The 224,636-nt window shown below is 38.1% G+C and overlaps 11 protein-coding genes across 17 annotated transcripts; 5 read left to right on the plus strand and 6 right to left on the minus strand.

Moving 5' to 3' along the window:
- Window positions 1-32,912: 32,912 nt before the first annotated feature.
- Window positions 32,913-51,067, plus strand: kitlga (kit ligand a). Its single transcript, XM_067436548.1, has 10 exons — window positions 32,913-33,399; window positions 43,339-43,446; window positions 44,074-44,130; window positions 44,226-44,381; window positions 44,760-44,967; window positions 45,550-45,585; window positions 47,398-47,486; window positions 47,583-47,695; window positions 48,241-48,297; window positions 48,436-51,067. Exons 1-9 carry the CDS (start codon window positions 33,385-33,387, stop codon window positions 48,269-48,271), a joined length of 813 nt encoding a protein of 270 aa, XP_067292649.1. The 5' UTR covers window positions 32,913-33,384; the 3' UTR covers window positions 48,272-48,297; window positions 48,436-51,067.
- Window positions 51,068-77,602: 26,535 nt separating this feature from the next.
- tmtc3 (transmembrane O-mannosyltransferase targeting cadherins 3) lies at window positions 77,603-118,817 on the minus strand. 2 transcript variants are annotated; one of them, XM_067436220.1, is made up of 14 exons: window positions 118,681-118,817; window positions 117,133-117,346; window positions 116,826-117,044; window positions 108,979-109,078; window positions 107,015-107,130; window positions 104,018-104,190; window positions 97,827-98,079; window positions 89,169-89,317; window positions 88,961-89,081; window positions 88,626-88,737; window positions 87,191-87,294; window positions 84,845-85,014; window positions 83,985-84,211; window positions 77,603-80,772 (listed from the first exon to the last, which is right to left on the minus strand). In XM_067436220.1, exons 2-14 carry the CDS (start codon window positions 117,319-117,321, stop codon window positions 79,907-79,909), a joined length of 2,799 nt encoding a protein of 932 aa, XP_067292321.1. In that variant the 5' UTR covers window positions 117,322-117,346; window positions 118,681-118,817; the 3' UTR covers window positions 77,603-79,906. The 2 variants fall into 2 exon arrangements, with proteins under 2 accessions (XP_067292321.1, XP_067292322.1); XM_067436221.1 differs by having other exon boundaries at window positions 117,133-117,378; window positions 118,681-118,809.
- A 246-nt stretch (window positions 118,818-119,063) lies between these two features.
- On the plus strand, window positions 119,064-165,172 carry cep290 (centrosomal protein 290). 3 transcript variants are annotated; one of them, XM_067437184.1, is made up of 54 exons: window positions 119,064-119,149; window positions 119,447-119,619; window positions 122,749-122,826; window positions 122,992-123,061; window positions 124,131-124,177; window positions 124,453-124,596; window positions 125,588-125,641; window positions 125,847-125,867; window positions 126,634-126,780; window positions 137,328-137,510; window positions 137,657-137,746; window positions 138,707-138,829; window positions 144,297-144,317; window positions 144,484-144,777; window positions 145,193-145,355; window positions 145,523-145,623; window positions 145,719-145,785; window positions 145,887-145,999; window positions 146,078-146,162; window positions 146,246-146,379; window positions 147,381-147,545; window positions 147,628-147,777; window positions 147,867-147,982; window positions 148,277-148,379; window positions 148,754-148,984; window positions 149,655-149,828; window positions 149,906-150,017; window positions 150,131-150,336; window positions 150,621-150,772; window positions 151,577-151,688; window positions 151,755-152,210; window positions 152,446-152,610; window positions 152,713-152,820; window positions 152,909-153,043; window positions 153,140-153,403; window positions 153,505-153,612; window positions 153,757-153,956; window positions 154,052-154,265; window positions 155,113-155,250; window positions 155,595-155,816; window positions 156,740-156,868; window positions 157,179-157,324; window positions 157,515-157,670; window positions 157,767-157,890; window positions 159,233-159,367; window positions 161,284-161,370; window positions 161,451-161,615; window positions 162,571-162,693; window positions 163,301-163,473; window positions 163,548-163,689; window positions 164,195-164,268; window positions 164,353-164,447; window positions 164,534-164,592; window positions 164,670-165,172. In XM_067437184.1, the coding sequence occupies exons 2-54, from the start codon at window positions 119,527-119,529 to the stop codon at window positions 164,850-164,852; spliced, it is 7,350 nt and encodes a 2,449-aa protein (XP_067293285.1). In that variant the 5' UTR covers window positions 119,064-119,149; window positions 119,447-119,526; the 3' UTR covers window positions 164,853-165,172. The 3 variants fall into 3 exon arrangements, with proteins under 3 accessions (XP_067293285.1, XP_067293286.1, XP_067293287.1); XM_067437185.1 differs by lacking the exon at window positions 144,297-144,317; XM_067437186.1 differs by lacking the exon at window positions 125,847-125,867.
- On the plus strand, window positions 157,904-159,191 carry LOC137065520 (myb-like protein X). The gene has a single exon (XM_067437187.1). It carries the CDS (start codon window positions 158,010-158,012, stop codon window positions 158,991-158,993), a length of 984 nt encoding a protein of 327 aa, XP_067293288.1. The 5' UTR covers window positions 157,904-158,009; the 3' UTR covers window positions 158,994-159,191.
- Window positions 164,963-169,989, minus strand: rlig1 (RNA 5'-phosphate and 3'-OH ligase 1). Of its 2 annotated transcripts, none has more exons than XM_067437189.1 (7): window positions 169,745-169,989; window positions 169,228-169,342; window positions 168,066-168,161; window positions 166,939-167,055; window positions 166,637-166,831; window positions 165,711-165,880; window positions 164,963-165,623 (listed from the first exon to the last, which is right to left on the minus strand). In XM_067437189.1, exons 1-7 carry the CDS (start codon window positions 169,832-169,834, stop codon window positions 165,438-165,440), a joined length of 969 nt encoding a protein of 322 aa, XP_067293290.1. In that variant the 5' UTR covers window positions 169,835-169,989; the 3' UTR covers window positions 164,963-165,437. The 2 variants fall into 2 exon arrangements, with proteins under 2 accessions (XP_067293290.1, XP_067293289.1); XM_067437188.1 differs by having other exon boundaries at window positions 169,228-169,345.
- A 374-nt stretch (window positions 169,990-170,363) lies between these two features.
- Window positions 170,364-174,449, minus strand: borcs5 (BLOC-1 related complex subunit 5). Its single transcript, XM_067437190.1, has 5 exons — window positions 174,198-174,449; window positions 173,957-174,055; window positions 173,698-173,841; window positions 172,360-172,517; window positions 170,364-171,171 (listed from the first exon to the last, which is right to left on the minus strand). The coding sequence occupies exons 2-5, from the start codon at window positions 174,012-174,014 to the stop codon at window positions 170,944-170,946; spliced, it is 588 nt and encodes a 195-aa protein (XP_067293291.1). The 5' UTR covers window positions 174,015-174,055; window positions 174,198-174,449; the 3' UTR covers window positions 170,364-170,943.
- An 888-nt stretch (window positions 174,450-175,337) lies between these two features.
- Window positions 175,338-187,919, plus strand: bmal1a (basic helix-loop-helix ARNT like 1a). The gene is made up of 19 exons (XM_067436333.1): window positions 175,338-175,483; window positions 178,599-178,657; window positions 179,832-179,979; window positions 181,510-181,530; window positions 181,645-181,683; window positions 181,771-181,803; window positions 181,905-182,062; window positions 182,185-182,264; window positions 182,363-182,455; window positions 182,544-182,661; window positions 182,747-182,896; window positions 183,842-184,088; window positions 184,373-184,479; window positions 184,572-184,722; window positions 185,870-185,958; window positions 186,037-186,145; window positions 186,224-186,317; window positions 186,528-186,621; window positions 187,237-187,919. The coding sequence occupies exons 3-19, from the start codon at window positions 179,840-179,842 to the stop codon at window positions 187,392-187,394; spliced, it is 1,881 nt and encodes a 626-aa protein (XP_067292434.1). The 5' UTR covers window positions 175,338-175,483; window positions 178,599-178,657; window positions 179,832-179,839; the 3' UTR covers window positions 187,395-187,919.
- A 1,504-nt stretch (window positions 187,920-189,423) lies between these two features.
- Window positions 189,424-207,507, minus strand: btbd10a (BTB (POZ) domain containing 10a). 2 transcript variants are annotated; one of them, XM_067436151.1, is made up of 9 exons: window positions 207,329-207,507; window positions 206,619-206,771; window positions 199,455-199,657; window positions 196,585-196,837; window positions 196,377-196,479; window positions 194,704-194,824; window positions 194,177-194,374; window positions 193,574-193,684; window positions 189,424-190,617 (listed from the first exon to the last, which is right to left on the minus strand). In XM_067436151.1, the coding sequence occupies exons 2-9, from the start codon at window positions 206,720-206,722 to the stop codon at window positions 190,304-190,306; spliced, it is 1,407 nt and encodes a 468-aa protein (XP_067292252.1). In that variant the 5' UTR covers window positions 206,723-206,771; window positions 207,329-207,507; the 3' UTR covers window positions 189,424-190,303. The 2 variants fall into 2 exon arrangements, with proteins under 2 accessions (XP_067292252.1, XP_067292251.1); XM_067436150.1 differs by lacking the exons at window positions 206,619-206,771; window positions 207,329-207,507 and adding an exon at window positions 202,500-202,923.
- Window positions 207,508-211,927: 4,420 nt separating this feature from the next.
- Window positions 211,928-220,281, plus strand: si:ch211-176l24.4 (uncharacterized). 2 transcript variants are annotated; one of them, XM_067436177.1, is made up of 4 exons: window positions 211,928-212,262; window positions 212,747-212,798; window positions 212,877-212,924; window positions 219,272-220,281. In XM_067436177.1, the coding sequence occupies exon 4, from the start codon at window positions 219,277-219,279 to the stop codon at window positions 220,279-220,281; it is 1,005 nt and encodes a 334-aa protein (XP_067292278.1). In that variant the 5' UTR covers window positions 211,928-212,262; window positions 212,747-212,798; window positions 212,877-212,924; window positions 219,272-219,276. The 2 variants fall into 2 exon arrangements, with proteins under 2 accessions (XP_067292278.1, XP_067292279.1); XM_067436178.1 differs by lacking the exon at window positions 211,928-212,262 and adding an exon at window positions 212,436-212,509.
- A 60-nt stretch (window positions 220,282-220,341) lies between these two features.
- Window positions 220,342-220,729, minus strand: LOC137064707 (phosphatidylinositol N-acetylglucosaminyltransferase subunit Y). Its single transcript, XM_067436180.1, has one exon. The coding sequence runs from the start codon at window positions 220,727-220,729 to the stop codon at window positions 220,514-220,516; it is 216 nt and encodes a 71-aa protein (XP_067292281.1). The 3' UTR covers window positions 220,342-220,513.
- Window positions 220,730-220,761: 32 nt separating this feature from the next.
- Window positions 220,762-221,538, minus strand: LOC137064705 (UPF0434 protein Mmar10_2939-like). The gene is made up of 2 exons (XM_067436179.1): window positions 221,221-221,538; window positions 220,762-220,903 (listed from the first exon to the last, which is right to left on the minus strand). Exons 1-2 carry the CDS (start codon window positions 221,427-221,429, stop codon window positions 220,762-220,764), a joined length of 351 nt encoding a protein of 116 aa, XP_067292280.1. The 5' UTR covers window positions 221,430-221,538.
- Window positions 221,539-224,636: the final 3,098 nt, after the last annotated feature.

Here is a 224,636-nt window from a genome sequence, read left to right on the forward strand (position 1 = left end):
TGCGGCTGCTCTCTCTTCTGGGTGTCTGGGATTTTTTTTAAAAACGTTATTTGTCATTTAAAAGGGATCGAATACTGGAACTGCAGTTATACAAATTGTAAACAAAACAGCGCTTGCTTATCATTTTCAAGATCAATCATGCTGATTAATTTCTTTATTCCAGGCAGCTCATGTTCTTATTAAACTATTTCCGCATTGGAATACTCAGGTAAGAAGGTGTAAAATTAAAACAGCCTTTCATCTGTGACGTCTTGACTTCTTCGCTTACTTTAAAGGTGCATTATGGAACTTTCCGTCCACTAGAGGGCGCCTATTCAAAACAAATGCGTAGTTTGATGACGCAACGTGTGAGCGCAGCATCTTGGGAGATGTGGTCTTCTCATCACAGCCGGTGGAAAATAGGACTCAGGCAGAAATCACGTTCATGCATGCGGTTATTAACGTTACTGTAGTCTAAAGCAGAGCAGGACCGAGTGTTGTAGAACTGAGCACAGCTGATGGAGCGATTGTTAAACAAATACCCGCCTCGCGAATACCGGGACTTTTATTATGAAGGGACGGGGAGACAGTCGCCGGGCGCGATTCTTTTTTTTCCAGGATGGTAGGGGAAGGTTCCGCCTTTTTCGTCTATGATTGGCTAGAAGGGCTCTTCTTCGATTGGTTATATATCTCACGTTCATGGTAGGCTGTCAGCTAGTCTGTTTTGATCGTCTTTACAACGATCGAAGTCAATCCATTATGACAGGTTTTACAAGGAGAGGGTGAAATATGAGGACATTGGCCATGTCCCCAATTTCTAAATGCTTATAAATCATATATAGGATGATTTTTTTTTTTTGTTGAGAAAGTAAAAATGCTGAATATTTCCTGTGATGGGTAGGGTTAGGGACAGGGGCAGTGTAAGGGAATAGAAAATGCGGTTATGTCACAAAAACAAACGTGTGTGTGTAGGCTATGTGATTGACTTCGTTTACTTCTGTTTTAAAGACGATCAAAACATTCTAGCTTACAGCCTGCCATGAGATGTATAACCAATCAGAGGAGAGCCCTTCTAGCCAATCATAGACGAAAAAGGCGGTACCTTCCCCTACCATCCTGGGAAAAAAAATATCGCTCGCCGGGCGCCTGCACAGATCAGCTCTTCCGGTTATGATTTTGAGGTAATGGAGCTCTGTTTATCATATTAGATACATTTAAGTGTGTTTAAAACGATGTTATGACGTTACTCCGTGCGTTCACTTGTTCACACTGCTAAGAGTAAAGCGCTCCTGCCAAATAAAAGCCGAAACCGAGGGTAACGCAGATATGACGCAATTGACAGGCGACTCTGTCAAATGCAATGCTGAAACGTCCCTATCCTTAGTTAAAATCGCAATTTTCTCACAATTTACAAATAATTGGAAACATCTGGGATATTGTAGGTACTCAACTGAACAAAATATATAACACTGGCCTAGTGGTTTTTGGATATTTTACTGCAAAAATACTACATAGTGCACCTTTAATCGATACCGCTTTTATTCTTGTGCACCGACTCGTTTGCTAAAGTGAACAGCTAGTCAGCTAGTCAGAGGGATATCTCTTACCGACAGCCCCTCAACATGCCAAATTGGGGGAAAAACACAACAACTAGTCTGACAGATGTGCACAAATGACTGGCCGCTGACTTAGTGTAAAATGGTTTTGTAACAATAGTAAAAACTTAAATGTTTTCTGCCTGACAGCAACGCTTTACATACCCCTTGCAGAATCTGTGAAAATATGAACAGGATGATGTCTACATTTTTCTTCATTTTTTTTTTTTTCATTTAATACTGCCATTTGGAAGCAACAAAAGTGTCTGTTACATGTTTCCTGGAAGACAAATGAAGTACAATTTAGCTTGATCTTCAATCCCACGGCTCATAGCACATTGTCTTTCCTTCTGGAACATCAGTGAGCGTTTCAAACTTTTTAAATTGTTGAGTTTGAGTCCCTCAATTATCCTCTGTGTGAAAAGATGGATCTCAAAATCATACAGCCACTGCTGGAAAAGGTTCAAATATGCAAAAGGTGCTGGAAAACTGGATGATTTTTCTGAAGAACATTGGGCAGGTAAGCTGCTTAGGACAAACAAGAGACTCATTGAGTCAAAAAAACAAAAAAACAAAAATCATCCAAGGGTACATAAACTTTTGAAAGGGGTAATTTTTATAAATTCTTTTATTTTTTTGTTTTTGTATTGTGGAAGATCTTGTAAACATAAACATATTTCACATAAAATGTCTTATTCGGGACAGCACTAAATAAATAAAAAACAAAATGCTTATTGAATTATCTTATTTTGTTAAAATTATTCACATTTCCACAGCTTCTGCAAGGGGTGTGTAAACTTTTTAGTAAAACTAAGTATAAATACGACAACACATTGGCAAATTTAAATCATAAAATAGAAGTTACCTTTGAAAGAAGTATTGCACATTTCTATTAAATGTATTTATTGACTAATACAATTGAAAACCCTTTTTTGATGAAGGCTGTACTTCACGTTAATACTCATAATAAATCACATAAAACCCATTTGTGTCAGTGGAATCTAGTTGTGTTTGTTTTTTTTAGCAGATAAAATAACATGTTACCTCAGGGCTGCGGCGGATTTGCTCTCCCCTAGAGCTCACAGCTACCGTAAACGTTGCTGTTGTCATGACAATAATTGCACACCTTTCATGTTATAACCTATTTGTCATCCTGTGCCAGCTTTGCTGGCAATAAACACTTAGAAATCACAAAATAAAAAATGTTCCTTCCTTCCCCTGCCATTTCAGTTCTGCTTTGTGACTTAATTGAATTCCGTAAAGTAAACTCAATACAGAAATGTACGACTACAAAATAAATGTCATGTCAGTTCTGTGAGCATCAGGCATTTGAAATCCACAATGCGCTTTGAACGCATTAAAATTTTAGTAGGTATTTTTTATTTTATTTATGATTAACATTTACACAATTATAGCCATTCAAATCTATTTTATGTAATTCCTGTGATTTTGAGGACATTGTTGTACATTGTCTGATGGACGAGTCTAGGTTTGCCTGGAGAACAATACTTGTCTGACTGCATTGTGTAAAGTTTGGTGGAGGGGGGATTATTATGGTGTGGGGTTGCTTTTCAGGGGTTGAGCTTCGCCCCTTAGTTCCAGTGAAAAGAACTCTTAATGCTTCAGCATTCCAAGATATTTTGGACAATTTCATGCTCCCAACTTTGTGGGAACAGCTTGGGGATGGCCCCTTCCTGCTCCAAAACAAGGGCCATAAAGACATGGAAGAGCGACTTGGTAGAACTTGACCTGCCTGCACAAAGTCCTGACCTCAACCCTATAGAACACCTTGGGATGACTTAGAGTGGAGACTGCGAGCCAGGCCTTCTTGTCCGAAATCAGTGCCTGACCTCACATGCTCTTCTAGAAGAACGGTCAAAAATCCCCATAAACACACTCCTAAACCTTGTGGAAAGCCTTCCCAGAAGAGTTGAAGCTGTTATAGCTTCAAACGCTGGGTCAGCACCATATTGAAGGGTTAGTTCACCCAAAAAATGAAAATTCTCTCATTAATTACAAATCAATTATTATGAATCAGCATATTGATTCATGATTCGGATCGCGTGTCAAACTGCCAAACCACTGAATTGGCGATCCGAATCATGAATCAATACGCTGATTCATAACCGTTCGAAACATAGTTTTGAATTATTTTGTTTGTTTGTTTTTTTGCGCACAAAAAACATTATCGTCACTTCATAAAATTATTGTAGAACCACTTTAACCTTTAAACCCTACGGATTAAGAATGGGATGTCAAGTTTATGTGCATATAAAGGCAGACATCCCAAAACTTTTGTCAAAATTGTTTATATACATACTGTATGATATTGATGTGTTAATGTTTTGTCTGATTATCATGTGACAATATCATTTCAGCAAGATTCTTTCATGCTACCTCTACAATAAAAGATGAAATATTCATTAAACCCCCTAACATATTAAAATATTCTGTCATTAAATATTCTGTCAAATGCAAATGTGACGCTACTCAGTTTTGCGTTTTGCACATAAATGCCAAAAATAGACAAAAGCAACAATTCCTTTCAAGCTGAATCTTTAGATCAAAGACAAAAAGGTCTGGGAATAATGCAGTTCATCTTTACATTCGTTACCAAATAAATATCTTGTTGAATTGTATTCCTATAGTTATTTTCATTTGTTTAAATGTATCTATGATGGAAACAGTGTTGCGTTAAAATGGCCTTATATAGCTACAAAGTGCTATTTTTTCATCTGTATAGTAATAAATAATTATCAATAAAATACAACTTATACATTTGTATGCGTCAGATTGTTCCAAACCTGCATTACTTTTCATTGCTACTTTAGAACAATGCAAAAAAAAAAAAATCTTCTTCATACATTGAAAGATGTCTAATTTTGTTTGGGTCACAGGTTTGTGGTGTGAGTAAATAATGATTGAGTGACCTATTCATTTAAAACACCAAGCATGAAGAAAAACACAAATGAGAATTTGTAGGGAAAAACATTCCAAACAAACTGACCTTAAAGCGTTAGATAACTGAAAAGAGTTTAGACACTGGTCACTAGTGGATCTGGTGCCCGTTCTTCGTACCTCGCTTAATACATCCGAGATGATTTGACATATCCCAGATCTTTTAATCCTGATAACTGATCTCTGGCTAATTTGGTTCTTCAAACGAATTTGCGGATTGGATTAATATATCTGGATCAAATTATCTGAGATCACTGCTCGTGCCTGTGTTCCATGAAGAGGGCAGATGCATCGATACTCGAAACCACGATCAGCAATGCAGCGATTGGCTGGCGTCAAGACAACGTAATGACATCATATAATTAAAAAAAGCCACCTGGCAAAAAACCATAGACAGTAAAAGAAATGGACGGAGCGTTCCCATTGACTTCTACGGCGTTAAGTGAAGTCAGTAAAGGAGCACTCACTTCCTGATGGCTGAGCGAACTGCGCAGGCTCAGACTGAGCTTGACGACGTAGATGTGACGTGAGCCTCCTGTCTGACAGCTGTAGGTCTTCTAGTAGATGTGGAAAGTGAAATCTGAATCCCGTTGTTTAAATATTTTCTCCCGTTGCTTTTGGCTCACTATGGGCTTCTCCCCATTCTTCTCCCTTGACTTTATCAGACTTTATGCTTCCACGTCCCCCCTGACTGTCTCATAGACAGTAAAAGATTGCCTGCGAGCGTCTCCTCAGGTCTATACGGTAATTTCTCAACTGTGCGACAGAGTCGCGTTGGTTATGACGCAATAGTTAGCCTATTTTTACAAAAACAGCTTCTGCGGGGCGATACTGTAAGATACAAGGTAATGGAGCCTTTTATGCATTGTCGTGTTTCTTTAGAAATAAACAATGGACAAATGGAGTCTTTAAACGTTAAAGTTATTCACTGTCAAAGTGACTCAAAAATGAATGGGAGTCTAACAGCAGGTGATGGCTTGGTTAGCAATGGCAGGCCCTAGGGGTGGAACGCTTTCCGAGTGCTAGATTACCCCCTTGCAAAAAACTTGTCAAAGAAAAAAAAAAACCTTTATAAGGAAACAGACAAACCAACATAAAAGTTAGATAAATTAAATGTGCACTGTTATGATGAACATGATTACTAGGATTTATATTCACGATTTTATAATATTTGTACACACTTTACATTTTTATTTCAATGTTGTAATTTCATTTTTTATTCAATTTGAAGCAGATTTGTTATGTGACAATATTAATTAAAGTTTCTTAACAGTCAAGATCAAATTATCTGCATCTCTTGCGCTGCATCAAGCCACTCCCATAATATCCGTCATCACTCACATTAATGCACGACAAAGATTAACTGCACATTTGGAAAAATAGATGCATTCAATATAAAAATAGATCTTTCTTCTATAATACTTGGTATGAAAACAACATTGTGTTAGTTAAACAACTTTTAAATGCAAACTGTATTTTATTATCTTATAGTGAATTTTTGGATAAATTTGGGTTTCCAGTTACACCAAAAGAGTATGCTGTTGTATTTGGTGCCATACCTCAACAAATTAAACAGTTTGGAAGAGCGTGTGAAAGTGATCCTTCTGAGGCAGTATTTGTTCAAGACAGCATGTTTTTAGGAGACATTGACATTCTGAAACACAGTTGTACTAATAAACATATTAGGGATATTATAACAGGTGAAACAGCTACTCATAAAAGTTTATTGTGGAACGGTGTATTTAGGAATATAAACTGGAATAAAGCTTGGTGTATTTGTGAAGCATACTGCTTAAATAATAAAGTAAAAGAAGTTACATTTAAAATTTTACATGTTATATATCCAGTTAAAAACTATTAGAAAGGTTTCATTTAGATATTGATTATTCATGTGATTTTTGTTCAATAGAAAAATAATCTATTATTCATCTCTTTCGTGATTGTATATACACAAAGATTTTTTGGGTGGACATTGAAAATTTCATTAGAAGGAAAACAAATGTTATATTTAAATTAAATAATTTTGATATACATTATTCCAATGAACGTGATAATAATATTTTCACCTTTATTGTACAACTTTTTATTATTCTGGGAAAATTTCAGGTAACACTTTATTTTGATAGTCCACTTTAGACATTCTACTAACTATAAGTAACTTTGCAACTACATGTCAGCTAACTCTCCTTAGAGTATTAGTAGACTGTCAGTAGACTGGTAGGTTATGGTTAGGTGTTAGGGTTCGGGTTAGTAGAATAAATTGAATTGTAGTTGCCAATTTACTTATAGTCAGTAGAATATCTCTTGGGGGACCAACAAAATAAAGTTTTATTAAATATTAATCAGACAGTCTACAAATACTCTAATGACAGTTAGTTGACATGCAGTTGCAAAGTTAGTAGAAGGTCTAAAGTGGACTATCAAAATAAAGTGTTACCAAATTTCATATACACAAGAAGAAATGATCAGGATCCAAGCCACATTTTCTTCATTTTCTTCAGGAGACTTAGGACTATTGCACCAGTTTAAAGAATATTATGAATAAAAAAGCAAGAAAGACTTGAAATATTCTTAAAGAATATATTTGTTTTTATTAATTTACCAAGGTTTGTACTCTGGCATTTTTTTATTTCATTGTTCTTTTTTTTATTTTTTTATTTTTTTTATATATATTTTGTTGTATATGTGTATTAATATATTTTCTTTGCTGTATTTTACATGTTTTTTTCTGGCAATAAAAAAACACACACACAAAAAAAACAAGATTAACTGCACAATGTGAGTAAATCTCCAATACATCTATAAAGTAATCATTCCATCACAATTCACAAATAAATCTCTCAATCAAGTGACTGTGTCTATAGTAGCCTATTATACACCAATTTTACACAATATTAAAATATTATTTTCAAATAAACTTTTATATTTATTATTATTTTAAACTATTATTGCCCCTGGTTCAGTAATGAAGTCTTGTAATAAAGTAGCAGTGGCTGGAACAGATTTTAAGTATCACCTCAAGATGCGATCTAATCCTGTTTATATGAAAGCCAGCTCCCGAGCTGGTTTAATCTAACGGACCTGTTGCTATGACAGCAAGTCCAGGATGAGCTTTGAAGAACCAAACAATCCGAGATCAAGCCAAATCGTCAACAATCAAATCCAGCTAACTGAGTTAGCGATGTACGAAGAACAGGCCCCTGGACTCCTTGGCACCACAATATTTAAGCTTACCTAAGAGCCTTCTTTTTTCTTTGACGCAGGACAGTGGCGTCAAAGAATCAGTAAACTGAAAGACAGATCGCCATGACATTTCAGTTGTGCCAAATTAAATTACAGCACTGCCAGTTCTCATTCCCTTTAGAGGAATTCATGCAACAACATTTGTTTTAAATGCCTATGGGAGTCCCTGTGATAACTGCAGTGATGTCTGAGGCCACGCTTGACTAAACAAGTAAAACACAAGCAACCAATTTTCAATGTCACCCTCAATCAATCACAAAAATCTTATTTGCATCTGTAAAATTCTATGGAATGAGTTCCGTTTTGTGCGGCACTTTTGAAGTTTTTTTTTTTTTAGTACACCTTTTAAATAACCTTTAATTTTAGAGACATTATGTCATGAGGAAGTAACTTTCACTAAAGTTAATTATCAAGAAACCCTTTCTAGACTTTGAAACATGCAAACGTGCAAGGCAGATCACATGCGGAGCCAACAACTAATCAGCGTGTGTGTGTGTGTGTGTGTGTGTGTGTGTGTGTGTGTGTGTGTGTGCGCGCATGAATGAATGCAAATTCGTCAGTCTAATGGTTAAGTATAACGTGCCATTCGACTTCCCTTTTCACGCACGTAAACACATATTCCGGTGAAGTTCTGATGAATCGCCTCCAGGCAAAAAAAAAACATTCATAAAAGTATAAAAACAGATAATATGGGACTTGACTAAACATCTGGTTTCTGCTCTTTCATCTCTCACTTACTCACTCATGTGGCTTCTCAGCTGATATCAGTTGGACCAACTAAGAACGTCATTGGCATTATTCAGTTGCGGTCTTCAAGATATGAGGATTCCTGGAATAGATGCAGAGAAAATGCTCAATTGAAAATATTATATTACCAATGGAATGCTTTCTGTTAATGAATTGTTCCCTAATTTGTAGACAAACCCTTGAGTTTGATCAATGTGTAAAACATACTCTATCTATCTATCTATCTATCTATCTATCTATCTATCTATCTATCTATCTATCTATCTATCTATCTATCTATCTATCTATCTATCTATCTATCTATCTGTCTATCTGTCTGTCTGTCTGTCTGTCTATCTATCTATCATCTATCTGTCTGTCTGTCTGTCTGTCTGTCTGTCTGTCTGTCTATCTATCTATCTATCTATCTATCTATCTATCTATCTATCTATCTATCTATCTATCTGTCTGTCTGTCTGTCTGTCTGTCTGTCTGTCTGTCTGTCTGTCTAATCTAAATTGGTTTGAGTAGGGTAAACTTAAATTAGTTTAATCAAATTAAATGTGAACTTTTTTTTAAACTTTTTTCTTTTGAGTTACAAAACTGACACATTTAAGTAATCTGAATTGTTTCATTGTTTTGAGTTTTATTAACTTTTAAAAATAAAATTTTTAATTTAAATTGGACTGGGATTTCTATTTCCCAACATTTTTTCCATGACACTAGAGAGGGGTAGTAAATGTTCAAATTAATATAATGTTTAGTTTTTTGTTAAGTGGGAGTATTTAGTAGTGTTTAATGTTTTGCCATGCAAATTTAGGATGCATTTACACTTGTTTAAAACGAACCCTGGTTAATGTGAACATATGTGAACGCTGCCATCCGAACCCTGGTGCACACCAAACAAGTGGACCAAGACCGTTAAAGATGGGTCTTGGTCCGCTTCCAAACGAATTCTGGTACTGTATGGTAGCCTAACAAGCCAGACCCACATGAAGATGTTCGGGTAGGAATGGGCGTATCGATATGAAGTATCTATATATCGATACTAATGTGAGCATCGAAAAGTATCGATGTGAAGTTTTATTAACTAATTTCGGGAGGAGCACTTTCAGATAATTAAACCTAACTAAACAAACCATGTCGCATCACCAGTCTTCCTCTTCCAACAATGAAATCATCTCCCCTCGGGACCCTCCGTCACAATCCGCCGGCCCCAGGACCACTCCTCCACTCAGAGCCCGAGGCTTCTCAGCTCGGCCGCGGGACCGCTCGACTAGCCTCGCGCTCACCAAGGCTCCGAGGCCAACCCTCGCCTCCACCAGCGAAAAGGCCAACTTCCTCCCTGGCTTCCTCTTACAGCTCGGCCGTCCAGACAATTCCAGCTATCGGGAAGTGGACAGTAGTAGGATTGAGTCAAGCTAATTCCAATGTACAGTTCTCGAGGACGATGAATAAAGCGGAACTGTACAGCCTTTGCTCAGCTTGCAGCCAGCCTACCGCTCTCTTAAGTCCACTTTGGCTCCCAAAACAGCCAACAGGAGACAGAATAGAGCACGCAGAGCTCAGGATTAGCCCCGCTCGACACCTTCTCCTCTCCATACAAGGTCTGGCTCGATTCGAGCGACGAGCCGCCACAGGCCTTTTGCGAGCCCCCTTTTCCACCGCATCTAGTCCTCACTGGCCTCCAACCGAGAGCCAACCTCGCACCGCGGCTTCTCCCAATGTAGCAACGCTTGTGGCTGGGCCTGCCAGCCTGCCTCCAGCCTCTTAGCTTGTTCCACCTGCTGTTTTTTACCCTTTACATTTTCAGTGGCCTCCAGCTCCCATCGCTGATGCTAGCGTGAGCTTGCTAGCAGTACATGCGCAAAATAACCAACAGTCCCTTCCAACATTCACTAACACTTCTTCTTTTCATTTGCCTGCAGTTTCAGTAGCTACAGCAAACGCAAGGCACAAGCCTATATGTATCAAATTTATCCTCCTTTTTCTCAGGCTCCCAACAACTTTTCCATCCAAGCTCCGGAAGCAGCCTCGGCTCCTCTCTCTTCCAAACCACTTCTGCAAACTAAATCTGCGTTTTCTCTCCTCACAGCAACACAGATGCCTGTTCCAGCTAACGCTGTTTCCTCGGAGCCGCCTCCAGTGGCTCAAAACATCCGGGCACAGATCCTGGCAGGTGTGGACATTGACATGTCATCTTTCCTCTCTCTGTTCCCTGTGTCAGAGACAAGCCGTCAAATAGACTGCAGGGATTTTTCAGTCACTTTTAAAAAACCCAATCCACATTCCTCCCGCTTACTTTCTTTTTCCGAATTTTCTATTGCTTTTTCTCATTTCACAGACGTTTCACTGACATTTTAATTTGTTCAGTTTTCCCCCTCAGGCACCGCAAGCTAAATTATTATCTGGCGATCATAAGCTCAGTGGAATCATTGTGCTTACTGGGGCGCTCTCGAACACGGATTTCCACAGCAGAGTGTTTCTAGGCTGCAGGAACATTTTGTGCGAAGTCTGCAGGTCAGTGACACATCCTACGACGTCATGCCCTCAGATTAACCCCCACCCGGAGACAACCCAGGCTAAATCAACCAGTTATGTGCCACGACTTGCAACCAACGCTGCAAACAATGATTTCAGAAGAGATTTCGCATACAGGCAGCCCTGCATCAATTTTATTACAGGGAACTGCACCAGACAGCGTTGTAAATACCTGTATATCTGCAACTTCTGTTGTGGTGCTCATGCACAGTATGTATGCCCTGTGTTTAAATCACTAAATGAGAAAAATTTCTTATCGACTCTTGTAAATATTTCTCTTCTCTCCGTCGAATAAGCTCACCACCCGGACACCGAATTTACGGTTTATTTGCTGTCTGGGCTCGAACACGGCTTCGAACCCACCGTTGAATGTCCGCTCTTCCAAAAAAACATTTGCAATAATCTATAATCTGCTCTCGCTGAACCCGAAGTTGTAGACAACCTGATTAAAAAAGAAGTCGAATCAGGTTTTATGATAGGTCCTTATTAATTATTAAATTTACAAGTCGCCCTTCAACATTTTTCGTATTAGCCCCATCAGAGTAGGTACAAGAAAATTTTGGGGTAAAAACGTTTCATAATCGATCTCTCAGCTCCGCACTATTCCAAGGTTCCTACTATAAACAGCTTGATCTCTCTCGACAAATTCTCTCTCAAATACCATGACATAGATCAGGCCATCGATATGATTAAAACCGCAAGTCGAGACGCTTAGCTCGCAAAACTCGACATCACTTCAGCTTTCAAAGTGATGCCCATCCATCCAGATTCATGCCACTTATTTGGGGTTCGCTGGCATGAGAATTTATATTTTGCTGGACGCCTAATGTTTGGTTGTAAAAGCAGCCCCAAGACTTTCGACATGCTATCAGAAGGTTTTTGTTGGATTTTGTCAAACAATTATGCCATGCCTCACCTCATTCATCTGCTAGATGATTTTCTAATTATCTAATGCCCAGGATAAAACCATGGGTCCCGCCACATCCATGGAGTTTCTCAGCATTAATTTGGATTCAGTAAATTTCCAAGCTTCATTGCCAAAAGAAAAAAATGATAGAATATTTCTCGTCTCCTCTACTTTTCTAGACCATTCCCACTGTTCCAAACGCGAACTGCTATCAATGCTAGGCCACCTAAACTTTGCAATGCGCATCATTCCGCAAGGCCGCCCTTTCACTTCGCATCTCCTCTGACTCGCATCTTCGGTTCACCCACTAGAGGACCTAATTTCGATAACCAAGTAGTGCTGGGTTGAACTTAGGTTATGGATAATTTTCCTAAACCAGTGGAACGGCTTGTCTTTTTTCTATAACAATCTTGTTTCTTCCCCCATCGACATTCAGCTTTTTACAGATGCAGCGCCGTCAATTGGCTTTGGGGGATTTCATCAAGGACGCTGGTTCGCATCTCCATGGCCACCACAGCTTCAGGACATGTCACAATCCTCAGCACTATTCGAGCTTTACCCTCTCATAGTAGCGGCTTTTCTGTGGGGGAAAGAATGGACGGCTAGCAGCATATTAGTGCATTGTGACAACGAAGCGACAGCCCAGTGCATTAATAAAGGCCGCTCTCATTCACCCGCCCTGATACCCCTTCTAAGACGTCTCATCTGGATCTCAGCCTGTGATCAATTTATTATCATTGCTAAACATGTCCCAGGGTCTGAAAATCTAATTGCTGAATCTCTGTCTCTTTTTCTGTTTCAGAAATTCAGGACATTGGATCAGTTCCCAACTCCAATACCTCATTATTCCGAACTGATATTCCCTTAAACTACCCACTAAAACCCCTCCTTGATGCATCGCTCAACAGCATCCTCCAAGCAGTTTCAACCAGAACTATCCAATCTTATGTGACAGCGTGGAGATGTTTCAAATCTTTCCACCTTTCGTATAGCTTACAATTCCCTGATTTTTCTCTCCTTTCAAACTCCTCCTTTATCTCTTATCTCAACAACATTAAGGGCTTATAAGTCGAGTCCATCAAAGGCTACCTGAGCGGCATCCAGTTTTTTCACAAATTGATTTACGGCGCCCCTTCCCCAGAGATAAATAATTCTCAAACCTCCCTTCTGATCAAAGGGATCCAGCGATCACAGCCCACCCGCCCTGACAGCAGACAACCAATTACACTAGACATTTTCACAAAATGCATCCAGACACTTTGTACAAGTTACCAACCCATCGATACTGCCCGCACACTTGACACAATGTTTATTTTAGGCTTTTTTGGTTTTCTCAGATGCTTCGAAATCGCGATCACTTCTAAAGTTGACCCAAAAATACACCCCACCATCTCTGACCTATCAGTACTCGATAGCAAGACCATGTCATACTTAATCAAACGAAGCAAGACAGACCAAGTCCAAAAAGGTCATTTGATCTACATTTTCAACATCCCGTCTCCAATCCAACCATACCGAACTGTTTTTGCGTACCTCTAAATTAGGAAATCTCAGGCTAAATCTCCTTCTGAACCCTTTTTCATAGACTCTTCCAACAAACCTATTACACGCTTCTGGTTCCAACAACATCTCAAATCCATTCTCCCGCAATCAGGCACCCCAGCGCACAATTTTTCAAGTCACTCCTTTCGCATAGGAGCAGCAACAACAGCAGCGAAAAAAGGCCTCTCCCAACAGCAGATTCAAGCTCTTGGAAGATGGTCGTCAGACGCTTTTCAAAGCTACATCAGGACTGACCGTTTCCACATGAGGAAAGCTCATCAAACCCTTATTATATGATGAGGTTAAGGAGAGATTATATTAAAAAAAAATTAAAATTTTAATTTCTGTCCAGCAACGCTTACTTGTCTGATACCTGAGTCTTGATCTCATTTTGGTTGCTGTAAGAACTCTCCTGGACAACATCCATGCTAACCTTCCACCCGTCTGCCTGCGAGGCTTACCCATCTGATTGCAGTGAGTCTTGATCTCCCGTCGGATGCCATGAGAGCTCTCTTGCTGGGTGTTCACATCTTTTTCCATACCGTTAGCCGATAGGTCCCACCCACCTGATGCCAGGAAGCTGTTCCTGACGAAGGTTTGGTGGGCCCCCTCGGTCAGTCATTGGTAGGGCTCACCCATCTGAAGCCATGAGTCTAATCTCCCGTCAGATGCAGCTTGAGCCCTCCTGATCGGCTATTTCCAAACTATGCACATGTTAAATCTTCTTGCTCAATCTTTTCCGGCCGGTAGGGTTTTTTTTCATCTGTTGCAGTGAGCCTGGGCTCCCTCAGACATTGTAAGAGCCTTCCCAATCGGTCTCTCTGATTTTGAGGATTCTCCTCATTTATCAGCCGGTAGAGCTTGTTTCTCGTCTGTTGCTGTGAGCCAGGCCCCCCTCAGACGTTGCAAGAGCCTTCCCAATCGGTCTGTCAAATTCTAGGCTGCTACTCTGGGTTCTGGCAAACAATTCAGAGCCCGTAGCCCTCCCCTGGACAGCAAGTCAAATACGCATAATCTTTACTTTAATTTTATGTGAGTGTGAACTTGTGAGACGCAAATAAATATATCGATACTAAGGTGTTTATTTTACCAGTAATTTTGTTTATTTAAAAAGATTATTTAATGCATTTAATACGAATAACCTATGTTACTGAATAGTTGTGTAGTATAGGACTATTTTCCTATCCTGACAAGCGAGACCCACATCAAGATGTTTGGTCTGGAAACTCACCATTGACAGGGCTCAGTCCGAGGTGCGGGATAAACGGTTGTCTTTCAAACTCCCTCTGGACACAGTTGGATAGCGCTACAACCAACCAGAGCAACGAACGTGAAGCGGAGCTCGTTGCTGGATGAAACCTTTACAGTATCCGGTTGGCAAAACTCTGAACACATCTTCCCTTCTTAAGAATGATTTCAGTCTTTCAGAATTGCGGCCAAAGCTGATTCGAAAGACTGCCATTTGCCAGCTTCTTTATTTTTAGTAGCAACAACTCTGCCGTCATTATGTTAAGCCCGCCTGCCCACCGACTCTATAGACGATGTGGTTGACCTGACCAGAGTTTGGCTTTTACAGCTCTGAAGTGTATTGAGAGTTGCTAGACTACACTCGCAGCAGATTAACTTTAGGTTCGCTGTTAAAAATGCCAGTGTGAGCTAGGCGGACCAGGACTATATGTTTTGTTTTAGTTTTTTTGATCCAGACCAAACGAACCAAATTACAATTTTGAACTGTGAATTAATTCACTCAAATATTTCAAGTTAAGAACACTTAAAATGTATGAGTACAAACTAAAAATATGTTAGTTTTGCTTGCTTAAACTGATTTTTTGTTGTTGTAACTGATTCCCTCAAATTTTGAGTTTTGCCAACTTATTTGAGTTTATCTGTCTGTCTATCTATCGATCTAAAAATCGTTCTAAAGACAGGGCTCTTCGTGCATTTTTTAGCTATCAAGTTTAGCTACTTTTTACTTCACTGTGCACATGTTCGAGATGTTGATTAATTGAATCATTAATCTGCATATGTAATTTATTCGATAAAATGTGTTATTCAACTGACCGTCCTATAGTTGTAACGCAAAAAAGGCTTTGTGTGGGAAGCAGTTTCACTGCAGTAAACTGTTAAGTTACAACTATTGTGTGTTATTTCACACTTACAGGAAACCAGTGTGGTTGTTTGACTCACAGATGTACTGGCATAAATCTAACAGCATTACAACTCAGCCTCCTAATCTGAGTTGGATTGCTAGGATTGGATTACATTAACAGATGTATAGGCTGACTAAGCAACAAATCGCTTGGTAGGCCTTGAACATTGTGTATTAGTGAAAGTCTGTCCCCACCTGCCAAGAGGTTTATAGGTCCAATCGAGGTGCGGTTTGACGCCCTTTCTTTTCTTCACTGGAGCAAATATGACCCACTTCTTTTTTACTATTCATATTCGAGTCTAATACTACATTGCCACCCTAGTCTTCCCATTCCATATTTGAGTCTGATACTGCTTTCCCACTTCTGTTGTACTATATACTACTCTGCTCTTTCCGGTTTTAAGGTTGCTCTTAGTTTTGCTATGAGCTACAAATTGCTGTTGATATACAGCTACTATTTTCCCGTTTATATCTGGCTGTTTTGTAAATCACTTTGGTCAGCCGTTGTAAATGGGCTATGTAAAGTGAACTTGAACTTGAACTCTATGTCTAATTCAGGAAAAGCCCACCCAAAAATGAAGGTTGTCTCCATTTACTTATCCTCAAGTCATTCCAAAACGATATGACTTTAATTTTCAACATTGAGAATAAAAGTAGTAATTGTGAAGAATGTCCGACCTGCCATTTTCCATGCTGTTACAACTAATGGGGACTAGAGTTATAGCTTCAGAAAAGACACAAAAACACTCTATACAATTAGTCTTTTTTACTCTGATCAGTGAGTTCAACAAATCACTCAATCATTGTTAAATGTGCACAAAACAAAATCCACTCAAACAACACTACACTAATTTCTCCTTTGTTCTGCACACATAGCCAGTTATGCAATAATGTATCATGTTTTTCAAACCGTGCCAGAACACCTGAAAAACACCATCCAAACCACTTTAATTAAGTTAATGAGTCCGGTGTCTTGTTATACCAAGTTCTTTGACACATGCATCTGAGGGTTTTGTGACCTGATCTTTACGTACGTGGAGATGTTTTTTGACGCTTTAACCCCAGTTCCTGAGCAGATAACATTGAGCTACATTGTTGTGACTTTTTGCTCTGTACCTGTTCCAATAAGTCCCTTGATCCAGCTTTAGCCAAAGGTACATTATATTGAATTATCACCAACAGACCAAACGGCCACCAGCTGGTACTTGCGCCCTGAAATGGGGCTGTGCATTTGGCACGCATTCAGTCAGTAAAGTGATCCAATTAGGGTGGAACGCTACAGCTGCCCCGCTCCAGTAGTTCTGCAAGATGTTAACACCTAGTGCAGTGAATCCCAACAAATGCAATGTAAGCAAGTTTCAGGTGATACTTTATACTTTATGTGTCCCTTTGAGGGAAAATTATAGGTAAAGGTACTGCATAACAAGATACCCACACCAATACATAATCACACAGTTGTGTCCTTTGAACTAGAGTTTAACAACCTTGTAGCCAAAGGAACAAAACAATTTTTATAGCAGTTGTATCTGAACTTCCGAGTACGAAAACGTTGACCAGATGGAAGTGGTTAGAATTCTGGATACAGCACATGATAAGGGTCCAAAGTCATTTTCCTTGCCAGTTTAAAAATAATTTTGTTGAATATAGACTGTAAATTGGGATAAACCCCCAAACCCCAATTTTTTTTCTGCTTAGCATATTCAATTAATATTATTTATTATAATAACACATATAATAAAAAAAATCTTAAGATAATTGTCTGTTATTACTTATTAATAATACCAATATTAATATATTAATATTGGTATTAAGGACTTAACATATTCAGTTGAATTAAGTAAAGTAAAAAATAAATATCATGCAATATTAGTGGTCAAAATATTGTTGTAAGAGCAACTTTATCAAGGATGTCAAAAAAAAGAATAAATGTAATTATTAAACTTTTGATAGATTAAAAAAAAAACGGAATAGCAGAAAATATACAAAAGGGTCCCGACGAGTAAAACCAACTTTAGCGATTGCTTTCTTTTTCCCCTTACCAGGGAGCTTTGTTGTCCACGTTGCATACATGTATAGAACTATAGCTTCTGTCAGGGGCGTGGGACTGGGGGGATAAAGGGTACTGAGTAACCAGGGCCCAAGGCAGGGAAGTCCGTTTTCTATACATACACATACATGGTACGGGGGCCCAGCAAGATGGTTTGTACCCAGGGCCCAAAATTTGGTGCTACGCCCCTGGCTTCTGTATAAAGCTGGCAGCAGACATCTGACAGCTCTGTTTGGTGAGGGAAATGCGTGTGTTCTGAATTTCTCAAATGACATTTGATAAGTTAATCCTTCGATTTGTGGCTTTGGGTTCTGGCAGTGTAGTCTAGCATAATTAAACTGGAAAATAAATCCCTCACTTTTTATGAGATGTAATGTTTAGACATTACTGTAACTCTAGGGTTGCATGATTTGAATTATAACTAGGTTTTTACATTCTCTGAAGAAAACGAGAGTGGTGCCTGCCACGCAAAGCAGGCTAAGATGTTTTGAGTAGTTTCTAGGGCTTGGCTGTAAATTCTAAGGGCTATATTTACCTTTGCAGTCTTCATTGTTAATCTTTAAAAAAATTAAGTCGACATGAAAAAGAAGTTGTGATAGTCTTTTCTTCCCTATTGTGATGTACATCTGAGTAAAACAGCTTCTTAAATGAGAAAATGTAGGATGGGACTCAATTTTGTCCATTGTGAATAGTTTGAATGGTTGTGATTTGCTATTGGTTGATTTCATATGAATGACAGGTTGTCCCGCCCTCGCACTAGTAACACGTCATCAGAGAAGAGATGTTGCTGCAGTAGGGAGAAGATACTTTGATTTAAAGATTGCAAAGACTCATTCTTACAGATAAATATCGCAAAATGACATTTAAAAAAAAAAAAAAAAAAAAAAGATTTTATCATTTCATAAAGACTAACAATCTTTTGAAAATCACACTCTGACCATCTCTGCATGACCCACCTCCAGCAACCCCACTCTCCCCAGCTCCTGCACTTCAGATCAGTGAAGAGGGTGTGCTTTGAGTCTTCAGGAAACAGAAGACAAGGAGAGCACCCATCCCTGATAGTCTCACCAGCCTGTCTAAAAACCTGTGCTGTGAAGTCCACCATCATCCCTATCCCAAAAATCACCACAAAAATCACCCCCAAATCACTGACACTTAATGACAACACACCTGTCGCTCTCACGTCTGTGGTCATGAAGTCATTTGAAAGACTGGTGCTGGCCTATCTGAAGAATATTACCAGACCCTTGCTGGACCCCTTGCAGTTTGCTTATCGTGCAAAGAAAGTCATGGTTGAAGGTCGTGGATGATGGAGTCAACATGGGACTGCATTACATTCTTCAACATCTGGACAAATCACTCATAAGATCCTGTTTGTGGACTTTAGTTTGGCCTTCAACGCTCCCCTTCAGACTAAGTTAACCCTGCTCTCTGTTCCTAACTCTATTTGTCAGTGGATCACCAGCTTTCTGACAGATTGGCAACAGCTAGTGAGGCTGGGGAAATTCACATTCAACACCTACAATCAACACTTGTACTCCTCAGGGATATGCGCTCTCCCCACTAATCTTCTCCCTGTACACGAATGAACGCACTGTCAACGAGCCTTCTGTCAAATTTCTGAAGTTTGCAGATGACACTACCAGCATCAGCCTCCCTCCTCCAGGAGGCTGACGAATCTGCATATAGGCAGGAGGGTAACAACCTGGAGCTGAACACATTTCAAACTGTGGAGAAACTAACCCACTCACCGATGATAGTTTCCATGCAATCTGTTTGTCCTCATTAAATATTATGGCACCCCTTAAGGTTAAGTCTAAGTCCAGAGAGAAGAAGAAAAAAACAGCCTTGGCTCAATGACAATACTTGCAGCTTGGGAAGGGGAAGTAGGAAGGCAGAACACAGGTGGAAACAATCCAGACTCCAAGTACATTATACTTGTATGAACAAGCTGCTATTAGAGTATAACAGAATGGTTATTATGTTCAATATTCTGCTAAATTAGAGCCTCTATCACACCCAGTGGCCCTTACTCAGATGCCAGTTTTAATCCATTACTTTTAATGAACTCTGTAGAAACACATTTGAGAGTGTCTTCCAGCCCTCCCAACCTACAAAGTTTTTACTAAGAGTCATGGATTCTGTTGAGCGCTGCTTGCTCTCTGTTTTTAATAGTTCTTTATCCAGCGGCTGTGTTCCTGATTATTAAAGTTAAAGTTCTAAGTTGCATTTTATTGCTACATTTTTAGAAAGAAAATGTGTCCAAGCAGCATTCAGGCTTCAGGAAGTTCTGCAGCACTGAGACTACACTGCTCAAAGCCACCAATGATCTTTTGATGTCTACACTCTAAAAAATGCTGGGTTGTTTTAACCCATGTTGGGTCAAATTTGGACTAACCCAGTAATTGGGTTATTTTAACCCAGTGATTGGGTTGTTTTAACTCTGCAGTTGGGTTAAATATTTGCTTAAGACAACCCAATTGCTGGGTTAGTCCATATTTGACCCAACATTGGGTTATTTTTTATCTAGAATTTTTTAGAGTGTACTGACTGTGACATTGGGCTCCTGGATCTTAGTGCTGCTTTTGACACTGTTGACCAAAGCACCCATCCTATTCGTCAGATATGAGGTTCTGTTTGTGTACTTGAATAATCACACGTCTTCGTATTCTACTGTTAAGTATGGTGTGCCACAGGGGTTGGTCTTGGGACCAATTTTATTTTCACTATATGCTTCATTTTAGGGCACATTATTCAAAGTCATGGTGCATCTTTCCATGGTTTATGCAGATGATACACAGTTGTACCTGTACATTAAATCCACTTGTTGACTTCATTGAAGGACTGGCTTGGTGACTTAAACTGGATTTCTAACAATTTTCCTCAATTGAACTCTGAGGTCCTCGTCATTATCCCCCCCAGCAATTGACAAAAGAGATTCTGCCATTTACTGTTTCTTTGGCCTGTCAGATCTCATTAAGCCAGTGGCAAAATCTTGGTGTATGGTTTGACAGTGATTTGTGTTGAGCAGCACACCATAAAACTTGTGCAATCATGTTTTTATTATCTTAGAAACATTTAAAAAATCCAATATTTTTTTTACATTTTAAAGACACTGAGGCCATTTTACATGCTTTTATTTCATCACGTTTGGACTACTGCAACAGTTGTTTTACCTGCCTGAATCAAAAATCTATTGATCGGCTCCAGTCTGAACTCAGCTGCTATACCAAAACCATGAAACGTGATGATATTACTCCTGTTTTAGGCCCATTAGTTTGGCTCACAGTATGTTTTAGAATTGATTTTAAGATATAGATTTTTTACTGTTTACGTTTAAGCCTTTACATAGCCTTGCCCCCTGCTATATTCCAGAACCATACACGCAAGCTTGTACCCTGAGATCCTTGGGTAAAGGGCTTTTGTCTGTTCCAGAGACCTGGCTGAATTTGAGAGGAGCCAGGGCACAGAGGCTCTGGAACAATCTACCTTAGGAAATCAGGTTGGTTGGTGCAGTGAACTCTTATAAGTCTCTTTTTAAAACATAGTTCTATCGAATACCCTATGATTTGCTCACCCTAAAGTCATCCTTGTGTATATGACATTTTTCTTTCAGACGAATACAATCGGCGATAAATGGCAGTGAATAGAGGATTTCATTTTGAAGCCCAAAAAAGTGCACCCATCCATCATACAAGATATCCACATGCCTCCGGGGGGTTAATAAAGGCCTTCTGAAGCAAAGCGATGCATTTGTATACGAAAAATAAAAATAACTAGCTTCTCACAGATGGCCGAACGCATCGACTTATAGCAAAAGAGCACATTTGACCTGAAGCATGACATATTGACGAACGCATACGCACAGAAGATTTAAAAAAAAAAAACACTGGTCATGAATTAAAGTGTAAAACTAGAATTTTTAAAGAGAAATGTCAGAGGATTTCGATATAAGAGAGGATGAGTTTGTTGCCCAGCCCTATTTGTTTGAACAGTGAGAGGAGTCAAAGTTTACGCTACTCTACATCTTGTCAGGAGTCACTCTTTTGGTGTAACACGACTTGCCTAGGCCATCTGCTGTAGTTATTGTAGTCTTTAAAGTTTTAAACATGGATATTTTTCTTACACAAATGCATCGCCTCACTTCAGAAGGCCTTTATTAAAATCCCCTGGAACTGTGTGGATATCTTTTATGATGGATAGATGCACACTTTTGGGCTTCAAAATATTATCCTTTCACCGCCATTATAAAGCTTGGAAGAGCCAGTACATTATTTGATATACTTCCAATTGTATTCATCTGAAAGACATCTAGGGTGTCTTCAGAGTGAAAAAAGCACGGGTAATTTTCATTTTTGGTTGAACTATCCCTTGTTAAAATCAATTATTTTATCACTTGTATTTAATTCTTGTAAAACACTTTGTGCTGATGGTATAAAATGCTTTATAACTACAGAGCACTGAGTACTAGAACAACCAGGCACAAGAAAAGTGTCTCCCCCAGGCAATCTACCTGTCTATTTTTGTATATATATATATATATATATATATATATATATATATATATATATATATATATATACATACATATACAAACACACACCACACATTTCATTTATAAAGCACTTTACATTCATACATCCATACATTCATACATATCTCAAAGTGCTACAAAGGAGGTAAAATAAAATAAAGCAGTTGAGAGCAATTAAGAAAGGTTATAATCAGCTACCAACCAAAATAAACAGAAAATGTAAGCACTAAAAGCCATTTAAACATTGAAAGACTTTCTAAACGGGCAAGTTTTTAGCCCCTTTTTTAAACCATCAGTCAATTGTGGAGCCCTCAGATGTTCGGGGAGGGCATTCCTCAGGCGTGGAGCAGCGACACAGAAGGCTCTGTCCCCAGTGGTGCGGGTCTTAGTCCAAGGGGGATCATGGAGCCGATGAGTGTTTTTGGAGCAAAGAGAACATGCTGAGATCCGTGGAATAATTAGTTATTTAAGGTAGGTGGGAGCCTTGCCATGGATGCACTGATGTGTGAGTAGGGAAACGTTATACTCAATCCGAGCGCAAATAGGAAGCCAATATAGAGACTGAAGAATTAGTGTCATGTGTTCATATTTATGCACTCATCGGGATCCTAGCAGCACTGTTTTGTATGTGCTGGAATTTCTGGATGCTCTTGCTAGGAATCCCAGAGAGATAAACATTACAATAATCCAGGCTCAAGGAGACAAAAGCATGAACAAGTTTCTCAGCATCATGAAGGGTGAGTGAGGGAGTCTGGCTATATTCCTGAGGTGACTGACAAAAATATGTTTTGCAAAGATATTTAATGTGGGCCTCAAAGGTTAGGTGTGGATCAAACCTAACACAGAGATTGGTGAATATGGATGATAGAGGAATGTCCTGGCCAGAAAATGTAATACAGGTTATGGTGGATGATCTGATCTGATGAGGTGAACCAATGAGGATGGCTTCTGTCTTAGAGCTGTTCAACTCAAAAAAGTTGTAGTTCATCCATGTCCTTATCTCCTCCAGATATGTAGAAAGTGTTGATGATGATGATGATGAATGAGAGTCAAATTTCAGATATAATTGTGTATCATCGGTGTAGCAGTGAAATGAAATTCCCAAGCGACTGATGACTTTACAGAGAGGAAGATCTTTTTATTATCTTATAGGTAATAAGATAGGTCCTAGAACTGAGCCCTGAGGTACCCCACAACCAACCGCATGTGAAAGGGACCTTGAGCTACCTATGGCCACAAATTCAGATCTGTCTGTGAGGTAAGATTCAAACCATTGCAAGACAGTGTTATCAAGTCCAATAGAATGAGACAGGCTTTTTGAAAAGTATACCATGGTCAACTCTGTTGAACGCTACAGAAAGGTCCAGGAGGATAAGGAGTGACCCAGCATCAGCTGTCATTAGCAGGTCATTTGTAACCCTGTGCTGTGGCCAGAATGGAAGCAAAATTGGAACTTTTCCAAAATGTTGTTGTAGTTGAGGTGGTCATCGACTGGCAACTACTTTCTCCAAAACCTTAGAAATAATATGGGCACACATATGGGTTTCTAATTCATATATCTTTTCCTTTTTTTTATCTGTGTACTGCAAGCTTCTTCCATCACCAAAACAAATTTCTTTTTTTAATTTTGGCAATTAAGCTCTTCTTTTTCTTCTTACCAGTGCATGTCCTTTATACTGTAAGTACACATAATTGTTTTGTTGTTGTTGTTTTGTTTTTTGGCAATTACCACAAAAAGCTTTTAGGTAAATTCTGATGTTCATTTAACAAAACAATATTTCCAAGCTTGTAACAGTATGCAGTATAATAACTGTATTAGCGTGTTTCATGTATTGCCTTGCCAGCAACCGTTTCTAGTACTTGCTTGTGACTAAACCACCCCAAATGTGCTATCTGCCAGCTATAAACCTTTTCCTCTTGGGACAGAGCCATTAAAGTAATTTATGATCAGTGGTTTAGGCTGGTGCCACGCATTATCTGGATGGGGAGGTCTTCACAAATCAAGTTCAGCACTTGTGATGGCTGTTTTTGGATCATGTGAACTAAGGCTTATCAGTCTCGCTGCTGTCCAATGGGTTTTAAAATGAGAACAACAAAATAAACAGTTTAAAAAATGAAGAGGCAAGACGTCAGATGAACTAAGAAAAATTGTTTTTTTGGATTTGCTATTCTCTGTTTGTTCTGAGTGAAAGTGGCTAGATTTCTTACTCAGTGTGACCTCTTTTTCGAGGAAAGACAAGAGGAAATATTCTAGGAGGTGACAATGTTCCTTTTTTTCTCTTGTATTTCTTGACATGAATGAGGAATGTTGTTCTGACGGGTGTTTTGTGCCTCGTATCTAAGAATTTGCTATCTTGACCCAATATTTTAAGCTGAAACAGTGCACCAATTGACACCACAAATGTCCTGGGAGCAGACAATTGGAGATGGATAGTTATTTGGGTGGGATCCATGAAGAACATTTCATAAAACTTGTCTCATATTGACGGGGAGCAGATTAGACCTTCTTCAAATTACACTTGTGTTTTGTATCTGTCAGGTTTGGTTGTTCTGCTAGCAGTGCTGTGCATACCAGCTCTTGTCTTTCTGCGCTCTCCTCCTCTTTGGGAACACCCTGCTCCAGCTCTCCCAACATGTGGTATTGCTTATAGCAGTAAATTCTGATGTATTACTGGGAACATGCAGTAGCTTAAGAGAGGCTTTGGTCTCATAAAATAGTGGCAGCATTTATCACCAAAAATTCTTGGTTAAATATTTGCGATACATAATATTTAAAATCATATATATATATATATATATATATATATATATATATATATATATATATATATATATATATATATATATATATATTATAAATGTGATATATTTATATTTTCTCCTATTCATACTATTTATCTTTAATACACAGATCAGGCATAACATGACCACCTTCTTATTATTGTGCTGGTCCCCCTTTTGCCCTTTTGCTGCCAAAACAGCCCTGACCCACTGAGGCATGGACCTCACTAGACCCCTGAAGGTGTCCTGTGGTATCTGGCACCAAGACGTTAGCAGCAGATCCTTTAAGTCATGTAATTTGCGAGGTGGGGCCTCCACAGATCTGACTTGGTTGTTAAGCACATCCTACAGATGCTCGATAGTATAGAGATCTGGGGAATTTTAGAGGCCAAGTCAACACCTCAAACTTCTTGTTGTGCTCCTCTTACCATTCCTGAACCATTTTTGCTTTGTGGCGGGCACATTATTCTGCTGGAATAGCCACAGCCACCAGGGAATACTTTTTCCATGAAAGGGTGTACATGGTCTGCAGCAATGCTTAGGTAGGTGGAACGTGTCAAAGTAACATCCACATGGATGGCAGGACCCAAGGTTCCCCAGCAGAACATTGCCCAAAGCATCACACTGCCTCCGCCGGCTTGCATTCTTCCCATAGTGCATCCTGGTGCCATGTGTTCCCCAGGGAAAGTAAGACACCCGCACCCAGCCATCCACGCGATGTAAAAGAAAACGTGATTCATCAGACCAGGTCACCTTCTTCCATTGCTCTGTGGTCCAGTTCTGATGCTCTCGTGCCTACTGTTGGCACTTTCGGTTGTGGGCAGGTGTCAGCATTGGAACCCTGACTGGTCTATGGCTATGCAGCCCCATGCAACAACATGCGATGCACTTGTATTGATGTTTATGTATTCTGACACTTTTATATCAGAATCAGAAATAACTTTTTGAGCAATTTGAGCTACACCAGCCTTCGCTTCCCACGTCAATGAGCCTTGGTCACCCATGACCCTGTCGCCGGTTCACCACTGTCCTTCCTTGGACCACTTTTGATAGATACTGACCACTGCAGACCGGGAACACCCCACAAGAGCTGCAGTTTTTGGAGATGCTCTGGCCATGTTGTCTATAGCCAATATATATGTGTGTGTGTGTGTGTGTGTGTGTGTGTGTGTGTGTGTGTGTGTGTGTGTGTGTGTGTGTGTGTGTGTGTGTGTGTGTGTGTGTGTGTGTGTGTGTGTGTGTGTGTGTGTGTGTGTGTGTGTGTGTGTGTGTGTGTGTGTGTGTGTGTGTGTGTGTGTGTGTGAACCACTTGCAGAAACTGTGAAAATGGGAATAATTTATAGAGAATAATTTATAGACAATTTCATACAAAATGCATGTTATTTTTCATTTAGTGCTGTCATGAATAAGATAGTTTACATTTTTTTTTTTTTTACATATAGCCCATAAGGCCACAAAAAAATCCTGAATTTGTAAAAATGACCCTGTTCAAAAAAGTTTGAACCAGTGGTTCTTAATACTCTTTTTCTTTTTCCTGCGTCTTTCCCTGGATGATCCAAGGCTGTTTTTGTCTTTTTTGATGGTTGTTTATGAGTCCCTTGTTTGTCCTGCAGTTAAACTGTCCAGTGTTTTTCAGAAAAATCCTCCAGGTCATGTACATTCTCCAGTCCCCCAGCATCTTTTTCATATTTGAACCCTCTGCAGCAGTGACTGTATGATTTTAAGATCCATCTTTTCACACAGAGGACAATTGTGGAACTCAAACACAACTATTAAAACATTCAAGAGTTCAAACATTCACTGATGTTGAGGAGCTGGGGGATGAAAACGTATTGAATCAGATCAAGGAAAATTGTACTTAATTTGTCTTCCGGGAAACATGTATGTATCTTTTGTTGCTTCTGAAGGCCAGTACTAAATGGGGAAAAAAAGTTATTTAAACAAAATAAGACAAATTTGGACATCATCCTGTTCAAAAGTTCTCCTAATGCACTTCCAGAGTTTCCTTCTAGAGCATCAGTAAATGTTTGAAGCTTTTTTATATATATATATATTAATAGTTGTGTTTGAGTCCCTCAATTGTCCTCAGTGTGAAAAGATGGATTAAAAGCATACAGTCACTGCTGGAGAGGGTTCAAATATGCAAAAGATACAGGAAAACTGAAGAATGTGCAGGACCTGGAGGATTTTCTGCAAAACATTATTCAGGACATCTCAAAATTAATTTCCATTAATGCATAAATGCATTTTGTATGATCTCTTTCATTTTGTAAAAAAATTAAATAAATAGTTTGATTATGTTCACATATTTTTTCTTACTGTACACGTGCATGCATGTACACACTGCCTGGTCAAAAGTCTGTTTGGATTGAAATAAACAAATGCTTAAGATTCAATGATTGGATCATTATTGCTGAGATTATAATGTTTTTAGCTTGTTATATGTTTGGCAACAGTTGTTCTAACTCTAATTGATGGAGTGTGAAGCTTTTCATTTTGCACCTCTTGATGAAAATAAATAATATGTGATGTTATTTCCAACAAGCGGTGCATCAATTTTTGATCAAGATCTTGTATTGATAATGCAAGACTCAAGCACTCTGTCTACTCCAACAAAGTCTACAAAGCAAAGACTCCAGCACATCCCAAAGACTTTCAATGAATGTAAGATCTGGACTCAGAGGTGCCAATTCATACGTGAAATAGAGTTTTCATGCTCGCTCCTAAACATTCACAATTTGAACCTAATTAATCTTGACAATAGCCCCTTTCACACATACCGTCTTTACTGGTAAATTACCACCGGTAAGAGAAAATGACCTTCAAAAATACCTGTAAATTGGTTCTGGTAATTTACCAGTAGGCTACAGGAAGTTGTAACATTAGTGGTAAATTACAGGTAATGTGCTCTGTCTTTAGAATGAATGAGCATGTGCAAAGTCAGAACGGGCTGACTTAAGAAGTCTGCTATTTGGGCCAATCAAAGTTCTTATAAAGATGAAATGATTACTCTGCACTTAAAAAAAAAAAAAATGTAATAGTTTTTTATTTAAATATGCGCTGATCATCTTGACCATTGCGGTGAGCATCTGACCATTGCGCCATGTCTCGCAGCTTTTTTAGCATGTCACGCTCAAGACCCAGCCTTCTTTTCCATTCATCGGCATTGGACACTATTATCTACTTCTCCTATTTTTAGGAGAAAATACATTCTGTTTGATCACCTTACGCCTGTTCCTCAAACATCAAAAATGTTGTCAAATTGAACAGATAGTAAAACTAAAGTGCTTTTCCTCATGTGAGCGAATGAAGACAAAGGCATGGCATTTAAAGGTATTTTCCGATGAATGACACCATAATTTACTGGAAACGCACACACAGCAGCCAAGTCCACAAGACCGAAAGTACACATGGAGTTTGCCATTTGAGACAGGCCTTGCACAGTAAGGCAAGGTAAGTTTATCTATATAGCACATTTCATACACAATGGCAATTCAAAGTGCTTTACAAAGAAATGAATTAAAACAGGGATAACAAATGCATAAGAAAAAGAATACAATGTATAAAAATAAAAATAGAAACAGTTGTATACAGTTGTAAAGAGAATTTAAAAATAATAAAATGATGATAACCAAAGAAAAGAACAAAGGTAAACTAAAACAGTTATAAAAAGAATAAAAAGATGATGCATAGATAAGGTGCTATCAGTCGGATGTACAGTAGCTCAGAGCTCATTCAGTAAACGCACAGCTAAACAGATGTGTTTTCAGTCTGGATTTGAATGTGGCTACTGTTGGAGCACATCTGATCTGTTCAGGAAGCAGGTTCCAACTGCGGCTGGCATAATAGCTAAAAGCAGACTCTCCTTGCTTTGAGTGAACTCTTGGTATTTCTAACTGACTTGTTCCTGCTGATCTGAGTGATCTGTTGGGTTTGTATTTAATCAGCATATCTGCGATGTATTGAGGTCCTAGCTCATTGATTGATTTATAAGCAAGTAATAGTACTTTAAAATCGATCCTAAATGTATCTGGAAGCCAGTGTAAAGACCTGAGGACTGGTGTGATATGGTCATATTTTCTTTTTCTGCTCAGAATCCTGGCAGCAGCGTTCTGTATGAGCTGCAGTTATCTAATGGTCTTCTTAGGAAGGCCGGTGAGAAGACCATTACAATAGTCCACCCTACTGGTGATGAAAGCATGAACGAGTTTCTCTAAGTCTTGCCTGGAGACAAAGCATCTAATTCTGGCAATATTTTTCAGATGATAGTATGCTGATTTAGTTATTGCTTTGACTACTGAAACTCGGGTCTGACTCCAAAATCACACCAAGATTCCTGACTTGATTTTTTGTTATTAGACCTTTAGGCTCAAGATATGCGTTCACCTTGAGAATTTCATCTTTGTTTCCAAATGTATTGATTTCGGTTTTGTCTTTGTTTAACTGAAGATAGTTTTGGCACATCCAGTTGTTAATTTCATCAATGCATTTGCACAGGGAGACGATGGGGCTGTAGTCATTAGGTGATAGCGCTAAGTAGAGCTGGGTGTCGTCAGCATAGCTGTGGTAAGCCATTTTGTTATTTTTCATTATTTGGCTCAGTAGCAGCATATACAGGTTAAACAGGAGTGGTGCAAGAATTGACCCTTGTGGGACTCCGCATGTCATGGATGTCCACTCAGACTTATGGTCACCTATACTCACATAATAACCTCTCCCTTCTAAGTATGACCTGAACCATTTGAGGACCATCCCAGAAAGCCAGACCCAGTTTTCCAGCCTGTCAAGAAGTATGTTGTGGTCAACAGTATCGAATGCAGCACTGAGGTCGAGTAGAACCTGAATTGATGTTTTACCTGCACAACGAGAAGAGGTGACCGGACCCTGAGGAAGATTGTGGAGAAGGACCGATTCCAGACCTTGGGGGACCTGTGGAAGCAGTGGACTGAGTCTGGAGTAGAAACATCCAGAGCCACCGTGCACATGCCTGTGCAGGAAATGGGCTACAGGTGCCGCATTCCCCAGGTCAAGACACTTTTGGGCTACAGAGAAGCAGCACTGGACTGTTGCTCAGTGGTCCAAAGTACTGTTTTCGGATGAAAGCAAATTTTGCATGTCATTCGGAAATCAAGGTGCCAGAGTCTGGAGGAAGACTGGGAAGAAGGAAATGCCAAAATGCCTGAAGTCCAGTGTCAAGTACCCACAGTCAGTGATGGTCTGGGGTGCCATGTCAGCTGCTGGTGTGGGTCCACTCTTTTATCAAGGGCAGGGTCAATGCAGCTAGCTATCAGGAGATTTTGGAGCACTTCATGCTTCCATCCACCGCGCCGCATTGAAGCAGTCATTTCTGCAAAAGGATTCCCGATCAAGTATTGAGTGCATAACTGAACATAATTATTTGAAGGTTGACCTTTTTTGTATTAAAAACACTTTTCTTTTATTGGGCAGATGAAATATGCTAATTTTTTGAGACAGGAATTTGGGGATATATATATATATATATATATATATATATATATATATATATATATATATATATATATATATATATATATATATATATATATATATATATATTATAATAATAGTCATGAAATACACAATTCTCCTTTATTATAAAAGTTTTCTGCAACTTTTCTTACCCTACTACAACAAACATGTCTTCTTAATCACTGAAAAATTCCCTACACGTGTTCTAGGGGCTCCGCAAGGACTGGTGGGAAACATACATTTTTGGATAGACAGTCATCATAGGCTGGAGGGCTAAAGAAGTCTCTGAAGAGTGAAAGCCCCTGTGTTTTCTTGGTAATGCGCAAGCTCTAGAGGGACAAATGATAAAGTGATGCATTTTGAGTGTTGATGGAAGTGAAATAGCAAGATTTCAGCAGCTTGATTAAATTATTGTGTCATGGGGTGAAAAATTAACCCTCGTCTGATCTTAAGTTACACCTCAAAATTAAGAAAAACAGGCAACAGCAAATAAAACACGATTAAGTTATCCCTCCTACATGCACAGATGCAAGTGTGCATGAGGGGAGGTGAGGTGAAACTCGTGACAGCCTGGTGAGAGCAGGAGAAAGAGGAAAAAGCTGTAATAATAGATGAAATCATTATCAAAGAAGTATGACAGTGCATTAGTTCATAGAGCGGACATACCCATAAAACAATACTCTCATAGGAGAAAGAGTGCAAGGGTTTGGTCAAAGGTCGACACTGAACTCTGTTCTGTAAAAAATACTTGGAGGTAAAACATATACGCAGAAAAATGCTGCCCTGCAGTATAGAAGAGTGGGGTAAGATATGCCAGGTTTGTATTGCTCATCTGAAACAACTTTTTTCTAAAATAAATATTTATATGGCATCTTTAACACAGGGCCATATGCTCTATATGCCAGTGGCGCAACTTGCCCCCTACCTGTGAAGATGTAGGGAGATCCATCTTGGGTAAACTGAACCATTTTTTAAAGTAGTAAACAAAACATAATTGGTCCATTTTGCAAAGCACCATTCCTCTTGGTTCATCAGACAAGCTTTAAAGAATGTCCCACAGGAACGAAAACGGAAATGAAGAATTTTGTAAACAAAGCTATTTTCAGTAAATGTCCTCAAAATGTGCTCTTCTGCAGACTGAAAAAGTTGTGATGATAATTCAAATGTGATATTGGGGGGATTTCTGCACTTACTAAATAGATAGAAACATTTTTTTTCCCAATAACAAATAGAAGCATTTATTCATAGAAGCCTTTTTTTCCCCAATAACGAATATGTCCCTATTTAAAAATACAGTGATATAAAATTTAGCATTGTTACCTTTACAAGTGATGGTCCTTCCACTGGCACATCCATGAAACAGGTTTAGACATAATAATATTTCCAAATGTCAGAGGTGTATGTAAGTTCTGTAAGGGACACTTTCTCAACAAATCATTTATGAATTATGCATTGAAGGTGGTACTTGCAATCCACATTGAAACTTGGAAAAGAAAACAATTCAAATGAAACATTCAGTGTGGAATCATTGTTTGATATCAAGGGCGGGGTAAGATGGGGTCTTAACCACCCCCCACCCCCATAGAACATATTTAGGAAATTGCAACATTTTTTGTCATGCTACTATATATTTCAAAAGTCTCAAATGAGATGCACATAAGAAAAATGACAAGTTGTTTTTATTTTTTATATTTGCTACATTGCAGCTAGAATTACATTTGTAATGAAGTATATTATATTATAATAATTATATTTATTTATTTATTCCAGAATACAACTAATAGGCTATATAGTACGTTTTACCTTTAATTACAGGAAATAGTACAACCCTGCAATTTGTTTCAATACATTTATGAATATTGAAGCTTTCATGTTTGGGGCAAAATATATTTTTCTTCATAATTTAGTTTCTATTTTATTATATAGTGTCCTATAGCCTAATGGTTTCACCTCCAAGTATTTCACATTGTCTAAAAGGCTAATTTCAATTTTTGTATTTTTTAAATCAGTTTACCACCCGATTAGCTAGTTTTAGCCTACTGTAGATGTCACTGTTTACCTCAATGTTAACACACGACAAGTCTGTCACATTCGGGCATATAACACAGAAGCGTGAAACACGTGTGATTAGAGCACATGAGATTTGCATATTTGATCAATCTCAAGTATGTGTAGTATGTAACCCAAAAATATTTGCTAGTTTACACAATTTTTTCTTTGAAACTTTGAATGGTCAGCTGCGCTGCATTCCTTGTTTTTATAAGAACAAAGTCCAATTTTAACCAATTGTTGTTTTGCTCTTTGTCGCCTAAGCACATGAAAGGATGAAGTAAACACACGAGCGTGTTGTGGAACGTTTTCCAGAAAGACGCCAACAATTTTCTATTACGCCTCAGGGCGAAACCACTCCAGCGCCAGAGACTTGCCACTCAGAACAGCTTACAAACTATTTGCAGACACGACGAGCCATTAACAAGCGTCTCCATCCTGCGAAAATTAGCAGGAAAACATATCCATTAAACTAAATCTCAGTTGGACGTTTGGATGGTGATTGTGAAATCGATTGAGTGAGACCCGGGCAGTAGACGACCGAGAGAAACTGGGGTGGGCGGGAGTGCGCTGAAGTCACACGATAAAAAGGCTTTGCTCTTGGGAAAAAACTCTTGATTCTTTCCACAAGCCTTCCGTTCTCCATCGTGCGGTATGAAGCGTCTACCTGGATACTTACCATCATTACGCAGATTTAGGTGACTTTCTTTCCCTCCCGACTTGGATTCTACTTTATGATGATTTTGGATATGTACCTTTGGGATGAAGAGAACCCTTTCCCTGCCCGCCGAAGTAAGATAAAATAGGGTTTCGCTGACATTGGAGTTACTCCTCTCGTTCCATATGAAGAAGTCAAACGTAAGTGGACGGCTTTTGCTTTAACGCGATTAATTTAGCGTGAATCACATGTGATGTGCTTTTGTTTTTCGCAGCGTTGCGCTTCAAAAACTGCACTGTCTGCAGACAATAACTGGAGCAAATGTAAATGAACACAATAGCATGTTTTATGTTGCAATAGATTAAAGCAACTGTCTTGTCAGACTTGAATCGAATTTTAAGACGCTAAATGCGCATGGACACGCGCAATTCCGCGCACTTAATTAGTAGGTGGGGGTGTGCAGCTATATAAACTACATCATTGTTTATTTCAAATTAACTTGACGTTAAATACCACAAACATGTCTTGATATTGCAGAGGCGGGTGTCATTCTAGCATCATCCTTGTTTCCATAGCTTGTCACTATATCTATAGTCATTAGCCTACTGCTCGATATGAATCTTCGGAGTTTGACATTGAGGTCGAAAGTGAAATTAAAGGGTTAGTGAACTAAGCTCACATTTTCCTTTTCAGTGGGATAAACAGTTTTACAATGTTTTGAAACACGCACAATTATGTCTGATCAAACGTTCGAAAAAATCAGCTTTTAATTGACGTTCGGTAGCTAACAAAATATATTGCCTTCGACAGTCTGTTGTCATCTTGATGGTAGGCCTATGTGAAGAATATGACCATTAAAAGATGATCCATGATAGATATAAATTTACTACGATAAAACGACACGACCTTTGTACGTATAGCCTATACATATTTTGTGAAAACTGGATTTTCCTGATACATTACTCGCTGTCTTGGACATGTTGCAGAAGGGGAAATAATCCGGTGGAAATGTTTCTTATTGACTGTGGGGGATATTTACTCGACATGCATCTCTACCCGCGTCAATATCCCCTCCGTTCCTTTAAATGAGGTTTTGCGCTCGCCTTTTATTTACTGTAAATTGTAAGCATTCACCTGACCAACTTCGCCATGTTTTAAGGATCTTTTTACTCTCACTTCAAGAAGACTTAGTCTATAGTGATGAATGAAGAGCAGACAGATGTCATTCACCTTGCACCTTCTTTGCCCTGTTTTGAATTTGCATTACCTCTTGCTGGGAGTAAGGCAGTTTTAGGATGATAAATTAGCATGTGGTGCATGACACCGCGTGACACCTCCAAATGTAGCGTTCACACTGACTGCTGGACTACTAAAACACTTTGTTTTTGAGTAAAATAGACATCATTATTTAAGTTCAAATTCAGCAGTTTTCCCCTGCACTCATAAAAACCTAGGTTCTTTATTTGTAGAATAACCTTTAACATCCTTTAAGGACATTTAAATGTTCTTTAGTGGAAAAGGGTTTAGATAATAACATATTCTTTGACAAATGGTTATTTCGAGAACTGTTTACTTAAAGGTTTTTTGAGGAAACAGACTGTTCTTCTTTGGCATTGCTGCAAAAAAAAAAAAGTTTTTTTGGCACAAGAGTGTGCCACTATATTTGAATGTAATTTATTGTTGCCATTAACCTTACAGGAAATAAAGCTAATCATTTGCAAACATAAGTGCAGAGAAGCTCTCTCATACTGTACACGTGACAGTTTGGATTTTTGATCAGACGTGCAAAAGGGTGTTCTTGCTACAGTTAAAAAAAACAAAACAAGTATGTGAATGAGCATTGAACTAATTTCCGTGACATACATCGTCCCCTTTGCCAAAACTAATGTACAATTATGCGAAACATCTAGCAGTAAAGCAAACACCTTCAACTGTATGCCAAGCCCAAAGGCAAAATAAGTGACAGTTTGCAACATGACTATGAGGAAGTACTTTATGCATCAAAATCTAGCAATCTTGAACTAGGTAAAAAAAAACTGGACTTTTGCATCCTTGTATTTCCTTTTCATGAGTAACTCATACCAGATTTCTGTCTGGTATGTTCTTCACACATGAAGCGCATATACTACACCATTGCTTCTTCCTGGAAAACTCCATTGCAGAACATTGGTGAAATGTGCAGGTAGTTGACATTCTTGTGAATGGATTGTGTTAACTGTAAATGTGATTTGTATGTTTAACCTCTGAAATTAGACTCGGGAAATTGTAAATTAGCACCTCAGCTGTGAAGTCATAGCAAATGAAATGAGCTACAGTATTGCTGGTGTAACATGTTTCATGACACAGCTAGCACAAACTATGAGATTTTTAAGCAATGGCATATATGCTATGTGTATAAGTCAGTAATTTTGTCAACTTTATTTAAAAAAAGAAGAAAAAAAGTATTTTTACTGTCCAAAAGTCTTCATTAGGTAACTATCGACTTTTAGTTAATATGAGATTTTGCAGCCTTACTGCAAAAAATGTGATCTGAAAAGAAAATATATTAAAAAACACAAAGATGGACTGCATTATTTGCGGTGCTTTATGGGATGTGTTGTCCATCATAAATTGGCTGTCATGTACTGCTGTCATTTGCCATCATGTACTTTGTTACTTCAAATAAAATTTTGTACATAACTCTTTTTTTGAATTATTTTAAGTGAAATATCTGAATAAGTCGCTTATAAAGTGGGTAGTCATTGTTGTAGTCTACTAAAGCAAGAGGTTTTTTCCTTCCTAACAATGGTAAAATCACTGTAATGTATTCATATCTTGCTTGTTTTTTTTTTAACTGCAGCAATAGCACTATGACAAAAGCAAATTTTTAATAAAGAGTTATTTTTGATGGGCAATTCTGGCGTGTATGGTGGAAGGATCTTAGATTTTATGGATTAAGAAATGTTTTTGTGATCCACTTAATTATTTTTTCTTTCCTGTTTGTGCTGTGGATGAGCGATAGTATGTTGTTGTGTCTACGTTTGAGAAAGTTTGGGATTTGTAATTTTGATTTTGTCATATCTGATGATCCAACTTATGCTGTAAAACGGGTTGATGAAGTGAAGATTTTTATAGTGGACTAGTGGACTTCTGCTTCTTAATGTACACTACATTAAGAAGCAGAAGTCCACTAGTCCACCCAAACACACAATGAGCTGAGTTAGTGTTTAGAAAAAAGATATAAGTTAATGGATAAACATGTGGTGTAAAATATGTCTAGCCTAGTCTTTCTGGAGATAAAGTACCATAAATTACCATTTGTGTTGTGGGTTGAACCATAATTTAATGGTGCATTATCACCAGCATCATTGCAAGCCTGTTCACCTATTTATTTTGTTTCCTTTATTCCTTACACTTACCTGGCTTTGACACAAGCTAAGCCTTATCCAAATAAAAAGGTTTTCAATAGTGGATGGCCATTTACAATAAAGGGTGAAACTTCATCCGTGTTTGGAAAGAGCTTAATTGTATAATGGACTCTTTTAAGTGAATTGAACCCAATGATAGAAATGAAATCACTGGAGCGGCAAATAAATCTCTTGCTTTCATTGGCGCACTTTGTAAACCGAATATGTCAATGAAATTAAACTCCTTACATATAATATGATCCTCATTAGTTTTTTTAGTTTTATTATTTTTGTATTATGTGTTCCATTCGCCTGTTGTTTTCCAGCAGAAATTGGTTTGCCCCACGTTGCTTTTCAGTGCCTGGCTCAATTAACGATTGGAAATGAGTCATTTCGCGATAATATCGTTGCAGTTCTTTTCTCTCAAAACGGATTTTCTCTGTGTTCTCCTCAAAGCTTTGGGTGGGTTCCATTAGCATAACTACTTTTCTTGGTTAGTTACCGAACAAGGCTTCCCTCCAGGACCGGCTGTTTCCCAGGCTATTGTTATTTTTGCTCCCACCCAGTCATAGAGTCCCTTTAAATTAGCTATCAAATAGCCAGATCACATTTCATTGGACTCCTGTGGCCTGTTGCCCTCTATTTAAAAACTCATAAGGGGACATTGCGGTGTAATTGATGTTGCATCAGCTGGTATTAATCCGCTATGTCTTTTCATATTGTTTCATGTGGTTTAAGATGTTTAGCAGCACCCAATGACTTTGACTTTAGTGACTAATCCCATCTGAAAAATAGTCATTACGAAGCACAGAAGTGTAGAGTCATGAATGGTGAGGAAGAATTTGCATTCTTCTGTCTTGGCAACATAAGAAATCATATATATTCTTTGGGACATGTGATAGCATCTCTAGCTAGTGTTTATTCGGTTAGCCAGAGGTTTGTAAAGTGCACCTGAATGGACACAGGGAGTCTTGAGTGCAATTTGCTGAAGCAAATTTGATTTAAGTCGTTTTTGAGTGGATACTGGTCGCTGACTATTCAACAGAGGCTGAAACGATTATGCTAGTTTTCCGGCCACTGATGTTTGTCTTCTTGCTATTCTGACCTGTGTAAGCAGATCACATGACTTCACAAAGCTGTCTTCCATACTCGCACTCATTTTTTAAAATCAAAATTAAGGGATTGTATTATTTTTCTCACAGAATCTTTTTCCTTGTAGCATTAAGTATTAGTAGCATATGTTATAACTAATATGTGACTAGCTAATATCAGTCATTGGGATTCTGCCTGTATTTGTTAGACTGAGGTACACCATGAGATATCAAAGTAATGACTTTAAAAGGAAGTTAAGAAGGAAGATAGATGGTGACTAGATTTTTTGTTCTCTTTTCACCATGTGCTATACTGGGCTCTGTTCTAATTAATAAGATTATGTATGATATTGTTCAGAATAAGCTTGTATGTCTGGTAAGCTTTCAAAGTTAATAAACCCTTGCGATCAAAGTGTCTGGTCAGCGTGGCTCGGATAATTGCCTTATTCTCTAGCCGACAGAGTTACTCAAAACATGATGTTCAAAAAGAAGGGGTTGAGTTGCCGCTTTCATTTTTTTGTCTCTTTGCCGGTGTTTAGATCAGCTCATGGTCAGTCATAATGAGATATTGTTCTGCTTTACGTCTCCTTTGTCCAGCTAATTGAAAGTGACCGCTTTCATTTGCTCTGTTGTGGCAAGCTAATACTTTCAAGATTTCTTTGTATTTATAATTCAGCGGTCTGTACTGACTTTTTTAGACAAAATTTAGAAGAGTTTCAAAGAAATGTGTACTTGCGAGATATAAAGTCACAATGCAGGATATTAAGCATCTATTATGAGGAAAACATTTGCAATTGCGTATGATGCTGCGTAATGTTGCAATTATGAAGAAAAAAGTTGCAATTTCGATTAGTGCTTTCAAATTGATTAATCATTATTAATTATACACAGTACACACACATTATCTTAACACAAATTTTTATTTAGATGTGATTAAAAGAGTCACAATTGTGAGATATAAAGTCATTTTGCTTGCTGGACATGAAGTCATTGAAGGAAAAAGTCATATTTTGTGATATCCAGTTACAATTATGAGAAACTAATTTGCAACTGTGATGCAGTATATAGTTAGTCTGACAAGCCAGACCCACATCAAGATGTTTGGTCTGGAAACTCCCCATAGACAGGGCTCAATCCGAGGGGCGGGATAAACGGCTGTCTTTCAAACTCCCTCTGCACGCGATAGGATAGCGCTACAACCAACCAGAGCAACGAAGGTGAAACGGAGCTCATTGATAGATTAAACATTCGCCGTATCCGGTTGGAAAAACCCCGAACACATCTTCCCTTTTTAGGAATGACTTCAGTGCCGTTCTTTGTTCTTTTCTCAGAGAAAAGCTTAACTCCAAGTCTTCCAAAATCGCGGTCAAAGCTGATTCGAGAGACCGCGTTCGCCAGTTTCTGTGTTTACTAGAAGCACGCAAACGCAACTCGGACGTCGTCATTATAGCCCCGCCCACCGACTTTATACACGATGTGATTGGCCCGACAAGAGTTTGGCGTTTACAGCTCAGAAGGGTATTGAGAGTTGCTAGACGACACTCGCGGGCAGATTAGATTTGCTGCCGCTAGGGTGCGTCTAGATTTCTAGGCTAGTATATAGTCACATTTTGACTTTTTATTTTGTTTTTTAGAAACTGTTTATAGGGCCGAATAACCCTGTTTTAGATAAATAATTTCTTTCTATATACACTGAGCTATTTTTAATTTGAAATCAGCACTAGGTAACTTTTCAACCTTCATAATATATTTTCAAAAGACTCTTGTGATGATACATCGACTTACAATAGGTTGAATAACACGTCTGCCATAGCCTGACGGGGTCTGTATCGTTTTTAATCGTACTTTTAAACTTCGGGTTTCGGGTAGTAACCTGAGAACAAAAAGAACTACAAAATTCGACTGCGTTACGGCATATACGTCACTTCCACCACCACCCCCACTTCCTTAAATTCGGACGTGCGAGCCCTATCGTTTGTTTGTCGGATGTTATAGTCATGTCCAAGGCAGCACAGAAAAATAAGAAAGCAAAGGTTTTGTTGCAGAAAAGCAATATGAGGAAACAAAAAAGTGATCGGATTTAAGGCTGAAGAGCTGAAGGAGACGTGCCCGAACGATGCTGACTTGGCTGTCATGCTTGCTATGGTTATTATTACCTACCACTCAAACATTGAATTGAAGTATCATAGATTCTGTAAAACGGTAACCAATAAAATATAATGATGCTGGCTTGTAAACGTGAGTATTGCAATCATTTGGCGTTTGAAAAAAAAAAAACATGAAATTATATTTATATGACATGCTGAAACATATGCCACTGTACCTGGGATGAAGACATTTCACACGCGACGCAAGCAGAACACCCGCATGTGAACAGTGTTCAGGGTAACTGTTAGTGATGCGCAGGTCTGCTTTTTTTCCAACCCGCGGGTCCCGCTTTTATGAAATTATTTGGCCCGCCCCGCACCACTGTATATATTTTTACAACCCGCCCGCACCTGCGACCATTAAATAGACATACGGGGTCCGCAGGTTATTCAGGGCTATCATGGTTGTCATGTCAACAAATGCACGCGCGCATCCCCTGATGTAGGATGACAGATTTTACGACAGTAGTAGAGGACGATATTTTTTCCCAACTGTAGGGGAACCCCAAGAGCAAAAGTTACCTAGTGCTCATTTAAAACAGATTTCTTGGATTCATTTTTACCCAAGCTCATAGCAGTGCATTTCTGGGATTGCCTTCACCATTAAGAAAGGTATTGTAGGAGACAGCATTTTGGAAATGCTTTCACTTTCACACGCTATGGTGCCTTAAATGCTGCCTTAGTAGTCTGCTTGTGCCAATGTTTTGGGAGCAACGTGTTGTTCAGTTGATCCTGTCAGCAGTTCACTTTGCTTACACTATATTGCTTTATGACAGTCAGCTTTGAATTTGAGCACTGGTGAGTTTAAATAGTTCACATTTAAATAATAGAAAGACAATCATTTGTTGTCGTGTCCAATGTACCCACTGAAATCGTAGTTCTTGCTTAAAAGGCACTTTAAAGTCTTAGAGGAAGTCAAAAAATTGATTGATATAACCAATAAAACATCTGGGCTTCCATGTGTTGCTTCAGTCACACAATTTCAACAAATCCTCATCTGGTTCACAACCCAAGAGCTCTTTACAGTCTCTGATGCTGTCTGAAAGACTTGCTACAGATAAACTGCTTGTTCGAGTGCTTACTAAAATCCAGATGCTGTCATGTGTACTAGCTTTGTTTACTTTGAATTAGATATTGAAGTCCATTTATTCAAAGCCAGACCTAAGCATTTACATATGGCCAGACTTATTATAGTTTGATGCAAATAAACATGCCCCATTTAACCAGGAAGAGTTGGTTGGAAGGGAGATTGGGACTTACTGTTATTGCAACAGTTTCATCTTATACATTTGTATGTTTGCTTTAAAAGCCTATGGCCTGCTTAACTGTAATAATGTATGACAAATGAATGTGACTTTGACCTGATAAAAACATTTTTCATGTTAACAGCTGGTTTGTTAGAAAAAACTGGTAGCATGTAATAGGAGATAGTTTCCTGATAGTTTAGACTTGTTATCTAGTGTTAGTGAGGTAGACTAGTTTATCTAGATTTTTTTATATTTCTAAGATTCAATTTCTTATATTAATACTTAGTTTAGTGGTGGTGCTTTAATTTGCGTGCTGTTTTTATACTGTCTGTAAATTCAGTTCTTTTTATATTTAAATTCTATAAAATCCCCATGAAAGCACCAATTGTCTGAAACTATATTTAGACTAAATGTATTGGCTCTTTGTATTGGACTGCGTTTCACTGTTTTCTTGAATTCCCTGCCATGGTGTTAGCATAAAGAATCTGTTACATTTCCAAATAAATATGGATATCCAATGAGAAAAAGTAAAAATGTTTTTTTGTTTTTTTTGTTTTTTTGTTTAAACAATGAAAAGTGCGCATTACGAACCATAACGTAATAAAATTTAATAGCGAAACAATGAGAAATCCCAAAACAATGGTTAAATAGAATGTTAGTTTGCTAAAAAAAAAAATAAAAAAAAAATAGAATGCTTTTTTTTGACAATGAAATTTTAGTTTGCTAAAACAATGGCTAAATGCACTGCTAGTTTGCTAAAATAATGGGCAAATAGATTGTTAGTTTAATAAACAACTACTAAATAGAATATCATTTTTTTTTTGCTCTAGAAAATGCAGATAGAATGCTAGTTTGCTTAAAAAAGACACAATGTTAGCTTGCTAAAACAACAGCTAAATAGGATGCTAGTTTGTTAAAACAATGTTTAAATGGAAAGCTAGTTTACTAAAAAAAGACATTAGAATGCTAGATTGTTAAAAAAAGACACATATAATATTATTTTGCTCAAACAAAAGCTAAATAATGTAAAGAATGTAATTTTGCTAAATCAATGGCTAACTTGAATTCTAGTTTGCTAAAAAAGACAAAAAGTACGTTTGCTAAAACAATGTCTAAAGAAACAATGTTAGTTTGCTTAGCCGAAAGCTAAATATAATGCTAGTTTGTTTACTAAAAATAAAGACAAATAGAATGTTAGTTTGCTAAACCAATAGCTAGAATGCTAGTTTTCTGAAACAACAGCTAAATGGAATTATAGTTTGCTGATACAATGGCTAAATTGAACAATTTCTTTAAAAAAAAAAAAAAAAAAAAAAAACTATTAAAAATCAGTTCACTAAAACATTAGCTTGCAGCTAGAATGCTAGTTTGGTTAAATTGGTTATGGTTATCCAATATCCTGCAGAGCTCAGTTATGTTAGTAGAAAAGGAAAGTTGTTTCAGTTGAAAATATTCCGATATATAGCATGAATCATTCGCAATAAGACAAGAAATATGCTTAAGGAAGTAAATATGGTCAGTTTTTATTCATGTTTTAATGTTTTCAATTTTGATTCATTCGCTTTGTGAGACCCGTGCTTTGTGCTCTAGCTGTATTTGAACTGTTTTTAAATGTACATGCCTCCTGAGAAACACATACTCTATCAGGTCACGTGATTCCAAAACCAACCTGATTTTCAAAAATATGTCATTGCAGAGTTTCCAATTTTTGTAATTGTGCAATTACATACTCGGAGCATCACAGCCTGTCCTCTACCCTTCACCTGTGCTCCTCTCTCTCTCTCTCTCTCTCTCTCTCTCTCTCTCTCTCTCTCTCTCTCTCTCTCTCTCTCTCTCTCTCTCTCTCAGAGCATAGCTGAAGCTCTTTCCTTTACTGGCCCGTTTCTCCCGACAAGGTTCATGCATTGTTTGTCTGGGATCACCCTTGTAATCAGGGTTAAGAGCAAATCTGCCTCTTGTTATGCAACAAGCTCAAATTTGGAAAGCGCAGGTCTGGAAAGAGTGGAGCAAAAGCTTTAAGCTCTAAGCCACCATGGGACAACGAGCTTTATAGCAGCGGAAGGAAAGGAGAGTTTGCTAGACAAAAACGTTCATTTATTCTATTAAACCTGACCCGGTTATTCTTAAAATAGCAGTGAAAACATTTTCCGTTTTGCCTAACACTCCCCTAACAAAGAGATTATTAATTAGGAAACAGATCTGTATTATTAAAAAATTCCAGATATGATCAATTAGTCTCAGACTGATCTTTTAATTCTTGTTTTTCAGATTTGGATATGCACCTGTGTCCATTTATTGCTGTACATGACAGTTGCTGCCTATTCCAGTGAAATAGGAAATCCCATTACAGATGACATCAAGAAAATATCTTTGTTGGTAAGAGCTTGGACATTCTTATCTCTCCAGTGCTGTGGTTTTTTTTTTTTTTTTTTTTTTTTTTCTGAGCATATTTTTTTTGAAAGACAACAGCAAAGGGTGATTTATTGACGCTCAAGGGAAAAGAGCTGAAATTTATTTCATGTGTATTGGAATGAAAGCCACAGACATATGGTTCAAAGTATGATAATAGAGTCGTATATATAAAACAAAATGCTTTTCTGCAGACAGCCTCTTTAGAATCCTCAAAAATCATTGGCCTGCTGAAAGCCTTATTGCGTTTAACGCTTTGTTTGAACGTGCTTTGTTTAATGGTATTCACTTTCCTTTAGCAAAATATTTATGAATTTTGATGCCAAATCACTGTGCTTGCCATTTGCTGAAAGGTTGATAACCTGTGATTAAAATGTAAATCTTTTGAAGTAAATATGTAACATATGTTTGTGGTTTTCATAGCTATACCAAAGCCAAGGTTATAAAGCAAATTACAGTAATTCCATGTTTACATTGTGGTTACTTAATAGTAAATTTTCAGTTTTGCATCTTTATTGATGATCAAATGACCATGTGCAGTGTAGTCTTTGGCACTTGGAACTGGCTTTTTATGATTTCTTTCTCTCCCATTAGAAACAGAATATTCCAAAAGACTACAAGATTACAGTACGTTATATACCTAAAGAAGTGGTGAGTCGTTGCGATTATTCAGTCTTCGTCGAATCATTCAGAGCAATAAAAGCAAGCATGGTGTTAACAAAGTAATGTCTTTTGCTTTTCTTAAGAGTGGTATGTGCTGGGTGAAGCTAAATGTATTTCACTTGGAGGTGAGCTTAAAAGGCCTGGCACAGAAGTTTGGAAACATATCCTCCAATAAAGATCATATAGGCACTTTTGTCCAAATACTGCAAGAGATGCGGTATCACATCGGACATGGCTTGGTAAGTTACCTTAACCAAGTGATAACTATAAATATGCATGTTTATTTCAGCAGTCTTGTATGTTTTATTCTTTTCAGCACTAGCTTCTATAATATATTTGGTAGCACTTTTATTTTACAGTTCAGTTTATTATAGTAATTGGGTAATAACAAGGTACTAACTTTGAGCCTACCCCGAAACCTAATCTTAATCCATGTAGTTACCTTGTATTACACAGTTCTTTCTTATGCAAGTACATGTAAGTGCACACATACTGTAAAATAAAGTGCAATCAAAAATGCATTTTAAATGTTGTATATTTATTTTTAAATAAAAAAGTTTTTTTTTTCTTATTTTGAAGAAAACATTCTATCAACTAATTTTTTTCTCTACCTTTAGGAGGATTCAATGCTAGAATTCGAGTGTCATTATGTAGAGGAGATGTGGTTTACGGCGAAGTATTTTGAATTTGTGGAGGACTTTTTCAACACTGCCAATTCGTCGAGAGAGGCCGAGGATTGCGAGCCCCCGCCATGTCCCACATCCACAAAAACAACAGTAACAACCACAACGGCGTGGACAACGTCAGCGCAACATAGTACAAATGGTGAGACGCATGTCATAACCCAGTCTTAATGTTTTTTCTACGAAGGCATGGTCCATATGTTGCAGAGTGTTGTCTGTGTCATTTTTTAATGAAGCTATTGAGAAACCGCAGAATGTCATTTGTGGAAGACCGCCCATTTGCAACTGAGGTTTTAGATGTTAACACCCGCTTTTAAATCATATCTCTTGTGGCAGCTTTGGTTGCAATTTTGCGCACGTTGTGTGTGTGCGTGGGTGTATGTGTGTGTGTGTTCCACGCCTTTTCAAACGGAGCCGCCGGACAAAACAAGAGAGGCAACATGTTTTTGTCAGCCCTATTATAACAGAGTCTCAGCTGAGTTGAGATGCTCCCTAGTGAACAGCATGAAAGGGAGTTCAGAATCGAAGTCCAATTGTCACCATGTTGATTACAGAGCAATCTTCAGATCTTCCCAAGCGCAAGCTCTTTCTTTCTAAAAGCGGACAGATCAGATCTTTCATGGGGCGGAGAGAAAAGGAGATTGTGTCCGACTTTTTAAGCATCTAACAATGAACGGTTTCTATCTGAGACTTTTAATGCTTCTCTTTTTCTGGCTTTCTCTAGAGAAACATAACGGTTTGCCTGATGACCCCGAAAAAGGTGAGATATCACATAAATGTCTTCAATCCTCACTATTGTACGCTTCCAAGGGAGAGTTGATTCAGAAATGAGAAAAAACAACATTTACTCATCCTCATGTTGTTCTAAACCTACATGATTTTCTTCTCTGGAACACAAGACGACATGCGTCTGTTTTCCATATAATACAATTGAACAGGAAATAAGGCCATAAAGCTCCAATAAATAAAGGAAATAAAGCTCCAAAAATATAATCTCTCGATTTTTGTTTTGTATTTTTTAAGTGTTTTTAGGTTTTATGGAGGAATCCAGGAACAACATGAGATGAGAAACTGATGACAGAAATTATTTTGTTTTTTTTAAAGGTACACTATGTAACTTTTTAGCCGCTGGTGGTTAAAAAACAAGACAAAGCTGTATGCATTTTGCGAAAGGACATTGTTTTGATTTTGATTCGGCTCTGCCTGACTGTGCAGATGAATATGGTTCTTTCTAATAAATAAAAAAGAGAGAGAGATTATTCTACTGCTCGTAAAACTTTCACTACTAGGCTTAAGAGATATAACCAGTTTAGAATGAAAGGATATAAAGCTGTCTTCAGCAACCCATAATGAAATTATCCTTCACAATAGATTCACTGCGAATACTTCGCAGTGAATGAACTCTGTTAGAGAACAATATATCTGTTCAATAAATATTGAATTATAATATTATAATGATAATAAAATACTGTACTACTCACCTGTTGAGTAATATAAACACTTACTCCTGGACACTTTTACAACATTTCCAATCCCTCAGTTTTTGGCATCTCCAAAAAGTCAAACCTATGTTGATTCTTGTTTTATTACAAGATATGTTGCGTTCTCTTTTCGGCAACAGACTCCTACGTTCTCTTTTTTAAACAGGTGATTCCCCAGAAGTTCAAGATTTAGCAGCTTTACATTAACCTTTCTCACTTGTTGTGACAACTGTCACTCCCACATCATATACATGTCAAAGCAGCTGGAGCAATTTTTCTCTATTTATGAATATGACAAGACGCACACAGGCGAGTGATGTACATTATGGACGCTATTTCCTGCGAAAACCCTTCTGTCAGGTTTTAAATATAAATATTTATAATAGGCTCACCATAGTGAATCAGGGTAAGAGAAAAAACATGTTTTGGAAGAAGGATTGACAATGTGTTAGCTAATTAATTCTGAACAAAAAAGTGTACCTTTATTTTTTTTTTAAACTTTTGATGATCTATTTCTCTAAAGCTGCAGTCCGTAGCTTTTTGTACTCTAGCAGTTAATAAATAGAACTGCATGCATCTTGTGGAAGAACATTGCAGCCGGAGCTACTTCTCTCTGTTTATGTATATGGCGAGTCACGCAGGGACTGTGTTCCTCCGCAGCGGTTTCTACCAGTTCCTGAAATAGTCCCAATATAAACACTTATTATAAGTTTACCATATGATTCAGGATAAGACAAAAACACAGTTTGGAAAATGGATTCATGTTGTACATTCTCATAATTTTTGTAAATCTTGAACACAGAAAAATTTACAGACAGCAGCTTTAAAGAACACTATCTAGCTATTTATTGAGAAAACAAATGACATGTTGCGTAAATTATGACAGAATTTCTATTTTATTTTATACTTTTCATTTTAGCTTTTATTTTATCTTAGCTATTCCTTTAACATTTATTTTAAGAAAACTATCCAACTACAGTATGTAGGTCAGATGGTGGGTTTCCATATGAATCAAAAGTTATCTTGCTTTCTGTCACAGTACAACAAGAGTGTCTTTGCAAACTAACAAAACCAGTCTCATCTCTCTGTAGGGGCATTCCTTCCGAAAGTTGTGGAGAGCAGTCTTATGTCGCTCCTCGCCATTCCGTTCATCGCAGTGGTGTTTTTGTTGGTGTGGAAGGTACGTGTAGTGGTGTGCCCTTCTGAGTCTTCAAGACAACAGCATTTTTACTTTATGTCCTGATTGGTATTGTTTTTTTGTCTTTTCATGATGCAGATTAAATCTAGAAGAAACACCCCCCAAACTGAACGGAGTCAAGAGGAAGGTCCCGCTCTTTTCTCAGGAGAGGAAACCAGTGTACCCCCATTAGATGTGGAGATATCTGAAAAGTAATGTTTGCAATAGTCAAGTTATATCTAAGCTATACTTCAGATTGGTCACTGCATAAGAATATAAAGTACATTAAATAATATAAATAAACAAATAAATAAATAAAAATAATATGAAACCTAACAAATTTGAGTTTTGCAATATTCCATTTTTTATTTTAATACAATTTGAATTATAATTTGAATATTAATTTTATATATATATATATATATATATATATATATATATATATATATATATATATATATATATATATATATACATACATACATACATACATACATACATACACACACACACACACACACATATATACACATATATATATATATAGTTGAAATCACCTCGGTTGTAACCCTCGTTCCCTGAAAGAGGGAATGGAGAATTTACGTTGACGTTGACTTAACATCAACCCAACCGACTGAAAGGGAAAAATTTACATTTTTACATTAAGTGTCCAAGCATTTTTGGGATCTAATTTTGTACTCAATTGTGTGCTGATTCAGTTATTGCAACACACTAACTTATTGTTTTCCTTTTCCAGAAACAGATTAAATATTATAATGGAAGTGTAAATCCAGCCCCAGCTTAACCAACGCAGGTAATTATAAGAATGATCTTATAAGTTCTAAAAATAAATGAAGTATTAACTTAACCCACTTTTAACACAAGCTGTTACTGATGTATTAAAGTTCAGAGGTCGTGGCCATAATTTTTTTTCTCATTGACTGCATTTCAGTCACTGCTTCAGATGGCACAATGGACAGGAATAAACAAGCACCACCGCCGAAAGATTCTCTTACTGAACTTCTAGCTGTGAAGGACACATACTGGCCTGAAACTGCTCTTTGAGAACTGATGCCCTCTCTTAACAACCACTGCTGAACCCAATGGGGTAGATACGGTTGCTCCTTCTGAGAACTTCTGAGAGTTGCTCTTCATGCTCTTTAACACTTCCTTCTCCTTTCGGAGACCGCAAGAAGACTGTGCAGGAGGAAATAGATGAAAAACAGGTCGAAAGCAACACACTATTGGATTCACCCGATTTCAAATAGCCAAGCACATTTTTTCGAGCGCATGGGATCCGCAGTTCAGAAGGAGGGCAGCCATATTATTGCTTGAGAGCAGATGGCTGTCTAAAAGGAGCTAAACGCAGAATTGACTACCTCCAGCTGCACTGGTCCATCTCCTTCTTTCTTTCTTCGTCCTTGTTCTCTCCCTTTCTTTTGGTCTGGGCGTCCAGATAGACGCCTTTTCAGTTTTTTTGAGTGCTTGAATCAGTAAAGTTGTTCTCAGATTGTATCATCTGATTTGTGAATTATTTTTTATTATCACTATAGACTGGTGGTGTGGACTTAATTTATTTATTTTCTGAGTATGACATGACCTGCATGGCATCAAATATCCATTGAGATGACCAATACACGATCATCTCTACCTTAATACATATCTCGCAATCCTTAATCGCTTGTGTATTTCAACAGTAAACCCAAAGTTCATAGTAGCTTCAACCGTGTAAGTACCATTATAGCTCCTCATCTGATAGATGGCGTTATGTGAATGAGTTTTTAATGCTTTATATCGAATATTAGTATAATATAAGTCTTTTCATTACACCCGCGATTAATGCACTTAGTTCCGCATTACAGCTTTTTATAAAGTCTGTTTCAGTGTTTTTGAAGTCATTTAGTATAAGAAAACCTCTGGTGGCTGCTAATTTTAAAGACGACTCCGCTTTTGTCAATGGTCATGAGAGTTTTATAGTTTGTAGATTTTGATTTAGAATAAAAATGCGTCAGTCAGACTTGAGATATGGGTCAGAACGAACTCAAGTAGTGTTACGTCAAACAAAACGGTACACCACAAACAACCAAAAAAAAAAAAACATATTTGATTACAGAAATTCAATGGTCCTTTGACGCTGTCGGAAGATCTCACTAACAGTAAGTAACCGTAATAGAAAATGTACATGTATGCTTCTACTCATATTTTTGTGCCTTTTCATAGCATGGCTCTCCCTGTAAAGATTCTTTTTGGATAACCAGCCATATATTTATTACAGGAAAAAAAATAATGTAATAATGATATTGCACTAGTCTTAAAAAAAAAAAATCCTCTAGGACATTTCAGATGACTTTCCAAGAAAAGCATAACACGATCCAGTTCCGGCTATGGTCTCCTGCTGAGTACGAATCAATTTATGCATGTTGACATCTGACGTCTTGCGCTTAATCTGTACATACTGATTTATGATAGCTACGACTCATATAGACAAGTGCTAATGACTTTGAGACGCAACTCAGAGGAGATCAGATTTGATTTTGTACTCTGCTTTCTCCAACTGGTTGTAATGATCTATATCCTGTGTTGTGGGGAATAACCTGTTGTCTGCCCAGTCTTTGTTTTCTTAGTTAGAGCACGACAAGTTTTTAAGATACTGCATGTAATGTGAAGTTGACATTTGGTAAATAATATCTTGTCCCGGTTAAGGTGGATGTTTACAGAGACTCGTATTAACATTGGCAGCGATGGAAACGTCTCTCATTGTAGTGTTCTAACAGTTTTCGTGCAGTTAATAGGTCATTTTGAAGCTCACCGTGGGGCATGTCAGTGAAAGTATTTACTGTTTTTCCATCACAGATTTCCTGTAAACTGCTTTAAGCCATCTCATTGTAGTTAAGGTCAGTGCTGGTAATGTTACAGAATGGATAATAAACATGCAAGATTCATTTTTTATGCTCAAATTGATTCTGGAAAACACTGAACTGGAAGTTCTCAGTCTGTCGAGAGGGGGATGACGCTTCCTTTGACGTCTTTGTCGGTGCCCTGATAAGGAGTAAATAAGTAATAGGGACAGATAAGCTGCACCAACTTCAAAATTGTGTACATTCCTAGATGTTGTATGATTTTTTTATGAGTGAAAACTGTGAAAAAAGTGAGCATATGGCATTGCCCCCAGTCTTAAAACCCCCACAAACACAAATCATAGACCATATGAGCCAGCCCATAAAATTTCTACCACAGCCCTGTTGGCGGAAGACACTATTGCTCCGTTTTGTGACGCTGAGATCAGAAGGACGTACAAGGGAACCGTTTTTCAGATTTGGCACGTCCCAACAGCCACAATTGGATCCTGCGTCATTTCTGTAAGACTGCAGAACACAGCTAGTCAGGAAGCCAGTCAGGGTGCCAAAAGTAAACAAGGAATTGTGGCCCAGTCATTGTCTGGGTGACAGTCTACTGTATTCTGTATTTTATATGAATATATGCAAATATATGTATGAGATGTGAATAAAGTACATTTATCCACCATTGCTGAGGCTTGGGTGGACTTACTTTTCATTATGACTAATAAAACCACCATAATGACAGTTGTGCTGTCTGCTTTAATTATTTTTTCAGGTTTTGACTTGTACGTAAAATCAAAAAATGTTTTACTCATTTTCTCACCTTAATGTTATTCCAAACCTACATACTTTCTTTCTGCAGAAGGAAGTATTCACTTAACTTCCTTGACACCACGGTTCATGAAAGTTCACCAGAGAAATCATTCTTTTGAGTCAGATCTTTTCCACAAACTAGTTAACCTTAAATCAGGTTAACTAGTTTCTTAACCTGAACATTTAACCTTAAATCTGGTTAACTAGTTTGTTCACCTGAACATTTAATCTTAAATCAGGCAAACCTGAGATCAGGTTGCAATGGTTTATGAATCATGTGGGATTATGAGTGGTTTTGATTGGTCTACAATGATAACCCATCAATTTACACTCTTAAAAAGTGAAGCCATTTTTGGTTCCAATTTTTGACAGTGTATATGGAGTGTTTATATCTACATAATTTATTATTTTGTGTCTCATAGAAGACAAGAAAAAAAAACATGTAAAGGTTTGCAATGAGAATGTGTGAACTTTGTTGTTCATTGATGTTTACTAGGAAATAAAATGTAATTTGTCACAAATACTCCGGAGCAATCCAGTTTGGGATTCAAATTTCATTTAAATGATACTATCCTCTTTCCTCTTAAATGGAACAATACCTTTTTGCAATGGAATTATTGCGAGGCTTTTTACAAAAGCCATTCCAAAAAAGATCCTTAAAGTCAAATCTGATGAAATTTTTAAACAGCCTTCACCTTTAAAAATATGTATGTATTTCAGCCATTTAGAAGTCATGTCACCATTCCAGTGTGATCACAATTCACAAGAAAAACTGAAACAGAACATTTTCAAAAAATGCACACTATGATGTCATCGAAATGTTCTTAAAGTGACAGATCACCCAAAAAGTATTTCTTTTAAAAAAATTCTTCTGTGGAACACTTTTTTTCTTAATTGTTTTGTATATACACAGTAAAAGTCTCTGATGTTATTTTGGACCCCATTGACGTTCACTGTATGGACCAAAATTGTGGACACAGGTTGAGAATGAAGAAACATGAGGATGAGGAAATGATGACAAAATACTTGTTTTGGGACAAACTGTCCTTTTAAGGGCTTTAACTTACAGCATTTCAATCCCCCAATTAAAGTCTGTTTATGGGCTCAACTACAAGCCTGAGGAGTGAAAATGTACTATGCTTAAGATGACTGATCACATACCATCAGGGAGTCATTGTAAAAAGTTAGGCCCAAGCTAACAAGAAAGACAAGGCAATTAAGCTGTTTTATCGTTTACCAGCCATCGCTTGCTGAGGTTATCTGGATAGGACGTAATATAAACCTGCTGTGTGCAAATCCTCCAGCTCCTTTAATGTTCCCTTGTTAACGGAGACATTTTTCTATTAACGGAGAAAGTTTACAACCTTCACACAAGCGCTGAGTGTTGTAGAGTGGTTTAAGTACTAAGTAGCGGCAAAATTTAAGCCATTCGATCTTGTTTATTTGTGCAAGGAAAGGATATATGGACAGTCATCTCTCCCTCCTATGCATGTGTGGGCAGCGGCCTCCCGCTGCGCAAATATGCAGGCGCTTCAGCACGCTACAATAAACTCTGCTGTCTCTTGAATCTTGAACCCAGATTGCAGAAAGCATAATAAAGAAGATAAAAATGGAAGCGATTTTGCATAACAGTCTACGGCTCGGTCTCCTCTGCTCTGCTCGGCGGCCCCCTCGGCTCTCTCGCGCCGCATTAGCGTGGGTTGGTACACTGGTTGAGAGCCCAGGCAGATGACACTATAAGCCTGTCCCCCTGAATGCCAGCCTCTCCTGTGACAGTACGTACATTAACAAAAAAGGGCTTTTGAATGCGTGACAAAGGTCTTTATGAATTTAAATTGTGTGCGTTTTTTCTCGGCGGTGGGAATCGGCACAGGACCTTAGTCACAGGTCATGTGGTTTAGGGTTACTAAAAGCCTCTACCAATAGAGTTGTGTTGCGCGCTTTTTGCCCTTTTACAAAGCCCTTTCTGCAGCCGCGAGAGAAAGCGCTCACCCCCAGGTGGGGAGCGGAGACGGACGAGTCGGGTCCCTGGAGGCCGTAACCGGAGGCTTATCAGAGCCCGACGTTGTTCTGTAATACTCCTGTGAAAGGCCTTCTCCGCCACCTCCCAATAGCCGCGTCTCTGGGCAGAAGGCTGTAATGGAGATCTCTGTGGCCCCTCGGTAAGCAACCAAGGAGCGAAAGGGGGGTCTGTCTCAGGATGAGGCGTCCCGCTCCAAAGCCGAACGGGGACGGTGGGAGAGATGACACTGCATGCCGCGTAGGCGTGACAGAGGAGAGGTCTAATGAGTCAGAGAGGAAAGGCTCAGGTTCTCCTCAGGGGTCCCCCGCCACGAAGCGTCACCTCACGGGGCGCAGGTGGACACGCCCAGTATTCGAACGCCACCGCGTTTCTCACAGGCTCCCCGAGGAACGCTTGTGTCATGGCTCAAAAGGATTGGATAAAGACCTGGAAGGTTTACACCAGTTCAATGACATTCAAATTAAAGCCAATGCCTTGCCAATTCAGCTGGGATGAGTAACCTGAGATTTGCTGATATGACTAAAGCGAATACATGGTCAGATAAAGATAAATACAGCTTTACAGTGTAACTATGAGTCATGCCAACGCTGGTGCATTGCTCACTGCTTCTTGGCCGATATGCCGAATGAAAAGTTGTTTGCTGATACAACTGGCGCCGTACCACAGCGGCCTGAAAACAAGCTAAAGTCAAACCAGAGTGCCCAAAGCAGCGTTGAAACTGATTTAAGAGGTCAGGATAATGCATTTTTCACACAGAAGGTTCAGTACTTCTGTGCTGCAGTAATATAGCCTATAATGGAATTCATAATTCAATTATCATTAATGTGTCAACTTTATAATGTAAAATGCATTAGATTATTTGGTTCCTTAAAAGTCAGCCACTTCATGGACAGTTTTTAACTTCAAAATTCATTATATAACCCCACACATCGTTTTGATTCCCAGGAGGAAAAAGGGTGTGTAAAAAAGGAGGTGTTTCCTCAACAATCAACAATGAGCACTGTTGGGTGTTCATATTGTTTGCTGCTCTTTGAAATGCTGATTCTTTTCACACTATTCCACTGAATTATTTCAAAAGAGTAACTTGATAACATTGCGGGTTTAGCTGCCCGTCTAAAACATATTCTTGGTACAAAGACATTTCCCCCTAGAGATTTTCGTAAAATGACATGAAAGGCATCTATTTCATACGTCATATTGTAGCCTATACAGCGAGTGCAATGTTGTACTTGAACAATATAGGGACCAAATTAATGTCGTGTTTCCTGACTGATGTTTTCCTGATATTTCAATTTGATTCCATCTATTATTTATTATAATCGATTATTGTCTGCTTATATCAAATGTCACACACATAATAATAAATCATCAATAGCCATCGGCCTTATTGATTATTCCTGAGCAATCAATAAAATAAAAATTAGATGAAAAGAATTGGAAAGGCACGCTTACCGTCTTGCTGCGCATGCTCTGTCGAGTGAGCGAGGAAGGAGACCCCTTATATGGACATAGTTTGACCCCGTTTTATGCAAATTAGTGGCTATTGGTCAATTTGCATTTACAACTATCGTCGACGTTACAACGAAGGTAAGAACGAATTTACTTAATTACTCACCTAAATAGCAATTTGTTGGTGAAAACATGTTCTACACGGAAAAAAAAAAGATTTTACCACATGGAGCTTTTTGACACCAAAGGAAGAAAATGTATAAATGAGAGATTGAAACAACGTTTCAAGTCAAAATCACGTGCTGCGTTCCTGTCGCATTCTCATCATTAATCATTTCAACTGTGTCTATACAATATTTCTCTGACAGTGAAAATTAGGTTATTTATAATTATTAACAGGTCTTACGTGTATCCGTTTAACGTCAACATAATTGCTATTAATTCTCAGGGGTTACTTCATGCCAGTGCAATTCCTCTTTGGCACATAGTTACTTTAAGGAAAAGATGTTAAAAGGTCACCTAAACGTTTCCATCATTAACTCTTGGTCGGCCGCCAAAATACAGTACTTACAATTCTATAGAGTGTGTCTACAGTCAATGTGACACATGATGATGATGACAAATTAAGCATATGACTATGGTTGAATATGGAGAAACCCAGTGAACACGGCTTTCTTAAAGTTTATCCAAACACAGAACCCCTGCCAGACTGTCAAAATGAAGAATCACTAGAATTAAAACTGGAACATTTATCTGAGGAAGCAACACTTGAGTAATGATTAAAACGCATCAGAAAATGGACATTAGTGTCTTGGTTTCACCCAGATGTTTCCTTTTTCAAATCAACGGGCAAATGAACACCTAATGTGCAATCAAGGCTTTATCACTGCTATGGAACTTGAGAGATAAGTTATATCCTTTACAGGAGATGTTACTGCAGATTTTGTGTGAACTCCGTTCATGTGGTATTGCAGTTGGTTTCACAACAAACATCTGATACATTCTCTCCTAAATTTAATGGTCCACTCATTAGCTTTGTTGAATGAGAACTATAAATGTGCAAGGTATGAGGCCTTTATCAAGAGTTCCACTGAAACCACATATTTGAAGAATGAGGTCTCTAAACTGAAAAGCAATGGTAAAGTGCTGGTTCCTGTTGTAAAGAAAAATCATTAAACACGCTTTTTCTTTTAAAACAAACCACCACTGCAAAATGCTTCCTAAGCTCAGAACAAAGCATTTCACATGTGCTTCAAATTTATGTTAAATATTTTGGGGTGTGGGATTTGGCAAAGTAGGCATTTAATGCCAGCACAAATTTGTGATACAGATAGGGTACAATGGGACTAAAGGCACACCTTAAGAAAAATTTGCTTTTCACGACTCCTATAATGTGTGATATACAAACAAATAAATGTTTGTATTGAAAATTTATAGAGCAACAGATTTTGTGTGAAAATAAATCATAAACGTGGTTTATTTTATTTAAAAATCTTCAAAATGTATGAGATAACGATACAAATACTTTTGCTAAAATAACATGTTTTTAATAAGGTTTAAGTTAATAATTGTTTAAAACAACCACTATAGCTAAGTTTGAACTATTTTCTGTTTATTTTTGATGAATAAAATAGGTAATTTTTGGTGAATAAATATGCTGCAATTAAATATGTTAATATAGAAATATAAAGAAAAAAAAATAAAGAAAACAAATCATTTTAAAAATTACAGATTCTGAAAACATCGAAGGAAATCCCATAATAATTTAATATAAATTTACAGTAGTCACAATAACTTATATTTTATTATATGATATGATTAATATCACATTTTAAAATATGGTTTCATTATAAATGTGGGGATTATCTCTAAGGTGGACACCCAACTTGATACTTACAATCTGAATCTAACTATTTCATGTCAAATGGAAAAGTTAGCCAGCTGTTTATTATCATGTTAAATATGCTGCATTTTGCCCCAACAGCAGGGATGCCTTCTACCCCAAATACCATGCTTTTACATATTCTTACATTATTGAAAAACAGTTTTTTTTAAATTACCTTGAGCAAAACTTCCAAACATTAACAAGACTTTTGTTTAAAAATATACTCAATAATTTTAGCGATTTGTATTTGCTATTCTACAACATTTTTAAAAACATCACATATTAGATCAAATGAGCGCAGGATCGACTTTGCGCTGCTGCCTGAGATCGCCTCAAGAATCAGACAAATTTCCACGTGCATCTTGAAAATCTGATGTTTTGGAAAGTGCTGAGGCGAGTTTTTGTACCATCTAATGGTTTCGAGAAAAATACAATCAAAGGAACCCGTTACCCCATGGAGCCTTTAGCACCGTTGTACCGTAATGTACATAACCCTATAGAGAAACATCATTTCTAATTAGATTTAGTAACAGAGCAGCATACCGACCCATTGCCGTGCCCAGTGTTTTATGATAAAAAAGGAAAACAACACTTTCAGCAACCTATTTGAGTTGCACCTATTTGTTTGAAACTGCATTACTTGGAAATGAATATGCACTCTTGATTGGAATTTAGTGGTTTTGTAAAATATGCTTTCTACCGCACCCTAACGCATGCAATTGCAAGTATATCTTTTAATATCTTCTTTATGCAGGTCTAACATATAGTTTTAAAGGTCCCATTCTTCGCGATTTCCATCTTTTAAACTTTAGTTACTGTGTAATGTTGCTGTTAGAGCATAAATAATACCTGTAAAATTATAAAGCTCAAAGTTCAATGCCAAGCGAGAAATTTTATTTAAAGGGTTAGTTCACCCAAAAATGAAATTGATGTTATTAATGACTCACCCTAATATTGTTCCACACCCGTGAGACCTTCGTTCATCATCGGAACACAGTTTAAGATATTTTATATTTTAGTCCCAGAGCATAATGCAGTCAATGCCCACTTCACTGTCCATGTCCAGAAAGCTAATAAAAACATCATCTAAGTAGTCCATATGTGACATCAGTTGGTTGATTAGAGTCTCTTGAAGCATCGAAAATACATTTTGGTCCAAAAATATCAAAAACAAAAAGAATCAAACGGTTAATGAATCAGTGAATCGATCAAAGATTCGGGTCGCCAATGTCACGTTTCAGCAGTTCGAAATGAAATTACTCCGCCCTACAGGAAGTTGAATTTGAATTTGAATTGGAATGACAGGAAGTAGAATTTGAATTTGAATTGGAATGACAGGAAGTAGAATTAAATTCATGACAATTCAAAGAAATTTCACATGTACACAACAGAAAGAATGTATTGAATCTCACATAGATTCAGTGTAGGAAGGTTACTTTGGAAATGTAATCACTTACTGTTATACAGTAAGTTACCCATTATAAATGTGGTTTGGATTACTTTATCAATGCAAAGCAATTTCATTTTAACATGATAAGTAACTAAATAAATGACACATTTTACCTCAGTAATACAACAATTACATTAATTTTGTAGTTTAATAACGCTATTTCATTACATGTATCTACACTGTAAAAATATTACACAGTATCTACTTTTAAAAAAATGATGGTAACAATATTACACATAATATATATATATATTATAGGTTAAGAAGTTGCTTACAAATGCCACACAGTTTAAACTAGGTGTTGCACTAGGTAACTTTTCAACCTTCATAATATATTTTCAAAAGACTCTTGTGATGATACATCGACTTACAATAGGTTGAATAACACGTCTGCCATAGCCTGACGGGGTCTGTATCGTTTTTAATCGTACTTTTAAACTTCGGGTTTCGGGTAGTAACCTGAGAACAAAAAGAACTACAAAATTCGACTGCGTTACGGCATATACGTCACTTCCACCACCACCCCCACTTTCTTAAATTCGGACGTGCGAGCCCAACTATCGTTTGTTTGTCGGATGTTATAGTCATGTCCAAGGCAGCACAGAAAAATAAGAAAGCAAAGATTTTGTTGGAAGAAAGCAATAAGAGGAAACAAAAAATTGATCGGATTAAAGGCAGGACGAGGATCAACATTGGGCCAGCGTTTGCTCGTTGACATGAGCTGAAGGAGACGTGCCCGAACGATGCTGACTTGGCTGTCATGCTTGCTATGGTTATTATTACCTACCACTCAAACATTGAATTGAAGTATCATAGATTCTGTAAAACGGTGACCAATAGACATGAGCATCGCGATCATTTGGCGTTTGAAAAAAATAAAACCCAGGAAACTATATTATTTAGCCTAGAAATCTAGACGCACCCTAGGCCATCCTTAAAAATATTTTGGTTTGCAGTAACAGTAAAAAAAATTTAAAAAAGGGTCGGTAGGTAGGTCTATATATATATTTTTTTTTCAAATTTTAATACAAAAGTAAATTTTTGGTGATGGTGATTACGTAGGTATGAATTAAAACAAATTGGCATATCGTGACATCACTGACTGGGTCTTCAAGCCGTGCCTTCGGGCGTGTAGGCTAATTGCAGGCTATATAGACCACAAACAAATTGAAATATTTGTCAAAAACATGTTTATTGCATACATTTCAGGTGCATTCTTTAAGAAAAGGGTCCAACCACCAGCTAGCTGTCATTGACTCAAAGCTGTCAACCCTCCCTTTTTTTCCGGGTTTCTCACGTATTTTAGCTCTTTTCCCGCTGTCTTCCCGTTTTAGTATTTTCCCGTGATATGTTTCTTATTTTTACGCTCGATTGTGTTAACTCAGAACACGCAACTATTTGTGTCTCTGAAGTGGCTTGCACTTCTTGCCAGACCAACGCATCTGGTGATATAGACTAGTGCATTTGAATATTAAAAAGCAAAAAGCTGTTTTTATGAATTCAATTAATTAAGTCTATAACCAGCTATTCAATCAAGAGCAGTGAGTGAGTCCTTATCTTTTGTTTGACAGACAGCAGTAAAGGCTACTGCCCCTTTAAGACCTAATACAGCGATATGCATCGTCTTTCTCAACTGTATAAAGTTCTCTTAAGGCATATACAGACTGTCTGATGGATACTCATCAAGATCGACATGTTGACATACTTTTTGTGTGAGTTTATCCGTTCAAACGCAAGACTTGAAAGAACTCAATATTTGCGCACTGTGAGACGTGCGCGCGCTGCGCACAGAGACAGATCTTCTCTCACTGCAGAGGGTTCTCATTCGCGTCTTCTGGCGAATATACTGAGTGATGATGGCGAAAATGACTGGTCATACGGCAGCACTGGTCATACGGCAACACAGTTTACAAAGATAGACCGTTTTGCCCACGTTTTCTTTTATTATCGCTGTTGTAGTGCACGTGTATCCATCGACAGAACCATACATAAAGCATTATTTTTCAAGTTACAACCAGTGCCGCCGCTCCCACTACGCGCTGGGGTCGAGCAGAACACACGCTACCCATAGCAACGCGTTATGACAACGACATTTCAGACTGACAGAGACAAGATAAACGGCTTTTCCGCCATTTGTTACTGTTTTGTACACGTTGTTATATTAATTATAATTCAAAATCTGTTTTATTCGCCACAATATAGTAATAATAAATGTTGAGAGGGGCACTTTTGATTCGTTTTCAAAAAGGGCAGGGGCTCAAAGCCATCCCCTCTGCAGTGCACTTGCCTGGTGTGTGTAACGTGTCCATGGTCCTGACTCCTGTCACACAATGCGGCGAAATCTCCGACAGGGCTTTAACAGTCTAACGTTACAGTGAATGAGAGTATGAGCCGAGCCGAAACGAACGCACGTGCAGGCCATAGTGTGACATCCGTTAACCATAGTGTAAACATAGATGACGTCATGGGTTTTTCTATAAACGAAAGAACGTAGCCTTTGTTTGTATGGCCCAGGCAATTTATACATTTATAATACTTACTAAAATATAATTCATATTATTTTATTACTGTTGTATTAGTTGTTTGAAAAGTAAAAAAAGAAATTGGTCGGTCTTAAAGCCAATTTACAACCGGCAAGTCGGTTGGACTAAAAGGGAAAAAAATTTAAAAATTGAGTCGGCCCTAAATTGACAGGGTCGGTCGGGTTACGGCAAACAAGAATATTTTTAAGGATGGCCCTAGCGCCAGCAAATCTAATCTGCCTGCGAGTGTCGTCTAGCAACTCTCAATACCCTTCTGAGCTGTAAACGCCAAACTCTTGTCGGGCCAATCACATCGTGTATAGAGTCGGTGGGCGGGGCTATAATGACGACGGCCGAGTTGCGTTTGCGTGCTTCTAGTAAACACAGAAACTGGCGAACGGCGGTCTTTCGAATCAGCTTTGACCGCGACTCTGGAAGACTTGGAGTTAAGCTTTTCTCTGAGAAAAGAACAAAGAACGGCACTGAAGTCATTCTTAAAAAGGGAAGATGTGTTCGGAGTTTTGCCGACCGGATACGGCGAATGTTTAATCTATCAATGAGCTCCGTTTCACCTTCGTTGCTCTGGTTGGTTGTAGCGCTATCCTATCGCGTGCAGAGGGAGTTTGAAAGACAACCGTTTATCCCGCCCCTCGGATTGAGCCCTGTCTATGGGGAGTTTCCAGACCAAACATCTTGATGTGGGTCTGGCTTGTCAGGCTATATATTAATATGACATGCTGAAACATATCCCACTGTACCTGGGATGAAGACATTTCACACGGGACGCAAGCAGAACACCCGCATGTGAACAGTGTTCAGGGTAACTGTTAGTTATGCGCAGGTCGGCTTTTTTCCAACCCGCGGGTCCCGCTTTTATGAAATTATTTGGCCCGCCCCCCACCACTGTATATATTTTTACAACCCCCCCACACCCGCGACCATTAAATAGACATACGGGGTCCGCAGGTTATGAACCGGCCCGCTCATCACTAGTTCAGGGCTATCATGGTTGTCCTGTCAACAAATGCACGCGCGCATCCCCTGATGTAGGATGACAGAGTTTACGACAGTAGAAGAGGACGATATTTTTTCCCACTGTAGGGGAACCCCGAGAGCAAAAGTTACCCAGTGCTGCTTTAAATGTCAGTGCCTTTTTTTTTTTTTTTAAATAGAGTTTTCATGTGAATCGCCGTAACCACCCACACAATGTGCGCGCAAGTTAATCAGCTTTTTAAAAAATATTTATTGGTGATACACAAAACCAAATAAAGTCTTATTGTCAAATGCCACCCATGGATGGGATAGTTTCCACTATCTTTAATGAACATGACTCATGTATCATTTGTCTTTGGTTTCTTTTGTTAAGCCTTTGCTGAAGCATTTAAAATCTTTACAAGTTTTGCACTACTGCTTCTTTGTAGTGCCAAGGCATTTGATTACACATATATTCTAATAGGGTCAGTTTCAGTGCAAAAAGAATTACTGTGAAATGGAATTCCCTTTCAGCACTTCAGTAATTTAACCATAAAATATGACAGGTTCAATGATCTTTGTCATAAACGTAATGATGTAACAGCTTTGCACCAGCTGCATTGCATGCCTGATAAACTCTTTTAATGGTATGCAAACGATCTTCAAAGATTTTGAGGGCCGACAAGCAGTAACACCTTTATGGCCCTTCATGCGGAGTTGAGTGTCGTTTTGATCTTCAAGCTAATGATCCGACCTGACAGAAAATTTTGAAATAGCACTGATAAGCCTGAAATGTAACAACATGTGGGAGCTAAAACCTCAGGCCAGTCACCCTCCAGGATTTTAACACACTTGAACTCAACATGCATCCACATAACAGATGTATTGTCTGCTACATATTAAGCAATGTTTACCCACATTACAGCAGCGACACTGAAAGCCCTTAAGTCAATCACTAGTAAGATCTGATGTAGAATTTTGGCCTATAATGTAGAATGATGAAATAAACAAAAAACAAACACACAGAACATTGAACTCCCTTTCTGATGGATCTGTATTGCTGCTGTAGAAGTGCTCACAAAAGCAAACAACTGCAATAAAATGAGTAATGATCCTCTGAAATTCAATTACTATATTAGCCCTAATCTTCATGTTCTCAGGGAGCAAAACATAAGGCGCCCCAATTTTTGTTTTTTTCAAATGTGACCTTCATAACAAAAACTTGAAGGAAAGAAAAATCACAAATTAAATCTCGGTTATACTTTATTTTAGAGTGTCAATATTACAGTGTAATTATACATTTAAGTACTGAGTAATAAACATGCACTTGCTATAGGGTTAGGATGAGTGTTTGGTTTGCATCATTTATAGTTATTACTACATATTACTACATGTAAGGTGTAACAATGAAACTGTAAAAAAATGTTGCATGTGTCTTCTTCTCTAATTTATTTCAAATTTTATTTCTCCTGAGATAATACTTTTAAATTATATCTCCAATTTAGGAGAAAAATCTGCCATGAAATTGAAACTTCAAGCTGTGAACTCCTGAGATCTGGAGGGAAAAAATCAGGAAACTCAGGTAGGACCAGTGAGTGTTGTGACCAATAAGAAATTAGTTATGGTGTGATGAAATCGATACCATGTATATTTGTATCACACTTATATAATCCAAATATGAATAAATTCTGGTTAGCATCAGAATATTATTTTACATGTAAACCCAGTCAGGCTGACATATGATGTAATCGTGAGAGTGACTAACACACACACACACGCACGCACGCACACACACACACACACACACACACACACACACACACACACACACACACACACACACACACACACACACACACACACACACACAGACAGACAGTGAATAAGTTTTATGTATTTGATAAAATAGTATTTGTTGTTTTCTATTTAAAGGGCTTAATATGAGGGGTTTGATGTATGTTTGGCATAAAAAAACAAAAATTGAAATTAATATCCATGTTTTCTATTAGGTAATGGTGTGGTTGTTTTTGTACTTGACTTTTTTTCTAATTGACATAGAGAAGTAGTACATCTAATATGTAGTAGATGAATACATGACATTTATATAAATGTTTGATAACACTCCCCAGTCTACTTTATTCTGAAGTTCTTCAGCAAACCCCTCACCGATTGCTGATCTTCAAAGAACATGTTTAGAATTATGTGATTGTTTTAACTGTCATTATTAACTCAGCATGACAGGAATAATACTATCCGCACACTAGGAGTATTACTGAGAAAATAATAAGACTAGACTGTCAAAATCTCTTCCGCCTGCCAGACAATTGTTAAGTAAATTGAAATGTCAACGAGAGAACATTCATAAATGCCTTCTCTCCAGACATTTTGGTGCCTGCTTGTCTGTGGAATGAAATCACATGAAGCCGATATCAAGTGCACATCATTTGTGGAAAACCAATTTATTTATTTTTTGCCTAGCCACCAAGCAGAAGCAGTCTTATGTGGAGTATAGAAGATGCCATCTAAAAAAATTTGTTTTGTTATTTTTAACCTGTGCAGGGCAGACTATTGTGGCTATTACAGGGACAGCTTGAAAGGATGTATCATAAAATGGGGTGTGTGGTGAACAACTTTCCATGTTTACAGTTCCCGATTAATTACCCCATTAAAGTTTTAGAACAACAGCTGTAAAGATTGTTAGCTTAACCAGATGGCTTTTAAAGTTAGTTTACCCTCCATATGTGTTTTCAACCATGTTAAAATAGTGGGATATAAACTGAATTAGTGGATTCAAACATACATACACTGACCGCAACTTATCTAGTAGCCTATAAGAAAGTATTTGGCATAGCAACTTTTGTGCTGTTTTCGCAACTGTTTGTTTGGGTGCTCCTCTGTCTTTGCCTGTAAAAAGAAATAAGTACTTAAAGGGATAGTTCATCCATTAATGCAAATTATGTCACCATTTACTCACCCTCGTCATCATTCAGGACCTGTAGGACTTTCTTCATTTCTTGCAGCACAAAAAGGGAGATGTTTAGCGGAATGTTCATGCTGGCTGTTTTGATACATACATTTTTTGTTTGTTCTATGTAAGAAAGTCCCAAAGGTTTCTTACCACCCCTTCCCTCTTGTTCTTACACTTCCTTTTCCTTCTCACTTCGGATTATTTAGCATCTAAAAGTGAAGCAGGTCACTTTGACTTTCTATCACCTAAGTGTCCGCAGGACCTTTTTAACATCTTCAAACAGACAAGGGCTGCCGAATGGCTCCTCACCCTTGACCCTTTTTACGACGCCTGACTGCGTCTTATTTTAGAGATAGCTAGCTCATGTTAAACTGCTCCTGCCTCATCCACAAGCTTCAGGAATGCACAATTTTCACAGACATAGAGCTTTCATTTTCCTGGCAACTGTTACCTGTCCTTGTACCCCCCAAATGGCTATAATTAGTCTTATTTTCTCTCTCAAAGTAGCTACCATTATAGGAATAGAGTAGGCTGGTGCTAAGCATCACACAAGTAAATTGTCTATTATATTATATAAAAGTCAAATTGCACATGTGTTTTCTCTAACAGTGGTTTTTTTTATGTTGGCTTCAAATATCTGTTTCTAAACAGAATAATTTTTGTCAAATATTCCAGCCCAAATATTTTTTAATAGCTGTCGGGTAACAAGAGAATACTATAAAACTACACTGGCATACATTCTGACATGAATCAGTTAAATAATGAAGGCAGATTTTAACCGAACATTAATGACAGGTCGTTGTTTTATAAAACAAACAGAGTAATAATTTCTTTAGAGTCCAAAACTAGAAAGAACTCACACACTTTATAAATGCTTCAAAAATTATCATAACAGCCCATGTGGTAATTTCGAAATTCAGAACTAAATTCACATGAATGCATTTTTATCCAAAGCGACAGTACATTGACTGTAATCAGCTTATGCTCTACTGCTTAAGTTACAGGAATTTAGGTTGGGGAAAGTTGTCACTTACTTAATGTTTTAAATGTTGTAAAATTATAGAATAAAACAAACAGTATATGTTGTTCAAAACATTGGTTTGATATTTTTTACTTTAAGCATAAATAAAAAGTGCGCCTTTATATAAATCATTCATTTACTAATCATATTTCAGAATGATCATGGCTCAGAAACAAATCTGGTTTGCTTGTGTTCTTTGCATTAACACATTGTTAAACTAACAATGTATTAATAAAGAAGAGACACACACTGAGTTTTTATTAAACCAGGCAAAGAAAGTAGTGACAAAACAGATGTTTGGGCATCTAGGCACACCCAAACATGTTTGAATCACGAGGCCTTCGTTTGATTAAATTTGATTAAATCAAAACAATCCCAAGTGGAATAGCATTGATAGACTAACACTGATTGAAGTTTCTGAGTGGGCTATTAAAAGGGGGCCATTTGCATGCACCAGTTGTTTTCAAGAGGTGCGTCCTCTAGTGTATCAAAGTTCTTACAGAGCTCACAAGTTATACGATTATATGAGCATGGGGTGTGTCCTTGTTCACTGAAGACACACCCACACCCCATACTTGTTTACCCCACATGACCTTTTTTTCCCCAACCTAGTCTGTCCTTGTGAAAAATGTTCCCAGATTCTTGAGTAAATTAGGTCCTCATGGAGAAATAATACTTTGCAGAGTTCTACAAGGCCCTCACATCTGTGCTCTTTCGCATTATGAATGTACGAGAGGTCATTTAGTCTATGTGCTAACCAATTTGTATGGTTTGACGCATATCCCTTTTGTGCATGCTTGTCAGCAACAATAAGAGATCTCTCCGTGTAAGATTTACTCAGTCAAAAGCATGTTGAGGATTTGTTGATTGGATTTTTATTTTTTTTTAAAAGCCTTTTCTTGTTTGAAATTAAGGAATGAAACATATTTTGTGTTTGTAGATTAAGAGCAAGTCATAGGAATCTCTCTGTCCTTTTGCAAAGTGAGTCACATAATCTGGTGTATTTTTTTGTATCAGTTTTTTTTAGCAGCGTCACTAAACATAATAGCAAAAATATTGAGTGTTTCAAAACAGATTTTCCAAACACTCCCTCACCACCATTGGTCTGGGAATCAGACTCACACCAATGGTTGAGCGACATGCTGTTGTCAGGCTGGTATGGATGCTCAAAAAAGCAGTGATGTTTTTACACTTTTTTAAAGAAACTCACTCTTATTCAGCAAGGATGCATTAAATTAATCAAAAGTGACAGTAACAACATTTATAATGTAATATTACATATTACTTTTTATAAATATTATTTACAAATATAATTTTTTAGCACTAAATCATCATATTAGAATGTTTTCTAATACTGTAATGTTGTGATACTGAAGACTGGAGTAGTGATGCTGAAAATTCAGCTTTGCCATTATAGGAATAAATTAAATGTTAAAATATATTTAAATGTAAAATAATTTTAAATTGTATCACTATTTCACAATATCCATAACCAAGGTCCTGTCTGCACTGGTCCCCTAATGTTTCCCTTTTTAGCCCATAAAAGGGAAGACACCACTTTGTTCTTTCAGGCAATATTGTCCGTCTACCAGGTGCTTGCCTGTGAGCTCTTTTCCCAGTCCCACATATGCTCATGATAATTACAGAAAGAATGAGATTGCAGGTATAAGGACCTGTGTGTGCAGTGTGAGTACAACCATGTGCTTTTGAATACTAAATGCCCCCAACACATGGGAAATTTTGACAAGTGATTTTACCTATAATTCTTTAACAGAGAAATATACATATGAAGAACCAATCATATTGGAGAAAAAAGTATGTAATTAATCATGTCACCTTTGTCATGCTCCTATTATAAAAACTGTTTTACTCTTTTTGTCGGGGGACATTTTTTTTAATTAGCCAGAAATCCTCCCATTCGTGATTAAAGCATATTTAAAGGCATTATTTGAGCTCTGCCTGGTTACAGCTGTGCAGCAGGTTAGTGGAATATGACAGACCTTATTCTCAATTGATAGTGTTCATAGGGGGCGACATAAGACATAAGCTCTATTCACACGGGACTAGTATTATCTGGGGACCTCTGATGATTTGTAATAATTGCAAAGAATGTCAGTGATCTTAATTCTCTGGGAATCGGCCATGTCTGTAATTTGTAAAGTAAAAATTCAAGGTTTTTATTTCCTGTGCGCATTTCTATCTTTATCTTTCACGAAGAATGAAACTGCATTCATAATGCGTACCGTTATGAATTCCCATGCAGCCGTACGGATTACTGTCACTTTAGAATAAGTACAAATTTGGGAGCAAACTGATTGAATGGTGGGTTTAATATTAACATCAATACTATTCTTAATGGAAAACATAACAACAGAACAGTACAATGACGAGCTCACTTAAATGGGCGCTTTTACATTTAGCTTAACTGAATCTTCCGCCGTATATTGTCAGCTTCTCACTCGTGATAAATTAAATCTGATTCCTGCCACTGATCAGGTCAAATTTTAACTGTAGCGTCTGTTCTCTAACTGAATGAAATAAATTTTTATTACTATAAAACAATCAAAATTATATCGACACATATAATTGTTTATGATTTCATACAGCTATATCTGTAAAAGTCTTGACATCATATCCGGGAGATAAGTCAGTAAATTCGAGTAAAATCACAGGCTTTGCTTATCCCATGCGAATGTGCCCTGCAAAACTCAGATGTGGGGGAGTAATTTCTAAATCACAGAGGTCCCTAGATAATACTAATCCCGTGCGAATAGTGCTATAGTCATTGTAGCTATTTGTAGGTGTGAGGGGTTACCGATGTAGTCAAAGTGAAAGTCACCTGATAGTGGTTTAAAGTAATGAATTACAAATACTCTCGTTACTGTAACTGAATACGTTTTCTCGGTAATTGTACTTTTTTAAGTAGTTTAAAAACAGTGTACTTTTACTTGAGTACATTTTAAGTGCTGTATCGGAACATTTACTGCGCTATTTTCCCTAAACCTGCCTTCGCTACATTATGTTTATTTATTTTCCTGTCAACGTGATTGGCTAAGACGAATAATCAGTCCTGCGTGTCCATGCGTCATGCATGTGACTCCCATCAAATCAACCACAGCGACCAGCCTAGAGTGAGGAACGTGCACTTTATGAAAGGGGTTTAGTGCTGGCTACTTGCCTGACAAGCCATACCCACATCAAGATGTTTGGTCTGGAAACTCCCCATTGACAGGGCTCAATCCGAGGGGCGGGATAAACGGTTGTCTTCACACTCCCTCTGCACGCGATAGGATAGCGCTACAACCAACCAGAGCAACGAAGGTGAAACGGAGCTCGTTGACAGATTAAACTTTCGCCGTATCTGGTCGGCAAAACTCTGAACATGTCTTCCCTTTTTAAGAATGACTTCAGTGCCGTTCTTTGTTCTTTTCTCAGAGAAAAGCTTAACTCCAAGTCTTCCAGAGTCGCGGTCAGAGCTGATTCGAAAGACCACCGTTCGCCAGTTTCTGTGTTTACTAGTAGCATGCAAGCGCAACTCGGCTGTCATTTTGTTAAGCCCCGCCCACCGACTCTATATACGATGTGATTGGCCTGACCAGAGTTTGGCTTTTTCAGCTCAGAACTGTATTGAGAGTGGCTAAATGATACTCGCGGCAGATTAGATTTGCTGCCGCTAAGTTGCATCTAGATTTCTAGGCTAGCTGGTTACTGTATGATGACTGAAATCGTCAAATTGCCTTAAACAATTACTAAAAATTTACTGCAGAATATTACATTTTCCAGTACACATACACATGGTCCATATTCTGTTAGAGCTGCACAAGTTCACTGTGCCATCTGCTGGAAACACTTCACTTCAGCTTGATTTTTTGTCAGGCTTCCAAGTGCATTAGACACATAAACCTGCTTTTTGTCAGCATATTGAAGTGCATATTTATGTGTTCACACATGGCGATTTAAAATTGTAGTAAAATAGCAAATAACTTTAATAAAACATCAGATTTATATTTACATTTACATTTATGCATTTAGCAGACGCTTTTATCTAAAGCGACTTACAACTGTGAGTACATGAAGCGATCTGTCATGAAGAGGCGAAGAAGGAAGCCTGTTTGCCTTGAGATCCCCCAGGAGGAGCTGAGGGAAGTTGGCTGAGAAAATAGTGTTACTTAGACTTTTGCCACGACTACCCAGACCCGGGTAAGCCGGAGGAAATTGGATGGATTGAATTTACACTATTACTGTTTTTATAAATGTAGCCTTGGTTAACATGATACTTTTTATCTTTTAAAAGCAATAAACATATCTTACCAACACCAAATTTTTGAATAATAGCACATATATATTTATATCTGCATATAAATGTATAGAAAATGTAGTATTTTAATAATTAAAAATGTCACATAATACAGAAAAGGACACCAGAGACATGGCATAAATGGCGTATTCCTCAAATTTTGTGTTGCATTTCTCTGCAGTTTGTATCTCAGATTTATCAAAAACCCATGACAATCCAGGGATTTATATAAAACATCAGTTAACATGCTATATATAGCAAGTACTGGTCTGTGACCGTTTATCGTTTAAGCCTTAAAGTTCATATGGGATTTTGAGTTTCTGCTTAAACAAAAGAGAGGCTTGCATAGCAAATTAGGGCACAGAGAACCCACTGTTAGTGCCAAAAGCTAGACAGCTCAATCATTTTTTAAGCTGAAGTGTCTTTTTTCCAGTTTTAAACTAATCTCTCTTATATAGCTTAACATGCAGAAAACTATAAAAGAAACCCATTTCTATGCTGATTTCCTCGAAAGCTGTGAAAAATAGTGTCAAAATGTTTATTTGAGCACACAGATCTGCTTAGCAGTTGGCTCACCCAATGGTCTGGGTTTTGGGCGGTGCTATCTGTTTTTTTCAACCAATGGCAGACAAGGGGAGTTCTCAGGGAGTTCTCAGACTGTCAACCTGTTTGTTGACAGTCTGTTTTTACATATGTTACACATTCCACCTTTCACCTTTTTTCCCCAAAGTATATTATTTTTGTTAGTTCACAATGAGTATATCTTAAAATGTGATAAACCTGGGTGTCCAAGTGTTGTCTATTTGCATAACCTGCCTGAACGTTCTGAGGCAGTTGATCCAGACTGATATATCTTCAAGATTACACAGTCTAGATCCATCACATGGCAGGATTTCACTGGAAGCCTGGGAGCACAGAGAACCAGGGAGTTATCTTTAAGTGGAAAAAGATACAGAGGTACTGACCTGTGATTATTCGTAACTCCATATGTTTGCATGTGGGAGCCGATGAACCGTGAGCACTCAGCACTTTAACGCTTAATCTGAGGTCAGGGTCAACTTCAACACTTCAGCACCTCGGCTTCAGTAGCCGACAAGCGGCTTCCTGTTGCCGATTGCTCATGTCCAGCTGTTGTACAGCTGAGAAGTCAAACCCAGCAGGAGAGCACTATGAGCCAAGACTGTCTACATATACCCTGAGCATTCCCACAATTGTTCTGGTTTAGGTCTCTGCATCACTGTTTAAATGAAAAGACAAGTGACCACTGCGTCTTAAAATAGCCACTTCCTGATCAAATACAGGAAATAGCCATCGTGGCTCCTCGGCAAGTGACGCTAACTTTAGAGTGACAATGGCTTTAAGATTAAGCCACTTTGTGTCATTTGTCACTTAGTTTTTGCTCTCATCAAGGAATGCTTGAAAATGTTTCCATCCCATGTGTTCAAAAGAAAAATTTGTCACTTTTCGGGGAACTGGCATTAAAATATCTGTAATAAAAATGGAAGTTGCTGCAATCAGGGAAGCCACTGTGGCTCTTTATTCGACATCATAAATGACTAAACACTGTCATGTTATATTGCGTTTGGATGCTGGTGTTTGGAAACACAATCATGTGAGATGCTTCTGGGAAGAAATTAAACCAAATAACTTTGATGACAAACTTGGCTCATATATTTGAGAATGATAAAACCAACATTTGAGATGCTGTGTGATGAGATCGATCCGCTGGTTAGTCCAGTTATCATGTGAGGTTTTTTTTGAGCATAGAGAGAATTATTCGGTAAATGTGTTCCCATTTTAGTTATGCGCATGTCTTCTTGTCAGATAAAAAAAATTATCCACCTTATTTTTATGAGCATTTTAGAATTTGTGTACATGTTGGCGTTTCCATCCAATGTTTTTTTATATGCGATATCCAAGCAATAACAAAGTCTTTGCTGAATTAAAGAAGAAAATATTCTTTAAAAACATTTTTACTGATCCCAAACTTATATAAAGTGCCGAAATAAAAGTTATGCAGCAGTGAAATATTATACATACAATAATTGAATTATAAACATTACACACACACACACACACACACACACACACACACACACACAAACACACACACACACACACACACACACACACACACACACACACACACACACACACAGACACATAATGGCTTTAGAAAATTCCAAAAATGTAATTTGTGTTTCACAAGAAATAAATGAGTATGACAGAATATTAATTGTTGGGGATGATCTATCCCTTTAACATTTAGAACGTCACGATAAAAACCACATGACCTATGCTTCATCAAATTATTATAAACAGATCTGAAGGTTCCCACGGAACAGAGACATGCAGTGCAAATGTGTTCACATCATTCCTATATGTATTGAAATTAAAAAAAATGAATGTACTCATGTACTTCATGGTAATAACTTCTAGCTACTTCGACATTCATTTATTCTGTTTTGTACAGAGGTGGAAAGAAAGAATGACAAGACACTTTAAAACTGCAAAAAAAAAAAATAATAAGCCACAATGTTTAGTGTTACAAAAAATATATTTTGAATTTCACTAGCATATAATAATAGTAAATAAACAAACAAATAATTTACAAATAAATAAATGTATTAACTTTCTCAGGCTTAACACTGCTGTTGGTAGGGTGTCTTGTGATTTTAATCATACATAACCACTGAAATAACCACAAAAAAGCAAACATTTATTCCTAATCCTGTATAATAACTGTGTTAAGGAGATTAGAGAAAATAATAAAGCACTTGATTATGTGTCTCATTCCCATGGCTCACATCAAAATAATGTCACTTGAGGACAAATGCATACATTGTGTCTGCCATTAGAAGAGCAGTTGTTTACAATTTTTGGCAGACGAATGTAGTTCAAAGATTTGTTTCAACAAATGCACTGTACTTCCATATAAAGCCCTCTTAAAAACATCCTTTAATAAAACATTCTCTCTTGTGTAAAATAAAACCATTTAATTGCTAACTGAAATGAAATATAGCTCTCACAGATCAGACCCATTCACATTTGTCTTTATTAAAAACGTACATATGGCAACCGCTTTAGATTATGATTTACATCCACCATGTCTTGACTCACGTACACCCTTTCCGCATAAATGAGCAAGAGTCGCTGTTACTAAGCTTACACTCACTTTTAAGATATTTTCACTTATTTGATATTATCAAAAGCTAAATGAAAAACCAAATTAATTGAAACACTTCTTGTCCTTAATGATCTCATATGACATATGTTAAACCAATTTAGTGACTAAATATAGTGATTAAATACTGACTCTAAATATGTACAATGTGCCTGGGGGGCCTGATAAATCCATCTTTGCCAGCGTACTTCCTATTTGAAAAAGTGAAACACTGTTTAACCATATCTAATTATTCTGAATACAAAGGCGGTGACTCATGTGAGCTGACGAATGTGTGAAATATTTGATTGTACTCTGATTCATATGCTCTCATTGTCTAACTGACATTTGTGAGAAACTAAGGAAAAGAACAAGATTACCAAGTTGCAATAAACACTTTATAAACAGTAAAACATAAAAGCAAGTTGTGACTGAATGAGTTATGTTGTCATACTGCTGTTGTGAGCAAAGAAAGTGCAGGATCACTCCTAACTTTGAGGACACTGATGCCCCTGGGTTAGGTGGTTCTTTACAGAAAGGTGACAAGCTGACAAACCATGTTCACACAATGCCTTTCATTTTGTAAAGACAGCTAATCTTGTATTGACAAGTAACATGATCCTACCAGTCATCGACAGTCTGCTTCACTGAGCGCATTCTTCGTTCCCATTTAATTTTCAAAGATAGATTATCTATCTATCTATCTATCTATCTATCTATCTATCTATCTATCTATCTATCTATCTATCTATCTATCTATCTATCTATCTATCTATCTATCTATCTATCTATCTATCTATCTATCTATCTATCTATCTATCTATCTATCTATCTATCTATCTATCTATCTATCTATCTATCTATCTATCTATCTGTCTATCTATCAACTTTTAAGTTCATGTTGGAGTTAGATTTGGGGGGGTCTATTTTAATTTAGTATCAATTAATATGTAGTATATAGCTTACTGTCAATTAGAAGGGAAACTAGTGTTTTATCATATCTAAATATTTATTAAAATACAAGATTTTTTAGATCTAGTAAAATACTAGATTAGATACATGTATATTTATTAAAGAGCCATAAGGCACATACTGGGTAATGGCATTACAAATGAACATTATTATTTTTTAGCCACAAAAGGACTCTAATTTACCTCTTTGAATTGGAATTCTCTATTTTAACCTTAATTACTACACAAATTGTAATATATATAATGAAAATATTAGAAGAAATATATTTTTAAGTGGTCATTAATTGACAATAACTATTGCACAAATATTATTTAGTACCAAAACTCTTTAAAATATTCAATAAATATTATTGAACTAAAATATAGAACACTTATTTAATAGAAAAATAGTAACGGTGTATGGTCAAATTTGACCATCAATGAGTATTAGTGTGACCAATTAGTACGGAAAACCTGAGCGCTAAATACAATAATAACATTAATGTTACAGTGTTGCATCTCTATCACTCTCCATAATACAACGATCCTGTACATATGGCTGACTTAATAATCTGTAAAATGAGACTTGTGTATCCGCTTAAGCCATTCAAATGCATTGACACAGAACTAGAAATATTGAGCGCTCCATGAACCACGCGACTACGCGACTACTACGCTGGGAGATGAGAGCATGTTGCAACTCTTCTTTTCAACGCCTCTGGCTTTAACATTAGCGCCAAAACGCTATTTATTGTTTGAATTTCGCATTAAAACTTAATAATAATAATAATAATAAATCTATAGGCCTAGCTTTGTTTAATATCAAAAGCAGGTTTGGCAATTTGGCGTGAGATGAAGTTAGGCAGCGTTAGAGCGTGACACAGAGCCTGAAAGTGTGTGTGTCAAGCCAAATGCGTGAGTTGGCAAACCTGTGTCTGTCTGCCTGCCTGTCGACTGTCTGTCTGTCTGTCGCCTGCCTGTCTGTCGCCTGTCTGTCTGTCTGTCTGTCGCCTGCCTGTCGCCTGTCTGCCTGTCGACTGTCTGTCTGTCGCCTGTCTGCCTGACTGTCTGTCTGTTGCCTGCAAATGTACATTTATGTCCCTGTTTTTGCGATAGCTAAGTGGCTGAGTTGTTTACTTACTTTTTAATTAGTCTTCACATTAATAGCATCATTAGCTTCATACAAGCTGATTCGAGAATACGCATGGAAACAAGGTGGGATTTATTGCACAAACCAGTCATATCCAATCAGAACTGATCATATCTAAACATAGCATGATGGAGGCATTGCCTTCTCTGACGTGATTTTCCCTCATTCAATCTCAGTTACCCTCCACAAAACTCACTGCACGCATTAAGGGGTCTGTTTTAAGGCAATGGAATCAGAAGAGGGACCTGAAGGTCTCGCTGTTTTATTTTAGAAAGTGACTTTTACACTTTTTAACGTCACATTTTTTCGTATTTGCATTGGTTTATTTTTGTAATATTGATTATTTTCTCATCTACTTTTTTGAGACATTGGGCCAGATTTAGCAATTCCATAAAAGCGCAGATGGAAGTGGACAGTTCTGCATGTGATCTACTGACGATGCACAAATTAATAAACACAGACACAGCCGGATCATTCTCATAATGACTAGCACAATCTACCAGTTAGCGTCTGGTTTAAGATGCGCATTTTTTGGCAGTAAATGTTGTGCAAGCTGTTAGTAAATCTGACCCCTTGCCTACCTTGTGTTTGAGGACAACCAATATTATTTTTATATATATATATATATATATATATATACACACACACACACACACACAGGTGCTGGTCATATAATTAGAATATCTTCAAAAAGTTATTTATTTCACTAGTTCTATTCAAAAAGGGAAACTTGTATATTATATTCATTCATTACACACGCTGATATATTTCAAATGTTTATTTCTATTTTGATGATTATAAATGACAACTAATGAAAATCCTAAATTCAGTATCACAGAAAATTAAGTCTTAAATAACTTAAATCTTGGCCAACTGAAAAGTATGAACATGAAAGGTATGAGCATGTACAGCACTCAATTCTTAGTTGGGGCTCATTTTGCCTGAATTACTGCAGAAATGTGGCGAGGCATGGAGCCGATGTTATGAGAGCACATGTTGCTCTGATAGTGGCCTTTAGCTCTTCTGCATTGGTGGGTCTAGCATATCGCATCTTCCTCTTCACAATACCCCATAGATTTTCTATGGGGTTAAGGTCAGGCGAGTTTGCTGGCCAATTAAGAACAGGGATACCATGGTCCTTAAACCAGGTACTGGTTGCTTTGGCACTGTGTGCTACACGTGTCCATCAAATCCATGAGACCGTAGGGTTTCCCATTCATCATTTTAGGTTTCAGAAGGGTGCTCACTCGTGCACACTTCAGCTGAGCCTGCATGTTCTCGAGCTGCACAGAGGACTTTATCTGGCAGTCAAAGCGGCATTACGTCACAAAAGTGCAGACTCAGAGGAAGACTGTGAGGATTTAGGGTGCCATTTGGGATCCAGCCAGAGTTCACTAAACTCAAATGACCTCCAAAGTCACCAGATCTCAATCCAGTAGACCACCTTTGGGATGTGGTGAAATGGGAAATTTGCATCATGTATGTCCACCTGACAAATCTGCAGCTACTGTGATGCCATCATGTCAATATGGACTAAAATCTTAGGGATGGAGAGGAATGTTTCCAGTGCCTGTTTTAATCTATGCTACAAAGAATTAAAGCTGTTCTGAAGGCAAAAAAGGGTTCCAACTCAGTACTGGCAAAGTGTAACTGAAAAAAGTGGCCGGTGTGTGTTTATATATGGATAATTTTTATTATTATTTTATTATTCATGGGATGGATGGATGGATGGATGGATAGATAGAAAGTATAACTATAAGATTCAATATTGACCCACATGCAATAATGAGCTAAAATAAATCATGTTAATTACAATAAACACTGTGAGGGGTTTATAAAAGTGCAAATGCTTAATACTACTCATCAAGGACAAAGAAAGTCTGACCGTCTTCCATGGTTCTTCATCTTCAACAGTACATTTTCATTCCCCCTCCATAGGGCATGGACCAGTTCATGAATTCCAAAACCAGAGACATGGCCATTTAAAACGTAATCAGGCATTTCCACTACAAAAGAGTCATTGAGCCTTTAATCCAATAATATAAATCGTGCTCTCACATGGACTACAAGCATAATCATATTAAACATCTTGTGTGATCAAATGTCAATGTGATGACAATCTTGTTTCTTAACTAGGAGTTCCTGTGGTTTAGTCTCCTCTGCCTGCCAGATACTGTGCACAATTACATTTGTGATGGATCTCACCGTTTTTAAACAAATCCTAGTTATGGGCCTTCAACTCTTAGCATAAGCCTATTTGCACAAAAATCCAGCATCTTGGGTTAATGGGTTACACAAAGATTTGTTAATTACCAAGATCAATATCATGCCAAATTGTTCAACAAATGCAACAAAGTATCACTTGTTTGCAGTGTGCTTCTTTGCACACATATCACATTACAGCAAGCGCTATTGCAACACAAGCTCAATACTGAAACCTGAGGCCTTGACAACAAGTAAAATGACAGTTACAGCCTTTGGGTAGCACCCGAGTCAAAGGCGTGGGTGAGCTGGACCGTGTTGATTTTGCAAATCAAAAAATTGATCAGGCATTTGTACTAGCTTGGTTGCAGCCGCCAGAATGCATAAAAAAAAGCATGAATTATGAGCCATGACTGATGTAAGTTCTTTTTATTGGAAAACCGTAGGTCCCACCACCACTCATAAGTCAAAACATTAGTCCAAGTAAAAAGGCAATTACTATAAATCAAGATGCAAGAAATGGGGTTTGAGGTGAAAGCACAGCATGAGATGAGAGGAAAAGGTCCTAAAACATCATTAGAACTCAAGCTGAGCTGAGGAAAACTTAAAATATGACATATCACATACAGCTGAATGAGAGCTGAGTGAGATGATTTAGAGGGAAATGAACCTCTTCGAGAGAGGTGAACTCCCATCACTATATATCTTAAGATTAATATGATACAACCATGTAAATCTGTCATTATAGACTATCAAACTGACAATAAATAAATAAAAAGATTCAGATGCATGTTGCCAAAAAAAGAGAGCAAACAGGTGTAGTGATTCAGGTTTCTCGCTCAAGTTTTATGGGTGAACATCTCAATTGGAAAAACAGCTGATAATACTGTGAACTGCACAAGTCCGCTACTTAATCGGATAAAGGCTACAATTATGCTACTTTAAGTGGCTTTATTACTTTAATGCAACAAAATAACACCTCAGTTTTCATACGTGCCCCACGTGTTAATACCGCTAGTATTGTAGAATATGTGGAAAAACACTCTCACAGGCTTTGAGAAGCTTGCCTACACAGATCAGTGGGCTCTCAGGTAGCTTTTTTTTCCCCGTGAAGATCTTCAGAAAGGTCAGAGGAGATATTTCAGGGCCTGCCTTCAAAGTAAACAGTAAAACGACGACAGGATTCCAGTGATTCCTGGATGGCCAACTCAACTCAACACAACATATGTTGAAGTTAATCTGCAGCACATTAAAATACTAAAGTAACACATTAGCAAACTTTATCTTAGCTTTAAAAAACATGATTGATTATATTTCGAAAATAAAAGCTAAAAGAACACACAAAAATGTTGGGCTACGCAGTGTAGTTCGCCATATTAAAAGGGACGCTTCAACCAAAAAAAGGACAATTCTGTCATCATTTCTTCAACCTTGCGTTGTTTCAAACTCTTCTTCTGTGGAACACAAAAGAAGACATTTCCAAGTTGAACTTTTACTGTTTGTTCATGCATTTGCAATGAATGGAGACAAAAGAATGGAGTTTCAAAAACTAACAATTTTTTTACAGTCAATATTCAAAGTCTTTTGAAGTCAGATGATAGCTTTGTGTGAGGAACAGACCAAAATTGTAGTAATTTAAGAAAAATCTTCTCTTCCAGTGAGCTGTGACTAGATAATTCGATTAGCAAATCAAACAAATCACTCACTATAACTGGATTGAATGTTCATTAAAAAGATTCAAAATAATGAGCCAGTCATGAATCTGACATTGCTAGTTCTCTCATGAACATGGGATTTTGGCTGAGCAAAGGATGACAAGATTAATTTTGGGGGAATTATTCCTTTAAACTTTCCTAGAAAGTTTTTCCTTAATGCTTGATTATAATGTAACTGTTTGGTCTTTGTGGGGAGAAAACAAAACAGAGCTAAAAGCAACAGAAAACCTTAAAAAGAACATGGAAAATTCTAATAAAAAGCATAGTCTGATTCTGCATGGCCAAGCTGTGAAATCCTTAAGAGCCCAAACAGATACCGAAAATTCCCAGAAGCCTACAAAAAGAGGGCTGGCAAAGGGAGGTGACCCTAATTCAGAATGAGATTATGTCAGAGGACATAATTAAACACTGACACCATTCGGAGTTGAGACTAAAAACAACAACAATGACACATCAACAAACTGCAGTGGAGAATTGGAGGAAAGAGGTGATGTCATGCAAAGAAGGGGAGGGGTTTGCTGAGCTAAAACCCAACAGCCAGGTGACGGACCACTCAGAGGCCCTGCTATAAAATGGCCTGGCTAATATACCAACATTTTATTTGTGATTAGGAGTAATACCTGCCAGTGGTATGGTTAATCAATACACAAAAGTGACAAAAAAATAATCCAGTGACTCAAATATAGACAATCATAAATAAACGATATGGTAAAATAAAGATTTGCAGGGCTTCTTTAAAAAAGTACCTATTTTTGTGCTTTTTCAGCGCATGTGAATGCACACCTGGTTTCCCTTTTCAGCCAAACAGCCTTACATAATTAAAGCTGTCGGAAAAGGAGGTATACCCCCACCTTATATAAAAAGACACAAAACAATCAAACAAAAGCGCCACGAGACATGCATAAACAAGGGCTCAATTTGGAGGAAAAAAAACCCATAGGAGTCTCGTTCTTGCGCTTTAAATAGTTACATATAAAAATAGTGTGGTGGTTGATAAACAAGGTTAATCGCTGCTTAATATGCGCTCAATCTCCTCCAGTCTCTTCAAGGCAGCCGCCCTTTTCTTTTCTATATCTTTAATCTCTTTTGTGGATTTGCTGTTAGTCCTCTTGTCAGGCTGGCCCGCATCCAACTTCTTTGATTGGCCATGGCCCTGGCCGCTGACGCTTTCTGTGGGGGAGGATTTCCTCAAATTCTTCTCTTTCCTGGCCCCCTCGCCCACTCCTGAAGCAACACCCCGTCCTTCCTCCTCCTCCTTTTTGTCCTGTTGATGTTGCTCTTGTTGTTTGTCTGACACACTCCCGCCCTCTGTCTGCACAATTGGCTGTCCCGCGGCACTCATGGCAGCCATTTTGTTGCGTACAATGGCGAGGTGCCGTCGGATGTACTCTTCGTGTGGGGCCATAGCGAGTGTCTCTACCAGACAGCGCTCAGCACGCTGGAGCTCCCGTTCTTCGAAGTACACCACGCAGAGGTTGTGCTTGGCCTGAACGTTGCTGGGGTCCATGTTTAAGATGCGTTCGAAACAGACCTTGGCACCACGTGTATCCTTGCGGTGGTTCATGAGGATGTCTCCCTTGAGGATCAGGCCTTTGACATGCTCAGGATGGTACCGCAGCAGCTCCTCAAGCACTGGAAGAGCATCCAGTTCACGCTGTGACTGAGAGTAGAGCAGGGCCAAGTTAAACAAAGCACTCCGGAAGCCGGGTTGCAGTCGAATGGCCTCCCACATCCAGCGCTCGGCCTCTTCATTCTCATTAGCATCCATCGCCAGCATGCCCAGGTTGAAGTATCCGTTAGCATCGTCCGGCTCCTCTTTCACATAGGTGAGAAAGCGACGGTTCGCCTCTGGACGAAATTTAGCCTCACCTAAAAAGAAGAAAATTAAGAGATAAGATTGGTGAAAATGTTACAGACAGATTAAATCCAAAATAAATTAAATGATTAGTCTAATTGCTAAACATTTAAGGTGAGTTTAAGGCGAGTCAACTAGGGATGTCAAATGTACCAGTAATTTAGTACCAGTAACAAATGTAAAAAAAAAACATTACAATCTCAAATTTTGCTGTAATTAATCATGATTTATAAAACCTAACATTAATAAGTTATTAATAAATGTTTATATTCTAATCATTTCACATTTAATCTCTGAATTAATGCAGAAACAACAAAGACAATACTGCCAATATCACACTGCGTTCCATTTTGTGCCTTAGAGCATGAATGGTTTTAAAGCATTTGCATGAATAAAAGTTTCATCATATCATGTAACGCTAGCCAAAGGAATATTAGGGGTGGAACGAATGCTGCATTATTTGCGTTAAATATTTTTTGTGTGTTAAACAAAAAAATTAATCGCATGCATTTACGTGTTAATTTTGACATCATGTGACATTGCTTAAAATATAAAATAAATATGGGACAAAAAACTCATACAGGGGCAATTTTGTCCCAGTATCTTGAATTTTAGGTGGATATTTAATTTTAGAACTGCATTCTATAGACTCCACCACACAGGGAGTTGTTGCCCTGCATGATGTTCATTACCTATATAGGTCTGGAGTGGGGCGGATGCGTTAAATGCATTAACAATTTTAACACTATTTTTTTCCATAACTAATTAATTAAATGAATGCATTAAATCGACAGTCCTACTACACTGACCAGAAATAACATTATGACCACTGACTGGTGAAATGAATAACACTGATTATCTCTTCATCACAGCACCTGTTAGTGGGTGGGATACATTAGGCAGCAAGTGAAGATTTTGTCCTCAAAGTTGATGCGTTAGAAGCAGGAAAATGGGCAAGCGTAAAGATCTGAGTATGACAAGGGCCAAATTGTTATGGCTAGACGACTGGGTCATTGGCATCTCCTTAACTGCAGATCTTGTGGGATGTTCCCGGTCTGCAGTGGTCATTATCTATCAAAAGGGTCTAAGGAAGGAACAGCAGTTAACTGTCGACAGGGTCATGGGTGGCCAAGGCTCATTGATGCACGATAGGAGCTAAGTTAATGCTGGTTCTGATAGAAAGGCGTCAGAATACCCAGTGCATTGCAGTTTGCTGCGTATGGGTCTGCATAGCTGCACGCCAGTCAGGGTGCCCTTGCCCATGGGACCAACACAATATTAGGAAGGTGGTCATAATATTATGCCTGAATGGTGTATATATATGTGACTAAACAGGTGGGATGAAAAACAAATAATTATAATTAACCTGATCATTGTAAAGATAATTATAATTATATATTTTATTATAAGTGGTCTAAAGTAAATATAAAAAAATCTAAATTTAATCATGTTACAATACATATGACTATGTATAAAGCACAGAAGTTATTCATAACAGATATACAAACTTTTCCACACAATGAATGTGGGCAAGCAGGGTTTTTTTTTTTTGTTGGTTTCATTTAACTTTTTAAATAAAGGAGTGTGCAATAGCATATTTTGTTTTGCCCTGTTATCATAAATCGTATTGAGAATCATGATGGTTATTTATATTACGTTTTTCTAGGTTTATGCATTTTAAGTCATGCCATGGTCATAATTTTTAATAAAGTCATATTAAATCAGGGTCTTGTCTGAATTCTAATGCTTTATTTTTTGGGGGGGAGTTATGCACCCAAAAAGCCTGGCACTGCTATCTGTAATATTTTGGCTCTGTTATTTGACTTTGTAACAAGATCTATGTTGTTAACCATCCTATGTTGCAACAATAAGGTCAGAACAAGGGTAAGGAGTGTCGGTCAGCTTTTTATTACCCCATGAAGACTATAACTATTGTAGGCCAAAAGTGAGGAAACCGTGGAAAGCAGGTTGCATTTAAAGCAAACCTGCTTTTATAAGAAAAAAAAAGAAAAAAACAACAACAACATAGATGGGCACAACTACAAAACCAAATGAAAGAATGACAGTTGTCAAGCAGGCCTGTGAATTGATCGCAACATGCTTCCTCAGTCACATGATTAAACAGTCTGAACAAGAGGCCTAAAACCATGTGCAAATAGAGCCGTTGTATTCGTCGTATTTACATTGCAGCAGCGTAGGTGTGCTAATCTCAGAAAAAATGACAAACTAATGCCTCGTTCGAACTGCACAAATCCATCAGTCTTTCCTGCTATTCAAAGTTAAGAGTGAAAAAATGGCATAAAACTTGAAGTTTAAGGTCAATGAGTCACAATCAATTTAAACTTATAGCTGCTGGATCAAACGCTAACATTCTCGGGCATGAGAAATTGACCGAATTATGTGAGAGGTTGCTGCCTTCCCTTGAGGTGGCACAAAGAATCCATAGGTTAATAACTCGGCTTGCGTAACCTCATGTGATTCAAACAGTAATTAGCAAGCTGTTACTTTCACAGAGATTACGGAGCACCTTAATGTTTCTTGTTTCATGTTTTTTGAAGCTCAGGTCTGATAAATCAAAAATAAGGGAGTGTATTTTGCAACCTTATTTCTTTAGAACCTAGTGAGCTTCCTAAACAGTTTGTACTGTATTTTAAGGCATCAATGGCATGCATGTCTAAGCAAAGGCCATTTCCAAATGGTGGATCTCATAGTCAAATTCAAAGTCATGTATATTTTACAGAGAGACAAAGATTCCGGCTCAGTGGAAAAAAGATGATGGATAAAACGAGCAAAACTAAACTTCTGAAAAGTATTAGTGAAAACCAGCTCAGTGTAATTAAAAATGTTTTCTTTTGTCCTAGTATTTGTGTGTATTTTTCTTTTGTATTCTACCACAAGCCTAGCAACATGTAAATCCCAAAAAATTGATCAGTGTAATTTATTATTTTACCCTTATTGGTATGTGCTATTTATTTTATTATTAAGTATTTTGTTCTGAAAAGTATCAAATAAAAAACTAAATATGTTTATTACTTGACCTAATATTAGTGTGTAATGTATTTTTATACTTTTTTTTTTTACATGGCACCAGCTCAGTGTAATTAAAAAATAACATTTGCATGTTTCACAAAATTGTTGTCTTTGCAGAGCATTCCAAATTTGTTTTACGATGGTTAGGGTTTTTTAGAAGACAGCTCGTTGGTTCAAACGACCATTGCCTACACACCTGACTCTTGCATGAGAAGTGCTGAGTTGAAAAGTGCAAGCTTGTGCCGGGGATTCAGGTCCAATGCGCGATTAAAGTTTCTCAGAGCCTCTGAGGAGTCCTTCATCTCGATATTGACAATTGCCAGATTATACCAGAGGTCTGCATTGGTATGGTCCAGCTCCAGTGCTCGTAGGTAGGCTTCCTTCGCCTCACTGGGCTTGTTCATTTTCAGTAGAAGCTCCCCTCTGAGTTTTGAGAGAAACAAGAAGACATTTTTGGAATACCTCTCACAAGGACATCTCGAAAATCTAATACACATGTACAACAAGAAAGATTGGTTTCTTTAAGCGATATTTTCTTAGCAAATAGTTTGAGTAATACAAAGGTTTAAGTTTTGATTTTTTTCTTTGGTTTGCTTTATTCGTTCATGAGAACCAAAGCATTCCAGTAAATCCACTTTCAATAGCTTATCAGATCAACATTTCATTAACAGGATGAGACATGTAGAGAGAAATCACAAAGTGTGAAGGCTAAGTAAATTTTCACATTATGCGAAATGTAACAAAAACGGCAAACACCCGATACTCTTTCACGAAACTTCAGCTTATATCTATGAGAAATATTTTCTTAGGGATAGCAAAAAGAGTACAGGATGGGTGTGAAATTGCAAGACACAGATGCTCAATTATTCTACAAGATCGTATCTCTTGAACATTATCCAGTGTACACATGGGCTAAAAAAAACATGACTCTTAAAAACCTTGTCAAAGCCAAAATAATGTCTGAACTACAACTCATTGAGTTTCATTTGGCTCTGTCAGTAAGTACACAAGTTTACAAACATATTTTTGACCCTGTCAGCATGAACTGAGACTTGCCGACTGATGTAGGCTTGCTTGAAGTCTGGTCTCATGCTGATGGCCTGTCTATAGAGTTGGTCAGCTTCCTCCAAGCGAGAGTCATTTGCTCGAATCAGGTTAGCCAGGTTAATGTAGACATTCAGATGGTTTGGGGCCACACGGGTTGCATACTTCTTCCCTGGAATGATCTGCCAATGTGTTTTGGAAAGATCAGCCAAGGTTATAAGAATTTACATTTACATACATTTGACTCAAAGTATAACAATAATATATTCACTATATTCCTTCTACATTCCAACATGAAATATAGACCCAGGTGGAGTAAAGGCCTTAAGATTGCTTTCAAGAAAATCAGGCAAGACATATGGAAGGAGCATTTTTAAATAGCCAAGATGCTTTAGGTACATCTCAGCTGTGAACCATAATTTGCTACTTGCTAATCAGCTGCAAATGGTATTGAGGGGCCAGTGATGTGCAGGTCAGTGTATAAACAAACCGCACCCGACTGACGTTTTCTAATAACCCGCCCGCAATTTGGATCGCAAAAAAATTATGAAAATATTGTACCCGACCTGCAGTTTTGAAAAGTAGTAAATGCTCCCTGGCATAATACCCATTAATCCAGCCTGTGGAGGAGAGAAATGTTTCAGGCCCTGACGTGCGCTTAGAGGTGCGGCGGCGAGAGCAGGCAGTTCTTGGGGCGGCCCATCATTGTCCATTTCAGCTGTCTAGAATCATATTATTGATGAATGCGATGTTTATGTTTCGACCCTGCTTGGAGAATTAGAGAAAGCCCACATTTGGAAAAGTGTGAAAGCTTTTAGGAGCGCAAAGTCATAAACTGTTCTTTTTCTGAATGCTGTATGATATAGCCTAGTGTTATGTAATAAAGGATTGATTGATTTATTCATTTATTTCGTTTCGTTTTCTAAACAATTAAGATGCTGCATGTGTTTATCCAGTCTAATCGAAGTGTGTGTCTCTCCCCCGACTTTCTAAACAAAAATCCCGCCCTGAAGTGTATATGCCAAAAAGAGTTTTATGCACACAGTATTTCGCATGCTTATAATACACACTTTATGCCGTATTATACGCCCGAACCACCCACCCCACCATATACACGCCATAAACTGTGTATCATATGCACGCGAAAAACTGAGTAGCATATGCATGCCAAAACTCATTTTGGTGTATACATTCCACGAGATTGCACACTCGTACTATTATACGCATTACCATGTGATCGTGTTGGACATTACTGAGCTATATGCATTTAAAAGTATACCCTATTAAAATGGTACAATGGCATTGCTCACGTGTTTAACGTGTTGGGAAATCAGGCATTTTGTCCCGCATCACCTTTATTTCAAACGATCCAACCGACCGCCACCCGAATATCATTAAAAATATTTTTGGATGACTTGTAACCGCAGGTACCCGCGGGTGACTACAGGCACCCGCTCATTTTGGATCAACCCGCGAATCACTGTGAGAGAGAGCATCTGATTGAAGAAAAACCTGTGCAGGTCAGTAGTCATCATCAATATGTTCAGTCCATTCATTTCAGTACAAAAACACTACATTTTACATTCACTGTTCAATAGTTTGTGGTCAGCATTGTTTTTCAGTAATAGTGTGACCACTATTCAATAGGGAGCATTGTCCGTGTCCTGTAAAAAAAATTTTTTTTTACCAACACATACATTTTATCAGTGTTGAAAAAGGTTGAGTACACTACCATTTAGTCAAATGCAAATACACATGGGCTAAAAGCCATAAACTATTAGTTATTCAGCTTAGTTTTTTTTTTATTTGTAGAAAAGGGAGAACAATGGAACAAGATTGCAGACCGTATAGCAGTCCATGTAAGCCAATAACTCACAGGCCAAAACTTCCCCTAAATTTTGATTGCCTTCTTAAACATTACAGATGAGCTTGTTGGGTTTTGTAACATTCAGGCAGTGAAAGTTTATCTTTAGATAAACTAAAGATAATTTGGCTAAGGGGAATGCAGTATGAGAGGAAAACAGGAAAGGAGGAACTAGACTGCAAGTCATTTCTAAACTGCAATGAAATCTACCAATAAACACAGAAGACTGCTTAGAAGATTATGTTTAGGCGATGCACTTAAAATATCTAGCTTGATATAGCTATATACATGTATTTTTTATATTTAAAAACCAACATCAAGATCTTAAGTTAAAATGTATACAAATGTATAGTTCATTGCTGTGCCACTAAGCAGAATTGCTAAAAATAAAAATATTGAAAAGTAAAAGTATCTTATCGAACATATTAAAGTTTGTTGACAATCTAATTATAACCAAATCTTTATATATATTTCTCGATATGGAAATTTCATACCTGCGGCATAAGGGATTTTGCGATTAGATATGCCTCCTCTGCCTCTTTGGACCTGTTTAGGTTCTTGTAGGTTCTCCCAACGTTCATGTGGGCCCCAATGTCATCTTAGAAAAGGACATAATGTTTAGTATGGAGCCATAAATCAAGAAAATAGCACAGACTAAACCTTGAAGACATAGTACATAGTGGAATGTGAATTATACGGCTTGAGTGCAACAAATAATAACAGTTACAGGCAGCTGACCAGTTTAATACACATTTGGGACGAGAAATCGGCGGGAAGACTGGAAAGAGGAAAAGCACCTCCTGTGACTGTTCTCCCTTTACAACCTTTTATAGCCATGTGGCCCACATAACCTCAAACAACAGAGAGCTAAGCACCAGAGTTGGTAGGTTTCGATGTCTAACACTGATAATGCTACCAGCATTTTCTGAGAAACGTCTGATCATCACACTGAAGTGGTGGAGTTTTTGTTAAGAAAAGCAAACTGAAGTGTATAGATAGCCTGCCCAGGATTTCCTCATTCATTAATGTGCTTACAGAGGTAATCTGGGAAAAACACATCTTGGGTGGTGGATCGCTCAAGTCATGTTAGCTCGATAAACCAACATAACTTAAACAATTGAAGTCAATAGTTTAATGCCTTTGGCAGCCACTGTGTCTTCCTCTCAGGTAGCCTGACAACGATACATTAGTCAATACAAAACCTAAATCCTCATCTTCTCACATCGAAGACACTGAAGTGCGAAAATAGTTTTATACGCCAATGTTTTCATACAATCCCATGAAATACTACATAAACTACTTTTTGTTAGCATATACATAATTTGAAATTGTCCTTACAACACGCCTCCAAACTTATAAAAATAAGGCAGAATTTCCCACACCTCCCTAAAACAACATATCCAATGGAGAGCTTTGTTTAAAATAGGCTCCATGTTAACTTTCTCTGCCAAATTTTTTTCTGTTGGAAATATTACAAATTGAATACTTTTTGGATAGTATTGAATAGTATTTTGTGTCTCTGGAAAACAATGTGGTCCAAAATCATTCCCAAAGACAAACTATAACTTATCATTAGCACTTTTGCCTAAAATGACTCAAAAAAAAAGTTAAAGTCTGCATGAAACTAATCGACCTCGTTTACTTTCTAAATGGTTTTACTGTGAGTGATTTAGTGGTGTAAGTTATCCCCCTCCATCCCAAAAAGTAATAATTAAAATTTGCAAACAACCTTTGCTAACAAAGGTTATTGGAAAATATTCAGCAGCCAAACGGCTAATTAGGCATTGGGTCGGACTCTATTATCAGAATGTTCACTGATGGATTATCAATGGATAAACTTTATATATTTTTTCTCTTTAAATATCCTGTTTACAAGATAGATTAGATTCTCAGGTAACCATAAAATGATTACCCGGATTAATCAATTACCTGGCTGCACTCTTGTGGCCTGAAGGAAGTATCTCAAAGCCCTCTCATAACTGTTCTGATTCTCCAAAGCATGTCCGACATTGTTCCACAGTTTGGCATTGTTCCTGTTCACCTGGAGGAAAACAATTTTGAAATGTTTCAGGCATACCATGCTGACATTACAAATCATATTTTCCAGACATCATTTCATTGTACTCTTGTTAACGTCTGGAGTAGTCCTTTGATATAAGGTAGAGAGCTGGATTTATTCAAAGAAATGATCTCAAAATACAAGCATATAATATGTATGAGCCTATGGCCAGATGTGCATCTATAAATGAATAATGTGTTCATACTTTCAAGGCAGATGTAAAAAGCGTGTATTCGGACTCCCAGTCCCAGTTTCTGTTGAAAGTTTTCAAGGCGTGTGTTGTTAGAAGAACTCCCATGAGCAACCAAGACATTTTCTTTAGGCCTCTGGATAACATTACAAAAACGAGAATTGGTCTCTGAACACGTCACTCAAAGGGATACAGTATAAGAATTTGTTCACAGGATGTTTACCCTCTTTGGGACAGGAGTTTGAACCCATGGGCCACCAGAACACAAAATCCCATGCTGGGCACATACAGGACTCTTTCGGCAACGACAAAGCCCACAGGGAAAAACAGGTTGGATGCAGGGATGAAAGGAAGAACGATCAGAGACAATGCCTAGAGTAGACAAGATGAACAGAGAAATAATTTAAATATTTGTATTAAAAGGAAAACATAAATTGCATACACATTTCTTGCTTTTAAAGGCAGTGCATTAATAAAAAATATGAAAATAGTATTGTACCATTTTCCACACTAAACAAAATACTTTGACACTAGTGAATAAACTATCTAAAAGCACAGCTCATATCTTAGATGCCTTCTGGAGAGGGTTATTTACATAACTTCCTTTCATCTTCAGCAATAACACAGTAAATTACATGAGATGTTTGAGCTCATGACCAGGGGTCCATCCTAAGGGGGGGGTTCTGACTTTTTGAATAATGTGCTGGCTGCTCTTTTCATTGCTCTTTGGTCGCTCAGGCTGAAGCTTTCAAGCTTCAAAAAGGATGCAAATGTACTGTTAAATGTAGCACTTGTGAGCTAAATTACTATATTAAAGGGTTATTTCACCCAAAAATGAAAATTCTGTCATTAATTACTCACTCTCATGCCGTTCCAGACCTGTGAGACCTCCGTTCATCTTCAGAACACAAATAAAGATATTTTTGTTGAAATCTGATGGCTCAGAAAGGCCTCCATTGACACCAATGTCATTTCCTCTCTCAAGACCCATAAAAGGCCCTAAAGACGTCGTTACAAAACCCATCTCACTACAGTGATTCTACAATTGTATTCAAGTTTATGAGCGATGAGAATAGTTTTTGTGAGCAAAAAAAAACAAACAAAATAACGACTTGTATAGTGATATTATCGTCGCTTTATACAATTATTGTAGAGCCACTGTAGTGAGATGGGCTTTGTAACGACGTCTTTAGTGCCTTTTATGGGTTTTGAGAGAGAAAATTATATTGTGACCAATGAAGGCCTTTCTGAGCCATCGGATTTCAACAAAAATATCTTCATTTGTGTTCCGAAAATGAACAAAGGTCTTACGGGTGTCAAACGACATGAGGGTAATTAATGACAATATACATTTTTTGGTGAACTAACCCTTTAAGTATTTTGAAGTCATACAATAAAATTGTATGTGTGACCGAAACTTAAACCAGTAAATTAAGGCAAGAGGAGCAACCAGTACTTTATTCAACATTTTCTTATGTGGCAAACAGGAGTAGTCATGAAAGAAGTGAAATTTTTGTGTAAACTTGTCAAAGTATAAAATACTATTTAGTATGCAGATGACTACAAAATATTGAAGCTTGTACAGAGACTTTTAAACTAATCCAATGTTTCTCCAGACTAAACATCTAAAAACAGTCCATATCCCCATACAGGAAAGTAACCATTTATTGACCATTCAACAATGACATGGTGTTTTCTCTCTCTCTCTCTCTCTTTGAAATCTAATGAGAGGAAGTAGAAACGCCAGTTACTCTGGCATCCAGTCAGGGATTTGTCTAAGTGGCAACCATGAGTGGACACAAAAATGGCCCAGTAAACCAAGAAATTCCATAAGCAAAAAAATCTTGGATTTAAATGTTCTCATTGTTTGGTTCAGACAAGCTTGTGCAGGTCTGAATGCTAATCACTCTGGTTTCATAAAGCTTTGTCTGAAACCAAGACCATGAGTTTGATTAATCTGGAACTAAACCCAATTATACACGATTGACCTGTAAGACAAGTGCAAGAAAACTACTGAGCTACGTAATCACGATGGTCCAATATCTCTGAATGGAGAAAATGTTCAAACAGATATGATTGATTCAACACAAATGAGAACATGTAATTGCAGTGCTCCTCAAACATGGTCCTTCTCATCAAAATCACAAGCAAACACGCCTGTCTTGCACAATGCATGCCAGGCTGCAAGATGTAAGATTGGGATTATAGGTTTTATTTACGAAAAGCACCTTATGACAAGGTGATGGATCAGGATTTTTTGAAATGCTGAACCCCTGCAAGGGCACAGCCCTTGGACACCCTGTTTTGAAGAACAAACTAATTTTGTTTTGTCTAACTACGGCTAATCTATCCCTTTTTTGAGCAGAAGAGTCACTTTTCAAAGCACGCTCAAATGTATTAGTTTATCAAGTAAACCGCAGGGTGTCATATAGAAGCCTTTTTTAAATCGCTCCATCCCAAAAAACAGGGGCATTTATCTCGCATTGTGCGGTCTTGAGAGTGAATCGCAGGAATTGGTTTTGGCAGCAGCTTCAGAGTATGTCAAGAACCAAACCGTCAGGCATTGCTTACGAAGGGGTGGATTTAACAGAGCCGAAAGCAGCAGTACGGGGAACATCATATTTATCCAATTTGCTTGATGCTTCAGAGGCCAAAATCAATCATGATGAAAGAAGTTTCTGCACAAACAAGAGCTTTGTCTGTGGTTATCATAAGCGACGGCACTGTGTGCTGTTTGGTTGCTTTGGAACATGCAATGTAGAAAAAAAAACTTCACAGTCAAATTAGCCAAACTTTCACAACAAAAGTGTTTCCTGTTTGCTCAGAGTGAGTGTCGAGGGTCTGTGCACAGGGAATCATTAAAATAACTAACCGTGGCCAAATAAAACAGATTCGGACCAATATCCTCATGCAACCTGTTCTCTGTCTCCTAACCACAGTGATCAGAGCAAAATGTTAATGCCCAACCCCTCCCCCCCCCCCCCCCCCCCCCCCCTCCGTCTTTGCGCTTTGTCCGCTAATGATTTGTGGCCCCCCATTCTTGAAGGGCGGCCTCTGCCAACAGAGTGAGGAAGTTCACCAAACTCTGTTGACAGCGCGTGGAGACGCGGATGAAGGATTCTTGCCGCTGTTACACAACAAACGAGCGGAGAGCTGCACACACACAAGACGAGGGGATATCAACTGTGACACTGTGAACTCTTGCGAGCGTGGAATCAGTCACTGGTTGTACATATGTAGACGTCAGAGCTGCAGTGCCAGACTATAAGACGATAACATCTTTTATGGTGGATGGAAAAAACACAGCTCTTTTGGCTGTAAATTGAGAAGAAGAAAATGTTGTGTGAGACTAAACGTTTAAAAACATGAAATACACGTCGTTGCAAAAGTTCAGTGAGGGGGAAATCTGTGTGTTCAGACAGATGACATTAATCATTCACTGTGAGTTGAGACAGTTTCCAGGAGCTGTAAAAAAAGAACGCACTGCACTGTGGGTATGTAATAGTGTGAACAATTTTTAAGTGCAGCTTTTAGAGTTTAACTCAATGATTAATACCGTGGCCATAAATGTACCAATTCGGGATGTAATTACCATCTGTTTATAATGAAAGGTTCTGACGCACATGCATTTCTAGACATCAAGTGCCTCCTTTAAGTTTCTTTCTAATTAGCCAATTGCCTTTTTGATTGAGACATGAGCTACTTTTAGTTTCCATTAGATTGCACATAAGCTGTACCAGCCTGAAAAATACATCTCTTTAGAGTAATTTCAGCATAAATATCAAAGAATTATGTTGTCAGATTGTATTGCTGATTTGATGTGACTGAAATGCAATACTGACAAACAGGATCCAAAATTAATTCACCATCAAAGCACCAAATGAGAGTAAAAACTGGCGCTGACTAGGATGTAAAATGGAGTAGTGCACCAGTTGAGCAGAAACTTAATGAACTGCAATATAATACTTTGTTTAAATAAAATAAGAACAAAAGTGCTTATTGATGAAGTGACACACTCAATTTAAATCTAAACAATACATTTGTACTTTAGTTGAAAAAAATCCATGAGAAGTTTATCTAAGATGCCTAAAGTTTAGTTTCACCACATACATAGAACATTCCTCAAATTAAGGGGCCAAAGTAAACCACAATGTGTCTTTTTTGTGCTACACTCAAAATAAAGGTTCTTTATAGGCATCTATGGTGCCATGAAGAACCTTTAACATTCATGAAAATAAATAAATAAAAATCATCTATGGACTCACTGAGGTGTGCTGATTTAGTATATAATACTAAAGTGTGCTGTAGGTCAAAATATGCAAGGAAAAATAGCTCTATGAAAAAAATAAACAACATTTATGGCAGTTACATTTTCTCAATTCACTCGACATTGGCAAAAAACAATAGCCTAGAAATCTAGATGCACCATAGCTGCAGCAAATCTAATTTGCAGCCGGTGTCGTCTAGCAACTCTATATAGACTTGCGAGCTAGAAAAACCAAATTCTGGTCAGGCCAATCACATCGTGTATAGAGTTGGGCGGACTTAACATAATAACGGTAGAGTCACGGAGGTTCCGCATGCTACTTGTAAACAAAGAAGCTGGCGAATGGCAGCCTTTCGATTCGGCTTTGGCCGCGACTCTGGAAGACTTTGAGTTAAGCTTTTCTTTGGAAAAAAAAACAAAGAACGGTACTGAAATCATTCTTAAAAAGGGTTCATAAGAATTCTTAAGATGTGTTTGGAGTTTTGCCAATCGGATATGGCGAAAGTTTAATCTATCAACTAACTTTGCTTCACGTTGCTCTGGTTGGTTATAGCGCTATTAGTGGTGTGACAAGATCTCATTCCATGAGATCTCGCAAGACTAAAATGTGACGAGATTTCTCGCAAAGGTGAAAAGTGAGAGTGAAGTTAGATAACTAACTGCATCCCAATTACCCCTCTTATACTACAACCTAAAAGTATGTACTCTTTTTATGAAGAAAAATATATTTTTTGAGTGTGTAGCAGAAGAGTAAGCCATGCAAGCTTTGGGACATACTACTTCATCATCTTGAACGGAGTCTGCTGCTTAGTAGCGTGCATTCATCCCATCACTGTTTAAACTGCTGTCAATCCTCGTCAGTTAAAATCCTCTGTATCCTCTGAGAGAAATATACTGTAGTAGCAGGTTAGGTCTGCCAAACACATGAGACTTTCCACATGTGTTTGCAGTTTAAATATAATGATGCATTTAAAAATTAAAGTTCACAATGCAGATAACACTTTTTATCCGCATTTGTAGTTCAAATCGAATGAAAGACCATTGCGCAAACAGAAGTGTCAGACAAATGTATATTTAAAATAAATAAAGAAATAAACTATAATAATAATAATAATAATAATAATAATAATAATAATAATAATAAGTGTTATGCGCATTCAGCACCACCTATCCCTTTTAACAGAGTAGGCCTACGCACAATGGCAAAATTGAAAGTAAACGAGAGGATGCATTTAAACGCACGTTTAAAAAATGTTTCAATATGCCAACGTTACCGCTGTTTAAAAGCGGCTCCCTGAGGCATGAGAACATTTCTCAATATGAAAGCTATTTAAGTAGTTAGCCATCTCTTAGCGCTGTATCATGTTCGAAGAAAAAAATTGGTCTCTATTTGAACTTTGAATATTGAGTACTTTGATTACGGTTGTACTTATTGTTTGCACTTGATCTATGATCAATTTGTGGAAATGAGTTCAGTTAGGAGGTCAAAAGTTGTAGAAGCTCATAACTCATGTGCAGTTCCAAGGTCTGAAGAGACAATCAAAACGTTTGTGTAAAACCTTTTACAGTGCTTGAGTATTGTTATCTTTTATGGCATATGATAATTTACACTCAGAAAGTAGAACTGAAATGACAATGTCATTACAAGATGATTAGTTAAAACATTTCAAATGCACCTGGAACATTTTTTTAAATCATGCATTTCAACATTTCTTAAAAATACTATGTAAAAATCTTGTATCGTCTCGTTCTCGTGACCCCAATCTTGTGTCTCGTCTCGTGAAATAAGCGTCTCGTCACACCCATAAGCGTTATGCTATTGCGTGCAGAGGGATTTGAAAGACAACCGTTTATCTCCGCCCCTCGGATTGAGCCCTGCTAATGGTGAGTTCCCAGACCCAAAATCTTGATGTAGGTTTAACTTGTCAGGCTAAAAAAACAATGCAAAAGAAAAACATTTATGCCTAATAACTTTTCAATTCACCTGCCAATGACGAAAACATTTTAAAAGTATGGAAAATTAAGAAACATTTTCGCCAGTAAATAATGTCAATTCACTGGCATAGACTAATGTGACACAAATGTGGTTAATCCGGTTTTGAAGATTCAAGTGCATATTAGGGATGCACCGATCATGATTTTACATGGCCGATTCTGATACCGATTTTTTTTTTCAAGCAAACTGGCCGATTCCAATACCGATTTCCGATTTTATTTTAAGCAACAAACAATAAAGAAAGAAAGTATACATGAACAAGATGTTTATTTGGTATTTAATAGGCTGAATTGATTTTGGCCAATTAAAACAAGTTTGCAATCTGAAATTAATGGGAAATTAAATTAGGTTGAACCTATGTAAAAATTAACATTACCTATGAACAACTGGATATTCTGCAATCCAAACAAAGAATTTACTTAAATCAGCATTTGTTTTTAAATTCAGTGTAAAGAAAAAAAGCCTTTACCAGTTAAATTAAAATAAATAATTTAATTAAATCATTTTAAAAAGTATACAAATACATTGTTCCAAAATGTTAAATCAAATAATGTTTAGTGCAATGAAAAAACAAAAGATGCTACATCAGGTGCTTTTTAAACCAAATTAAGGCAATGTAACTAAGGTAAAATAAAAAATTAAATAAATGTGATCATCCTTAACTGATAGCATTTCACTCGAAAAGTGCTCGGCTTTCTCACAAGTTAGTCTGTTTCGTTTCTCGTGCAACACGTGAGAAGCTGAGCTGAACAAGCGCTCACTATCTACGCTTGTGCACGGCGCAGAGCGGTAAGCTCCCGCAACTTCAGCGAGTGCAGGAAAGCGGCTCTTATTTGTGTGCCAGTACACCAACGGCTGTTCACTTCTTGGTATCTGTGCTTCAGACAGGTAACTGCATGTCCAGTCCTGCTCGCATATTGCAAAATACTTCCACACAAGTGACACGTTCGCGAATGATAGCAATATAAGCGTATGTGGATTACGCAAGCGGGCCCAATTCTGGAAAAATCGGCCAAAAAAAGCAAAAAAATTTAAAAACGATTTTCGGTTCTGATTTTTGGCCGGTCAACCAGTGCATCCCTAGTGTACATAGAAGCTGCTCTGCCAACTGCTAACAGGAAACATATCTGTGTGTGACGTTTTCAAGAGTGAAATAACTTGCCTTTAATGACTTGCGAGTTTCAAATAATTTGTAATAAACATTATAATGTTCGAATGTCATTAGCGTATTTAGTGCCAGTAAAGATGCGTCTCACATCACTAAACTCTCATAAAAGATGGCTCTTTAAAAAGAAAACACAGATTTTGGGGTTTAGCTTATTCACTGAATCCCCCGGAGTTAGATAAGTCCATACATGCCATTTTCATCTTCATGCGTTCCACTACTCTGTATGACGCACCCAACGCTAGCCTAGTTTAGCACAAAGACTGGAGGTAAAAGATTCCAGCTAGCCTACTGCTAAGTAAGTGACAAAATAACGGCAACATCTTCCTATTTACATGTTGTGATGTGTACTGTGTAGTTATACTGTGCACGAAGACCAACGGAAAATGAAGAGTTGCGATTTTCTAGACCGATATGGCTATTCTCTCATTCCTGTGTAATAATCCAGGAACTTTGCTGGATTATTACATTGGGTGCAGCAGCGCAATGATATTCCGTAGCGCCTGGAAATAGCCCCAGCGCAGTCTCTGTGCAAGCTGGTTGACACAAGTTAGCCTATTTTCAGGCACTGCGCAATATTGCGCCGCTGCACCCAATGTACAGCAGCAAAATTCCTGGATAATTGCACAGGAATGCATGTAAATATGAAAGTGTTGGCGTTATTTTGTCACTTAATGAGCAGTAGGCTAGATGAAGCCATTTACCTCCAGTCTTTCTTTACACATAGTAAAAGTTCTATTTAGAACCGTACTGTGTTAAAGAACCCTTTATATGCTGAAATGGTTGTTTTTGTTAAGAGTTTAGGGCTCTTTTCCTCCCGCCTTTTTCTTTTTTAAACCTGTACCGTCAAAGCCACCTCATTAATTATTTTCTTGAGCTCAGCCATTCTATTACATTCAAAAGATTTCTAGAGGAAGCATCTGTCAGTATTGCACTGGAAGTCAGCTGTATAGATGGTAAACAGAAATAACCCTTTAGTAACCCTTTGGTAAGCAGAGTGAGCTTTACGCTGTCATAATGCAATGATGTATAGTTCTTCAAGTTTCTTTTATTTTGATCACATAATAGTCATCTCACACAACACTATGTGGATTACTTAATACAGTATTAGGTTTACTCGGATTCTGGGAAACCAGTTCATGTCATGGGTCATCCAGTATGGATGAAAACACCCCTAAATTGTTTCTGACAGACTGCAAATAAGGCCAGTATCACTTCAAAAAGTTTTTGAATAAACTATTTTCTCTTTCCTCTGTGTTTTTCTTGTGCGTTTATATAGACAACTATAATAAAACGCCAAAAAAATCAGCATCTTCTCATTTAGTTTGTGGTTAGACATGCATCTTCACTAAACAAAAAGTTCAAAATGACATTTGAAGAATCCTTTTAGATCTTTTGGTTCTTTCAAATCACACATAATCAAAGTTTCTATAAGCACCACCCACTAACGTACCATCATGACGATCTTAGCAGAGCTGTGGCCGTACCAAAGGCTGTGATAAGCCAGGAAGCTCAGCAAGCCATAAAATACCAACGTGGCAAGGTTGCGAGGGTCCAGCAGGGACTCCACGAGGGGAATAGTGCCCATCGTCCAGTCACAACACAGCTCAGAGGGGTTGAGCAGCAGCCAGGCGTTTACTGGTAAGAGGTAGTTGAAGGTCAGCTGCCTGGTTGGGGTGGAGCTAACAGCAGCTGGATTATCAAACCTGATGATAGATGGAAATAATTAATGAGTACTCCTCTCCATTAAGACATACCACAGCAGAGACATTATTCACATTGATAAGAGAAATACAGATAAGAAAATGCTTTTATATTTCACCAAATAAATTAATCAATTAGCTAAAAATATATTGGCTTAACACATTTTTGGATGTTTACAGGAGATTAGTGCAACAACCTTCATGGTTAATTCTCAGAATAAAAGGTTTCTTTAAAAGGTAAAAGTTGCACAATATTTATAAAAACAAATTTTAAAACAGATATCTAGAATGACTGTCGAACTTCTCTTATAATTGTTTGTTACTGTCCAAGTACAAGTGCTTGTGAACCTTTAAGCAATAGCATAAATATAATTGAATGGCTCTAAATTTAAAAGAACACAGCTGTGCCTCATTGTCTGAAGATCGGAACTGCTGAAGAGAACTGAACTTAAACTACACTTTTCAGTAGAGTTGCACGATCAATCGTAAAAAGATCTAATTTCAAACACAGACGCAATCTTATTTCTAAATGACAACGATTCGGCTAAGTCTATGAAACCTTTGACAAGTACAATCACAGTGGAACATTCAAAAGTGCGTTTGTGCTACCGCTGACACAGTAGATATCAGGCATAGATATGAAACAGCTTTTCAACCACACAGTATAATTTTTTCGGTGTCACAATAATTCAAATTATTGTAGAAGTATTGGAATAAACATGTCTACGGCAGCAATCAAAAAAATACTAAAAAATCACCTTTTAAAAGTTGCTTGATGCTTCAAATAAAGATTATATCAATTACATTATTTTTAAACAAAACTTATTTTTAAATATACCACAGAAATTAACATTTTGTAAGAACCTCTAGAAAATAACCTTACTTTATGTTGTCTATTCAAAATGGGAGAATTGGAGAAAAAAATTGTTTTGGGATTTTCAATTAATCCAGATTCATTGAGCTTATTTTTAAATTCCAGGTTGATTGCAAACAGGAATTTAAATAAGGAAGAATTTAAAATAAAATAACATTTTTAGAACAAAAAATGTTGGCTAAAAGTCTTGCATTTTGGTAAAATTCCTAAAGAAAAACACACAAGTTCACACTTATAAACTGAAAGAAATCCCATTCTTAAAGCTACACTGTGTAACTTTTTTAGTTTATTCTTAGCTAAAAACCTTTAGTTCTTTCAAAAATATGTGCTCATAAATGTATATTAATTTGTTTCAAGTAATTAAGTATTCTCGTAAGTTTATAATATGCCATTGAAAATACATACGGGCGAGGGGTTTGAATGCCGGTCGCCATGTTGCCCCTCCATCTTGAAAGTGCATTAGCCAAAGAGGGACATACCCATAAATTCAAGCTTCGCATTTCGCGTTTTAACACTCGATGGCACCGTGTTGAATGTGAAGAGCGGGATTGCCATGTTAATCTTGGACTAAATTGGTCACCGTAGGAGTTAAAACGAAATCAGAATTGAGAGGAACAGAAACTAATATTCACTGGATGGTCAATCCGAGGGGCGGAATAAACGGTTGTCTTTCAAACTCCCTCTGCACGCGATAGGATAGGGCTACAACCAACCAGAGCAACGAAGGTGAAACGGAGCTCGTTGATAGATTAAACATTCGCAGTATCCGGTCGGCAAAACTCCGAACACATCTTCCCTTGTTAAGAATGACTTCAGTGCCGTTCTTTGTTCTTTTCTCAGAGAAAAGCTTAACTCCAAGTCTTCCAGAGTCGCGGTCAAAGCTGATTCGAAAGACCGCCGTTCGACAGTTTCTGTGTTTACTAGAAGCACGCAAACGCAACTCGACCATCATTATGGCCCCGCCCACCGACTCTATACACGATGTGATTGCCCCAGCAAGAGTTTGGCGATTCCAGCTCAGAAGGGTATTAAGAGTTGCTAGACGACACTCGCGGGCAGATTAGATTTGCTGCCGCTAGGGTGCGTCTAGATATCTAGGCTAGGGGAAAATATCACACAGTGTAGCTTTAAATGCTGCATCCCTACAACATGCTTCCCTCAGAATGAGTTCAGATCATTATAATGCAAGATATACGTTCCCAAGTAATAGATCGTTTTCTAATCTAATTTTGAATTTGTGTTGAATTTAGCCCATAACTATTCTGCAATGCATCTTGTTCCATAAACATGTTAAACCACTGAGAGATTTAAAAGGGTCCAAGCCACACTGAACAACAGCCAGACTGAATGACAAGCATCAGGCTGCTAAAAAAGGTCACCAAAACAATGATGCTGCCAAGTTGGCAACACTGACCTGTGGCAACAGGCCATTAACTCTGATTCAAGGCTAAAAAAAGGAATTAAAATAAATGCGTTGATGTTGTTCAAAATCACACGCTTTCAAAGATGGTGGCCTTTACCACATTAAACAGCAATACAATATGCTTAATAATGATTCTGAACACCCATTAACAGGAAATGAAAGCATCCTGATTTAATTAAAAACTGGTGAAAACTGGTTTCAAATACATTTATTCATTTGGCAGTGCATTTAATGGGTTAGTTCACCCTCATGTTGTTCCAAACCTGTATGTGTTTCTTTCTTCTGTTGAACACTAAACATTCCGTTGACGGTAGCCATTGGGCCCTACCATGCACCCAGCGCAATGCGGCGCCAGGCGTGGCGCAAGTGTTTTTTGCTAGTTTTAGCCCAACAGAGTTATAATTTTCACATCCAGCACCAAGTTTTTCAAAGTAGCAAATGCATTTTTGCCCATGGCCAAGCTTGTCTTAAAGTTAGGTGTGTTCACCTATGCTATTTTGAGACATCTGAATTCGACTGACAACAAAAACCTGGTCTAAAGTCTAAATATTTTTACGTTATTTAAAGAGCACGCTAGTAATATGTGCCTATCCACTTGCATATGCTTATTACAAATAAGGGAGATGACACTCTGATTGGCTTATTGAACGTTAAGCCCAAATCAGACCACTTATTAATTAAAAAAAAATAGGGACAACCATTTTAAAGCCGACCATTTTTCCGTTGTAAAAAAACTAGCAAAAGTGGATTTGGACAGGTGCTTAAATCGTTAAAGGGGTCATATAATGCCATTTTTTTTTACAAGTTGATATGATTCTTTAGTGTCTAAATGAAAACTTTGTAATATACTTTAATAAAAAATTCTCACTGGTATTGTATTCTCATAAGTACTCATTTTACCTGGTTAAAAACAGCTGTTTTCAGCAAGCCATTTCAGTGCATGTGTCTTTAATGAGCTTTGCTCACCCCGCCTGTGGGCGGTTTGACACATCTGTGCAACTGTATCAATTTGAAACGGAGTCAGACCCGGAAAAAGATGACAGCCCCAACGAAATTCGACAATTAAGGCTGGGACAGGACATTTCTGAATGGTTGGTTAAGGTAATGTCACTTTGAATATCATCTTTGTATGTTCTGGCAGTGTAACGTTAACGTAGTGAGATACGAATGCTATGTGTTAACTGATGTATACGTTATTTCATTGACAGATTGATGTTACAGCTAATTCAAAATATCACCAGCGCACATAGTTTGTAATAACAATCATAATGCGTTGTTAATTATAGATGTTGGATTATGAATTATATTGAGAAAGTCATACATAGAAAGCATGCCGTAATTTAACTTACCGTGTCAAATTATTATTATTATTATTATTATTATTATTATTAAACTTTAGCCGCATTCTTCGTGAAGCGTGCAAGCTTTTTAAACTACACTCACTTCTTCTGGAGGTGCAGCAGGAACACACATAGTTATTACCGATCCCTTTTTCAGGAGCAGCTTCTTAGCCAAACCTTTATACTGACCCTCGTTTATAAAGCAGTCTGGTGAGAAATGATTTACGGTTCGTGCAAACATGAAAGCATTGACGTTGATCGGGGGGAATATTCCCTTCGAAAACAAAACTCATCTTCAGCGGTTCGGATTTAGGAACATCAAAATGACTGTTGTGTCCATAAATTTATTATTATATGATGAGCTCGCTCAGGGTCTGAGTTGAAACGCTGCTTTCATTCAACAGTCGTGTGAGAGGGGAGTCCGTCCTTGTGACATCACACGGTCAAACGGCTTGATGTGAGACAAGGGAAAACATAAGGAGAAAAAAAAAACACTTGATGGATTTTATCATTATAGGATGGTTGTGTACAGGCACTGCCAACACACATTTCCAAACAATAAACTTGTAAAAGTGCATGTACCATTATATGACCCCTTTAAAATAGAGCCCATTGACTCCCATATTATATTTTATAACTGTTCAGTCACCAACATCATTAAAATATCTTATGTGTTCAACAGAAGAAAGAAACTAATACAGTTTGGGAACAACATAAGGGGGAGAGTAAATTATATCAAAACTTAAATTTTTGGGTGAACATATCAGTACTCATACACCCTGGGATTTGAACGTATGAACTTGCTGTTGATAGTGCCATACACTACCAGTCAAGCTACAGCGTTTGAAAAAAAGGTAAGAAGGTTAGAAAGAAAAAAAAACACTTAAAAAATAAGAAGTGCAGAACATTGACATGGGCTTTCAGTCTTCACTAAAAACACTTGCTATGTTAATGTTCCTCCTTTCAAGCTCGAAGCTAATATTTTCCAAAGACAACATATTTCCGCTGTTTGAAATGGACACAAACCGAAGATTATCACTTGGCTTTCACAGAGGGGTGTGTTTTGGGAGAGAGGTTTGAAGTGTGGGAGAGCCAACTGCAAGTATTAAAAAACCCAATAAAAGCCTTTGCACAACCCTGTCATAAATACAATCTCTTGGAAGAAGAATGTTTTTGTTTTGGCTGGAGCGGTCCAACATTATCACAATATTCCCAAACACAACAAAGGGGCAATATATACTGAGAAACTATGTTAATCCAGCGTATTATGTCTCTAGAGAGCCGTGTGATAACACTAATTCAGACGGTCAGAGACAGTCGGTGGATTATGTCTTGGGATTAGCGATCGCTTCCGTGACAAATCCAAAAGGATTTTTCGCTCAGATCCCAATCAACTTCCCTGGGGATAGGGATGATCAGAGGACAGGAGTATGTCTAGGCATTTTACACAGAGCTCTTGGATTCAGAGAGATGCTTGTTTTGTTTAAGGGTGGGTGGAGTCAATCACTATCTTAGGACTCCTATAGGGGCGGTTCCAGATCAGCTGATATATAGATCATCAAGTTCAGTTCAGGGCCAGGCAGCCTGTTGATGATTATAAAAGCATCACGTCATCCCTCGACATTTCAAAAGCTTATCATATACTATCAAGAATGATTTTCCCATAATATGATACCATGTTTACATTAATTTGTCACATTGCTCCCTTAATGTTCAGTAATAAATCTTTTTAAGGGCGATAAGACACTCGGGATTGTTCATTACTCTATGCTTTATGTGACAAGTTTCCAGTGACAAGCCATTTGTCCACACTGAACACCAAACCGCTGTGTAATGTAGAGCTGCATGATTAATTGAAATAAAACTGAAAATGCGTTATGGCATAGTGCGCTGCATATTTATTATTTTTATCATTATTATATTATTAGATTAGATATAAGATTATTATATTATAATTTAGCACACGGCAAACCTGGATTTTTTTAATAGCATTTGATTTGTATCAGAAAAATCCGAATCAGATGTATTCTTTAAATTGCACATCCCTAGTAAGTTGACTTGTGACAAGCCAATCAGATATCAGAATGTGCATGGCATGTACTCTACCATTCAACAGTTTGCAAATTTAAGCAACATTTTTCAACATTGATAATATTAAGAAATGTTTCTTGAGCAGCAAATCAGCATATGAGAATGATTTCTGGTGGATCATGTGACACTGACGACTGGAGTAATGATGCTGAAAATTCAGCTTAACTTTCAATGTAAAGTGATTGTACATAACAGGTTTTGCTGTGGTCTCACCTGGTGAACACTGGCAACTGGGACTGAATGACCTGCACCCTGACGATGACCAGCAAAAGTGTGCTTATGATGAGGACAATGAGCTTCAGAAGGGTCTGGAGGACAGCGTAGGGAAAACCATCTTTTCCTCTTAATACCTGAAGCAGGGTGTCAATCACCATGGGCAACGTGAACTGTAAAAAAAAAAAAGAAGACGATGACTTCCATGACTAAGGAAAAATATGTAAATAAATACATTTAGAGCAAATCACACAAATAGATATCCAATGAATATTTGTGCAATTTATTTATTGTAACTATTGATTTTTATTTATTTTTATTCACTCACATGCAAAGGTTTGGGGTTGGTAACAAGGCAGCATTTATTTGATCAATAAAAACATTAATATTGTAAAATTATTGCAGCATAAAATGTTTTCATGAAACATTAGGCTCCTTAATATTCCTGGGGGTATATTCTTTCCACATTTATTTAAAATTGAAATCTTTAGTAACATTATAAATGTTTACTGTCAAACATCAGTTTCTATATTTAAAAAAAATGGTTTGTGTGAGCAGGGCGGAACCTAACAGGGGCTAGTTGTAACACACAACATGGTTTAAAAATGTTCCACACATGCCAGCATATTTATTAGTTACCATATTAACACAGTATAGAGAAAAAAAATGCACCAAAATTTAAAAATAAAAAAATAACTCTTTAGTAATTATATTACTAAACATTTATTTGACAATAGCAAAAGGACATTTCTTACTTCAGTTCATATTCCACCTATTAATACTTAGTTATTATATTCTATACTTTTATTAATTCTGTTGAGAAACTATGAGAAAAGGTGAATAAAGATTTAGAGTCAATGTTCTGAAATTATTCATTATTATTATGGTTTGAACTATGATGCATTGCTGTTTTGTTTGCTGTCAAACAAACAAAACAAATATTTTCAATTATTAAAAAATAACTTATATGAAACATTTCATTTTATTGACAAAATATTTTAGTTTGAATTTTCTATTAGATCAGGTAACATTTTAAGCTGCCATATGGTCATGTTAAAATGTACCCCACCTATGGGACATCTTGTCACATTTCACTTCCATTCTTTCAGGGGAAATCAAGAAAAAAAAAGTATACACTATTAATAAAACAAAACCACATAATTGTACTAGATATAGGAAACTAATTTGGGGGAAAAGAAATACGCTAACCCCTAAGTGGACTTCCACAAACTGAGAAAGTCAAAAAGCAATAGGTTGTGCCCCGCTCATAAAAGTATTTGAATTATTAAGTAGTTAATAATAAAACAAGGCTAAATATGTAAAATATTTATTCAATTATTTAACTAGTAATAATTGTATGACTTTCTTGTATAATTCTTATATAATGCTTTGGGCTTTTTCCATTTGTGTTAGAGAAGATAGGAAACGTTGACAAGAGGAGAAAATGCTGTATTCAAACCCACACCTCCCATGTGACCACAATAGCTTAATGTGTCTGCCAGCAGGTTAACCACTAGGTCACAGTCCCGACCTCCCCCAAAAAGAAGCTCTTTCACAGTGATAAATGCTACGTTAGAGGTCGCTGCAACAAAACATTCACAAGCCACATTGGCTCTGCTCCGGATACATTAGCTCAGCGTAACATTTAATACATTATCGTTTTAAATGTTGCACTTCTAATGACTTAGGCCGATTAGAGTAATTACTTCATCTACATGCATTTGAGTGAAACATGAAAATCCAAGGGCTACTTGCGCATATGGGTTGAATTAGAGACATAGCTGAGGGCTGCGTACGGGGTGAACGGAGCAAAGATTCATCCAAGAAAAAAAAGAGCCACAGACCTCAAGATCCTGTCAGAAACAACAGCTGCTTACATTCATTCAGTTGCTAGCTCACATAAGATGATTATGCCACAGTCAATTTTGTAAAAATTTAATTGCATAATGCAAAGCGATTGGATGGCTGTCAAAAGAGCGAAGACCCCGGCAAACATCCGAGCACTAATGGACAGAATGAACGAAACGTTGCTAAGTGGCTTTTACTTGATCTTCCCATACAGATGCTAATCGGCTGCTAGTTGGGAACAATAGACGTACAATTAAAATGGGACATTTGAAAAGACTCTTTGAAGGGACACTGCATCCTTAATGTCCGAGACATGCAATGTGTACAACATCTAACTCATGTCAGTGCGTCAAAACATTTTGATTTTTGAAATCCTGCTGCTTGTTTTAAACAGAATAGGCAACAGGGTGTTTTCACATCTGGTAAGACTTGTGGTTAACAAAACTATGAGACTTTGCTGTTTTGTTTCACTGCTATTAGAAATGAGAGATGTTGCCCTGAAGTTATTTACTCAACTGTCACTTACAAAATAGTTATGTCTTGAATCGCTTTTTTTTTTCCTGGGTGGAAGGTACTGAATGCCGTATCAGATAAGAAACCTGTACAAGCTGTCGGTTATCACTTGGCTGTTACCTCAGTGTTGCTTTTCACACTCTTCTTTGAAAAACTCAATGCAGACATGCCCTCTGGGGTTTTAAACGTATTTTATATTCACACCAAATGAACTAGTGACAGACTAAACACCAAAGGAGTGTATAGGGCAAGCCGTTGAGTGATTTTCACTGTGAGAGATGGATCATTTTCCAACTGGGTTTTTTGGTATTAAACTGTCAAGATAGTGACACCAACAGACAAAAGTGTACAAATATGTCTGTAGACATCATGTGAGGCTGCGCCCCATGAGGACGCGTTAAATCTTTCCATCTGGGTAGCGGTTTCACTCTCCCTCCATCTTTCTGCCAACAAAATAAGGCTTTTAATATCAAAAAGAGAAGGATGTTTTATGACTTCCCTTAAAAGCAATATAGTTGTCTTTTTTGAACTTTCTAACAAATAAGCTTTTGATCCCCATAGCAGATCATATTGGCTTTAACCATGCACGTCAACCGGTCCTTTATTTAAGAGATGATAAATAAATGTCATTCTTACCCCTTGGGCAACAAAGACCTCATAAATACAGCATATCCCAATGACAGTAATTCCCTGCTCCTTACATAGCGTGGCAACAGCAACCAAGAACACGGTTGAAATGATGGGAGTCCACACTGAAAGAGAAAGTTGAAGACACAGAGATGATCCAGGAAAGTGATGAGACTTAAAAGAACAGTTCACCTTAAAATGAAAATGTATGTTCCCCATTTATTTCCATAGAAGGAAAAAAAAGAAAAAAACTATGAAAGTCAAAAGGGGCCATCAACTGTTTGGTTACTGACATTATTTTCTGTTCAGCAGAAGAAAGACGGCCATACGGGTTTATTTACAGAGTAAATTATTACAGATTTTTTTTATTTTAGGGTGAAGGTAAACCGTCCCCTTAAGGCTTCATCTCATACAAGCGTACTTCATTTTTAACATGTAATAGTGCTTCTGAGAAACTTTATGCATCTTCCAAACATCATTCAGAGGAAAGAAATTAGAAGACGGACCAGCTAAGGAAAACAGCCTGTTGTTGTTCTTCACAAAGAAATTGGGGAATCTCATCCCACAAGTCTCTTCAAAAGAATCAGAGAAAAACACAATATAAACAGAGCTGTCAATTTAACGTGTTAATTTAACATGATTAATTATTAAAATGTGCCCTGACAAACCACAACACCAAGAGCCGTTCGCATGACTGTGTTCTGGTGTTCGAAAACAGATAATAAATCAATAAGAATAAGCAACAGATCATGAGGATCTGTTTTTAAATTAAGTTGGCATCTTAAAAACACAGCACTTGTGCTGTAAGATGTAATGCAACAGTCAAACAAAAGTAAGAAATAAGACTTAAAGTGAACAGTATTCAATTCTAAATTACTTATCTTACTTATCTACTCAAAGTGTTTTGTGTGTAACAATATTATAGTTTAAACAGCAAATATGTATACATTTGCAATTCATTTAATTTAATAATTGGCATATCATAGAATTCATTTGATGATTATTATTGATTGACAGTCATATATATATATATATACACCCTGGACCACAAAGCTAGTCATAAATCGCACAGGTGAGTTGCATTGTTGTGGCAGTACCCAAACATACATTGTATGGGTCCAACAAACAAAAATATTTTACTTTTTTTTGTGGCAAAAATCAATAGGATATTAAGTAAAGATCCATGAAGATATTTGGTCAATTTTCTACCATAAATATATATATACAAAATGTTTTATTAGTAGTAATAGGCATTGATAAGTACTTCATTTGGACAACTTTAAAGGCGACTTTCTCAATATTTAGATTTTTTTGGCCCCTCAGATTCCAGATTGTCCTATGCATCAATGGAAAGCCTATTCATTCAGCTTTCAGATAATGTATAAATCTCAATTTCGAAAAAATGTACCCTTTTGACATACTCCGGAAGCAGCTACAGTGGAGGCCTAGCACTGTGCCAACCGAGACATTAATGATGCAGATCATGTGTCATATTATGACATAGAACATGTAAAGAACATTGGCTTAGCCTACAATACAACACTTGGATGACTAATCAGTCATGCAATTTCTTTTAAAATAAAGGTGATGGCTTATTTAAGATGAACAAAAGAAATGAAAATGAAATAAAATAAGAAAATAATCGCTTGTCATCACACAGTAAAAGGTAAAAACAAAAATATTGTGATGGGATTAACATTCTGTTAAAAAAAATATCAAGAATCACACTGGGAGGTTGACAGTATAATATAATAATTGTTGTGAAGTGCAGCAAGTCAGAAACAACATGCCAATTTGATCGATCTGTGAAACTGGAGCTGTGTACTCAAGACTTCAGGGTGGGGAGCTTGGGGAGCTTGGGGAGCTTTTGAATAAAGAGGCGAGTCGCAGCTTGCGCGTCATGTCCTAGGAATGAACTTGTTGCAGCGTGAATGTATGCATAGATTATGTGGTTATGCGATGGCAGCGCTTACCGATAGAGTGATCGGCTCCTTTTGATTTGGTGTATGCCAGAAATGCTGCCAGCAGGAAAATGGAGGACAACAACTCAGCCCTGCCAACGACACCCGTTACCTGCACATACCGAAAAAATGTGATTAAACATTTCAACAGCACAATGTGCAAATCTCCCAACACTCTTAAGAGGGGGAACTATGTTTGATCAAAATGTGCTGAACTCATGATTGTCAAAAAAATTGTCTTATGACTTAAGCATGTTTTAAAAAAATGCTTCTTATTATGCTTAGTATGAGATTGGATGGGCATGTGACAGGTGCAAGAGGAACCAGTTTTAAGCAATCAATCATAGCTCTAAAGCAGTAATCATTTTCCCTTTTCATTCATCCTGTGAGAACCTTTGCTGAAAATAATGCAAACTGTTATACAAGATAATCATTTTATAATTAATTCTTAATGTTATATACAGTCAGAAGTGTCTAAAAGCCAACCGTGCAAAAGCTCTTGACTGTATTATTTGTAAGAATTGCATGAAAATGAGTGTATGCTAGAGCTAGAACTGCAGGATTAATCGCTAAAAGATCGCGATCTTATTCCTAAATGAATCTAATGATAAATTCTATTTCTCATTCGATGTGGAGTTATGCATATAACTACTGTTCCCAGAAGGGAACAGGTACAACATGCCAATGGGAGGTACAACATGCCAATGCACCATTTTCTGAAGACACCTGTATTCACGCCTGAAAGCCCAATGACGCATGGCGATGTGGGATAGGTCACTTGCCCACAGCATATGAATGCAGTTACATGCATCATTCCCTTTGTTAAGTCAAGCTCTTCACTGAGCCTCTGATTGCGCGGGGCTCAGAGGAGTTGAACCTCTACCTCCTTCTGGGAACATAGGTTGCATACATAACTCAATGTTTCTGTTCAGTCGGTTCATTCGGTACAGCACATGACATCTAGATAAACTGGATAAACGTGCCAATTGGCAACCGAATGAACATCTTAAAACCATACCCGCACAGCACTGCAGGCACAACCAACTCCTTATATGCTATACAGAGAGCTTTCTACAATACAATGCAAAAGACGTCGCTTAGATAGCGGCTTCCCACTGGATGAGATGGAAAAGATGACAAAAAGCTGGTAAGATGAGCAGCGCACAGCCTGCATCTGCTCACTGTACCTGGGTACAACTTGCACAGGGCACTAAGCAAGTCTCCTTCAGAGATTCTACAGGGCAGGCAGCTTGAATGAAAACGCACTCCTGATATGAATTAAGGCGTATACGGTGCGTTCGGACACTACCACCAAGCGCAAATTGGAGGCAAAAGGGATGCATCTACATCACCAATACTCTTTGCTGATGCTAGTATCAATGGCAGGGCAGCATCCTTAGATCTTTAGATTCAAGTATTCTAAAGGCTCAAGCAGAAGTTCACACATAGCCTCCAGACCTACCATCAGCTCATGACGGTGCCATTCATTTTGCAAAAAAAAAAGCCTCTTAAAACCCGAAGTATACTTTGGCCGTCCGTGCCATAATTTTGGTGCTCGTACAACAGTGCATGTGCGAGTGACTTGATTGCTAGGAAACAATGTCCACTAGCATGTGTGTGCACCAAACGCCAAAGGAGTTTACCTTAAATGTGGAAAATTAAGTATACCCGGGCCTTTAAGGAAACAAAAGGCAAGCCAATGCGCACTTTGCTGCAACATCCTTAATGCCATCCCGACAATCCAAAACAACGTCCAATAAACTTCCAGAGTGGAATAGGAGTGAAATCAGCATCCCCTCAGTCGGGCACTAATATGGCGATAAAGATCCTTCCCTATACAACAAGCTTTAAATATGCACCATTTTTACTTCAAAATGCAAGCTACAATCAGATTCTCCTCCTCCTGTGGATTCTCTAGAGACCACAGTTCCTGCTGAGTGTGAAGAATCTGCCTCCAGCCTGGGACAGCAGGACTCTGCATAGAGAAAGACAGGTGTCCTAAATAGCAATGTCACAATGCTCACGTTCAATCTCTGCGCTGGCCAGCAAGAAGCCACCAAAATCAGTAACAGACCTTTCCCGTCGCACGTTCCCGCACGACTCTGCTGTAAGCGTTCCCTCGGTGGGAATGCATACAGCAGTCCTTAGCTATACTGTCTATAACGGCGTGCTTGGTTTCCGCAAAAAGATCTACATCTGCCCTGACAAAAATCGATCCCAGATTTGCACCCCTTTGCCTGCTCATATGTGACACCATTGTCTTATTTTTCTTTCTGACTAACATCTTTTCCCCAGTATTTTAACACCAGGAGAACTACTCTTTTTTATAGAGCTGTTGACCACTCTCTTCTTACAGAATCCCTTGTGCATGTCATGACGCATTTGTCGTCACTACTACACATGGTGTAACCCTGCCCAGGGGGATACCTTCTTTCATCAGATTCAGGTTTCCCAGAGGATCAGGACCTGAACACACAATGCCATTGCATCTGCTTAAATGTCACATGACATATGGCAAACTACCGAGCGGCCGGTGCCTGAACCCACACAAAGAGGAGAAAGAAAACGTGCTCGCCTCCCCAGATAAAACTGAGCCAGACAGCTGCGAAAATCCTCTGCCCTCTGCCCTCTGCTCGGCTCTGAATCTATCTCCAGGCTGAGATACAACATCCGCTGACTCAGGGCCAGCAAGCTCCTTTAATATTTATCAGGAATCCCAGAGCTCATAAATGGAAAACAAGTGCATATTTTTGTTAACACTGCCCGAATAGGCGAATCTTCTGCTCTGATGATGACACTACAGAGCCAACACCGCTTCTCCACATCTTGCAGATATGCACAGCGCTAGGGACCTAAAACTTGTAGGCAATCCCCATGATAGAGAAATTTTCTGTGCCTCGGGTGGATTTTTGCAATATGCGTCGGGAAAATCCACCGATGTAAGCCAATCCCGAGAATGCAGACGGCATAACAGTTGACATACTGTAAAGATTTTGAACTTGTAAGTGCTTGTTTAACTGCCGCAAACCTAAGAGCCATGACAAATCAACATATGAGGCTAAACACACATTTTCTTTTATTGACTTAAAACTGAGCCCGCCATCTTGCAACAAGATCATTTCCCAATCTGGATAGATTGGCAGGAGAGTTCTCACCACTGTTTTTACAGGAATCAAATAAACCAGCAAGCTTCTCTGTATCGTAGGAAAGCCAGGCCACTCTACCAAATATTTTGTTACTGCTCTTCGATACAGATCAATGCAAATCATTCCATCACTCTACTTCCACTCACACCTCGCGGGAGCTGTGATCTGCATTTGCTTGAAAAATATCGTCAGAACATTCCTCACTCGCATGCAGCGAGACGGACTAATCCTCCCAACAGTCAAAAGTTTCGCTCAGATTTAGGGGCAGCCAGAGGAACCTTGCCGTCAACACTACACTGACACTCCTCTGCCTCCACACAATCGTCCCAACTCTCTTTGGCCTCCAAAAATAGCTATCTCCGCACCTGGAACAGCATAGAGAATGCACTACATGCCTCTGGAGCAAAACGATAAAGCTGCCGGCAGTGCAAACATGCATGGGGTTGGAGATATTCAGCCTAGTGTGGGCAATTCCAAATACATCTGAGTCATCGCAAGTGTACCATGAACACCAACATGCGGTAGGACAGGGCCGAGAACTTATTTTTAGATATTTCACATGAAAGAGTTTATTAGCTATTTGTTAGCAGTGCAAAACTCAAGCTGAAAACTTCTTCAACAAGAGTCACCACAATGGGTTTTCTTGTGAACGTGGTGTAATGGTGTTCTAGCAGCGCTGAAGAACCAAGGGAATGACGCATCGCACTGTATTAATATGCTGAGGGCAGGTAACCCCACCGATGTCACCATGTGTCATGTGTCTTTCAGGCATGAATAAAAGCATCTTCAGAAAACGGCACAAGAACATAATATCCAATAGTAATTTGCTGTACTGTCAACTGACTGAATGGGAAATTCGTTTTTAAGATAATTCAGATTAATTAAACATTTTAAATAGACTGCAGCAATTAACATTTTGTCAGAACCTCTAATAAATTAGAGAATTGTAATCTACAAACAAAAAAAAGAGAGATCAAATTGTCTCAGTATTAAGTTTGTCCCTCTTTTGCTTTAATGACAGCAGTACTCAAACTCCATGACCTCAAGTTTTTGTAAAACCTGATGTCCACAACTTCTATCCAAAAAACATCTGAGACCTCATGTATAAAACTTCCCTTAGATAGTTTACATACACACAAAAGCTAGATTTTTTCAGGTTTATAAAACCATGCGTATAAATTATAGAATCATTTCCATATGCATATTCCCAGCAACATTTAAAGGGATAGTTAACCCAAAAATGAAAATTCTGTCATCATTTGCTCTCCCTCAAGTTGTTCCAAACCTGTTTGAGTTTCTTTATTCTGCTGAACACAAAAGATGATATTATGAAGAAAGTTTGTAACAAAGCAGACAGAGCAACATTTGACTACCATAGTAGGGAAAAAATACTATCGTAGTTATGGTTGCTCTATCTGCTTTGTTACAAACATTCTTCAAAATATCATATTTTGTGTTCAGCAGAATAAAGAAACTCATACAGGTTTGGAACAACTTTACGACATTAGGAAAATCATCAGGGTTTTAAGTGTTATTCTCATTCTTTTCCATTGGCTGAATCGTTTTTTATTTTTTTTTAACTAATCAAATTTATGCAATTTTGCCTGTAAGGTTAACATATATTTTAGGATGTTTATACAGCCTAATGAAAATAGATACTCTTACTTTTTTCTTTTTTGCAGTGCAAATATATCTGACAAAACGTGCAAATCTTACAGTTTCCTTCAAATCATATCCTTCAAATACAATGGAACTTTCCACAATCTTAAGGAAGATCACGAAAGGAGTTATCATTAGGCTACTATCTTCCAGCACACAACATCAACAGCACACCTTTGTGCAGTAGTTTTACAGTATTGTCATCGGACCTATCAAACCGACCAATGGACCGCTCAACCACTGAACTAATCCAGCAGTCTGCCATAATATCAGTCAAGAGCGCATCACTGATCTCAATGCTCTCGTGATAAATATTTTCTCGGAACATGAGTTCTGCAATTAAGTTTAAAAGACGAACTGCCGTACACCTATCACTCCTCGCTGACATTAAAACATAGCTGTGTAAGAGGAAAAGTGTTTTCATATAAATTCATACTATTTTTATTTAACTTCTGGATAATTGCTTTATGTCATTTGAATGCTTATCTCCATTTATGAGGGCGGAATATTTAATCTAAATGTGCATATAAAACCGTTCTGTTTACTTAATAATTTTGCACACTTCAGAAAAAGAGTGTCTATATTTAAAAGTTTATTGAACTGTGGAAAACTGTGTACGCATTTTTCATTGTGCCCACGAGCATCGCTTATGCATCAGGGTCCTGGTGCTTTAATGGGACCAAAATCTGACCTTTTGAAGAGTTCACATGCTCAATGTCACAAATTTGCTTATTTAATTAGTGACCTTGAAATATTTCTCATTCACTGAACGTCATAGCATTATCAAATTTTCCTCCTAAACTTTATTTCCAGATTTAAATTGGATTATGATAAGCTGTTTTATAGTGTGTCTGATTTGTACCTCAGTAGCAAAAATGGCATTGGAGTTTGTGCATTTCTGTGAATCGCTAATCAAAATAAATTGGCCGATAACTGTGAAACAAAAGATTTGTTTTGCTCATATCATCGCTCAGGAATGTTCATGAAAGACTCCTTGGGGCATTTTTCAACTTTTCATAGAAAGCAATGTACTATACATCAATTATATGTTTAGACTACATCAAGACATTCTAAAGAGGAGCACTGTGGATGGTATAAATGGTATGACAGAGATAGATTAAAATCAGATTAACACAGTTCCAGTTCTTTTGTTACCCGCATGAGGACTAATCCCCCAACCATTTTACTAGGAACCCAGATTTTTTTTACTGATAAATAACCAACGGTTCTATAGTAATACACATTGTAATCAGATAGCATACCACTGCACTCAGCTACACAGTTAAATCAAAGCCTCTGTTTTTTCAACCGCTTTCAAGAATTTTGACCGTATGAACTTCAAACAAGTGATACCTCACTTAAAAAGAAAGGACAGCGTATGAAATAGGAAACAAATATTGACTGAAATGAAAAGGGCCCAATTTCAAACAGTGTTTCCATGGTAATGTACAACTGTTTACATGCAATGCACATTGGGACATAAAGCTCTATCTATTACTGCCACCATGAGGCGGCATCTGCAAAGTCAGTTTATATTCATGTTGAAGTGCTTTTATCCCAAAGTTAATTTCCTCAAGCAACAAAGGTGAAACTATAACACTATAACAAGGTCAACCAGCAGCATGAGGATAAATAAAGCAACTTTACAGTAGTAAAAACGAATTAATTCCTTCTGACATTCACATGTCAGAAAGACATGTGTATATATATATAAACATAATCTGTTAAAGTTCCTAATGGTTCCTAATTTTCTTTTGGAGGTCTCCTACAATAGGTTTAAATGCACCACCCAAGGATGAAATATGATTTTTCCCAATGAATTCTCTCATAATATACATTACAACTTCCCCTCTTTTCTCACAGTGTCTGAAACAGTTCGATCAAGGATCTGCTTTTTAGATCTCTCTAAACCCCTCCTTTCTGACATCCTACTCTGCTCTGACTGGTCAAAATGCCCAGTCTGTTGTGATTGGTCCACCCCTTACAGCACGTGTCCGAAACAAAACGGCCATTACAATATCTAAATTTCAGATCCGGATCTTCCTCAGCACTTGATACACAGTGATACCGCATCAATTCGAACCTGAGTTCTCGTCCAATGGAAGTGCGTACAAAGTGGATTGTGCGTACAAAGTGCCTTGAAAGGAGATACACTGATCGGCTTACTGTGGTTAAACGGTCAAATGCACACAGAATTATGTCAAAATGCCTGTCTTGGCAAGTATTCAGATAAACGCAGTCAGTTTTGGAACTTAAATAGTTGAAAAAACATGTTGTGTAACAATATATTGGATCCGTGCATAAACTTAAAGTGACAGCAGCCTAATAAACTTGTTGCTGTGGTAATCAAAAAGAGAATCTCTGTACTTGACTGAAAAACTTTAGTCTGCAACTTTAGCATTAATCTGCATTTAATTTGTACAATATAAACTATCCTATGTTATGTAGTATTTTTTGATTACTTAAATTTCTGTAGTATTTATTACCCGAATTGTTACACCCACCTGAAAAGCCTTGTTTATTAGTGCTGTCAAACGATTCATCGCATCCAAAATAAGTGTGTATACATACCATATGCGTGTGTACTAATTATAACGATTATGTATATATAAATACACAAACATGAATGCATTTAAGAAACATTATTCTTATTATATATATGTGTGTGCATGTCAAATATACATAATTATACATAAGTACTATGTACATAAGTATTAAAATAAGTACACACACTACATGTAAAAAAAAACATTTACGTTGGAAGCAGTTAATTGTTTGACAGGCCTAGTGTTTATTTTATTTCTCTTTTTATTTTACTGCATTTATGTCTGCTGTTGTTTGCAATTTATCGATTAATTATTATTTTATTACAGATTTTTTTAATGATTTTTTCAAAAGTAGATCTTAGTTTTATATGCTGTCCATTATAGTTCTTAGAAAGAAAATTAGAATCAGCAAAAATCAGTATAGGCAGGTCACACTTCAGAAACCGGAATCAGCCAAGAAAATTGCAAACAGCGCATCGTTATTTAAAATGACATAATAGATACTTACAGCTTCTGTGTGAATAGGATGGACCGCAAACAGCAGGGCTGCTATAAGGCTGGTGCTTCGGTCCAGGAGCAGACGACAGAAGTGGAGAAAGAGGACACACACCACGGCATGAAGAACCACATTGAGGAGGTGGTACGACGAGGAGCTCAACTCGCTGAACAGGTAATTGAGGCGGAAAGTGAGAACAGTGAGCGGCCGATAGGATTTATGGCTCCTCTCCTGAAAAAAAAACAAGGTTGGATAAGACTCCAAAACAAAATAATATCATCTTGAGAAAGCTAGCTGAAGTTGTAGAAAGATGTACTACCTCTGACATAGGTGTGCCCCAGAAGTCATTGAGGAAGAGGTTCTTCAGCGGTGTGGTGGGACGAAGGTCTTTGTTATCCAAGATTGCGGAGACATCATCAAAAACAAAACCACAGAACAGGCTGTTCCAGTAGCAGCCCACCACCAGTCCAGTCAAAAGACAGATCTCCTTCCATGACACTACAGCCATCGCTGACGTGAGACCTCATTGAGCACTGCAAAGGCAGACGAGTAACAACTGGGACTCCTGACATGGTTACAAAATCATTTGAATTCAGGCATTGTTCCTAATGAATCACTCAGACCTGTGTGTGAACTGATTGCTGATGCCAGTCATTTTAAAACTGGCCTCATAATATATTCACATAGGACCTTGGTGAAAACATGGTATTCAAAATGTCAAGTCAAATACACCAAGGACCTCTTAATGAGAGCAATTTTAAGGTTCATGATTTTTATAGCACCCCCAATAGGCTGAGACAACTGAGATTTATGTAGACACCCTACATTTGGTAAATTAATGAACTACATACATTTACCAAATTTCATCACAATTACTTATTTGAACTAGAAATTTTAGCTGTTTAGTACACTTGGCCACACCCTGCATTCTTCATTAGCCTCAGGTGGCCATATGGAAGTTATGACTGTTCAAATGACAAAATTTGAACTCATAGACTCATAATAGGCACCAAAAAAAAGGAGAAAAAAAAAACTAGAACTAATTCGCAAAAAAAATCCAATATTACGGAAAGGTGTCCATGACTCATTGTAAGGCAGAGGGAGTATGTTACTTTATTTATTATTTTATTCAATAATAATATAATGAAAAATAGTGTTGTCATTTGTTGTTAACAAAATATTTTTAAAATGTGTTCATTAAAATAAATTTGAAACAAAATAAAATATTAATATTGAAACTCAATTTGAACAAACTCAGAAACTGAAATAATTTTAAGAAGAATCATAATTACTAAAATTAAAAAAAAAATAAAGCCAAATAGAAAATGTAAAAAACAAACACAAATATATATATAGCAGAAATCAATCACTACACAATCACAATCACTATTTAAACAATCTTTTCCATATTTAATTTATTCTGACGACCTTTCCATGCCTGGAAAACTATTTTTAAATCTCCTTAAATGCCCCATGACCTTTATATCCTTGTTTAAATGGCTGCATTGTGAACTTTTTTTGCAAACCTACACTAATAAATCAGCAGAATGATCATAATAATAGAATAATTCGTTGAATTGAACGAAGCAGAGAACGCGCAGCCCCATAAATCATGACCTGCCCATCTAGCTATCAGTTAGCATTTGTTTTTCATAGATTCATTGAATAATGCTGATATTACATTATGAAAACATCAATGCAACATCCATCCCTAATAACTAAGATCAATGTACTGATGTTTAAATGAACAAGACACTGGTCTGATCAAAGATCAAGTCTAAGTTAAGCTGATCCATTAGCATTCACTGACTTTAATAATTTAAACATTCAGCCTGATCGTCAGGATTTAAATAGATTGACAACTCACCTTGTCATGTCTGGTAAAAAAAAAAACGAAATGAAAAGAGAATGTGTGTGTTTATTTTGGCTGAAGCAGCAAGTTCGATCTAAAGCATTGAATTAACAGGGACCAAAACTACTTCCGGTTCAAAATAAGCAGAATAAAAGTAGTGAATTACAAAGTACTGTAGTTATAGGACTTTATATTTCGGCAATGTCAGCTCACTGAAAATATATCTACTGATATACATATGTATATCTTTGTATATGTATAAAATGTCTATATTATATCCATAGTAATGAATTTACCGCATAATAAGAATATTTTATTGTCACAAATCGTATGGCGTAAAATCAAGAAACCAGAGACGAATTTACCACGTACTGCTTTACGACTGTTTTCCCGGTTGCCTAGCAGCAGCCAGCAAAGGGAACACAAGATGGCTAGGCTGTTTTATCAATAAGGTCTGAATGCGTGATTTCCAGCGTCTTTTTATGTATGTATACAAAAAGTGCATGTGTGATATTTAGAAACACATTTAAAACCAATATAAAGTTTATAATAAAGCTAACAAACTAAACAAATGTGACTAATTGCATAGTGTTGATCTTGGATTTTTGGTGTTTCCTGAGATGTTTCTTGCTAATATCTAGCTTGTCTTTTGACCCCTTTTTAGTATAATTATACTACTACTATGCGTCGTTATATGAGGATGTATTCATTGTGTCCTGTGGGAAGCCTTTGTGGATGGATAAAAATACTGTATATTAACATTACATTTCTCTTTCTGTAGAAAATCTGGCATAACACTACTACCAGGTCAATCTGTTGTTAGGGTCAGCACTTGTAGGACAGTCGCACAGGAGCTGAAAGATGCCTGCAGCCGCAGACTGGAAGCTGCTCATGGGAGTAGACCCAGAGGATCTGGGAGATGAGGATGAGAAAATCTGTGATTTGATTATGATGGTATGTGTGTCATTTTAAGGCGTACAAATTGTGACGCAAATTGCGGTTTTGATAAGTTGCATTGATCAGGAAATTATAGCCACATTATTGAATGAAGTCTTCTGTGTTTAATAACATTCTGTAGTAGAAATTACATTGATGGAAACAGTATTTCAATATTATATATTTGTATATGTTGTGTGTGTGTGTGTGTATATATATATATATATAGCCATTTGCTAAAATCATTTTTTTTTTAAATAATCTCTCATTAATGTACACATAGCACCCCATATTGGAAGAAAACAGAATTGTTGAAAAGTATTCAGACCCTTTGCTCAGTATTTAGTAGAAGCACCCTTTTGATCTAATACAGCCATGAGTCTTTTTGGGAAATTTTTGCAAGTTTTTCACACCTGGATTTGGGGATCCTCTGCCATTCCTCCTTGCAGGATGGTAAACGTTGGTGGACAGCCATTTTCAGGTCTCTCCAGAGATGCTCAATTGGGTTTAAGTCAGGGCTCTGGCTGGGCCATTCAAGAACAGTCACGGAGTTGTTGTGAAGCCACTCCTTTGTTATTTTAGCTGTGTGATTAGGGTCATTGTCTTGTTGGAAGGTGAATCGTTGGCCCAGTCTGAGTTCTTGAGCACTCTGAAAAAGGTTTTCATTCAGGATATTCCTGTACTTGGCCACATTCATCTTTCCCTCGATTGCAACCAGTCGTCTTGTCCCTGCAGCTGAAAAACACCCCCACAGCATGATGCTGCCACCATCATGCTTCACTGTTGGGACTGTATTCGACAGGTGATATTTTTCTCCACGTATACTGCTTAGAATTATGGACAAAAAGTTCTTCAGACCAGAGAATCTTATTTCTCACCATCTTGGAGTCCTTCAGGAGTTTTTTTTAGCAAACTTTCATGCGTCTTGCAATGAGGAGAGGCTTCCGTCGGGCCACTCTGCCATAAAGCCCTGACTGGTGGAGGGCTGCATTGATGGTTGACTTTCTACAACTTTCTCCCATCTCCCGACTGAATCTCTGGAACTCATCCACAGTGATTGTTGGGTTCTTCTTTACCTCTCTCACCAAGGCTCTTATCCCTCGATAGCTCAGTTTGCCCGGACGGCCAGCTCTAGGAAGGGTTCTGGTCGTCCCAAACGTCTTTCATTTAAGGATTATGGAGTCCATTGTGTTCTTAGGAACCTTAAGTGCAGCAGAATTCTTTTTGTAACCTTGGGCAGATCTGTGCATTGCCACAATTCTGTCTCTGAGCTCTTCAGGCATTTCCTTTGACCTCATGATTCTCATTTGCACTGACATCTACTGTGGTCTTATATAGACAGGTGTGTGGCTTTCCTAATCAAGTCCAATCAGTATAATCTAACACAGCTGGACTGAAATTAAGGTGTAGAACCATGTCAAAGATGATCAGAAGAAATGGACAGCACCTGAGTTAAATATATGAGTGTCACAGCAAAGGGTCTGAATACTTAGGACCATGTGATATTTCAGTTTTTCTTTTTTTAATAAATCTGCAAAAATGTCAACAGTTCTGTGTTATTCTGTCAATATGGGGTGCTGTATGTACATTAATGAGAAAAAAAGAACTTAATTGATTTTAGCAAATGGCTGTGTTAGGGGTTAACAGCTTATGACCCAGGACCAGTAGTGAAGAAATGAAGACAGAGTCAGGATTGCAATTACTTAAAAGAAAAATTTACTTAAGAATAGTTTGCAGTTTCAAAAGCAGAAGCCAGCTTCAAGTCTCACAAGGAGTTCATAGGCCGCGCTCCCTCTCTCACCGTCTCGTTGCCTCGCCCTATCGTACATACAATTGTCCCAACAGTTATACCGTTTTCAAGGTCTTATCCACGTCATTACTGCAATGTGGATGGTTCTGATTGGCTCAGAGACAATGCACAGTCATGGTAAATTTCCACTCGAGTCAGTTAATCTGATGCACGTTTCCACTGACGTGTCACTTGTTGATGCTTTCACCCCAGAATTAGGCCCGCAGTGACCTTCCAGATCTGGAGCAGGCGCCAGCTTGCCCAGAACAACAAGTCCACCCATCTCTTAGGGTGCCCATTGACACCATTCTGATCTGTAACACAGAATATTGCGCACATACACAGATACACAGTCTCTCCAAGGTTGGAGCTGATTAAGCTCCAGTTCTAACTAGTTCTTACCAAAACATACTGATAACATGTGCTTTCTTTTAGTGAGAGGGACACACAATAGTACAGGCAATATTCATCTTGACTTTTTAGTGTTTCAGTAAAAGGAAATATAAAAGGAATAAAACATAATAAATTAAATGAAAGACAAATCCATATTTCATATCTGGAAGCCGGGCTAAGTGAGCAAACCCTGTTGCTGCACTCCTGACATGTTAGGGGTGTGTGATACCTCCAAAATCCAAACATATGACCTTGTTGCCAGTGTTTAGTGACATATCACACAACTCTAGGCCAGACCCTCAGTCACTCCTCAGAGACCAAATATACACTTTAGAAAACAAGAAACTAAAACAAAATCATAACTGGATAGAATCATTATAATAATATAGGTAATATAGGAAGATAAATATTAATTAAGGTTTTGATTATGAAGTTAATTAGGATATAAATATATACAGGTATATTGAAGCGGCAGTGGATTTCAGAATCCCCCCCTTCAGCTGCAATATAACAAAGAGTGAAAAATTTAAGGGGGTCTGAATACTTTTTGTACCCACTGTGTATATATACAGTATGTATACTGTGGAGACATCATCAAAGACAAAACCACAGAACAGGCCAGAATAGTGATATGCCATGCAAACATTTCTTAAACATGAACATGCATGTGTGTGTATTTATAGATGCATAATAATTGTACACAGTACACATACATTATATACATACATCTTTTATTTTGGATGCGATTAATCGATTTACCAGCACTAGTTACAAAGTTACAATGCTTGGATAGTGTTTGTATCTGAGGTGCCATGTTCAAAATGTGAATAACTTTCCAGCTAAACTTTTAAATCTTTATCCTGGGCTTTGCTTCCAGACTAACATCTGCTTGTTGGAATGTGCAAGGGACAAAAACATTCTTCCTGCAAATTCATCTGATAATCATGCTTTTCCTTCCCATGTAGGTCAAACCACGGGACCTGAAAGCAGATGATTCAGAGAAAATGATTCAGTTATTTAGAATCTCACAAACACTCCTGAGGGTAAGACTAATCCACCATTACCACACATCTGCTTCTTTCATTTGGAAACCTTTGAGTTTTATTTCTTTCAATTAAATAATCTGGTTATTGAAGTCTTGCCATCTGCAGTTGCCTTCAATCATTTTGATGGCTAGATGTTATGTTTGATGTCTTTCTGACCCTCAGATGAAACTGGATGAAATTAAATGTGCCTATGAAGTTGTAGACAGCGCAGGTGTGGATCAAGCAAGAATTGGTATGGACAGTCTTTATTAGATTTGCATTTCCTACATATAATAAAAGTGCCTTAAAGGGATAGTTCATCCAAACATTTAAATTTGATGTTTATCTGCTTACCCCCAGGGCATCGAATATATAGGTGACTTTGTTTCTTCAGAACACAAATTCATATTTTTAACTCAACCATGTGAATGGTAACATATGAGAGCTATGAGAGTAAAAAAAAATATGCACATACAAATCCATATTAAACCCTGCGGCTCGTGACGACACATTTATGTCTTAAGACACGAAACGATGAAACCGAAGAAGAACCTACAGAAGAAACAGTCACCTATATCTTGGATGCCCTGGGGATAAGCAGATACACATTACATTTTTGGGTGAACAATCCCTTTAATGTTGTCTGGCTGTCACCAGACCAAGCTCAATTTAAAATTGAACATTGGTCTGGGAAGTATCTCTGTATTTTCTTACTGCACAAGGGGCGTAATCAATTGGCATTATTCAAATAACTCTGTATGCAATTGCATAGTCCTTCAACCAATCAGACCACACAAGGCATGATCAATGGACAACGACCCATCGTTTCTCTATCTGTCATTGTGTTAAACCCGCCCATGGCGTGCCAGGTGGATAAGCCAGTCTGTGATTGGTTCCCACAAAAGTGTAAGTGTAACAGAAGCAGTAGAATTGAATGTACCGGTTTCCAGATTGAGTTGCTGGGCAAAAGTTGCAGATCAGGTTGGGTTTACCCAGTCTACCTTTATTGCCTTTTTTGACTCAAGGACACTTCACAAAACATTTTCATTAATAAACCATGTACTGGTTTCATCAGAATTTATCATGCAAATGACATCAATGGTAATTCGCTTTTGAAAGCAGAACAAATCGGGAGATTTTAAAACCTAAACTTAAATTCAAACCCAATGCTGAAATAATCTAACAAAGCTTAAATGGATGCATTAAGCGCTAGAGCTTTGCGAGCAATGTCAATGTTTCAAACAACATAATATTTCATGGTTTATTGTAATTTTGCAATTTATTTAGTAATATATTTATGCTTGCTTATTGAATGATTGCAGAAAATGAGCTGAAAGCTAAAGTCCTGAAGTTGGAGGGTGAGCTGGAGGTAAGGGAGGAATTTCACTTATAATTGCTTATTATGTGCCTTTTGTGAGCTGTCTGTGTACAAGTCCTTAAGAGGATTACTGGCTTTGTTCCCATGTATGTTGCTTTCTGTTATAACTATAATTGTTCTACACATCACATTTCTTTTGACATGTTTATGGTTGTAAAAAAAGGGAGATGTCATTGAGCCGCACAGCTCACCAGTGTCACCGATATAAACAGATGGAGAGTTTTGGGTCTTGAGCTTCATTCAGATACGTCTCACTTCCTGTCCAGATGGCCCAGCGTGTGATGGGAGGGGGGGACACACGTTTCCTCCGGGATGAGATTCACCAACTGGAGAGTCACCTGGAGCGCAAGGAGAAAGAGGTGATCCAGCTAGAGAAAGAAATGGGCAAGGAGAGGAAAGCCAATGAGGAGGTAGGTAGCACTTTCCACAAATAGGAAAACACTTTTCTGTTAAAGTTATTTTAAGGTGTTTCTTTTTTTACAGTATACTGTTACACGTCACATGTATTCATTATAGTAATAACAGTAAATTAAGCATAATTCCAAGCAACTCACCCTAAAGCAAAGTCTAACCCTAATTATATATTAGTACATGTTGTTAATAAATATGACTTTACTGTATAATTACACTGTAGCCTATAAGATGTCAAACATTAAGCTATTAAATTTCCTATCAATTAAATACAAATCTTTTTTACTATATCTTTTGTAACAAGGCTTGAATTTGTGTAAAAATGTTGATTATTCACTTGTCTTCCTTCTATGTGGTAGAAAGCATTCAAGTGATGATTTTAAGGAATCATTCTTTTTGCATAATGAAGAAAATAGGGTTTGGGTATTAAAATATTAAAGGTGGAGTTTGTAAATTGTAGTGAATTGCAACCGCCACCGCTCATCCCTCCCTTTCGAAGCCAATAGAAAAGCTATGGTGGCCGACACAGGACAAAGATGTTTTCATCAGCAGAGAGTAGCTAGCGCTCTGTAGATCAGTTTGTCCGTTTAGGTCTACTGTAGAAACATGACGGCGCAAAATGATGACTTCACTGTAAGGGGGCCTGTGGTATATGTAGATAGAAATGGTTTATTCTATGGTAATAAAAACAAAACACTTCATTATTTAAGGTCTTTATAGACTACTGTATACATAGTTATGTGTATTATATTGCATTTCTGTCAATAGATTCTCATAAATACTACATACTGCGCCTTTAGATTATTCATTGAATTAATTGGTTATTAATCCAGTTGAAAATGTCCAAATTATATTTTTTAACTGTTAAAAATGAATAAATGTCTTGTTCATTAAAAGCAAAATACCACAAAAATGTCAAAGTATAATAATAAGAAAAATACTGCAGTTGCAGGTGTAGGATTGATAACAGACTAACTGTTTTTTTCACAGCTGGCTCTCCGTGCTGAAGAGGCAGAGGAGAAGAACAGGAAACTGAAAAGAGAGGTATGTCCAATCCTGTTCTGGGCCTGCATAGTGCTTTTTTGGGACATCTTAATTCTTCTTGCTGTTCTTTCAATTATCCATTCCATTATCTCTCTTATATCACCTTGTCTTCTCAGCTTTATTCTCTGACTGACCGTTCATTATTTTATGCATGCCTGTTACTGTATTGTTTACTTGCTGTCATCTCTTGTCACTGCCCCTCAAGATAAAGCAGCTTACAAAGAAGGTAAGACCCCAGATTAGGCAGAATTAGAGTAGCCAGTCTATTTATTAGAAACATGTTTATGTCAAATTGAACTGCACCACCAGTCTGATCTGATAACCAAAAAGTGGCATTGAAGAAATTCAAATGTTTGGAATATGACAGAATGTTCCATTAAGTTCCATCAATTTCAAACTTAACCTTGATTTTGTGATTAAAATACAGTTTTCTTTACAATTTCCAATGCAAAATGAATAAAACAATTAAAATTGTTATCATTTTTTGATTATAAATAAAACAGTTTATAACAATTATTTGTTATTGCCATTAAGTTATTAATTTTGCGTAATGTTTTGAAATGATATAGCTATACTTTAACTTCATAAAAAGGCTTTTGCTGGAAAACAGTATATGGCATATGATGCAGCATATTACTGATTTGTTGATCATTTTCTATTTTTACTAATACTAATACTTTTACATTTTTTGCAATTTCAATAAACATTAGCTAGTAAGACAATTGTATTTTTTTCAGTGTAACTGGCAACAATAAAATCTGATGTGCATGATCAATGCAACACTCTCTCCTTGATAGAACAAGCGCCAGTTTCACAACTGGCCCGAAACTAGTCCATCAGTACATTATTATTCTTAAGCCTTTAGAGAGTGTTCCACTGCTGTGCAGTTAAAATGTTATGCTATAATATAACACCCTGGAATGATATCCACTCATTTAGCAGTAAATCATGTTTGACAGTAGGATGAGTAATGAATTTGTTCATTATTGCAGAACGAACAGCTGCAACAGGATATTGAATTCTACAGAAAGGAAATAGACAATAGAGAGCCTCTTCAGACCAAAGAGGAGAGCAATGAGATTCAAAGGAGACTTACCAAAGCCAACCAACAGCTCTACCAATGCATGGAGGACCTGCAGGTAATTCCCAAATGACCTTCAGGCTGCCATATAATGCCATCATAACATGGCATGATCACTGCCTTGCATAATATATGCTGCTCTAATGCTTTAGTACTCCTTTAAACATGGCATGTTTAACACAACATTACACATATAACACATTATGTTATTACATTATTCTACATAAAGTTCAAATTTTAATTTATTTTAATTTTGATGATTATAACTGAAAATTAATGTCTCAGAAAATTATAATATTGCGAAAAGGTTCAATATTAAAGACACTTGCCGCCACACTCTAATCAGCTAATTAACTCAAAACAACTGCAAAGACCTTGGGGAAGACTGCTGACTTGACAGTTGTCCAAAAGATGACCATTGACACCTTGCACAAGGAGGGCACAAAAGGTAATTGCAAAAGAGGCTGGCTGTTCACAGAGCTCTTTGTCCAAGCACAGGGATACTTCACCGCTTTTTTATATTAAACTATGTTATTCCCTTAAAGGGATCCCCTGGTGTTGAGACTTGTATGGCTTAATATAACATAAATGATGTCTCTTACTGAATTATGTAGTAGAAAACCCATGAAAGATCTACGTTATTTAAAAAAATCGATTTTATATTTGGACCATGGGCGGCGCCATTTTGTTTGCGTTCTAGGTTGATGACGTAGATTGGTTGAACTCCTCAATCAGCTGGCGTTACCCGTAGCTATTTTTTACCACAACGCAACTCGAAAATTGTTTCAGAGTTAAACAAAACCAATGAATTGCTTTGTAATTGTACTTAAAACACACTCAAACATACATGTGCACACAAACTCACCTACACAAGTCACAAACAGATCGGCGGGCGCGCACACACACCTGACAGACTGCTCTCTCATTCGAGGTGTTATGGGCTGCTCTCGTCAGTCTCCACGACAGGGGCTGAATCCGAAATCGACCCCCTATACCCTGAAATAGGGCATTATTTGAAGGGACGGCCATAGTGTTGTCCGACACCATAGTGGACATGTTTGAGTGCAGTCATTCAGTCTCACGTTCACCGCAATAACGAGTGTACAGCCGATTTACACACAACAGCTGTCCGACTTCACGCACTCGATCGTCTTCATTCACTCCTTCAAGTTGTATTAGTGAACAAAAGTAGCGAAAGTAATTTGTGTCTTAAAAGTGAAAGTTTAAAGATTGAGGTTAATTCACTGAGCGTGCTCAAACTTTAATGCACAAACCAATCCCATGCATCATCACCAAAACATCCTGCCTCTCTTCCTCACGTTAACTTATCCCATCATCCTACCTAGATATTTCCCTCTGCTGGATACATTAGGCATTACAGTTAATCTACTGCATATCAACAGTCTATCTATGATATCAACACAGGGAATAGTGATGTATGTGCGCACGCAGTGCGTGTGTGTTCGCGCCAATCTGTTCGCGCCTCATATGTGTGTGTGTGTGTGTGTGTGTGTGTGTGTTCGCGCCGATCTGTTGGGGTGTGTGTGAGTCTGTGTGAGCGAGAGAGTTTGTGTCCACATGTATGTTTGGGTGCGTGAAGTCGGACAGCTGTTGTAAATCGGCTGTACACTGCGGTGCAACGTGAGACTGAATGACTGCACTCGAACATGTCCACTATGATGTCGGACAACACTACAAATGGCCGTCCCTTCAAATAATGCCCTATTTCAAGGTAAAGGGGGTCGATTTCGGATTCAGCCCCTGTCATGGAGACTGAGCAGCCCAACATCTCGATTGAGACAACGCGTCTGTCAGGTGTGTGTGCCCGGCCGCCGATCTGTTTGTGTAGGTGAGTTTGTGTGCACATGTATGTTTGAGTGTGTTTTAAGTACAATTACAAAGCAATTCATTGGTTTTGTTTAACTCTGAAACAATTTTCGAGTTGCGTTGTGGTAAAAATAGCTACGGGTAACGCCAGCTGATTGAGGAGTTCAACCAATCTACGTCATCAACCTAGAACGCAAACAAAATGGCGCCGCCCATGGTCCAAATATAAAATAGATTTTTTAAATAACGTAGATCTTTCATGGGTTTTCTACTACATAATTCAGTAAGAGACATCATTTATGTTATATTAAGCCATACAAGTCTCAACACCAGGGGATCCCTTTAACTAAAACGAGTTGATACATACCTCTCTCATCTGAGTGCGTGCACTTAATCGCTCTGACGCGCGGTGATGATCTGATAGCCCACTAAGCCCAGTTAATTCACTATGGTACCAAACAGAGATGAAGTTAGAATCAACCAAACACCTCCACATTTTCCCTATTTAAATACAGTTACACGAATAGTTGAACAACCTAGTATGGTGACATAAAATAAAACATGGCGCTTTTCTAAGCGGATTAAAAAGGAAAACTATAATGTATGGCGGAATAGCACTTCTGAGAGTACTTCGACTCTGCGCAGTAAAAAGTCCCGCCTGAAACATCTCTCACATCTCCCCCTCTCCCCTTATTGACAGAAATGAGAGAGGGAGGAGAAACTTGTAATCTGTAACCTATCACATTTCAAAAGTAAAGAGCCCCGCCTGAAAAATCCTCCCTCACGTCTCCCCCTCCCTCTGTCATTTCTGTCAATAGGGGGGAGGGGTAGATGTTTCCGGCGGGACTTTTTACTGCGCCGAGTCGAAGTACTCTCAGAAGTGGTATTATGCCATACATTATAGTTCTCCTTTTTAATACACTTAGAAAAGCGACACGTTTTATTTTATGTCATCATACTTGATCGTTCAACTATTCGTGTAACTGTATTTAAATAGGGAAAACGTGGAGGTGTTTGGTCGCTTCTAACTTCATCTCTGTTTGGTACCATAGTGAATGAACTAGGCTTAGTGGGCTAAGCTAAATGCTATCAGAGCGTCATCGTGCGTCAGAGAGATTTAGTGCACACACTCAGATGAGACAGGTATGTAGTAACTCGTTTTAGTTAAGGGAATAACATAGTTTAATATGAAAAAGCGGTGAATGGGGATTAAAAAGGGATTAAATCCCTTTAATAGAGTGCGAATGGAAGGAAAAGACGTGGTAGAAAAAAAGTGTACAAGCAATAGGGATAACCGCACCGTGGAGAGGATTATGAAACAAAACCCATTCAAAAAAGTGGGGGAGATTTACAAAGAGTGCACTGTAGCTGGAGTCAGTGCTTCAAGAACGTCTCGGTTACGTATGTAACCCTCGTTCCCTGAAGGAGGGAACGGAGACGCCACGTCGGAGTACCGACGAATAGGAATCTCGCTAGCGAGAGCCAATCTACTTCGAGTGTAACTAAACGAGCCAATGCACATTGGCATGCAATGATTGCACCAGCTGCCCATGCCACGCAGAGCGGGTATAAATGAGGCACAGGTGCTTGCATTAAATTAGTCTTTTGCTGAGGAGCCGGGTAGGTGAAATGGCACCCCAGCAGGGTACAGAGGACATGGCGACGGGACGTGGCGTCTCCGTTCCCTCCTTCAGGGAACGAGGGTTACATACGTAACCGAGACGTTCCCATTCAGTCGGTCACTCTCGACGCCACGTCGGAGTACCGACGAATAGGAATCCCTACCAAAGCGCCATGGCCTGTGCCCCCTTCCAGTGCCCTGTGTGAGCCTCCTGAGCTCTCTTACCTGACGAGACGGGGCTCACACAGAGAAGTCCATCACTGCTGTTCTGCATGACCCGCTCAGTGACTATTGGATAACACTGGGAAGCGTGCCCTAATGGGGGGCCGCTGCGGAACCACATCATACCAAGGGGAGTTATGTGGACACAGAGCTGAGCCGTAGCCCGCCGCCGTGAGGGGGGCCCCATCCCTAAAAGGAGGGCTCTCCCAAGGGAAAGACACGGGCTTCCGAGAGGAGCAACCATGGAAAAATATGTGGGATCCCAGCAGGGTCACTCACATGGCCCAAGCCAATACCGGTTCTCAAGGATTCAGCGGTAGGAGGCCTGATGCCGGACGCTCCGCCACGCCCGGCACCGAGGGCGGTGGAGGACTCACAGAGTTTGCTTCTGGAGAAGTAAGCGCCAAGGCGCAGCAAGCCGACAGGAGCCGGGCCTCTCAGTGCTTCTACCTGTTTGAGGTGAGAACACAGGAGGAAACCGGCTCCACACGTAAGCTATAGAACCTAACGAACGTGTTGGGTGTCGCCCAGCCCGCAGCTCTACAGATGTCTGGCAGTGAGGCGCCACGTGTCAGCGCCCAGGGGGATGCACCACATCTAGTAGAGTGTGCTCGTACCCTGAGTGGACAGGGCACACCTTGTGCTTGGTAAGCCAAGGTGATGGCATCCACTAACCAGTGGGCCATCCTCTGCTTGGAGACAGCCTTTCCCTTCTGCTGGCCTCCGACAGACCAAGAGCTGAACTGAGGTCCTGAAGCTTGAGTTCTGTCCATGTACCTGAGTGGATGGGACAGAGTAAAGCTAGGGCTGGGTCTGCCTCCTCCAGGGGCAGCGCTTGCAGGTTCACCACCTAGTCCCTGAAGGGAGTGGTGGGAACCTTGGGCACAAAGCCAGGCCGGGGTCTCAGTACCACGTGGGCGTCACCCGGCCTGAACTCCAGGCACGAATCGTCGACCGAAAATGCCTGCAGGTCCCCTACCCTCTAGATGGAGGCCAATGCAGCCAACAGTAAAGTCTTCATGGACAGAATCTTAAACTCTGCTGACTGCAAGGGCTCACATGGGGCATTCTGAAGTGCTCGGAGCACCAGAGCAAGATCCCAAGAGGGTATGGAGGGAGGACGAGGAGGATTTAACCGTCTCGCCCCCCTAAGGAACCTGACGACCAGGTCGTGCTTCCCCACCGACTTACCCTCTACATGGTCATGATGGGCAGAAATAGCAGCAACGTAAACCTTGAGGGTGGAGGGCGACAGCGTCCGCTCCAACCCCTGCTGCAGGAAGGAAAGCACTGACGCGATCGAACATCTTCGGGGGTCCTCCCGGCGGAGAGAACACCAATCGACGAACAGGTTCCACTTCAAGGCATAGGCCCGTCTCGTAGACGGTGCTCTAGCTGAAGTGATGGTGTTAACTACCTCTTGAGGTAAGTCACCTAGAACCTCCGCGTCCCGTCCAGGGACCAGACATGAAGTTTCCAGAGGTCTGGACGCGGGTGCCAGAGGGTGCCCCGTCTCTGAGTTAGAAGATCCTTCCTCAGAGGAATCGGCCAAGGAGGGGCTGTCGCGAGGAGCATGAGTTCTGGGAACCAAGTCCGGTGGGGCCAATACGGGGCCACCAACAGGACCTGCTCCTTGTCCTCCCTGACCTTGCACAGTGTCTGTGCAAGTAGGCTCACTGGGGGAAACGCATATGTGCGCAAGTGCATCCGTGCCGAGTGTGCCCTCGGTCAGCGAATAAAACCACTGGCAGTGGGACGTTTCTGGGGAGGCAAACAGGTCGACCTGTGCAACCCCGAACTGAACCCAGATCAGCCGGACCACCTGGGGGTGGAGCCGCCATTCTCCCGGAAGCGCAGCTCGTGACAGCTCGTCGGCCGCCCGGTTGCGCACCCCAGGGACATGAATGGCCCGAAGCGACCTCAGACACTTCTGACTCCAGAGGAGGAGATGGCGGGCGAGTTGCGACATGCGACGTGAGCGTAGACCACCTTGACGGTTGATGTACGCAACGGTCGCCGTGTTGTCCGTACGGACCAGTACATCTTTGCCCCGTAACCGGCCCTTGAGTCGGCTCAGTGCACGATGTACTGCTAGCAACTCGAGGCAATTGATATGCCACTGCAGGTGCGGGCCCGTCCAAACCCCTGACACTGCATGCCCGTTGTACGTGGCACCCCAGCCCATGGACGAGGCATCCGTGAAGACCACAGCATGCCTGGATACCTGTTCCAACGGCACTCCGGCCCGAAGGAACCCGGGATCTGACCACGGGCTGAAGGTTTTGCGGCAGGACGGAGTGATGCTCACCCGATACGTGCCGCGTGTCCACGCCCATCTCGGGACTCGGCCGTGAAGCCAATGCTGAAGCGGTCTCATATGAAGCAGGCCGAGCGGTGTTACTGCCGCCGCAGCCGCCATATGCCCCAGGAGCCTCTGAAAATGTTTCAGTGGAACCGCCATCCTGCCCTGAAACGTGTTCAGGCAGTTCAGCATCGACTGGACGCGCTCCTTTGTGAGACGCGCAGTCCGCTTGACCGAATCCAACTCCATACCGAGAAAAGAGATCCTCTGCACGGGGGCGAGTTTGCTCTTTTCCCAGTTGACCTGAAGACCCAACTGGCTGAGGTGTCTGAGCACCAAGTCCCTGTGTTCGCACAACTGCTCCCGGGACTGTGCAAGGATGAGCCAGTCGTCGAGATAGTTTAGGATGCGAACGCCCTGTTCTCTCATGGGCACAAGGGCCCCCTCCGTGACTTTCGTAAAGACGCGGGGGGACAGGGCCAGCCCGAAGGGTAGGACCTTGTACTGATATGCTCGCCCCTCGAACGCAAAGCGCAGGAACGGCCTGTGTCGGGGGAGAATCGAGACATGAAAGTACGCGTCCTTCAGGTCGATCGCTGCAAACCAATCTTGGGGACGGATGCACTCGAAAATGCGTTTCTGCGTGAGCACCTTGAACGGTAGCTTGTGAAGGCTCCGGTTCAGTACTCGCCGGTCCAAGATTGGCCGTAACCCACCGGTTTTCTTGGGTACAATGAAGTACGGGCTGTAGAAGCCTGTCCTCATATCGGCTGGAGGGACCGGCTCTATCGCGTCCTTCGCCAGTAGGACTGCGATTTCCGCACGCAGGACACTGACGTCTGCAGCTTTCACCGAAGTGAAGCGGACGCCCGTGAACCTGGGGGGACGCCGGGCGAACTGAATCGCATAGCCGAGCCTGATGGTCCGAATGAGCCAGCGAGACGGACTGGGAAGCTCTAACCAGGCTCGCAGAGACCGAACAAGCGGGATCATCGGGACCACCGGCGTACCCACCGAGGGGCAGCGAGGTGGAATACAGGCACCGGCCTGGGGCGGCTGTCTCGTGGAGGTGGCCCGCAGTGAGGTGTGAATGTGCTGTGCAACACATACCTGATTCCACGGAGGGCAGAGGGTCCGCGAGGAGGCTGTGGTGCACCCCTGCGTCATCCGCTGCTGCCTGCTGGCGAAACAGGAGGAGGATGAGTGTGGTCCGGCGTTTGACCAGCCACAACTCTCCAAGCCCCCTGAGGACCCAGAGATAGAGGAACTGCTTTTTTTTTTCTTTTTTTTTTTTGAGAGTTTGGGTACCACTGGTTGTGACCAGCAGCAGAACAGAATTTAGACTCAAACATTCCCCGGCCCTCTTCCAGGGAAAAGCAGCCCCGCCCATCTCCAGGTCACCCGTCTCAGAGGTGATGTTTCACCGAGCGCTTAAACAGCAGTAGAGACGGGTGGCGTCATCCTCCTGCAGCGAACACAGTAGAGCAGACTGTGTCGAGGGTCCCTTTTTTTTTTTTTTTTTGCAGGGGCGACGCCTCTGGCGACAAGCAGACTGAGGGGCGGCCCATAAGGCGCTCTGAAGCTTGATTTCCTCAGCACACTACCGACTGCAAATAACTGCTGGGCTCAGTTCTCAACAGTGTCGCCGAAATGGCCACCTTGTGAGATGGAAGCATCGCGAAGCGTACTTTGACGACCACTCGCATCTCAGCAAGGCAAGCCAGGGGGCGTTTCTGGACCACAGAGGTGGACATCGTCTGGCCGAGGGCCTGCGCCATGACCTGATCACGGTTAGTCAACATGCGCAGCTCAACCCCGACTCAGAACTACCCTCGTGCATAAGAGTGCAGGGCGGAGGTGGTCTGCGTACAGCCACCCCACCAATGAGGGTAGTGAGGGAGGAAAAACTTATGCAGTGCTGGCCCCTCTGGAGTTCCATACTGCCAAGTTTTACATGCACATCTGGGATTGATCCCAGGAAAGCATGGCTATTGACTCTGAATCTGATTCAGCAAAGCACACAGTGGGCTCAGCATCATCTTCCTTCCCAGAGCACAACAGCCCTCTCTCCGATGTAGCGATTGACATCTGATCCTCAGCTGGAGCCCTGAATGAAATGCTAGGTTCCCCCCTAAGAAGGACCAGCAACTCCATCCAGAAGCTGCACAGCTTGCAGTGCGCTTGAGGGGGAGGGGCCCCAGGGGGTTGGATCCCCGAAGAAGCCCCACTCACCTCAGGTCACCCCAGCCATTACACCAAAGTAGACCTCTCCTGTGGCCACCAGGGAGGGCGCTACAATGGGAAATCGGCCCGGGGACAGCGCACATAGAACGGCGAGCGAGCGCTGGGTTGCCGTGACAACGCGCGCTGCAGCTTAGCCGCTCGACGGCACACGACACGCAGAGAAGCGAGAGGTCCGCCCGGGTTTCCCCCGGCGGCAGCTCTCGCTGATCTCCACGGTCTCCCAGAGTGTCGAGCAGACCCGCGGCTGTGCTTTTACACACGAGCCGTGGCTGGCCAACAACAAAGGGGACTCAAGCTTCCCGGAGAAAGAAGAGTCGCGACCGGCGTGCCGACGTGGTCATGTTCCCATTTGAAAACATGAACCACCCACGAACGCAGTCTCAGCATGCAGCCCAGACATGTGAAACAGTGCTCGTGGCCGTCAGTGAGGACAGGGAACAACCGCAACCAGAAACACACAGGTAAATTGTCATCTTTAAAAAGACGCAAGCTCTACCTGTGTAGCTCTTTTAGGGAAAATGCTCTCTGGGGTGCTGAAGCACACAGGGGATAGTCGCGGCGACACAGACAGGGAATTCGTGCAGCCTGTCCTGCGCGCTCTCTTTCTCATAGAAGGCGGTCTCTTACCAGCCGTGAAAACGGCCTTTCAGCGCTCTAAACAGCGCACCAAACCAGCTGTGAGAACAGCCTTTTGTTTTTGCTCAATAAAACAATCGAAAGTGAAAGAGAGAAATTCGACCCCGCTGCAATGCCGTCACTCCAACACCAAACGAGGAGAGATTCACCCGAAGAGCTTGACTCGTTATAATGTTAACACACGCTTGTAGAGAGTGATTTCAGGACGATCCATTCACCACTCGGCTCCGAAGCAAAAGGCTAATTTAATGCAAGCACCTGTGCCTCATTTATACCCGCTCTGCGTGGCATGGGCAGCTGGTGCAATCATTGCATGCCAATGTGCATTGGCTCGTTTAGTTACACTCGAAGTAGATTGGCTCTCGCTAGCGAGATTCCTATTCGTCGGTACTCCGACGTGGCGTCGAGAGTGACCGACTGAATGGGAACCCCTACGCACAGACATGGGTTTCAGCTATTGCATTTCATGTGTCAAGCCACTCTTGAAACACAGACAAGTCTCAGAAGCGTTTCGCCTGGGCTAAAAACAAAAAGGACTGGACTGCTGCTCAGTGGTCCAAAGTTATGTTCTCTGGTGAAAGTAAATTTTGCAATTCCTTTGGAAATCAGGGTCCCAGAGTTTGGAGGAAGAGAGGAAAGACACACTATCCACGTTGCTTGAGGTCCACTGTAAAGTTTCCACAGTTAGTGATGGTTTGGGGTACCATGTCATCTGCTGGTGTTGGTCCACTGTGTTTTCTGAGGTCCAAGGTCAACGCAGCCGTATACCAGGAGGTTTTAGAGCACTTCATGCTTCTTGCTGCTAACCAACTTTATGGAGATGCAGATTTCATTTTCCAACAGGACTTAGCACCTGCACATAGTGCCAAAGCAACCAGTACCTGGTTTAAGGACTATGGTATCCCTGTTCTTAATAGGCCAGCAAACTCACCTGACCTTAATCCATAGAAAATCTGTGGGGTATTGTGAAGAGGAAGATGTGATATGCCAGACCCAACAATGCAGAAGAGCTGAAGGCCACTATCAGAGCAACCTGGGCTCTCATAACACCTGAGCAGTGCCACAGACTGATCGGCTCCAAGCCACACCACATTTCTGCAGTAATAATGTGGGTAATTGCTGCAGGCAAAATGAGTCCCAACTAAGTATTGAGTGCTGTACATGCTCATACTTTTCATGTTTATACTTTTCAGTTTGCCAAGATTTCTAAAAAAATCCTTTATAGTAATATTCTAATTTTCGGAGATACTCAATTTGGGATTTTCCTAAGTTGTCAGTTGTAATCATCAAAATTAAAAGAAATAAACATTTAAAATATATCAGTCTGTGTGTAATGAATGAATATAATATACAAGTTTCACTTTTTAGATGCAATTCGTTAAATAAATCAACTTTTTGATGATATTCTAATTATAGTGTACTTATATACTTGTGTGATATTGGCACATTCCTGTTTATATTACTGTTTATATTTCTAGAATAGTTCACGCTATTGTTAATCAGCTTTTATCATTATTGATATTTAAATGTGACATCAGTACCAAAATGTTTGCAGTATTTTTCATTAAGTTGTGGGTTTTCAATCTTGGTGGTATGGCGAGGAACCCCTGCCTTGTCAACCTTAAAATGTATTAACATTGAACATCAAACTCAAATGTAGCAAGGAGAAACCTGTAACCTTTTAAAACACGTTTCAAATGCAATCTCCTGTTATGTGACATCTTTGTGATCAACATATTCTCCCTGTTCCCAGCATGCCGAAGACATGGCTGCCAACCTGAAGAGCGAGAATGAGCACCTGCAGATGAATCTGGAGGAGTCTGTGAAGGAGATGGAGAAGATGACGGATGAGTACAACAAGATGAAGATTGCGGTCCAGCAGACGGACAGCATCATGGATCAGCTGAGAAAAGAGCGAGATCATGCCAAGCTTCAGGTGCTTTAATCACGTTCATAAAGCAGATAAGGCCGGTCCTAGAAGCTGACCGGTCGATGAAGTGTTTCAGTCATGTAAAAAATACAGGTTCTCATAGCTACTTTTGGCAGTAATGGACCTCATTGTAAAATAATGTCTTCATACAGGTCAGAGAGCTAAGTGAACAGATCCAGGCTCGAGTTGAAGAGGATGATCCTGTAATGGCTGCTGTTAATACCAAAGTCGAGGAGTGGAAGGTGAGCCAACACACCCCCTCCAAATGGCAAAATTCAGCTTTGCCAAATAAAAACAGCTTGTATGCAAATAAGGTCAAGTTTCATGAACTTCACCAATTTCTCAGTAGTGCACTGTTGTTTTATTTTGTTTGGCTGTTTGTTTGGAATTGTTGACATATTTGCTGTCATTTTCTGAAGTTACTTCAGAAGAATACTTGCCTTTGTGTAAGACTCTGCCAACGACTTTTGAGTAAATGATCCAAGAGAAACATTTGTATTTATTTAAAATTGTGGTATCTACAGTGGAATTCGGCTTGTATGCATTCTAAGAAGGCTTTTCATTTATAAATATATATAAAATCACGCATATCAGTCATTGAATGGAATAGAATTTTTTTTATTGCACAATTAAAAAATTAATAGCATTTTATGATTAATTATATTAACTTAAGATGTTCATGGAAAATACAATATTTTAAAGGCTAGTTCACACTGCCCCCAAAATAAAGAACAAACTCCAGACACAAATAAAGATCACATAATCTCATTGGGAGTAACAAAAACATTCAAAAAATCTTATGCTTTTTTAATGTTTATGATCCATAACAAATACAATACAAATAACCGCTTTAGAGGAATATAAAAAAATAACAAGTATCATATTTAACATAATGACACTAACACATAATGACTCTAAACAAATTTACACAAATCGCCTATAAAAAAATTTGTTAAGAACATCCTCGCAAAGCCAATAATAATTTCCTTTCGAACTGCTCTTTGTTTGAATAGATGTGATACCTGATGGAAAAAGCCCCAAAAAGTTGGAATAGCTAGTAATTAGAGTTGCTCAAATGATGCCTGGTTGTAAAAATATTATAAAATACAAATGAGTCAAATGAAGGAAATGTCAGCTTTAATCTTTTGGTAGTTGATGATGTTCTACATGCTCTAAATGTCATGTTTTTGTGTCGGTTTCAGAGTGTTTTATCAGGGAAAGATATGGAAATTTTGGAGTATCAACAGATGATCAGAGATTTGAGGGAGAAACTTCGAGCTGCTCAGATGGACTCTGACAAAAGCAACATTATCGCACTGCAGCAGGTCAGTCAGATATTATATCACTAGAGTTGGGTACTGAAACCCTACCTATATAACCAGGCCGAATCCGATTTCAGTGCCTGCCACTTAAATTCAAACGTGCTTTCGCGCTTTGGCTGGCGGCTAGGCAGAGACAATAAAAAAATAAAGACATTCATTTTTCAATAAAAAGCCATTCTTCAATGTCATCCACCATTGTTTCGTGGCCCTTTATTTTTTTTAAAGTATCGGTTCAGGCACCATTTAGGCACCGGTACCTGTTTTAAAAGTATTCTTTTGCCACCAGTATCGTAAAAAAAAAAAAAAAACTACATATGACAGCTCTCTATCCTGAGGGCCAGATTTTCTAACAGCTTGCACCAGCGCAGACCCTCTTTTGCTGTTAACAACTACTGTCAGGATTTAATAAAGACATACAGTGATAAATTTGCACTGAAAAGTTCTGGGCACAGTTATTTTTGCGGCTAAGCTTATTGCACATGCATTTGTTGGAATTTCCCTTTCAGATACAAAACTTATGGGAGGAGAGTATCTAAATGAATCACACAAGGGGATTTACAAAGGTTTGCACTCGTCTGTTTACTGGCGTTTGCTCCATTCTTCAACCCCCCCCCAAAAAAGCACATCTTAAATCAGACACTAACTAGTATTTTTAGATTGCTAGATCTAACTAGATTGCGCTGGTCATTAAAGGGGGGGTGAAACACTAAGTTTCAGTCAATCTCATGTCAATCTTGAGTACCTATAGAGTAGTATTGCATCCTTCATATCTCCGAAAAGTCTTTAGTTTTATCATATTTATAAAAGAAATATGGGCTGTACCGAGTCTTTCCGGAAAAAACCGAGCGCCTGGAGGCGTATCGTGTGGGCGGAGCTAAAGAATGACGAATGTGCACAAAGCAGTGATGTCCTCAAGCGTGGAGAAACCCATCGCTATCTCAGCTAATACAGAAAATGATCCACAATCAAATCTGAGGCTGAAATAAATTGAACAGGAGAAACGGCAACATCAGGATGTCCGTCTCTGTGGTATGTACTGTATTTAGGGGCCTTTGTGTGTCTTTACGCGCAGTTTATGAGGACATGATTCGGTTTATGGACTATTGTATGTGACTAGACCTTAGAGGTAGCAAGCAAAACGGTTTTGCACGTAAGAGTCAGACTAGTGTTATACAGAACAACAATGGAGTAACCGTTAGCGCATTTGAATGACGAAGCACGTGATCGTATCGTTTACTGATGTTTACTCATGCGACGGTAGCCAATAGCAGAGACATTTGAAGTTGATTTACTCACCGGCTGCTTCCAAAGCAGGACCGAATCTTACTCGCTGGGACCGCTCTGTCAAAAACACACTTCTTTGGTATGATTTGGTGAAGTCCTGTGACAGCAGTGACCGTGGAGATCCACTTTGCGACGCGACTGAAGCGATGCCTTGAAGCTTCCCGTCATTTCTGCGTTCAAATCGGTTCAAATGCAGCGCTGCCTTCCCGGAATGCTGTGCTGAAGCGTTGAAGTCGCTCGACGTCACCCATAGGAATAAAGTGGAGCGCGGCGCGTCATAAGTGTTCACGGACGACTGGATCTGCACCTGAGAGACTGTTTACGGCGTGCATTTCCTCTCTCTCCCTCTAGTTATGCGCGCACGCACCCTTCCGGGAGAAGAGCCCATACGGCCCATACAAGGACCTTCCGATCTATTTAACGTCAAGTAGACCCATACTCGAAAAAAACTCGCCGAAACTTGTGAGAAACCGGAAGGAGTATTTTTAACACAGAAATACTCCATCAAACGTCCAACATTAGTTTTTGAAACTTTGTCTATGTTTAGGATGGGAATCCAAGTCTTTAAAGGTGTAAAAAGCTCAGTATGCATGAAACAGCATTTCACCCCCCCTTTAAGGGAATGATCCGGGTGCGTCTGTGTTCATTAATTTGCATGATGTCAGTAGATCACATGCAAAACTGTCCAGTCCCAACCGGGCTTCTGTGGAATTGCGTTCTCACTCTAAATTGCCCTGTTTAATAAATCTGGCCCCAAGGGTGTCAATATGTACTTATTTAATGTTACATTTATAATATGTTATTTTATGTTTGGTGTCAGTAAGATTAAAAATGACAGTAAAGATGTCAAAAGATTTGTGTTTCAATAAATGTTGTTCTTTTGAGTTTTCCAGTCATTCCTGCAAAAAAAATCCTGAAAAAATGTATCAAAGAAATATTAAGCAGCACAACTGTTTTCAACATTGATAATAATGAGAAATATTTCTTGAGCAGCAAATCATCATATCAGAATGATTTCTGATGGATCATTTGACACTGAAGACTGGAATAATGATGCTGAAAATTCAGATTTGCATCACAGGAATAAATAAAATATATATTCAAATAGAACAAAAATTGTAAATTTGTAATATTACTGTTTTACTATATTTTTTAATCAAATAAATGCAGGCTTGGTGAGCATGAAAGTACGGAAGCTTATTGCATTCACTTGACGAAAAAAAATGTACTCTGTTTTTCTGAATTAATGACTTAATTATCTCAGAATTATGAGATCATTTTTTAATGAATAAAAAGTTTTTGCTCTGTTTTTCTGAATTAATGACTTAATTATCTCAGACTTATGAGATCATTTTTTCTTGAAAAAAAGTTTTTGTTTTGTTTTTCTGAATTAATGAGATCCCTCAAAATCCTGCTTTTAGCTGGATTGCATGGACGTAAACATGTCCCGCCTTTCAAGTTTAATCCAGTTTTATTTTACTTTGGGTTTGAAACATTGCTGCTGTCTTTAAGTAATATAAATGGTATTGTTTTTAGTGCGTCAAATTTGTGTAGACACCTCAAGAATTTGCCTGTTTCTCCATATCAGATATGGTATGCTTTGCGAGCCCGATCTCATGAAAATGCGTATAAATAGTATAAATAAGTGTGCAATCTTGTGGAATGTATACGCTAAAATGAGTTTTGGTGTGCATATGGTACACAGTTTTTCACGTGCTTATGATACGCACTTTATGGCGTATTATACGTACAAACCCCCCACCCCACCACCCCCAACCTACCCAAGAGCATCTCATATGCACGCCATAAAGTGCGTATCATATGCACGCGAAAGACTGTGTAGCACTTGCATTATCTCAGTATACATTCCACACAATATACATTCCAGACGATATACATTAGACACAATTTCACACTCGTACTATTGATACACATTACTTTGTGATCGTGTTAAGATTATGCATCTGAAATGCATTCAGGCTGGCTACGTGGTGACACAAGAGGCAATCAGGCAATTGTTGAAAATACTGGATCAGTGCAATAGCAATGTCAAGCAGATCAGAATGTTCTTTTCTGCTGTCTTGAGGTGTCTGCACGAAGTTGATGCACTAAAAACAATACCATTTTTATTACTTAAAGACAATGTCTCAAACCCAAAGTAAAATAAATCCAGATTAAATTTAAAATGCGGGACATGTTTACTTCCATGCAATCCAGCCAAAATAGAGCTCTTGGCTGGATTTTAAAGGAATCTCATTAATTCAGAAAAACAGAACTTTTTTTTTTTTTTCAAGAAAAAAATGAAGTCATTAATTCAGAAAAACAGAGCAAAAAAATGTATTCATGAAAAATTATCTCATAATTCTGAGATAATTAAGTCATTAATTCAGAAAAACAGAACAAAATATTTTCTTTCAAGAAAAAATTAAGTCATTAATTCAGAAAAACAGAGTAGATTTTTTCCCCTCAAGTTTATTGCATTCACTTGAGAGAAAAAAATCTCTGTTTTTCTGAATTAATGACTTAATTATCTCAGAATTACGAGATAACTTTTTCTTGAATTTTTTTTTTTCTGTTTTTCTGAATTAATGACTTAATTTCTTCTTGAAAAACAATATTTTGTTCGTTTTTTTTTAATTAATGACTTACTTGTCTCAGAATGCACGCGAAAGGCTGCGTAGCACTTGCATTATCTCAGTATACATTCCACACAATATACATTCCAGACGATATTAGACACGATTTCACACGTGTACTATTGATACGCATTACTATGTGATCGTGTTAAGATGATGCATCTGAAATGCATTAAGGCTGGCTACGTGGTGACACGAGAGACAATCAGGCAATTGTTGAAAATACTAGATGCCCATGGAGTGCAATAGCAATGTCAAACAGATCATCAGAATGTTCTTTTCTGCTATCTTGAGGTGTCTGCACAAAGTTGACGCACTAAAAACAATACAATTTTTATTACTTAAAGACAATGTCTCAAACCCAAAGTAAAATAAATCCAGATTAAATTTAAAAGGCGGGACATGTTTACTTCCATGCAATCCAGCTAAAATAGAGCTATTGGCTGGACTTTGAGGGATCTCATTAATTCAGAAAAACAGAGTAGATTTTTTTTTTTCTCTAGTGAATGCAATAAGCTTCCGTACATACACATGTATTTGTTGAATTGAATATTTTATGTATAATTTGTAATAAGTAATTATAAATATTACATTTGATAAGAAATGATAATTATTAAATTATAAACCAAAATTTAATTTTTAATTTAATTTTAATTAAACTCAGGTGATGATTTGCATTGTACTAATAAGTCATTGTTTTTATTCTTTCTCTCGTATTCATTTTAATTTATAAACAAAACTCATATTACTTCAAATTTAGGTACAAAATGTTGTCCTATTAATTAGGAAAAAAGCTTTGTCTTAGGCCTGTTTCATACATCCTGACGTGTTACTGCTGCGGTTATGACATTGATAAGTGCCTGTTTAGTAGTAAAACTTTTTTAGTTTTTAAAATTTGCCCATTGATATTTTTAACAAACTTGTTGTGAAATTGATTGAATGTGAGTAAGACATTAATGAATTTATAAGGAATGGAAACCAAACCCCAAAGTATAGCTATAAATCGCGCAAATCATCTGGATTCAGTCAGACTTGCTAAATAAAAAATGTTTATGTGTTTGTCATGTGGAACGTAGCCTGTAGCCTGTACTGTTTTAAAGTAACAATGTGTCCCACTTTTAGTTTATGTAATAATAGCCTGTAATGCTAAAGATTGTGCTTAGACAGATCGATAGGTTAATAGTTTTATAGTGCATTTTAAAGTGTTTCCCTTTAAGTTTGGTATATGACCCCTGACAAAAATATTTTCAGTGGCAGGACTCACCATCGCCACAGTGATGCTTCTGAGAACACAGCATGAATGCTGTAACCTGTTAATATGAGTGCAGAAACTCACCACAGATGTGAGATATGTGAAACAGGCCTCAAATCCATGCTAATGCGTTGCCAATCTGACTTAGTTTGTGTGCTATATCATGTCTCTCTCTCTGTGTTTGTGTGTTCTTTTTGATGCATGCTCCTTTTAATTGTAACTACTTCCTTAATGCTTCATTGGTTTGCAAATGTTTCCTTTTTCCATTCTCTCTCCTTTTATGACTCGGCCGAGTCAGGTCATATATGAACTGTGTGGCGTGAGTATCTCTGTTTCTCATTTCCTTTGCTTTATGTGTCATTCATTCTCAGTTTTCCATCTGTCAGTCATCTGTCTTTATTCACTGTTTCCGTCATATTGGTTCATCTCATTCTATCCCAGTGGGAGTTTAAAGAAGTGACTGACTTTGTGTTTGACTTCAAAAGGCTGTGCAAGAGAGGGACAACCAGATCAAGATGCTGTCAGAGCAAGTCGAGCAGTACACGACAGAAATGGAAAAAAATGCTCTGCTCATCGAGGAACTGAAAAAACCATTGAAGAAAGATAAGGGCCATGTCAGCACGCAGCAGCGTAGGTTGGAGGACTTGAGCTCTAAACTGCAGGTGGCTGAAAGGAGAGCTTTGGAGGCCGAGCGTGCCGCCCAACTGGCTGAATGTGACGCCAGGGACAAAGACAAAGAACTCAATGACACCCTCAGTCGAATCCGTCTTTATGAGTCTGTGAGTTTATAACATAGCACTCCCCTTCAGTATTGTAAAATGTACAAATTCCAAATACTTTTTGGTTACTATAAATAGCCTGACAGTTAGTTACTCTATTTTCCAATAGCATCTTCTCAAAAAGTGTCCAAGTAGTAGTTGCACATGATGCCTTTAGGAACAATATGAGCCAAAGGATATTATGAGCCACTCCTTATAAGCTCCCTTATACAAAAAATTATGTAATTTAAAAAAATGCTGAAATAAAAAAGGTAATTAAATGTACAGTTCATTTTAAAAACGAATGAAAAAATAAATTCATTTTATGGAGAGATAAACATTCATAAAGCAACAAAGGGTCACTTTCACTTGTAAAATGTTATATTATGCCTACAAACTGTAGAAGTTCGGCTTGAAGCACTTGACTGTCTTTCAGGGGACGGATGGTTTGGAAGCTGCAATCACTGAGATCAAAGAATGTAAAAATCAAATGCGAGTGAGAGACCGGGAGATAGAAGCCATGACAAAAGAGATAAACCAGCTGGAGATCAAAATCAACAATTTACTAGATGAGAACGAAGACCTACGAGAACGGCTGGGTAATTTCTTCAACCTGCTTTTAAGATTCCTATCAGGAACCTGTCGCAGTTACTGTTTCTCTGTTTTAACCTACACCTAGACATAAAGATTGTTTTCATCGACCATATTGATTTTGCTAAAAGAAAAATCAGCTTTGACTGTCATTGTGAACATGTTCCCACACTAGGATTAAATCCAAAGGAAGAACTGGATTTGAGTGAATTCCAGAGATCAAAGGTTTTGAAGCAGAGACAGTACAAAGCTGAGAACCAGGTCCTGCTGAAAGAGGTAAAACAGATTAACGTTATCTCTGTGGTCTGGCTTTGGTCCATTATCCCGCTTTAATTTTGTTTGTAAACCTTGTGACCCGGGACCATCCTTAGATTGAGCGTCTTGAGGAGGAAAGACTCGAGCTGAAACAACGTGTTCGTGCTCTGGTGAAGGGCAAAGGTAAGCTCTTATCTCCAAGATGCTGCATATCAGTTACAGACTCATGTCCTATTATTATTAACAGTATATAATGAAACCTGACAGCACTTTCCTTTTTTAAGACATATCAGTAGTCAGTAGTTCAATGCTTGATGACAGTGTTGAAGAAAAGCCCAGCAGATCTCTTAGAGAGAGGCCTGTCTCTGGATCTACAGATGAAGAGCTCAAACGCAAAGTAAGCCTTTATCAGAGAACAATGAGTTTTGAACATCAAAATTGTTAAAGTTTAGATATCAACCTGTTTGTTTCTCAGAACCAGCGTCTACAGAAAGAGCTGAGCAACAAAGAGAAAGAACTGGAACTCAAGAGGACAGAATCTGCCCAGTTCAAGGCCAAATGTGAGAAGCATCACTGCGTGACCTTGCAACGCTTGCAGTGTCAGGTGGTTTCCATGACTATAATGTTTCTCTCTCTCCTGCAGTGAATGAAATGCTAAATGAGAATAAACAGCTGGAGCAGGGCATGAAGGAGATCCTGCAGGCCATCCAGGACGCTCAGAAGAAAACACCCACACCCACTGGCGTCAGCATTCCCAGCCTGGAGAGACTCGTCAGTGTACGTTTACCAACATTTAGTGGGCCCTCGCTGAATCTGTGTAGTAGTGCATTATTTTTTTCCTAATATTTAATAAAAAACAATAATAAGTAATGTTTTATTGATTGAATTAAAAATAAATCATAAATATTATAATTATGAATGTGAAATTACAAATTTAAATATAGAATTATACATTTAATAAGTAATATTTGAGGAAACATCATTTATGTCTGAAAAATATAATAAATAATGCTTTTAATTTATAAATAAATAATAAATTATTATGATTTGTGCATTTAAAATATTCAATTAAAATATCAAATTACAAGTAATGCAAAATTTAATTGACAAAATTTTATGTTTTTAAATAATAATTTTAATAAATAATAAAATAATTTACATATTATGCATGTATATTTTAATTTTTAAAAAGTCCTAATTATGTAGTTGTAAATTTAAAACATAAAATTACATTTTATAAGTAATACAATATTTAATTTATACAGTGCCCCACACATGCAGCAAAATACTAGTAGGGTAAATCGTGCACATTATTTACCTTTTTTTCTTGTATGTCATGTGCTGGCTCCTTAAATTTAAAATAAGTTTATGTATTTTATTTGTATAATTATGTATTTAAAATAATACATTATATAAAATTATACACGCAATGGTCTGTAGTAAAATGTGTTTAACTGAGCTAACAGTGCTACACTCGCGGTTGCTCTAACGATTATCAAATTATCTTAAATTTGCTTATTGATAAAATATTTTATGAAAGCCTGTAATTAAAGTGAGGGGAAAATGGATGAAAATGCAAGGGGAGACAGGCAGTCAAATTCTGCGGAAATCTGCAGAGCTTTCAACAGAATTCTGCAAGCACAGATTTTGTGCTGGTATAGTGACATGCCATTTTTATAACTTTTTTTCAGTCTTACATTCTCGAATAGGAAGTTTTTGGTCCTGTTCCAAAATATCCTGTCACAGCATATATGAGTGATATCTGTGTTTATCTTAAGGCATTGGAGATGAAGTATTCAGTGGGAAAGTTTGATGCAAGCCTCCACCTGAGAACGCAGGTAGATCAGCTGACCGGCCGCAACGAGGAGCTACGGCAGGAGTTGAAGGATGCTAGAGAGGAGGCAGCAAACACTTTCTATCAGTTAACGAAAGCTAATGAGAAGGTATTTACTCAAAATACCAAAAATACAAAAAAATGGTTTCAAATTCACTGGCATTCCTTATTTTTTGTGTCTATTGATGTAGGTTGCTCGCTTGGAAAGTGAGGTTGAATCAATGAGCAAACCAGCTGGTACTTCCATTCCTTACAAGACATTAGCTCTGCCTGAAGAAATGACACCAACTAGTGCCGAGGCCATAAACGCCCTCAATGAATACATAGTGCAACTCCTACAGGTGTGTGTCAGTCCGGTAACTGTTTCGTGTTATAATGAAAACCAGATGTAAGGTATATAATATTAAGACTCCCAACTGTGGATGTTCAGGAGATCAAAAACAAAGAAGATTCCATTGAGCAGCTCAGTTCGGCTCTGGAAGAGTATAAAAGAAAATTTGCAGTCATCCGCCATCAACAAGGACTTCTATATAAGGAGTATCAAAGGTATGCAGAGCAATAAAGATCATTTATGTTATAAAATATCATATATAAAAAAGGTATGCCAAGACAAAGATGTTTATTGTATGTTATATTAAGTATATATATATATATTATATATATATATATATATATATATATATATATATATATATATATATATATATATATATATATATATATATATATATATATATATATAATGTTAAAAAAATAATACATATATATGATTATATGATTATACATATGAATGGTAATCAATAAAACATGGTTTTAATTCACGGTGCCTGTCTGCTCCAGTGAGAGGGAGTCTTGGCAGAAAGAGAGGGACTCTTTTGCAGAATTGAAATCCAAACTTGAGGAACAAAGGGAGGTAGATGCAGTAAAAATCAAAGAGTACAATGTAAGTCTCTTTTTGATATTTGATCATTTTCACACAAAATTCACCCTCATCCCATTTCAGATCTGTACACAAAAAAGGTGAAGAAATACTTCTCACTCAGAAATTGCTAGTAAATGTCACAAAGAATAATAAAGATTTAGCAAGTAACACATTGAATTAAACTTGACATTCTGAAGTAAAAAGACTGAAATTTTATTTTCATGTACTCCCAGTAATCTTTGTTTTATTTACAACATTGAAAAAAATTCTTAGAATAAGGAAATTATCATTGTGGTGGTAAAAATCCGGTTTTGTATGTATGTCTTCATTTAACCAAAAATCACTAAGTTCATAATTTGTCCGTTTCATGATTACCCATGATTACTTTTTTCCAGCACTGGATAGAGGCTCATGAAAAGGACCCGAGTGAGATCAGACGGGAGCTGGCTGAGACGGCCCGGAAAATGATGGTTCTCAGGGTGAACGAGAAGTGTCTGACGCGACGTTACACGACTCTGCTAGAGCTCGAGCAACACTTGAGGAAGGAGAACGGCAAACTGAAGGATGATTTCAGCCACATGGAGGCCGCGGTAACAGAAAGAATTGGCTACCTGCAGAGGTTCAAGGTATTAGGCATTAACACTCAGATGAAAAAGAAATTCATGAATGAGGAGATGTATTTTGTATATAATATTCTACACATATTTACAATATTTTGTACAGTATATACTTTTTACTTTATACTTTATTTTGGTTAGAGAGTCTCTTACAAGGGTATCATCATATTTGGAGGACCATGGTGTCATAAAGCTTAAAAACCTCTGATAAACAGGAGTATCCGAAAGTGATGTCTGACCAAGGAAAATTTAAATTTTTACCCTTTATTTAAATATTATTAAATATTTGGTAAAGATTTTGTAATCATGTTGAGTCGTGCCAAATTGTACAAACATATTTGTTTGTCCAGGCTGTCAAACAAAGGAATTATGAGCACATGCAAAAAAAATAAAAGAATCAAACAAATATAAATAGCTGATTATGTTGAGCTTTGTTTTTTTATGCATTTTTGTTTTTGCATAGTAAAATAAAGCACATAGCTGTGGTTTGCCTTTTTTGCCAAATAATTGTGTATGATAATATGAACATTATGAACTCTTAACACAACATTGCGATATTGAAAAAAGATACAAATATAGTTGTTTTAGTATTGTTTTGTTGCTTTTCAAGGCTTGTAGTCATCTTTGCTGAGAGCTGTAACTGACCTCTTCTCACCTCTGTAAACTTCTTTGCCCTCAGGAAATGGCAGCGTTTAAAATAGCCGCATTGCAGAAATCCCTTGATGGTAGTGTTCCTGCATCAGAGCTGGAGATAGCCAACAAACAATACACCGAGCTCACCATCAAGTACAGAAACCTCCTACAGAAAGACAATCACCTTGTTCAGAAGACAAACTCTCTGGAGCACCTGGAGGTACATCTCGTGGCAAATTACATAAAGCAATAGACTTCTTTCTTCATTTTTATTACAGCACACTCCTTTGCTTTCAGAGAGAGAATGTGTCTTTACATGAATGCATTGACTCCATCAATAAAGAGCTTGAGATCAGCAAAGAGAAGCTTCACACATTGGAGCAGGCCTGGGAAAACTTCAGCACGACTGGTAGACATCACTTACAAAAAACAAAAGCAGTGTTGAAGCATTATGAATGACATCATCGTATAATAATTACTGAACGCTGACCTATTGCCCGTGATTTCTTCGGCTGTTCACAGGTGGCGAAAACAGCATGGACAAGGCAGCCAAAGCCTTGGCCAACAGCGAGATTGTATCTGTGTCCAGACGCATCACCATGCTGGAGATGAAGGAGCTAAATGAGAGACAGCGAGCCGAACATGCTCAGAAGATGTACGAGCACCTGAGGAACTCCCTCAAACAGGTGGAAGAGCGCAACTTTGAGCTAGAGACCAAGTTTGCTGAGGTGGGTCTGACTTATCTCTTGCATCCATCCCGAATACCCTAATAACTCGAATACCCCGAACAACCATACAGACACTTTGAACACCTTAGCTTGAACATTATATTGATTTATAAAAACAAAGTAGATTGAACATTTAATAAGCTTTTATTTATTATTTTATATTTGTAAAACACATTGAGCATTTAATAAACTTTTGTTTTATTAATTGTTTATAAAACAGCGTGTTGAACATTTCATAAGCTAAAACTAATATTTTGCATATATTTCTGTATGGTGGCGTACAGCTTACAAAACTAAACCTGGAGGCTCAGAGGATAGAGCGGGAGCTCAGGGACGAGCTGGCGGACAGCGTAAGCAAAGATATCAGCGACACTGATCGCAAGCGAATCACCGAACTGGAGAAAACCGAGGCAGAGCTGCGAATTGAAGTGTCCAAGTAAGCCTGTTGACTCAACCTGTGCACCTGTGCATGAACCTAGGGGTAATTAACACATGGTTACCGAGTAGATCGTTCTCTGGGATGCGTTTTCTTGAAAATCGAATGTAAAGAGTTGTATCTCTAAAAACTGATTCGCTTATAACCCTTGTCTATGGGGCACAGAATAAGTCAAATTAAATCGCTAGTTAATAATAATAATAATAATAATATGTTTAATTTATATAGCGCCTTTCTCAAGCTCAAGGAAGCTTCACAATAATAGTAAATAACAAGCAGTTTATACATAGACGGACAGTCTATGTATAGACGTAAACTGTCTATGTATATTACATAGACGGACAGTCTATGTAATACCACTAACAAGGCTCAAAATAGCCTCACACTATCACTGTAGCATAATGAGGGTCCCTCCATGCAAACTGAAGCATTGAGAACTTTGTAAGTGTACAAACAGTTTAATAAGATACTTTATAAAGACAGTAAATTGCGCATATACAGACAGGAGCCATCTTGGAAAACAGTCTCGACAAGTCCAGCCATGAACGCTGTGCTAAGTGATGAACTGTGACTTGGAATCTAATATGGTCTCGTCGAGACTATTTTACTAACGTTTAATTTTACTTATTCTGTGCCCCATATAATAGCGTTATAAGCTAATCTGTTTTTAGAGATAAAACTTTTTACATTCGATTTTCATGAAAACGCATCCCAAAGAACGATCTACTCAGTAACCATGTGTTAATTACCCCTAGGTTCATTTTTCACCAGAGTTGTCCTTTAAGATGTTTAAAATGTTTGCAGATTACGGGAGGTGTCGGATGTCGCTAAAATGCAGGTTTCAGCTCTGGAGGCCAGACAGCAGTCAAGAGAAAAGGAAGTAGAAAGCCTGAGGAGACAGGTGTTGGATTACCAGGTATGTTTTTTTCTCTTTTCAGCTGTACACCATTTTGATCATGTCCCTAATTGCACATCTCCTCAGGCTCAGTCTGATGAAAAGGCCCTTATCGCCAAACTCCATCAGCACATTGTAGCTCTCCAGTTGAGCGAGACCACAGCAATCAGCCGGCTGGAGGCCGCCACCACACGCCTGCAGAAATTAGAAGCGCAGAAGCTCAGAATCGAACAGCAGCTGGATACCCAGCAGCAGACACTGTGGCACGCAAGGCAGGAGGGTCACCAGCGGGCCAGACACCTGCGCCACACCATTCAGGCCCTCCGCAGACAGTTCTCAGGAGCCTTACCGCTGCCCCAACAGGAGAAGTTTTCCAGCACCATGCTCCACCTGCAGGAGGACAGGGCACGGGCCAGGGAGGAGGCACAAAGGGCGGCAGTGGAGAGGAAGAAAGCAGAAGGGAAGGCACAAGAACTGGAGTTAAAGCTGAAGGGGTTGGAAGAGCTCATAGCAACACTGAAAGATGCCAAAGGAGCTCAGAAAGTAGGTTGAGTTGTAATGTGATTCTTGAAAAATATATAATTATTATTATTTATTTATAATAATTATTCACATATATTTTAAAGATAAATATATATATTCATTTTATACCTTATATCTTTTTACTTATATCTATTCACATGAGTTAAGTTGCTCATATTACCAAAGGAAATTGTTCCCATAAACAGTAATTTACACTCAGCTGCAGAATTTACAGTTCAATAATAAACCATTACAGGTGATTGAGTGGCATAAGAAACTGGAGGAAGTTCGACTGTTGGAAATGAGGCAGTGCAGAGAGCTCACTAGCCAGCGGGAAGAGATAAAATACCTTAAGAACATTGTGGCAGATCAGGAACGCACCATCAGTGGCCAGGAAGAGGAGTTGGTGCAGCAGAATAATGTCAGCATTGCATCTAAACATGTCTCTTATCTTTTTTTACACTATACAGAGCATACACTATACAATCGTGATTTCTAATAATATTTGTTGTCCTCGTATCAGCTTCTCGAGGAGCAGCAACTGATCTGGGATCAGAGGGAGGTCCAACTGGAGCGCCAGCTCGACTCCTATGAGAAACAGAAGGATGAAATCCTAAGCACAGCTCAGAAGGTAGCAGACTTGTTTGCTACTGTATTGTGGTAAGCTGTTTACTAAATTAAACTTTAACTTACACTTAACTTGTCCTGTTTGAGTTTAGTTTGAGGAAGCCACAGGCTCTCTGCCAGATCCAAGTCAGCCTTTAGCGCACCAGTTAGACTACGCTCTTAGAAAAATCAAAGAGCACGTTCGTACCATCCTTGAAACAAAAGCCACCTGCAAAATTCTGGAAGAGGTACTTTTTTTATTCCACAAGCGATTGTGGAAATTTAACTAATTGCAAACTTTGTTACTGAAGTAAGGTTATTTTACAAGGACTTTCTCTGAGCAGAAGCTGAAGGAAAAAGAAGCTGCTTTGTGGACATCAGAACAGAACGTCTTATCTCGAGACAAAGTGATAAATGAACTGAGGCTTCGCCTACCAGCCGCTGCTGAGAGAGAGAAGCTCCTGGCTGACCTGACCAAACAAGAGGACTCTGAGACCCAGCCCGCCATAAAGGTCGCCCACCAGACCATTAATAACCTACAAGGTCGTCTAGATCAGAAAGAAGAGGTTCTCAAGAAATACCAGAACATGTTAGCAAAGGCTCGTCAGGTGCCTATTTAAGTATAAAACTGAAGCTTCATAAATCTTTATTGCACAATAAAACTATGTAAAAACTCATACAGCTCAAACTTGATTTTATATTTTCCCAGGAGCAGGAAGAGATTGGCAAAAGGCATGAGCAAGAGGTCAGGGCTCTGCATCAGAAACTGGACGTTTATATGGAAACATCGCTGGACCGTATCAAGCAGACAGCTTTGGTACCTAGGGTATTCATTATAAAGCTAGGATAGGGTGCCAAAAAGAAGAAAGTACAAAAAAGTGCACATAATAAATATAAAAATGTCATTAATCGTGGCTGCTGTCATCTTTATTAGATTATATGCTATTTTATTGTTCTCTAGGAGCTAATGAAGAAACCAACTATCACAATACCGACCAATAATCACTTGGTGCGGTTGGCAGAAATGGAGCAGACGGTGACTGAGCAGGACAATTCGCTGTCCTCACTAACACACAAGCTGAAGGTGGCCATTGCAGAACTTGACCAACAGAGACAGCTGGCAGCAGCACAAGCTATGCAACACACTGCAGAAACAGCCAGGTGAGACAAGGAGAGAAACAATCCCACTGTTTTGATATTGATCAATATCAAGATATTTATTCCTCATGCTACTTTTAATGTCTTTCCATTCCAAGACTGGAGGAGAGACACGCTGCACAAATGAAGGGTCTGTCCCAGGAGGCAGAGGAGCTGAGAGCTCAGCTCGTTCAGATGGAGAAAGAACAGCATTACCTCCGTACTGAGTTAGAGGCCCAGAAAGAGGCCAATGTCAGGTCACCATCAAACACCATGAAGAACCTTGTGGAGCGGTTGAAGACACAGCTGGCACTCAAGGAGAAACAGCTGAAGGTACCACACTGTGGACACTAGAGTAAATGTGCACCAAATACTCAATCCAGTCTATAGTACTAAAAACAACTGGGACTTAAGTCTTAAAGCATAGGTTAGCTTCTATTGTAAAATTGTCATGTACTATTTTCATCCAGTCTTCAAGAGTAGGCAAAGTTAGTTGCAGCCACTTTCTTGTAATAGCTTTCTTACTTCCTATTGTTAGGAACTTGAACAGGTATTTCTTTGGAAAATCACTGGGAATCAAACCCAAGTGCATCCCCTCAAAACTGAAAGGAATTTTAATCTTACAAATCATTTCTTGACATTTATGTATCTCATACCAATATTGATTAAAAGAAAGACTCTTTGTCGACAAAATCAACAAGACAAAATGATTTGCCTAGTCGACCCGCACCTTTGCCAAAAATCTCCTTTATGTATAATGTGTCTACCCGCTTAGCTTGTTGTAGCCCACTATACAACTTTGAGATTCGATTTTTACAGACATTTAATTGATAGGCTAGGAAAAAAAACAAAAAAAACAACTAATCTTCTCCTTTCCTTGATACATCTCCGATAGCATGCTCTAAATAATGACACAAATGCCTATAAAAGTGTTGTTTCTCTAGCCCATGATTTCCTTTAAGCATATGAAAGCTCTGAAGTTTCCCCTTATTCATAAATGTCCAATAGGCAGTTAAGTCTTTAGTCATCCATCTTTTAAACCTGTTATCTGATTTGTTGGGAACAAACTCAGTGTTGTAGGCACACCAGCACAGCAATATCATGGAATCTTTCAGATTGCATAAGACCTGCTGTGATTTTTGAAAGTGACTAAGATCAGAATTCGGTTCCTTATCTGCAGGCTCTCAGTAAAGCTCTCTTGGAACTTCGAGCAGAGTTGACATCTCAAGCAGAACATCAGATCATCGCCAATGCTGCTCAGAAGGAAGAGGCCCTCAATGTTCAACAGACTGTTGACAAGCAGACCAAAGAGCTTAGGGTAAAAAATAAGGAAGAAGATTATCCTATCCTGTCCTATCCTATTCCTGAACCAGCTTCAAAATAATTAATTTAATTCATGATTAAAAGGGTTGTTAAATGTAACGATACAAAAAAAATCATAACTTGTTTTAAATGCCTCTTTTAAATGTAATTTTAAAAAGCATTGGCCAGTTGCTTTAATTAATCATTTGTCAATCAAGTTTTTAAAAAAAAATGCCATAAGATGGAAGCAACCAATGAGCTTTCAACTTTCTGGTTTTTAAGACACCCTTACATTTTTAAGATACAGAATTTTACCCCAACCCTAACCAAGCAATTATTTATCCCCGTGTTCCTCATCAGGCATGTGTGAAGGACCTTAATGAGGAGCTCCAGCTTGCTAAGGATGGCGTACGAGCGGCAAAAGCCAGAGAAAACTCCCTGAAAGAGGAGATGGAGAACTTGATCAAGGATCTTCAGAGGAGCCAGAAATCACACAACAAGCTGCAGAGTGAAAAAGAGGTTCTGGAGGATCAGCTGAATGAGCAGAAGAAGAAGGTCCAGAGGCTCAGCAGCGGCCTACAGGTCAGGCCGCATGTTTTTCCAATTCGCACTGGTTCTTCACCCTTGTTTACTCGTACCATAAATGTTTCGTTTATCCTGCGTAATCCTAGCGGCGGCTTAAAGCACTTGGACAGTGCGTCATCTGCCCTTTTTTCTCTGCAAATGAAGAGCCTCTGCTCAATGTCTGGTTGAACAGAGCACTTCTTTGATGGCAGTGAATAAGTCTAGACACCATTGTGTAGCTCCTCACTTTAACTCCTATCTGAGTTTGTGGTCCTTGGGGGAAAATAGGCTTTATTTGTGTGTATAAGCATAGTCCTTACAACTTTTTAAAGTAAATAAAGTAAAACTTTATTTATGTAGAACCTTTTTTTCAAAGGTTCGGGGTCAATACATTTTTTTGTACATTTATATTTTTGAAAAGGACTAAATTGATCACACTTAACAGTAAAGACATTTATAATGTTACAAAACATTTCTCTTTCAAATAAATATTTATCTTTCTATTCTTCAAATAACTGTATTCAAACATGAATCATTTAAAATAAATGTTCCTTTCCAAATCAGCATATTGGAATGATTTATAAAAATGGCACTGAAGACTGGAGTAATGATACTGAAAATTCAGCTTTGCAATCACAGGAATAAATTACATTTTGGATGGAAATGGAAACTTTTAATTTTCAAGTTATTTTAAATTGTAATGATATTTCACAGTATTACTGTTTTACTTAAATGCAGCCTTGTGTGAAAAAAATAAAATTGTCAGAGTAGGGGTGTGCCGGTTTCAGAATTGGTGATGAGTAAATACATGTGACTTTTATCCAGGACTGTATATCAGAGATGAATTGTTTTTTTTTTTTTTGTGCGTGCGTGCGTGCGTGCGTGCGTGTGTGTGTGTGTGTGTGTGCGCGTATGTTTGTATGTCATGTTTGTGTGTGCAGGCTCAGGTTGAGAGTGATGGACCCACAATAGAGTCTCTTCAGAAGAAGATCCGTAAGTTAGAGCAGGAGCTGGACAAGAAGAGCATCTCAGACCCTGCAGACAAGAGGAGCATCCTGAAGGAGGACAAGGTGAACACAAACTGCATTTACTCTGAGGGAAAATACAGTTAGGCTTTTAAAGATTAATTAATTGCAGAAAATTGTGTGGAAGAATCCTAAAGAAACCTTTATATCTTTCAAGGTGAATATTTTATTTGATGCTACATGTTTTTTTGCACTCTTATTCTTTCATATAATTTTACATATTGTAGTGAAGTCTAGCTTTCTGATTAACTGTCTAAATCACAAAAACTAGAATAAAATCATCAAATGTAATCCTGGGTGATTTATTGATATATGAATCATGAATGAATCTTGTAAATTATTTCTTTATTTGCAGTCTTCTAAGGAAGAAATTGTGAGGTGGGAGGAAGGTAAAAAGTGGCAGGCCAAGGTAGAGAAAGTGCGGAACGTTCTCAAGGAGAAGGAGAAAGAAGTGGATTCTCTGTCTAAACAATTAGTAACGATCAAGGAACTTTATAGCAGGTCTGTGCCGTGACACCAATCCATCCACATAATGGCCAGTTTCAAATGATGTGTTAATGGTTTGAGGAATCTTAAATAAATATGACCTATGTTTATGCAATAAATGTGAGCTTAACTTTTCCATTTATTAAGAGTGAGAACAAAAGTTGAAGATTTCCACTCATGTTGATGTTGGCTGATGTCCATGAAGGTTGGAGCAGGAGAAGTTGGGTCTGCAGAGGAAACTAAAGGGCAGAGGAGTGACCGCAGATCAGGTCGTTGGCGCACGGACCCTCGAAGCTGACAGGGAGATTGAGGAGCTACATAAGAGAAACACTGAACTGGAGCTGCAAATCAAAGAGATAAAGTGTGTTCCTAATCGTGCCCCTTCATATCAAAGCAGTATGTGTCTTTTTTTTATGTTGTCTTGATGAATGTTTAATATCTATGGTGGGTTATGTAGGCAGCAGCAAGCTTTACCCCGTGATGCAGCAATGGAGGATATTACCATCAGGAACCGATATCTTGAGGAGAGGATTCACTCCCTGGAAAGTCAACTATCCAAAGAGTCTCCATCGAGGCCATCTGTAGGTGCAACACTTTCCATCTTGCCGTCTTTTACCACTTTTCATGAATTTCACTTCACTAATTTCACTCTCACGCTTCCTCTCAAACCCATTTCCTTCACCATACCTCTATTCCATCAATGATAATGAAGGACAAACATCTGGTATCACCATGTCAGCTCAGTTCATCATCAAAAATTCGTTCTATGACTTTTGATATCAGTGAAGTTGAGCAAAATCAGTCCCCATTAATAAATGACACAATCCCTGGATCAACGGAAATTGAAAAGGAAGTAGCTTTTAAAGAGAACGAAGCAACTCAAACGTCCTTAACAAGTGCAGCAGAAGTGAGTCGAGATGAGGAAAAGAACAACTGTGTTGTGAATTTAGAATCAGAAGATCTGGTGAATGACAACAAAAGTGAACAGGAAGAAGCCAACAAAAAAGAAGAATCTGTTGAGAAAGACCAAGATGAACCAGATGAAGCTCAAGGAGGACAAGATATAGTAGCTATAGATGCTGAACATGCACAGGAAGAACTGAAGACTAATGGAGAGACAAAAAAGATAAAGTCAAGGCTGACACATCAAGAAAAGGCTTTGGAAGAAGATCAGCTGGAAGATAAAACAACCGATAACGAAAAGACAACTGCAGAAGGAATGTTGGACAACAGTAGGACTCACACAGAGCCAGAGACGTCAAAGGGACAACTGGAGGATGATCAACAAGACATAGATAAGGAACAAGAGCCTGAAGAACAACATATTGAGATCACAGAGTCTATGAAATCTGAAGGTGATCCAATACATTTGAAAACATCGGCAGGGTCAAAAGAGGTAGAGGAAGAAGAAGCTGTGCTCAGCAGTTCAATCACATTTGATGCCGAACAGGTGCCTAAAGAACCATCAATCGTGGAGACCAAGTCCTTCATACCTGTGGAAGATGTGGACCATCTTTTAAGTGAGGATGTACAAGGTTCCCCCACTAAGGAACTGAACACAGATGAAAATAAACTTGATGTCTTGGATATTCTTCGACCTGTAGAATCAGACTTCACAGTTTTTCATGACAAAGAGCAAACAATGAAAAGCAAAGTGAAAGCTCGAAAGGTACTTGACACATAGGAGTTCCCGCTGAAGTGCTAGCACAAAGCTTCCAGTTGTCCGCCCTATAGCAGTGTTGGCTTTGAGCTTGTGACTGCCTTTCCAAACCCTGAGTGTATGCTTTTGTTCCATCGCAACTTCTCCCATTTCTTTGTATTGCACCCTCACCATCTGGCATCTAAAAATGTTTTTGTTGTCTGGGTGTTGTGTTAGAAAGCTATATTTTCTACAGTATCAACATCTCTTTTTTGTTTCTGTAGACGTCTGGCCGTGGTTCTGGTACCCCATCTCAAAGAGAACATGAGCTTCAAAAAGAGAACCTCAGAATGTCCACAGAGAACCTGGAACTTCGTTTCCAACTGGAGCAAGCAAACAAGGACCTGCCTCGATTGAAAGTATAGTCAAATCTAAATTATTATTAATAACATAAAAAAACATCTGAACAACCTAGCAACACAAGCAAAACTAAAATTCTAGTAAAACCTGCATCATTAGCGGCAAAGCACTGAAGCTCCTCATATTGTAATCATTGGTGTTCTTCTTCTTCATCTTCTTCTTCCACTCTAGAAGTCTAAGGCAGCCCATAGAACCGCTTGCAGGGAAGTTATTAAATTTGGCACACAGATAGAGGACAGTCTGAACTCTCACTATAGCATATTTTGAGTCTCTAACTCAAACCCTCTAGTGCCACCAACTGTTCCAAGTTGCACGCACATGTATGTTAATAACTTTAGAACCATACGGGGTAGAAACATTTTTTTAGTTTCTCCTGATTCCCTGGCTCAAGGCAATTTGATTGCACTCATTTTTTGCCTTTTTCTAACTCCTTCTGGCCATTGCTCCAATTTTCACCCAAATTGAACTAGATTATCTTCAGACTATATTGTCAAAAAGTTATGGAATTCAAGTAAATTTGTCAAACCGCTCTTCTTAAATATGCAAATGAATTTGACAAATAGCATGCCAACATGGACTTGAGGCTATATGTTCACAATTCTTTAGTGTATTCTAAACCAAACTTGGTGTGTGTTACGACCATAGACTGTAAAAACCTTTAATCTTTTCCATTGAAGTAAGTAAAACCGGCAGTTTCCAAATATGGTGCTGACATCTGGGTCTCATCGTTGGTATCGAGTCTGTAAAGTAGCAACTATGAGCCCGAGTCTGCACAGTAGTGTGTGCGAAGTGGAGCCGCGATATCAAGGTCCTCCCCACCCGTCTAATCAAGAACTTTTTGTGAAATAAAGTTATGAAAAAGTAGAAATTAAAGTTAAAGCTCAAATCTCCTCTCGAAGTTCCCGAAAATATTCGTCCGTGCCTCAGTGACTACCTTGCTCAGAGAGCTCTCAATCTCAGCTGTCAATCATAACGTCACACCCCCATTTTAAAGCATCAAATAACTAACTAAAAGCAAACTTATTAAAGAACGAACACTTGAACTAACATCAGTGTGATGATAACTGCCTAAAATGACAGAAACCATCTTTGAAAAAAATTAATTTGAAGTGTAATTTGATTGCTTAGTTCGTCTATGTCCCATCACATTTCATGGAGAGGAGAGGGTTTATGACCTATACTGCATCCAGCCACCTGGGGGCGATTGAGGCACTTTGGCTTCACTTTTTATAACTTGTGTGGCACACTTGGTTATGACCAAGTGGCAACCTCCCCCAGTTTCTGTTAATACGGAAGTTACTTCCAGAAGGGAGCAGAATCTCATTGAGCTCTATTATAAAATGCCCAACTTATAGCAGAAAAAAACATGTTTACAGTCTGGTACAAATTGGGGTTTTGGTCTATACGGCTAATTTTGCCCTTCATGACGACTGTGAGGTGGTGAAGGGCGTGGCCACTTTGAGTGACAAGTGGATAGCCACTTATCCGCTGTCTGTTAGTCATCGCGTCACCTCAGCTGAACCCACATCCTGCCTTTTTGCCCATTTTCTGTTGTACGGAAGTGACGTTCGATGACACGTTGCCAAGATGGCAACAGTCTCTACTTTACGCTTCAAAACTGCTCTGCAGAATCCTATGGGTGACGTCACGGACACTACATCCATTTTTTTTTTTTACAGTCATGGTTGATCTGAGACTACCTGCACCGTTTCTGTGCAGTGCCACCTAATGGTCAGTAGATAAGAAAAATGGCTCTTTTTGCTTAAACTTATGAACAGCTTCCTCATTGTAGTAGTTGGTCTGACACTCCCAGCCATGTTGGCATGACTTAGTGTTCTTTGTGTTTGGCCCGATAATTGTTGCTTGCAGTTATATTTTATCTACTGTACTTCATTTCCTCTCGCTATAATGAAAGGATCAGGTGTCTGACCTCAAGGAGATGTGCAGTGTTTTGAAGAAGGAGAAAGTTGAAGTGGAGAAAAGACTCAACCATGTTCGTGGGGTAGGTAGCAGCATGTCTGAGCTCTTAAAACACTGATCCTCTCATATCCCGTATTCATATTTTTTGCTCCTCTCATACAGGCTGGCCGCAGCGGGAAAACCATACCTGAGCTGGAAAAGACTATCGCACTGATGAAGAAGGTAGTGGAGAAAGTTCAGAGAGAGAATGAGAACTTAAAGAAGACATCAGAGGCCAATGTGCAGGAGCAGCTTGCAAAACTGGAACAGGACCATGGGAAACTTAAGGTACTTTTTGTGAACATGTTCAATGACACACTACCATTCACATTCATTCAAGTTTGGGGTTAGTAAGATTTTGTAATGTTTTTGAAAGAAATCTCTCCTGCTCACAAAGGCGGAATAAAAAATACAATAAAATACAGTATAATTTAAAATAGCCATTTAAATTTGAATATATATTTTAAATGTAATTGTGATGGCAAATCATTACTCCAGGCTTCAGTGTCACATGATCCTTTAGAAATCATTCTAATATGCTGATTTGCTGCTCAAGAAACATTTCTTATTATTGTTATCAATGTTGAAAACAGTCGTGCTGCTTAAAGATATAGTTCACCCAAAAATTAAAATGTGCTGTTAATTTACTCACCCCCTGGCCATCCATTTTTTCCCCAGTAGAATTGTAAAGAAATGTTTTAGTAGAAACCACGGCCAGTCTTTGTTGTTGGATATAATGCAAGTCAGTGGCTACCGTCACTTTGGACGTTAAAAAAACATTTAAAATTAATACCAGTGAAAAGTGACCATAATCTTTTTTTATATATATATATATATATATATAGGTTGCAGAATCCAGGATAACCACAAGTACCATTATAACACACGTCCTCCCTCTCTGTTGTAAACAAACACAGCGTCAGTTCGTGTGTGTGCGCTTATTACGTGATATTTTTGGGTGACCTATTGCCAAAACGCTGTTTTTTTTTTGTTGCAAAACTGCTTTTATTTGAAATATACATCTTTTGTAACATTATAAATGTCTGAACTGTCAGTTTTGATCAATTTAATATTAATATAAATAAAACCATACTGATCCTAAAATTTTAAACAGAAGTGTATATGCATAAAAATGTGTCCATAAAAACATTACCCCAAGTATTGTTTTGTTCAAGCATGTCATTCTTTTCAACATTCTGTAATAATGTGCAACTCATTTCTTTCTTTTTATATTCATATACAGTCAGAATATGAAAAGCTGAAAGGAAAACAAGAGGAACAGCTAAATGCAAGACTCGAGTCAAAAACTAAGGGCATTGAGAAAATCATGATGGAAAACGAACGCTTGCGTAAAGATATTAAAAAGGTTTATTTTTTTAAATATCATTTTCATTACCTCTGTGTCAGTAAAACTTTATTGTATGTGCCCTTTAAAGGGTAAATTCACCCAATGTTTTCACATCCGTAAGACCTCCGTTCATCTTTGGAACACAGTTACAGCGTATCTAAGTGTAGGCACACTTCTCTTCCGCATTTGTTTTCAAACCTCAAATAAAGATTCAAGATTCGTGATCCGAATCATGAATCAATACGCTGATTAATGACCGTTTGAATCTTTATTTGAGGATTGAAAACAAACACGGAAGAGAAGATAATGCTGAATAAATGTGTAGTTTTTGTTATTTTTGGACCAAAATGTATTTTCGTTGCTTCAAGAGATTCTAATTAACTAACTGATGTCACATATGGACTACGTTGATGATGTTTTTATTCCCTTTCTGGACATGGACAGTATAGTGTGCCTACACTTAGATACGCTGTCGGACTAAATATAAAATATCTTAAACTGTGTTCCGATGATGAACAGAGGTCTTACAGGTGTGGAACAACATTAGGGTGAGTCATTAATGACATCAATTTCATTTTTGGGTGAACTAACCCTTTAATATTTCATTTTTTGTGGTAAATTGCAGCAAGCAGAAGCTGCAGAAAAGCTGAGAGTTGCAAATGCCAGCCTTGAAGTAGCCAGTGAGAAACTAAAGGCAGAGCTTGAGGAGACCAATCAGAGACTGTTATTATCACAATTGAAGGGGTCATCTTTAGAGGGGGCAGACAGCAAAACTTGGAAATCTTCAGTTGTGACCAGGTAGTACATCTATTTGAGTACTTTATCAATTTAGTCTTCATGTAAGGTCATTTATATATTTTTTCCCTTCACAGGTTATTTGAAAACAAGATGAAAGGTCTTGAGAGTGAAATCGCTAAGAAAAACTCCAGCATATCAGAACTGAAGGTGCAGCTAAAAGAGGCTAATGAGAAACAGCATGCCACACAACACACTGTCAGCCAGCTGAAGGAACAAGTGAGATGCTGATCCTTCTTCAACTATTTTATATAATTCACCATCATCATCACTGGATGATGATAAAAGCTGAAATACACTAAAGGGCTTTTGCAAAGATTTTTGACCTGATTTGAGGCCAAAAGTCAGCCAGACTGCAGATTTCAGGGAGTCAGAAAATCACATAGCAAATGATAGGCACACACTCCCATTTTTTTAGTTTCACACTATGATTCCATCCAGTCAGAGAATGTTAAACATGTGGCAATTTTAGAATTTGTATTTGTCATGCGTCTCCAAGCAACGAGGCGGTTCATGTGCGAGTTTTTTCACACTTGGAACGACTTGAAAGTCTGGTAGTGTGACCCTCAATTGTTTTGTGTATGATGCACAGTTTTGTCTCTGCAACCATTTACAAAGTTGGCAAATGGATGTCCTGTGTTTTAAAAGCTGTGTACTATATTCCAGCTTTAAAATGCACATCACATTTTTCCCAGAGAATTAATAACCTAATGTGTATTAACAGGTGGAACTGCTTAAAAATATCCCAGTGGAAGCGACCACTGACGAAGGGCTTGCCAGAGAGTATCAGTCAGTGAGGTGAAGCACTCAACAGGCAGAATATCCATATAAATCAAAGTACACGAAACAACTCAACAATTCATTACTGTACATCCCAAATAGATTGGCCAATAAACAACTTGAGAGAGAGAAGTCTCAACTTCTTCGCCAGATCCAAAGGTACGACGAGCAGTTTGGAACCAGCAAAGTAGGACCAGGTAAGATCACCATTGATTTTTTTTGTTGTTGAATAATTTCATTTGATTTTGACACATCTATCATCTGCTTGGCCCCTGTTTTGTAGGATACAAGGAGCTCCAGGAACAAATAAAGGCTTCAAATACTGAAAAGAGGAAATTACAGGTATTTCTAAAGAAAAATCTCTAAATAATCTGTGGTTGTAATTAAATCATATCACATTTTAAATGCTTTCATTTTAGGATGAAGTGAAGAAACTGACTGAAGAGCTGAAAAGCTTTGACCCAACATTTTTCGAGGAACTTGAGGATCTTAAATTTAATTACAATGAGGAGGTGAAGAAAAACATTGTCCTGGAGGAGCAGCTGAAGAAGCTTTCGGAACAGTTTGGTGTGGCGATTCCTGTAGATGTGTCTATCAGCTAACAAACATCAGATCATTTTTCAGGTCATCAGATTTTATTTCTACTGCTTATTTAGAGCCAAATATGGACATGTAACAATGTTACTTCTCTTGAAGTACAATTAAGTTGAAGTGTTTTATAAGTAGAAGTAGATGCATATTTATTTTTTAGAAAAATATTAAGACATTTTCATATAAAGTTAGCTTTTACAGTATTTGTGATTTGTGGTCTTGCTAGCAAGAACTGCAACTGGAAGGTTTCTCTCTTTTTGCATGTATAATTATCAATCACTGCCTAATTTCTGAGACTCAGATGAAATAAACGACAGTTTGCTCTTATTTATATACATATTCCTAACACCTATTTAAACAAACAAAAATTGACATTAAAAAAGAAAAAGCATTTTCTAAATAAAGAGGAAAAGTGCAAAATATAAAGCAATCACAGCATTTGCATGCATCACATGCCTAAGTGCAAATATGAGCAAGATGTCAATGGGAATTCGAAAAACAGGTAGTTTTGACCAACATTGAGTTTTGGCAAACCAGTTTTCATTCTGGTTAAAACCAGATGTAGTAGGAATGTTTGATAGTTTCCTTTTATGGGATCAGGGTTCAAACCGAATGTCTTGTATGCAGCTGAAAGGTTGTCCATTTATTCTGGAGAATGATTTGAATAAGTCCTTCTCGGATGCATCTGGATCACATGTTTCATCTACGTGGATGACCACAGGTCTGGTGTTCAGGAAGGTGTCACCAACAGGCCATTTCAGACCGAGATGATGGCGGTGTATCTGAAGATAAGATTTAACTTGATTTACTCTGCAAAAAATGTGGATAACAGCAACAGAAGAGAGTTTCCTTATAAACCCATCATTTACCTTAACCAGTGTCCCGTCGTCACAGTGCCAAACAATTCCCTCCACTCGCCCCTCTTGGCATTCCTGAAACCAGGAATACAGCTGCTGGAATTCCACCGGAGGAGCGTTCTGAATGCGCAGGACCCCGTGAGGCACCAGAACATGAACTGGATGCTTCTTACTTCCCAAACCTACAAAATTCCAGTCAGTTGCTTCCAAAACCAACGGAATTCCAAACAGTTTCTTACTTCCTAAACCCTTACACTACCATTCAAAAGGTTTCTGAAAGACTATATTGCTGTTGTTCATCAAGGATGCATTAAATTGATCAAAATTGACAGTAACCTTCTAATCATCAAATCATTCTGAAAGAAAACGTTTCAACAAATATTAAGCAGAAATTTTCACACAAAAAAAAATCTTAAGCAGCAAATCAGCATATTAAAATTATTTCTGAAGGATCATCATGTGACACAAAAGACTAATGATGCTTTTGGGAACAACAGCAACTCAGGCCATGTAAAATCACAGCGGGGTCAGCGCATGCTGAGGTGCACAGAAGTTGAAACTTTCTGCAGAGTCAGTAGCTACAGACCTGCAAACTTTGTGTGGCCTTAAGATTGGTTCAAGAACAGTGCATAGAGAGCTTCATGGAATGGGTTTCCATGGTCGAGCAGCAGCAATTTTCACAAACAAAAAAAATCTTAAGCAGCAAATCAGCATATAAAAATTATTTCTGAAGGATCATGTGACACTAAAGACTAATGGTGCTGAAAATATTTATGTGACATCAGAAATAAACTACATTTTAAAATATATTACATTAGTAAACACAATATTATTTACAATATTGCTGTTGTATTTTTGATCAAATAAACACAGCCTTGGTGAACATAGAGACTTCTTTCAAAAACATTAAACCCAACTAAACTGTACATTATACTTGCCATATGGATTTCCATTAACATTGGTCCCGATAAGTTCAAGGGTTTGCTCCATGAGGTCTGCCAGAGGAACTCTGACAATTTCAAGCAATCCTTCATCTCCACACATCTTCAGGACAAGGGCATCACCAACATCATAGTTGACCACAGAGGCGTGCCAGCAATACTGCTTGTTGGCTTGATCCACCGGAACCCAACCTTCATAACAAAAGAAATATAACTATACCATCAGCTTTATTTTCAGGCACAGTATAGCATGCAACAAGAAGATTAGAAACAAAGGCGCGTTTCAGAGAGCAACCCACCGGGTATGTGTCCGTGTTCATCAGGCACTGGATGTCCATTCTCATGCTTGACTCGGTGAGCAGCGATCCAGGATTCTGGCACTTCTCGGAAATCTTCATCAAGGTTCCACACAAATCCTGTTATTTAAAAAAGAATCAAAAAATTATAGCACAGTCTCATTCACTGCATTGTGACAGTTTCTTTTTAGCCAGTGAGAGAAATAACACTATTGTGTTCATTATAATATTTATACAAGTACAATAGCAAGACAGTATCAGTATAGTTTTATTTAATGCCATGTTAGCATCCGTGGCTATTTTCATGGCAAAATATTAATTATAAAAAAATACAAGAGTTGCATAAACTATTTTGCCATAAGTACTGGGACACACACATCACAGAACCACAGAGTCAGCGTATGCTGAGGTGCACAGAAGTCGACAACTTTCTGCAGAGTCAGTAGACCTGCAATCTTTGCGTGGCCTTCAGATTGGTTCAAAAAAAGTGCATAGAGAGCTTCATGGAATGGGTTTCCATGGTCGAGCAGCTGCATCCAGTGAAGTTGGTCCCTTATTTCCAGTGAAAGGAACTCTTAATGATTCAGCATACTAAGACACTTTGAACTATTTCATGCTCCCAACTTTGTGGGAACAGTTTGGGGATGGCCTCTTCCTCTTCAAACATGAATGCGCACCAGTGCACAAAGCAAGGCTCATAAAGACATGGATGAGCGAGTTTGGTGTGGAGGAACTTGACTCGCCTGCACAGAGTCCTGACCTCAACCCAAAATAACACCTTTGGGATTAATTGTTGGGGAGACTGCAAGCCAACATCAGTGCCTGACCTCACAAATGTGCTTCTAGAAGAATGGTAAAAAAACATTCACATAAAAACACTCCAAAACCTCGCGGAAAGCCTTACCAGAAGATTGAAGCTGTTATAGCTGCATAGGGTAGGCCAACTACCTATTAAACTCCCGTATTAAGAATGGGATGTCATTAAAGTTGATTTACGTGTAAAGACAGACATCCCAAAACTTTTGGCTATAAAGCATATGTACAATAAAAATAAAAACCAAGCAAACAGAAAAAACACAGCTATTACAATAGCAAGACAAGACAAACTAAAAATAATTTAGCCCAAATACCTTTACAGGTCTTCTGCGAAAACTGATACTTTTTGAATCTCTTGTCTGCCTGCTTGGTGGGTTTCCGATCCAAGCGAGCCCAGAGATAAGGTTCCCCTTAAAATAAATGTTTAATAATAATAATAATAATAATACTTTGATTCAGCAAGGACAGAATAAAGGAGTCAAAAGTGAAATCAAAAGCATTTACAATTTACACTTTATATTCAATGCATTACTGTTTCCACAAAAATATTAAACAACTTGACTGTTAATAATGATACTGTTTCCTGTCCTGAGCAGTATATTGAAATTATTTCTGAAGCATCAACTTAAGATTCAGCTTTGCTATCAAATTAATTGCATTTTAAAATATGAAAATTGGTGATTTATTGTAATAATACATACGATTACTAGTTAACTGTTCTATTAACCCTTGTGTGGTGTTCATAGTTTTGTTACTCAGCCAGTGTTCGTGGGTCTGGTGGACCCGCTGCATTTTTGGGTTTTTAAGTCAACTCAATCAAAAATGTTATGTTAAAATACTCAACAGATGTGTACTTCATCCCAATTACAAGCAATGTAAACAGTATATATGGTTAATATTTTCTCTTTACCTTTGTTAGATCACATTTAAGAATTGCAACCTTGTGTGGGAACGGCAGGGGTAGAAACAAAACTCACTCTTGTAGCTACTCTCTCACACTTACACACAATCTCTCTCTCACACGCACGCACACACGCGCGCACACACACACACACACACACACACACACACACACGCACGCACACGCACTCATGCACACACACACTTGGATATGTGGTGTATGGTTACTCTCCATAGGCATAATGGTTTTTCTAATGTACAAACTGTATAATCTATCCCCCTTAACTAACCCTACCCCTCAACCTACCCATCACAGAAAACTTTTGGCATTTTTTGAATGTCAAAAAACACCATTTATTATGTTTTAGTGTGAGGACACAGGGTGTACAGTGTGTGGTCGTTGAAAATGTGTTCTGATATATATTCCTTACAGAAAATGAGTCTCAGTTTGAAAAAAATTATTAATCATATCATTTTTCTTTCGATAAAAAATGAAAACGGGTCCAACAGACCCGAACACCATACAAGGGTTAAATGACGTCACATAATATGACTCGTTTATGAGCCAGATTCTACCGTTGTATGTGGTGACATAGCAGCATGTCCCATCAATCTTCTCAGTCGCTACAGCGCCATGAATGCCTGAAGCAAGAGCAGCAGGGTTCAGGTCCTCAGTGGCCACCACCTGGAACTGCTGTATGGGAATAAGAGAATGAGAGAGATCTAAAATCTGCAAATAATCAGTCCAATCTACTACATACAATGCATTATTCCGTTTGGTTGGATTTTATAGCACTGTTAGATAAGCCCCTTGACATGCATATCGCATGCACCTTTGAAGGCAGTTTCTCGCTTCAGCGCACTAACTGAAATAATGAAGATATGAATATACGAAAAATGACGACGCTGTCAGTAAGCATATCAATCAATCAACTTTATTTATATAGCGCTTTTACAATCACGATTGTAATGTAATCATGTTGTAATGTACATAATCTCGTAATGTATTTAAAATGTTATTAGGTTATATAAGGGTTTTGGTCATATAAAACAACATGTGCTGTAACAAAAATGCAGCTGTTTTTTCGCCCACCTGACAGTCGCGTTTTCTGGAGGGTTCGTTTCTCACTTCCGTCAGGAAAACACATGGGATCTTCTGCTGCACTGAACCCAGACGCCGCATTATGCCTTCTATTAATCAACTTTGATACGGGGTGTGTTGCTTGCTTTAGACTGAATATAGACTGGTGAGCTCAACACACTATTAGATCAGCAATTCACATGTGCACAGTGCTATTTTGTTCTGATTTCCTCTCATTCAGTAGACTTTTGTTAAAATGTTAACTTGATCTTTGTCGCCATCTATTGGAACGGAGAGTAAACGGTTTGTTTTTATCGTTTTGAGCGGGTTTTATGTGCATGAAAGTCCGTTTCTGCCTCAAAGCAAAAAGGGTTGTTGTTGGGGTTTTTTTATTACAAAAGGGTAATTAAAAAGTGTTTTACAAATAAATAAACGGAGAATTATAAAAAATGCGCTTTGGTCGTCTCGTGGGGGCGCCATTGAGATTAACCGACTCCCCGTCAGCAACTGTAATTTAGCACAAGGAATACATCACTGACCCATGTCACTGACTGAAAAAGCAAATCTCTACATTGCCATTTGCAATAAATATTTTTGCTTTTACTTCATGCTCCAATGGAAAATGGAAGTTAACTGTGAACAAAAAGGAGAAGAGTTGCCTGGTGTAAAGCAGGGCTGCTCCATCATCAGTTGAGTTTTTAACTTAAGATAAATACAGTTTAGTTTACTAAACAGTAACCTACATTAATGAGAATTCACATTCACAGACATCTTTGCAATCCTAACATCTCAACAACAACAAAAGTGTCCTCCAAAAGTAGTATCTTTAATAAATCTCTTGAGTAAACAGAAAGTGTAAACAATTTAATGCCGACAACTTTTAATGACATGAAATCTATGGACAGCCACTCAAGAGCATAATCTGCATTAATGACTTCTCATTAAATAACATTTTATATTACAAAGGGAGATTTTTTTTCTCATGCCCTTTAAAAGCACACAATTAAGCCTATTAAGTATATACAGATACATTTTCCATTTCAGTATTATAGTTTAACATTTTGCACCATGTACCGTGTTTTAGACCAGAAAAAAAAACAATGTTTTCCAGACAAAGTGCAAAGTTCCATAGGCAACGACCGCAGGTGGGTGTATAAAGCACAAGTCTAGTTCAAGCATGACAAACTATTATTTCCAACTGATGCCAGAATCTATTTGATGTCTCCATCGGGCTTCATGCTGAAGGCTTCCAGGCGCTCGCTCTCGGGCAGCAGGTTGTTAAGACGCTCCATCAGTGGGATCGTCTGGTCGATGCCCATCTGGATGCGTCTAAGAATCATCGACATCTCGTTGACCTTTTGGATCTGTTCGGCGTACTTGGCATAACGCTTTTGCCTCTCCTGCATGATACTGAATAGTGCCTCCACTGACAGATCCATCTGAGCGAGAGAGAAAAAGTTGAGCATTTACAGATAGCTTGTAGAAGCAGTATAGTTAAAGGGGGGTGAAATGCTGTTTCATGCATACTGAGCTTTTTACACTGTTAAAGACTTGGATTCCCATCCTAAACATAGACAAAGTTTCAAAAACTAATGTTGGACGTTTGATGGAGTATTTCTGTGTCAAAAATACTCCTTCCGGTTTCTCACAAGTCTCTGAGAGTTTTTTTCGAGTATGGCTCGGCTTGACATCGACAAAGCGGAAGTTCCTTGTATGGGCCGTACAGGCTCTTCTCCCGTTAGGGTGCGCGCGCGCGTGACTAGAGCGAGAGAGGAAATGCATGCCCATAAACTCTCTCAGCTGCAGATCCACTTGTCCGTGAACAATTCTGTCGTTATAGTCCGCGCCGCACTCCACTTTATTCCTATGCGTGACATCAAGCGACTTCAACGTTTCAGCACAGCATTCCCGGAAGGCAGCGCTGCATTTGAACCGATTTAAACGCAGCAATGACGGGAAGCTTCACAACATCGCGGATCTCCACGGTCACTGCTGTCACAGGACTTTAGCAAATCATACCAAAGAAGTGTGTTTTTGACGGAGCGGTCCCAGCAATAAAGGTTCACGGTCGGTGAGTAAAACTGCTTCAAATGTCTATGCTGTCGGCTATCGTCGCGTGAGTAAACATCAGTAAACGACACGATCGCGTGCTTCTTCATTCAAATGCGCTAAAGGTTACTCAATTGTTGTTCTATGTATAACGTTACACTAGTCTGACGTGCAAAACCGTTTTGCTTGCTACTGCTAATGTTTAGTCGCATACAATAGTCCATAAACCGAGTCATGTCCTCATAAACTGCGAGTAAAGACACACAAATGTTGACAGGCCACTAAATAAAGCACATACCACAGAGACCGACGTCCTGCTGTTGCTGTTTCTCCTGTTCAATTTATTTCAGCCTCCGAATGATTCTGGATCATATATCTATTAGCTGAGATCAATAGCCATGGGTTTCTCCACGCTTGAGGACGTCACCGCTTTGTGCGCTCGTCATTCTTTAGCTCCGCCCACACGATACGCCTCCAGGCGCTCGTTTTTTTCTGGAAAGACTCGGTACAGCCCATATTTCTTTTGGACTGTTACACCCCCCCCCCCCCCCCACCATAGTAGAAATAATGGTGAATACCTCTTTGATCCTCTTGACCAACGCATTCTGGTCAAAGGCAACAGCCTCTGCACACTGGTGAAGATGATCCTGATATCGGACACACAGCTGCAGTACCTGTGCAGAATCCAGCTTTTCTAAACACACAGTGCTGGGGGAGGTTTGCCCACTCAGCACACCTAAGAGGATGACATCAATATTAGGGCCAAATTGTGATTTATATCATTATGAACTAAGGCTTTGCTGATAACAGGTTTCATTAAAGAGATAGTTCAGATAATACAGAAGGCAGTCTGGCGGCAGCTAGATATTTTACTTTATAACGTGTTAAATATGGACATTTTTCTAATACAATCCCATCGATTCACTTCAGAAAGCCTTTATTAACCCCCCGGAGCCTTGTGGATTACTTTTATAATGGATGGATGCACTTTTTTGGGCTGTCATTCACTGCTATTATTAGCTAGGACATTTTGATTGTGCTCATCTAAAAGAAATGTTTTTGAGGGTGAGTAAATCATGGGGTCATTTTCATTTTTGGGTGAATTATCCCTTCAATTGATTTGATTCTGATTCGAATGAATATTTCAATTAAAAATCAGTTAATTTTAAACAATATAATGAACACTTACATACAATCTTATATAACTTTAGATTTATACAAACATAAGGCAGTTTTTAAATCAACTTTTTAATGCAATAATAATTATGATTCTTTGGAAGCTTATTTCTATCACAGAGTAAAATATAATTGTAACTTTTTACAGAATTGTGTGATGTAAACTCAGAATTCAGAAGGAAAGTCAGAATTGCGGGAGAATTCTCTATATTCTTAGAACTGTGAAATATAAACTCGCAACTGAGAGGAAAAAAGTCACAAACATTTTTAATTCATTATTGAAATATAAATATTTAAACACTGGCTGTCATGTTCATTAAAGAATTATTTATAGATCCATTAAATAATGAAGACATGACTAATAATAATGAATCTGTAATGTATTGCATATATTTATCTCAGTGTTCCTTTTTATATATTTTTTTCTAGTTGACTGATTGGTTAAACAACTGAGGAAGCTACAATGATCTGTAGTTATTTTAAAGAATGTCAAAACGACATTTATTGTTTAAATTTCATAATAAAATTGAAAGAATATAAAATTTAAAAAAAATTAAAGGGAAAAGAGCATTGACTAAAATAATCTTATTCTTAATCTTATTATTTATGATTCGATATTGGTTCATTAAAAAAGAAGATAGATTAATCAATATTGTAACCCCAGCCCTATTCGAAACCATTTATTTGCATTAAAAAGCATGATTGTTAGCATCAGAATAGTTGGCATTTGGACTGCTTACCTTTTAGAAGAGGCTGAAAGGTAGGAATTTCCTGTAGCTTTATTACATCTGGATCGTTATGGATATTCCGTAATGACTGGGTTCCTTGGGCAACAACTACTATGTCATCCATTTTGGCTCTTTGCTTGGCTGGAGAGGGTACAACTAAAACAAGAAGGCATGACTTACTGATGGGTAATGCTGGCAGAATATACACAACATAATAAACATCTCCATTTAAACATAATTTTTTTTTAAAAACGGATATAATGTTGAGTACCTGAAGCACTGAAGTCTGAGTGTTTATGTTCAGCATCTCCACTCTGTTCAGCACCCATGGTGCACTTAGTCTAAGCAGTCAACACTAAGCAGTCAAGCACTGAAGAAAAAAAGACAACACAATTATATATAAAACAAGGATAGAAAATCTAATATTCCAATGCATGGTTACGATACAAATATGTTTTTTAACATTTTATTTCATACATTTACGACTAATAAGCTACATATGCTTTACTTACCTTGATGTTTTTAGTTGTTTAACGGCTGTCTAAGGGTGCCGATATCATTCGGCTGACTGTTTTGTTGAATGAATGGCTTGCTAATGTGTTACATTGTAGCTTACGTAAATTACAGACATCGTGAGATGTCAGACCACAATACTGTCTGCGGATAACGTGTAAGTTGCTATATTGTTTAGTAAATAAGGTTACAATCACTAGAGGTACAAATGAAACATCCGGTAAGATAACATGTGACGCGTGATGATGACGCCACGCTGTGGGTTATTGGGTTTGTTTTCATGTGACTATTGAAGCATGACGAGTTACTTGTTTTCTTTTTTCGCTGTAGATTTTAATTCACAACTAAAATTAATTTTAATAATAATAATAATAAATTAATTAATTAATTAATTAAAAAACACTTTACAACACTTGTACAGTGCGGCATCTCTTCAACTTATAGAGGAAGAGAGAATAAAAACAGTTACTGGCAGCTTAAACTATACGCTTAAAATGAGCTGATTTGTTTAAATATGCTTATTATGATGCTTAAAAAAATATGAATTAATATAATTTATTATAGCCTGCTTTATATACACATGAGTAATAATGTACATCACAATATAAATATATTTAGATTTCTATAAATTGTTATAAAATTATAGGCTAATTATAATTTTTATAATCTTTAAAATGTTTATCTTCTAAATGTATCAACTCGTTTTAAATCAGATTTTGTTTACATTAGTTTGAATAAGAAAACAAAACTGTTACATATTACATATCTGGGAACATTTCTCTGGAATCATTCCCCTTTTGTAGCCACTGCCCCTTTGTTTTAATCAGGATATTCATAGTCCAACTGTTAAACTAATTCTTTAAAATCGGGCATTTCTCTCAAATAAATGAAAAGCTCTAGATTTACAGATTATAAGCTAATGATTATCAAAAATCTCATCCATTTCTTTATTGAGCAAGAACATTAGACAATGCAGCAACATGCGATTGAGAACCACCCCTTACTGGGATCATCAGCCATGTCGGTGAATCGCAATAACCCCTGTTTAATTGGCTACGCTGTATGTCAATCATTCTGCCGTGAAATGTAACCTCTATTCTGATTGGCCAAAACAAGTGCAACTATTTATCCAAAGATCTCATTGGTCGAAAATATAGGTTAGTGGTCCGACAGTCACACGAAGGAAAGAAAAGTAGGTCAGAGACTGATTCCGTTTATGTCACAGTTCCTCACGGACCGGACGTCAAATAACCGATATAAACTGTGATGTTCAACTATTCCTCCGGTAAGTGTGACGTTTTGACGTTTGACAGTTTTCTCTTAGTATCGCTTACTGCTTATCGATGTATTATGTGCGGTTTTTTGTCCTCGCATATTGATTTTAGTAGGAGGGGTGTCTGTGACATTTCTCAGGTTGAATACCTTAGAACCGATGCAGCTGCCACCACAACAAAATCAACTATGGTGACAGTGATTTAGTAAGAAAGCCAACATTTATAGCTGAACGAAGCCACAAACCAACACCTTTCATCGATGTAAGGTTAATGATCTGCGTCTCCTTTAAGTCGGATGAATAGAAGGGAGTGCAAGTGTGCTTGAGCCTCCTGTGTGGGTTGGTCACTTTAAAAGCTACTTGCATTTACATTATGTCTGCGGTGTTCGCCTTCTTAATTGGGGCTCTCGGATCCTTCTGGGCTTCGCAGACTCTCACTAGTGATGCTTTCTAGGTAGGCAGCACGCTATGGTGTGAGTCAGGGCTACATGTTAATCAGTGGCGTCATTATGCTTCTGATTGCGGTTTACCCAAGTCCGTTTTACTATCGTTGTAAAGATACCAGTTTAAAGGTTGTGAGGTTGGTCGTTTATTTCTTTAACGCTAACTGCTTACTTACACACACGATAGGATCCAATTTCTAGTCATTTTTTAATCCTGGTATATTTAAGGTTAGACTAGCCTATTACCAGGCCAATATACAAATGCCATCAAATTTGTGACACTGACCTTGTAAACTCATTTGTACAAAAGGCCTGGTGTTCTTGCTTCCACTGAAGCACACAATGTTCTTTGCATAACTCTTAGAGGTAAAGTTTGTCCGTTTTTTGAGTTCAGCTTTTCTTCTTAATTTTTATTGCAGATAATATAATTTGTAATGTCCAAAAAAAAGAGGAAAATGCCAAATGCAAGTTGTAAACAAACCACTGTATAGTGCAGACGAGGTTAGGTGTTACATTTGTGCTTTGGTAAGTCTTGAGTATGGGTTTATATTTAAAAGATCATTTCTGTATACACACAAACCTTAAACTATTAACTGCAAAACGCTTGAACATTATTATTGTTAAATAATAATAAACATTAAAATTATACAATTATTTTAACATGCAGTATGTTGTCCAATTGTGACAACAAAAGTGCAGCTTATTTAGGCACACAACATTATTTATTACAGTAGAACAAATATGAATTATTTTAAAGATTCATATGTATTATTAAAATGTAGTTAACATTTATATATATTTGCATTTATTTAAAATATTTATTATTAGTAGAAATATTGTTTTACTTAGATTTTTTATTATTACTACAGTTAAACATATTCATTATTCTAAATATTTATATTTATTATTAATGTAGTTAACATTTATTTATTTGTATTTATTTTAAATTTTTTGATTAATATAAATATAATTTTTACTTGGATATTTGTATGTGTTGTTGTTGTTATTACTATTATTACTATTATTATTACAGTTGAACAAATTTTATTATTTTAAATATTAAATATATTATTCAAATATACTTAACATTTATATATTTTTATTTATTTTCAATATTATTAATAGAAATATTACAATTTTAAAATATAGATATTTTGGTAGCACTTTACAATAAGGTTTCATTAGTTAACGTTAATTAACATGAACTTATAATGAGCTGCACTTCCACATCATTTATTAATCTTAGTTCATGTTAATTTCAACATTAATACATCATTAACATAACATTAACAAAGATGAATAAATACTGTAACAAATGTATTTCTCATGGTTAGTTCATTGTTAGTTAATAGATTAACTTATGTTAAAATGTGATCTTACTGTAAAGTGTTACCGATATTTTATAAAGTAGCACAACAAATAGTTCATAATGAATTTAAAACAAATGTGACAGCTTGCTCCAACCTGATATTTGTAAGAACTACTATTCCTTAAAAGACGCACTGCTTTCAGTCATGACGAATCAAACAACTTATGTAAAAGCACTGATTCCATATCGTAAGACGGGTGTGTGTGGTATTCATTTGAAGTAACTGCATTCCTAAAGTACAGCATCAAACTCTCATCATTTGGGCGTTCATCCCTGTTAACTTCCAGAATGAGTCGTTTTTCCTTTATCCGCATCTGGACTTTCTTCCATTCATCCACACACGTCACGTTTCTCCTGAACTTGTCTGTAACAAAAACTTGAGGCGTAATTAGGATGAGTAACACGGGTATAATGTAAGGGAGGTTTAAGATGCATAGTTGGCTTTCGTCATACTGAAATAGTCTTGAATTCAAATAAACTGAGATGACCTACTTTTATCTTTTTTGCTCGTCACTTTCTTCCTCTTTTTTTCCTTTATCTTTGGCAGTCTGTGATGGCAAGCCTACGCATTCAAGAATAGTTCGTTTAGAGATGGGTGGAGTGGCGGTGGTGCATGAGCTATGCATCGGATCGGATGCTAGGATAAAACCAGTATTTTTAACACTTATTGTTAACTGAATTTGAAAGATTACTGATGCATCATTGTCGCATATATAACCGTGCTCCTGCTCCAGCGTGGGCATTTAAACAGCCGATTGAAGGGTCTGTGAACACCGTTTGTTTCATCAGAAAATCCCATTTGAGCACAGGGGAGTCCTGTTTCATTTACGGCAGGGGAAAATCGGTCTTCTGGCCCTTTCTTTCTGCCAGTTGCGCTTCTGTAATCTAAATGTGGCCTAGATTGCGAGCTTTCCAAGGGTTTCCTGGCAACCAGAGCAGGTCATTGATGAAGCTCAGTCATTCCTCCTGGTGTATGTAAGTGAGTGTGGGAGTATGAGAGAGAGATCTTTTTTTCTTTTCTTCTTCATTTGTTAGTTAATAACAAGGAAAGCCCAAGCTACCTATTGACAACCTGAAGGGATAAATGAACATTTTCACCCTCAAACCTGTGTGACTTTTTATTTAGTTTGGTCCATTTGGTCAAAAATGGCTCATGGACTGAGTGAGTGAATTCAGCTATTTTCTATTCATGAATACTGACTAGACTTGACTGTAACACTCATAACCTCATCTGTGACGTCTATGTGAAACTGAAATGTAGTTTAGAAACCAATTTGCTTATTACAAATGCAGCTATATATTTTTTTTTTCACAGGATCTTGCAACAGCTGGAAGGCCATGCATTGAACACAGCTGCTTGACTGAATCTGTGTGGTGAGCATCTTTTGTTTTCTACACAAACACGCACACACACACATGCACACATTGATATAATATATCGATGTAGCCATTTTGAACATCTGTAGTGTCCACACTAGTAGTGCGTTTTTATTTTAAAAATAAAAAAAATGATCCTCCATACTGGTTCCACTGCGTTTTAGAAAAGATCTCCGTCCACACTACACAACCGAAACCGCGTGTCACATGACCGATCATGCACACTGGGTATGGGTGTACAAGTTGCAGCTGCAGTATTATAAAATGCAGAGTTCAACTTCACAATGGTTGCTAAAAAGGACAGCAAAGCAAAGCAAATTGATGTGTTCCAGAAGCGTAGTGGTCATATGACAGGAGCTGGACGAATCAGGGAAGGATACGCAGTGATCCGGAAGACCCGCAGGACTGATTGTGGGCACCCACACCTGTTTTAAAATTCTCCTGCTAAATTCGACATCGCCCCTATACCCTCATTCACTATTGCCTTCATTACTTCACTTGAAGGAGTGAGTGAATTCAGACACTGAGTGCCCCGGTCGGGCTGATGCTTTTGCATAGTTTCTGATCGCTGTTTAATAATTATTTGAAATGTAGAAAACCGACTGCTCCAGTAGTAAATAAGAAGATTTATCTTGAACTCTGCAATGGAAACTAGCATGTATAAACCGTAAACAATCGAATAATCAATTTAAAAGAAATGTATAATTATATTGACCAGTGTGGATTGGGAAACAAATGGATGATTAATTCAGCTGCCGGCACCATCTCCCTCTGTATTCAGCGCACGATTCTCACAGTGCATTATGGGTATTCTTTAGCTATTCAACATCAGTTGTACACTCGTTATCGCAGTGCATTGTGGGATTGAATGAGTGCACTCTATAACATCCTCTATGGTTTTGGACACCCCTACAAATGGCTGTTTCCTCATATAGTGCCCTATTTAAGGTTATAGGGGGTAATTTCGGACATGGCCCTTAGATTTGGTCTACTGAAACGCAATCCATAGTTAAACTAAAAAGGGTTCTGCACTCTGCAGCGTGTTCAAAAGTCAGTTTTCATGGGTCAAAAACTCTATAGTAGTGTGGATGCCAGGTGTAACTGTAGCAAAAGTTATGTTTTTAAAACGAAAAAGCACTAGAATATTTTTTGTGTCCCTGTTGCTTTTAAGATGATCTAATGGCAGACCAAAGAATGGACATCTCCTCCACGATGAATGAGTTCATATCCCAGAGCTCGGCAGATCTCATCAGCAGTTCCATTGGCACCACGGGCATGGACTACACCCGTAAGAGGAAGGGCAGCACCACCGAATACCAGTGAGTAAGCTCCTCATAGTAAAGGAAATGATAGCATTAATGGGTTATTGTATCTTGCAAACAAGGTCTGAGCAGTTCCGCATTTTTTTTAAATGAAAGAAATAGCGAATAAAATGTTTACAGAAAACAGTAATGGGGATGTTTTTGGATTATTTACTTGGAAACTAGTTTGTTTAAAATTGTTTGTTTTTAATGTAATATAATATAATAAATATTATATATAAAAAACTGAAATACTTTTGATATAATAAAGATGTCGTCAGGTGAAATGTGGTCTTTTTTGCAGCTCAAGCATCTTTTTCCCCTCAAATATCTGAATTTTGTCTTTATAAATAATTTATTTTAAATTGATATATTGGTAACACAGTAAGGTCCCATTAATTTAAGGATTAATAACATTGAGCAAAACATTTGTTAACATAATTTCATAAAAATATAGTTGTTTGTTGTAATTTCATATTAGCTCTGGTCCAATAAATATTAACAGATACAACGTTTTGTTTTTTTATATAATGTATTAGTCAGAGGTGGAAAGAGTAATATGAAGTATGTAATCAATGAAGTAAAATTATCCATATATAAATGTACTCAAGTAAAAGTAAGGTAGTTCAGTTAAAATGTTACTTTTTTTTAAACAATTTCTCAGATCAGCTCTGAAAATGTTCATGTGTTAAAGTCCAAATATGGTTTGTGAGACGTTAAAATACCACGAGCATCACGCGTACTTGAGTGTGTAGTGCCGAAACGGAGGTGCTCATTCACAGAGACGGAGCACAAATCATATATTTATATAGCATATGGCAGTGTTTTGCGCTTTAATATTTACATATCTTAATATGTCGAGATTTGATTTATTGTACAGCTTTTTTTGTTTTACGTGACTTCTGCGTTATACTGTAAATTTCATTTTCATGACTGACTTCCGTGATTCCCTGCATCACAGATATAATTCGGCCTTAAGCTATATATAAACCTTTATCTGCATGGAGGGATGTGTTCACAGCCATTTTTAAAACTGTTTTAAAAAGATAACTACGATTACAGCTTAATTAAAATAATTACATAGGAAAAAGTACTCAACTGCAGTCTCGCCAGTAAATGTAATTTGTTACTTTTCACCTCTGGTATTAGTAAATGTTGAATTTAACATCAACCAAGACTAATAAATGCTACAGAAGCATTTTTTTTCCTTGTTAGTTTGTTGCAAGTCCCTGTAAAGTAAATTCTAAGATTTGTTTGGTTTCAGTCCCAACAGCGGACACACCCCAGGGTCAAAGATTTTGATAAGCTATTTTATTTACGTGGCAGATTTTTTTTTATCATTCATGTTTGGCTGGGTGGTTAATAACACATTTTTCTGTGGCGTGACAAACACTTTTAATTTTGACTTTACAGGGACTTAATTAATGTAGTTAGCCAATGTTAAAAAATAAAACCTTTTTGTAAAGTGTTACCAGTATATTCATATTTATATGTTATTTTTAAATATTTATAAATGATATACGTTTTTTATTTTATTTTGTTGTACAGGATTGATGGCTTTTCGTTTGAGTGAGTACATTTTTCACATAAACTTTGCCCAATTGATGAGATCACAAAATAATTGACGTGATTTGTTGTAAAAGGATGTTTCATTGAACTCTGTGTTTCTGTTCGTTTTCACAGTGATAGCATGGACACGGACAAAGACAAGACACTGGGAAGGTAAACATGAATTACATGCTTTTATCTTTAAATACACTGTTAAACAATATTCAAAATTAATAAATAAATGCTTTCTTCTAAATCCAGGGATGACCAGCAGGGCCGGATAAAAAATGCCAGGTAGAGTGTAGATGAGGATTTCCTCTGCTTAATTAATATGTTGTATGTAAATGAGTTGTGCTGCTTGTATGTTTTCAGCTGATTTTTATTTATTATTCTAGGGAGGCTCACAGTCAGATAGAAAAGAGGCGCAGAGATAAGATGAACAGTTTTATAGACGAGTTGGCATCGTTAGTCCCCACTTGCAACGCCATGTCTCGCAAGTTGGACAAACTCACTGTACTGCGCATGGCCGTCCAACACATGAAGACATTACGAGGTGAGACTTTTCTACCACAGCTTGGGCAAAGTGCGTCTAAATGAGCCCATTATGAGTTTAAAACCCAACTTCTTTCCATATTAATCATGCTTGACTTTTCCCTTTCTTTCTTTTTCCTATAGGTGCCACCAACCCGTACACGGAAGCAAACTATAAACCAGCATTCTTGTCGGATGATGAATTAAAGCACTTGATTTTAAGGGTGTGTTTAAAATAGAAACTCCAATACTTTTGAGATATGATGATATGGAAAACTGGCAAGGATCTGTTTTAAAACTCTTCTTCATTCTCTTTCCACAGGCTGCTGATGGCTTCCTCTTTGTAGTTGGTTGCGATCGTGGAAAGATCCTCTTCGTCTCGGAGTCTGTTTATAAAATTCTCAATTACACTCAGGTATATTTTCTTGACGATGATCTCCCTGCTGCTATGCAGTGACGTTCTTGACGTTAATACAAACCGTTTTGTTTTTTTTAACCATTAGAACGATCTGATTGGCCAGAGTTTGTTCGACTACCTGCATCCAAAAGACATTGCCAAAGTGAAAGAGCAGCTGTCATCGTCAGACACGGCTCCACGGGAACGACTCATCGATGCCAAAAGTAAAGTTTGTTTTTAAGTGTTTGCAGTCATTTAATTCACAGTTAAGCCAAAGGCACTTGGACTGATGTTCAGTTCTCTCTGAAGCTGGTCTTCCAGTGAAGACTGACATCACTCCCGGACCCTCCAGACTGTGTTCCGGGGCCCGCCGATCCTTCTTCTGTAGAATGAAATGCAACCGTCCATCTGTCAAGATGGAGGACAAGGACTTTCCCTCAACGTGCTCCAAAAAGAAAGGTATTGCTAGCTTTGCTATTTGTTACACACACTTGAAGAGAAAGGAGAGTTCCACATCTTTATCAAAGAGCTGCGGGATTATCCCGAGTGAGTCAAAGTTTACTTCTGGCTGTCAGTGGCTCAGTTTGATGCTTTACTGGAGCAACATATATTGACACTTTGCTCGTCATAAAATGCTTTGTGCTGAGAATTTCTCACTCAGTGTGCAAGGACTTTTAGACCCTACTCTGAAGTAGAAGCTAATGTAGTTCCCTCAAAAGGTGTTCTTAGAACTAAAATCATTCATCATATACTTCTGCCATTAGTTCTAGGAACTGTTAAAAAGGATCCTCCGGTACAAAAGCTCCTTTTGAGGCCCCTCCGTCTGCACAGATTTTTCCACAAAAGAAGAACAACTTTTTAACTTTTAACTTCTGCAGAGGGCACCTCTCGAATTTGGCTCAACCAATGGTGTTCAAGCTTTTGCCTGATCAGAGTGGGCTGGCTGTTTTGTGTCCCGTTATACATATACCATATTGATTTAATATAACACCGATTTGCAGTGAGTTTAGGTTTCATTATCTAATAGTTCTATCATAGGGCATGCATATTCCGTATACAATACAAAAGACAATCTGCATAACAGTAATACACACGTCCTGGGATATACATGTTCATTCAAAGAAGGGTTTGTCTATGAATTAATGGAGATTCGTCCTTTTATAAGTATTGAGTGTCTGTCTTATGGCCTACGCTGCTGCATGTAACCACCTTCCCCCACCTGGAATGTCTCTGAGGACCACTAGTTACCTGGCTAATGTCAGCAGAGGGAATAAAAGTTGATAATGATCAGTGGAAGACCAGACTTCTCGGAGCCTGCCCGCTGTTCTTTAAAATCCCATTCATCGCTTCAAAGGCTGATGGGTAAATCTCTCTCTCTCTCTCTCTCTCTCTCTTTCTCTACAGCAGACCGAAAGAGTTTTTGTACCATCCATAGCACTGGCTATCTGAAAAGCTGGCCGCCCACCAAGATGGGTTTGGACGAGGATAACGAACCTGATAACGAGGGCTGCAACCTTAGCTGTCTAGTGGCCATCGGCCGACTCCATCCGCACATCATCCCCCAGCCCATGAACTGCGACATCCGCGTCAAACCCACAGAATACGTCTCCCGCCACGCAATCGACGGCAAGTTTGTTTTCGTCGACCAGAGGTGAGAAGACACCTTTTGCTCTGAGTGTTTCGTTTGTGTGATTTCCTGAATGTTTACTGAATCTCTCAAGACACCAACTAAGATTTAATATGCAATTTAGTATACACTTTTAAGGCTCTTAGACTAATAGTGCCTGGGGTGAGCAGATTCGGTTACTCGCTAAAATGAGAGTGGAATTGTCAGAAACCTCAAGGGTCTGAAAGTATTGATTTCAGTTCACATCAGTGAATTAGCGTCTCATCTAATCTGTTAGCTCATCACTGCAATTCATTGTTTCCATTTAGGGCGACAGCCATCCTGGCGTACTTACCCCAGGAGCTTCTAGGAACGTCATTTTACGAGTATTTTCACCAGGATGATATCGGTCACCTTGCCGAGTGCCACAGACAAGGTTTGTTTATTAACTTGATCCTCTCACTCACAGGTATTATGTAAGTCATTATCACATTTGTAATAAATGCTCGATTTCTTTTGTTATTTCAGTGCTACAGATGAGGGAAAAGATTAATACAAACTGTTACAAGTTCAAGATTAAAGACGGCTCTTTCATCACTTTAAGGAGCCGCTGGTTCAGCTTTATGAACCCCTGGACCAAAGAGGTGGAATATATAGTCTCTACGAACACTGTGGTTTCGTAAGTGTTACATTACATTTGACAGGGTTTATGCTTTCAGGAAAAGAATTTTAAAATGGCAATTTCCAGGCCTGCAAAATGTTTGGAAATATAAATACATTCCCATGACTTTTCCAAAACCTTTTTATTTTAAAATATTTATTTAATAGAATTATGTTTAAGGGATAATATCTGTTGAACTACAATAATTAATGTTTATTTTATCTACCTAACTGCAGCATTTCAATGTTAGACGATAACGCTAAAATATAAAATTGGGTGAACGTTAGAATAAAAAGTTGGAGGATAACGTTAGAATATAATGTTAGGGCAGTGGTTCTCAACCTTTATTGGGCCAGCGCGCCCCTAATGAAAATGATAATAATTTTGGTTATTCTGTTTATTATAATTAGGCCTATTATTATATTTACTCCATGCCATGTATTTTTAAGAAACTGGTAGTTTAATGTGGCAATGACCCATTAAATGTATTCAACAATAAATATAATCATTTGATTTATAAAGTTTTAATTATTGTTAGGCATACCCTTTCCCCCAAAAAGTTAAAGACTTGTTACAAAATTAATTTTTACAGAAAAAAATTACTCTTAAAAAAAATAAATTACTCTTGGTCTTACTTTCCTAAAACTCTTGAAAAGCTTTTTTTACATTAGGGGATAACGTTAAGGGAATGTTAGAGGATAATGTTAGTGCAACGTTAGAATATAACATCACGGGAGCGTTAGAGGATATTATTGATTTTAAATATTTAATCATTTAATATACATATAAATATATAGTTGACATAGACACTTTGTTTCATTCTTAATAAATGCATTATAATAGTTATTATGTAATGCATTATTTAATACATTCATTAAAAAATATAATAATATTCAGTTTTATTCTGAATAATAATGTATTTTTAACATTTTTAACATTACATTTATTATTTAACATGCTATTAATGGTGTGTGTGTGTGTGTGTGTGTGTGTGTGTGTGTGTGTGTGTCTGTCTACATGTTTGATATAATTTATTAAATAGAACTATATTTGTAAATAAGAGTCAAATTACACAGAAATGTCACCATTTCGAATGTAATTGCAAAATCTATTTAAATACTATAATAATCATGTAATACTAGAATAATGTTGTTGCTTGTTTTAGGGGCAGTATGCTTGAAGGAGCAGACCCTAGTTATTCCCAGACAGCTTCGTCCCCTCAGAGCATGGACAGTGTTTTAACATCAGGAGACGGTGAGATCAGTTTTCAGCTTTTGAACAGCAGTTTCTCTTACACGGCTATTTTTTAACAATTGTCTATGTTTATGGCAGGTGGAGGGAAACGTCCTCTTCAGACGGTTCCTGGGATTCCAGGAGGGACTAGAGCGGGCGCTGGCAAGATTGGACGCATGATAGCCGAGGAAGTGATGGAGATTCAAAGGTACGTGCGGCACCTTGCACATTTAGGTTACACTATCATAAAAATGATCTTGATTCTATAACGATGTCTCGTCTCCAGGATTCGAGGCTCCTCACCCTCCAGCTGTGGCTCGAGTCCTTTAAATATCACTGCTACGCCCCCACCTGACACCTGCTCGCCAGGGGGCAAGAAGGTGAGACACTGTCCTGGTAAATAGGTCTTTGACCACATTTACACCTAGTATTAACTCCCAGATATACTGACGGCGAAGTGGTAAAAAGAGTACAGACGCCACACAATCTGCCGATGAGTATGTTTATTTATTTATTTCTGCAATGTTCGCTTTGCCGCTCTGTTTCCTTGAATCTGAAGTTCTTTAACATTTTTATCTTTTATGTTGTAGATTCAAAATGGTGGAACTCCAGAACTGCCTTCAGCAGGAATTGTGCCTGGACCCGATTCGATAGGATACCCATATTCAAATAATTCATTAATGAGTGAGTACACACAGTCAGTCTTGCGTCACTGAACATCAGTGTTGCCACAGATACTTTGAAAAAAAGTAATCTGATTACTCCTTTAAAAAGTAACTTAGTTACTTTTAAAATCAGGTAATCTAAAGTAACTAAGATTACAAGTTACTTTATTAGTTACATTCAGCAGTTGCCGGCAACACCCCTGCCGCTTCAACATAGTAATAAAAACCGTTTTCACCAACACTCACTTAATTAGAAGTGCATTTTTAACAGTAACATCAACCATGTTAAATTGAAATAAATAAATATTTCCTGAAAAAATACTCTCCCGAGACGCAAGAAGCAAAAATATATTTGTACATTTTTTTACTTTACTAAGGAAAATTACTAAAATAGTTATCCACAGTGGCTTGGATAAATTATTTTAATCTGATTACTGGTTTAGAAATGGTAACGCATTAGATTACTTGTTACTGGAAAAAAGTAGTCAGATTAGAGTAACATTCAACGTTCAACGTTACTAAGTAAAGCGTTACTGGCACCACTGATGAACATAGCATACATTATTTTCAAGCAAGTAAACGAAATTTAAATGAGCAAAGTAAACAAAAGCACTAAATTAATCTCCGTCTGCAGGCGATAACTCTCATCTCAGTATTGACATCATGGAAGAACCCGGATCCAGCAGCCCTAGTAACGACGAGGCGGCCATGGCCGTAATCATGAGCCTCCTAGAAGCGGACGCTGGCCTTGGCGGACCTGTGGATTTCAGTGACCTACCCTGGCCTTTGTGAAACCGCAGCGGACTCCTACCACAGGATGCTTATTGGGTCCAAGGCTAAACAGGTCTAAGTGCAAGTCGCCACAGCCGAGGCTCACGGACAGGAAGTGCACCGCCGTGGCGTGCGGAGGCTAACAAGACTGTGCTGTTAGAAACAGGACCTCCAACTCAAAGCACACCAAATGGTTCAGCTGCATACTTCCTGCCAAACGGAGATCTGCGCATTTCCCCATCTCACACGATTTTGCTCCTGACCTGCCTGTTTCTCTGTAGATATCGGCCTGGATTATTCCTGTGGTACCCATCAGCAAACGGATATCTTTCTATACATATATATACTATAAATATATATATATCATTTTGTTGTGTTTTAATGTTTTTACACTACAAAAGTTGTTGAAATGTTAAATATTCTATATGCAGATTGTAACTAATATTGTAATTCTATTATGTAAGATTTCTTTATGCAAAATATATATGGTTAAAGTGTAATGTATCAGCAGTGGATATTTTTAAAATAAAAAAATCTTGTCTTCAAGTTTTTTTTTTTAGTTTTTTTTTTTTTTCAAATACACTTTACTACTTACTTTTAATATATGAATATTAATACATTTTATCTTGATAAATAATAAATATACTGGCTGCCACAGAATATCAATGTCTTTTAGAAAATTGCTAGAGATTTTTTCTGAAGCGTTTCTCATGCCTGCTTTGGCCAGTGTTTATTTCTCTGCCTTTTGATTGGTCCGTGGCTGGGATATTTTTGTTCCATGTTGCCATCCAGTGGTAAAATCTTTGAGGAAATGAAATGTGTTGTCAGGGGAAAGAGACTATAGCTTGGCATTGAGTTCTGGATTAGAAGATCAATTAGAGCCAGGTTTCATTATTTTGTAGGTCATTCTAAATCAATTTGATTATTATGGCAACATAAAACTGATTAAAGTTTGATAGGAAATACCTGTAAAAAAAAAAAAAAAAAAACATTTTAACATCTCAGTTTCAGTCAATCTTGAGTACCTATAGAGTAGTATTGCATCCTTCATATCTCCAAAAAGTCTTTAGTTTTATTATATTTATAAAAGAAATATAGGCTGTACCGAGTCTTTCCGGAAAAAACCGAGCACCTGGAGGCGTATCGAGTGGGAGGAGCTAAAAAATGACCAGCGCTCAAAGGGGTGACGTCCTCAAGCGTGGAGAAACCCATGGCTATCGATCTCAGCTAATAGATATATGATCCAGAATAATTCCGAGGCGGAAATAAATTGAACAGGAGAAACAGCAACAGCAGGACGTCCGTCTCTGTGTTATGTACTGTATTTAGTGGCCTGCCAACATTTGTGTGTCTTTACTCGCAGTTTATGAGGACATGTTTCAGTTTATGGACTATTGTATGCGACTAAACCTTAGCAGTAGCAAGCAAAACGGTTTTGCACTTCAGACTAGTGTAACGTTATACATAGAACAACAATGGAGTAACTGTTAGCGCATTTGAATGAAGAAGCACGCGATCGTGTCGTTTACTCATTTGACGGTAGGCAACAGCATAGACATTTGGATCTGCACCTGAGAGATTGTTTATGGGCGTGCATTTCCTCTCTCGCTCTAGTCACGCGCGCGCGCACCCTACTGGGAGAAGAGCCCGTACGGCCCATACAAGGACCTTCCGCTCTATTAACGTCAAGCCGAGCCATACTCGAAAAAAACTCTCCAAAACTTGTGAGAAACCGGAAGGAGTATTTTTGACACAGAAATACTCCATCAAACGTCCAACATTAGTTTTTGAAACTTTGTCTATGTTTAGGATGGGAATCCAAGTTACTGAGGGTAACACAGATATGATGCAATTGACAGCCGACTCCCTCAGACGTCCCGTTTCCTTGGTTAAAATAGCAATTTTCTCAAAAATGTACATACAGCTGGAAACATTTGGGATATTGTAAGAGCTTAGATGAACATTTTTGGATATTTTACTGCAAAAATACTACATAGTGCACCTTTCATTTCCTTTGTGCAAAATGGAATGAACTAATGAACAAAGCATGTTGATTTCATTGTTTATTAAAATAACATTTCTCAGGTGGCACACAAGAGGAACTTCTCTCGATGCACCGCAATGCAGCTACAAATAACAATAAAATGAAAAGTACGGTACAATAAAAACGTGACATCACTTCAGTACTCATTCAGAAGAAATGCATCAGTGAGGCTCTGTTGTGCGACGTGACTGAACGAGAACGCTTAAAGACATTCATGGAAGCATTCTCGTTTTATCGCACGATGTCGCTCGCGTGCAGTGCGCTCCAGTTGGTTGTGCTCCTTTTTATTGCCAAGTTAAACCGCAGTAGTCACACAGCACCACAAAAAGTACAATCTATGGAAGTTTGTTTCTGCCACCAAATTAAAAAAAAGGTTGTGACTTTATCTCACAATTCTGACGTGTTTTTCTTGCAAATGCAAGTTGTGAGCACATAATTGCAGAATTCCAAGTGTACAACTTGCAATTGTTTTTTTTCCACCACAAAATAAAAGTTTTTCAAACAATTTTTTTCTCTCACAATTCCAACTTTTTATAAGAGTTGCAAGGAAAAACATCAGAAACAGAAGATATACTCAGAATTGCGAGGAGAAAAAAAAGTGAGAAGATTTTTTTTCTGTGGCATAAATATGCTTCCATAATAATTACTTCAGATACTAATCAAAGGAGAGATTACCAACTTTGAGTGTGTAATTAAATAAAAAACCTCCTTTGGTCAAGTTCTATGTGGGAAAGAAAGGCATAGTGTACAAAGGTCATGTGCTGCCGCAGCGATCAGTTTTTGAGACTCGTAAGGCGGGAGAGGACTTGAAAGGCAACGCGGTCTTGGCTGACCTCTCTCTGCAGTGCTCAAGTGGCAAGTGGGTGTGTGTGTGTGTGTGCGGGGGTCAGATGGCTGGGGACGAGGCATCGGGATCTGGATCGTAATGGGGGCTGGGTTGAGGGTGGTTGGGGAGGATGTCTAGTTCATCCACCTGAGGCCCAGGGTGCATGACCACGAGCTGGTCCTGAGGAATGTCTGCAGCGGCCGCAGCCAGGTTGGTGATGGACTTGCTTTTCACACACTGGAAGTCCACATGTCGGCTTTTGCCTTCCTCTTTCTCCCATGACATACGGATAAAGGGCCGTTGGACATAGTTGTAAATGACCTCTGGGCGCCCGCCGGGTCGCTTCTTTACTTTCTCTTTGTAGGTTGGGTATCCTAAGTGCAAACACAGGTATGGCATTAACAGGAATGTTAATTAAAAGGGATAGTAAATTAAATTCTGTCCATTTTGAAGAATGTTGAATACAATCTTTTGGTTCTCATTGACTTCATTCGTATTGGAGGCAAAACTGTTAGGCCGCCAACATTCAAAAATGTTTATTATGTTCCACAGGAGAAAGTCATACAGGTTTGAAACAGCATGAGGGTTAAAGCCAAATGTACAGTTCGGTCGTTCCATCCGCATGCAGCCCAATTTTTGAGACTGGAAGTACGGCACACGTACAACATTGCATGCGCATGAAGGAGTCCACTAGGAGGAAATACACACAGTACTGTGCACAATGTGCAGTCTTCGAAAAAGAGTGCGATTCAAAGACAACACGCTTGAAACGGGAGGAGGAAAAGACTACAATAGACGGCTAAGTTGACGAGCGCTTGTGCGAAGAGATCAGAAAGTACAATGGTTGATCGACTCCTAGATTGTAAAAAACGTCACCCATAGAATTCCGAAGAGCAGTCCTGAAGCATAAAGTAGAGACGAGCTGGCCGTGGCCATCTTGCCAGCACATCACGCCTGGATAACAGAAAATGGGTGAAGAGGCGGGATGTGGGCAGAGCTGAGGTGACGTGATGACTAACAGACAGCGGATAAGTGGCTATCCACCTGTCACTTAAAATGGCCACGCCCTTAATTATGCAGAAATTAAAGGTTTTATATAATGTGAACAAATTACTTATGAAAAAATTCACACCCTCACAGTTGTCATTAAGGGCAGAATTAGCCATATAGACCAAAACCACAATTTGTACCAGGCAGTAAATATGTTTTATTTCTGCTGTAAAGTTGGGCATTTTAACATGGGGCTCAGTGAGATTCTGCTCCCTTCTGGAGTCTGCCTCTAGCGGCCATCCGCGCCCATCGGTTGAATATCTTTTAAAAGCTGTGCGGACACGACTGCACTCGAGACGCGGAAACTGATGTATACCCGGGGCATTAGCCTGGTTTATACTCGCATGAATGTGAAGGTATTCAAAAAAGCAACATTGCGGTGGGTTGGGCTGGGCGATATGGAGCAAAAAATATATCTCGATATACGATATATATTATCTTGACATCTTTACAGGAAAAATAACCCCCCAAAAACTACAGCAAAAACAAATATGCCAAATACCACAATTTTTTTATTTTTTATTGAAGTGCAAAGAGGTCAGTTCATGAAGGAACAAAGTGCTTTGGTGACATAAAAAAAACCTCCCTGATTACATAAATAATAATAATTTAACTGTAAAATATAAGAAATAATAGGCGTACAATACATATAGCCATCCTTTCATTCATTTCATGCTTTACAAAAGACGAATCAAAACCCTTATTTAAACTTAAACAGTAAGCATTTTGCAGAAAGATGGGGCATGACTGAGATATTAATAAACTGTACCAAAATTCAAACAGTAGATGTCACGCTCTTTACTAAAGCGTGACTGAGCGCCTCATCATGCGCATCATGTAGGCTACACAAGTCGATTTTCACTTCTTTTCCAGTTACAGAACAAAATATGAATGTCAGAAGGTAGGCTGTAATATGATGGCTAAAGTACAACTTACAGAAGAGCACTGTGTCTCATAGGACACCCGGGATGTCTCGTATTTCCCTCTTGGTTAAAACATGAATAGACCTATTCATCATAATCCTGTGATAAAGCTGACAAAATAAAAATAACGATATTGCAATCATTTTTAAATGTTTTTAAAAAATATGCGATCATCAGTTAGAAACAAATCATAAACTGACATGATTGCGACTGCGAGTGCGTCTCGCACATGTCAATCACCTGACAGTGGGTGAAACTTGCGATTTGAACTATGATGAACATTAATATTTCTTTATGAGTTTTAGCAAGCAGTTGTGTTAGAACAAAATTCATGGTCTCTAAATTGAGTATTGAACAACGCGCGCTTGTCAACTTGATAAATAATCCTCACCTGGTTGCGAAAGCCGGCGCGTTCAATGAGACAACACGCGAGGGGAGGGGAAACAAAAGCAACAAGGAGGGAGGCGGGGGGGCGAGCACAGCACAGAGAAGGCAAAACAAGCAAAGTGGCGGAATCATAATTAAATATAAACAATATATCGATATATACGATATGTCAAAATCCATATCGAGTTAAAATATCTTGATATATTTTAAATATCGAGATATCGCCCACCCCTAGCGGTGGGGACAGTTTGTGCGCGTCTAGTGTGGAAGACCCCATTTTTCACGGCAGTGTACACTGCATTTTTTTGCTCCGTTTCCGAAGATGCATGACTTCGAGCCGACTCTGGCCGAGCAGGAATGTCTGTACCGACATCTTAACGGCACCCCAGTTTACACTTCTCTAAATGAACTGCTTATATTTACAAAATGAGCCTGTAATAGCAGTGTGGGATCAAGCAGAAATAAGCCTTTTTAATGAAACAAAAGGTCTATGTTTTCAAAAACAAATTCATGAAAGTAAATGAAATCGTTTCATTAAAATTATAAAAAATAATTAAGAGATTGTTGTTTATCTAACTTTACACATAATGTGACGTTAGAACAAAATATGGATAAGAGGACAAGTAATAATCTCAAGGTTGATGCTTGTTTGGTTCTTTTGTAGCGTGGGTTTGGTGAAGCGTAATATAAACTAAATACTGTCAAGTCTGTACCTTACTTCTCACCGCTGATTCCTTAAGATTTGAGGAGGATTTTACTCAGTCGCCTCCTGTCATTTCAAAAATAGTACAGTGGAAAAACAAACATAAACGCCTCATCCGTTTGGGGAGGAGCGTGCACAGTCAGTGGAGGTTCGCGGTGCGGAGCCAGGGGAAAGTTAGGGATGGTAAATGATGACTATTTGAATTTCAGGGTGAACGCTTTAATGTGTGTTAATGTGTGAACTGACAAAAAGCAGTAGGTCTCTTACCTTCAATGCCTAATCGAATTTTCTTCAGTCCTCTCTCCTTCAGAACCAACTTGGCAACATCTCGGTTTTCAATGTATTTGAAGAAGCGGTATAGTTTTGTGCTGTATATAACTGCGTTACACAAAGACACAAAATCATTATGACCCTGAGTGCCAAAATCCCACATAATCCTAACACATTACTTACAAAGCTACACTGATCTTTGATAGATCCCGTCTTTTCTGGCTAGACAAAATACTCGCCCTTCCCCATGTTAGCATGTTGCTAGCGTTTGCTTCTGAGAAGTTAGGAGCATGTTTCTATATGGTTTCTAGTTGATTCTGAGTGGCAGCTAGAATGATGCTAAGAGGATGGATAGCACATTCTGTGATTGTTGTCAATATTGCAATGCGGATGTTAGGGTGTACTGAGCGGTTATCAATGTCAACAAGGGCAAAATCTTAACACAAGATATCATTCATGCCTGTACAAATACTTGGGTTAAGGGTGTTCAAAAACCACAAGCGCACACCACAATGACCACAAATAATCAGTTCTCATAAATTACTCATAATGCACTGTGATTGACAAATAAGTAATAGTGTGTAAATGAGTTGAACTGACTCTGTGAGTATTCCTCTCCCATCTGCGGCGGATACTCTTCATCCCAGTCGACCACGTCGTCGTCCGTCAGCACCACCACATGACACTCCCTCTCTCCGTTCTGAGCGCTGGCCACCATCAGGGGCAGCACCATCTCCTCCAGATAGAACTCAAACTGCCGCCGGGCGCCATCGTTAGACAGCTCGTGCATGAGCGCACCTGCAGTCGACACGTTCCAGTGTTGTTTATATTGTTATTCAAGACTCGCCAGCTGACGCACTGATTTAGCCATATAATGACATACACATAATAAAAAAAAGCCATAAGTTAAATGCTTACAATGTAAACAGTTCACACTAACAGCATCCAGTGACCCATATCTGGTGATCACATTGGATACGGAACTGACCTACTTCTGCTCTCTCGCATCTACCATCCTCAGACATCCGAAATGCTCGGAATAATGTCCAGTTTCCCCGTTTCAGAGCGTTTTGCAGCACAAAAAGATGAATCCGTTTAGTGCATTTGTCATGTTAATGAGTACTCACTGAGGTCTCTGCACTTGATGGTGCTGTAGTCGAAGGCGATGCAAAGGTAGTCGCATGCCTCTCTCAGCTCCGGGATGGATATCCCATCAGGGCAGCGGATTATCCCCGATTTGTAGTAATCCTGCCGGTTAAAAGGGAGAGACGCAGAGGAAAAACAAACAGGCGGCCATTACTGAGGCAGCACTTATTCCAAAGAGAAGCAAATGGCTCCGATGCCAGAGACACACACACACACACACTCCCTGCTTTTCCCACTCTTCACACACACTGATCCATTTAAAGCCAGCCAAATGTGGAGAAAGAGCTCAGCATGAAGACGCTGAACAAAACACTTCACTGAAAAAAACAGAAAGGCTCAATATGGCTGTTATTTCTGTAGTGCTGTCTAATGTGTGCTGTCCTGATTTTTCCACTGAGCTGAGCCTCATGGTAGAAGCTTAACTCTTTCAATGCCACAGAGACGGACTTGTAATGAATGACATGGATGTCAAATAACGCTGGTTGTGACTTGCAACTAAAATCCAGCTTATTATATGCAACCACTTTTGTTGTTTTTTTAGAAAACAATATATATAAAATGTCAATTATAAATATGTAATTATATACATTTATATAGTTATGCATTTTGTTTATAGGTGCCTTTATTGACACTCAAGGTCACCTTACGTCATTAAGACAACAATCACAATAGATAAAATAAAAACAATAAGAACAATACAATTATATAAGTTATATAAAATAATTATACAAATAAATTATAGATTTTACATATTTATAGTTATTCAAAATGTATTTTTCTATACATCTGACTATCCTGAGAATAAGAAACTTCCCTATCATAATTATTACAATTATCAATATGTTATTCATAAATCACATTTTAAAACACAGCTCAATGCTAGCATTCAGATGCCCTAAAACCTCTGAACATCTCTTGAAAATAGCACCTGTGTGGGCAAATGTCAGCAAAGCGAAAAAGAAATTCAGGCCAGGGTATTTGCAATATTAATGTTAATGTTTAAATTCATGCCCTTTAAAAGCATCGCCACTACAACCTTCGGAACATCGCTTTGTAACTAAAAATTAGGCTCACTGCAAGACTTCACAACCGCTGAATGTTTCCATATTATGCAGAATACAAATGTACACTTTTGTAAGGAGTGAGGACTGTCCTTGTTTTGTGCAATAAACGGTTATATTTATATATAATTATTTTTTTATTTGCAGAATTTCTCTCAGTTAACAAAGAGCTGCATTTAGTGTCCATTCCTGCTGATGGTGGTGATGAATAATAATTTGTGGGATCTTGAACATTTCTGGTTTTGTACATTCAAAACATTTTTAAAACCTGAAATTAGATCAAGACTATTCGTTTTATGTTAAATATAAACTGATTTTAAGGTCAATGATAAGGACAGAAAGGGTGACTAAACACTTTGAAGATAATAAAAGCAGCAAAATAAAACCAGACAGTAGGGAAACTGTTCTGCTGAGTTGTCATTTCTATATGGGAAATACATCTGCAATAAACTTTAACAAAACAGTACACTTTGTGCTGAAGTCATGTGAATTTTGATACTGCAGTCTAATCCGGCACTTAATCAATATGCAGTACACTAGGCCAAAGAGATATTTAAAACCTCAATAAAGCTTTTAAAGCATAGTGCACTCACCAAAATGGCCCTGAACATGGTGGAGCTGATTCCCTCGGCAACCTCATACTCTCCCTTTTCATTAGGACGTGTGAAGTTGTGTTCCCGTCCAGATCCGAACATCCTTCAAGACAACACCCACCAGTTAGAACGTTGGCTCAGTATGACAAATTGAAAGTTTATATTTAAGTAATAACGAGCAGACAAACTGAATGAGGTTTATCCTAACCTGCCGAGCATAGTGTTGGGTTGGGCAGTGAAGATGGATGGGTCGACCACAAAACGTGTGTTATCTACAATCAGAGTGACTCTCTCTGCAGTCCTCAAACTGCGGGGTCCCTCCTTGACGTTTTCGCACACGTAGATCATGTCAGAGCTGTGGGTTTTACTGTGGGAGTCGCCATAGAATAGACTGGAGGTGCATAATTTCTGAAGCCTTGGACTCGTGGAGCGCGATGAGCAGCCAGAATCCCGTTCACGATCTGAGGAATCAATACGAGAGTTACACAGGAGTAAAAACAATAGGAAAAGAACCTTGCTCCACAACATGAAAAGCACAGATTTGACATGTTCAATCGCCGGGTAACAAGTGGTAACACTGAGCTGACAAATCCCAACGTAGTGTCTCTTGCCATCTGTGGGCATCTTTCAGTGTAGTGTGAATTGGCATTTAAAAGCTGTCCTTTACACAAACAATAAATTAATTCAGTGACAATTTTCCATAGTTGTAGCTAGAGACTGTAATAATCTGATGAATTAATTATTAAATAAATAAAATGACTACCATTCAAAACTGGGGGGGTGGTTGCAAATTTGTTTTAAATAAATGAATACTTATTGAGCATGGATGCATTAAATTGATCAAAAGGTTAGAAAGACATTTAACATTAGAGGTTGACTGGTTTTGCCGATCAATTGGCACTGATAACCGATCGCTGGAACAATTGTTATCATCAGCAAAAATCCATACAAATTTTTACGGTTGCATCTGTTCCTGGAGTGACTGAAATGGGTCCACTGTCATTACAATGTATGAGGGTGGTGAGAAGGATCAGCTGGTAGTATGAGAGCAGCCTCTAGAGGCAGAAAAATTATCACTGATGCCTTGTGGAGTTTATTTTGACACACAAGTCCGTGCACTATACAGAGCAGGACACTTCAGATATGGATTTAAAACAGACAATGAAACGGTATGTTACACCCTAGAGTACATAACATTTTTTATATCACTAATTTAATCAAAAATTTATTTGCTGACTAGATGCTGCATTAGTGGAGAACAGCAGTATGTTTATGGTCCAGGCTGAGAGGATGCTAAAATAAGTTGACAGCAAGTTACCTCAAGCTGTTAAAATAATGTGACAGAAACACACGCAAGGCCAAGCCAAATGTTTAATGTCACGACTGTTACCATCGCATTTTGCATTAGTTTATACCCAGCTGGTCGCTTTTATGCATTCGTTATGCAGCGAAGTTGAATTTTTAAAGCTAGTTATTTGAGAAAGCAAACTATAGAAACATATAAACAAATCACATATGCATTCCATTTTTGATCTTTTTATAATTATAGTTTTATTAGATAATCAAGTGTTCTAAAAGAACATTGGCAAACTTAAGACGGGCCTGGACATGTGCTGGTTTAAGCACCAGTCCAAGGGAGATTGACAGTCATGTTTAGCTTCTTCCATTTTCTAATGGTTGCTCCAACAGTGGACCTTTTTTCACCAAGCTATGGAGGAAATTTCCCCGTAGCCCTTTCCAGCCTTGTGGAGGTGTACACTTTTGTCTCTAGTGTCCTTGGACAGCTCTTTGGTCTTGGCCATGTTAGTAGCTGGATTCTTACTGATTGTATGGGATGGATTAAGGATAATAAATGGAGTGGAGGTGGACATTTTAAAGGCAGACTAACAGGTCTTTGATGGTCAGAATTCTAGCTGATAGACAGGTGTTCAAATACTTATATGCAGCTGTATCATACAAATCATATAACAAATATCATATATTGTGATTTCTGGAAAAAAATGTTAGATTATGTCTCTCACAGTGAACATGCACCTACGATGACAATTCCAGACCCCTCCATGATTTCCAAGTGGGAGAACTTGCAAAATAGCAGGGTGTTCAAATACTTATTTTCCTCACTGTATGTATCCAATTTCAATGCTATGTCCTTTGTGTGGATTTTTAAAAATCTTCTTTAAGCATGACTGTTTGGATTTATATGTAATGGTAACACTTTACAATCAGAGCCCATTTGTAACATTAACAATGAACAGTATTTTTAATAACCTTAGTTAATTTGAACAATTACCAATACATTTTAAAGTTGTATCTCTTAAGATTAGTTAATGCACTATGAACTAAAATTAATGATAAAGGTTTAATTAACATCAATTTTCATGGTTAAGTGCTGTTTTTTTAAAGTTCAGGTGAGCATAAGGTACTTTTTACTGATCACTGAAATACTGATCACTCTGATATATTTATATAGTGTTACTCTCTACAAAAGTAACTAATTGTGTTACTTACATTGGAGTTACTTTTTCCTACCTGGTTGGGCATTCTTGTTTGTTTTTAATAACAACAAAAAGGAGCTATATTTTTGGCAAATGTAAAGGCCCTGTCACACCAAAAGTGAAATGAATAAGACTCTGGCTAAAAGAAATGCCTGTTCAGTAGAGGGGACAATTAAAAAAAAAAACTTTCAGCCATTCTTTTACATTAAAGCTTATTCATTTCACTTTTTGTGTGAAAGGGCCTTTACGTTTGGAGTGGATCATCAAAGTGAGCTTAAATACATAAAGTATATTTGTGTAACTTAATACATTCAATTATTGAAAAATATTCTGATTTTGCATTTAATGGTTTTATTCGTATTGAGGAATACTGAATCTGTTTTTTGCAAGTGAGATGAGTAAATGTCTGCAGAGTTATTTTAAAACTACAATAACCATCATGTTCACGCAGTGTACACAATGCCTCTGTACTTATTCCTGATTAAATTAATTTAGAATAATGTTATAAATATATTTTGATAAGTGTTTGTCATAAAACTCAAGTGCATTTTAAATGGTACGGAATGAGGAAACCAAAACTCACCAGTGAGGTGCTGGCGTATAGGTGAGGTGACGTTCCTGATGCAGGGGGTCAGCTGTCCTTCACCTCTCTCATGTGAAGAATCCCTGGAGCGATCTCCAGACCGCCGCCTCTCCCTGGGGTGGTCCAGGGGTCCTCCTCCACTGGCTCCGTGCAGGCTCATTTTCACCAGCTCACCCTCCAGCTGAGTTCCACGCGGCTGACCACTGCCAGGAAAAGCCAACACACAGTCAGACACACACGTGAGCATTCAACTGCTGAGGGAGGGGTGGTCCGAGCGCATCTCCGCAACGTGAGGAACTCAGCATGCGCTTACAATAAACTTGGATGAACTCTGAGCTCTAAGAGAGATGCTGAGTGCAGGAAGTATGATGACAGCAAAGCGCTATTTCTCACTGCTTCCTTAAAAAATGCAGCCAGAAACAAAGACAGCAGCGCAAAAGAAGCACTGCCTCGTCTGTCAACAAGCCACTGTATTGACCCGTGTAATCACAAAGGATTCATTCCAATTTGTCTTTATTTCATTCACCTCACGTGCCGTGCCTGTGAGAAAAATTCACTGGGGTTTCATTTTAACCTAATCCCTTCAGGCGATTTTTAATTCATTAAAAATTCAATACTACTTATAATTGAATTTGGAAATCCAGGACAAAAATTTTGCTGGCAAAATAAGCATTTTTTTATAATAAACCTGAACTATATTAAAATAAAAAATTAAATAAGAATAATATATATTCCTATAATAAGCTGGTAAAAAAACAAATAAATCCTTCATAAACACAGACTGTATCACTTAAACATCCAGACTCCCTCTGCCCAGACCAGGTGCTCTTCATTTTTTCTTGCACTAATACTCATTCCCCAGGGGGCTGAAACAGGATCATTACAAGACAGATGCCCTTGAAGCAAGGAGACTGGAGTACATCAGACCAAAGCAGAAAACAGTTCAAATAAATAGTCTTCACGTGGAGCCGATTTGCCTCTGTCTTCCCCCTCACTGAAAAAAACATAAAGTGTCCATTGAAGCGTGCACAGGCAGAATATTCTGTTTGAATAAATGATTAATAGGCTGGAAATAGGGCTTGATTTATCCCAGCAAAAGTGCTGCCCAAAATGGACCTCTCGATTCATTTTGACTGTCATGACTGCACCAGCCAAGAGCTTTGTGACCCTATTAACCAACTCAAGCGTGACCAGTGCCCACGGCACCACCATACTCAACAGTAGCTACAAATTCAATAAGTTGTGCTGCATCTGTTTTGCTGCAAGTTCCATTATGCCACCTGCTGCAGAGCCCACACATGATCTAGAATATCCCACGGATAATAATGAATAGATAAATAAAGGACTGGTTTTACTATTTAATATAAAGCATGATTACATTAGTCTTTAAGCATGCAAAATGACTCTTAATTCAACCAACATCACTATGATGGTTTTAATGATCAAATGCCTTTTGGGAATCTATAAGCTGATTTATTATCAGTTTTTGAACCTGTGATATTGACCATACACAAAATAATTTTCAAGAGTTTCCAACATTGATACTAAATCAGCATATCAGAATGATTCCTGAAGGATCATGTGACACTGACGACTGGAGTCATGGCTGAAAATTCAGCTCTGCAACACAGAAAAAAAATTATATTTTAAACTATCTTAAAATAGAAACCAATTATTTTAATTGTAATAATATTTCACAATGTTAGTTTTTTTTCTGTATTCTTGATCAAATAAATGCAGGCTTGATGAGCAGAAGAGACTTCTTTCAAAAATATTTAAAAAATCCATACAGAAAAAAATATTTAAATAGTAATGTTTCAAAACTTTTGATCAATACTATATATAAAACGTATACATATATAAATACTATAATGCATAAATAATATCAAAAGTTGTTTTGATTATTATTCTATCAATTAATGATAATACATTTTTACTAATATTGGTATAATATAAAATTATATAAAAATGAATGCAATTATTTAGAGAACACTCTTAAACAGAATAAATAAAAAAGAATAAGTAATTAAAATAAAAAACAATATGAGATTACAGAATTAATGAATTATTATACAAACCAACCACACATTGTTTTATTGTTATTATAGTCTTAATATTATTTATTTGAGCAAAACAGAATAAATGGTTTGATTACTGGTTTTGATATTGCGTGTAAGACTATAAAACAAAATCCTCTGTTTTGTCTGTTAAAAAATAAATAACAGCTGACCTCTAACTGCAATGCAAACAGCTGTTCTGCCAACACTTCTCCCAGCTTCCTCAGTCCTGCTATCTGATTGATATTTTACCACAGCCATTAATGTAATGGTGAAACCTGAACTTCAGCTGCAAAAAGTAGCATGAGCAGTCTGATTATTCTCTAAGCGGTTCACACAGAAATTCATTCAGGACACAGGACGCACTCATTCAGCTTCAGAGTACTGTGCTGCGTAAAGATCATTTCATGCATCCACTATTCTCAGCAATATAATTACAAGTGGAGATGTTGTTTTGCTTCTCTATTGCATCAGCACATAAATGTGCCAGGCAGAAGTAGCCCACAATGAATTCGGACCATAACATGTCTGTGGTGTCTCCGGACCCCCTTAGGGGACAAGATCATGTTCTTGACAAGACAAGCCAATTGATGATCTGTCCGTTTGCATATCAATCAGCATTAATAAAGAAAAAAAGATTTATAAAAATATCTTCTTTTTTTTACTTGACTTTTGTCCAAAGTAACTAACGGCGCACACTCCATTCTGTTACTTACAGAGAAAGTAGCATCAATAATTCAGCACACTGCTGACACCGCTCCTCTAATGTTAAACAGCAAGACAATGCGTTCCTGAAGCGCACTGCATGCAGATATGGTTAAAATGACGCATACAACTCATTTCTAAACGATAGAATATTTGATGAGGGAGCTGCATCGGGAAGAGTCTCTATAAATAAGACTTGTTAGCCAGAGGTAAAAAAAAAAAATCTTATATTTCCTAGACTTTCTTTTGAGATGCATTCTTACGGAGAAGCGCGTATACGTACCCGCCTGTCTTTAAAACAAAGCAGCAGGGCAGCAGCTGATGAATGAACGCACAAAGGACGCGCGCTCCTTCACAAAACGAGGGCTTGCCAGGCGACTTAGCATCCTCGGGCATTACTTTCAAACTTCAGCATAATGCGAGCACTCCTGTGTAACTTATTCGCTGCGAACACAGCCTCCAAATGCTGTTCTCCGGAAAGAAAGGACGCCCTCAGGTAGCATCGGCGCGAGACACGGCAGGACGGTAGCATAGTAACCTGACTGAGACGCTCGCGCGAGCATGAATGGCTGGTCGCTTTTCCGCTACTGTGGCACGAGGAGGCTGCCTTGATGACGTAGCCGACCCTTATAATATCTCCTGATACTGTAGATTCTCTCACGCACGATAACACAATAGGCTGATGAAAGAAACAGCGTAATGGGATGGAGCACGGCAGTCATGCCGATTGGAAATGAACTCGCTGAACCTCTCCGCAACCGCGCGAGTGACAAGGAAGTTAAAAGTGTTATACAAGGCTTATTATTATGACCTATCTTGAGTCCAGTAGACTACTAAGCTTATTTAAAGGTTAAGAAAAGGTGGGTACTGCAGAGTCTGCTACAAAGTAAAATCAATCAAAACATTTGATTGATATTTGATTGTTTGATATCAAAGCAACCTTTTTAATAACCTTTTTTTGACAATGGTCCTCTAGTGTAATGAAATGTTATGTGTATATATGTAAATATATAATATATGTCTATATATGTCTATATATATATATATATATATATATATATATATATATATATATATATATATATATATATATATATATATATATATAAATTTCGTTCATTTCATACATAAACAAAAGCTTTAATGGCCATTGTTACATTTTACACCTTATAATTTTACACCGTATGATTTCTCAACGGCCAGCAGGTGGCGCTGACACACAAAGACGTCCAAGTTGTACATTATGTACAGAGATGCTCTCCATTCTTTTTCCTCGTTTAAATTTTAAACCTTTGCATAATACCTTTAAAAAGCGTGCAAGGGAAAGAAAAGTTTAAAATCACATACACAATACACATCAGTGGCATAATAACATGGAGCGGGTCAGCAACACGATGTAAAGAAACCAGATGAATGCTACCGCCACTGAGCATTTGCTTGCATGCTGACCGTGATTAGAGCATTTCTCCAATGATATTGCCAAATTATTGCTTTTGCATGATGCAGCATAAAAGACACTAAGATGACCATATCAGCCAGTGATGATAAACAAAAGATTACTAATGACAGTTTATTGCCCAGGAGCTTAACTGTACTATAATATACTATAAACAGACCATAATGATAAAAGCACAGCAAATATGATATTAAAGGCTGTAATCTCCCTCATAATACATATCTGAAGTTCCCTTAACATAATTCAAAGTTCCATATAGAAATCAATGTACACACAGAAACCAGCAAATTTCAGGAGATCATTCCAGTGGCTTGTTTAATGAGAATTGCGATTCCAATTCACAAGCTCTTGATTCAATTTCGATTTGAAATCAATTATATATCAGGTACAGTGAATGTCAATTTTTCTAATGCTGTAAATTATACAGGAAACATTAGTACATTATCAAATATTAAAATGTAATTGCTATTTAGCTTTAAATATAATAATCATTCAAATAAAAAACATTAAAATTGCATTTAAAAATACATTTTCATTACATTTTTAATGAAAAAAAGACAGACCTACTGTGAACTATGGGGTTGTTAATCCATGGCATTTGCTTCTACTGTAGCTGTCAGTCCACATTATTTCAGCTTTTTTTTTTTTAAATAATCATATTTAACAACAGAATTCCTGAACGAGCACTGCTGAAAATGGGGTGGACACATCTGCACTATTATATTTCTTCTCCAATTTATAGTTGAAAATAAACATTTAAAAGGTGGCAGTCATCAAAAGTAGCAGAGGGCAGTTATTAGAATTTTTGTTCACACATCAACTGTTAACAGCATAGACTAAAATAAATACATTTGAGAACAGACATCAAAATGAAGATCAATTAAAATCTATTTAAAGGTAGGGTAGGTAAGAATGATCTAAAATACTTTTTTCCAAATTTCTTTCAACTTACTTTATATGTCAATACATAATTAAAATGTAAGTACTCTGAAAAAGTGACTCAAGACTTTTTAATCTGCAATAAACACCGCTCATTATTTTCGTTCGGGACGAAACAAGGCATTGGCTTGGGCGACAGGCACGCTCTCTCGCTACCATGGCTACCACCCCTTTTGCTACAGGATATGCCCACATGTGCACGGCACGAAACCTAGGAAGAGCAAAATAATACCTGGGTAATTCAAGGTGCACAGTGCTGGGTTTTGCAGTCAGCGAAGGCAAACGATGCAAAAAAGGAAGACAGGACATGTAAAGGCAATGCACAAAAAGTCTTTGGATAAACAAAGAAATCAAAGGCGAGTATGGATGGGTACCGAAAATGACGCGAGTAGGGATGGGTACCCGGGGGGGGGTGAATTTTGAAAGACCGTTGTATCCATAAGCTCGGACGTTATCGGTTCTGCTGTCGGTACTTTTGAAAATACACATGACGAACGAGAGAGAGAGAGAGAGAGAGGAGAGAGAGAGAGAGAGAGAGAGAGAGAGAGAGAGAGAGAGAGAGAGAGAGAGAGAGAGAGAGAGAGAGAAAGAGAGAGAGAGAGAGAGAGAGAGAGAGAGAGAGAGAGAAAGAGAAAGAGAAAGAGAAAGAGAAAGAGAAAGAGAGAGAGAGAGAGAGAGAGAGAGAGAGAGAGAGAGAGAGAGAGAGGGAATTGATTTTTAAAACAGATCTTTATTCCACAATCATCTTAATACAAGATTGTTAACAAACCAAAGGGGAAACCATAAATAAAACTAAACTAAATAAAAAAAATAGAGCTTCATTACAATACTAAATCACCAAAAACACGCAGGCTCTGTTTTGAACAGTTAAAAATGACAAATAAATGCATACTTTAAGAGCTCTCCACAAGACGTTTGATTACCATCTGGATGCTCAGAATTGATCGAGATAATGCACGCTTATTGTTCACGTAAGTTAATCATCGCGCTAAACTGCGTGCTTCATTGCAACGCACACACAGCCTGATCACACGGAGATTATGTTCGCGTCTCAGCCCGAGGTTCAGACTTATTTGTTCATTAACGACGTCATCAGCAACTAGGCGACCCGACTTTCATCACATAAATGTTGACTTTAAAAAAATGGAAGTCGTTCAACCCCTAATCACTAGCACATGTAGCTGCCTAATATAGCTAACATAACATTACTTAGCATAAAGTTACAATTCATCTTCATCACAGTAAAACTGATTTTATTGGAAAAACATGTATCAATGCTACCCGCTTTTAGCTTTGCCTTATAACTATAACTAGCTCGTTACCGAATTAAACAAAAATATATTTTAAACTTTACCAGTACCCGTATTCTAGCTTGATAGTGAGTACTAAAAGACATCTTACTTGTTTATATTCATACTGATAAAGTTATTTTTTTTTATTACGTGATTCTGATATGATGTCACTACATGCACTCCGCTCCTTCTTCTCCGCTCGTCTCAGGTAAATAATGTGTCGTCCAGCTGAGCGGTCGGCGTTTATGTGTTTTTGGGGGCATGGCTTTGGAAAGAGCCCAGAAGGGAGAAGGTGGAGTGATTTGAAATAATGAGCTGTCTTTAAAACATCGTGAGAGGTCTACAGACACTCAATTTTTATGCTTTCTTTTTCAGAGTACTTACATTTGAATTATGTATTGATAAATAAAGAAAGTTTAAACAAATTTGGGGGGGGAAAAAAACGTTTTTTAACCAATTCTTACCTACCCTACCTTTAATTGATATACTTTAAACCAGCCCTAATATAAACTATATAATTAATTTAACATTTTAATAAAACCCCAATGGGTTAACTGTAGATAAAATTACAAATCCACATATTCAATTCCAAATGCAATTCCTGATGGTGCAGTCACAGTGTTTACTGCAGTAGACTAGACAAACTTTAGGAAATACATGCAGCAGGTGGACACTCCTATGACTGAGAACATTTGTTATTATTACCCAGTCTTACCTTAAGTGTCTGCAGATTCTCCCAGACCGACACGCTGTCCTTTGATGATCCCAATTTTCTGAATCGCTAGAGTGGCTATCATAAGATGCAGGACATGCTGCCATCTCCAAAGATTTGCTATTGCTGGATCTATATTCCTTCAAATCTCATATTCTAACAGAGCAAAAATAATTTAAATAAATGAATTAGGTTTTGTTCTAAGCATTCACAAAACTATTCACAAAACTTTTTAAAAATTAATTTCTCCCATTTAAAGGCATAGTATTTTTTAATGGACAAACACTTTTTGACTTTGTTGACAGAAGAATTTTGACTTATCCTTGAATCTAATGGATCCTAAAGGAATGTCTATAACTAAGATTATTATTGGAATTGCTTTCATAATAAAATCATATAATAAGAATCAAATGAGATCCAACTAGATACTGTGTAATGTTTATAAGACTTCTGTACTGGAATAATGTTTTGCTGATGGACAGTTATATAAAATGGATCTTATGACATTGTCTTTTAATAAATAATTAACGTTACTTTAAAAAGAGACTACGGGAGAGTTAAAAATAGAATAATTTCACAAGTATTCACTTAATTCTTGTGCTAGTAAAACTATTCCAACTTTGGTAACCTGATCCACTGAGCTATCTCGTTAGCTTATCAGTTAACGTTAGCTTTAAAAAGTGGGCGCTAGACAAACACATACGATCTCTTACCTGACTCTGCTTAACGCTGGACTTTCTCCGCGATGTGTACGCATCTGACTCACCGACAAACGTTAATACTAAGCATTCATTTTTTATTTACTTTCGTTTGATCTTCACTGTTAACGACGGAATACAGTGTTGACAGCTATGATGAAGCTACATGGCTAACTAAGGAGAGTGACTGCAGTGCGAGTTGACGACGCCAAATATCGCGAGAACACACGAGACGTCGCCGTAGAAACCAACTTGCGTCCATCGTCCAAACAACTTTTTTTCAACATTTACACTGCTGCCATACAAGGAGCGATACAAAAATAGAATGAAGAGGATATTGAAATTATATTATTTAAAGTTATTTTAACAAGAATACAACAATTATACAACAAGAACGCAAAAAATTAAAAGGCAAATGCAAATTTAAAGAGCTATTATTTGAAATAACCCAAAGGTAAAGTGCATATGGTGCGAGTCGAAAGAAAAACATAAAACAGCAGCCACACAAAAGAACATTTTTTAAAATGTTTTTATTTTATATTGTCATCAAATATAGAAAACGCCTTGAAATCTTACATTTTCTCTATTTTCTCTTACGATTTGGTCCTCGTTTACATTTTTTTTCTTTTTGGGGTTCAATTACTAATTAATACCTCTAGGCTATGTATGTTACGATCAAATAAATACATAAGAGCTTTAAGCTTTGAATGTTATACGGCTTAGCCGCCAAAAAAAAGGACAACTACATACAAATATAAATAGTTTGTGTATAGAAAAAAATAAATATTGTTAGAATACAGGCTATGTGAACAGCCTTCAGTCCCTGAGTATAGTCCACATTAGGTATCAAATTTTGCTTTTACGAGGGATTCATAAGTTTTTCCAAAACGGCAATGATATCTTCAGCTTCTCGTGTATTTAGATCCTTCAGTTTGGGAATAATGTCTGGTATAAGTGCTGTTCTCTCTGTGTCTGGGTTCTTGATTGAGGCCGTGTGGATTTCCTGCAGTTTCGTCTGTAGCCAGTCTTGCCTCAGTTCAACATGTTTATGCACCCCGAGGTTATGCATAAGTTGGACCTCATTGATAGCCCGTTTGCTTTTTGAAGAGAAAAAAAGACATTATAATACATTCGGGGGGGAAAGGGGGAGAAAAAAAATGGGGTGACAATTATTCAAGCAGCCTATATGGCTGTACTTACCCCAGTGGCTTGCTAATGGCATTTGTTGAATAGAATAATATACAGATGGACAAAAATACAAGATTGATGCTGGAAACCATTTTGTGAACCTGAGAATTATAAGATAAATGCGTTTATGGTCATACTTTAATAAATGCAGCAAAATTATATTGAAATAAAGGTGTCAGTCCTACGAATGGAAATAAAGCAACACAATTTATTAAATAACCAACTCAACTCACCAGTGCTGTTATTGAGTAACAGGTTTCGGGTGTTCGTGCATCAGCCTATCAGTTCATTAGAGTTGGTTCACAGTTCACCGGGCGAGCTCCTTTTATAGCCCTGCGCCCATTGATGAGCCGCCTTCATTATTGGTGATGATGTCACCCCTTGGCCTGATGAAGAATGCGCGTGACAAGAAAGCACCTATACAACGCTACCCATAATTCAGTCCTCAATATACCTCTCTTGAAATTCCGCCCCTGAATTTGAACTTCTGCCCGTAAATTAGAGTGGTACACTTTTCTTCAAACTATAATTACGCAAACAAACAAATAAATAATTAAAACATAAAATAAACAAAAAAATAAACAAAAAAATAAAGACAGCTTGTTCATTAATCAGGTAGCAAAACTATATTAATTATATTATATTATATTATATTATATTCATTATATTATATTATATTATATTATATTATATTATATTATATTATATTATATTATATTATATTATATTATATTATAGCCTACTATATTTTGTATTATATTAATCTGATATACATTTCAGGAAATGTAATCTGTTAGTTGTATGATAAATTATACAACAGCTCAAAAAGTTTTGAAGGATAATATAGGCTATAAATTATTATTTCAGAAATGTGTGTTATTGGAAAAAGCATTTTAAAAATGTTTGCCTTTGAATCAATAAAATATAAATGTTGCTTTACTGTAAGAGTCTATTTTCAAAATCATGACTGTGCATGTGCAAATTAAAAAAAGAACATTTTAGAAAAGACTGTTATTGTAAAACATAATTTCTAAAATATAACTGTGTGTGTGTGTGTGTGTGTGTGTGTGTGTGTGTGTGTGTGTGTGTGTGTGTGTGTGTGTGTGTGTGTGTGTGTGTGTGTGTGTGTGTCCTTGTTTAAATTACATTGTGGGGTTATTACATTGTGTTTATATTACATTGTGTATTACATTTATATTACAAATGTCCCAATGAGGATAGTTAAACCTGAGATCACCTACATTCTGGGAACCAGCCAGCGGTCCCCACTTTTCAAAAGGCTTATAATCATACAGGATGAGTTTTTTTGAGAAAGTAAAAATGCAGAATGTTGGTGGGTAGTGATGGGTAGGTTTAGGGGCAGTGTAGGGGGATAGAAAATACGGTTTGTACGGAATAAAAACCATTACGTCTATAGAGAGTCCCCACAAAGATAGCGAACCAGACATAGCCTGTGTGTGTGTGTGTGTGTGTGTGTGTGTGTGTGTGTGTGTGTGTGTGTGTGTGTGTGTGTGTGTGTGTGTGTGTGTGTGTGTGCGTGTGCGTGTGCGTGTGTGTTTATATTTTTGTTTTCTATATTAATCATTTGTATTTCATTATTTTTATTATCATTTGAGAATTTCTATTTTATTGATTTGAATGTAAATTTAGCACAAATTTCTAAAATAAATTTTTTTTTTCATTCGCATACATTTGAAAAGGCATACATTTATAGAGTTCAACCATGTCATAGCAGCTGCTCCATGTTTTCTTCATCAGGTGGTAATCCAGCCAAAGGACCTGCTCCAGTCACAGGTGCCCAGAGAGGCACCCGGAGAGGTGGAGGGCTCTGTCCTATTTTATGGCCACTGATGACAGATTAGGTAACTATGAGCGAAGTTTTCTAAATGTAGCCCGGGAATGGCTATGTCATGACACAGAGAGTACTTTTGAGCACCTAAGCAGGTTTGACCCGTAGATCTTTCTTACCTCATGGTGTGGTTAGGGTTTCTCTCCAATCTATATGCCTACAGGTTCATGACTGGGGTATGACGACAGGGAGCAGGCATCCTGATGACATACAAGGCAATAAACATCCCCCGAGTCTGTAAATTAGAGAGTACAGGCGAGATCATCACCCAATATCATGAGTTTTAATGCAATAACCAGTACGTGCTTGTAAGCTGTATCCAATACTGCTTATTCTGGAGATGCCCACTACATCTCATGGATTGCACCTGTTGATGAGCGTACTGTTTCATCCTCTGGCATTCTGTAAAACAAACTTCACAGGTGGCAAGCAATTAAAGTTGTTTACATACCATATTTGCAAGATTTATGGCTGACAAGGCCCGCGCGTTGGGGATGGTTGACCCGGTCCTGGACGTTTGTGGGACTGTAATGGGCTGAAGTGGGCATGGCCTGTTTAGATGACACCTGCCAAACAAATAAACCTTTGACCTTTGCATGGGATCCCTAGCACAGTTCTAACAATCCTAAGCAGTATTTAGACCCTTTGGAGGCAGGAGGAGGGAACTTTCAACCTGAGAACTGTAGTTCTCATTACCTCATGCTTTATCAATGCAGGTCATGACTCATGTTACCACTACACATGATTATTCAGAAGAATTCAGGGGAGAATATCAAGTCACCTAAGGACACCCAATGCAATCGTGTAGGTGTAAAAGCCATGTAGATCCTTGTAACGAAGAATCTATATTAAGTGTATATTTTTGTTTTTTCTCAAGGTTTATTAAGTAGTAAAAAAAAAAAAAATTACATGGGCTGACTTGAATACAACATCTGACAACTAAAATGGGTGGCAATATATGTTAATAGCTGGCATCTGACGACAGGTGAAACATTCAAGTCATAAAAGAGGGTATTTGCATCAAATACTGGTTCTAAAAATACTTTAAGATCTTATATTATTTTACAGATTTTACAGTTACAGTTTTCTGATATGGCAAATAAAAAAACAACGGAAAAAGATTTTAAACAGGAGCAAATTTGAAAATGTTTAAAAGAGCAAAACAGAACAGAAAAGAATAAAACAACACAGACTATAGAATAGAATAGAATAGAATAGAATAGAATAGAATAGAATAGAATAGAATAGAATAGACATGGTTGAAGTGTATTTTTTATATTTACTGCTATGTAACTGTACAATGTATTATACCAACCAATGAAAATTAAACCATGCAATGCAATCCACAGAACACAATTAAAATCAAATACAATTACAATAGCCTGAAAAAAAGTAAATGCATTTTATTTTATTATAAATGTATTAAAATAAAAAGTACATGTAGCCCATGTATTGTGTGTGTGTGTGTGTGTGTGTGTGTGTGTGTGTGTGTGTGTGTGTGGGGGGGGGGGGGGGGGTGATAAACCTTTCACTTTGTGACCTTTTAAAAAAGGGATGCCGACTTACGTGTCAACCTTACGTACCTAAAAACATTAGTAACACATTTAATGCACTTTCACATGCAATATTGCCATTGGGCCGTAAAAAGAATGGCAGTAAAAATCATTTTAGCTGCTGTTTGATGACGCCATAGACCACGGAAGCCATTTCTAACAAGAAAAGCTACAAAAAGCGGCCTTTATGTGAGAAAGGGGTTTCTCCAGCAGTGAAAATAGATGCGTGACAAGCCGAGTGACGCACAAAGTGAAGCTTATTCATGAATGGACTGAAGATATAAAGGTTACGTAGCTTTTCGTCTCCCAGCAACGGTGTGATTTATGAAATGGCACTTTTCAGTAGCCTACACACCACTGTGAGTAGTTTCTTATTCCTTACATAGTTCTTATCTTATATAGTTGTAGTTTCTTCTTCAGTGTTTCCTATACGTATTTTTTTTTACAAGATAATATTGCTCAACAACAATTACGTTTTTAGAATGTACATGCTGTTGATAGATGATGTCCATACTTGAGCATGCGCAGTGGCGCACCGCGCTGAAGCAGTAATTGGCGGAAAAATATGAGTGTATTTCCGAAATAGTTCGTTAATTGATAAAACAGGTAAGTACATGACAGTTTCCCTGTTGATTTAGACCCAGTACATTAAATACATTTAAAATGTACTGCACTATTAAATATTTAGTTGCTAAGGAGGATAATTTTTGAAAGTTGCTTCCTGTAACAATGTTGCCGAGAATCTGTGGAAAATGACGCCGCGTTAGATTGTAGCAGTCAGCTATAGCTACAGTTTCTCCTGTTTTACAAATGTAAACACAATAATGTCCTTGTACTTTTAAGGTCAATCTCTCCGAGTGAAAGGGTGACCAGCTAATCCTCAGACGCCTGTCAGGTAAGACGTATACACGATTAGGCACATATTTGATTAAATTTGATTCCTTGATTTAAATAAATTTTATCACACCAACAGATGCTATTGGGGGACAGCTGGACAAATAGGACACTTCACTTTAATGAGGTATGTGAGTATTCACTAAAATTTATATTAAAACTTAGGGTTATAGTACTAACTTTTTCAGGTTACATAAAGGTTTATGAAAATGCTTTTCAATAAGGTCAAAACCATTAACGTTAGTTATTGTATTAACTAATATGAACTAACAATGTGAAATACATGGGTTATAGTGTTTATTAATCGCTGTTACGTTAGTTGAGAATACAACTGTTCATTGGCAGAGGTCCATTAGCTAATATTAGCAGGTACATATTTTGATTTGAATAATGTATTAGTAAATGCAGATGTGTAAATACTACTTGAAAAACATACTTGAGTAAAAATACAAATACCTTTACAGCAATAATTTCAATACGATTTGATTAAAAGTCAGGATTAAGCCATTATTAAAGCCTTAGTTCAATTAGAACATTTTAGTTGCTTTTATGAACATGCCTTAAAAACATGTTTTAAGATAATATTATGCCAGTGCTTCCAGTTAAAACAGCTCAAAACATGCCTTTTAGTCTGGGACTAGGCTCAAAGGGTTAGTTCACCCAAAAATTAAATTTATGTCATTAATGACTCGCCCTAATGTCCTTCCACACCCGTAAGACCTCCGTTCATCTTCAGAACACAGTTTAAGATATTTTATATTTAGTCCGACAGCGTAAGTGTAGGCACACTATATGTCCATGTCCAGAAAGGGAATAAAAACATCATCAGAGTAGTCCATATGTGACCTCAGTTAGTTCATTAGAATCTCTTGAAGCATCAAAAATACATTTTGGTCCAAAAATAACAAAAACTATGACTTTATTCAGCATTGTCTTCTCTTCCATGTTTGTTTTCAAACTTCAAATAAAGATTAAAATGGTCATGAATCAGCGGATTGATTTATGATTTCGGATCGCCAATATCACGTGATTTCAGCAGTGTGGCAGTTTGACATACGATCCAAATCATGAATCAATAAGCTGATTCATGACCATTTGAATCTTTATTTGAGGTTTGAAAACAAACGTGGAAGAGATGACAATGCTGAATAATGTCTTAGTTTTTGTTATTTTTGGACCAAAATGTTTTTTCGATGCTTCAAGAGTTAACACCTAATTGTAAAGGGTTATTGCACCAGTCATAAAGAGCATGCACATATATAGAGATAGAAACACAATAGCTGCATCTCATTTCGAAAGCTTGTTCCTCCGGAGGTCGCATTTAAAGGCTGCAACGTCATCAAGGATATCTTGTTTAAAGCTGCAGTCCGTAACTTTTTCGGGTTAAAAATAATCCAAAATAAATTTGAGCAAGTGCATAACCAGCCAGTGTTCAAAACTATCTTCTTACCGTAGCTCGATTTACAGCTTGTAATAATATTTTTAATTCCAGTGGTACTGGTGGATTTCCCCGGGAAATTCAAGCGTATGTTTGCGTCATTGCGTCACATCTGTACACATAAAGAAGGAGTCCTGGTTAGCAGGCTATCGCATGTAAGGATGTTCGAAATTGAGATAGCCTTTTCTCACACCACTTGATAAAATTAAACTTATCAATTTGATGGCGGATCCAAAAAGGTTCAAACGACAGTCACCAGTAACAACTGGAGATTCATTCGTTGTAAAATGCAAAAGTCTTCGGACTTCGGAGTGAAAAAAAAGAGACTTCACCCAGGGCGATGCGAAAAAGAGAATAATTAAAGGTGGCGTGAACTCCGTGTTTTTTCAGCTTTTTTTCTGCTGAACAGGTAAGACATTTCAATGGTTGAATTAGGCTATGTAACAGTAGCACACCTGTTCGTTTTCCTTTGTTGTGCCTTTCTCATTTTGCTATGTGCATTATGGTAACATCAGTTATTTTGTGCTTGCTATGAGAGGGAGCTTCACCTCTACTCCACATTAATGTGTTGGTATATGACGATTAGAAATTAGACTGCACAGAAATGGAAACTGTACTACAGGTAGCCCTAATCCACAAAAGAGGATGAGCTTCTTACTTGTTCAGTGACATTCTTTTTTCGGTCATACTTTCAAACAGTAAAGTCTGTGATTGTGAATGACAGCATCCACACCGGGTGACTGACAGCGCTTCTCCTGACAGCTGCACATTTGATTCCTCCGCGCTGTGCAGACCGGGGCACTACTCACGTAGAGTTGATAATTCCGCGAATAACTGCAATTGCAGTTTTCGAACAGAGATGGCGACAAAGAGGAAAAACTACGGACTGCAGCTTTAAGAAAAGTAACAAAATTAAAACTGACTGTTATTACTTTTGAGATGTGAAATACTGTAATTTTTCTCTTACACTGCAATCTAATGCTACTTACACTGTAATCTAGCTGTTTCTTTACTTAACCCTTAAATGCATACCATTCATCATTCACTACCCTCATACACATACTTTTTTTTAAGTTAGACATCAACCTTCCTAGTAACCTCTATCAATCCATTTTAAACAATACAACAAGAAAAAAATAATAGTTATAATTCAATGCCTGTTTTTCCACTTGTTTTTTTGTCAAAATTGTATAGGGTCACTAAGAGGTGTAAGATTGTACAAATATATATATATATATATATATATATATATATATATATATATATATATATATATATATATATATATATATATTGCACAATAATAAATGACGAAATAGGTGGAATTTACCTTTATTCCACAAGGTGGCAATGTCTGATTTGCAATGATGAAGTGACGTTTCACTCATAGTTACCTCAAACAGAAAACAAAACAATACTAATTATAATCTGCAAAACTTGAAATGAATTAGTACATTTACTGCAGAAAGCAAGTACTAAACACAATTAATATTAGTGTCAATGTCACTTGATGATGGATGTGGTCAAGTGTCAGTAATGGATGTGTCAGTGATCAAAATATAGATTTTTAAGACGTTGAAAATGAGTTTGGAGAATATGCGTGAGATTGCAAATATGAGCCAGATGCTGAATGTACTGGTAAATAAGCTCTGATGGGACATATATGATGATGGTATGAAACATCAGCTCAAACTGAATCCTTCCAAGCTCCAAAAGGTAACGAAATATGTTTGATTTTATTCTTCTGTAATTGTTACTCTAACTTCAGGAGTTTTATATATAATCGTGACAGGTAGAGATCTATCCATGATAGATATAGATCCAGGTCGCTAACGACCCAAATATGTAAGAATGTTTGGCGAAACATTCATGCATTTAAGGGTTAAATGAGACCGCCTTGATGACATGCAGCCTTCAAATGAGACCTCTGAAAGATGCAGCCTTTTGAAAAGAGACAGCTTATATTGCCAAAAGTCGTGGGACAGCCCTCCAAATCATTGAATTTAGGTGTTTTAATCACTTCCATGGCCAAAGGTGTATAAAATCAGCATGCATACTGCTTCTACAAACATTTGTGAAAGAATGAGTCGCTCTTAGGAGCTCAGTGAATTCAAGAGTGGAAACCGTGATAGGTTGCCACCTGTGCAATAAGTTTATCCGGGAAATTTCCTTAGAAATAAATATTCGATGGTCAACTCTGTTAGTGGTATTATAAAAAAGTGGAAGCAATTGGGAACAACAGCAACTCAGCCACAATGTGGTAGGCCACTTAAAATCACAGAGTGGGGTCAGTGCATGCTGAGGTGCACAGAGTGCAGAAGTTACCAACTTTCTGCAGAGTCAATACAGACCTCCAAACTTTGATTGAACTTCAGATTAGCTCAAGAACAGTGTAGAGCAGGGATGGGCAAACTCGATCCTGAAAGGTGACTGCCATGCAGAGTTTAGTTCTAACCCTAATCAAATACACCTGAACCAGCGAATGTCTTCAGGATTACTAGAAAGCTACAGGCCGGTGAGTTTTATCAGGGTTGGAGCTAAACTCTGCAGGGCAGTGGCCCTCCAGGACTAAGTTTGCCACCCCTGCTGTAGAGGGCTTCATTGGACGGGTTTCCTTGGCTGAGCAGCTGCATCTAATCCTTGTACCAGTTTCACACTGCACACGCAAGCAGTGCATCCTTTCTTTCACCTTTTCCGTATTTCTCCTCCAACCCCTGCCTGTCTCGTGCTTTGATTTTTGATGGGCAGCATATATATGGTGACTGCTGGTAAATGTGACCATGTTGCCCTCTGTCCCAAACACATATGCAAATAACATGCTGTATTGTATATAGGTAGTTTACATAATAAAATTAACCTTAAAGATATGCCTCTAGTGTTAATCATTTAAACGGGCCTTTGAAGTTTGGACAAATTTTAAATTTAATTTTTTTAATCACATCTTTGGATGTCATATGGTAATTGTAAAACACACAGAACCCTTCTCTACATTATTTCATGGTGAAATATGTTATTTTTCATGTTAATCGGGTCAATTTTGATCAAGAACAATGCACTGTGGCTTTAATGTGTTAATGTGCAGTGTGAATGCTTTAATCTGTTAACATGGGCGCCGGAAAAAATATGTGCTGGTTACACTCTGCTAACGCATATGCAGTGTGAAACTGGCCTTACATCAAGTGCAAAGCAAAATGTTAGATACAGTGGTGTAAACCATGCCGCCACTGGACTATAGAGCAGTAGAGATGTGTTTTCTGGAGTGACAAATCACGCTTCTCTGTCTGGCAATATGATCGACAAGTCTGGGGTTGGCGGTTACCAGGAGAATGGTACGTGCCTGACTGCATTGTGCCAAGTGTAAAGTTTGGTGGAAGGGGGTTATGGTGTGGGGTCAGGGTTTGGGCCTGGCCCCTTAGTTCCAGCGAAAGGAACCCTTAATGCGGTGATGAATTGAGAAATCAATTTCCCTTGAGCTTTGGATATATAAAAGGTCATGGTAATATAAGAATATCCTGTAAGTTTCAAAGCTGAAAACATTTTACTTGTCAACTTCCTTGACACCAGGCCCAGAAAACGATCGGGTGCGCATCTTGACGTCATTGAGTGATGAAACACTGCCTCTACAGAATAAAAAGCACGTGTAATTCAGTAGCCCCACCCACCGATCCAGTTTGGATCACGTTGCCAACAGCAATGAACATGCCGAAGAAGACAGCAAGATATTGTAGAACACAGTTGCTGCATTAGCTTCCTTCGGATCCTAATATTAGGAATGTGTGATACTACTTAATTTATTTTAAATGTAGTTCCAGCTCACGTGGGGAAGACATTGTACGCGTGTTTGCAATCGCTTCATTTAACTGGGGAATCGTTTGTAAACAAGTCTTAGGTCGCACTGGATTTGTAAACACAATGTTGTGTCATCTATATTGGATCCGATAGGAATGGTGCAACACACTTATGCGAGTAAAATGTATTTTTTATATGTAATAGTAGTCCCGGGGCTATATGTTTTCCAGACAGGCTACCAAAACATAAGCCCGTCATAAGGCCAGTGAATCTCAAATAGTGAAATAATATTCCTTTCTTGATCTGGGCGCACGTGACAGGCGAAGTAATACAAAAATAATATTACAATCAATAGAAAATTTCAAATAAATCGTGTTTGTTTGATAAAGACGTTTACGAGCCCTGTGGTTGAGAGAATCATTCCAGTTGCCGCTTTCCTCCCTCATGTGAACTGAACTGACAGGGGAGCAGAAGATTATTAAATAGGCAAATATTATCCAATCCCAGCTGTGGGCGTTAACTTCCAAGTCTCCCGTGCTGCATGCCCATCCAAACCCAGCATTCAGGAGACACCCTCAATACCAGTGTAGAAAATAGCCTATTACTCATCAGTTATTATGTTTTTGAATGTACAAACCACACGCACGTCATTAGTTGACCTCAGACAACAGTATAAAAAATTTAAAAAGCCATTTCATGACACCTTTAATGTTTTAGCATACCAGGACATTTTAGACAATTTCATGCTCCCAACCTTGTGGGAACAGTTTGGGGATCAACCCGATAGAACACCTTTGGAATTAGTTAGAGCAGAGACTGTGAGCCAGGCCGTCTTTTCCAAAATCAGTGCCTGACCTTACAAATGCACTTCTAGAAGAATGGTCAAAACTTCCCATAAACACACTTCTTAACCTTATGAAAAACCTTCCCAGAAAAATGTTAGCTGTTATAGCTGCAAAGGGTGGGCAAACTGCATATTAAACAGATTAAGAATGGGATGTCTTTAAAGTTCATGTGCATGTAAAGGCAGGTGTCCCAAAACTTTTGGCAATATAAGTGTATGTATTATATAAATACATTTATACCGTTTTGTATATGTTGACTGCTGGTAATTCTGCTTACCCTCTAGATCTTAAATTTTTCTATTTCCTACTTCTACTTCTGTGTGTCTGCACATAAATCTGATTCTGATGCATTGCATCTTGCTGATTTTGGTCAATTAACCCATATACTCTCTAATTTTCTAGAGGAAATGGCTTCTTTCCCAACAAAGATTATTCCCATTGTTGAAAATGCTTTTAAAGCATCCAAGAAGCATAAAAACAAGAAAGTGAAGAAAGAAAAAAAGGATAAGAGCAAAACCAAGTGTGTACCCAACTTCTTGTCACATGATGGCTGCTGTGAGACAGATTTTACACAAAAGCAAGAGACTAAGAAAAGGAAAAAGGCAAGGAAGAAAGCCAAACGCAAGGAGGACCTCCAGCAACCTAAAATAAAAAAACAGCCTGACAAACCCGAAGACGCGCCCCAAATTCAGCCCATTATCTTCATCTCCCCTGATCAGGAGACACCACAGCAACATTCAACTGAGAATGATTGTCATAGAAGTGTTAAAGTGATAGGGAAGATTAAAAAGAGAGTCATCTTCAACTTGCCATCTGAGCAAAGCCAACCTGCAAAGCAAAAATACAATGAATTTGGAAAGAAGCAAATTGTCTGCGAAAGCAGCTTGGAATCCAGTACAGCTGAAGAAATTAACAGCCAAGACCTGTTCATCACACAGAAATCATTCATGGATCCATACGTGGAGATCTCCAGCAGCTCAAGCTGTAATGAGGCCCCTGCTGTGAAGGCCCCAGAGAAGCGTTCATGCAGGTCAACAGCAGAAGCAACCACTCAAACTGAGAACTTCTTTACCTTGCCAGTGCTTGCCAGCTCTCTCAGGTTTCAGCAGAACACTTCCATGTGCTCGGAGGAACCGGTGGACCTGAGCTTGCCGAACAGAACAAGACGAATGCACAGGCCAAAACATTCCGCTGTAGAGTCTGCAAACCCACCCAAGCTAAAGATATCAGACACTTCGAGTGAAGACGGTGATATGATATCCAAGACCAAAGGTGATCTACTCCAGCAGAAAGTCATTCAGACTCGCTTGAACGAGTCTTTCTTTTTTAAGGTGAAGGGCGAAGATTCACCAAAGCCTATGTGCCCTTTGATGAAGTTCACGGAAAGTGTTGAAAAAAGAATGAAAAAGTAAAATCATACCAAGCTGAAATGTTACAAAGTTCTGTGCACATTCAAAACAAAGACTAAAAGGTTTTGGTATTAGCAGTTTTATTCTGTATTTTACATGGTTCGTTTCAATGTTTAGATCTAGTTAAATGTTCTTGAATATGAATCTTCAGTGTCTATTGTTTACAAGCAAACATTGTTCACAAAAATGCATCCAATTAAAATATGTTGTGTGGGGGAAAAAAGTAACCAACAGTCTAATTGTGTCTAAATAATTTGATTCCCATCCACTTCCAAAGGTGAAAGAAAACATAAACAGGAATAGTTACTGGCAACAGCAGGCTGTAGAAACACACACTGCTTGCGCTCGTGCAGCCTTGAGGGAAATTTTCATCCACAGTCGCCGAATAAAACAGTCCTGACAAGGATATCAGCGGCACAAGAACAGTCACAGTAGACAGGGAGAAAAACATTGTGGCAGAAAATGAATATTTACTTTAGAAACTCAAGATTCAGAGGGTTTTTCAGTAGCGTCTGTCTTGTGTATCATTCGCGCATCCTGTGGGATCATGTTAGGAATACCATCAATGATGGGATATGCGATGCCAAGCTCTTCGTTAATTAATTCATTGCTCCTTTCATCATACCTGAAAAAACAGAAGCAATTACATATTAGTATTACAGATAATATACTCTGAACATCCCATAAGCAAATTTACTACGTTAAACAAAATGCTTATTATAAAACCATACAAAATGAATATATAGGAAGTTGCGTTTAATTTAAATAATAAATATTTAAATTAAAAATATAATCAAAAATAGTAATTGTAATCTGCCATGGTAAAAGTTAGCGAAGAAAATGATCAACCGGTGGAATAGCTAAAATATCAGCACTGCTATAAAAGTCATATGATAACACGCATTAGGTAACAATATTATATATGATAGTAGAATATCATACCTCAGGGAGTTTTTGGACAGTGGACACACAAGAAACTCAAGGAGGGACACATCAAACACCTGACTCTCGCTGCCCTTCACTCCATCACTCCGACTTCGCTGTTGTCTCCGGGTCTGAACGGCGCTCACAGTACGCAAGAGTGACTGTGCGGTCACAGATCTCTGCACGCTAAAAACTCCAGTGGCAAGTGTCCTCAACGCATGAGACATATCCTAAGAGAGATGTGTAGATAGAAAACTAAACTTGTTTCACCCGTTTGACAGACGCCAACAGTGAACCGGAAGCGCTTAGCATGGAGCGTCTGTAAATGCGTCCCCTGATCTTTTGCATTCCCGAGGTTCCGTTGGGAAGATTATGATCACAGATTAGTTTAGTTTAAAATGTCATGCATACAAGATAATAATAATATATGTGTTTTCATCTGGTCTGCACGTATGGTCTGCACAGGACGAAGAATAATTAGAAACTGGATTCAGATATTTTATAATAATAATTATATATATATATATATATATATATATATATATATATATATATATATATATATATATATATATATATATATATGAATACATTAATTAGTAATAATAATAATAATAATTCAGTTTGAATTGAGCCATTAATTTAGATTTAGAACAGACATAATTAAAATAAAATGAAATAATGCCATTTTTATACTACCGTTTCATTTGTATCATGTTCATTATTATTATTATTAACTGCACTGATCAATGTAATACGTAAAAAAAAAGGCTGTAACGATTAACGTAAATTAATCTAAAATGCCACTATTGCTACAACAACTACTACTAATACTAATAAATAATAATAATTCAGTTGGCAGTTAATTATTGATTTAGATTTAAGACAGAGATAATTATCACTAATTGTAAAATAATAATACGTTCTCTTTTGCACACACACACACACACACACACACACACACACACACACACACACACACACACACACACACACACACACACACACACACACACAAATTAATCATTTTAAATAATAATAATAATAATTTCCATTTTATGCCAAGAAAAATGAAAAAAGTGCAATTGTAGCATTAAGTCATAATTAAATTAAATTAAATTAAATTAAATTAAATTAAATTAAATTAAATTAAATTAAATTAAATTAAATTAAATTAAATTAAATTAAAAGGGCTCAATGCAGAGTGCAGACTGAATTAAATGTCAAATATGCTATATCTAGAATGTAAATAGCGTGTTGGTTCCATAGACTGTGGAAGTCAAGTTCCAAGAAGTCATAGTTAGAGGACTGTATTTAAAATAGATTTATTGGATAGAATTGTGACATTTTATGCCTCATTACACGAAATAATCTCATGAAAGCAGTTTGTGGCGCTCTTGCCTAAGGCAATAAACAGAAATCCAACATGTGACGCTGAAGAGGTGTTTCTTGACCAGCAGATGTCGCCAGTGAACTGTTAAACACAAAAAGCTTTTGCAGACGTGAAGCAACTTGACTTTCAAGAGCATGTGGTGAAAAAGAGTTGAGACTTAAATCATATGGCAGAAGCTTCCAGCAGTGCAAAGGTAATACAAAATATAGGATATAAATTGTTCAAAACAATTGTATATTGGCCATTCCACTGTGATTGTAATTTTGAGTGGAAGAGAGCTCTCCTTAATCCACACAAACAACAGACTGTAGCGAAAGTCGAGTGTTTGACCAACCTCCTCTAAACTGCCCTCTTGATTTGAAAGCTACTCTTAAAGAGTCTCATAAGTTGAGCTGTGTTCTCTCATCCAGCAACCCTGCTTGTTTTCTTAAGACTCGACCAGGGTTTTATCAGTCAGTCACTTGGCATGTTTGCAGTGATTTCTATAACCACATCCCCCCGAATAGCCCTAAATATCAAAGTTGTTTCTCGTCAATATTTCTTTGAGATGGAGGAGTAAGAGCTTGGAAGCTCGGGAGCTTACAGAGCTCAGCTCACCGACCTGTCAAGCATGTCAAATGAAACAAACCTGCTCAAGGCCAGAGTCATACTGGTGCATTCTTCATTGCTGCATTATTCGACTGCCTGGGCTATGTGAAATTTCACTACCCTCTTGCTCTTCAGATGATGTTTATTGTGTGACCTTAAAGCTAATCGCTAGGCTGCAAAAACAGCAAAATAATTGAAAATGAACTGAATTTGAAGTTGAGAGAGAGAGAGAGAGAGAGAGAGAGAGAGAGAGAGAGAGAGAGAGAGAGTGTGTGTGTGTGTGTGTGTGTGTATGAATGAATGAATGAATCAAAGCTCATTATGTGATATTCAAGGTTTTCGATATAAATCACATTTACCTGGTTTGACTTTTATAGGTTGGTTATTCGAATTACTTGTAAAGTCAGTTATACTTTGATACACGGTGTCTGTGGTTGGAGAAAATGTGTTAAAAATATGAAAAGAGACAAACCTGAAGTCAGTTATGCAAATGTCTGAATGAGCCTAAGGGTTCTTGCCTTTGTCTGTGATTTTTATCTCCAAATCAAACTGTGCCAGTGATGTCTTGTGAATCTCTGGTGTGGTCTTTTCAACTAAAACAATTTGTTCCCCGTCAACTAATGGCAATTAGACAAATTGGCTATTGCCTTCTGTTATGATTTCCTGCCAGCAACCTTCACAAACGGTTTCACAGTTGCTATAGTGAATCAATTTAATCAAGTTTGAACTCTTTTCTGCTCCATTATCCACCACAGCAGGAACGCCGAGCAACATATGATTGCGTGAACTGTCATTATTTCCTTTCTTTTTGGTTTCCGTTAATGCAGATGGTACCAATACCAAGATATAGCTTACAAACGAGCAGCAATATGCTTCTCGAAATGTGTGAGGGGGCCAGCACACACCAGATGGGACTGGCTAATTTCTTGCACACTAAAGAATTAAAAACCATACGCTTTTACCTCATTTAATGCAGCCGAATTTAAGGGTTCTAAATCTCCTTGGTTTTTGTTGTTGTTGTTGTTGTTTTTTAGTCTGTTCAGTAGGAAAGATCTTAATTTACATACATTAACTACACATTTATAACACACAGGGCAGGCCTATAATTACAAATTAAACCCAGTGTTTACCATTAAAATACTCCAGGTAGTCTGTTAAAAAGATATTAAAAGTGATTTTAAAAAAATCTAGTTTTTATATGTGGAACAAAATGAACATTTGCTAATGATCCATTAACCAACATACAAGGTCATGAGTGTTAGTGAGAAAGTCTTGCTTTTTATAGAACTTTTTAATAGTGGTCCATGGACTGAGGAGGCTCCTGGATCTTAGTTTCTGCTAAGAAAAAATAATGAGGTAAGGTCACAAAATTTCACGGGCACAAAAGGTCAGTTGGCAATAGTGTAGCGATGTATGAATCACAAGTGAAACAGAAATTACTTTTAAATTAAGC

The sequence above is a fragment of the Pseudorasbora parva genome, chromosome 25, assembly GCF_024679245.1.
Source record: "Pseudorasbora parva isolate DD20220531a chromosome 25, ASM2467924v1, whole genome shotgun sequence".
In the NCBI taxonomy this organism is placed as follows: domain Eukaryota; kingdom Metazoa; phylum Chordata; class Actinopteri; order Cypriniformes; family Gobionidae; genus Pseudorasbora; species Pseudorasbora parva.

Excerpts from the sequence above, each read along its gene's own strand:
- cep290 (XM_067437184.1), top strand. The coding sequence starts at position 119,527 with ATGCCTGCAGCCGCAGACTGGAAGCTGCTCATGGGAGTAGACCCAGAG. Across the intron at positions 145,356-145,522 it reads AGACCTACGAGAACGGCTGG|GATTAAATCCAAAGGAAGAA; the intron begins GTAATTTCTTCA and ends TTCCCACACTAG. Across the intron at positions 148,380-148,753 it reads TAAAAATCAAAGAGTACAAT|CACTGGATAGAGGCTCATGA; the intron begins GTAAGTCTCTTT and ends ACTTTTTTCCAG.
- LOC137065520 (XM_067437187.1), top strand. The coding sequence starts at position 158,010 with ATGATAATGAAGGACAAACATCTGGTATCACCATGTCAGCTCAGTTCA.
- rlig1 (XM_067437188.1), bottom strand. The coding sequence starts at position 169,834 with ATGCGGCGTCTGGGTTCAGTGCAGCAGAAGATCCCATGTGTTTTCCTG. Across the intron at positions 168,162-169,227 it reads CTATGTCACCACATACAACG|GGGAACCTTATCTCTGGGCT; the intron begins GTAGAATCTGGC and ends ATTTATTTTAAG. Across the intron at positions 165,881-166,636 it reads TGTTAATGGAAATCCATATG|GTTTGGGAAGTAAGAAGCAT; the intron begins GCAAGTATAATG and ends GGAATTTTGTAG.
- bmal1a (XM_067436333.1), top strand. The coding sequence starts at position 179,840 with ATGGCAGACCAAAGAATGGACATCTCCTCCACGATGAATGAGTTCATA. Across the intron at positions 185,959-186,036 it reads TGTTTTAACATCAGGAGACG|GTGGAGGGAAACGTCCTCTT; the intron begins GTGAGATCAGTT and ends TGTTTATGGCAG. Across the intron at positions 186,318-186,527 it reads GCTCGCCAGGGGGCAAGAAG|ATTCAAAATGGTGGAACTCC; the intron begins GTGAGACACTGT and ends TTTATGTTGTAG.
- kitlga (XM_067436548.1), top strand. Across the intron at positions 43,447-44,073 it reads TCAAGAAAATATCTTTGTTG|AAACAGAATATTCCAAAAGA; the intron begins GTAAGAGCTTGG and ends CTCTCCCATTAG. Across the intron at positions 44,968-45,549 it reads AGCGCAACATAGTACAAATG|AGAAACATAACGGTTTGCCT; the intron begins GTGAGACGCATG and ends GGCTTTCTCTAG.
- LOC137064707 (XM_067436180.1), bottom strand. The coding sequence starts at position 220,729 with ATGTTTTTCTCCCTGTCTACTGTGACTGTTCTTGTGCCGCTGATATCC.
- tmtc3 (XM_067436220.1), bottom strand. The coding sequence starts at position 117,321 with ATGGCTGTAGTGTCATGGAAGGAGATCTGTCTTTTGACTGGACTGGTG. Across the intron at positions 117,045-117,132 it reads GGGGCACACCTATGTCAGAG|GAGAGGAGCCATAAATCCTA; the intron begins GTAGTACATCTT and ends TTTTTTTTTCAG. Across the intron at positions 80,773-83,984 it reads ACTTCTCATGCAAGAGTCAG|GTGAGGCTAAATTTCGTCCA; the intron begins GTGTGTAGGCAA and ends TCTTCTTTTTAG.
- si:ch211-176l24.4 (XM_067436177.1), top strand. The coding sequence starts at position 219,277 with ATGGCTTCTTTCCCAACAAAGATTATTCCCATTGTTGAAAATGCTTTT.
- LOC137064705 (XM_067436179.1), bottom strand. The coding sequence starts at position 221,429 with ATGTCTCATGCGTTGAGGACACTTGCCACTGGAGTTTTTAGCGTGCAG. Across the intron at positions 220,904-221,220 it reads CTGTCCAAAAACTCCCTGAG|GTATGATGAAAGGAGCAATG; the intron begins GTATGATATTCT and ends CTGTTTTTTCAG.
- btbd10a (XM_067436150.1), bottom strand. The coding sequence starts at position 202,612 with ATGCCCGAGGATGCTAAGTCGCCTGGCAAGCCCTCGTTTTGTGAAGGA. Across the intron at positions 194,825-196,376 it reads CCATGTTCAGGGCCATTTTG|GATTACTACAAATCGGGGAT; the intron begins GTGAGTGCACTA and ends TTTAACCGGCAG. Across the intron at positions 194,375-194,703 it reads CATCAAGTGCAGAGACCTCA|GTGCGCTCATGCACGAGCTG; the intron begins GTGAGTACTCAT and ends TGTCGACTGCAG.
- borcs5 (XM_067437190.1), bottom strand. The coding sequence starts at position 174,014 with ATGGGTGCTGAACAGAGTGGAGATGCTGAACATAAACACTCAGACTTC. Across the intron at positions 173,842-173,956 it reads CTCAGACTTCAGTGCTTCAG|TTGTACCCTCTCCAGCCAAG; the intron begins GTACTCAACATT and ends TTCTTGTTTTAG. Across the intron at positions 171,172-172,359 it reads TGGTCAAGAGGATCAAAGAG|ATGGATCTGTCAGTGGAGGC; the intron begins GTATTCACCATT and ends TCTCTCGCTCAG.